We start from the raw sequence: 288,358 nt of genomic DNA, 5'->3' as shown, positions 1-288,358 counted from the left end.
AGAGCTGTGAGAGAAGAGAAGCTTACCCATGCCAGCATTTTGATATGTGTATAGGGGGACAGAATTGATGCTTTTGAAGTGCGGTGTTGGAGAAGACTCTTGAGTGTCCCTTGGACTGCAAGGAGATCCAACCAGTCCATTCTGAAGGAGATCAGCCCTAGGATTTCTTTGGAAAGAATGATGCTAAAGCTGAAACTCCAGTACTTTGGCCGCCTTATGCAAAGAGTTGACTCATTGGAAAAGACTCTGATGCTGGGAGGGATTGGGGGCAGGAGGAGAAGGGGACGACAGAGGATGAGATGTCTGGATGGCATCACTGACTCGATGGACGTGAGTCTGAGTGAACTCCGGGTGTTGGTGATGGACAGGGAGGCCTGGCATGCTGCGAATCATGGGGTTGCAAAGAGTCGGACACGACTGAGCTACTGAACTGAACTGATAGGGGGACAGAAAGCTGCCCAGAGAATCATAAAGAATACCCAGCATAGGATGCACTCTGACTGCAGTGTGAAAGATGGGTGGTGTGAAGCCAGTCTATGCTCCAAGTCCAGCCCCAGCTCTGGGGGATTCCTCCCTGTGTGGCTCAGCACCACCACCCCCCACATACTCACTTGCACAGACCCAGCCTCCTCACTTCTGTGCTCTGCTGTGCTGGGTCCCAGGTCCTCCTGCTGCCTCAGAGGCAGGGGTTCTCGGGGCTCTGGGTCGGAGCCTGGTGTGCTGAGCTCCGTGGCAGCCTGAGACTGGGCCCTGGGGTGTGTCCCGGGTGGTTTCTGGGCAGCAGGCCTTCCTCACTTCCTCTTCATTCCCAGTTGGGCTGACCCCTCCATTGGCATGCTCACCTGGAGCCTGCACTGGGCTTCATGGGTAGGGGGATGGTGGTCCGACCCCTCCCTCAGGGAGGTGAACGAAGTGTTCCCCTCATTGGCAACATCCAGTGGGAAGCTCTGAAATGACAGTGACCGCCAGCCAGCCCTTCTTGGAGTATACTGAGCTGGGCCTGACCAGCATGGCTGCTGCTTCTGCCTGCTCGAACTTCTGCTCCCAGAATAAACATGTGTGTGCTCAGGTACCCACTCGGGACAAAGGAGAACCCCCCCTGAAGGCATGGGGTCATCCTGGGCAGCTGGTGCTGCCTGGATTTTCCCCATTTTGCCCAGCCTGCTCTCCCCTGGGGTGTGGACACACCCAGCCCACAGACATCTGACCCACATCAGCCTGGGCTTGCTTGAGGCAGACATACCCCGAGAAACCCCCATCCATACACACAAGGAAATGACTCAGGGTTACCTGGGTGTGATGGGAGAGGGGACCTGGCCAGGCCTGGGGCTCCCATGTTACCTTTCTGTTCCTTCAGGTAAAGGGCCAGAGGCCTTTCGGGGGTGGGGTGGGGCGCTGAGCCAGTGTTGACCACGTTCTCACAGACTCTGTTTGTGAGCTCTCCTGAGGCCCCATAATCTGGGAAGGGGAAAAGAGCAGAACATCTTGGCAGCACGCAACCTGGCTGGGGGCTGCTCTCCGCTGTGAGGCCTGAAGACCCAGGTTCCGGATTCTGTTGGGTTCTGTTGCCAGGAAATGACATCAATTCCTGGGTTCATTGACGAGGTCCCTTACACAAAGCTCCCCAAGGGAACCTTTGGGTTTCTGACTGTTCACTCACCACCTTAGGCCATGTGCAGGCTCTGTGACACACACACTGCCCACCCCACAGCTCTAGGAGGACTGGGTGAAGCCATGGCCTGATACTAAGGACATAGTTCTTTCAGACTGGCTCCTTCTTCTCATCTGTGATGTGGCCCTGGACAAGCCATGTGCCCCTCAAGGTTTCCCCAGTCTGTCCATCTGCAGAGTGGGGGTCAATCTCCCATCTACTGCCTAGGTCTGTCAGTCTACAACACCTACATGCCTTTCAACTGGGGGCTGGTATCACATGGAGCTTGTGCACTAGGAGTTCCCAAAGGCAGGATTCAATACAGGGCTGACCTAGCACAGAATGGGGCAGAAACTGTCCTGGATGGGCTCTGGGACCGAGGAAAAGGCACCCCCTTCCTGCCTATTTTGAAACCCGCCCCCAATGGAGGACTGAAAGGAAGATTCGAAGGTCACCTTCTCTTATACCAGAGAGGACCCAACTTTCAGGTCCTTTTTTTCCATTGAGATTCTGAGATTCTTTTTCAAATGCCCCATCTCAGCTTCTGTGAGTGGCTGAGCCTATAATGGCTCCCTGCATTCTTATATTTTACTCTCATAATCTTGGGTCTTTTTCCCCCTTCTGGGGTGGATGGACACTGTCTTTGCATCTAACTTCCAGATAGATTTATTAAAAAGTCTGTAAAATCTACTCATTCCCTCTCTTTTGTTCAGTGTCTCTCTCTAGATATGTCTCTTTCTTTTCCTTTTTAAATTCAGTCTCTGTCTTCCTTTTTCTCTTTCTCTCTGTCTCTCCTGTGGATGGATGGATGCCTTTGAATGCACATGTATATTGTTAGCTTAGGATTAAGTTTAGGGACAGTTTAGAGTGAGATAAAGGGTTTAGATTGGAGTTGGTGTTGGGGAATTGGACAAGGGCGGTGTGTTTTTTTTCCTTAGAGACTTGAGTGCTGTTTGTTATTAGTCTATTTTACATATGAACCACTTATAAGATACATCAGTTGCAAGTAGTCTCTTATGTTCAGTTTACTATCTTTTTGATTTGTGAAAGCTTGATTCCCTGGTGGCTCAGATGGTAAAGCATCTGCCCGCAGTGTTGGATCCTGGTTTTATCCCTGGGAAAGGAAGATGCCCTGGAGAAGGAAATGGCAACCCACTCCAGTACCCTTGCCTAGAAAATTCCATGGATGGAGGAGCCTGGTGGGCTACAGTCCATGGAGTCTCAAAGAGTCAGACACGACTGAGCGACTTCATATTTCTTGTGTTTGGCACAGTCAGATTTGTGTTTTAAACACCTCTAAAGTTTGTGCACGGGTGCAGGGGGACTGAGAGGAGCTACTCCACGTTCAAGGTCAGGAGGGACGGCCCTGAAGAGATACCCCTTGTCCAAGGTAGAGGGCAGTGGCTGCACTTTGCTGGAGCAGCCATGAATAGATACTCCATGACCAAAGTAAGAGAAACCCAAGTAAAATGGTAGGTGTTGTGAGAGGGCATCAGAGGTGAGACACCCAGAAACCATAATCACAGAAAACTAGCCAATCTGGTCACATGGACCATGGCCTTGTCTAATTCAATAAAACTACCAATGCCGTGAGGGGGCCACCCTAGATGGATGGGTCATGATGGACAGGCCTGACAGAATGTGGTCCACTGGAGAAGGGAATGGCAAACCACGTCAGTATTCTTGCCATGAGAACCCCATGAACAGTATGATAAAGGCAAAATGATAGGATACTAAAAGAGGAAATCCCCAGGTCGGTAAGTGTCCAATATGCTACTGGAGTTCAGAGGAGAAATAACTCCAGAAATACTGAATGGATGAAGCCAAAGCAAAAACAATATCCAGTTGTGGATGTGACTGGTGATAGAAGCAAGGTCCAAAGCTGTAAAGAGCAATATTGAATAGGAACCTGGAATGTTAGGTCCACGAATCAAGGCAAATTGGAAGTGGTCAAACAGGAGACGGCAAGAGTGAAAATTGACAATCTAGGAATCAGCGAAGTAAAATGGACTAGAATGGGTGAATTTAACTCAAATGACCATTATATCTACTACTGTGGGCAGGAATCTCTTAGAAGAAGTGGAGTAGCCATCATGGTCAACAAAAGAATCTGAAATTCAGTACTTGGATGCAATCTCAAAAATGACAGAATGATCTCTGTTCGTTTCCAAGGCAAACCATTCAATATCACGGTAATCCAAGCCTATGCCCCCATCATTAACACTGAAGAAGTTGAATTTGAATGGTTCTATGAAGACTTTCAAGACCTTTTAGAACTAACACCCTCCAAAAAATATCCTTTTTCATTATAGGGGAGTGGAATGCAAAAGTAGGAAGTCAAGAAACACCTGGAGTAACAGGCAAATTTGGCCTTGGAGTATGGAATGAAGCAGGGCAAAGGCTAATAGAGTTTTGCCAAGAGAACTCACTGGTCAGAGCAAACACCAGATTCCAACAACACAAGAGAAGAATCTACACATGGACATCACCAGATGGTCAACACTGAAATTAGGCTGATTATATTCTTTTCAGCCAAAGATGGAGAAGCTATATGCAGACAGCAAAAAGAAAAAAGGGATCTGACTGTGGCTCAGATCATGAACTCCTTATTGCCAAATTTAGACTTAAATAGAAGAAAGTAGGGAAAACCACTAGCCCATTCAGGTATGACCTAAATCAAATCCCTTATGATTATACAGTGGATGTGAGAAATAGAGTTAAGGGATTAGATCTGATAGAGTGCATGATGAACTATGGACGGAGGTTCATGACATTGTACAGGAAAGGGATCAAGATATCCCCAAGAAAAAGAAATGCAAAGAAACAAAATGGCTGTCTGAGGAGGCCTTACAAATAGCTGTGAAAAGAAGAGAAGAGAAAAGCAAAGGAGAAAAGCAAAGACATAAGCATCTGAATGCAGACTTCCAAAGAATAGCAAGGAGAGATAAGAAAGCCTTCCTGAGCAATCAATGCAAAGAAATAGAGGAAAACAACAGAATGGGAAAGACTAGAGATCTCTTCAACAAAATTAGAGATACCAAGGGAACACTTCATGCAAAGATGGACTCAATAAAGACAGAAATGGTATGGACCTAACAGAAGCAGAAGATATCTAGAGGTGACAAGAATATAGAGAACTGTACCAAAAAGATCTTCATAACCCAGATAATCATGATGGTGTTATCACCCACCTAAGGCAGACATCCTGGAATGTGAAGCCAAGTGGGCCTTAGAAAGCATCACTATGAACAGGCTAGTGGAGGTGACGGATTTACAGTGGAGCTCTTTCAAATCCTGAAAGATGATCCTATGAAAGTGCTGCACTCAATATGCCATCAAATTTGGAAAACTCAGCAGTGACCACAGCACTGGAAAAGGTCAGTTTTCATTCCAATCCCAAAGAAAGACAATGTCAAAGAATGGTCACACTACCACACAATTGCACTCATCTCACACGCTAGTAATGTTCAAAATTCTCCAAGTGAGGCTTCAGCAATACATGAGCCGTGAAATTCCAAATATTCAAGATGATTTTAGAAAAGGCATAGGAACCAGAGATCAAATTGCCAATATCCGCTGGATCACTGAAAAAGCAAGTGAGTTCCAGAAAAACATCTATTTCTGCTTTATCGACTATGCCAAAGCCTTTGACTGTGTGGATCACAATAGACTGTGGAAAATTGTTCAAGGGATTGGAGTGCCAGACCTCCTGACCTGCCTCTTGAGAAAACTATATACGGGTCAGGAAGCAACAGTTAGAACTGGACATGTAACAACAGACTGGTTCCAAATAGGGAAAGGAGTACATCAAGGCTGTATATTGTTACCCTCCTTATTTAACTTCTATGCAGAGTACATCAAGAGAAACGCTGGGCTGGAAGAGCACAAGCTGGAATCAAGATTGCCGGGAGAAATATCAATAACCTCAGATATGCAGATGACAACACCCTTATGGCAGAAAGTGAAGAAGAACTAAAGAGCCTCTTGAGGAAAGTGAAAGAGGAGAGTGAAAAAGTTGGCTTAAAGATCAACATTCCGAAAACTAAGATCATGATAGCTGGTCCCATCACGTCATGGCAAATAGATGGGGAATTGTGGAAACAGTGTCAGACTTTATTTTGGGGGGCTCTAAAACCACTGCAGATAGTGAATGCAGCCATTAAATTAAAAGACGCTTACTCCTTGGAAGGAAAGTTATGACCAACCTAGACAGCATATTTAAGCAGAGACATTACTTTGCCAACAAAGATTCATCTAGTCAAGGCTATGGGTTTTTCCAGTGGTCATGTATGGATGTGAGAGTTGGACTGTGAAGAAAGCTGATTGCTGAAGAATTGATGCTTTTAAACTGTGGTGTTGGAGAAGACTCTTGAGAGTCCCTTGGACTGCAAGGAGGTCCAATCAGTCCATTTTAAAGGTGATCAGTCCTGTGTGTTCATTGAAAGGACTGTTGCTAAAGCTGAAACTCCATTACTTTGGCCACCTTATGTGAGGAGTTGACTCATTGGAAAAGACGGATGCTGGGAGGGATTAAGGGCAGGAGGAGAAGGGGACAACACAGGATAAGATGGCTGGATGGTATCACCGACTCAATGCACATGAATTTGAGTGAACTCTGGGAGTTGGTGATGGACAGAGAGTCCTGGCGTGCTGCAATTCATGGGGTTGCAAAGAGTTGGACATGACTGAGCAACTGAACTGAACTGAACTGAACTGAAGTGAAGTGATGCTTCGCTTTTTCATTGCAAAGCTGTTCAGTTGGATGGAAACCCATTGGTGTGCTTTGTTTTCCTGTTTCCCTTATTTGAAAAGAGACCTATTTCTGCCTCTGCCCACCAAATTGAAGGACACTCTGATGTTAAGGAGCCTACAACCTATGCTTATTTCTAGAAATCTCATAACATCAGCCTTTGGTTTGATGTGCTTCATGGATATTCAGGTGGTATGAGATAAAAACCAGTAGAATTCTTTGGATATAGCTGTCCGGTTTTTCCATGGACATTTACTGAAGACACTTGCTTGTTCCCATTTGTATATTCTCCCCTTCTTTGTCACAAATGAGTTGACCATGGATGCTTGGATTTGTTTTTGACCAACTACATTTCTCCAAAGACACACAAATGTCCGACAAGTTTTAGATGCTCAGTCTCACTAATCACTAGGGGAGACAAGTATCACCATCCCTCATTAGGATGGCACACTGTATAAATTGTGTTATTTTGTGTGTTATTTTTAAGAGTTCATGATTTTTCAGAGATGTAGTTATTTATGGTACTGTGGAAGCATTGGAAACCTGCTGTCAGTATGAATAGATGAGATGACTGATTCTAAAAGTAATAGTGTTTAAATATGTATATTTGAGTATTTTATACCTTCTTGATAAAGTGAAAAGTATTTAAACTGTAGTTGATCATTTTTATGGACATTAAAAAATATATCCATAAAGTTTCACTTTTTACTACCTTCAAAGAAAAAAAAGATACATTTTTGTCTCTTATATGTTGTTATATGAAGATCAGTCTAAAGGGTTTATTTAAAGCTTTTTCAGACGTAGTCATAGCAGTGAAATGCTGTTAACACTAGAAATGTTTTTCTATGATAGAAAGGCAATCTGGTCTGTCTTCCTCAATAGCCTTTAATTTTGTGTTTACTACATCATGTTTCTTTTCATTTTTTGAATTGGACAATAATTATTTTACAATCTTGTGTTGGTTTCTGCCATATATCAAGATGTCTCAGCCACAGGTATACATATTTCCCTCTCCTTTTTTAACTCCCTCCCTTCTCCCTGCCCATCCCAGCCCTCCAGGTTGTAACACAGCAAATTCCACTTGCTTTGGTTTTACATGAGGTAATATATATGTCTCTGTGCTATTCTCTCTATTGGTCCCACACTCTCTTGCCCCACTGTGTCAACAAGTCTATAGTCAGTTCTCTATGTCTGCATCTCCATCTCTGCCTTACAAATAGGTTCATCAGTAACATCTTTCTAGATTCCATACTCATGCATTAATATACAATATTTGCCTTTCTCTGACTTACATACTTTTTTTTTTTTTGGTGGGGGTACTTTTCTTAATACTTGACCTAATTTGCAATGAAACATAAAAGGATTTCATCGGATGAAAATGGCAAAAACTGAGTGTTACCTTTTAGCCTAGCACTCCAGGCCCAAGTAAATCCAGGGTAAATTCATTTCTATGACAGCTTCTTTGATCACATTCATTACTTTCCCCTGTTGTCATGTGTACAATTTTCTGTTCCCTATACAATAATTACATGTGTCAAGTATCATCTGTAAGAATTTGTATAGCAATGAGGAAATATGTTCCTAATGTATACACCACAAACACCCTCCAAAAGGTGTATGTAATAAGAATAAATTTTGTAATGAATTTTACTCCCTGAAAATACATTTAGAAAATTGAAAAAGTGACATTAATATGGTTATAGGTAGGTTTTCAGTGAAGGTGGACTAGGCTAACAGCTAGGATCCCATCTTTCCTTAAAATGCAGAATAAATACAAAAGGAACACACAGTCTCTTCAGTAAGTGGTGTTGGGAAAACTGGTCATTGACTTTTAGAGATTGGGAAACTGAAATTCAAGAAAACTTGCTGGAAACCAGGGCATCGACTGGACCAACCTCTCGCCCTCCTGATGTGGCGGGTGCTCGTCCACTTCCCGACGTGCAGCACAGCCATAACCCAGCCTGTAGGGGTGCATCGGGTCATCCAGACACTGCCCGTGAATAGAGGTTCCCAAGGCCAGCCTGGCTCTCAGGGACTGAAACAGCCTGCTGGACTCAAGGTTGGGATAGCAGTTGAGTGTTGCCATTTGAATGGGAGGGGAGAATAGAGCAGGCTATGACTGAAGTCCAAGGTTCCACCATCCTGGTGAGAAATGTATTGTCCTAGACACTGAACATTCACGACATACACTCAATATGAGGTATGTGGTTCAGACTTCAGCCTTTCAGGGAGGTCATTCGGGTGACCCTGACTTGAGCAGACACAGCTCTGTGGCCCTGCCATTACCTGTCATATCCCTTTTGGAGAGAAAGACAGCTGGACTGAAAGACAAGTGAGCTCGAATCACACCCTGGGGAGCGGGTGCACCACAGCTGCCTTTGTGTTCCTTCCATTTTATTCCAGTTTCAAAGTGTCTGTTAGGAAGTGTGAAGTTGACCCCATTTTTTTTTTTTTGTGGTGGAATCCAGACAGGGACAAGGTTGGAATTTTTCTTAGGGTAGGCATGTCTAGAGGTAACTTTCATCGAGCTTGCATCTTCAAATAAAAGCCCTTCCAAGGACTTCACTTAATGAACACATCTTCAGGAATGACAGAGGTTTGTATATAACTGCTGTTTCACACGTCTACTATCTGTTCTGCCTATCAGAATATTTGGGGGGGGGTGCAAATTTGTTGCTTTCATTGTTCATTTTGTACCTGCACATGTATTTCAGCTCTCCTCATATTGTATATGACAATAATTTCCTAACAAATTAGGGTTCAGTTTACTTCAGTTACTCAGTTGTGTTCAGCTGTTTGTTAACCCACGGACTGCAGCACACCAGACCTCCCAGTCCTTCACCATCTCCCAGGGATTACTCAAAGTCATCTCCATTGGGTCGGTGATGCTATCCAGCCTCTCATCCTGTTATCCCCTTCTCCTCCCACCATCAGTCTTTCCCAGAAACATGGTCATTCAAATGAGTCAGTTCTCATCAGGTGGCCAAAGTATTGGAGTTTCAGCTTCAGCATCAGTCCTTCCAGTGAATATTCAGGACTGAGTTCCTTTAGGATGGACTGGTTGGATCTCTTTGATGTCCAAGGGACTCTCAAGAACCTTCTCCAACATCACAGTTCAAAAGCATCAATTCTTTGGTACTCAGCTTTCTTTACAGTCCAACTCTCACATCCATACATGACAACTGGAAAGACCATCACTTTGACTAGATGGACATTTTTTGGCAAAGTAATGTCTCTGCTTTTTAATATGCTGTTTACCTTGGTAATAAATTTTCTTCCTAGGAGCAAGCGTCTTTTAATTTCCTGGCTGCAGTCATAATCTGCAGTGATTATAGAGTTCAAAATAATAAAGTTTCTCATTGTTTCCACTGTTTCTCTCTCTATATGCCATGCAGTGATGGGACCCTATGCCATGATCTTCGTTTTTTTAAATGCTCAGTTTCAAGCCAGCTTTTTCTCTCTCTTTTTCCTTCATCAAGAGGCTCTTCAGTTCCTCTTTGCTTTCTGTCATAAGGGTGGTTTCCTCTGCATATTGGAGGTTATTGATATTTCTCTCAGCAATCTTGATTCCAGCTTGTGCTTTATCCAGTCCAGCATTTCTCTTGATGTACTTTTCATATTAGTTAAAGAAAGAGAATCATAATATACAGCCTTGACTTACTCCATTTCCAATTTGGAACCAGTCTTTAGTTCCATGTCCAGGTCTCAGTGTTGTTTCTTGACCTGCATACAGATTTCTCAGGAGGTAGGTCAGGTGCTCTGGTATTCCCACCTCTGGAAGAATTGTAGACACTTTGTTGTGTTCCACACAGTAAAAGGCTTTGGTGTAGTCAGTTAAGCAGAGGTAGATGTTTTTCTGGAACTCTTTTGCTTTTCTGATGATCCAAGGGATGCTGGAAATTCGATCTATGGTTCCTCTCCCTTTTCTAAGTACAGCTTGAATATCTGGAAGTTCATGGTTCATTTACTTTTGACCTGACATGGAGAATTTTTAGCATTGAGTTGCTAACGTGTGAGATGAGTGTAATTGTGTGGTAGTTTGAACATTCTTTGGCATTGCCTTTCTTTGGGATTGGAATGAAAACTCACCTTTTCCGGTCCTGTGGCCACTGCTGAGTTTTCCAAATTTGCTGGCATATTGAGTGCAGCCCTTTCAGAGCATCATCTTTTAGAATTTGAAATAGCTCAACTGGAATTCCATCACCTCCACTTGCTTTGTTCATAGTGATGTTTTCTAAGGCTCACCTGACTTCAAATTCCAGGATGTCTGGCTGTAAGTGAGTGATCACAGCATGGTGACTATCTGGGGTTGTGAAGATCTTTTTTGCATAATTCTTCTTTGTATTCTTGCCACTTCTTTTTAGTATCTTCTACTTCTGTTATGTCCATACAATTTCTGTCTTTTATTGTGTCTATCTTGGTATGAAAAGTTCTCTTAGTGTCTTTAATTTTTTTTGGAACTATATCTATTCTTTTGTGTTCTAGTTTTCCTCTATTTCTTTTCATTGATCACTGAGGAAGGCTTTCTTATCTCTCCTTGCTATTCTTTGGCACTCTGCATCAAATGGGTATATCTGTATTTTTCTCCTTTGCCTTTTGTTTCTCTTCTTTTCATAGCTATTTGTAAGGCCTCCTCAGATAGCTAGTTTGCCTTTTTGCATTTCTTTTTCATGGGGATGATCTTGATCTCTGCTTCTTGTACAATGTCAGAAACTTCTGTCCATAGTTTTTCAGGTACTCTGTCTACCAGATATAATCCATTGAATCTATTTGTCACTTCCACTATGTGATTGTAAGGGATATGATTTAGGTCATACCTGAATGGTCTATTGGTTTTCCCTACTTTCTTCAATTAAAATCCGAATTTGGCAATAAAGGGTTAATGATCAGAGCCACAGTCAGCTCCTCATCTTGTTTTTGCTGACTGTATAGAGCTTCTCCATCTTTGGTTGCAAGTAATATAAATATAGTCAGTCTGAGTTTGTTATTGACCATCTGGTGATGTCCATGTGTAGAGTTGTCTCTTGTGTTGTTGGAAGAGGGTGTCTGGTAGTACCAGTGTGTTCTCTTGGCAAAGTTCTGTTAGCCTATGCCCTGCTTCATTCTGTACTCCAAGGTAAAATTAGCCTGTTGCTCCATCTATTTCTTGACAATTTAGGGTGTGTGAGTGCAAAGTCACTTCATTTGTGTCCCACTCTGTCCAACCCTATGTATTGTAGCCTTTCAGGAGCCTCAGTCCATGGTATTCTCCAGGCAAGAATACTGGAGTGCATTGCCATGCCCTCCTCCAGGGGATCTTCCTGACCCCCATAGAGCACCTGTGAAGCCACACAAAGTATGGAGGTCACTTGTGTTTTCATTTTGTATTCTATAGCTCTGTACTACTAAAAGACTCTTGGTTCTAGAAGAATCTCTTTTGTATTGAAATATTGTTGCAATGAGCTGTGATTGATACTGGGATTCTTGGCCTCCAGAGATGAGGAATTTGATACGGTGCCAGGAATGAGGCTTGGTTGTTCAGAGCTTTTTATACAATAAACTTTTATTAAAGTCTATAAGAGATAGAGAAAGCTTCTGATATAGAACTCAGAAGGGAGCAGAAGAGGTGCCCACTTGCTAGTTTCTAACAAGGAGTTATATCTGCTAAGTCATGTCAGTCGTGTCTGACTCTGTGTGACCCCATAGATGGCAGTTTACCAGGCTCCCTCTTCCCTGGGATTCTCCAGGCAAGAACACTGGAGTCGGTTGTCATTTCCTTCTCCAATGAATGCAAGTGAAAAGTGAAAGTGAAGTCACTCAGTCGTGTCCCACTCTTAGAGACCCCATGGACTGAAGCCCACCAGGCTCCTCCATCCATGGGATTTTCCAGGCAAGAGTACTGGAGTGGGGTGCCATTGCCTTCTCTGAGGAGTTATATACCTATTAACAAAGCCTCATTAGAGAAAAGTAACACCTCAACTGAGAGAGTTGCACCAGGCACCTCAGCTACAACATTTATTTTGAGACAGCATTGGAACAAGGTGAGTCGTGCCTGGCTATAAAACAGTTGACAGGAATCTTGAAGAAAGGCAGATTTCCAAGCAAATACATATATATATATATATTTAACACATTAATATAGTCTAAGGAAGATATTTCCATGATAAAAAACACATTGGTAAGCTCAAGATTTGAGATAAAGTTAAGTTCACGCAAAACCATTTATTATCATGACAACAGAGAATTTTCACAGATAAAAGAAATTAAAAAAGTCCACCAATTGCAGTTTTATTTTCTCCTGCCACTTGGGCACCTCTGACCTGCCTACAGAGGCTATTAACACTCTCAGTATGTGTATTACTTTTTGTTTTGCATAAGCCTAAATGAGGTGGCCCAGCTTTCATTCTTAATACATGATCTGATTGCTAAACAGGAAATAAAAAAGAGTGGGGATCTCAGAATCGGGAGGAACCTAACAAGTTAGCCTTAGTAATAGTGTTTTTTGTAGTGGTACCTAAGCCAGTAATGGCACTTGTAATAGAAGTGGCCTGCATTCTTCAAAAAATTGATAACAACCCTGGTTTAAAATCTCTCTTATCTCCTGGTAGGCCTTATCACACCTCATCACTGGACCTGGCTTGTTTTCCCTCAGGGCTTTCCTAGTTATTCTTGCTCAATTTTCTATGTGAAACTTAGAAGCAGTTTATCCTGAAAATCAGTCTGAGCGGTTCTTAATTAGGGTTGCATTAGATGTTAGACTAAGGAGAAGTGACATTTATATGACATTCAATCTTAGCATTAAAAACACTCTGTGTCTTTACAATAAGCCAAGTACTTGCATGTGTGTGGATGTTTATAGATGGTGTTGAACTTTCCTTTATGTGTCCTCTGTAAATACTGGGCATCTACACTAGACATACAGCATGAACACAACAGACACAATTTCCTCTCCTTGGATTTTTGCCTACCTGAGGTCATGAAGATATTCCCCTGTGTCATCTACCGGTTTTTCTTACCTTTCCACTTAGATTCACTATTCAGTAGGAACAGACTTTGGGTATTTATTTTATCAATAAAATAAAATTGATTTTATTCTGTCTAGATGGGCAGGTAATTCAGCAGCATTTATCCCAAATCTACTTCCCTGTCTCTGGTACTGATTTAGTGAGTGAATAAATGAAAGTTACTCAGTCGTGTCTGACTCTTTTCAGCTACATGGACTGTACATGGAATTCTCCAGGCCAGAATACTGGAGTGGGTAGCCTATCCCATCTCTAGTGGATCTTCTCAAGCCAGGATTTGATCCGGGTTCTCCTGCATTGTACACAGATTTTTTTTCTTTTTTTTCTTTTTTTTTTACCATCTGAGCTCTCAGGGAAGTCATTGGTACTAGTAGTGTAATAAGCAAGTGCTTATACATGAGTAGAATTAGATGTATCTCAAAGACAGAATCAACTTTATTTATTTATTTATTGTCAATTCATGTCTGGAGTTGGTGGGAAAAGGAGCCAAGAATGGAATTGTTGTTTGGGTCTGAGATACTAGAAGCTGTGACAACTATGGAGGGGGGTGGGGGTTGGAGCACCTGGAGGATCAGAATAGAAGTGGAAAATCATGGATGTGGACCCTGCTGATACTGCGGCAGCTCTTAGACTTCAGAATGAAGATGGGAGTTAGGCAGGTGGAGATGAAAGTCCCGAGTTGTATTTCTGAGCACCATTCCCTTTACAAAATTAAGTCTGTGAAAGCAAAAAAGTATTAAGACCCTCCATGTAGTCAAAAATCTGTGGACACTTTACAGTCAGCCCTCTATAACCTCAGTTTAACTTCTGTGGATTCAAAAACCATGGGACATGTCATAATATGTATTTATAGAAAAAAATCCAGTTGTAAGTGGACCTGTACAATTCAAATCTGTGTTGTTTGAGGGGTAACTGTGTATGTAACACAGTTTGTATATCCATTGCCCCATTGATGAACGATAGATTGCATCTCCCTTTTGGTTGCTGTGAAACGTTCTGGAATGAATATTCATACACAAGTATCTGTTGGAGACCCTACTGGCAATTATTTTGGGTTTAGATTTTGGAGGAGTATTGCAGGGCCATATGGTAATTTAACGTCTTTGAGGGATCTGTGAACTGTTTTCCACAGTGGCCACATAATTTTCCATTCTCCCCAGCAAGACACAGGGTTCCAGTGTCTCCACGTTCTCACTCCAATTGTTAATCTTGTCCACTCTTATTATATTCTATTGTTTCTGATCTTTACATTGAAGCTATCTTTAATGTGAGGTGGTTTCTCATTGTGGCTTTTAATTGCATTTCTCTAGTGACAAATCATGTTAAGTATCTTTTCATGAGCTTAGTATAATCTACATGCATGAAAATTTAATGATATAGTTTTATGATTTCTGACATAAATACACACAGGTTCAGCAACCACAGGCAAGATACAGAATGTTTCCATCACCCCAAATTTTCTCTTATCCTTTTATGAACCACATCACTCAACACCAGGCAGCCAATGATCTGCTGGTTTCCAGAGATGAGATCTCTTTTCTAGGATTTCATAAAAATCGGATCATGTGTTTTCATTTGTGTCTGACTTCTTTTGTTGGGAATAATAAGTTTTAAGTTGTTGCTTTGTGCTTGTTTTTAAGTTTCCTTATTTCTAACAATCTTCAGGTCTTTTCCTGGAAAGGAAATGTCCCCATTTTTTATAATATTTATCAAAAATATATGTATATCATTTTTTTGTATGCTGTCTGTGGCATTAGTATCTTTTAATGCTTTTTTTTAATTTGGCTGCTCTGTGTCTCAGTTGCGGTCTGTGGGATATATTCCCTGATTAGGAATCGAATCTGGGTTCCCTGCTTTGGGAGTGCAGAATTGTAGCACCAGGACCACCAGGGGATTCCTGGATATTCATATTTGTATTTTTTCTCTCTCTTTTTTCTTTTTTTTTTTTTTATAAATTCTGTTATCATCATTTTACAATGTTACATTACTATCTGCTGTATAATAAAGTGAATCATTTATATGTATAGATATGTCCACTCCCCTTTAAGCCTCCCTCCCATCCCCTCACTCCTCCTCTTGAGGTCAATGCAGAGCACCAAGATGAGCTCTGCATGCTACACAGCCGCTTTCCACTAGCTATTTGTTTTACACATGGTAGTGTATATATGTCAATGCTAGTCTCTCAGTTGGTCCCCTCCTCTCCTTACCCTGCTATGTCCACAAGTTCATGTGTCCACAAGTTTCTGTATCTGTGCCTCTGTTTGAGCTCTGTAGGTAAGTTCATCAGTGCCATTTATATATATATATATATATATATATATATATATATATATATATACACACACACACACACACACACATACACGCTGTGCTTAGTTGCTCAATCCTGTTCATACTGTAGCCTGCAAGGCTTCTCTGGCAGGGACTGTATCCTGCCAGGCTCCTCTGCCAAGGGATTCTCCACAAGTATACTAGAGTGGGTTTCCATGCCCTTCTCCAGGGTATCTTCCCAAACCAGGGATCAAACTCAGGTTTTCCACATTGCAGGCAGTTTCTTTACCGTCTGAGCCACAAGAGATGCTCAGGTGTTGTAGCCACATGTTCCAGGAAACAAACCCACTCAGAAGGACAATGCAGATACTGGAGTGCAGTTTATTACACCCGCAGGCCCAAGACAGAGTCCTCTATAGCCGAGTACCCTGACCAGTTTTTGTGAAAACCTCATATAACCTAAGTGTATTTCCCCAATTCCACCTCCCCAAATTCCCTGAAATGAGTCTGAACAAAGGAAAAGAAAGACACAAACAAAGTTAACCTTTGATTCACATGCCTTATGCCTAGGAAGTTAACAGTGGACAATTATCAATAGGCCTGTGGTCATACCCCAATCAGCATAATAGAATGTATGATTCTGTATGGTTACATAGATAATTAGGGTATTCTTTTAAGTGGTTGAGAGTCTAGGAACGAGCCCTGGGGCTCCTCCTGCCAGGGGCTTATTTTTTCCACTTGGTATGTCATTTCCATAGATACTGAGCATATAGCTCAAAGTCCACAGTCCAGCCCAAGATGGAGTCCTGATTTCAAGATAGAGCCTGTTCTGTCTGTTTCCTCCATTGGAAGCTCAGTGAAGAGGGTAGCCTATCCTTTCTTAGTGGATCTTGCCAACCCAGGAACTGAACCTGGGTCTCCTGCATTACAGGAGGATTCTTTACCAGCTGATTTACCATGGAAGACCATATGCCTGTGTATGTATGTGTTAATATCCAATATTTGGTTTTGTTTTCTGGCTCATTTCACTGTATGACTGACTGTCCATCCACATATCTACAAAGGACCCGCTTACATTCCTTTAATCGCTACATGCTATTACACTGTAAATATGCAGAACTTTTCCTTATCCATTTTTCTGTTGATGGACTTTTAGGATGATTCCATGTCCTAGTTATTTGTAAATGGGGCTGCAATGAGCATGAGTGTGCATATGTCTTTTTGAATAATGGTAGTCTCAGCAATCCCAGTGGGATTGCTGCGTGGTATGGTAGTTCTATTTTCAGTTTTCTAAGGAACCTTCATACTGCCCTCCATAGTGGCTATATCAGATTACATTCCCACCAAAGTGCGAGAGGGGTCTCTTTTCTCTACATCCTCTCCAGCATTGTTTGTAGATTTTTGATGATGGTCATTGTGACTGATGTAAAGTAATACCTCATTTGCAGTTTTGATTTGCATTTCTCTAATGGTGATCGAATAGTGAGTGATGTTGAGATTCTGTTGTATTTGATATTCCATCCTATAACTTGCTTATACAATAAATAAGTAAATTTGAATAGATTCTGATTGACCCCTTGTGCTATAAAAATTGATATGCTTAGAAAAATGCATTAAAAAAAGGGCAACCTTTACTCAGCTTTTAAAATTATTATAATTTTAAACTAATCAGACCAAAATAACTCAAAGGTCAAACAGACATAATTTTGGATGGCTTGTTCTGGTCCCCTTGACATTTGTGTACACCAATATGCTTGCACATTCATCTACCGAAGGATATCCTGATTTCAAGTTTGTAGCCATTATGAATAGTACTGCTGTATATAATTGAATCCTTGTTTGCACTGAACATTGATTTTCAGAGTGATTGCCTAAATCCTGAAAGTACGATTGCTGGATCCCAAGGTGACTCTTGTTGAGCTTTGGGGAAAACAGCCAGACTGTCTCATGGTGGCTGTACATGCATCCTACCAGCGATGAGGAATGGTTCCTGTTGTTGCTTACCCTCCAGGGATTAGTATTATCTTATATTTGTAGTTCAGCACTCATAATGGGTGTGGTGAGATACATAATGATTTTAATTTATAATTCCCTGATTGTGTATGATGGAGAGTCTATGTGTTATTACTAACAACTAAGGAAATTCTGACATGTTGCAAAGTGAATAAAGTTTGAGGTCACTATGCCAAGTAAAACAAGCCAGACAGAAAAGGACAAATAATCTATGATTCCACTCTGAAGTATCCAGATAAGTCAACTGCAAAGACAAAGTAGAATAAGGGTGCCAGGGGATAAGTGGAGTTGGACCTGTTGGACTTGGGCAAGGCATCTGGCCCCATCACTTCATGGGAATTAGATGGGGAAAGAGTGGAAACAGTGTCAGACTTTATTTTTTTGGGGCTCCAGAGTCACTGCAGATAGTGACTGCAGCCATGAGATTAAAAGGCGCTTACTCCTTGGAAGAATATTTATGACCAAACTAGAAAGCATATTGAAAAGCAGAGACATTACTTTGCCGACAAAGGTCTGTTTAGTCAAGGCTATCGTTTTTCCAGTGGTCATGTATGGATGCGAGAGTTGGACTGTGAAGAAAGCTGAGTACCGAAGAATTAATGCTTTTAAACTGTGATGTTGGAGAAGACTCTTGAGAGCCCCTTGGACTGCAAGGAGATCTAACGAGTCCATTCTAAAGGAGATCAGCCCTGGGTGTTCCTTGGAATGAATGATGCTAAAGCTGAAACTCCAGTACTTTAGCAACCTCATGCGAAGAGCTGACTCATTGGAAAAGACTCTGATGCTGGGAGGGATTGGGGGCAGGAGAAGGGGATGACAGAGGACCAGATGGCTGGATGGCATCACCGACTCAATGGATGTGAGTTTGAGTGAACTCCGGGAGATGGTGATGGACAGGGAGGCCTGGCGTGCTGTGATTCATGGGGTTGCAAAGCATTGGCTATGACTGCGTGACTGAAGCTAACTGAATGACCCTGTATGATGATGGTTGTGGTAATGTTAGTATCTTGTTCATGTCCGACCCCCTGGACTGTAACCCAACTGGCTCTTCTTCCCATTGAATTCTCTAGGCAAGAGGCCTACAGTGGGTTTCCATTAACTTCTCCAGGGGATGAGCCTCTGGAAAATCTCCACTTTCACCTGGAAGAATGATAAGTCAGGCCATTGCCCCAGACCACTTTCCAGAAGAGCCCGGACTACCCATGAGACCCAGGACAGCCAGCAGCAATACCATCTCACACAAATTTCCAGTCAGCACCTGTCACCCTTTCTACACCCTTGGTCAGTCTCCTTTGGGTCTGAGAGCTCAAGGCCTCATGGAAGCGAGGTCTTCTCCTTCTCAGAAAATGGAACCTGGCAACAGCCCCATGCTTCATTCTGCCAGCCAAGTCTATCAGCTCCTGTTACTGAAGAATCAAGTGTCATACATGTCCTATAGACATCCTCAAATGAACAACAACAATGCTAAGGAGAAGACCTCGGGTCAGGGAGGGCTGAGCTTAATGAAATTATCACCAGATACACCAGACTACCAGCTGCTAAGGCGTGTGGCAGTAACTACCCACTGGCCTGACATGCGGGAGATCATGTCCTCAAACTGGTAAGAAGACTCCTGTGAGGAACACTGTGGCAATATGATCAGTGGGTAATGAGACCTGGAGGAAAAAGTGGAAATGGTCAGAAGGTGATCCTGTGGCAAGAGCTGATTCTCCAGGTTGCTGTGCTTGGCATATGCTGTGCTTAGTTGCTCAGTCATGTCTGACTCTTTGTGACCTCGTGAACTCTAGCCCTCCAGGCTCATCTATCTATGGGGATTCTCCTGGCTGGACACTGCATTGGGGCATCTTCCCAACCCAGGGATCGAACCCACGTCTCCCACATTGCAGGCATTATTTTACCATCTGAGCCTCCCCAGAAAAGAGATTGTAAATGGAACTGAGTAAAGGTCAGGTTATTTGACCAGAGACCAAGCCATTGACCTCTAAAAACTCTTGAATTTTTATTTGCTTTGCTCTCACTACTATTTCTTCACTTTCCAAGAACTTCAGAAAGTCAGAGGGTAGAGGAGGAAAGGAGTGAATGATCAAGGAGAATTGTAATCCTAGATCTAAACTATGATTTTAAGATATTGTCAGTTATAAAAAGACGTCCACCTCTAAGAATCCAGTTCTGAAAAGTCTTGAAAAATCAGAAGATATTCAGAGTTTGAACGTGGCTGAGGAAATTTTCATTTGCTTCTTGCATATTACATAGTGCACCCTCCTTAATTATCAGTCTCTAAAATCTAAATTAATGGGAACATCTGCTTCTAGCAAATGCAGTCAGTGTTGTCTTGCCACCACCAGTATGCAATCATAAAAGCAAAGAAAGAAAATGAAGAATAAAAAAGGACAACAAGGTACAGCTTCCCAAAACCAGAACCTTTCCCAAATCACCACTTTTCCACGCCCATCTTGCTTCCTCTGACGTGTCTCAAAATGCTGTCATAATTTAACTGCAAATATAAGTGTGTGCTCAGGCGCTTCAGCCATGTCCGACTCAGTCCATCTCCATTGACTGTAGCCCACCAGGATTCTCTGTCCATGGGAGTGGGTTTTATTGCCCTCCTGCAGGCAATCTTCCTGACCTAGGGATCAAACTTTTATCCCTAGTCTTTTATGTGTCCTGAATTGGCAGACAGGTTCTATTTAACTAGAGTTACCTGGAAATCACCTTGCTGCAAATATACTTACCAGGAAATGCACTCCAGGCCTGTTTGCTCTGTCATCAATCAAAAACTCTCAAGATTTGTCAGAACAGAAGAAATTAAACAATAAAAACTTTGTAAAGACAAACAACACTCAAGGATTCTGTTTGCCCCTGACCAGTTCAGCCACACATGACTCTGATGGGGAGAGTCTAACTCTTTCTGTGAAGAAGGTGCCCCACTCTCAGCCTGATGGTCATGAAGTCCCCCATCTTAGTTTCCACTGTAGGCCAAAACTGTCCAATGAAGTGTACTGTGGATTACAAATTCAAGCTCCATGTAAAAGCTGAAGTTTCTAGTAACCACATTTAAAAGCAAAAAAAGCAGATGAAATTAATTTTCAAGTTACATTTTAATCCAGTATACAAAAAATATTATCATTTCAATATGTGATCAATATGTCACAAGTCATGGGTGGCATGCAGATAAGTCTGACCATTTTTGATTACTAAATACTTTCCTTTCTAAGACAAAGTTCTACTCCTAGGATGGGAAGCTGAAATGGGAACCCCTTTTCCTTGAGAGTAAGCCTGTCAGGTAAAATACAAGACACCTAGTTAAATTTGATTTTCAATGAATAAATTTTTAGTATAAGTACATCCGAAGCATTCCAGGGGATGGACTTCTACTGAAAAAGGAAATGTTTTCATTGTTTTTCCAAAATTCAAATTTAACTGGGATTCCTGTATTTCTATTTGGTAAATCCAGCCACCTAAAAGGAATGATTAGAACTGATTCCTTCCTTAGCTAAAAGAGAGTACATCAGCGGTGAGTGCACACAGCTCCCTCCCATCAGGGCCAGAGTTACGGTCACGGGAGGATGACGTGTCATTAGGTGGCTAGTTGAAGCAGGAAGGGTATTGGTGTGTCTTCCTTGGCCCAGCACAGACCACAGGGTAGTGGCAACCCCACAAAAGAGAAGCAGATGAAGGCAGAGGAGATGAAGGCCAAAGGAGAAAAGGTGGCCAGTTCTGAAAGCAGCAGAAGGTGATGGTTCGCAGAAGGTGATGGTTCCCAGAAGGGCAGAAGCCAACCTGCTAGGGAGTGGCACAGTTCAAGGTGTGAAGCACCCTTCCCAGGGTCCAGTGGTGATTACACCTACAGAAAGGCGCACAGCTGAGCAGCAGTGGTTGCAGAAGCCCAGTGGCTACTCTGGTCCACCCTTCTTCCTTTTCCATCAAGTTTACAACATATTTGTACATCCTGTATTGCCATCAGTCCATTTTAAAGGAGATCAGTCCTGGTGTTCTGTGGAAGGAATGATGCTAAATCTGAAACTCCAGTACTTTGGCCACCTCATGTGAAGAGTTGACTCATTGGAAAAGACTCTGTTGCTGGGAGGGATTGGGGGCAGGAGGAGAAGGGGACGACAGAGTATGAGATGGCTGGATGGCATCACCGACTTGATGGACGTGAGTTTGAGTGAACACCGGGAGTTGGTGATGTACAGGGAGGCCTGGCGTGCTGCGATTCATGGGGTCGCAAGGAGTCGGACATGACTGAGCGACTGAACTGACTAAACTGACTGACTCCCATGAACCTTGTTGAGGACCTTGATCTTAATGCAGCATTTGCACTTTTCCAACCTGCTGTGGATTTTCTTTTGCAGTAAATTTTCCTTTATTTTTATTTTATGTAATAAGAACTCTCACAATGGGTGACAGTGAAGGTGGAAGCAAACAGAAGGGACTCTATCTTGAAAGCAGGACTCCATCTTGGTCCATACTGTGGTCTGTGAGCTATATGCCTAGTGTCTATGGTAACGACATATCAATTGGAAAGCCAGAAGCCCCAGAAAAAAAGAGCCCAAGGGCTTGTACCTAGACTCTCCATTGCCTAAAAGAACAGCCTAATTATCTGTGTAACCAAATAGAATTATAAATTCTACTATACTTATTGGGGTATGACCACAGACCTATTGATAATTGTCCACTGTTAACTACCTACGCTTAAGGTATATGAATCATGGGTTAACTTTGACTGTATCTTTCTTTTCCTTTGTTCAGACTAGTTTCAGGGAATTTGGGGAGGTGGGTTATGGCATGTGCACTTAAGAGTAAATAAGGTTTTCACAAAAACTGGTCAGGGTCCTTGACTAAGAGGAAACCCTGCCTTGGGACCACCGGTGTAATAAACTGCACTCCACTATCTGCATTGTCCCTCTGAGTGAGTCTGTTTTCTGGAATGCATGGCTACAACAATAAGAGAGAAGTATTGTGTCCAACTTATTAGATATTCCTTCATGTACTCCAAGTGAGAGTGGTGAAATACGCCCCCCCATTCCTAAAATTCCTAAAAATTTCAAAACAGTACCTGGTTAAACTAAGGGGCATGGTGGTCACAGAACCTTGGAGGAGATGTGTTTCAGGTTGATTTAGTGTTGAACACGTGTAAGGCTTTGAGGAATGATTCAGAGTGTCTGATACAGTAGATCAGGGTGGAAATTGAGAATCTCCATTTTTAACCACTTCCCAGGTGATGCTAACACTGCTGGTCCAGTGATGACACTTTGAGTACCACTGACTTACACAAGGAGAGAGCTTCCACAGAAATTGAAACAGCACTTTTTAAGACATTTACTCTATTCTTAGAGTTTCCTCACACAGAAAACCCAGATGTCAACCTGAAAAGTAGCACAGTAACTCTTCCACAACTAAGGATGTAAAGATGAAACCACTTGGAGATGCATGAGAAGGGCAGAGATGCATTCTAGTCAGGACACATAATCTGATAGGTGACCCAGAAGCAGGAGGGGACATTACAAACTTGTTATCTTCCCTGGGGAGGACATTTTGAGCAGCTGAGCCTTGGTAACCTGAATCAGGAAGATAAGCCCCCATAATATCTGGATTTGAAACCAGCAGAGCTATGTCTGGGAGAGAGCTATGGTAAGTCAAGACCCCATGATTAATAGGTTTGTGCCAAACTTACTGATGCTGAATGCCAGCTCAGAGGCAGCAGCTTGAAAAGTGCATGTGTCATATGGGAAGTAGAATTATGGACTACTTTTAGGAGAATTGCCAAAGGGGCAAGGATTTGTTGGAACTTTCTCTAGGGATGAAATCACTGATTGATGACACTTAAAAAAAATCCTCCCTGTACCCAGCTGGCCCAGTGCTAGTAAGAGACATTTCTGTCATTCCCCACTTACCTTGCTAGCACTGCTTGCCCTACAATGTCTCTCTGTTCCCTGTGGAAAACACATATCCAACCCAGTCACGCCCACAACACTCCTCCAAAATGGCTTCACCCCCGAGGGCCTGGATTCCCACACAAGTGCCTCCTTCCCTTCCACACACGGTGGGGGGACTCAGCCACAACTCGCATCCCCTCAAGATGGTTCCCACTCCTCGTCAGCTCCAGCCAGAAGCACATCTGCAATGGTTGAGGTGGGGCTCACGTTCAGCTGCACTGGTTCAAAGAGACCCACCAGCCTGCTCTAAGCAACGTTGGTACATCCGACAGGACACCACACTCAGCCTACATAGGAGACACTCTGGATTTCCTGTCTCTGCTGACCTGGAGGAACTGTTCTTATGGGCCACACAGGAGACACTGTACATAAGTTCACTCATTCAACATGGAGACATAGTTCATCTACCTAATATTAATGCATAGAAACAAAAAGATAGGCAAAATGAGGAGACAATATATTCCTAACAAACAGCCGAGACATAACCTCAGAAAAAGAACTAAACAAGATAGAGATTAATAGTCTATATCAAATGAGTGCAAAGTAATGCTTATAGAGATATATACTGTGTCTTCCCTGCTGGATCATTGGTTAAGATTTTCCTGAAAATGTAGGGGACAATGGTTCAACCCTTGGCCTGGGAACTAAGATCCCAGGTGGTAGGGCAACTAAACCTGCGTGTCACAGCTGTTGAACTCATGCACCCTAGAGCCTGTGCTCCACAATGAGAGAAGACAGAACCGTGGGAAGCTCATACACCAAAACTAGAATCCAGCCCCCACTCTAGGCAACTAGAGAAAGCCAATGACACAACAAGATGCAGTGGACCCATGAAATAAGTAAATAAAAGGTATTTACTCATCTCAGGGGAAGAAGGAAAGAACAGAGTGAGAACCTCCACAAAGAGGCAATAAGTATAAAAAGGAACTGGTTATAATTGAAGAATACAATAACTGACATGAAAAATACAGCAGATGCATCAATAGATTAGATGATTCAGAAGGACACATCAGTAAGCTGAGATACATAGTAGTGGAAATCACCCAATGTCAACACCAAAAAGGAAAAATGAGCCAAAAATTTGATGATAGTTTAATGCATTTGGTGGATAATATCAAGCATACTAACATTCCCACTATAGGGATTCATGGAGAAGAGAGAGAGAAAGATATAAACTTCCTTGAAGAAACAATGGCTGAAAATTTCCCTATCTTGGTGAAGGAAACACACGCAGGTCCAAGAAGCACAGAGAGTCCAATACAAGGTAAATCAAAGGAGAAACATGCCAAGACACATATTAATCAAACTAAGAAAAAATTTTTTTAAAAAAGAAAAAATATTCAAAGCAGGAAGGGAAAAGTAACAAGTAACAAGGGAATTCATTTAAGTTTAACAGCTGATCTTTCAGAAGAAACGCTGCAGGCTAAAAGGGTGTGTCATGATATACTTAAATTTATGAAAGGGAAAAACCTACAAGCATGATTACTGTGGCCAGCTAAGATATCACTCAAAGAAAAACTCAGTAGTTTTACAAATAAGCAAAAGTTCAGAAATTCAACACCAACAAAGGAGCTTTACAATGAATATTAAAGGATGTTCTCTAGGCAGAAAATAGAAGGGAATGGATAGGCCTTAAAAAAAAGAACAATAAGTTAAATAATAATAATTTCATGCCTATAAATAAGTAACAATATAAGTAACAAAATAAGTAACAATATAAATTGATTAAATGTTCCAACTGAAACACAGACTGGTTGAATGGAAGCAAAAACAAGATCCATATAAATGCTATCGACAATACATGCACTTCAGACCTAGTGACACATAAAGACTAAAAGTGAGGGCCTGGAAAAAGATATTCCATGCAAATGGAAATTTTAAAAAATGCTGCAGTAGCAATTCTCATATTAGATAAAACAGACTTTTAAATAAAGACTATTACTAGAGACAAGGAAGGACACTAGATAATGATAAAGAGATAAATCCAGGAAGAAGATATTGCAAATATAGATGCACATGCATCCAAGATAGGGACACCTAAATACATAAGACAAATACAGTTAATCATTCAAAGTTAGAACAATTTTTGATGAGGGAATTTTTTTTTTAATTGAGGTATTGCTGATTGACAGCAAAGTGCTAGTTTAAGGTGTACAGCAAAGTGATTCAGTGTCTCAGGTGCTTTCTTGGACAAAATTCACTCCCTTTAGTAGGCCCCTTGGCCATGTCCTCTATTCAGAAAAGCTAAGAATCCTAAAAATGCAAAGTAGGGTGTGGTGGTGCTCGTGGGTGTCTTTCACTAAATATAATACTACAAAAAAAAAAAAAAAAAAAGAACAAAAAACAAAAAACCTAGATGCTAGGAGGGGATCTCCAAATCTATCTTCAAACAGGAGACCTTTCTCCCTTGAATGTGGGTGCTTGAAACAGGGCTTTGGAAAGGAAGACGTGTGTTATGAATATTTTATCTGCAGAGGACAAAGTGCTGTGTAGAGAGGATGCAGGTACATCCCAGGACACTGAGGACACAGAAACAGTGACTGAATTCTCAGCCCGGCTCTTGGGGCATTGCATTGTTTCCACCCCTGACACAGGATGAGCTGCTCACAGGTGTCCTGGAGAGTAGGTCACACGACCTGGATCTGTCCAACCGATGTGTTCCATCCTCCCTGGCCACCAGGATGGGCTCAGGACTGGGGCAGTGACCTATCGGGGCTCAGGGCTGGGACTCACGCTGGAATCAAGGGGAAGAGGAGCTCTGGACCCAATTGTGACATTCTTGGAAAGAAAAGCTACATAGACCATAAGCAGATCATGGGGTGGGGAATTGGAAGTGTCATTTAGGATGGATACCTGTCAATATGCATTGGTTTAAGTGTATTGCTTTGTATAGCACAAAGGGTCAATCAGAATTTATTCAAATTTACTTATTTTTTGTATAAGTCATAGGATGGAATACTAAACACAACAGAATCTTAACATCACTATGTATTCACCATTAGAGAAATGCAAATAAAAACTATAAATGAGGTATTACCATACATCAGTCATAATGCCCATCATCAAAAAATCTAAAAACAATGCTGGAGAGGATGTAGAGAAGAGACCCCTCTTGCACTGTTGGTGGGAATGTAAACTGATATAGCCACTACAGAGGGAGGGTAGTATGCAGGTTCCTTAAAAACGGAAAATAGAACTATCATATAATCCAGCAATCCCACTGGGTATGTTGAGACTACCATAATTCAGAAAGACATATTCACGTTAACATTCACTGCAGCCCTATTTACAATAACTAAGACATGGAATCAACCTAATGTCCATCAAGAGAGAAATGGATAAGGAAAAGTGTGACATACATACAGTGTAACATTCAGTTCAGTTCAGTCGCTCAGTCGCGTCTAACTCTTTGCTACCCTAACTGCAGCATGCCAGGCCTCCCTGTCCATCACCAACTCCCTGAGCTTACCCAACCTCATGTCCATTGAGTCGGTGATGCAATCAAACCATCGCATCCTCTGTTGACCCCTTCTCCTCCTGCCCTCAATTTTTCACAGCATCAGGGTCAGCTCTGAGCAACTGAGTCAGCTCTTCACATCAGGTGGCCAAAATATTGGCCTTTCAGCTTCAACATCAGTCCTTTCAATGAACACTCAGGACTGATCTCTTTAGGATGGACTGGCTGGATCTCCTTGCAGTCTAAGAGACTCTCAAGAGTCTTCTCCAACACCACATTTCAAAAGCATCAATTCTTAGGCATTCAGCTTTCTTTAAGTCCAACTTTCACATTCATACACAACTACTGGAAAAACCATAGGCTTGACAGGATGGACCTTTGCTGGAAAAGTAATGTCTCTGATTTTTAATATGCTGTCTAGTTTGGTTATAATTCTGCTTCCAAGAAGTAAGTGTCTTTTAATTTCATGGCTGCAGTCATCATCTGCAGTGATTTTGGAGCCCCCCGCCCCCCCCCCCCAAAAATTGAAGTCTGACACCGTTTCCATTGTTTCTTCATCTATTTGCCAAGACATGATGGGACCAGATGCCATGATCTTCGTTTTCTGAATGTTGAGCTTTAAGCCAACGTTTCCACTCTCCTCTTTCACATTCGTCATGGGCTCTTTAGTTCCGTTTCACTTACTGCCATAAGTGTGTTGTCATCTGCATATCTGAGGTTATTGATATTTCTGCCAGCAATCTTGATTCAAGCTTGTACTTCTTCCAGCCCAGCATTTCTCATGATGTACTCTGCATAGAAGTTAAATAAACAGGGTGACAATATACAGCCTTGATGTACTCCTTTCCCTATTTGGAACCAGTCTGTTGTTCCATGTCCAGTTCTAACGGTTGCTTCCTGACCTGCATATATGTTTCTCAAGAGGCAGGTCAGGTGGTCTGGTATTCCATCTCTTGAACATTTTTCCACAATTTATTGTGATCCACACAGTCAAAGGCTTGGAATAGTCAATAAAGCAGAAATAGATGTTTTTCTGGAACTATTTTGCCTTTTTGATGACCCAGCGGATGTTGGCAATTTGATCTCTGGTTCCCCTGCCTTTTCTAAAATCAGCTTGAATATCTCAAAGGTCACGCTTCACCTATTTCTGAAGCCTACCTTGGAGAATTTTGAGCATTACTTTACTAGCTTATGAGATGATTGCAATTGCACAGTAGTATGAGCATTCTTTGGCATTGTCTTTCTTTGGGATTGGAATGAAAACTGACCTTTTCCAGTCCTGTGGCCACTGCTGTGCTTTCCAAATTTGCTGGCATATTGAGTGCAGCACTTTCACAGCATCATCTTTCAGGTTTGAAATAGCTCCACTGGAAATCCATCACCTCCACTCGTTTGTTTGTAGTAATGCCAAGGCCCACTTGACTTCATATTCCAGGATGTCTGGATCTAGGTGAGTGATCACACCATCATGATTATCTGGGTCGTGAAGATCTTTTTGGTACAGTTCTTCTGTGTATTCTTGCCACCTCTTCTTAATATCTTCTGCTTCTGTTTGGTCCATACCATTTCTGTCTTTATCACACCCATCTTTGCATGAAATGTCCCTTTGGTATCTCTAATTTTCTTGAAGAGATCTCTAGTCTTTCCCACTCTGTTGTTTTCCTCTATTTCTTTGCATTGATCGCTCAGGAAGGCTTTCTTATCTCTCCTTTCTATTCTTTGGAACTCTGCATTCAGATGCTTATATCTTTCCTTTCCTCCTTTGCTTTTCTCTTCTCTTCTTTTCACAGCTATTTGTAAGCCTCCTCTGACAGCCATTTTGCTTTTTTGCATTTCTTTTTCTTGGGGATGGCCTTGATCCCTTTTCTTGTACAGTGTCCTGAACCTCCGTCCATAGTTCATCAGGCACTCTATCATATCTAGTCCTTTAAATCTATTTTCCACTTCCACTGTGTACTCATAAGGTATTTGATTTAGGTCATACCTGAATGGTCTAGTGGTTTTCCCTACTTTCTTTCATTGAAGTCTAAATTTGGCAACAAAAGTGTTCATGATCTGAGCCACTGTCAGCTCCTGGTGTTGTTTTTGCTGACTGTATAGAGCTTATCCATCTTTGGCTACAAAGAAGATAATCAGGCTGATTTCAGTGTTGACCATCTGGTGATGTCCATGTGTTGCCGGGAGCCGGCATATTGCATATTGAGTGCATATTGCATATTGAGTGCAGCACTTTTCACAGCATCATCTTTCAGGATCTGGAATAGCTCAACTGGAATTCTATCACTGCCGGGAGCCAGCGTGAGGAACTCCGCCCATGACAAAGGTCATGAGGAAGGAGGCTCAGCATACGCAAAGGTGGGATCAAGCCTCAGGAGTCCCCCTGGAAATTCTCGAGCATCTACCCCCCCAAACCAGAGTCTGCCTACTTTCTGCTTTGTGCTTTTCACCTACACCTCTGACTTTACAGGGGGCTGTCCCCCACTACCTCTCTCTGAAAAGAGAGTTAGCTTACAGCTCCAGTTAATAATTCCTGGGTGTGACAGTGTTTCAACCTACAAACTCCTTTGGAAATCCTCTAGCCTGCCTGAATAGGTTTTTCCGGCCACATGTGATTGTTCAGAGCCTCCCAACTGTGAGAGGCAGGAGATGTTCTAAACTGCCTAAACACAGATTCCTTTGAGTAGTTAAAAGATTGATTAGAAATTGTATTGGTGAAGGGTTTTTCACTTGTTGGGCCAATGTTTGCTGCTAAGTCTCCATACTCCTTACCTACTGTGTCCTTGGCAGAGTATTGATTGATATAATGGGTGTATAGAAATGTAAAATGCAGCTTTGTCCAATGCTTTTTGGGAGGCTGGTGCCTGACTTTGGAATAATCACCTTTAGAGAAAAATAAGTTTCTTAAAATGTTAACAGGCCTCCGGGCCAGAAGATGATGTCAATCACCTGAACTTTTGCATATGATAAGTTTGAAAGCCTGGCTTCGATTAGAACCAGGAACTGCTGTCCTTGCATGACTCCACCCCTTCCCCCCATTATCCTCTATGCACAACTTAAGGTATAAAAACTACTTTGGAAAATAAAGTGCGGGCCTTGTTCACTGAAACTTGGTCTCCCCATGTCACTCTCTCTCCCAAATTCTGGCTGAGTCTCCATCTGGAGCATGGAACCCACCATGCTTGCTAATTATGCCTGGGCTTCTAAGATCTGACCAGGGAGGCCTCAGTATCTCCTCTCCTTCGGGAGAACGGAAGGACACCTGCGGCCTACATAAGTGGTGCAAACTTCTTGTCTTGAAGTTTTATTGGTCTCCCGTGTAAACCAAGCTACTCAGCCTCTTTTCTCCACTGAATTTCCTCACTGAGCTATCCTTATTTCAGCCTCTTTTCTCCACTGAATTTCCTCACTGAGCTATCCTTATTCTATTACTCTTTATATCCTTAATTAAAGTTTAATTAAGCAGTTGTTTCCTGACCCTCGCCTATGCCGTCTCTTCTTCGAATACCCTGGATCAGCCGGGGCTGGACCCAGGCAATGTGTAGAGTCTTCTCTTGTGTTGTTGGAAAAGGGTGTTTGTTATGACCAGTGCATTCTCTTGGCAAAACTCTATTAGCTTTTGCACAGCTTCATTCCGTACTACAAGGCCAAATTTGCCTGTTACTCCAGGTGTTTCTTGACTTCCTACTTTTGCATTCCATTCCCCTATAATGAAAAGGACATCTTTTTTTGGGTGTGAATTCCCAAAGGTCTTGAAAGTCTTCATAGAACCATTCAACGTCAACTTCTTCAGCATTACTGGTTGGGGCATAGGCTTGTTATTACCGTGATATTAAATGGTTTGCCTTTGAAACGAACAGAGATGATTCTGTCATTTTTGAGATGGAATCCAAGTACCGCCTTTCAGATTCTTTTGTTAACCATGATGGCTACTCCATTTCTTCTAAGGGATTCCTGCTCACAGAAGTAGGTATAATGGTCATCTGAGTTAAATTCACCCATTCCAGTCCATTTTAGTTCGCTGATTCCTAGAATGTCGATGTTCACTCTGGCCAACTCCTGCTTGACCACTTCCAATTTCCCTTGATTCATGGACCTAACATTCCAGGTTCCCACACAATATTGCTCTTTACAGCATTGGACCTTGCTTCTATCACCAGTCACATCCACAACTGGGTATTGTTTTTGCTATGGCTCCATCCCTTCAGTCTTTCTAGAGTTATTTCTGCACTGATCTCCAGTAGCATATTGGGCACTAACCGACCCAGGGAGTTCCTCTGTCAGTATCCTATCATTTTGCCTTTTCATACTGTTCATTGGGTTCTCAAGGCAAGAATGCTGAAGTGGTTTGCCATTCCCTTCTCCAGTGGACCACATTCTGTCAGACCGCTCCATCATGACCTGTCCGTCTTGGGTGGCCCCTCACAGCAAGGCTTGTTTTCATTGAGTTAGACAAGGCTATGGTCCACGTGATCAGATTGGCTAGTTTTCTGTGATTATGGTTTCAGTGTGTCTGCCCTCTGATGCCCTCTCGCAACACCTATGGTCTTACTTGGGTTTGTCTTACCTTGGTCGTGGGGTATCTATTCATGGCCACTCTGTCAAAGCACAGCCACTGCTCCTTACCTTGGACGAGGGGTATCTCTTCAGGGCTGACTCTCCTGACCTTGAAAGTGTAGTAGATCCTCTCGGCTTTCCTGCACCTGTGCACAACCTTTAATGGTGTTTAAAATACAAATCTGACTATGCCAACCACAAGTAAAGTGAAGTCGTTCAGTCGTGTCCGACTCTGTGTGACCTCATGGACTGTGGCCACCAGGCTCCTGCATCCATGGACTTTTCTAGGCAAGAGTACTGCAGTGGGTTTCCATTTCCTTCTGCAGGGGATCTTCCCATCCCAGAGATCAAACCAGGGTCCCATATTGTGGGCTGACGCTTTACTGTCTGAGCCACCAGGGAATCAAGTTTTCACAAATCAAGATGATAGTCAACTGAACATAAGAGACTCCTTGCAAGTGATGTATCTGATGAGCGGTTCATATGTAAATTAGACTAAGAACAAACAGCACTCAAGTCTCCAAGAAAAAACACACCACCCTTGTCCCATCCCCCAGCACCAAATCCACCCTAAACCCTTTATCTCACTCTAACCTATCCCTAAAACCTAAGCCTAAGCTAACAATATACATGTGAATTCAAAGCATCCATCCATCCACAGGAGAGGCAGAGAGAAAGAGAAAAAGGAAAACAGAGACTACATTTAGAAAAGAAAAGAAAGACACATATCTAGAGAGAGACACTGAACAAAAGAGAGGAAATTAGTAGATTTTACAGGCTTTTCATAATTATATCTGGAAGTTAGAAGCAATAACTGTGTCCATCCACACCAGAAGGGGGAAAAGGACCCAGGGTTATGAGAGTAAAAGACAAGAATGCAGGGAAGCCATTACAGGCTCAGCCACCCACAGAAGCTGAGATGGGGCACTTGAACAGAATCTCAATGGAAAGAGGACCAGAAAGTTGGGTCCTCTTTGATATAAGAAAAGGTGACCTTCGAGTCTTCCTTTCAGTCCTCCTTTGGGGGGGGGGGGGGGGCAAGCTCCCCAAATCGGCAGGAAGGGGAGTGCCTTTTCCTAGGTCCCAGAGCTCATCCAGGCCTGTTTCTGTCCCATTTTGTGCTAGGTCAGCCCTGTATTGAATATTGGCTTTAAGAAGTCCCAGTACACAAGTTCCATGTGATACCAACCCCAGGTTGAAAGGCATGTAGGTGTTGTAGGCTGACAGACCTAGGCAGTAGATGGCAGATTGACCCCCACTCTGCAGATGGAGAGACTGAGGAAAGCCTGAGGGGCATATGGCTTGTCCAGGGCTACATCACAGATGAGAAGAAGGAGCCTGTCTGAAAGAGCTGTGTCCTCAAAGTGCAGGTCCTGGCTTCACCCAGGCCTGCCAAAGCTGTGGGGTGGGTGGTGTGAGTGTCACTGTGCCTGAACATGGCCTAAGTAGGTGGGTGATCATTCAAAAACCCAGAGGTTCACTTCGGGAGCTTTGTGTAAGGAACCTCGACAATGAACCCAGGAAATGATGTCACTTCCTGGCAAGAGAACTCAACAGAACCCAGAAGCTGGGTCTCCAGGCCTCACAGCTGAGAGGAGCTCCCAGCCAGTTCATGTGCTGCTGAGATGTTTTGCTGTTTGCCCCTTCCCAGTGGCCAGGGCCTCGGGAGAAATCAGAGGCAGAGCATGTGGGAACGTGGTCAATGCTGGCTCAGGACCCCCCTGAGAGGCCTCTGGCCCTTTGTCCAACAGACAGAAAGGTAACACGGGAGGCCCAGGCGGGCCATGTTCCCTCTCCCATCCCGCCTGGGGAACCCTGAGTCCTTTCCCTTTGTGTGTGGATGGGGATGTCTCGGGCTATGTCTGCCTCAAGCAAGCCCAGGCAGATGTGGGTCAGAAGTTTGTTGGCTGGGTGTGTCCACACCCCACGGGAGAGCAGGCTGGGTGGGATGGAGAGAGTCCAGGCAGTGCAGGCTGCCAGGAAGAGCCCATGCCCTCAGGGGGGTCTCCTTCATCAAGGGTGGGTACCTGGACAGACACATGTTTCTGCTGGAAGCAGAAGTTCCAGAGGGCAGAAGCAGCCGCCATACTGTTCAGGCCCAGCTCAGTAAACTCCAAGCAGGGCTGGCTGACGATCAATGTCATTTGAGAGCTTCCCACTGGATGTGTCCGAAGAGGGGGTCACCCCGTTCACCTCCCCGAGGGAGGGGTCGGACCACCATCTCCCTGCCCGTGAGGCCCAGTGCAGGTTCCAGGTGAGTGCCCATGGAGGGATCAGCCCAACTGGGAATGAAGAGGAAGCAGGGAAGGCCTGCTGCACAGACACACCCCAGGGCCCAGTATCAGGCTGCCACAGAGCTCAGCAACCCGGCTCTGACCCAGAGCCCTGAGAACCCCTGCCTCTGAGGCAGCAGGAGGACCTGGAGCCCAGCACAGCAGAGCACAGAGGTGAGGAGGCTGGAGCTGTGCATGTGAGTGTGTGGGATTGTGGTGCTGAGCCACACAGGGAGGAGGCCCCCAGAGCTGGGGCTAGGCCTGGAGCAAAGGCTGGCCTCACACCACCCATCTTTCACACTGCAGTCAGAGTGCATCCTATGCTGGATATTCTTTGGGATTCTCTGGGAAGCTTTCTGTCCCTATATATACACATCCAAATGCTGGCGATGGGTAAGCTTCTCTTCTCTCACAGCTCTTGCACTGGCCTCTAATTACAACTAGGCTGCACTTCCAAGTCCTGTCCCTACAGCAGTGGTTGCTACAGGTACAGGACCCAGAGATCCACTGAGGGGAGATAGAGACCTGAGACTTCCCTTCCCAAAGACACCAGGCCAGCTGGGTACTAGCCAGCACACTTGGCATATCGGACCTCTGTGCCTGAAGGACCCCCAGCCACAGACACTGATGTCCCACACCCTCAAGGAGAATATCCACCTCCACCTGCACCTGTACCTGCTGGGGCTTTGGCAGAAGAACCCGTGTCAAGGGATGAGTCACCACCTCTGCAGGGAGAGCCCTCCCTGGCTCCTGCCCAAGACCCAGATGCCCATGATGACTGACCCACCCCTGCAGCAAGAACAGGCCCCCACTCTGGACACAGACCCAGAGCACTTTCTGGAAACACCTCGTCCAGGGGAGCGGTTGGCTCTGCAGCCCCCATCCCTTTCTGTTTCCCGTGGATGCCATCAACTCACTCCCTACCCAGGGGAAATTGAGTTCCATTCCCCTGAGCTTTTTCTCATCTGCTTTATGTGTAGCTTTCTTGTGATGTTTTATTTTTTTTATGATTTTATGTATTATTTTTAGTTAAGTTTTTGTTAATAAATTTTACTTTAATTGATGCAATTTGGAAATATAAAGTCATTTACAATGCTGGGTAACCATCACTGTTGTCTACATTCAGACCCTCTCATTCCAGCCCCCCCTCTTCCCAGCAAAGCCTGGATTCATGTCAAGTACTCCCTATTCCTTCCTCCCCAACCTGACAACATTTAGTCTTCTTCTTTCTCCATTTCTTCCCATTCTTTGGGTGTCCACACTCCAGGCCAATCACTGAAATGATAGAAAAATTGATTTTTTTCCTGATTGAAAGTGAAAGTTAGAGTCAGTCTTGTGAGACTCTTTGCAGCCCCATGGTTTTTACAGTCCATGGAATTTTCTAGGTCAGAATATTGGAGTGGGTAGCTTTTTCATTCTCCAGGGGATGTTTCTGACTCTCCACATATTGTAAGATTAAACTTGAGAATTCTTGTTTTTATTTCATTTGAAGTAGCCTTTGGGTAACCTAAAGGACAGTGTAGGTACTTTCAAGATGCCGTCTGCAAAATGAAGCCTTTTCAGCCAATGTAGTCAGAACCTCCAGGGAGGCATTGCTGTTGTCAATGTGACATCTCAGCCGGAAGGGAGATGTTGAGCTCTTTCTGTTCCACAAACAAATTCACAGAATAAGCCAAAAGATAGAGCTGCAAAATGAATGATACCAACGACCCAAAAGCGTTCCTCATTGGACAAAGCCAGAGAAAACCCAAAATCTTATGGCCCAAAAACCCTCTTGGAAATAAATGTTCAGTAAGGAAGAGAACAAACATGTGGGGGTGGACAGCCCATGCCCATGGCCAGAGTAGTTTAGAGACGGCCTGTCCTCTCAGATGAATACACATGGCAGTGTAAACCCTTTGCAGATAGCAGCAATGGTCATCACGGTGTAAGTGCTTAGTCTGGTGACAATCTGCCCCGGGTACCACACAAAGGAGCAGACCTGGGTCTCTTCCTCTGCCCCACGTCACTCCCTCAGGAAGGCAGCTCAGGTGCTTTCAGGACCTGCCTGCCTGTCTGGCTCATCCATGAGCTGTGACCACCTCCAGGGTAGACTCCACCTTCTCTTCTCTATGCACTGTAAACCTGCACACAGTGGGCCTCCAGAACATGAAGAAACTCACTCCATCTCCACTGTAGCTAGAAGCCTCCCCAGGCATCAAAACAACTGTGGAGTCACTTTGGCCCAAGCCCTAGTTCTAGACCCCTGGAGTGTACTTCAGCCTTTACAGTGTGAATAATCAGGTCCTTGATACACAGATTCCCAGCTGTCAGATCTGAGCTTCGGATTCACAGTCAGCTCTGCCCCTCCCATGGCAGCCAGGTGGGCTGCAATGCAGGCAAAGGAGCACATGAGTTGAGTTTCAAAGGAGGCATTGAAAGGACAGCAGTGAATACAACTTGTTGCAATCTGAGTGAGGGTCCCTGCCTGTCTCAGAAAAGGCCTCTGCTGTGCCAGTGTGGAGGAGGGCCCTGATGGTGCAAAGGAAAGAGAGGTACTCAGGGGCAAACTCTCTTGGCCTCTCCTGTAGCAGCTCCAATGGTAGCCTGTGACCATTGGACAGCCAATGTGGTCACATGAGCATGACTCTAATTTCCTCACAAAACAAGAGAAAGGGAGCAGAGTGTGGGAGTACCCAGAGGGTTTGGTGGGGTGGAGGAAGGGAGGTGCTTTTCCATTTCTTCAGTGCAAATTGATTTTGTGAGTCTCAGAGCTGCCAGACGGGCAGTTAACAAGTCAGGGCCCCACAGCACCCAGTGTGCGCAGGGTGCCTTAGCCCCTGTCACACGGACAGCACCCATCATGTGGCCTCCCTGAGTTCTAACAGCAGTAACTGGGTGGTTTGTCTGGGTACACACTTCCTTGCTGTATCTGAGTTACCCACTTCTTAGAGTCCCAGTTCCCTCTTCTAGAATAAGGGTATCGAGTGCTACCTTAGCAAGTTGCTACCTTAATTCTGTGAAGACTCTTTAGGGTAATCCTCCAATTAGAAGCTGGTCTTAAGAGATATTGGGCTTCCCTGATACCTCAGCTGGTGAAGAATCCTCCTGCATTGAAGGAAAGCCCAGTTTGATTCCTGGGTCAGGAATCCTGATCTGCTGCAGAAGGGTCAGTCTACCCAGTCCAATATTCTCGGACCTCCTTTGTGGCTCAGCCGGGAAAGAATCTGCCTGCAATGCCGGAAACCTGGGTTCAACCCCTGGGTTTGGAAGATCCCCTGGAGAAGGGAAAGGCTGCCCATTCCAGTATTCTTGCCTGCAGAATTCCATAGATCATGTAGTTTCTGGGGTTGCAAAGGTCGGGCACGATTGAAGGACTTTTCACTTCACTTTCAAGAGATATCCCCTGAATCAAGAGTAGACTGGAGTCTCCCAGTGCCATCTGGCATGTCTTCCCTGAAGCCAGCCAAAACCCACACACTTGCATTTCCAGGGTCTCCACGTAGTCTGCTGGACAGAAAACCCAGCATGGTTCCAACAAGCTCACAGAGAAGCAGAAGGATTCACAGGCAGATGGCTTCCCTCAGGTCTCAGGGGGAGCTACAGGACCACAACAGGAGCTGGAGCTCTCAAGTCCTGGGTTCAGCAGCGCCCTCATTCTCAAGCCAGCACCTCTGCCCTGACGGGAGCAGGAAGGTCACCAATCGCCCCAGGCTGACCTTATGCTCTCCCACTGCTGTAGACTGACCTCACTGGCCCCACCCCTTCCAGCAGCAGGAGAGCTCCTCTTCCCCTTGATTCCAGCATGAGTCCGGGCCCTGGGCCCCAATTGGTCATTGCCCCAGTCCGGAGCCCATCACGGTAGCCAAGGAGGACGGAACACACTGATTGGACAGATTCAGGTCTTGTGACCATACTCTCCAGGACACCTGTGAGCGCCTCACCATATGTCAGGGGTAGAGACAGTGCGATGCCCCAAGAGCAGAGCTGAGAATCCAGTCACTGTGTCCATGTGCATAGTGTCCTGGGACGAGCTTGCACATCCTCTCTACACAGTGCTTTGCTCTCTGCAGACAAAATATTCATGGCACACCTCTTCCCTTCCCAAGCGCAGTTTCATGCAACCATATTCAAGGGAGCAAGGCCGCCTGTTTGAAGATAGGTTTGGAGATCCCCCTCCTAGCATCTAGGCTTCTTCTGTGGGTCATGTTAGAATAATTGATTCAGTCTAAAAATACCCACGAGCACCACCAAAAACTGCTCTGTGTTTTCAGGATTATTACCTGTTCTGAGTAGAGATAATGTGCCAGGGGCCCCTCAAATGGATTGAATTTTGTCCAAGGAAGCACCTGAGACACTGAATCCCTGAATCACTTTGCTGTACATCTTAAACTAACAACTCTTTAAAAATCCATAATACCACAATGAAAAAGAAAGGTATTCACTCATCAAAAATTGTTGCAAAATTTGTCAAGTTTTCCTTTCAAGTGTTGTTTCTTGGTATGTGTCTTAATTGCTTTGGTGGTGTTTTGTGAGGCAGGGATCCAATTTACTTTCTCAATGGATGCAAAATAGCCCCAGTAGGCCTCCTCTCTTCATTTACATATTCAGTTCAGTTCAGTTCAGTCGCTCAGTCGTGTCCCACTCTCTGCCACCCCATGAATCGCAGCACGTCAGGCCTCCCTGTCCAACACCAACACCCGGAGTACATTCAGGCTCACGTCCATCAAATCAATGATGCCAACTAGCCATCTCATCCTCTGTCGTCCCCTTTTCCTCCTGCCCCCAATCGATCCTAGAATCAGAGTTCTTTCCAATGAGTCAGCTCTTTGCATGTGGTGGCCAAAGAACTGGAGTTTCAGTTCTAGCATCATTCCTTCCAAAGTAATCCCAGGGCTGATCTCCTTCAGAATAGACTGGTTGGATCTCCTTGCAATCCAAGGGACTCTCAAGAGTCTTCTCCAACACCGCAGTTCAAAAGCATCAATTCCTTGGCACTCAGCTTACTTCACAGTCCAACTCTCACCTGCATACATGAACACTGGAAAAACCATAGCCTTGACGAGACGGACTTTTGTTGGCAAAGTTATGTCTCTGCTTTTGAATATGCTATCAAGGTTGATCATAACATTACTTCCAAGGTGTAAGTGTCTTTTAATTTCATGGCTTCAGTCACCATCTGCAGTGACTTTGGAGCCTCCCCAAAATAAAGTCTGACATGGTTTCCACAATTCCCCATCTATTTGCCATGACGTGATGGGACCAGATGCCATGATTTTAGTTTTCTGAATGTTGAGCTTTAAGCCAACATTTTCACTCTCCACTTTCACTTTCATCAAGAGGCTTTTTAGTTCCTCTTCACTTTCTGCCATAAGGGTGGTGTCATCTGCCTATCTGAGGCTATTGTTATTTCTCCTGGCAATCTTGATTCCAGCTTGTGCTTCTTCTAGCCCAGCGTTTCTCATGACGTACCTTGCATAGAAGTTAAATAAGCAGGGTGACAATATACAGCCTTGACGTACTCCTTTCCCTATTTGGAACCAGTCTGTTGTTCCATGTCCAGTTCTAACTGTTGCTTCCTGACCTGCATACAAATTTCTCAAGAGGCAGGCCAAGTGGTCTGGTATTCCCATCTCTTGAACAATTTTCCACAGTTTATTGTAATCCACACTGTCAAAGGCTTTGGTATAGTCAATATACCAGAAATAGATGTTTTTCAGGAACTCTCATGCTTTTTCAATGATCCAGCGGATGTTGGCAATTTGATCTCTGGTTCCTCTGCCTTTTCTAAAACCAGCTTGAATATCTCGAAGGTCACAGTTCACTTATTTCTGAAGCCTCCCTTGGAGAATTTTGAGCATTACTTTACTAGCTTGTGAGATGAGTGCAATTGTGCGGTAGTTTGAGCATTCTTTGGCATTGTCTTTCTTTGGAATTGGAATGAAAACTTACTTTTCCAGTCCTGTGGCCACTACTGTGCTTTCCAAATTTGCTGGCACATTGAGTGCAGCACTTTCACAGCATCATCTTTCAGGATTTGAATTAGCTCCACTGGAAATCCATCACCTCCACTCGTTTGTTCCTAGTGATGCCAAGGCCCACTTGACTTCACATTCCAGGATGTCTGGCTCTAGGTGAGTGATCACACCGCCATGATTATCTCGGTTGTGAAGATCTTTTTTGTACAGTTCTTTGTATTCTTGCCATCTCTTCTTAATATGTCCTGTTTCTGTTAGGTCCATAACATTTCTGTCTTTATCGAGCCCATCTTTGCATGAAATGTTCCCTTGGTATCTCTAATTTTCTTGAAGAGATCTCTAGTCTTTCCCACTCTTTGTTTTCTTCTATTTCTTTGCATTTATCGCTCAGGAAGGCTTTCTTGTCTCTCCTTACTATTCTTTGGAACTCTGCATTCAGATACTTATATCTTTCCTTTTCTCCTTTGCTTGTCTCTTCTCTTCCTTTCACAGCTAGTTGTAAGGCCTCCTTAGACAGCCATTTTGCTTTTTTGCATTTCTTTTTCTTGGGGATGGCCTTGATCCTTGTGCCTGTACAATGTCATGAAACTCCAACCATAGTTCATCAGGCACTCTATCAGATCTAGTCCCTTAAATTTATTTCTCACTTCCACTGTATACTCATAAGGGATTTGACTTAAGTCATACCTGAATGGTCTAGTGGTTTTCCCTACTTTCTTCCATTGAAGTCTACATTTGGCAATAAGGAATTCATCATCAGAGCCACAGGCAGCTCCCAGTCTTGTTTTCCCTGAATGTATAGAGCTTCTCCATCTTTGGCTGCAAAGAATATAATCAGTCTGATTTCAGTGTTGACCATCTGGTGATGTCCATGTGTTGAGTCTTCTCTTGTGTTGTTGGAAGTAGTTGTTTGCTATGACCAGTGCATTCTCTTGGCAAAACTTTATTACTCTTTGCCCTGCTTTGTTCCATACTCCAAGCCCAAATTTGTCTGTTACTCCAGATGTTTCTTGACTTCCTACTTTTGCATTCCATTCCCCTATAATGAAAAGAACATCTATTTTGGGTGTGAGTTCCCAAAGGTCTTGAAAGGCTTCATAGAACTGATCAACATCAACTTCTTCAGCGTTACTGTTTGGGGCATAGGCTTGTATTACCATGATATTAAATGATTTGCCTTGGAAACTAACAGAGATCATTCTGTCATTTTTGAGATGGCATCCAAATACTGCCTTTCAGATTCTTTTGTTGACCATGTTGGCTACTCCATTTCTTCTAAGGGATTCCTTCCCACAGAAGTAAATATAATGGTCATCTGAGTTAAATTCACCCATTCCAGTCCATTTTAGTTTGCTGATCCCTAGAATGTTGATGTTCACTCTGGCCATCTCCTGTTTAACCACTTCCAATTTGCCTCGATTCATGGACCTAACATTCCAGGTTCCCACACAATATTGCTATTTACAGCATCGGACCTTGCTTCTATCACCAGTCACATCCACAGCTGGGTATTATTTTTGCTTTGGCTCCATCCCTTCATTCTTTCTGGAGTTATTTCTCCATTGATCTCCAGTAGCATATTGCACACTTACCAACCTGGGGAGTTCCTCTGTCAGGATCCTATCATTTTACCTTTTCATACTGTTCATGGGGTTCTCAAGGCAAGAATGCTGAAGTGGTTTGCCATTCCCTTCTCCAGTGGACCACATTCTGTCAGATCTCTCCATTATGACCCGTCTGTCTTGGGTACCCCTCATGGTATGGCTTGGTTTCATTGAGTTAGACAAGGCTGTGTTCCACGTGATAAGATTGGCTAGTTTTCTGTGATTATGGCTTCAGTGTGTGTGTCCTCTGATGCCCTCTCGCAACACCTACCATCTTACTTGGGTTTCTCTTACTTTGGTCATGGGGTATCTATTCACAGTTGCTCTGGCAAAGTGCAGCCACTGCTCCTTACTTTGGACAAGGGGTATCTCTTCAGGGCCGCCCCTCCTGACCTTGAACGTGGAGTAGCTCCTTTCAGCCCTCCTGCACCCACACAGAGCCTTTAGTGGTGTTTAAAATACAAATCTGACTGTGCCAACCACAAGTAAAGTGATGTCGCTCAGTCGTGTCCAACTCTTTGTGACTCCATAGACTGTGGCCCACCAGGCTCCTGCATCCATGGATTTTTCTAGGCAAGAGGACTGGAGTGGGTTGCCGTTTCCTTCTGCAAGGGATCTTCCCATCCCAAGGATCAAACCAGGGTCCCACATTGTGGGCTGACGCTTTACTGTCTGAGCCACCAGGGAATCAAGTTTTCACAAATCAAAAAGATAGTCAACTGAACATAAGAGACTCCTTGCAAGTGATGTATCTGATAAGCACTTCATATGTAAATTAGACTAAGAACAAACAGCACTCAAGTCTCCAAGAAAAAGCACACCACCTTCGTCCCATCCCTCAACACAAACCGCACCCTAAACCCTTTATCTCACTCTAGTTCAGTTCAGTTCAGTTCAGTTCAGTCGCTCAGTCATATCCGACTCTTTGCGACACCATGAATTGCAGCATGCATGGCCTCCTTGTCCATCACCAACTCCCGAAGTTCACTCAGACTCACTTCCACAGAGTCAGTGATGCCATCCAGCCATCTCATCCTCTGTCATCCCTTCTCCTCCTTCCCCCAATTCCTCCCAGCATCAGAGTCTTTTCCAATGAGTCAACTCTTCGCATGAGGTGGCCAAAGTACTGGAGTTTCAGCTTTAGCACCATTCCTTCCAAAGAAATCGCAGGGCTGATCTCCTTCAGAATGGACTGGTTGGATCTCCTTGCAGTCCAAGGGACTCTCAAGAGTCGTCTCCAACAACACAGTTCAAAAGCATCAATTCTTCAGCACTCAGACTTCTTCACTGTCCAAATCTCACATCCATACATGACCACAGGAAAAACCATAGTCTTGACGAGATGGACCTTTGTTGGTAAAGTAATGTATCTGCTTTTGAATATGCTGTCAGTGTTGGTCATAACTTTCCTTTCAAGGAGTAAGCGTCTTTTAATTTCATGGCTGCAGTCATCATCTGCAGTGATTCTGAACCCCCAAAAATAAAGTCTGACACTGTTTACACTGTTTACCCATCTATTTTTCATGAAGTGATGAGACCATATGCCATGATCTTCTTTTTCTGAATGTTCAGACTTAAGCTAACTTTTTAACTCTCCACTTTCACTTTCATCAAGAGGCTTTTTAGTCCTCTTCACTTTCTGCCATAAGGGTGGTGTAATCTGCATATCTGAGGTTATTGATATTTCTCCTGGCAATCTTGATTCCAGCTTGTCTTTCTTCCAGTCCAGGGTTTCTCATGATGTACTCTGCATATAAGTTAAATAGGCAGGGTGACAATATACAGCATTGACGTACTCCTTTTCCTATTTGGAACCAGTCTGTTGTTCCATGTCCAGTTCTAACTGATCCTTCCTGACCTGCATACAGATTTCTCAAGAGGCAGGTCAGATGGTCTGGTATTCCCATCTCTTTCAGAATTTTCCACAGTTTATTGTGATCCACACAGTCAAAGGCTTTGGCATAGTCAATAAAGCAGAAATAGATGCTTTTCTGGAACTCTCTTGCTTTTTCGATGATCCAGCAGATGTTGGCAATTTGATCTCTGGTTCCTCTGCCTTTTATAAAACCAGCTTGAACATCAGGAGGTTCATGGTTCATTTATTGCCAAGCCTGACTTGGAGAATTTTGAGCATTACTTTAGTAGCACGTGAGATGAGTGCAATTGTGCGGTAGTTTGAGCATTCTTTGGCATTACCTTTCTTTGGATTGGAATGAAAACGGACCTTTTCCAGTCCTGTGGCCACTGCTGAGTTTTCCAAATTTGATGGCATATTGAGTGCAGCACTTTCACAGCATCATCTTTCAGGATTTGAAATAGCTCAACTGAAATTCCATCACCTCCACTAGCTTTGTTCGTAGTGATGCTTTCTAAGGCCCACTTGACTTCACATTCCAGGATGTTTGGCTCTAGATGAGTGATTATACCATCATGATTATCTGGGTCAAGAAGTTCTTTTTTGTACAGTTCTTCTGTGTATTCTTTCCACCTCTTCTTAATATCTTCTGTTTCTGTTAGGTCCATACAATTTCTCTCCTCTATCAAGCCCATCTTTGCATGAAATGTTCCCTTGGTATCTCTCATTTTCTTGAAGAGATCTCTCGTCTTTCCTATTCTGATGTTCCCCTCTATTTCTTTACATTGATCACTGAGGAAGGCTTTCTTATCTCTTCTTCCTATAATTTGGAACTCTGCATTCAGGTGCTTATATCTTTCCTTTTCTTTTTTGCTTCTCTTCTTTTCACAGCTATTTGTAAGGCCTCCCCAGACAGCCATTTTGCTTTTTTGCATTACTTTTCCATGGGGATGGTCTTGATCCCTGTCTCCTGTATAATGTCACGAATGTCAGTCCATAGTTCATCAAGCACTCTATCAGATCTAGGCCCTTAAATCTATTTCTCACTTACACTGTATAATCATAAGGGATTTGATTTAGATCATACCTGAATGGTCTTGTGGTTTTCCCGATTTTATTCATTTTAAGTCTGAATTTGGCTATAAGAAGTTCATGGTCTGAGCCAGAGTCAGCTCCTGGTCTTGTTTCGCTAACTATATAGAGCTTCTCCGTCTTTGGCTGCAAAGCATATAATCAATCTGATTTCTGTGATGACCATCTTTTGATGTCCATGTGTAGAGTCTTCTCTTGTGTTGTTGAAAGAGGGTGTTTGCTATGACCAGTGCATTTTCTTGGCAAAGCTCTATTAGTATTTGCCCTGCTTCATTCTGTATTCCAAGGCCAAATTTGCCTGTTACTCCAGGTGTTTCTTGACTTCTTACTTTTGCATTCCAGTCTCCTATAATGAAAATGACATCTTTTTTGGGTGTTAGTTCTAAAAGGTCTTGTAGGTCTTCATAGAATCGTTCAACTTCAGCTTTTTCAGCATTACTGTTTAAGGCATAGACTTGGATTACTGTGATGTTGAATGGTTTGCCTTGGAAATGAACAGAGATCATTCTGTCGTTTTTGTGATTGCACCCATGTACTGCATTTCGGACTCTTTTTTTGACCATGGAGAAAGGAAATGTCAACCCACTCCAGTATTTTTGCCTAGAGAATCCCATGGACAGAGGAGCCTGGCGGGCTACAGTCCATGGGTTCGCAAAACGTCAGACACGACTGAGCGACTAATTCTTGATACTGCATTTCAGACTCTTTTGTTGACCATGATGGCTACTCCATTTCTTCTAAGGGATTCCTGCCTGCAGTAGTAGATATAAGGGTCATCTGAGTTAAATTCACCCATTCCAGTCCATTTTAGTTCGCTGATTCCTAGAATGTTGACATTCACTCTTGCCATCTCTTGTTTGACCACTTCCAATTTGCCTTGATTCATGAACCTGACATTCCAGGTTCCTATGCAATATTGCTCTTTTCAGCATCGGACCTTGCTTCTATGACCAGTCACATCCACAACTGAGTATTGTTTTTGCTTTGGCTCCATACCTTCATTCTTTCTGGAGTTACTTCTCCACTGATCTCCAGTAGCATGTTGGACACCTACTAACCTGTGGAGTTCCTCTTTCAGTATCCTATCATTTTTCCTTTTCATACTGTTCATGGGGTTCTCAAGGCAAGAATGCTGAAGTGGTTTGCCATTCCCTTCTCCAGTGGACCACATTCTGTCAGACCTTTCCATCATGACCCGCCCATCTTGGGTGACCCCCACCCCAGGCATGGCTTAGTTTCGTTGAGTTAGACAAGGCTGTGGTCCTAGTGTGATTAGATTGACTAGTTTTCTGTGAGTATGGTTTCAGTGTGTCTGCCCTCTGATGCCCTCTTGCAACACCTACCGTCTTACTTGGGTTTCTCTTACCTTGGACATAGGTTATCTCTTCATGGCTGGTCTAGCAAAGTGCAGCTGCTGCTCCTTACCTTGGACCATGGATATCTCCTCACCACCGCCCTTTCTGACCTTGAACGTGGAATAGCGCCTCTAGGCCCTCCTGCGCCCATGCAACCACTGCTCCTTGGAGGTGGGGTTGCTCCTCCCGGCCATCACCAGATAATCACACCATTGTGATTATCTGGGTCATGGAGATCTTTTATGTATAGTTCTTCTGTGTATTCTTGCCATCTCTTCTTAATATCTTCTGCTTCTGTTAGGTCCATACAATTTCTACCTGGTCTCAGTTGTGGGGTAGCTCCTCCCAGCCGCCACCACTAACCTCGGACATGGGGTACCTCCTCTCGGCGGTTCCTGCGCTGTCGCTTCCTGCACTCTCGGCCACTGTCCCTGACCTCAGAACATGGGGTAACACCTTTCGGCCGCCTCCCCTCAGGCATGGGGTCCTCCCGGCTTCTGCCCCTGACCTCGGACATGGGGTAGCTCCTCTTGGCCGTGCTAAGTGTGCCAGTCATGGCCGCCCGTGCCTGGCGTGCTGCAGTCCATGGATTGCAAAGAGTTGGATGCGACTGAGCAACTGAACTGAACTGAACTAAACCAGATCTGTAGGTCAGAAGATTAAAGAATTTAATTGTTTTCCAAGCTGTTAATATATTATATACAATCCCAATCAAAATCCTAGCACATGCTTTGTTAGAAATTAACAAATTAATTATAGAAGTCCAACTGTAATTTAAAAATCTAGAATGATGAAAACAACCTTTCAAAGGAAGATTAAAGATGAAATACAAAGAATATCTTATTTTTAGAATTATGATAAAGCAAAATTAATCAAGACAGTGTGCTATTTGTTTCAAATAGATCAATGAAACAGAATAGAATATAACATACCTATAAATTTTAATCAAATTTGATAACTATAAAATATGCTATTTAAATAGTAAGCATAGCACAAATTAAAACTGAAACCATAACACTTCTATAAGAAAATTTTGGAGAAATTATTTGATGCCTTGTTCTAGAAGAATTCCTTAGCTCTGGTAACAACATGCAAAATCCCTTAAAGAACAGATAATAAAATGGTTGAAAACATTTACCTGCTCTTAAAAAAATCTGTTAAGATAATAAAAATATTAACTGTAACAAAATATTTGCAAAGCACATTTCACCAAAGATGGCATGTGGTTGATGATAAACACATGACTAATTGGTAACTATCATTAATCATTAGGTAAATGCAATTAAAACTACAGTGTGATAACACTGCATACCTATTAGAATGGCCCCAAGTTAAAATGAGTGTACCTAGTGTCTGTGAGGATGTGGAGGAGCTAGTGTGATTGAAAGTTGTTCAGTTGTGTCTGACTCTTTGTGACCCCATGGATGATAAGTCCATGGAATTCTCCAGGCAAGAATACTGGAGTGGGTAGCCTCTACCTTTTCCAGGGGATCTTCTCAACCCAGGGTTCAAGCACAGGTCTCCCATATAACAGGCAGATTCCTAACCAGCTGAGCCAAAAGGGAAGCCCAACTGGTATGCTCATGTAATATTAGTGGGAATATGAAAGCCTACAATAACTTTGGAAAAATATATTTTGGCAATTTCTTTGAAAGTTAAACATTGAATACCATATGATCTAGCCAAGTCATTTCCATGTAGAGAAATGAAGGCATATTTGCATACAAAGTATTTTATATTAATGTTCATAACAATTTTATTTCTAATAACTCTAAGCTGGAAACAGTTAAAATGTTATCAACAGAGTTAAACAGAGTGATAAAATGGTTAAACAGAATGGATTAAAAAAAACACACAATTTGTGGTTTATTCTCATATTAGAGTATTATTTAGCATTAAAATACATGGAGTCTTCAGTCAGTTCAGTTCAGTCACTTAGTCATGTTGGACTATTTGCAACCCGTGGACTACAGACATCAGGCTTCCTTGTCCATCACACTCAGAACTTGCTCAAACTCATGTCCATTGAGTCGGGGATGCCATCCAACCATCTCATGCTCTATCATCCCTTTCTCCTCCTGCCTTCAATCTTTCCCAGCATCAGGGTCTTTCCCAATGAGTCAGTGCCTCGCATCAAGTGGCCAAAGTATTGGAGCATCAGATTCAGCATCAGTCCTTTCAGTGAATATTCAGGACTGACTTCATTTAGGATGGACTGGTTGGATCTCATTGAAGTCAAAGGGACTCTCAAGAGTCTTCTCCAACACCACAGTTCAAAAGCATCAATTCTTTGGCGCTCAACTTTCTTTATAGTCCAACTCTCACATTCATACATGACTACTGGAAAAACCGTAGCCTTGACTAGACAAACCTTTGTTGACAGAGTAATATCTCTGCTTCTCAATATGCTGTCTAGGTTGGTCATAAAGTTTCTTCCAAGGAGCAAACGTCTTTTAATTTCATGGCTGAAGTAGCAATCTGCAGTGATTTTGGACAACCCCTCCCCCCCCCCACATAAAGTCTGTCACTTTCCATTGTTTCCCCATCTATTTGCCATGAAGTGATGGGAATGGATGCTGTGATCTTAGTTTTCTCAATGTTGAGTTTTAAGCCCACTTTTTCACTGTCCTCTTTTACTTTCATAAAGAGGCTCTTTAGTTCTTCTTCACTTTCTGCCATAAGGGTGGTGTCATCTGCATATCTGAGGTTATTGATACTTCTCCCAGCAGTCTTGATTCCAGCTTGCGCTTCAACTAGCCTGACATTTCACATGATGTACTCTGCATATTCTTTGGCATTGCCCTTCTTTGGGATTAGAATGAAAACTGATCTTTTCCAGTCCTGTGGCCACTGCTGAGATTTCTAAATTTGTGGACATATTGAGTGCAACACTTTCACAGCATCATCTTTTAGGATTTGAAATAGTGCAACTGGAATTCCATCACTTCCATAGCATTGTTCATAATGATGCTTCCTAAGGTCCGCTTGAGTTTGCATTCCAGGATGTCTGGCTCTGGGTAAGTAATCACACCATCGTGATTATCTGGGTCATGAAGATCTTTTACGTATAGTTCTTCTGTGTATTCTTGCCACCTCTTCTTAATATCTTCTGCTTCTGTTAGGTCCACACCATTTCTGCCTTTTATTGTGCGCATCTTTGCATGAAAAGTTCCCATGATATCGCTAATATTCTTGAAGAGATCTCTAGTCTTTCCCATTCTATTGTTGTCCTCCATTTATTTGCATTGATCAATGAGGAAGGCTTTCTTATCTGTCCTTGCTATTCTTTGGAACTTTCCATTCAAATGGGTATATCTTTCCTTTTCTCCTATGCCTTTCACATCTCTTCTTTTCATAGCTGCTTTTAAGGCCTCCTCAGACAACCAATTTGCCTTTTCCATTTCTTTTTCTTGAGAATGATCTTGATCAGTGCCTTCTGTACAACATCATGAACCTCCATCCACAGATCTTCAGGCACTCTGTCTATCAGATCTAATCCATTGAATCTATTTTTCACTTTCACTGTATACTCATAAGGGATTTGATTGAGGATATACCTGAATGGTCTACTGGTTTCCCATATTTTCTTCAATTTAAGTCCGAATTTGGCAAAAAGGATTTCGTGATCTGAGCCACAATCAGTTCCCGGTCTTGATTTTGCTGACTGTATAGAGCTTCTCCATCTTTGGCTGGAATGAACATCATTAATATGATTTTGGTATTTACCATCTGGTGATGTCCATTGGTAGAGTCTTCCCTTGTGTTGTTGGAAGAGGGTGTTTGCTATGACCAGTGCATTCTCTTGACAAAACTCTGTTAGCCTTTGCCCTGATTCATTCTGTATTCCAAAGCTGAATTTGCCTGTTACTCCAGGTGTTTCTTGACTTCCTACTTTTGCACTCCCCTATAATGAAAAGGACATCTTTTTTGGGTATAAGTTCTAGAAGGTCTTGTAGGTCTTCATAGGACCATTCACTTCAGCTTCTTCAGCATTATTTGTTGGAGTGTAGACCTGGATTACAGTGATATTGAATGATTTGCCTTGGAAACGAACAGAAATCATTCTGTCCTTTTTGAGATTGCACCCAAGTACTGCATTTTGGACCCTTTTTCCCCTCAAAATTTATCTTTTTTTTTGTTTGTTTGTTTATTGAATGATAATTGCTTTACAGAATTTTGCTGTTTTCTGAAAAACCTCAATATGAATCAGCCATAGGCATACATATATCCCCTCTCTTTTGAAAATCTCCCCCATCTCCCTCCCCATCCCACCCCACTAGGTTGACACTGAGCCCCTGCTTGAGTTTCCTGAGCCATACATCAAATTCCCATTGGCTATCTATTTTACATACGGTAATGTAAGTCTACATGTTATTCTTTCCATACATCTCGCTCTCTCCTCCTTTCTCCCCAAGTCCATAAGTCTATTCTCTCTATTTCTCCATTTTGCCCTGTAAATAAATTCTTCAGTACCATTTTTCTAAATTCCATATACATGTGTTAGAATATGGTATTTATCTTTCTCTTTCTGACTCACTTCACTCTGTATAGTTGGTTCTAGGTTCATCCACCTCATTAGAAGTAACTCAAACACATTCCTTTGTATGGCTGAGCAACATTCCAATGTGTATATGTACCACAACTTCTTTATCCATTCATCTGTCTATGGACATTTAGGTTGCTTCCATGATATAGCTATTGTAAACAATGCTGCAATGAACAATGGGATACAAGTGTCTCCTTCAATTTTGGTTTCCTCAGGGTATATGCCTAGGAGAGGGATTGTTGAGCTATATGGTGGTTTTATTTCTAGTTTTTAAAGGAATTTCCATACTGTCTTCCATAGTGGCTGTATCAGTTTACTTTCCCACCAACAGTGCAAGACTGTTCCATTTTCTCTATACCCTTAGCAGCATTTTTGTTTGTAGACATTTTTGATGAGGTCCATTTTTACTGATATGAGGTGATATCTCACTGTAGTTTTTATGTCCACTGGAGAAGGGAATGGCAAATCACTTCAGTATTCTTGCCTTGAGAACCCCATGAACAGTATGAAAAGGCAAAATGATAGGATACTGAAAGAGGAACTCCCTAGGTCAGTAGGTGCCCAATATGCTACTGAAGATCAGTGGATAAATAACTCCAGAAAGAATGAAGGGATGGAGCCAAAGCAAAAACAATACCCAGGTGTGGATGTGAATGGTGATAGAAGCAAGGTCCGATGCTGTAAAGAGCAATATTGCATAGGAACCTGGAACAGCAGGTCCACGAATCAAGGCAAATTAGAAGGGTTCAAACAAGAGATGGCAAGAGTGAATGTCGACATTCTAGGAATCAGCAAACTAAAATGGACTGGAATGGGTGAATTTAACTCAGATGAACATTATATCTACTACTGCGGGCAGGAATCCCTCAGAAGACCTTTAGAACTAACATCCAAAAAAGATGTCCTTTTCATTATAGGGGACTGGAATGCAAAAGTAGGACTGGAATGGGTGAATTTAACTCAGATGAACATTATATCTACCACTACGGGCAGGAATCCCTCCAAGACCTTTTAGAACTAACACCCAAAAAAGATGTCCTTTTCATTATAGGGGAATGGAATGCAAAAGTAGGAAGTCAAGAAACATCTGGAGTAACAGGCAAATTTAGCCTTGGAATATGGAATAAAGCAGGGCAAAGACTAATAGAGTTTTGCTAAGAAAATGCACTGGTCTTAGCAAACACCCTCCTCCAACAACACAAGAGAAGACTCTACAAATGGACATCACTAGATGGTCAACACCAAAATCAGATTGATTATATTCTTTGCAGCCAAAGATGGAGAAGCTCTATACAGTCAACAAAAACAATACCAGGAGCTGACTGTGGCTCAGATCATGAACTCCTTATTACCTTATTCAGATTTAATTGAAGAAAGTAGGGAAAACCACTAGCCCATTCAGGTATGACCTAAATCAAATCCCTTATGATTATACAGTGAAAGTGGGAAATAGATATAAGGGCCTAGATCTGATAGATAGAGTGCCTGTTGAACTATGCAATGAGGTTTGTGACATTGAACAGGAGACAGGAATCAAGACCATCCCCATGGAAAAGAAATTCAAAAAAGCAAAATGGCTGTCTGGGGAGGCCTTAAAATAACTGTGAAAAGAAGAGAAGAGAAAAGCAAAGGATAAAAGGAAAGATATAAGCATCTGAATGCAGAGTTCCAAACAATAGCAAGAAGAGATAAGAAAGCCTTCCTCAGCGATCAATAAAAAGAAATAGAGGAAAACAACAGAATGGGAAAGACTAGAGATCTCTTCAATTAGACATACCAAGGGAATATTTCATGCAAAGATGAGCTCGATAATGGACAGAAATTGTATGGACCTAACAGAAGCAGAAGATATTAAGAAGAGGTGGAAAGAATACACAGAAGAACTGTACAAAAAAGATCTTCACGACCCAGATAATCACGATGGTGTGATCACTCATCTAGTGCCAGACATCCTGGAATGTGAAATCAAGTGGGCCGTAGAAAGCATCACTACAGACAAAGCTAGTGGAGTTGATGGAATTTCAGTTGAGCTATTTCAAATCCTGAAAGATGATGCTGTGAAAGTGCTGCACTCAATATGCCAGCAAATTTGGAAAACTCAGCAGTGGCCAGGGGACTGGAAAAGGTCAGTTTTCATTTCAATCCCAAAGAAAGGCAATGCCAAAGAATCCTCAAACTACCACACAATTGCACTCATCTCACATACTAGTAAAGTAATGCTCAAAATTCTCCAAGCCAGGCTTCAGCAATATGTGAACCGTGAACTTCCTGATGTTCAAGCTGGTTTTAGAAAAGGCAAAGGAACCAGAGATCAAATTGCCAACATCTGCTGGATCATCGAAAAAGCAAGAGAGTTCCTGAAAAACATCTATTTCTGCTTTATTGACTATGCCAAAGCCTTTGACTGTGTGGATTACAGTAAACTGTGGAAAATTCTGAAAGGGATGGGAATACCAGAACACCTGACCTGCCTCTTGAGAAATCTGTATGCAGGTCAGGAAGCAACAGTTAGAACTAGACATGAAACAACAGACTGGTTCCAAATAGGAAAAGGAGTATGTCAAGGCTGTATATTGTCACCCTGCTTATTTAACTTATATGCAGAGTACATCATGAGAAATGCTGGACTGGAAGAAACACAAGCTGGAATCAAGATTGCCAGGAGAAATATCAATAACCTCAGATATGCAGATGACACCACCCTTATGGCAGAAAGTGAAGAGGAACTAAAAAGCCTCTTGATGAAAGTGAAAGTGGAGAGTGAAAATGTTGGTTTAAATCTCAACATTTAGAAAACGAAGAACATGGCATCTGGTCCCATCACTTCATGGGAAATAGATGGGGAAACAGTGGAAACAGTGTCAGACTTTATTTTTTGGGGCTATAAAATCACTGCAGATGGTAACTTCAGCCATGAAATTAAAAGATGCTTACTCCTTGGAAGGGAAGTTTTGACTAACCTAAATAGCATATTCAAAAGCAGAGACATTACTTTGCCAACAAAGGTCTATCTAGTCAAGGTTATGGTTTTTCCAGTGGTCATGTATAGATTTGAGAGTTGGACTGTGAAGAAGACTGAGAGCCGAAAAATTGATGCTTTTCAACTGTGGTGTTGGAAAAGACTCTTGAGAGTCCCTTGGACTGCAAGGAGATCCAACCAGTCCATTCTGAAGATCAGCCCTGGGATTTCTTTGGAAGGAATGATGCTGAAGCGGAAACTCCAGTACTTTGGCCACCTCATGCGAAGAGTTGACTCATTAGAAAAGACTCTGATGCTGGGAGGGATTGGGGGCAGGAGGAGAAGAGGACGACAGAGGATGAGATGGCTGGATGGCATCACTGACTCGATGGACGTGAGTCTGAGTGAACTCCGGGAGATTGTGATGGACAGGTAGGCCTGGCCTGCTGCAATTCATGGGGTAGCAAATAGTCAGATACGACTTAGCGACTAAACTGAACTGAATTGAACTGAACAATGAGCTATACTGAGCATCTTTTCATGTGTTTGTTAGCCATCTGTATATCTTCTTTGTAGAAATGTCTGTTCAGGTCTTTTTCCCACTTTTTGATTTTTTTTTTTTGTTTTTTTCTGGTATTGAGTTGTTTATAAGCTGCTTATATATTTTGGAAATTAAACCTTTTTCAGTTGTTTAATTTGCTATTATTTTATCCCATTCTGAGGGCTTTATTTTCACCTTGTTTACAGTTTCCTTTCCTATGCAAGAGCTTTTAAGTTTAATCAGGTTCCACTTGTTTACTTTTGTATTTATTTCCATTACTCTAGGAGGTGGGTCACAGAGGATTTTGCTTTTATTTATGTCATCAAGTGTTCTGCCTATGCTTTCCTCTAAGAGTTTTATAGTTTCTGGTCTTATATTTAGATCTTTAATCTGTTTTGAGTTTATCTTTTTTGTATGGTGTTAGGAAGTGTTCGAATTTCATTTTTTTTTATTTGTAGCTCTCCAGTTTTCCCAGCACTAGCCACTTATTGAAGAGGTTGTCTTTGCCTTATTGTATATTCTTGCCTCCTTTGTCAAAAATAAGATACCCATAGTTGCATGGGTTTATTTCTGGACTATATATCTTGTTCCATTAGTTTATATTTCTGTTTTTGTGCCAATACCATACTGTCTTGATGTCTGTAGCTTTGTAGTGTAACCTAACATCAGGAAGCTTGATTCTTCCAGCTCCATTCTTCTTTCTCAAGACTAATTTGGCTATTCGGGGTCTTTTGTGTTTCCATATGAGCTGTGAAAAATTTTTGTTGTAGTTCTGTGAAAAATGCCATTGGTAATTTTATAGGAATTGCATTAAATCTGTAGATTGCATTTGGTAGTATAGTCGTTTTCACAATATTAATTATTTCTACCCAGGAACATGGAATACCTCTCCATCTGTTTATGTCATCTTTGATTTCTTTCATTAGTGCCTTATAATTTTCTGTGTACAGTTCTGTTGTCTCCTTAGGTAAGATTATTCCAAATATTTAATTATTTTCGTTGCAATGGTGAATGGGATTAATTCCTTAATTGCTCTTTCTGACTTTTCATTATTATTATATAGAAATGCAAATGATTTTTATGTACTGATTTTGTATCCTGCAACTTTGCTAAATTCACTGATTAGCTCTAGTAATTTTTCTGATACCATCTTTAGTGTTTTCTATGTACAGTATCACATCATCTGCAATCAGAGAGAGCTTTACTTCTTTTCTGATCTGGATTCCTTTAATTTTTTTGTCTTCTCTGATTCCTGTAGTTAGGACTTCCAGAACTATGTTGAATAATAGTTGCAAAAGTGGACATTCTTGTCTTGTTTCTGATCTCAAGGGGAATGCTTTCAGTTTTTCACCATTGAGAATAATGTTTGCTTATCTTATATGGCCTTTACTATCATAAGGTAGTTTCCTTCTATGCCCATTTTTTGAAAGATTTTCATCATAAATAGTTGCTGAATTCTGTCAAAGGCTTTTTCTGTGTCTATTGAGATGATCATTTTTTTTTCTTTCAATTTGTTAATATGGTGTATCACATTGATTGATTTCCATATATTGAAGAATCCTTGCATCCCTGGAATAAACCCAAATTGATCATGGTATATGAGCTTTTTGATGTGTTGTTGAATTCTGTTTGTTAAAATTTTGTTGATGATTTTTGCATCTATGTTCATCAGTGATATTGATCTGTAGTTTTCTTTTTTGTGTATTGTCTTTGTCTGGTTTTGGTATCAGGGTAATGGTGGCCTCATAGAATGAGTTTGGAATTGTTCCTTCCTCTGAAATTTTTTGAAAGAGTTTTAGAAGGATAGGCATTAGCTCTTCTCCAAATGTTTGATAGAATTCTCCTGTGAAGCCGTCTAGTCCCGAGGTCTTGTTTTTCGGGAGATTTTTTATCACAACCTCAATTTCAGTACTTGTAATTGGGTTGTTCATAATTTGTATTTCCTCCTGGAAGATTGAACTTTTCTAAGAATCTGGCCATCTCTCCCAGGTTATCTATTTTATTGACATATAGTTGTTCATAACAGTCTCTTATAATCCTTTGTGTTTCTGCATTATCTACTGTAACCACTCCTTTTTCATTACTAATTTTGTTGATTTGATTATTCTCTCTTTTTTTCTCACTGAGTCTGGGCTAAGGGTTTGTCAATTTTTTTTATTTTCTCAAAGAACCAGCTTTCAGTTTTATTAATCTTTGCTATTTTTAAATTTCATTTCTTTTTCATTTATTTCTGCTTGGAACTTTATGATTTCTTTCCATCTACTATTTTTTTTCTTCTTTTTCCAGTTTCTTTAGGTGTAAAGTTAGGTTGTCTGTTCAATAATTTTCTTGTTTCTTGAGGTAGGATAGTATTGCTCTAAACTTCCCTCTTAGAACTGCTTTTGCTTCATCCCATAGGCTTTAAGTTGTCATGTCTTCATTGTCATTTGTTTCTAGAAATTTTTGAGTTCCCTTTTGATTTTTTTCAGTAACCTGTTGATTATTTAGAAACGTATTATTAATCTCCATATGTTTTTGTTTCTTACAGTTTTTTTTTAATTGTAATTTATATCTATTCTCATAGCATGTGGTCAAATAAGATGCTTGATAAAATTTCAATTTTCTTAAATTTACTGAGGTTTGATTTGTGACCCAAGATGTGGTCCATCCTGGAGAAGGCTCCATGTGCACTTGAAAAGAAGGTGTATTCTTCTGCATTTGGATGGAATGTCCTGAAGATACTCATCTCATATAATGAATCATTTAAGACTTGTATTTCCTTATTAATTTTCTTTTTTGATGATCTGCCCATTTCTGTGTGTGGGATGTTAAAGTCTCCTACTATTGTTGTGTTACTGTCACTATCTCCTTTTATGTCTGTTAGTGTTTGCCTTTTACGTATTAAGTTGCTCCTATATTTGGTGCCTAGATATTTACAATTGTTTTGTCTTCCTCTTGGATTGATCCCTTGATCATTATGTAGTGTCCTTCCTTATCTCTTGTAATCTTCTTTATTTTAAAGTCTATTTTGTTTGATATGAGGATTTATCCTCCAGCTTTCTTTTGTTCCCATTTACATGGACTATATCTTTTGATCCTCTCACTTTCAGTCTATATGTTTCTGAGGTTTGAAGTGGGTTTCTTATAGACAGCATATATATGAGCTTTGTTTTTGTATCCATTCAGCCAGTCTGTGTCTTTTGCTTGGAGCATTTGATCCATTTACATTTCAAGTAATTATTGATATATATATTCATATTGCCATTTTCTAATTTTGGGGGGTTGATTTTGTAGATCTTTTTTCTCTTGTTGTATTTCTTGATTATATAAGTCAGTTTGACATTTGTTGTAAAGCTGATTTGGTGGTGCTGAATTCTCTTAACTTTTGTTTGTCTGGAAAGCTTTTTATTTCTCCATCAGTTTTGAATGAGGTTCTTGCTGGGTACAGTAATCTTGATTGTAGATCTTTCCCTTTCAGTACTTTAAATATGTCCTGCCATTCCCTTCTGGCCTGCTGAGTTTCTGTTGAAAGATCAGCTGTTATGCATATGGGGTTTCCCTTGTATGTTACTTGTTGCTTCTCCCTTGCTGCTTTTAATATTCTTTCTTTGTGTTAATCTTTGTTAGTTTGATTAGTATGTGTCTTGGCGTGTTTCTCCTTGGGCTTATCCTGTATGGGACTCATTGTACCTGTTAGACTTGATTGGCTAGTTCCTTTTCCATATTTGGGAAATTTTCAACTATAATCTCTTCAAATATTTTCTCATACCCTTTATTTTCCTCTTCTTTTTCTGGGACCCCTATAATTCGAATGTTAGTGCATTTGATATGGTCCCAGAGGTCTCTGAGACTGTCCTCAGCTTTTTTCATTCTTTTTACTTTATTCTGCTCTTCAGACGTTATTTCCACCATTTTACCTTCCAGCTCACTGATTCGTTCTTCTGCTTCATATTCTGCTATTGATTCCTTATAGAGTATTTTTAATTTTAGTAATTGTGTTGTTTGTCTCTTTATGCTTATTCTTTAACTTTCCTGTGGTGGTGGTTTAGTCACTAAGTCGTGTCTGACTCTTGTAACCCCATGGACTGTAGCCTGCCAGGCTCCCCTGTCCATGGGGTTTTCCAGGCAGGAATAGTTGAGTGGATTGTCATTTCCTTCTCCAGGGGATTTTCCCAACCCAGTAATTGAACCCAGGTCTCCTACCTTGCAGGCAGATTCTTTACTGGCTGAGCTATGAGGGAAGCCCTAGGTCTTTGTTAATTGATTCCTGCATTTTCTCCATTTTCTAGGCTTTTGATCATCTTTACTATCATTACTCTGAATTCTTTTTCTGTAATTTTACTATTTCCTCTTAATTTCCTCTTCATTTTTTTTTTTTTTGCACTTCTGTGTTTCTAGTTTGTTCCTTCATTTGTGCAGTGTTTCTCTGTCTTTTCATTTTTTTAAATAGTTATTGTGTTTGAGGTCTCTTTTTCCCAGGCTTCAAGGAAAATTGAATTATTTCCTTGAAGAAAGTTGAATTATTTCTTCCTTTTGGTTTCTGCCCTCCTATGGTTGGTCCAGTGATTTGTGTGAGGTTTGTATAAGGTGAGACTTGTTCTGAGTTTCTATTTGCTTGTTTGTTTTTCCTCTGATGGGCAAGGCTGAGTGAGGTGGTACTCCCATCTGCTGATGATTGGGTTTGTATTTTTGTTTTGTTTGTTGTTTAGATGAGGTGTCCTTCACAGGGTGTTACTGGTAGTTGGATGATCCCAGGTCTTGTATTCAAATAGTTTCCTTCGTGTGAGTTCTCACTATTTGATACTCCCTAGGGTTAGTTGTCTGATAGTCTAGGGCCTTGGAGTCAGTGTTCCCACTCCAAAGGCTCAGGGTTTGATCTCTGCTCAGGAATGAAGATTCCACAGTTGGTTTGTTATGGCATTGAGGGAGAGTAAAACAAATGCACAAAAACTAGGAATAAAAGATGCATCCCAGACAAATAGCAGTTACAAAATCAGGCAAATAATAATTAAAATAATGGAATATGTATATATATATATCCATGAGCAAAGTGAAAACAGTCCAACAAAAATAAAGTACAGTAGATTGATCTGGCAAAGAACAGTTAAGAACAAAACAAAAAGCACAAACTGGAAAACAAAACTAAAGCAAGGTGCCAAGTGGGGAATATAGCAATGAAAACAAAATCAGCAAATATGTTGAGAGGAAAGGAAAGAAAGAAAAGATAGAAAGAATATACATGCAAAGTTAGAGGTAGATGAAGAAGATTTATATATATTAAATATTAACTGCAAGGGGAAAAGAAAAGTAGGAAAGGCAAATGAAGGAATAAATGTAGAAAAAAATATAGTAGGTTTAAAAAATTAAAATTAGAGAAAAAAGAAAAAAAAAATGGAAGAAGAAAGAAAAAAGGGGAAAGAAAGAAAAAGTCCACAGAACTGCAAAAGCCCAATGTAGAGGCAGAGATTTATACCAACCAAAGAAAGTGCGATTGAATATACACATATACATATATAGCCATAAGCAAAATCAAAACAGTCCAACAATAATTATGTACAATAGTTTGACCTGGCCAACAAAGGAAAGCAAAAATTATATCTACCAGAGCAAGACTAATTAAAGCACAAACTGGAAAACAAAACTAAAGCAAGGTGCCAATTGGGGAATAAAGCAATGAAAATTAAACTAACAAATATGTTGAGTGAAAAGGATAGAAAGAAAAGAAAAAAGAATAGATATGTAAAATTAATAGAGGTAGATTAGATTTATATTCTTTAAAGATTAACTTCAAGTGTAAAAGGGTAAAAAGGGTAAGAAAAGCTAACAAAGTAATAAATGCAGAAAAAATAACAATAGGTTTAAAAAAATAAAATTAAAAAAAGAGAGAGAGAAAAAAGAAGAGGAAAACTCCACAGACCTTCAAAAGCCCAATGTAGAGGCAGAGGTTTATGACAAAAATAAAAAATGTGACTGAGGAAAAAGAAAAAAAAAAGCTCAAAAGCTTAATTGAATTTCTTAGTGCCAATAAATGGCACCCCACTCCAGTACTTTTGCCTGGAAAATCCCATGGATGGAGGAGCCTGGTAGGCTGCAGTCCATGGGGTCGCCAGAGTCGGACATGACTGAGCGACTTCACTTTCACTTTTCACTTTCATGCACTGGAGAAGGAAATGGCAACCCACTCCAGTGTTCTTGCCTGGAGAATCCCAGGGATGGGGGAGCCTGGTGGGCTGCTGTCTATGGGGTCGCACAGAGTCGGACACAACTGAAGTGACTTAGCAGCAGCAGCAGCAGCAGTGCCAATAAAATCAACAACTACAACAGAGAGGGTTACAAAAGGGGAAAAAAAAACAGAAAAAAAAATCCAAAAGAACCTACAGAACAAGTCAAAAAATAAGAATATTAAATATTTTTCTTGAGTCACTGCTGTCAGAATCCTTTCCAGCACTGGGAATCACAGTCCACCTTACCTTCCTAGGTTGCCCTCGAACACTGTACTGATCTCTGAGCCTTCTGTGAGGGCTGCTAAGATTCTAATCTGGTCCTACTCCTGTGTGTCCTTGCCTCTGATGTCCACAGCTATTAGAGCTAGTGCATTTTCTTTTGTGGGAGCTCTCACTGGCCTTTTATATAGTCCATAGACACAGTCTGCTTAATTGATAGTGTGGGTTTAATCTGCAGCATGTACAGCTGGTGGGAAGGTTTTGGATCTTTTTCCTTAGCCACACTACCCCTGGGTTTCAACTATGGTTTTATTTCCACCTCTACATGTGGTCGTCCACTGAGGTTTAGCTCCTGAGGATGCCCTGGAGGACTTGGGTCTGCCCCTGTGAGGGCCAGGTGTGAAGGTGGTGCAGCTGCTTGGGTCACAGGGGTTCTGGCAGCACCAGGTACTCAGAGGGTTTGGTAGCTAAAATAGTAGGAAATATAGTGCTCTAGAAGGGTATGGTGATATGCTCCAGTATTCTTGCCTGGAGAAGAATACCTGGCAGCCCCAGTCTACACGGTAGCAAAGAGTCAGACAGGACTGAATCAACTCCACTCGCATAAGCACAAGAGTTTTTTTTTTTTTGTTTTTTTTTTTTTGTGCCTGTGGCAGCTCTGCCCCAGTGACAGTTAAGCGTGAAGGTGGTGCAGCTGCTTGGCTTGCAGGGACACTGGGGGCGCCTAATGTTCGGGGACACAGACTGCTTCCATGACAGGAGTTATGGCCCTATAAAAGTCTTTTTTCGAGCCTCTTATAGCTGGCCATCAGAAGGCCTCTTTGGCCTGTTTTTCTCTGTAGCTCCACCTGTTCAGGTACTTAGAGGGATCCCTTGCCTTGGGTCCTTCTCTGTTGTTCAGCACATCCACCACATAAGAGGCCTCCCTGACTGGGGTCCTACTCTGTATATCAGTGCATCAGGCACTTAAAGGGGTACCCTGCGTGGAGTCCTACTCTGTAGTTCAGTGCTTCAGGTACTTGATGGGCCAGCCTCTCTATTGTTCAGCTACTTAAAGCTGGCTTGTGGGGAGAGAGGGACTATGGTGATGGCTCCAACCCCTATGCATGACTCAGCAGTATCATCTTGCTTCTGTGGCTGCCAGACTTTCCTCCAAAGGCATTTCCCACCACAATCTTCTCCCTCACATTCCATCAATCCGTCTCTTCACAGTTGCTGTCCCTTCCAGGAGTTCCATGTTCCTGCCCAGAATATGTATGGCTGCAGCAAGGACTGTCTGATTCTCATTCAATTTGCACTGCCATAGATCAGCTGTTTCACTCTCAGCCTTAAATATTTCTCCTCTGAATTAGGCAATTGCCCCGATGTGGGGATCTGACTACTGGTTCAGTACCCCCACCCACCAAGGACAGGTCCAGTTCTACTAACGCTCCTGTGTTTTCCCCTAGTTCCTTCATTCTACTGAGTTTTGCATAGTTCTATATACCGTTTTTCACTGGTCAGGTCCTGCTGTCCGCTCTCAGCTGGTGTTCTGCATGCACTTCTGTGTCTGAAGGTGTATTCCTGATGTATCCATGGAGAGAGATGTACTCCATGTCCACCTACTACTCCAACCATCTTATTCTCCTCTGGACTCCTTTTTTTTACTATGATGGATATTCTATTTATTCTAAGGGAGTCTTGCCCACAGTAGTAGATACAATGGTCATCTGAGTTAAATTCACCCATTCCAGTCCATTTTAGTTCACTGATTCCTAAAATGTCAACGTTCACTCTTGCCATCTCCTATTTGACCACTTCCAGTTTGTCTTGATTCTAACATGGACCTAACATTCCAGGTTCCTATGCAATATTGCTCTTTATAGCATTGGACTTTAGTTCCATTACCAGTCACACCCACAACTGGGTGTTGTCTTTGGTTTGGCTCCATCTCTTCAGTCTTTCAGAAATTAGTTCTCCACTAATCTCCACTAGCATATTGGGCACCTACCGACCTGGAAAGTTCATCTTTCAGTGTCCTATCTTTTTGCCTTTTCATACTGTTCATGGGGTTCTCAAGGCAAGAATACTGAACTGGTTCGCCAGTCGCTTCTCCAGTGGACCACACGTTGTCAGAATTCTCCACCATGACGCATCCGCCTTGGGTGGCACTACAGGGCATGGCTCATAATTTCATTGAGTTAGATAAGGCGGTGGTTCATGTGATCAGATTGGTCAGTTTTCTGTGATTGTTGTTTTCAGTCTGTCTGACCTCTGATGGAGAAGGATAAGAAGCTTATGGAAGCTTCCTGATGGAAGAGACTGACTGAGGGGGAAACTGGGTGGGCAGGGCCATGCTCAGTAAATCTTTAATTCAATTGTCTGTTTAAGGGCAGGGCTGTGTGTTCCCTCTCCGTTATTTGACCTGAGGCCAAACTATGTTGGAGGTGATGAAGATACTGGTGACCTGCTTCAAAATGTCCCATGCAGGCACTGCTACACTCAGTGCCCCCAACCCTGCAGCAAGCCACCACTGACCCATGCCTCTGCCTGAGACTCCTGGACACACAAGGCAAGCCCAGGTCAGTCTCTTGTGGGGTCACTGTTCCTTTCTCCTGGGTCCTGGTGCAAACAAGATTTTGTTTGTGCCCTTCAAGAGTTTGTATCCCCAGTCCTGTGTAAATTTTGGTGGGTCTAGGGTTGGTTAATGGCAACCTCCTCCAAGAGGGTTTATGCCATACCCAGGTCTACTGCACCCAGAGCCCCTGCCCCTGCAACAGTGCACTGCTGACACGTACCTTCTCAGGAGACACCCAGACTGTTCTGTCTCAGTCCTTGTGGGGTCTCCTGGTGTGCACAAGCTTTGTTTGAACCCTCTGAGCATCTCAGCAGGTTTCGGGTTTGACTCTAAATGGAGATTTCACCCCTCTTAGTGCCTTGCTGTGGATTCTTCTGTGCTCTTGGAAGAAGGATATCTTCTCAAAGTCACTCCAGCACCTACCATCTTGTGGAGGTGCTGCCATTCCAGCACCTACCATCTTGTGGAGCTTCTCTACTCTTCAGTTCATTTCAATTCAGTCGCTCAGTCAAGTACAACTCTTTGAGACACCATGAACTGTAGAACGCCAGGCCTCCCTGTCCATCGCCAACTCCCAGAGTCCACCCAAACCCATGTCCATTGAGTCAGTGATGCCATCCAACAATCTCATCCTCTGCCGTACCCTTCTCCTCCTGCCTTCAATCTTTCCAGGATCAGGGTCTTTTCAAATGAGTCAACTCTCTGCATCACGTGGTCAAAGTATTGGAGTTTCAGCTTCAACATCAGTCCCTCTAATGAACACCCAGGCCTAATACTCTTTAGAATGAAATCGTTGGATCTCCTTGCAGTCCAAGAGACTATCAAGAGTCTTCTCCAACACCACAGTTCAAAAACATCAATTCTTCTGCACTCAGCTTTCTTTATAATCCAACTCTCACCTCAATACATGACTACTGGAAAAACCATAGCCTTGAATAGATGGACCTTTTTTTGCAAAGTAATGTCTGCTTTTTAATATGCTGTCTAGAATGGTGATAACTTTCCTTCCAGGGAGCAAGCATCTTTTAATTTCATGGTTGCAGTCATCATCTGCAGTGCTTTTGGAGCCCAGAAAAATAAAGTTAGCCACTTTCCCCACTGTTTCCCCATCTATTTGCCATGGAGTGATGGGACCGGATGCCATGATCTCAGTTTTCTGAATGTTGAGCTTTAAGCCAACTTTTTCACTCTCCTCTTTCACTTTCATCAAGAGGCTCTTTAGTTCTTCTCTTTCTGCCATAAGGGTGGTGTTATCTGCATGTTGTTATCTGGTGGTGTTATTGGGTGTTATCTGAAGTTATTGATATTTCTCCTGGCAATCTTGTTTCCCACTTGTGCTTCCAAAAACCCAGCGTTTCTCATGATGTATTCTGCATATAAGTTAAATTAGTAGGGTGACTATATACAGCCGTGATGTACTCCTTTTCCTATTTGGAACCAGTCTGTTGTCCCATGTTCAATTCTAACTGTTGCTTCCTGACCTGCATACAGGTTTATCCAGAGGCAGGTCGTGTGGTCTGGTATTCCCATATCTTGAAAAATTTTTCACAGTTTATTGTGACCCACACAGTCAAAGTCAATAAGCCAGAAATAGATGTTTTTCTGGAACACTCTTGCTTTTTCAATGATCCAGTGGATGTTGACAATTTGATCTCTGGTTCCTCTGCCTTTTCTAAAACCAGCTTGAATATCTGGAAGCTCATTGTTCACGTATTGCTGAAGCATGACTTGGCGAATTTTGAACATTACTTTACAAGCGTGTGAGATGAGTACAATTGTCCACTAGTTTGAGCATTCTTTGGCATTGCCTTTCTTTGGGATTTGAATGAAAACTGATCTTTTCCAGTCCTGTGGCCACTTCTGAGTTTTCCAAATTTGCTGACATATTGAGAAAAGCACTTTCACAGCATCATTTTTTAGAATTTGAAATAGCTTAACTGGAATTCCATCATCACTACTAGCTTTGTTAGTAGTGATGCTTCCTAAGGCCCACCTGACTTCACATTCCAGGATGTCCGGCTCTAGGTGAGTGTGAGCTATCACACCTTCATGAATATCTGGGTCATGAAGATCTTTTTTGTACAGTTCTTCTGTGTATTCTTGACACCTCTTCTTAATATCTTCTGCTTCTGTTAAGTCCATACAATTTCTGTTCTTTATTGAGCCCATCTTTGCATGAAATATTCCCTTGGTATCTCTCATTTTCTTGAAGAGATCTCTAGTCTTTCGCATTCTATTGTTTTCCTATATTTTTTTGCATTGATCAATGAGGAAGGCTTTTTTTTTTTTTAGTTTCAATTTTATTTTATTTTAAAATTTTACAATATTGTATTAGTTTTGCCAAATATCGAAATTAATCTGCCACAGGTATACATGTGTTCCCATTCCTGAACCCTCCTCCCTCCTCCCTCCTCATACCATCCCTCTGGGTCATCCCAGTGCACCAGCCCCAAGCATCCAGTATCATGCATCGAACCTGAACTGGCAACTCGTTTCATATGTGATATTATACATGTTTCAATGCCATTCTCCCAAATCTTCCCTCACTCTCCCTCTCCCACAGAGTCCATAAGACTGTTCTATACATCAGTGTTTCTTTTGCTGTCTCGTACACAGGGTTATTGTTACCATCTTTCTAAATTCCATATATATGTGTTAGTATACTGTATTGGTGTTTTTCTTTCTGGCTTACTTCACTCTGTATAATAGGCTCCAGTTTCATCCACCTCATTAGAACTGATTCAAATGTATTCTTTTTAATGGCTGAGTAATACTCCACTGTTCATATGTACCACAGCTTTCTTATTCATTCATCTGCTGATGGACATCTAGGTTACTTCCATGTCCTGGCTATTATAAACAGTGCTGCAATGAACATTGGGGTACACGTGTCTCTTTCCCTTCTGGATTCCTCATTGTGTGTGCCCAGCAGTGGGATTGCTGGATCATAAGGCAGTTCTGTTTCCAGTTTTTAAGGAATCTCCACACTGTTCTCCATAGTGGCTGTACGAGTTTGCATTCCCACCAACAGTGTAAGAGGGTTTCCTTTTCTCCACACCCTCTCCAGCATTTATTGCTTGTAGACTTTTGGATTGCAGCCATTCTGACTGTCATGAAATGGTACCTCATAGTGGTTTTGATTTGCATTTCTCTGATAATGAGTGATGTTGATCATCTTTTCATGTGTTAGCCATCTGTACGTCTTCTTTGGATAAGTGTCTATGTAGTTCTTTGGCCCATTTTTTTTTTTTAATTGGGTCATTTATTTTTCTGGAGTTGAGCTGCAGGAGTTGCTTGTATATTTTTGAGATTAGTTGTTTGTCAGTTGCTTCATTTGCTATTATTTTCTCCCATTCTGAAGGCTGCCTTTTCACCTTGCTAATAGTTTCCTTTGTTATGCAGAAGCTTTTAAGTTTAATTAGGTCCCATTTGTTTATTTTTGCTTTTATTTCCAATATTCTGGGAGGTGGGTCATAGAGGATCCTGCTGTGATATATGTCGGAGAGTGTTTTGCCTATGTTCTCCTCTAGGAGTTTTATAGTTTCTGGTCTTACGTTTAGATCTTTAGTCCATTTTGAGTTTATTTTTGTGTATGGTGTTAGAAAGTGTTCTAGTTTCATTCTTTTACAAGTGGTTGACCAGTTTCCCCAGCACCACTTGTTAAAGAGATTGTCTTTAATCCATTGTATATTCTTGCCTCCTTGATGGAGAAATATACCGTGTTCATGGATTGGAAGAATCAATATAGTGAAAATGAGTATACTATCCAAAGCATTTTATAGATTCAATGCAACCCCTATCAAACTACCAACGGTATTTTTCACAGAGCTAGAACAAATAATTTCACAATTTGTATGGAAATACAAAAAACCTCGAATAGCCAAAGCTATCTTGAGAAAGAAGAATGGAACTGGAGGAATCAACCTACCTGACTTCAGGGTCTACTACAAAGCTACAGTTATCAAGACAGTATGGTACTGGCAGAAAGACAGAAATATAGATCAATGGAACAAAATAGAAAGCCCAGAGATAAATCCATGCACATATGGACACCTTATCTTTGACAAACGAGGCAAGAATATACAACGAAGAAGGCTTTCTTATCTGTCCTTGCTATGCTTTGGAACTCTGCATTCAAATGGACATATCTTTCCTTTTCTCCTTTGCTTTTTGCTTACCTTCTTTTCACAGCTATTTTTAAGGCCTCCTCAGGCAGCCATTTCACTGTCTTGCATTTCTTTTTCTTGGGGATGATCTTGATCCTTGTCTCCTGTACATTCTCATGAACCTCCATCCATAGTTCTTCAGGCACTCTATCTATCACATATAGTCCCATAAATCTATTTCTCACTTCCACTGTATAGTCATAAGGGATTTGACTTAGGTCATACCTGAGTGGTCTAATGGTTTTCCCCACTTTCTTCAATTTAAATCTGAATTTGGCAATAAGGAGCTCATGATCTGAGCCACAGTCAGCTTCCAGTCTTGTTTTTGCTGACTATATAGAGCTTCTCCATCTTTGGCCTCAAAGAATATAATCAACCTGATTTCTGTGTTGACCATCTGGTAATGTCTATGTGTAGAGTCTTCTGTTGTGTTGTTGGAAGAGGGTGGTTGCTATGACCAGTGCGTTCTCTTGGCAAAGCTCTATTAACCTTTGCCTTGCTTCATTCTGTACAACAAGATCAAATTTGCCTGTTACTCCAGGTGTTTCTTGACTTCCTAGATTTGCATTCCAGTTCCCTATAATGAAAAGGACATCTTTTTTGGGTGTTAGTTCTAAAAGGTCTTGTGCTGCTGCTGCTGCTAAGTCGCTTCAGTCATGTCTGACTCTGTGCGACCCCATAGACAGCAGCCCACGAGGCTCCCACGTCCCTGGGATTCTCCGGGCAAGAACACTGCAGTGGGTATAGGTCTTCATAAAACCATTCAACGTCAGCTTCTTTAGCATTACTAGTCAGGGCATAATCTTGGATTCCTGTGGTATTGAACGGTTTTCCTTGGAAATGAACAGAGATCATGCTGTCATTTTTGAGATTGCACCCAAGTACTGCATTTTGGACTCTTTTGTTGACTATGATGGCTACTCCCTTTCTTCTAAGGGATTACTGCCCACAGTAGTAGATATAATGGTCATCTGAGTTAAATTCACCCATTCCAGTCCATCTTAGTTAGCTGATTCTTAGAATGTTGATGTTCACTCTTGTCATCTCCTGTTTGATCACTTCCAATTTGCCTTGATTTATGGACCTAACACTCCAGGTTCCTATGCAATATTGCTTTTCATAGCATCAAATCTTGCTTCTATCACCAGTCCCATCCACAAATGGGTTTTGTTTTTGCTTTGGCCCCATCCCTTCATTCTTTCTGAAGTTATTTCTCCATTGATCTCCAGTAGCATATTGGGCACCTACTGACCTGGGGAGTTCATCTTTCAATGGCCTATCTTTTTGCCTTTACATACTGTTCATGGGGTTTCGAGGCAAGCAAACTTAAGTGGTTTGCCATTCCCTTCTCCAGTGGACCACATTCTGTCAGATCTCTCCACCATGACCCATCCAACTTGGGTGGCCCCACAAGCATGGCTTAGTTTCATTGAGTTAGACAAGGCTGTGGTCCGTGTGATCAGATTGGCTAGTTTTCTGTGATTGTGGTTTCAGTCTGTCTGCCCTCTGATGCCCTCTTGCAGCGCCTACCATTTTACTTGGGTTTCTCTTACATTGGATGTGGGATATCTCTTCATGGCCACTGCAGCAAGGTGCAGCTGCCACTCCTTACCTTGGATGTGAGGTAACTCCTCTCGGTCATGCTTGTGTGCCATCACAGCCACTGTGCTTGTGCCCTGTCACATGGAGGTATCTCCTCACAGTCACTCCAGTGCTCCAATCCCAAAGAAAGGCAATGCCAAAGAATGCTCAAATTGCTAAAAAATTGGATCCATCTCACATGCTAGCAAAGTAATGCTCAAAATTCTCCAAGCCTGACTTCAACAGTACGTGAACTGTGAACTTCCAGATGTTCAAGCTGGATTCAGAAAAGACAGAGGAACTAGAGATCAAATTGTCAGCATCTGTTGGATCATCAAAAAAGCAAGAGAGTTCCAGCAAAACATCTACTTCTGTTTCACTGACTATACTAAACTCTGATTTTGTGGATCACAACAAACTGTAGAGAGTTCTTCAAGAGATGGGAATACCAGATCACCTGACCTGCCTCTTGAGAAATCTGTATGCAGATCGAGAATCAACAGTTAGAACTGTACATGGAACAACAGGCTGGTTCCAAATCGGGAAAGGAGTGTGGTAAAGCTGTATATTGTCACCCTATTTATTTAACTTATATGCAGAATACATCATGAGAAATGCTGGGCTGGAAGAAGCACAAGCGGGAATCAAGATTGCCAGGGGAAATATCAATAACCTCAGATATGCAGATGACACCACCCTTATGGCAGAAAGTGAAGAGGAACTAAAAAGTCTCTTGATGAAAGTGAAAGAGGAGAGTGAAAAGGTTGGCTTAAAACTCAACATTCAGAAAACTAAGATCATGGAATCTGATCCCATCACTTAATGACAGATAGATGGGAAAACAATGGCAACAGTGACAGACTTTATTTTGGAGCTCTAAAATCAGTGCAGATGGTGACTTCAGCCATGAAATTAAAAGAAGCTTGCTCTTTGGAAGAAAATTTATGACAAACCTAGACATCTCATTAAAAAGCAGAGACATTAGTTTGCCAAGAAATGTCCATCTAGTCAAAGCTATTATTTTTTCTAGTATTCATGTATGGATGTGAGAGTTGGACTATAAAGAAAACTGAGCACTGAAGAATTGATGCTTTTGAACTGTGGTGTTGGAGAAGATTCTTGAGAGTCCCTTGGACAGCAAGGAGATCCAGCCAGTCCATCCTAAAGGAAATCAGCCCTGAATATTCACTGCAAGGAAGATGCTGAGCTGAAACTCCAATATTTTGGCCATCTGATGCGAAAAACTGACCATTTGAAAAGTGACTCCCTGATGCTGGGAAAGACTGAAGGTAGGAAGAGAAGGTGATGACAGAGATTGAGATGGTTGGATGGCATCACTGACTTAATGTACATGAGTTCGTGTAAGCTCTGGGAGTTGCTGATGGACAGGGATGCCTGACATGCTGCACTCCATGGGATAGTAAAGACTCAGTAAAGACTGAGCTACTGAACTGAACTGCATATTTACATATAAGTTAAATAAGCAGGGTGACAATATACAGCCTGGACATGCTTCGTTTCTGATTTGGAACCAGTCTGTTTTTCCATGTCCAGTTATAAATGTTGCTTCTGGTGTATGGTATAACAGAATCTTAAAATAACCATGCTGAGTAAAGAAGTCAAATAGAAAATATATGCAGAATGATTTTTTTAATATAAAATTATAGAAAATGCAGACTATTGTGACAGAGAGCAGATCATTGGTTACCTGAAGGTAAAAGTGACCTCAAATGCAATTACAGGAATATGAGAGTGATGAATACTATCTTAATTGGGGCCATATTTCCATGAGTATTTATTTTTCAGCATATACTCTTTAAATATATGCAGCATTCACATATCAATATACCTCAATAAAGTCATTAAAATAAAATATAAGAATCACCTGTGGAATTAGTTGTGAATAACTTAGATAAAATATAACTAAGATTTTCAAAGCCGCATAGTATACAGTTGTTTTTGTTGTTATTGTTCAATGGCTAAATCGTTTCTTTTTGACACCATGGACCGTATGACACCAGGATCCTCTGTCCTCTACTATCTCCGGGAGTTCACTCACATTCATGTTTATTGATCATCCTCTGCCCCTCCCTTCTCCATTTGCTTTTAATCTTTCCATCATAAGGATCTTTTCCAATTAATAGGCTCTTTGCTCAGGTGGCCAAAGTATTGGAGCTTCATCATCAGCAACAGACCTTCCAATGAATATTCTGAATTGATTTTGTTTAAGTTTTGCAGGTTTGATCTCCTTGCAGTCCAGGAGACTCTCAAGACTCTTCTCTGGCACCATAATTTAAAAGCATCAATTCTTAAATGCTCAGTCTCCTTGTGACACAGCTCGCACACTTGCACATGACTATTGTACAAACCAAAGCTTTTGTTGGCAAAATACTTTTATTGACAAAATTATGTCTCCGCTTTTTAATACATTGCCTATGTTTGTCATAGCTTTCATTCCTCATCCAGCCCATCATTTTACATGATGTACTCTGCATATGCATTAATTAGACAGGATGGGAATATGTAGCTTTGTCATACTCCTACCCCAATTTTAGAGCAATCTATTATTTCATGTCCAGTTCTAACTGTTTCTTGTTGATCCACATAAAAGTTTCTCAGGAGATGGGTAAAATAGTCTGATATCCCCATGCTTTTAAGAATTTCCCACAGTGTGTTGATCCACATAGTCAGGAGATTTAGCATAGTCAATGAAGCAGAAGTAGATGTTTTTCTGAAGCTTCCTTCCTTCATCTATGTTCCAACAAATGTTACAATTTGATCTCTTATTCCTCTACCTCTATGAAATCCAGTTTGTACCTCTGGAAGTTCTTACTTCATGTACTGCTGAAGTCTAGCTTGAAGGATTTTCAGAAAAAAACCTGGCTAGCATGTGAAATGAGTGCAATCATATGGTAGTTTAAACATTCTTAGGCTTTAAACATTCTTAGGCTAACCCTTCTTTGAGATTAGAAAGAAAACTGACATTTTCCAGTCCTGTGACCACTGCTGAGTTTTCCATATTTGCTGATGCATTGAATATGGCACTTTAACAATATCATCTTTTGGGATTTTAAATATTAATAGTTCACCAGGAATCCAAACACCTCCAATAGATTTGTTTGCAGTAATGCTTTATAAGGCCCACACATCAGTATGTCTGGCTCTATGCGAGTGACCACACCATATTGTTTATCAGAGTCATTAAAACCTTTCTTGGACCAAACAGAAGCTGAAGATATTAAGAAGAGGTGACAAGAATACACAGATCAGATCAGATAAGATCAGTCACTCAGTCGTGTTCGACTCTTTGAGACCCCATGAATCGCAGCATGCCAGGCCTCCCTGTCCCTCATCAACTCCTGGAGTTCACTCAGACTCACATCCATCGAGTCAGTGATGCCATCCAGCCATCTCATCCTCTGTCATCCCCTTCTCCTCCTGCCCCCAATCCCTCACAGCATCAGAGTCTTTCCCAATCAGTCAACTCTTCGCATGAGGTGGCCAAAGTACTGGAGTTTCAGCTTTAGCATCATTCCTTCCAAAGAAATCCCAGGGCTGATCTCCTTCAGAATGAACTGGTTGGATCTCCTTGCAGTCCAAGGGACTCTCAAGAGTCTTCTCCAACACCACAGTTCAAAAGCATCAGTTAAGAACTGTACAAAAAAAAGACCTTCACGATGCAGATAATCATGATGGTGTGATCACTCACCTAGAGCCAGACATCCTGGAATATGAAGTCAAGTGGGCCTTAGAAAGCATCATTATGAACAAAGCTAGTGGAGGTGATGGAATTTCAGTTGATCTATTTCAAATCCTGAAAGATGATGCTGTGAAAGTGCTGCACTCAATATGCCAGCAAATTTGGAAAACTCAGCAGTGGCCACAGGACTGGAAAAGGTCAGTTTTCATTTCAATCCCAAAGAAAGGCAATGCCAAAGAATCCTCAAACTACCACACAATTGCACTCATCTCACACGCTAATAAAGTAATGCTCAAAATTCTCCAAGCCAGGCTTCAGCAATACGTAAACCATAAACCTCCTGATGTTCAAGCTGGTTTTAGAAAAGGCAGAGGAACCAGAGACCAAATTGCCAACATCTGCTGGATCATCGAAAAATCAAGAGAGTTCCTGAAAAACATCTATTTCTGCTTTATTGACTATGCCAAAGCCTTTGACTGTGTGGATCACAATAAACTGTGGAAAATTCTGAAAGAGATGGGAATACCAGACCACCTGACATGCCTCTTGAGAAATCTGTATGCAGGTCAGGAAGCAACAGTTAGAACTGGACATGGAGCAACAGACTGGTTCCAAATAGAAAAGGAATACATCAAGGCTGTATATTGTCACCCTGCTTATTTAACTTCCTTGCAGAGTACATCATGAGAAATGCTGGACTGGAAGAAACATAAGCTGGAATCAAGATTGCTGGGAGAAATATCAATAACCTCAGATATGCAGATGACACCACCCTTATGGCAGAAAGTGAAGAGGAACTAAAAAGCCTCTTGATGAAGGTGAAAGAGGAGAGTGAAAAAGTTGGCTTAAAGACCAACATTCAGAAAACAAAGATCATGGCATCTGGTCCCATCACTTCATGAAAAATAGATGGGGAAACAGTGGAAACAGTGTCAGACTTTATTTTTCTGGGCTCCAAAATCACTGCAGATGGTTACTTCAGCCATGAAATTAAAAGACGCTTACTCCTTGGAAGAAAAGTTATGACCAATCTAGATAGCATATTGAAAAGCAGAGACATTATTTTGCCAACAAAGATCCGTCTAGTCAAGGCTATGGTTTTTCCAGTGGTCCTGTATGGAGGTGAGAATTGGACTGTGAAGAAATCTGAGCCCTGAAGAATTGATGCTTTTGAACTGTGGTGTTGGAGAAGACTCTTGAGAGTCCCATGGAATGCAAGGAGATCCAACCAGTCCATTCTGAAGGAGATCAGCCCTGGGATTTCTTTGGAAGGAATGATACTAAAGCTGAAACTCCAGCTTGACTGGAGTTGACTGATTGGAAAAGACTCTGATGCTGAGAGGGATTGGGGGCAGGAGGAGAAGGGAATGACAGAGGATGAGATGGCTGGATGGCATCACTGACTCAATGGACGTGAGTCTGAGTGAACTCCGGAAGTAGGTGTTGGACAGGGAGGCCTGGCATGCTGCGATTCTTGGGGTCACAAAGAGTCGGACATGACTGAGCCATGAACTGAACTGAACTGAACTGAAGACCTTTCTTGTATAATTTTTCTGTGTATTCTTGCTACCTCTTCTTAATGTCTTCTGCTTCTGTTAGGTCTTTATAATTTCTGTCCATTTTCATGTCCAACCTTGAATGAAATTTTCCCTTGATGTCTCCAATTTTCTTGAAGAGATCTCTAGTCTTTCCCATTCTATTGTTTTCCTATATTTCTTTGCATTACTCATTTAATAAAACCTTTTTATCTCTCTTTACTATTCTATGGAACTCTGCATTCAGTTGGATATATCTTTCCCATCCTCCCTGGCCTTTCTCTTCTCTTCTTTTCTCAGCTATTTGGAAAGCCAACTTAGAACCACTTTGTCTTCTTGCCTTTCTTTTTATTTGACATGTGTTTTGTCCCTCCTTCCTGCACAGTGCTACAAACTTCCTTAACAGTCACACTATCAACCAGATATAATAATTTGAATCTATTTGTCACTTCCACTGTATAATATTAAGGGGATCAATTTAGGTCATAATTGAATTTTCTAATGTTTTTCCCTACTTTCTTCCATTTAATCCTGTCTTTTGTAATAAGAAGCTCATGGTCAGAGCCACAGTCAGTGCAAGGTCTTGTTTTGGCTGACTATATAGAACTTTTCCATCTTTGGCTGAAAAGAACATAATCAATCTGATTTCAGTATTGGCCATCTGGTGATGTCCATGTGTAGAGCTGTCTGTTGGGTTGTTGGAAAATGGTGTTTGTTATGACCAATGTGTTCTTTTGGTAAAACTCTGTTAGACTTTGCCCTGCTTCATGTTGTACTCCAAGGCCAAATTTGCCTGTTACTCCAGGTAGCTCTCAGAGAAGACAATGGCACCCCACTCCAGTACTCTTGCCTGGCAAATCCCATGGATGGAGGAGCCTGTTAGGCTGCAGTCCATGGGGTCGCAAAGAGTCAGACACGACTGAGCGACTTCACTTTCACTTTTCACTTTCCTGCATTGGAGGAGGAAATGGCAACCCACTCCAGTGTTCTTGCCTGGAGAATCCCAGGGACGGGGGAGCCTGGTGGCTGCCGTCTATGGGGTCACACAGAGTCGGACATGACTGAAGTGACTTAGCAGCAGCAGCCAGGTATCTCTTGACTTTCTAGTTTTTCATCCTGATCCCTTATGATGAAAAGGACATCTTTTCTGCTAATAATTCTAGAATATGTTATAGGCCTTTTAAAATTAATTAGTTTATTTTAATTGGAGGCTAATTACTTTTTAGTACTGGTAAACTTCTGCTTCTTTGACATCAGAGGTTGGAGCATAAACTTGAAATACTTTGATGTTGAATGGTTTGCTTTGGAAATGGACTGAGATCATTCTGTCATATTTCAGATTGCACTCAAGTACTGTATTTCAGACTCTTTTGTTGACTATGAGGACTACTCTATTTCTTCTAAGGGATTCTTGCCCAAGGTAGTACATATAATTATTGTCATCTGGATTAAACTCTCCCAGTCCTGCCCATTTTAGTTCATTGATTCTTTAGATGCTGATGTTCACCCTTGCCATCTCCTGCTTGACCATGTCCGATTTACTCTGATTATGGACTTAACACTCTAAGTTCTTATGCAGTTTTGTTCTTTAAAGGATGGGATTTATTTTCACTACCAGACACATCCACAATGCAGCATCATTTCTGCTTTGGCCAACTGCTTCATTCTTTCTGGAGCTATAAGTAATTGTCCTTTACTCTTCCCCAGTAGCATATTGGACACATATTGTCCTGGGGGCTCATCTTGTGGTGTCATATCTTTTTGCCTTGTCATACTGTCTATTGGGTTTTCCAGCCAAGAATATTGGAGTAGGTTGCCATTCCCTTCTCCAGTGGACCACATTTTGTCAGAACTCTTCACTATGACCCATCTGTCTTGGGTGGCCTGGCATGGAACGACTCATAGTTTCATTGAGTTATGAAAGCCTCATCAACATGACAAGTCTCTGATCCTTAAAGGGGATATTAAAAAATTATCTATGCTAATTTGTCTCCTACCACACAGTGAAGTACATAAAAACACTGTCTTGGAGGAAAAATTAATTTTCTACACTCCTGCCTTCTATGAAAAAAAAAAAAAAAAGCCTTCTCTCAGCTTTTCCAGAAACGTAGAAAGTTCAGTCTAACAAGGATGGCAATAGGCATAAAATAGAAGTTAGAGAAAAGGAAGGGGATGAGAATGCATTTAAGTTGTCATCACAGGTTGTGGTATAATTAAGAATTTGTCTGGTTTTTGTTCCGTGTTCCTGGCTCAGGTTAAAAAATCTTTGTAATTTTCTGAATGACATGAGTGTCCTCTCTATGCCAATAACCACTGGTTATGGGCGACCAGTGAATTACTTCCAAGCTGCATCTGTTTCTCATAAATATCAATCATGACTAAAAGATTGGGGCTGTCAGCTTCCAGACCATGAGGGCAGAGAGGGGTGACTGAAAACTTAGTTTAATCACATGGCCAGTGATTGAAACACTCATGCATACATAATGAAACCCCAGTAAAAATCTCTGGAACTAAAGCTCAGTGGTGAACACAGTAATATCTTAAAAGGGTGACACACCCTGACGCACAAGGAAAGGGCATGGGAAATTTACCCAGGGAAGAAATCTCCCAGATCTCATCTTATGTATATCCATCACAATAAGCCATAATTCTATATATAGAATTCTTAGTGAGTTCTGTAAGTCTTTCTAGTGAATTGTGGAACTTGAAAGAGTTGTGCATGTGTGCTTAGTCTCTCAATTGTGTATAACTCTGTGACTTTATGGACTGTAGCCTGTCAGCCTCCTCTCCATGGGATTCTCCAGGCAAGAATACTGGAGTGGATAGATTTTCCCTACTCCAGAGGCTCTTCCCAACCCAGGGATCAAACCCGGATCTCTGTCATTACAGGTGGATTCTTTACCATCTGAGCCACCCAGGAATCCCAAAACCGTCATGAAAAAAGTGAAAGTGTAGTCACTGTCATGTGTGTCTCTTTGTGACCACATGGACTGTAGCCTGCCAGGTTCCTCTGTCTATGGGATTCTCCAGGCAAGAATACTGGAGTTGGTCAAATCTTCCTGACCCAGGGAATGAGCCTAGGTCTCCCACATTCCATTCAGGTTCTTTACCATCTGAGCAATCAGGGAAGGCTCTTAAAGAGTCATGGGGATCCCTCGAGTTTATAACTAGCTTATCAGAATTATGGGTAAACTTGGGACCCCTGAATTGTATCTGGTATCAAAATAAGGACAGTCTTATTCAGAACCATACCCTGAATTGCAGTACATGCAGTTGAGGTTGAAAGGGTACAAGCAATATAATAAACATAAAGAAAAATGTGAATTACTTATTTATCCAGATTAATGGAAACAGGTGAATATAAGGCCAACATTATAAGGTTTATTTTACCTAATTTTATATTATTATATAATCATAAAATTAATCCCTGACATCAATTAGAGCAAGTAGAAGCAGCCATTCTAACAGCTAAGGACTCAGATGCAGTGAAATGAATGAAATGAAGAGCCTTTCCTATTCCAAAATTTAGTACCTGAATATAATATCTTAACTTATCCGTGGATAAGTGGGATTTTAAAAACTAAAAGAAAACAACAGAAGGGGAAAGACTAATGATCTCTTCAGGAAAATTGGAGAAACAAGGGAATATTTTCTCCAAAGATGGGCGGAATACAGGACAGAAATTGTAGATACCTAGTAGATGTCGAAGAGATCAAGAAGAGATGGAAAAAATAAATGGAAGAACTGTACAAAAAAAAAAAAAAAAGACTCAATGAACCAGATTAATTCAATGATGTGGTCAAACCCCCAGAGCTACATATTCTGGAGAGTGAAGCCAAGAGGGCCTTAGGTAGTACTGCTGTTAATAAAGCTAGTGGATGAGATGAAATTTCTGTAGAACTATTCAAAACTTCTAAAGGGTGATGCCATAAAGGTGTTTCATTCCATATGTCAGCAAATTTGGAAGACCTAGCAGTGGCCACTGAAAAAGGTCAATCCTCATCCCAATCTCCAAGAAGCATAGAATTAATAAGGTCATCTTTAAAAACTTGCATGTTAAGCTTCAGCATTATGTGAACCAGGAACTTCAATATCCAAGTTGGGTTTGGAAAAGGAAGAGGAAATACAGATCAAATTTCCAACATTCACTGGATCATAGAGAAAGCTATGGGGAATTCCAGAAAACAATCTACCTCTGTTTCTTAGACTACTCCAAAGTATTTAACTGTGTATCATAATAAACTGTGGAAAGCTCTTAAGAGATTGGAATACCAGACAATCTCACCTGTCTCCTGAGGAAAGTGTATGCAGGTCAAAAGGCAACACTTAGAACCCTGTATGGAACAATTATTTGGTTCAAGATTGAGAAAGGAGTACAATAGGGCTGTGTGCTGTCACCCAGTCTGATTAGTCTATACACTGAACACATCATGAGGAGTGCCAGGATGGAAGAATTACAAGCTGGAATCATGATAGGCAAGAGAAACATAAAAAACCTCAGATATTGCACATGATACCACTCTAATGGCAGAAAGTAAAGATGAACTAAAAAGCCTCTTGATGAAAGTGAAGGAAGAGAGTGAAAGAGCCAACTTAAAGCTAAATATTAAAAAAATAAGAAACCAAAAACTAAGATCATGGCATTTGTCGAGGTCCAGCCCCGGCTGATCCAGGGTATTCGAAGGGGAGACGGCGTCGGCAACTATTTAAATATTCATCAAAGATATAAAGAGTAATAGAATGAGGATAGCTCAGTAGGAAAATTCAGTGGAGAAAAGAGGCTGAGTAGCTTGGTTTACACGGAAAATCAATATAACCTGCGACACCAGGTTAGCTCTGACCACGGAGGCCGCAGGCGCCCTCTCGAATAGCAGAAGGTGCCCCACCTTAGACACCTTCTGGAGTGGGTCTTAGAAGCCCAGGCAAATAAATGGTCGCAGGGGACCTCCGTGCTCCAGATGGAGACTCAGCTGGAAATTGAGGAAAAGAATGACATGGGGAGACCAAGCTTTGGTGAGCAAGGCCCAAAGCTTTATTTTCAACAGGGCTTTTATACCCTAAGTTGCACATAGAGGATAATAGGGGATGTGAAATCATGCAAAGTCAGCAGTCTTTGATCCTTTTCAAAAACCAGGGTTTCTTTCCTGCAAATTTATCGTATACAAATGGCTTAGCTGATTTACATCATCTTCTGGCCAGAAGGCCTATTAACATTTTATGACTCTTGACAAAGGTTTGTCAACAGTAAGACTTATTTTCTCTAAGAGTAATTATTTTAAGGTTTGGCGCCATCCTCCGAAGGTGTTAGATAAAATTACATTCCTATAGGGCAGATGCGTAATGGGTTTACAACAAAGGAAAGAATTTATTACCTTAAGGGTCTAAAGTTGCTAACACCAAGGCCACTACTTATTTTTTCTACATACCAACTATATTAATTAATACACAGTCAAGGATACAATACAGGGGATGTGGAAACTTGGCAGCAAGCATTGGCTCATCAATGAAATCTTTTACTAGCTTTATTCTGACAGTTTCTAGCTCTCTGAGAGACTCTAAGCTATTTGAATATCTTAAGCTTCCTGTGCCTCTCGAGGCTGGGAGACTGTAAACAATCGTATGCATAGTTGTAAGAGTCCAGGTAAACTTGTCAGGCGAGTTAGAGAGATATCTGAGGGGTTTGGATTTAAACACTCCTAATTGCCCAGGAACTTTATTAATTGGAGCTGTAAGTTAACTCTTTGACAGAGTGAGATGGTGGTGGGGGACAGCCCCCAGTAAAGTCAGAGGTGAGAGCACAAAGCAATAAAGTAGGCAGACTCTGGTTTTTTGGGGGTAGATGCTCGAGAATATTCAGGGGGACTCCTGAGGCTCAATCCCGCCTTTGCATATGCCGAAACTCCTTCCTCATGACCTTTGTCATGAGTGGAGTGCCTCTCACCAGCTCCCAACAGGCATTGGTCACAACAACAAATTCATATCCAACTCTTTGTGACCCCATGGACTACAGTACGCCAGGCTTCCCTGTCCTTCACCATCCCCAGGAGCTTGCTCAATCTCAAGTTCATATGAGATCTATTCCATTAGATCCATATAATTATGTTTGTACAAACGTTTTAAGTTGGTTGTGGCAGTTTCACACTGAATACACAAGATTATAAGAGATGGCGCAGGGAGAGCTGGTGGAAGAGCAACTCCCTGAGAAAATGTTGAGCATATATTTATTGGTAATTTCATGTTGCAATCTTTAACTAAAAGTAGTAAAGCAAAACAGACACCAGAACTCTAGGATTTTGAAAGCTTCCTTCTGGTGGTCTGGAGGTAATCACATGAGAGTCATCAAGAAGGGTCTTTGAAGATAAGGTGGGGACGGTGCTCATTCTGCATGCAGTTAGCATCTAGCTAATGCTAACCTCTCAGCCAGAATGTCTAACTTAAGGAAGGGCAAGCAAGGAAGAGAGAATGAGAAAGATTAAACTCCAGGAGACATTTCTGAGAAAGCAGTAAAACAGGGTTCCCACAGTTGAATTTTTGAGAAAGAAAAAAAAAAAGTTTCTCTTTTTGCATGTTCATGTAGAGAATAATATTCCCACTGGAATGTCTGTAAACCTTTTGAGTTTACTCATGGTCATCCTTGGATAGGTTATGCATGCTACAGATAGTATTATATATTTTGCCTCAGCATTGTCCCTAAAATATGCAGTTGATACAATAGCTAAATGATACCCACACCCCCTGCACTGGTAGCTTGACACTTAGCCACTGGACCACCAGGGAAGCCCCAGAGGAGGAGCATATTAAAGAGAAAGAAGATGCACAGGGCAATGAGGAGTGGGCTCTCTTTCATTTACTTTCTGACTTTTATTTTTAAGTTCAGAGAATCTATTGCACGATTTTAATTTCAGTTTAGAAATAGGTTAACTGAGTACATTAGAAATGATTTTCCCTGTTTTACAGGATGACCTGACACTACTGTTACTTGTGATACGTGAAAGGAGAGGGCAAATGGTGGAGTTTTTAGTAAAGAAAGAAGCAAATATACATGCGGTTGATAAGATGAAAAAGTACCGTTGTTCTTTTTCTCTTTAAAACCCTTAGTGCTGTTCTAGGATGGTAATATCAAGATTAAATTAATAAGAGGATTCATTTGTGATCTACTTAGGTAGAAAATAAATTATTCTGACTGGAAATCATGAACAATATATAGCAGGAATGCATAGAAGGATTCCTATTCCTTTATAATATTGACGGATGTCATATGCAACCTCTTTTTGTTTGGTTGGTTGATCTTGTAATAGCTGAGGTATTTCAAATTAGTTTTATTAGGTTTGTGAAATATGGATTCTGCTTTTTAGTTTACCTCATGACAGTATCGAGTTTCTTCATTCTTTTAAAAGAATTATTTAACCTCTACTTTGTATGTATATACTTTTATAAGATGCATAGTAAAACTAAAAGACTTGATTTTGTCTTTTGGATAACTGTATGTTTAAATTACTTTGTTTGAAGAATGCTGATGTTACTAGGTTACAAAAGAGTCAGATACAACATAGCAACTAAATAACAACAGCCATAAAAAGATGATTATTACTCACGGTCACCAGATCCTGTGGGCTCATCAGTTTTTATCCTTTCTCATTTTAGTACATTTTGATATTTTCATTTTTAATGCAGGTAGAAGCAAGAAAGATAGCTTTGATCGGATAAACAGTTCCTTTAAAAAAGACAAGTCAGAGGTGAATGATACAGATGACAATGATGGGCTTTAGATTCAGGCTAGGTTCAATTCCTAGGTTTCCTGCCGATTAGGGTTATCATCAGCAAATAAGTTTCCTGATACAAAAGGCAAATACTAATGCATCTTTCAAAGGTGCCTGTGTGTAATAAAGTTTTTATATATAGTATTTCATTATTAGCACCTAGTGCATGCTTGTCCACATCATTAACTGCCATCATGACTATTTTTATTCCCATTATTATCAATATTTTTTCTTTAAGCCTGCAAGTAGCCTTTCCTTAACCCAACCTCTAGCTGACTTTGAAGCCGAATACATCAGACTAAGGAGGAAATAGGGAATTTATCCCTTAAATAGTCATCTGCCTCAGATAAGTGACCTCAACATCGTTTCTTGTCCATCAAGAACTTTATTATTATTTTTAAAAAACATTTATTTATTTGGCTACGTGGGGTCCTAGTTGTGGGAACTCTCAGCTGCAGCATATGGGATCAAGTTCGCTGACCAGGGATGGAACCTAGGCACCCTGCATTGGGATCCTAGCGTCTTATCCACTGGCCTACCAGGGAAGTCCCCATCAGGGACTTTTGAAATAGTAAGTGCTGCTACCTGGCATCCCAGTGGGACAGGAGGCTTCTTTTCTGTCCCTTCATTTTAGCCTTGGAGTTAATTTGCAAAGATGAACACTTGAGCCTGTAAATGGTCAGTTCTTCATGAAAGGGCAAGGCGTTCACTTGGTAAAGCATCTCAAATTCACTGTTTAAGTAAGTCAACTCAACTTCCTGAGGCTGAAGTCATCTCTCTGTTGTTTTAAAACAGCCCTCATGCTTGCTGTCAAGTATGAATCAACAAATGTTGTCAGACTTCTTCAACAAGGTGCTGACATATTTTCTCAAGATGTTTTTGGATGGACTGCTGAAGAATATGCTGTTATTAGTGGTTTTAATATGTAAGTGTTCACATTAAAATTCCAGTTCTCACTAAACTGCAGCCAAAAATAATTTTAACTGTTACTTGCTATGTGACCAGTGAGAGTTCCAGTTTGGTGCAGGCAGTTTGGAGAATGGTGGTGAGATGTTCCCCCTCAAGAGCTGAAAGTCAAGCAAAGGCCAATTAGTGACTCTTGGCTGTGGGCTCGGGGTGCTTTATCTCAGGACATGTAGACCTTGATCCTTAGAAAGCTTGACATTAGCTATTTCATTCCAAGTGTGACCTCTTGGTATGGCGTATGAACAGTGTCACAGTTGTGATATTTCTAACTAGTTCTTTGGGTCTTGAAATATTTATTTCAGCATCAAATCCTGTTTTCCCTTGAGCACTTGCCTCTCTATACACTTCTGCTTGAATTTTCCAAGAACCCAGAGGATTCCCTAAGATCAACGAAACAGTCCTCTTCCACAAGTCATTTGGAGGGGAGAAAATAGTTCCTTCTAATCATTCTGTTCCTTGCATTGATTCTACTGCTGCAGCACTGCTGCTACAGCTGGTCTTGACAGGGTCTGCTTGGCAGCTGGATCTGGAGTCTCGATGTGGTTCTATAAAGACCTTTAATAAAATAAATCAGGATGGGGAACACGTGTACACCCGCGGCGGATGCATGTTGATGTATGGCAAAACCAACACAATATTGTAAAGTAAAAAAAAAAAAAAAAAAAAAAAAAAAAAAGTACTAACACACACACCAAAAAATCATTTTAAAAGAAAAAAAAATCCTGCAGTGGGCTCATGATTGACCTTTGCTCCCAGGCCACCCCTCTGGGTCCGGGTTCCCCAGACTTTAAGGTGATGGACACATCGACTTCAGAGTGAGAGCTCATTTGTTCTCATATGTATGCTGTCACTCAGTCACTGCTGCAAACAAAGCTCCAGCACCCAGTTTGGGCAGCTGGGAGGCCTAGCTTCCCCCCTCACTCAGAGACCTTATGTGGAGCCCACATGGAAGCCTAGATCTTCACGATGAGGTGCTCTTGAGGCTCTTATTTATCTTTTCTGCTAGCGGATATCAGTGGGGACAATTTTAGGCTGTCAGAGAGGGTCAAGTGCTCCTGCAGGGATTGAGCAGACTTCCCTTTCTCCTTTGTATCTAGACTTGAACCTCAAGGCGGCTTTCTGTCCTGTGGGGGAACCTTTTCTTAGGTCACAGGTTCCCTGTCATCCTTCCTAGAGTAGTGGGTGCCAGCTTGCCTGAGATTCCCTAATTATGCTTGGCCCCTCATGGGATCTGTTTCCTGTAATAATGAAAATCTTCCAACGGATTTCTGTCTGCCTCCACCTTAAATGTTTTCAGTATCTGCCCCATAAGGAACCCATTTAGCTGAAATCCCTAAATCTCAAGTAAGTAGGTTGGAATTCAGAGAGGTAAGCCCTGTCTAGAACCTTCCAGTACTCACTGTAAGAGTAGGGATATGTCTTCCAAGTGAATTGGAGAGGAACATGGAGATTAAACATCATTGTCAGAAAGATCTGCTCATTCAGAGTTTGAGTAGGTCGAGAAGAAAGAGTAGTGGTCCAGGCCAGGTCTTGATTGTGATTAGTTTTCTGCTCTTGGTGTAATTAGCTGAAATAATGGTGGTTCTTTATGTTATCTAATGTCGTGAATTCATATGTTATAAATAAATTTAGGTACACATTATCTAAATGCTGAGATTCCCTAAATTATAAACCACAAAGAATAGCTAAACACCAGAATTAATAACAGTTTCATGCAACACTTGAATGTTAAACGTATGAAAAAGCACACATTGGGATTTACTTGGAATTTCAAAGTAATTACAACAATAAAGTTGAAGATGAAATTATTCCACTCTTTGACTGTTTCTGCAATCATTTTGGGGTATATTATCTCATTACATCCTATTAATCCTCTTTTGAAATAAGGTAGTAATATCCCAGTTGTGTAGAGGAAGACTTTGAACTGAAGAGAAACAACTCCTCCAGGAACAAAGAGCAGTTGGTTATAGAGGTAGGACTTGCAAGCTCGAGAGATTTTTCATGTGCCAAGCTAAATCTATTTAATTATTGGAGCTGTACTGACCTGAGTTCATGACTACTTCATCTTCCTTTTCTTTCTCCTTTCAGTTCAGTTCAGTTGCTCAGTCGTGTTCGACTCTTTGGGACGCCATGAACTGCAGCACGCCAAGCCACCCTGTCCATCACCAACTCCCAGAGATTACTCAAAATCATGCCCATTGAGTTGGTGATGCCATCCAACCATCTCATCCTCTGTTGTCCCCTTCTCCTCCTGCCTTTAATCTTTCCCAGCATCAGGGTCTTTTCAAATGAGTCTGCTCTTTGCATCAGGTGGCCAAAATATTGGAGTTTCAGCTTCAACATCAGTCCTTCCAATGAACATCCAGGACTGATTTCTTTTAGGATGGACTGGTTGGATCTCCTTGAAGTCCAAGGGCCTCTCAGGAGTCTTTTCCAAGACCGCAGTTTAGAAGCATCGATTCTTCAGTGCTCAGCTTTCTTTATAGTCCAACTCTCACATCCATACATGACTACTGGAAAAACCATAACCTTGACTTGAAAGTAATGTCTCTTCTTTTTAATATGCTAAGTTGATCTAACTTACTTTCCAAGAAGTAAGTGTCTTTTAATTTCTTGGCTGCAAATCACCATCTGCAGTGATTTTGGATCCCCCCCCCAAAAAAAAAAACCAAAATCAGTCACTGTTTCCCCATCTATTTGCCATGAAGTGATGGGACCAGATGCCATGATCTTAGTTTTCTGAATGTTGAGCTTTAAGCCAACTTTTTTGCTCTCTTCTTTCACATTCATCAAGAGGCTTTTGAGTTCTTCTTCACTTTCTGCCATAAGGGTGGTGTCATCTGCATATCTGAGGTTATTGATATTTCTCTCGGCAATCTTGATTCCAGCTTGTGCTTCATCCAGCTCAGTGTTTCTCATAATGTACTCTTCATATAAATTAAATAAGCAGGGTGAAAATATATCTTTACTTTCTCCTTTACTACATGTTAAATAAACGTTTATAGAGCTTAGAAACCTGAAAAGTATACGACAATTGAAGTTTTGATATTATCTCTTACATTGTCTGAAATGATCTAAGAATTTGGTAGTTGGTTTTCGTATCAGTGTTAAAATATTATTTATTGCATTTTTAACACATAGCTTTCGCCAACTGATTTCTGAATATAAAGAAAGGAGATCTAAAACTTTTCCTGAAATTAGCAACACAGGTACATCATCTGATACCGAATTACTCTCAGTGATTCTACCATAGATAAAATAGGAATGAGAAAGTTTCAATAATGAAAGAATTATGAAAAAAGTAGTGTAAATTGCATGTGTATTTTATTTTTAAATTGATTTCTTTATACTCTAGTATTCAGAATGCTTTAAGAAGTTAATTGTAGGTGATTTAACATCAAAGACAGTATTATCTGATAAGAAATCTACCTCTTTAATATGGACCCTAAAGTCATATATTATATTTTTGTGTAAATCAGAAAAAAAAATTAAGTGAGCATGATGGATATTTCATCTATAGTCATAGTACAGCAGATTGGACCTCTTATGAAAGTGAACTTTCATTTTTAGAAATGGTTTGGATTTAGTGAATGATTACTCATACGGTAAAGCATCTGTCTACAATGCAGGAGACCCAGGTTTGATCTCTGGGTCGGGAAGATCCCTTGGAGAAGGAAATGGCAAACCACTCCAGTACTACTGCCTGGAAAATCCCATGGACAGAGGATCCTGGTAGGCTGCAGTCCATGGGGTTGCAAAGAGTCAGACACAACTGAGTGACTTCACTTTCACTTTAACTTTCACTGTGTAGTGATTCAGTTCAGTTAAGTTCAGTCGCTCAGTCATGTCCGACTCTTTGCGACCCCATGAATCACATCATGCCAGGACTCCCTGTCCATCACCAACTCCCGGAATTCACCCAGACTCACGTCCATCGAGTCAGTGATGCCATCCAGCCATCTCATCCTCTGTAGTCCCCTGTAGTGATTAGTCTCACTGAAATAGTTACCATGATTAAAACTGGGAACTTGAATAATCCCTTCCTGGTAGGATAAGAAATGATAAACAATAACTGCAAAGCTGAGGCAGTGTGCAGCATAGTAGTGAGAGATTATTTCTGAAAGATACCTACCAATTGTACAGAAGGCAGAAAAACAATGCCTGGTTGAGAACCAGTTATTTTGCCTATTGTACCAAGCAGGTCTAGATTACCAGCTTCATTACTTACAGATCCAGAAAGAGTGAGATAGGTTGACTTCATTAGGATCAGATATTTTCTTTTGTGGGTTGGACAATTGTCATGAGAGTATAGTTTTAAAAAAGCTGAACTTGTTTTAAAAAAGTTTTTTAAAAATTCCATATATATATATATTCCTTATATAAATATATATAAATATATATATAATAATAAATTGGACGTCTTATGAAAGTGAACTTACATTTTTAGAAATGGTTTGGATTTAGTGAATGATGACTCATACGGTAAAGCATCTGTCTACAATGCAGGAGACCCAGGTTTGATCTCTGGGTCGGGAAGATCCCTTGGAGAAGGAAATGGCAAACCACTCCACCAATATATATATATATATATATATATATATATATATATATATATATATATATATAACTTTTTAAAAAAGTTCAGCTTCTGTGTACCCTACTTCTTGCTCACCACTACAAGTCTAGTCCTCGTTCTCATCACTGAATTGTGGGGAAAATCCCTGTATTCCCTTAGAGTAAAGGAGAGAAGTGGTGCCATCTCAGTAGGTCGGCTGACAGACCGAGACTCCCATTTTGGATGGACTCAGATTCGTCTCTGAACGTTGAACAGGCAATGGAGAAGGAAAAACCTATTCTTCCTCTTTGTTTTAAGTCATCAGGTTTATTCCAGTTTGGGCAAACAAGAATTATTTCAGTCCATCAATTGGATTTCCAGTTCAGCAATCAGAACTTTTAGTGAAAAATTATTTTTAGGCTCTGCCGATACATTGGCTGTCAGTCTGTGCTATGGAAACTAAGAATGAGTGTTAACTAGATATTTCATAGGTTGGGATAGATGGATGCAGAAATAGGTAACGAACAACTTTTTTGGAGACTTCCCTAGGGGTGCAGTGGTTAAGATGGTTAGTAAGACATCTTCTAATGTAGGCAGTGTGGGTTTGATACTCAGTCAGAGAAGCTAAGATCTCACATGACCCAGGGTCAGACAGCCAAAACATAAAATAGAAGCACCATTGGAACTAATTCAGTAAAGACTTTAAAAGTGGTCCACATCAAGAAATCTTAAAAAAAGAAAAGAAAAAAAAAAGCTGTTTTAAAACAGGCCAAATTTTATTCATGTCAAGAAAGTTCATTTAATATATAGACAAACTTTCACTTTTTTTTCCTTTTGTTCAAGGACATGAGCTCACTCATTTTTATTGTATGTTTTTGCTTTAAAGGTTTCCCAAGAAACCTGGCATTGATTTAGGGCCTACATCAGACGATGAAGTCTTAGATTTTAAAACCAAGGTAAAGTGTTTTGTTGTTAAATTAGTTTTCCTGCTCTGAAATTAGTTTCATGTAGTATTTACACTTATGATTAGACAGTGGAAGTGACCAATAGATTCAACGGATTAGATCTGATAAACAGAGTTCCTGAAGAACTATGGATGGAAATTCATGACATTGTACAAGAGGCAGCTATCAAGACCATCCCCAAGAAAACGAAAAGCAAAAAAGCAAAATGGTTGTCTGAGGAGACCTTCCAAATACCTGAGGAAAGAAGAGAAGAAAAAGGAAAAGGAGAAATGGAAAGATATACCCATTTGAATGCAGAGTTCCAAAGAATAGCAAGGAGAGATAAGAAAGCCTTTCTCAGTGATGAATGCAAAGAAATAGAGGAAACAATAGAATGGGAAAGGCTAGAGATCTCTTGAAGAAAATTGGAGATACCATGGGAACATTTGATGCAAAGACGGACACCATAAAGGACGAAATGGTATGGACCTAAGAGAAGCAGAAGATATTAAGATGAGGTGGCAAGAATACACAGAACTCTACAAAAATGATCTTTATGATCCAGATAACCTGGATGGTGTGATCACTCACCTAGAGACAAACATCCTGGAATGTGAAGTCAAGTAGGCCTTAAGAAGCATCACTATGACCAAAGCTAGTGGAGGTGATGGAATTGCAGTTGAGCTATTTCAAATCCTCACAGATGATGCTGTGAAAGTACTGCACTCAATATGCCAGCAAATCTGGAAACTCATCAGTGGCTGCAGGACTGGGAAAGGTCAGTTTTCCTTCCAATCCCAAAGAAAAGCAATGCCAAAGAATGTTCAAACTACCACATAATGGCACACATCTCACATGCTAGCAAAGTAATGCTCAAAATTTTCCAAGTCAGCCTTCAAGAGTACGTGAACCATGAACTTCAGATGTTCAAGTTGGATTTAGAAAAGGCAGAGGAACTAGAGATGGGAATACCAGACCATCTGACCTGCCTCCGGAGAAATCTGTATACAGGACAAGAAGCAACAGTTAGAATTGGATATGGACAGAAAAGATGCTTGGAATGATTTCTATTTTTTTTTTAATTTATCAAGGCTAGATTTATGGCCCAGGATGTTATCTATCTTGGAGAAGGTTCCATGTGCACTTGAGAAAAAGGTGAAATTCATTGTTTTGGGATGAAATGTCCTATAGATATCAATTAGGTCTAACTGGTCTATTGTATCTTTTAAAGTTTGTGTTTTCTTGTTAATTTTCTCTTTAGTTGATCTATCCATAGGTGTGAGTGGGGTATTAAAGTCTTCCACTATTATTGTGTTATTGTTAATTTCTCCTTTCATACTTGTTAGCATTTGTCTTACATATTGTGGTGCTCCCGTGTTGGGTGCATATATATTTATAATTGTTATATCTTCTTCTTGGATTGATCCTTTGATCATTATGTAGTGACATGGAACAATAGACTGGTTCCAAATCAGGAAAGGAGTACATCAAGGATATCAATTTTCACCCTGCTTATTTTACTTATATGCAGAGTACATCATGCAAAATGCCGGGCTGGATGAAGCACAGCTGGAATCAAGATAGCTAGAAGAAATATCAATAACCTCAGATACGCAGATGACACCACCATGATGGCAGAAATTGAAGAACTAAAGAACCTCTTAATGAAAGTGAAAGAGGAGAGTGAAAAAGTTGACTTACAGCAAAACATTCAGAAAACTAAAATCATGGCATCTGGTCCCATCACTTCATGGCAAATAGATGGGGAAACAATGGAAACCATGACAGACTTCTTTTTGGGGGGCTTCAAAATCACTGCAGATGGTGAGTGTAGCCACAAAATTAAAAGACGCTCCTTGCATGAAAAGCTATTCCCAACCTAGACAGCAGACTGAGAAGCAGGGACATTACTTTGCCATCAAAGTTCTGTCTAGTCTAACCTATGGTTTTTATAGTAGTCATGTATGGACGTGAGAGTTGGACTGTAAAGCAGGCTAAGTGCCAAATAATTGCTGCTTTTGAACTGTGGTATTGGAGAAAACTCTTCATAGTCCCTTGGACTGCAAGGAGATCCAATTAGTCAATTCTAAAGGAAATCAGCCCTGAATATTCATTGAAAGGACTGATGCTGAAACTCCAATACTTTGGGCACCTGATGTGAAGAATCAACTCATTGGAAAATACCAGTTCTGGGAAAGTTTGAAGGCTGGAGGAGAAGAGGACGACAGAGGATGAGATGGTTGGATGGCATCCCCGACTCAATGGACAAGAGTTTGTAAAACTTCTGGGAGTTGGTGATGAACGGGGAAGCCTGGTGTGCTGCAGTCCATGGGATTGCAGACAGTCGCACACAACTGAGCAATTGAACTGAGCTGAACTGATGTTGATATTTTCATAAAATTTGAAATACAGTGTAGATGCATAAAAATATATTAATAAAATCATATGAAAAGGAGGCTTTGCTCATAGTATGTCCTTAAGAATACTGATATGTTACTGATCTATTGTATATAAAATCTAAATATATGTGTTTCTCCACATACGTTATTATACTTTTTTTTTCCATAAAGTTTGTTCTTGACTAGGAATGTCTCACTTTTTCCTTTCTTCTTCCTCTTCTACCTTTAAAAAATTTTTTTTTATATTTACTATTAACCTAATTTTTCCTTGCATAACACATTTCTTCAGTGTCTGTTCTTTAAGTCCATCTCTTGCTGTCTCTATTGTGAGCATGTTTGCTTATGGCTTTCTATTTAGAGTGTGGCTTTCATTCATGATCATTGTCCTATGGGTTTAACCTTGTTTTTTTTTTTCCCTGTTTCATGGAAGCAGCTGAATTTTTTCCCCTGTTTCATTGGTCTCTAGCTATTTGACAAACAGAATAGAAGTAGCTTATCGTGTTTGCAGTTCTAAACCCATCTAAATAAGGTTCTGTTAAAACCTAAACTTTCATATTTCCCTTCACAAGTGATAATCCATGTATATATTAATCATGGAAGCAAATTTCAAAATATAGCAATTAATATAAATGTCTTAGTTTTTCAATAGTGCTCTAAACTACCGGGGATAAATTATTACTCTAGAACATTTTGGTAGAGAAAGTAATCTAGTGAGTGTCCTAGTATTTGTATAGCAGTCAGTCAGGGGTAAGGAGAGGAACATCTGGGGCTTCTGATGTCATCTGTCATAATCCTTTCCCCATGAGCAGGTCAGTCAGTGACAGAACTGGGATTTGAATCCACATCTGAATGACTCCAGAGCCTGTGCTCATTGTGTTAGATCATAGAGGAATGGGGGATGTTATAATTCTTTCATTCAGGTTGATACTTGTTATATTCTTCAAGCTCTTAATTTCTTCTCCAGCATGTCCTGAAATCAAAGTTAATGAAGCTAATGAAGGCTTCTCAGCAATCCATGAGAAACAGTAAGTTATTTGAAGACTGTCCTTCTGGTGTTATTCCTTGATTTGAAATGACACATGTTCTCATGTACTCTCTCCTGTTTTCACTGTACTAGAAGCAAAATGTGGCATTTTGAGACAAGAGAGTACAACTTTCTCTCAGGAAAATAATTCTGATAGTAATGTTGAAGATGTGGTTGAAACATTTCCCAAACCATCAACCTGGTTTGAGGGCATCTGTCATCCTGCCTTACCATCGCCTGAGCCTGTTTCATAACTTCTCAAGTCTGTAGCAGGCCTTGGTCGTACAAAGGTAAGTTTGTTCTGTTTGTAACTCTTCCTTCCCTGTATTTGTTCACATACCAGTCCCCCTATCCTTATGGTGACAAAAAGTATCCCACCACAGAAATAGAAGCACTCAAAGTCACGATATGAAATGGTGTGATAATAAGAGCCATACATGTGCATGATTCAGATTTATAAATATTGGCATACTAAGTATGCTGTTATGAAAGAAAAGAATTACATAGCACTGAGGAAAAACAACTAGATGAATATGAAGATGGGGAGGAGGATGAAGGGGAAGAATTCCTTTAAGAAGGACAAGATGAATAAAAGATGGAATGAGGGTGAAGATAAGACAGATATTATACAAACACAACAGAAATTGTGGGGTCAGTCAGACCAGGAACTCTATATTATAAATATGTGAGAAATTATTTCAAATTCAACTTAATAAGAGAAAGTGAGGCTGTAAAAAAAAACAATGCTCATACTTTTTTGAATGACATATAGCTGATTTTTATGAATAACTAAAAAAAATGTGTTCTTTTTTTTTTTTTTGGTGGTTGTTTTTGAGGTTGGTGGTGGTTCTAGTTTTTTCGTTGAATTGAAGTGTAGTCAGTTTAAAATACTGTTTAAGTTTCAGATGTACAGCAATGTGATTTGTTTATTGTTCCCTCTGGAAGTTTATTTAAATTTGAAGGGATTTCTCTTTTTTTTTTTTTTTTAAATTCTCACTTTGAAACTAATGAAGCTATGTCTTCTATTTAACCTAGCAAAACTTTTGTTTAGAGATAATTCAAGATGATCCCTGTTTTAGGCCTCCAGAGATGTATTATGAATTAAGAATTTCTGGCCTTTCTGTTTCTTGTGGTTTCTAACTTCACGTTAGTTCAGTCGCTCAGTAGTATCCAACGCCAAATACTTACTGTACTTATTTAATTTATCATACTGTTTGCTATAACCTTGGTGGGTTATAGCAACCCTAACCCTAACCCTGTTTTAGATCTTTCTGAAAATAAAGAGGAAATACATAAGCATTTTACTATTATTTTTACTAAAATTATAATTTATAATTTTATAAATGAGATTCTTAATCTCTCTTCATTAAATGAGAAAAATTTCAGCTGCAACATTCTGAAAGAAGAAATGTAGAAGTATATTTTTTCCTTTGGAGAGATTCTGATTTCTTTTTTCTGAATGTAAGCAAATAATGGGTAATTACATACATTAAATGAATGAGATCACGATTTATGCTTTTTTCTTATATAGACTGCTGCTGCTGTTGCTAAGTCACTTTAGTCGTGTCTGACTCTGTGCAACCCCATAGAAAGGAGCCCACCAGGTTCCCCCGTCCCTGGGATTCTCCAGGCAAGAACACTGTAGTGGGTTGCCATTTATATAGACTACTTGTTATTATTAAATAATAAGGAAAGAAAAATTACCAGCAGAATTTATAAAATTATCTGTGGAAGATATTTTTTCTTTTAAAAATATCTCTAGCAACATGTACATTCCACATTATTTTTATTTATTTATTTATTTTTTATTTTAATTGGAGGCTAGTTACTTTACAATATTGTAGTGATTTTGTCATACACAGACATGAATCAGCCATGGATGTACATGTGTTCCCCATCCTGAACTTCCCTCCCACCACCCTCCCCATCCCATCCCTCTGGGTCATCCCAGGGCACCAGCCCTGAGCACCCTGTCTCATGCATCGAACCTGGACTGGCGATCTGTTTCACATATGATAATATACATGTTTCAATGCTATTCTCTCAAGTAATCCCACCCTTGCCTTCTCCCATAGTCCAAAAGACTGTTCTTTACATCTGTGTCTCTTTTGCTGTCTCGCATATAGGGTTATCCTTACCATCTTTCTAAATTCTATATAAATGTGTTAGTATACTATATTGGTGGTTTTCTTTCTGGCTTACTTCACTCTGTATAATAGGCTCCAGTTTCATCCACCTCATCAGAACTGATTTAAACATATTCTTTTTAATGGCTGTGTAATATTCCAATGTGTATATGTACCACAGCTTTCTTATTCATTCATCTGCTGATGGACATCTAGGTTGCTTCCATGTCCTGACTATTATAAACAGTGCTGTGGTGAACATTGGGGTACATGTGTCTCAATCACTTCTGGTTTCCTCAGTGTGTATGCCCAGCAATGGGATTGCTGGATCATATGGCAGTTCTATTTCCAGTTTTTTAAGGAATCTCCACACTGTTCTGCATAGTGGCTGTACTAGTTTGCTTTCCCACCAACAATGGAAGAGGGTTCCCTTTTCTCCACACTCTCTCCAGCATTTATTGTTTGTAGACTTTTGGATAGCAGCCATTCTGACTGACGTGAGAGAGTACCACATGGTGGTTTTGATTTGCATTTTCCAGATAATGAGTAATGTTAAGCATCTTTTCATGTGTTTGTTAGCCATCAGTATGTCTTCTTTGGAGAAATGTCTGTTTAGTCCTTTGGCCCACTTTTTGATTGGGTCGTTTATTTTTCTGGAATGAGGTGCAGGAGCTGCTTGTATATTTTTGAGTTTAATTCTTTGTCAGTTGCTTCATTTGCTATTATTTTCTCCCATTCTGAATCTCTCTCTGCAGCATCTTTATAGTTTCCTTCATTGTGCAAAGGGCTTTAAGTTTAATTTGGTCCCATTATGTTTATTTTTGCTTTTATTTCCATTACTCTGGGAGGTGGGTCATAGAGGACCCTGCTGTGAATTATGTCGGAGAGTGTTTTACCTATGTTTTCAGCTAGGAGTTTTATAGTTTCTGGTCTTATGTTTAGATCTTTAATCCATTTTGAGTTTATTTTTGTGTATGGTGTTAGAAAGTGTTCTTGTTTCATTCTTTTACAAGTGGTTGGCCGGTTTTCCCAGCACCACTTGTTAAAGAGACTGTCTTTTGTCCATTCTATATTCTTGCCTCCTTTGTCATCAATAAGGTGTCCATAGGTGCATGGATTTATCTCTGGGCTTTCTATATTGTTCCATTGATCTATATTTCTGTCTTTGTGCCAGTACCATACTGTCTTGATAGTAGCTTTATAGTATAGCCTGAAGTCAGGCAGGTTGATTCCTCCAGTTCCATTCTTTCATAAGATTGTTTTGGCTATTCGAAGTTTTTTTTTTTTTTTTTTGTATTTCTATACAAATTGTGATATTATTTTTTCTAGTTCTGTGAAAAATACCGTCGGTAGCTTGATAGCTATTGCATTGAATCTATAGATTGCTTTGGGTAGTATACTCATTTTCACTATATTGATTATTCCAATCCATGAACATGGTATATTTCTCCATCTATTTGTGTCCTCTTTGATTTCTTTTAACAGTGTTTTATAGTTTTCTATGTATAGGTCTTATGTTTTTTTAGGTAGGTATATTCTAAGTATTTTACTCTTTTCGTTGCAATGGTGAATTGAATTGCTTCTTTAATTTCTCTGTTTTCTCATTGTTCGTGTATAGGAATGCAAGGGATTTCTGTGTGTTAATTTTATATCCTGCAACTTTGCTATATTCATTGATTAGCTCTAGTATTTTCCGGTGGAGTCTTTAGGGTTTTCTATGTAGAAGATCATGTAATCTGCAAACAAAAAGTTTTACTTCTTCTTTTCAAATCTGGGTTTCTTTTATTGCTTTTTCTGCTCTGATTGCTGTTGCCAAAACTTCCAAAACCATGTTGAATAGAGTGGACACCCTTGTGGTGAGAGTGGGTACCCTTGTCTTGTTCCTGACTTGAGGGAAAATGCTTTCAATTTTTCACGACTAAGGATAATGTTTGCTGTGAGTTTGTAATATATAACTTTTATTATGTTGAGGTATGTTCCTTCTGTTCCTGCTTTCTGGACAGTTTTTTATCATAAATGGATGTTGAATTTTGTCAAAGGCTTTCTCTGCATCTATTAAGATAATCATATGGTTTTTATCTTTCAATTTGTTAATGTGGTGTATTACATTGATTGATTTGTGGATATTGAAAAATCCTTGCATCCCTGGGATAAAGCCCACTTGGTCATGATGTATGATCTTTTTAATATGTTGTTGGATTCTGTTTGCTAGAATTTTGTTAAGGATCCTTGCATTTATGTTCATCAGTGATATTGGCCTGTAGTTTTCTTTCTTTGTGGCATCTTTGTCTGGTTTTAGTATTAGGGTTTTGGTGGCCTCCTAGAATGAGTTTGGAAGTTTACTTTCCTCTGAAATTTTCTGGAGGAGTTTCAGTAGGATAGGTGTTAGCTCTTCTCTAAATTTTTGGAAGAATTCAGCTGTGAAGACATCTGGACCTGGGCTTTTGTTTGCTGGAAGATTTCTGAATGCAGTTTCAATTTCTGTGCTTGTGATGGGTCTGTTAAGATTTTCTATTTCTTCCTGGTTCAGTTTTGGAAAGTTATACTTTTATAAGAATGTGTCCATTTCTTCCAAGTTGTCCATTTTATTGGCATATAATTGCTGATAGTAGTCTCTTAAGATCCTTCGTATTTCTGTGCTGTCTGTTGTGATTTGTCCATTTTCATTTCTAAGTTTGTTGATTTGATTTTTCTCCCTTTGTTTCTTGATGAGTCTGGCTAATGGTTTGTCAGTTTTATTTATCTTCTCAAAGAAACAGCTTTTAGATTTGTTTATTATGGTCTCTTTTGTTTCTTTTGCATTTCTTTCTGCCCTAATTTTTAAGATTTATTTCCTTCTACTAACCCTGGGGTTCTTCATTTCTTCCTTTTCTAGTTGTTTTAGGTGTAGAGTTAGGTTATTTATTTGACTTTTTTTCTTGTTTCTTGAGGTGTGCCTGTATTGCTATGAGCCTTCCCCATAACACTGCTTTTACAGTGTCCCATAGGTTTTGGGTTGTTTTGTTTTCATTTTCCTTAGTTTCTATGCATTTTTTTTTATTATTTCTTCTGTGATTTGTTGGTTATTCAGAAGCGTGTTGTTCAGCCTCCATATGTTGGAATTTTTAATAGTTTTTCTCCTGTAATTGATGTCTAATCTTACTGCACTGTGGTCAGAAAAGAGGTTTGGAATGATTTCTTTTCTTTTTTTTTTTTTTAATTTACCAAGGCTAGATTTATGACCCAGGATGTGATCTATCCTGGAGAATGTTCCATGTGCACTTGAGAAAAGGGTGACATTCATTGTTCTGGGGTAAAATGTCCTATAGATATCATTTAGGTCTAATTGGTCCATTGTATCATTTAAAGTTTGTGTTCCCTTGTTAATTTTCTGTTTAGTTGATCTATCCATATGTGTGAGTGAGGTATTAAAGTCTTCCACTATTATTGTGTTATTGTTAATTTCTGCTTTCATACTTGTTAGCATTTGCCTTACATATTGTGGTGCTCCTCTGTTGGTGCATATATATTTTTAATTGTTATATCTTCTTCTTGGATTGATCCATTGGTCATTATGTAGTTTGCTTCTTTGTCTCTTTTCATAGCCTTTATTTTAAAGTCTATTTTACCTGATATGAGTATTGCTATTCCTGCTTTCTTTTGGTCTCCATTTGTGTCAAATAAGTTTTTCCAGGCCTTCACTTTTAGTCTGTATGTGTCCCCTGTTTTGAAGTTGTCTTTTGTATGCAACATATATAGGGGTCTAGTTTTTGTATCCATCCAGCCAGACTTTGTCTTTTGGTTGGGGCATTCAACCCACTTTCATTTAAGTTAATTATTGATAAGTATGATCCTGTTGCCATTTACTTTGTTGTTTTGAGTTCGAGTTTATACACCCTTTCTGTGTTTCCTGTCTAGAGAAGATCCTTAATCATTTGCTGAAGAGCTGGTTTGGTGGTGCTAAATTCTCTCAGCTTTTGCTTATCTGTAAAGCTTTTGATTTCTCCTTCATATTTGAATGAGCTCTTTGCTGGGTACAGTAATCTGGGTTGTAGGTTTTTCTCTTTCATCACTTTAAGTATGTCCTGGCATTCCCTTCTGGCCTGAAGAGTTTCTATCGAAAGATTAGCTGTTATCCTTATGGGGATCCTCTTGTGTGTTATTTGTTGTTTTTCTCTTGCTGCTTTTAATATTTGTTCTTTGTTAATTTGATTAATATGTGTCTTGGAGTGTTTTGCCTTGGGTTTATCCTGTTTGGGACTCTCTGGGTTTCTTGGACTTGGATGACTATTTCCTTCCCCATTTTAAGGACGTTTTCAACTATTATCAGCTCAAGTATTTTCTCATGGCCTTTCTTTTTGTCTTCTTCTTCTGGGACTCCTCTCACTTGAATGTCAGGGCGTTTAACATTGTCCAAGAGGTCTCTGAGGTTGTCCTCATTTCTTGTAGTTCTTTTTTCTTTTTTCATCTCTGCTTCATTTATTTCTACCATTATATCTTCTGCCTCACTTATCCTATCTTCTGCCTCCACTATTCGACTGTTGGTTCCCTCCAGAGTGTTTTTTTTATCTCATTTATTGCATTATTCATTATTGATTGACTCTTTTTTATTTCTTCTAGGTCTTTGTTAAACATGTCTTGCATTTTCTCAATCCTTGTCTCCAGGCTATTTATCTGTAACTCCATTTTGTTTTCAAGATTTTGGATCATTTTTCCTATCATTATTCTGAATTCTTTTCAGGTAGACTCCCTATCTCCTCCTCTTTTGTTTGGTTTTGTGGGCATTTATCATGTTCCTTTACCTGCTGAGTATTTCTCTGTTTTTTCATCTTATTTAGATTGCTGTGTTTGGGGTGGCCTTTCAGTATTCTGGAAGTATGTGGCTCCTCTTTATTGTGGAGGTTCCTCACTGTGGGTGGGGATAGTTGGATTGTCAAGATTTCCTGGTTAGGGAAGCGCGTGTCGGTGTTCTGGTGGCTGGAGCTGGATTTCTTCTGTCTGGAGTGCAATGAAGTGTCCAGTAGTGAGTTTTTTGATGTCTATGGGTTTGGTGTGACTTTGGGCAGCCTGTATATTGAAGTTCAGGGCTATGTTCCTGCATTACTGGAGAATTTGCTTGGCTTGTCTTGCCCTGGAACTTGTTGGCTCTTGGGTGGTGCTTGGTTTCAGTGTAGGTATGGAGGCTTTTGGATAAGCTCTTATCTATTAATGTTCCCAGGTGTCAGGAGTTCTCTGGTGTTCTCAGGTTTTGGACTTAAGCCTCCTGCCTCTGGTTTTCAATCTTATTCTTACAGTAGCCTCAAGACTTCTCCATTTATACAGCACCAATGATAAAACATCTAGGTTAATGATGAAAAGCTCCTCCACAGTAAGGAACACATGGAGAGGTTCACAGAGTTACATGGAGAAGAGAAGAGGGAGAAGGGAGATAGAGGTGACCAGGAGTAGGAGAGGGGGAATCAAAAGGGGTGAGAGCAAGCTAGCCAGTAATAAATTGCCTATGTGCTCTCCACAGTCTGGACCCCTTGGAGACGTTCATGGAGTTACAAAGCGAAGAGAAGAGGGAGGAAGGAGACAGAGGTGACCAGGAGGAGAAAAGGGTGAATGAAAAGGAGAGAGAGAGATCGAGGCACTAATCAGGTCCCTAAGTATTCTCCACAGTCCAGAACACACAAAGAGATTTAAAGAGTTGGGTAGAGAAAAAAAGGGGCAGGGAGGAGATAGAGGCGACCTGGTGCAGACAAGGCAGAGTCAAAAAGGGGAGAGAGCAATCAAGCCACTACTCATACTCCCAAGTTAAAATGGGTACTGAAGATTAGGTTCTTAAAGGTATGAAATTGATAATAAATACCAAAAAGCAAAGATGAAAAATCTAGAGTAGAGGTTAGACTGAAAAATACAATATTAGCAAAACAAAACAAAGTCACAAAAATTATGAAATATATATATGAAGTTTGCTTTAAAATTAGGGTCTTTTTTTTTTTTTGCAAGGTAACAGTAGGTTCTAAAAATGAAAATTAAAGGAGTAATGTCAGGGGACATTCAGCTTTAAGGAATCCAATATGCTATTCTTTTCTTTTGTGTGCCATTTCTCAAGGATTCTCTATTCCTCATCAATTGCTGCAGGAACGAGCAGAGCTGCACCCAGTTCCTGGGACTGAGATCCTGAGAAAGGGCACCTGCTTGGTCCCTTCAGTGACTCCCTCCAGTGACCTCACTGAAACGTGATCTGTTCAGTTATGCGGACATGCAATGCTCTCTGGCTCTTCGAAGATTGTTATTTGCTTGGCTTTGTTTTTGCTCAGTTTTTTTTTTTTTTTTTTTTTTTTTTTTTACTGCCTAAAGCTGCCTTGTATGAAGATATATAAACATGCTTTTCTGCAAACAAAGCACTCGAGACTTGTTTCCCTCGAGACCTGGGTCCCCTGCATCCCTCTTCTTGTCGACTCCAGTCCCCAGGTCCCGGTCTACAAAAACCATGACAGAGTAATAGAGAACTTAAAAATAAAAATAAATAAATAATGATAATAGTAAAAATATGTCTAGGAATTTCTCTGGTGCTGTTGTGGGCAGTGTGGGGTCAATTCAGTTTCAGATAGTTCCTTAATCCAGCTTATACTTATCAAGATCTATAGGCCCCTTCCAATGTAGTCACTGCTAACTACAGGGTTTTAATCTGTTGCACCTGTCACTTCCAAAGCAGTTCCCTCTGTTTATTTTAGCTTCTTTCATTTGTGTTCTCTTCAGTGTCTAATTTCTATCCTGACACAAGGGGGTGAAGGTGGTCACTTATTTAGGCTCACTTGTTCAGTACTGCTGTGGGGACAGAGGGACACTGCAAATAAATATCACTGGCATGTGTGGGGAGCACTTGCAGCGTCTCGGCCAAACTTGGTTTGCCCCTGCTCATGGTGCATATGCTTTCCTACTCTACACTCCTCAGGCTGTAGGTTGCTCTGCTGAGGAACTATCTGAGGTGGGCCCTGGGTTGCGTGAACTTCTGAGGTCTAAGCCACTCAGGTTCAGGTTCTCAGGTAGTCCACAAAGGGGCAGACTTGGTTGGGCCTGCATTTTTTGTCCTTCCCAGGTCCGAGCAGCTCAGGCGACCAGGTGCTTGGTGAGCGCTGTCTCCCCAGGTGGGTAGTGCGTCTTATCACATCCCTGGCCCCAGCCGCTTGGTTTCCTGGGTGGCAATGGGTGCTCCCATCTCCAGTGTGCCTTATGTCTCTTCTGGGGAGCTGATCTCTGGCTGTGACCCTGCCGGCAGAAGTCAACCATCCAGAATCCCAAGGGATTTTGGTTAGTGACTGGCTGCTTGCTTGCAGCTTGGTAGAGGATGCCTCTCTGGGGCCGAGTTTGCCTCTTTCCAGCTCTGGCTGCCCCCCTCCTGCCTCCCTGTCTCCAGTTGGGGATGGGCCGACCCGCAGCCATCTAGCTCTCCTCTGGTATTCGCTCAGTCCTTTGTTTTTTGAGCAGGCCTGGCAGTGCCTTAGGTTAGGGCTTTTTGCAGGATAGTTCTCTCTCTCTCTCTCTACTCTCTCTCTCTGGCTATCCCACAGTTTGGGTTGCTATCTCATGTTAGTTCCCTCAGATTTCCCCCTCAGGGCATTCAGGCCCAGTCCTTACCCTAAGCAGTGCAGCCCGTGCCTCCCTATTCAGCCCCCACTTGCTGGTGGTGGATGCAAGTGCAGGGAGTTCCAGTTAGGCACGTGATCTGTGGGTTTTATTTATTTATGTATTTATTTTTCCTCCTGGTTATGTTGCCCTCTGAGATTCCAAAACTCCCCACAGACCCACCAGTGAGAGTGTTTCCTGGTGTTTGGAAACTTCTCCCCTTTTAAGACTCTCTCTCTGGGATGGATTTCCATCCCTACCTCTTTTTCTCTCTTTTTATCTTTTATATTTTGTCCTACCTCCTTTCGAAGACAATGGGCTGCCTTTCTTGGTGCCTGATGTCCTCTGCCAGCATTCAGAAGTTGTTTTGTGGAATTTGCTCAGCGTTCAAATGTTCTTTCAATGAATTTGTGATGGAGAAAGTGGTCTGCCCATCCTATTCCTCTGCCATCTTAGGACCGCGGCCCCCCATACTATTTTAAAGAAACTTAATTAATTTCAGTGTTTATAGATGTTAAATTACCATGTCAATTATTTGTTATGTGAAAATAACATGTAAATTCTTCCATATAGAAAAGTTAGTCATTGGGGTTACTTGATTTTTTTACTTGTTTTTTTTTTTTTTTCTTTCCCGATGTGAATATTGAGTCCTTGTTGTTCATCATAAATGTATTTGAAAACTTTTAAACTTTCAACTTGGATAATCATAGTTTTACTCCTTTTTTTATATCTAGGTCATTCCTTTAATCTTTACCTACCATTCCAGAAGACATAGATAAGAAGTTACAGTCGTTAGTGTGCTGTTTACAGGAAAAGAGGCAGTAAACCATCTGAATGTTCAAATAGGGTTGTAAAAAAAATCCATTTATTTTTAAATGAAGGATAATTGCTTTCCAGAATTTTGTTGTTTTCTGTCAGACAACAACAGAAATCACTCTTAGGTACACCCGTGTCCCCTCCCTCCCAAACCCCCCTCCAATCTCCCTCTCCATCCCACCCTTCTAAATTGTTGAAGAGCCCCTCTTTGAGTTCCCTGAGTGATAGGTCAAATTTCCATTGACTATCTATTTTACATATGGAATTGTAAGTTTCCATGTTACTCTTTCCATACATCTCACCCTCTCCCCTCTCCCCTCTTCCCCTTCACCCGTGTCTCTAAGTCTGTTCTCTCTCTTTCTCCATTGCTGCCCTGCAAATAAATTCATCAGTACCATCTTTCTAGACTCCATACATATGCATTAGTATCAGATATTTATATTTCTTTTTCTGACTTACTTCACTACGTATAATAGGCTCTAGGTTCATCCACCTCAATAGAACTGACTCAAACGCATTTCTTTTTACAGCTGAGTTGTGTTCGTTTGTATATATGTACCACCACATCTTCATTCATCTGTCGATGCCCATCTAAGTTACTTCCATGTTCTAGCTATCATAAACAGCACTGCAATGAACATCAGGGTGCATGTGTCTTTTTCCATCTTGGTTTCCTCAGGGTATACTCCTAGGAGAGGGATTGCTGAGGCATATGGTGGTTTTATTCCTAGTTTCTTAAGGAACCTGAATACAGTCTTCCATAGTGGTTGTATCAATTTACCTTGCCACCAGCAGTGCAAGAGGGTTCCCTTTCCCCCCACACCCTCTCAGGCATTCATTGTTTGTAGACTTTTTGATGATGGCCATTCTGACTGGTGTGAGGTGGTATCTGATTGTAGCTGAGCAGTAAAGAATCTGCCTTCAGTGGGAGACCTGGGTTTGATCCCTGGGTCAGAAAGGAGGGCATGACAACCCACTCCAGTATTCTTTCCTGGAGAATCCAATGGACAGGGGAGCCTGGAAGGCTTCAGTCCTAGGGTGGCACAGAGTCAGACATGACTGAAGTGACTAAGCAGCAGAAGAGGTAACAGACTTCTGGATAAAGGCCATTCTGCCTGGTGTGAGGTGGTATCTCATTGTAGTTTTGATTTTTATTTCTACTGTGTTTTTTTTACCAAATCAATGTTGACAATATAGGGCTTGAGGCTTAAAAGTATTGCTACATTTGGAATGTCAAGTTGATCTGCAAGGGACATTTCAAGAGAAGCAAAAGCATGGGAAACAGTAATAAATATGTGGGGCTATAATAACAGCAGTTAGCTTTAGTGATGTTTTAGTAAGTGCAAACAATTTTGCATAGCTTAAGTAGCATGTGCAGAGTACCTTTATGGCAACCGTACTTGAAGTAACATAAAGTAAAGGTGCCCTGTTTGAAGGAGGCAGCTATGGAAGGCTATAAGAAGGGCCTGATCTCTTAGATGTGGCAGCCACTGCTTGGTGATGCAGCACCGTGTTTGAATTCAGCATCCTGGTTCTGTCATATAGAAACTGTGGGATCTTGGCAAAACCTGTCTTCACCAGGTTAAAAGTAGGATATTTCTTCAAAAGTGATTAGGAAAACTTCATGCAACTCATTGTTATCATCCATTCTAGCAGAGTATCTCTGAGGGCCTAACACAGCAATATGTGGATCATTTATTTGGAACTGCTGGCCAAAGAGGAAAAAAGACATTAAATGGACAAGTAGAAGGTAAGAACTGTATTTTACAGAAAAATCATGTTTTAAGAAATTAAAAAGGGGGAGATGCCGGGAGCCAGTGTGAGGAACTCCACCTGTGGCAAAGGTCATGAGGAAGGAGGCTCGACATATGCAAAGGCAGGATCGAGCCTCAGGAGTCCTCCTGGAAATTCTCGAGCATCTATCCCCAAAACCAGAGTCTGCCTACTTTATTGCTTTGTGCTCTGACCTACACCTCTGACTTTACAGGGGGCTGTCCCCCACCACCATCTCTCTCTCTGAAAAAGAGTTAACTTACAGCTCCAGTTAATAAAGTTCCTGGGCGTGACAGGAGTGTTTTGGTTGACAGACCCCTCAGAAGGCTCTCTAACTTGCCTGACAGGTTTACCCGGACGCCTACAGCTATGTATACGATTGTTTACAGTCTGCCAGCTGAGAGAGGCATGGGAAGCTTAAGATATTCAAATAGTATAGAGCCTCTCAGAGAGTTAGAAATTGTTAGGATAGAACTAGTAGAAGATTTCATTGTTGAGCAAGCATTGGCTTGCTGCCAAGTTTCCACATCCCCTTTATTGTATCCTTGGAAGTGTATCAGTTAATATAGTAGGTATGTAGGAAAAATAAGTAGTGGCCTTGGTGTTAACAACTTTAGACCCTTAAGGTAATAAATTATTTCCTTTGTTGTAAACCCACTGCACCTTTGCCCTATAGGAATGCAACTTTATCTAACACCTTCGGAGGATGGCGCCAAACTTTAAAATAATTACTCTTAGAGAAAATAAGTCTTATGGTTGACAAACCTTTGTCAGAGTCATAAAATGTTAACAGGCCTTCTGGCCAGAAGATGATGTAAATCACCTAAACCATTTGCATACGATAAGTTTGCAGAAAAGAAACCCTGGTTTCGATAAGGATCAAAGACTGCTGACTTTTCATGATTTCACACACCCTATTACCCTCTATATGCATCTTAGGGTATAAAAGCCCCTGTTGAAAATAAAGCTACGGGCCTTGCTTACTGAACTTGGTCTCCCCGTGTCATTCTTTCTTGTTTCCTTTTCCTCCTTTTCTCTTCGGTTCTTCCTTCATGCCAAAGTAATTTGGAGCACAGGGGTCCTCTGTGATCACTTATTTGCCTGGTCTTCTAAGACCCACTCAAGAAGGTGCCTAAGGTGGGGCACCTTCTGCTATTCGAGAGGGCACCTGTGGCCTCCTTGGTCAGAGCAAGTTTGGTGTCATGAACTTTATTCATTTCCCATGTAAACCAGTTATTATTGAGCATCTAATAAATCTCTCAGCCTTTGCTATCCCTTAATCGCCAACGCCATCATCCCGAGGGAATCCCTGGATCCAACCGGGGCTGGACCCTGGTAAGTGGCGCCCAAACCAGGCTTCCAGTCAGTTAATCCCCCTAATTGTGCAGTTTTCGGATGGCTAGGACACCACTCAATGGTGCCCGGGACCCCCTGCATAAGGTAGGGTAAAGAAGGGTGGGAAGTAGTGAAATCTTTTCGAAGAGAAAAGTAGAAAAGATAGTACATTTTCTGACATGGGTAACACTGAAACTAAAGAACGGCAACTCTTTATACGAGTAATCTTGAAGTTGTTAAGTAAAAGAGGAATTAAGGTTAAGAAAACTAATATTCAATCCTTTTTTACATTTGTACAAGAGCAATGCCCTTGGTTTCCACAAGAGGGCACTGTTAACCTAGATATCTGGGGGAAAGTAGGGAAACAGCTAAGCGCTTATTGTGCTCAGCGCGGCCCAGAGAAAATTCCTACTAACACCTTCTCTCTGTGGAATATGATTAGAGATGCTTTAGATTCCACTCTTGAATCTGGAAAAGGACTCGCTAAAAAGGAAACTAAAAATGAAAAAATACCAGATAGAAAAGAAAGTGGGCTTGAAAAGGTACCTGTAGAAAAAGGCAATGAAAATGAAACAATACCTGATAAAAAAGAAAATGAAAATAAAGAGTCCATACATACCTATCAAGAACTAAGGACTGTATTAGCTGCTATGAAAACCAGCAGTCATAAAGATGAAAAGAAAGATCAGCTTTCCCCTCAAGACGAAACAGCTTTAGAGGAGGCAGCAGCTCCATATCATTCTGATGAGGATCGGCCTCTCCTAGCAGAAAACATCCCTAAATAAGTAAGAGAAATATCCCCAGTCAGGCCATCCGCTCCTGAGAACTTTGGAGAAACATTCCCAATTAGGCCATCTGTAAGATCTGGGTATCAGACAGTCAGGGCATCTCCAGAACAGGAGAGGAGATGCTCCCGCTCTCCCATTCCTCCCCGCCCTTATGGAAATAAAAGGCCCCTATCAGGAGTTCCCTGGAGGAGGGTCCTCTCGGGCCCTGTCAAGGAGATTAATCCCTACATTGAAGCCTGTTTTCCAATAGTGTATGATGCACATGGTACGGGAAAACCCCCTTACTGGGAACCCATTTCAATGAAAATGATAAAAGAGCTTAAACAAGCTTGTGCTACATATGGGCCTACAGCCCCGTATACTATAACACTGTTAGAGGCCTTAGCGGCCAAATGGATGACACCTCATGATTGGAAATCAGTTGCTAAGGCTTGCCTATCTGGAGGGCAATTTATGCTTTGGAAAGCTGAATATTCTGATGCTGCCCAACAGCAGGCTGATGCCAACCGCAGACATGACCTGAGTCATATTACCAAAGATATGATAGCAGGAACTAATGCATTTGGAACACTGGGGGATCAAATGACTCTAGACACAAGGATTCTAGATCAAGCGACAGGCTGTGCCCTTAAGGCCTGGCAATCACTGTAAAAGGAAAGGAATCAACATCTTCCTTTTCAAACATCAAACAAAAACCAGAGGAGCCATATGAGGACTTTGTAGCACGGCTTATGGAAGGAATTCACAGAGTAATTTCTAGTAATGAGGCAGCTAACATATTGATAAAACAATTAGCATTAAAAAGTGCTAACTCTACTTGCCAGACTATCCTATGTCCTATAAAAAAATATGGAACACTGTCTGATTTAATCAAGCAATGTGCAGATGAGGGCCAGCAATGATGCAGGGTGCTGCCATAGCAGCACCCATAAAAGGAGATTCTTATCAGCAAGTAGTTCAATCTTTTCTTACAGGCAGGAATTCCAATAATCAAGGCCGGAATGCTGGCTCGTCCAGAGCCTGCTTTTCTTGTGGTCAGGAGGGGCACTTTATATGCGCCTGCCCCCAAAGAACAGCTAACTCTTCTCAGCCAAACCCTGCTTCCACGGGTATGACTCCTAATCTCCTTAAATCACTTTGTCCTCATTGCCAGAAGGGATATCATTGGGCTAAAGCCTGTAGATCAAGATTCCATAAAAACAGAACCTCGCTAGTTCCTGACCAGCAGTCGGAAAACGGGTTGAGGGGCCAGCCTCAGGCCCCGATAACGACTGGGGCAATGGCAACAACAATTAACCCATTCATACCCTTCGTCCCATAACAGAGCTCATCAGAGCAACCCCAGGCAGCCCAGGATTGGACCTCAGTTCCACCACCTCAACAAAATTGACACCAGATAGTCCCACTATAAAAATCCCTACCGGGATTAGAGGCCCATTACCAACAGACTTGGCAGGAATCATATTAGGCAGAAGCTCTTTAGCCATGCAAGGACTACAATTGTCCCTGGAGTAATTGATTTAGACTCTACAGGAGAAGAGAAGGCATTGGCACTCTTGCCTGGAAATTCCCATGGATGGAGGAGCCTGGTGGGCTGCAGTCCATGGGGTCGCAAAGAGTCGGACATGACTGAGCAACTTCACTTTCACTTTTCACTTTCATGCATTGGGGAAGGCAATGGCAACCCACTCCAGTGTTCTTGGCTGGAGAATCCCAGGGACGGGGGAGCCTGGTGGGCTGCTGTCTATGGGGTCGCACAGAGTCGGACACGACTGAAGCGAATTAGCAGCAGTAGCAGCTACAGGAAAAATTCAAATAAAGATTTCACCCGCAACTAAAACTATACAAATTCATAAATGACAAAGAATAGCTCAGCTTTTATTTTTACCTTATCACACTGCCATAGGGCATGCTGCTACTCAAAGTGAGAGACAAGAAAGAGGGTTTGGGTCTAGTGATATGGTCATTTGGGTAACAGAGATTACTCAGAAATGCCCTATGAAAACTATCTTGGCTTATGGCAAGTCTGTTGTGGGGCTGTTAGATACAGGGGCAGATGTTTCCTGCATTGCTGGGAAAGATTGGCCTAGTTCCTGGCCAATGCATACAACTGAAAATGACTTGGTGGGAATAGGGAGAGCCCAGGCTGTAGCTAAAAGTGAAAAAATATTAGATTGGCAGTTTGAGAATACCTGTGGAACTTTCCAGCCTTATGTAGTTCCTTCACTCCCCTTTACTCTATGGGGGAGGGACGTGTTATCTCAAATGCGAGTGCTACTTTTCAGTCCCGATGAAAAAGTGACCTCTCAAATGCTCCATATGGGCTATGATCCACCCAAAGGATTAGATAAACAACAGGAAGGAATAATTGAGCCAATTTGTCCAACCCCTCAACAGCTACATACTGGATTGGGATATCCAAATTTATAATGGAGGCCATTGTTTTTGCTGCTGACCCCATTACATGGAAATCTCAAGACTCAGTGTGGGTAGAACAATGGCCTCTGCCTCAGGAAAAATTACTGGCAGCTAAAATGTTAATTTCTGAACAATGGCAACTGGGACATATTGAGCCCTCCACTAGTCCCTGGAACACTCCTATTTTTGTTATTAAGAAAAAATCTGGCAAGTGGCAACTTTTAAAAGATTTAAGAGCTATTAACACCACTATGGAAGATATGGGAGCCTTAAAACCTGGGCTTCCTTCCCCAGTAGCCGTCCCAGAAGGACATAATATTATTGTAATTGATTTGTAAGACTGTTTTTTCACTATCCCCTTAAATGCTCAGGATAAAAAGCGATTTGCCTTTAGTTTACCAGCAGAAAATTTTAAACAGCCTCTTTTAAGGTTTCAATGGAAAGTGTTGACCCAGGGAATGAAAAATAGCCCTACTTTATGTCAAAAATTTGTTAATGCAGCTATAGAAGATATTAGGGCTAAATATGAACAACTTTATATGATTCACTATATGGATGATATTTTAATAGCTCATCCTGATAGAGCTCATTTACAAACTGTCCTCCAAGATTTGACCCAGGCATTGGCAGCCAGAGGCTTAAAAATTGCCCAAGAAAAATTCAGGTCAATCCGCCCATAACTTACTTAGGAAGGGTTATCAACTAAGAAACAGTGACTCATGCCCCTTTATAATTAAGAAAATATCACCTTGTTACTTTAAATGATTATTAAAAACTTTTAGGCGATATTAATTGGATTAGTCCCTATTTAAAACTAACCACTGCCGAATTAAAGCCTCTTTTTAACATTTTACGCAGGGATCCTGATCCAACTTCTAAAAGACAATTAACTGCTGAGGCTCGGGAGGCCTTAGACAAAGTAGAAGCAGCTTTATCTGATAGCTATGTAAAAAGAATTGATTTACAAACAAACTGGCAACTCCTCTGCCTGGCTACTCCAACAGCACCTACGGGAGTTTTATGGCAAAAAGGACCCCTAGAGTGGATCCATTTTCCTGCTTAAGTTAAAAAGTTAGTGGCTTCTTATCCAGGTTTAGTGGCTACTTTAATATTAAAGGGAGAAAGCAGAGTATTGAATTATTTGGTAAAGAGCCAGCAGAAATTGTAATTCCATATAATAAAGAACAGCTTGATGCTCTTCTAATGTTTGATGAAAATTGGCAGATTGCTGTAGGAAATTATTTTGGCCAAATTCTGCATCATTTACCTTCACATGTTTTGCTAAATTTTATGTCTGAACATCCAGTTATTTTCCCTGTTAGATGTAAACACTCCCCCATCTCAGACGCTCAAATGGATTTTACTGACAGGGCAGCTAACGGTAGAGCTTCTATAGTTACAAGAGATCAGCATAAAGTTTTACATATGCAGGAGACTTCAGCCCAGAGAGCTGAACTCACAGCTGTTATAGAGGCTTTTGTTATGTTTGCAGAGGAGGAATTTAATGAAAGTGAAAGTGGAGAGTGAAAAAGATGGCTTAAAGCTGAGCATTCAGAAAACGAAGATCATGGCATCTGGTCCCATCACATCATGGGAAATAGATGGGGAAACAGTGGAAACTGTGTCAGACTTTATTTTTCTGGGCTCCAAAATCACTGCGGATGGTGACTGCAGCCATGAAATTAAAAGACGTTTACTCCTTGGAAGGAAAGTTATGACCAACCTAGATAGCATATTCAAAAACAGAGACATTACTTTGCCAACAAAAGTCCGTCTAGTCAAGGCTATGTTTTTTTTTTCCTGTGGTCATGTATGTATGTGAGAGTTGGACTGTGAAGAAGGCTGAGCACCGAAGAATTGAAGCTTTTGAACTGTGGTGTTGGAGAAGACTCTTGAGAGTCCCTTGGGCTGCAAGGAGATCCAACCAGTCCATTCTGAAGGAGATCAGCCCTGGGATTTCTTTGGAAGGAATGATGCTAAAGCTGAAACACCAGTACCTTGGCCACCTCATGCAGAGTTGACTCACTGGAAAAGACTCTGATGCTGGGAGGGATTGGGGGCAGGAGGAGAAGGGGACGACAGAGGATGAGATGGCTGGATGGCATCACTGACTCGATGGACGTGAGTCTGAGTGAACTCTGGGAGTTGGTGATGGACAGGGAGGCCTGGCATGCTGCGATTCACGGGGTCGCAAAGAGTCGGACACGACTGAGTGACTGAACTGAACTGAACTGACTCTCAGTATGTGGTCAGGCTGTTTCCACACATTGAGACTGCGGTTCTGCCTGAGAACAAAACTGCAATATTTCACTTGTTAACTTAACTGCAGCAGCAAATTTGGAAACGAAGCCGAGTATATTTTATTGGCCACATTCGGGCTCATTCTGGATTGCCTGGACCTTTAAATGCCTTAAATGACCTGGCAGATTCACTAACTAAATTCACAGTGGCTTATGCTTTTGAAGAAGCCCGAGCTTCTCATTTTCTCCACCATCAAAATGCTACTGTGCTAAGATATCAATTTCAGATTCCTCGAGAATCTGCTCAGGAGATTGTTCGTTCCTGTTCTCATTGTCCCACTGCTGTGAATAGTGTACCTATGGGAGTTAACCATCACGGTTTCAAACCTAATGCACTCTGGCAAATGGATGTAACTCACATCTCTTCGTTTGCAAAATTGGCTTTTGTCCATGTAACTGTGGATACCTTTTCTTATGTTATTATTGCAACTGCTTGTACAGGGGAAGCAGTTAAAGATGTAATACAACATCTCTTTACTTGTTTTTCATATTTGGGCCTGCCAAAAACTTTGAAAACTGACAATGCTCCTGCTTACACTTCTAAGTCTTTTCAGGAATTTTGTATAAACTTTCAAATTAAACATAATACAGGCATCCCTTATAATCCACAGGGACAAGCCATTGTGGAACGAGCACATCAAACATTAAAAATCCAAATTCAAAAACTAAAAGAAGGGGAGTCTAAGTATAGCTTTCCCCATCAAATCTTGCAACATGCTCTTTCCGTAATAAATATTTTAAATGCTGATTCAGCCGGAACTACAGCAATGCTTTGCCATTGGTGCCCAGAGCAATTGAATGCAAAACCATTAGTTAAATGGAAGGACCTCCTCTCCGGACTATGGAAAGGTCCTGACCCATTGTTAACCAGTGGTCGAGGATATGCTTGTATTTTTCCACAGGATGCAGATTCTCCGATTTGGATACCGGACAGACTGATTCATCATGTCACAGCTCCCCAGGCATCTGGTCCCTCTGCTGCCACGACCACAAAAAAGGAAGGGACGTCCTCTACCTCCACTCCCTCCGCCAATACAGGAAGCCCAGCTGGTCTCAAGACGAATGACGCCAGAGATTCTGGATGAACAGGAAGAGGAACCACCCACCAGACAGATGTCACAACTCTGTATGAGATATTGTTCCCCCTAATTCTTTACCTTGAAGGAAATTACCAGGATGTCCTACAAGGGGCAACTCAACAAGCTTCCATACCTACCTGGGGACAGATTAAGATGCTCTGTCACCAGGCACAAGGGATAGCTTCCCTGCAGGGCTCTCCTACCTCCCCTGAGAAGGTGTTTATTGCTATGCTTGCCTTATTATCTTGCCAGGTTAGCACCTCCTCCCCCACTCCTGAAAAGTATTGGGCTTACTTCCCAGATCCTCCAACCTTTCAAGTAGTTACTTGGAACAGTGACCTTTTACGGGTCCACACAAACCAGCCTCAGTTACTGGAAGGGTCATATACTTCCCATACAACAGATAAATATCTATTAATTTCAATTTTACCTTCAGGTGATTAACAGATGATCTTCCTGTTTGCTTCAACTTCCCCAACAATATAGAAAGCTTTATTACTCCCCCTAAGGAAGGATGTATTTGAGCCTCTAAAAAAGCAATTCTGACCCATTCTCCAGCCTCAAGTATTGAACTTAGAGGGCATCTAGCGGTTTGGATATTACAGGCTCATATACTCGGGGCCCTTGATCCCCACAAAACTGTATTCCATAGACCCCCTCCTGGATATCCAAGATGTTATAATATCGAGCCTTCAGATATCATATGGAACACCATAGATGATCGTACAGGGTATCCGATTTGGAAATCTTGTACTTATGATTCGAGAATTGATTATAGAATACCAGGAGGATGAAATTACATGATTCAAGACTGGAGTAACCCAGGCCCAGGTACAAGCCCATTGTTCCTTGGTGACTTTCTCAGTAGATATTATAATTGGAAGAAAGACTTGGTTCGTTGGCCATTAAACATCACTAGATGGCATAATAATCAATTTGTTCCTCCTATATTGTCTTATACAACTAAGAACAGAACCTTTTGGCAGCCAGAAATTTGGAGGGCCCTTGCTGCCACTGCTCCCATTTCCTTATTCCATACAGATAGCAATTCTACTTATTCCGTTTTAGCTTGTCTACCCTCACCTTATGTTTTTCTCTTGACTAATGACTCCAAGAGACTAAATGTATACATGAATTATTCAGGCAAACTTACTATAGTAACTTGTGAACAATGTATGCTTTCATCTTGTTTGACCCCCTAATATAATGTTTGTTCTCTTGTGGTGTTAAAACACCCACCCTATCTCATGATACCTGTAACTGTGCCTAATTACTGGAATGATAATTACGGTTTGGCTGTATTACAACAACTACAGGATTTGATGGGAACACGATGGTTTGTGGGCTTACTTATCTTGGGAATAGCAGCTTTAATAACTGCAATTACTTCTGTTATTGTGGCAGCAATATCATTGACTAACAAGTACATACTGCTCAATATGTTGATACTATGTCCAAATATGTTTATTTAACAATGGCAACACAGGAAGCTATAGATAAGAAGTTAGAAACGAGGATAGATGCCCTAGAGGAAGCAATAATACATATTGGGACTGAATTGCAGGCTTTAAAAGTGAAAATGGCATTGTCCTGTCATGCCGACTACCAGTGGATATGTGTAACACCTTTGAAAGTAAATGAGACAGATTATGACAGGGAAAAAATTAAAAACCATATTTCAGGTGTCTGGAACAGCTCTGACATTGGTTTAGATTTAGGGAACCTTCACAATCAAATAGCAACCATGGAGCAATCCCGATTAGATTTTACTGCCACTGGAACAGGAAATGACTTCTTTCACACTTTCTCTAACTTCATTTCAGGAAAGAATATTCTGTCTACTGTTTTTAGCTATGCTGCTGTGGCTGCTTTAGTTCTGCTTCTTATAATAATTCTTTCCTGTATTGTCAGGTTTCTTCGGCAGAACATTCAGAGGCTCGTGACTGAGCTGCATTTGACTGTTTTAAGAAATAAAAAAGGGGGAGATGCTGGGAGCCAGTGTGAGGAACTCCGCCTGTGGCAAAGGTCATGAGGAAGGAGGCTCGACATACGCAAAGGCAGGATCAAGCCTCAGGAGTCCCCCTAGATTCTCGAGCATCTACCCCCAAAACCAGAGTCTGCCTACTTTACTGCTTTGTGCTCTGACCTACACCTCTGACTTTACAGGGGGCTGTCCCCCACCACCATCTCTCTCTCTGAAAAAGAGTTAACTTACAGCTCCAGTTAATAAAGTTCCTGGGCGTGACAGGAGTGTTTTGGTTGACAGACCCCTCAGAAGGCTCTCTAACTTGCCTGACAGGTTTACCCGGACGCCTACAGCTATGTATACGATTGTTTACAGTCTGCCAGCTGAGAGAGGCATGGGAAGCTTAAGATATTCAAATAGTATAGAGCCTCTCAGAGAGTTAGAAATTGTTAGGATAGAACTAGTAGAAGACTTCATTGTTGAGCCAATGCTTGCTGCCAAGTTTCCACATCCCCTTTATTGTATCCTTGGAAGTGTATCAGTTAATATAGTAGGTATGTAGGAAAAATAAGTAGTGGCCTTGGTGTTAACAACTTTAGACCCTTAAGGTAATAAATTATTTCCTTTGTTGTAAACCCACTGCACCTTTGCCCTATAGGAATGCAACTTTATCTAACACCTTCGGAGGATGGCGCCAAACTTTAAAATAATTACTCTTAGAGAAAATAAGTCTTATGGTTGACAAACCTTTGTCAGAGTCATAAAATGTTAACAGGCCTTCTGGCCAGAAGATGATGTAAATCACCTAAACCATTTGTATACAATAAGTTTGCAGAAAAGAAACCCTGGTTTCGATAAGGATCAAAGACTGCTGACTTTTCATGATTTCACACCCCCTATTACCCTCTATATGCAACTTAGGGTATAAAGCCCCTGTTGAAAATAAAGCTATGGGCCTTGCTCACCGAACTTGGTCTCCCCGTGCCATTTTTTCTTGTTTCCTTTTCCTCCTTTTCTCTTCTGTTCTTCCTTCATGCCAAAATAATTTGGAGCACAGGGGTCCTCTGCGACCACTTATTTGCCTGGGCTTCTAAGACCCACTCGAGAAGGTGCCTAAGGTGGGGCACCTTCTGCTACTCGAGAGGGCGCCTGTGGCCTCCTTGGTCAGAGCAAGTTTGGTGTCACAAACTTTATTGATTTCCCGTGTTAACCAGTTATTATTGAACATCTAATAAATCTCTCAGCCTTTGCTATCCCTTAATCACCAACACCGTCATCCTGAGGGAATCCCTGAAACCAACCTGGGCGGGACCCTGGCACCAGTCCATTTGGGGGCTTCCCTGGTAGCTCAGTTGGTAAAGAATCTACCTGCCATGAAGAAGACCCAAGTTTGATGCTTTGGTCAGGAAGATCTCCTCAGGAAAGAAATGGCAACCCACTCCAGCATTCTTGCTTGAAAAATCCTACCACCAAAGGAGTCTGGTGAGCTACAAATACCCATGGGGTCAGAAGCATCGGACACGACTTATGAGGTAAACCCCAAGCCAGTCCATTTTAGTTCACTGATTCCTAAAATGTTGATGTTCACTCTTGCCATCTCTTGCTTGACCGCTTCCAATTTGCCTTGATTCATGGACCTAACATTCCAGGTTCCTATGCAGTATTGCTCTTTACAGCCTTGGACTTGACTCCCATCACCAGTCACATCCACAGCTAGGTGTTGCTTTTGCTTTGGATCCATCTCTTCACTTTTCTGGATTTATTTCTCCACTGATCTCTAGTAGCATATTGGACACCTACTGATCTGCTGATGGGGAGTTCATCTTTCAGTGTCCTATCTTTTTGCCTTTTCATACTGTTCATGGGGTTCTCAAGGCAAGAATACTGAAGTCGTTTGCCATTCCCTTCTCCAGTGAACCATGTTTTGTCAGAACATTAAAGCATAACCTGTCTATCTTGGATGGCCCTTCATGGCTTGGCTCGCTCATAATTTCATTGAGTTAGACAAGTCTGTGCTCCATGTGATCAGTTTGGTTTGTTTTCTGTGATTGAAGTTTTCAGTCTGCTTGCCCTCTGATGGATAAGGATAAGAGGCTTATGGAAACTTCCCGATGGGAAAGACTGACTGAGGGGGAAACTAGATCCTGCTCTGATGGGTGGGGCCATGCTCAGTAAATCTTAAATCCAATTTTCTCTTGATGGATGGGGCTGTGTTCCCTCCCTGTTGTTTGTCCTGAGGCCAAACTATGGTGGAGGTAATGAAGATAATGGCACCTCTTTCAACAGGTCCCATGCATGCACTGCTGCACTCAGTGACCCTGGCGGTGCAGCAGGCCACCTCCAATCCTTGCCTCAGCCAGAGACTCCTGGAAAATAAAACTAAAAAAGGTAAAAATACAGGCACACACAATCATAATGGCTAATTCCATTAGTCATTAGAGTTCTGATATCACATATCCTGTCTCTGGAGAACTTCTGTGTGCACTCAGAACATAATTGAGCATGGAAGTAATGTTTAGAGTTGTTGTGAAAAGAGTTTTGACTTCTTGGATCCCCTGACCCAGTGGGTCTCTGGACTTCAGGAATTCTCAGGGCACACTACAGAACCACCACTTTAAACCATTGGCATGGTTGGATGTGAAATGATAAAGGGACCCTTGTGTTGACACAGGGTTTAAAGTTTCACTTTTACATTTCTTGCTTGTTTCTTTGATTTCTCTAAAGAAATTTTGACCAGAGAGTTTCTTTTTTTTAAAAAACAAATATTTCTGTGTTGCATTCATTCTTCCCTCATGGTGCTCTGTGCTCTTTGGATCCAGTGTGGTGCTAGACATCCTATTTTTATGTGGAAACAATTGGCCACCCACAAGACTATCATGTCTCATATAAGTTTATGATGTCTATTCAGGGCTTAAAAAATCAGTTCTGAAGATATTGATAATCTGAGGAAAAACCATCTCATTGTAATTAAAGGTGTCATTGGTGGTGGTGTTCAGTCGCTAAGTCGGGTCCAACTCTTTTTGAGCCCATGGGCTGCAGCACGCTAGGCCTCCCTGTGCCTCACGATCTCCTAGAGTTTGCCCAAGTTCATATGCATTGCATCAGTGATGCTATCCCACCATCTCATCCTCTGACATCTCCTTCTCCTCCTGCCCTCAATCTTTCCCAGCATCAGGATCTTTTCCAGTGATTCAGCTCTTCACATGAGGTGCCCTTAGTATTGGAGCTTTAGTTTCAGCATCAGTCCTTCCAGTGAATATTCAGCATTGATTTCTCTTATGATTGATTGGTTTGATCTCTTTGCTGTCCAAGGGACTCTCAGATGTCTTCTCTAGCATCACTGTTTGAAAGCATCGATTCTTTGGCACTCAGCCATCTGTATAGTCCAACTCTCACATCTGTACATGACTACTGAAGAAACCCTGACTTTGGCTGTACGGAACTTTGTCAGCAAAGTGATGTCTTTGCTTTTTAATGTTGTCTAGGTTTGTAATATTAATTAAAGTAGCAGCACTCATTAAAAGTGTTTTTAAAACCATGGTCTCTAGAGCACACAGTATTACAAGGCGTAATTAAGTGTAAAATAAGGTAGATATACATTTTCTTAATAATATATTTGTATGTTGAAAAATAGTCATGCATGGATAAGAGAGAAGGACTATAAAGAAAGCTGAACGCAGAAGAATTGATGCTTTTAAACTGTAGTGTTGGAGAAGACTCTTGAGAGTCCCTTGGACTGCAACAAGATCCATCCAGTCCATCCTAAAGGAAATCAGTCCTGGGTGTTCATTGGAAGGACTGATGTTGAAGCTGAAACTCCAATATTTTGGCCACCTGATGTGAAGAGCTGACTCATTTGAAAAGACCCTGATATTGGGAAAGATTGAGGGCAGGAGGAGAAGGGGACGACAGAGGATGAGATGGTTTGATGGCATCGCTGACACAATGGATATGCATTTGCATAGACTCCAGAAATTGATGATGTATGGGGAAGCCTGGTGTGTTTCAGTTCATGAGGCCGCAAAGAGTCAGACACGACTGAGTGACTAAACTGAACTGATGTTGAAAAAAATAATTATTGGTAAAGTTCTTATGGAATACAGAATATGTAATAGAAGTTGAGTAAATCAAAATCAGTAATCAGTCAGTCAGTTCCGTCACTCAGTCATGTTTGACTCTTTGTGACCCCATGAATCGCAGCATGCCAGGCCTCCCTGTCCATCACCAACTCCCTGAGTTCAATCAGACTCACGTCCATTGAGTCAGTGATGCCACCCAGCCATCTCATCCTCTGTCGTCCCCTTTTCCTCCTGCCCCCAATCTCTCCCAGCATCAGAGTCTTTCCCAATGAGTCAACTCTTCGCATCAGGTGGCCAAAATACTAGAGTTTCAACTTTAGCATCATTCCTTCCAAAGAAATCCCAGGGCTGATCTCCTTCAGAATGGACTGGTTGGAACTCCTTGCAGTCCAAGGGACTCTCAAGAGTCTTCTCCAACACCACAGTTCAAAAGCATCAATTCTTCGGCACTCAGCCTTCTTCACAGTCCAACTCTCACATCCATACATGACCACTGGAAAAACCATAGCCTTCACTAGACGGACCTTTGTTGGTAAAGTGATGTCTCTGCTTTTGAATATGCTATCTATGTTGGACATAACTTTCCTTCCAAGGATAAGCGTCTTTTAATTTCATGGCTGCAGTCACCATCTGCAGTGACTTTGGAGCCCCCCCAAAATAAAGTCTGACACTGTTTCCACTGGTTCCCCATCTATTTCCCATGAAGTGATGGGACCAGATGCTGTGATCTTCGTTTTCTGAATGTTGAGCTTTAAGCCAACTTTTTCACTCTCCACTTTCACTTTCATCAAGAGGCTTTTTAGCTCCTCTTCACTTTTTGCCATAAGGGTGTTGTCATCTGCATATCTGAGGTTATTGATATTTCTCATGGCAATCTTGATTCCAGCTTGTGTTTTGTCCAGTCCAGCGTTTCTCATGATGTATTCTGCATAGAAGTTACATAAGCAGGGTGAAAATTTACAGTCTTGATGAACTCCTTTTCCTATTTGGAACCAGTCTGTTGTTCCATGTCCAGTTCTAACTGTTGCTTCCTGACCTGCATACAGATTTCTCAAGAGGCAGATCAGGTGGTCTGGTATTCCCATCTCTTTCAGAATTTCCCTCCGTTTATTGTGATGCACACAGTCAAAAGTTTTGGCATAGTCAATAAACCAGAAATAAATGTTTTTATGAAACTCCCTTGCTTTTGATGATCCAGTGGATGTTGGCCATTTGATCTCTGGTTTCTCTGCCTTTTCTAAAACGAGCTTGAACATCAGGAAGTTCAGCGTTCACATATTGCTGAAGCCTGGCTTGGAGAATTTTGAGCATTACTTTACTAGCATGTGAGATGAGTGCAATTGTACGGTAGTTTGAGCATTCTTTGGCATTGCCTTTCTCTGGGATCGGAATGAAAACTGCCCTTTTCCAGTCCTGTGGCCACTGCTGAGTTTTCCAAATTTGCTGGCATATTGAGTGCATCAGTTTCACAGCATCATCTTTCAGGATTTGAAATAGCTCAACTGGAATTTCATCACCTCCACTAGCTTTGTTCATAGTGATGCTTTGTAAGGCCCACTTGACTTCACATTCCAGGATGTCTGGCTCTAGGTCAGTCATCACACCATCGTGATTATGTGGGACATGAAGATCTTTTTTGTACAGTTCTTCTGTGTATTTTTGCCACCTCTTCTTAATTTCTTCTGCTTGTTTTAGGTCCATACCATTTCTGTCCTTTATAGAGCCCATCTTTGCAGGAAATGTCCCCTTGATATCTCTCATTTTCTTGAAGAGATCTCTAGTCTTTCCCTTTCTGTTGTTTTCCTCTATTTCTTTGCATTGATCGCTGAGGAAGGCTTTCTTATCTCTTCTTGCTATTCTTTGAAACTCTGCATTCAGATGCTTATATCTTTCCTTTTCTCCTTTGCTTTTAACTTCTCTACTTTTCACAGCTATTGGTAAGCCTTCCCCAAACAGCTATTTTGCTTTTTTGCATTTATTTTCTATGGGGATGGTCTTGATCCCTGTCTCCTGTACAATGTCATGAACCTCATTCCATAGTTCATCAGGCACTCTATCTATCAGATCTAGGCCCTTAAATCTATTTATCTCTTCCACTGTATAATCATAAGGAATTTGATTTAGGTCATACCTGAATGGTCTAGTGGTTTTCCCTACTTTCTTCAATTTAAGTCTGAATTTCTTAATAAGGTAATAAATCAGTAATACTAGGCAATTAAAAAGTAGAAGAAATGAGACACACTAGTTTACGTCTCTTCTTGAATCATGGTGATGTGTGAGATACTGTAAGCTGTGAAGGACTAGTGAGTTTCAGCGGAGAGGTGGGCATGGAACTGATTCTCTGAAGAAAGACTTTCTACAATTTAGTCAGAGTTGCATTCTCACATTCTAATAAATGGAGACCTTGTTTTCACATTTTTCAAATTGGGCTTCTGCTGCTTTGACCATCAGTAATGAGACTTGTAAACGAGCCAGGCATGTGAGATGTGATGGTCAGTATGCATTGGTGGCCCATTCAATGACAAAAATCAGTCAGCATCCACAGAATTTGGACAGAAGACCGTAATAGATAAAATGAAGATAGAGCCTGTAGCGGTGTTCCTGGTAGGGAATTACTCGCTCTGTCCTCTATGCAAATCGGAGCTGCCAGGTAACAGAGGAAGCAACGAAGGTAATGCAGAAGCCCAGAGCACTCAGCTGTGGGCCAGTTGGGCACGGCCTTACCATCCTGCTGATGGTTCCAAATTAAATTCTGTGGCAAAGTCTACCTTGTGCTAACTCCTTTTATGCAACCTATTGCCAATCAGTAGCTCTTAGCAAGGTGTTTGCATTCTCCCTCTGACCATTTGTGAAGTTGTGAAATCACTTAGTCGTGTCTGACTCTTTGAGACCCCATGGACTATAGTCCATCAGGCTCCTCCATCCATGGGATTCTCCAGGCAAGAATACTGGAGTGGGTTGCCATTTCCTTCTCCAGGGAATCTTCCCGACCCAGGGATCAAACCCAGGTCTCCGGCATTGTAGGTGGACGCTTTAATCTCTGAGCCACCAAGGAAGCCCATCTGGCCATAGTAATACAATAAATAACAAAAAGAGTTGGGAAAACACAATTCGTTCAGGCTGGTGTTTAGCATACACCTAAGAGTGGGTAGCAGGATTATGTTTAGAATGCTGGGACTAGGTAGCCATCTAGAGACTGCCTTCTCAAAACAGGACTTTGTAGCAATGTTTTTATATGGCTGTCAATTCATAAGTATTAAGCATGATTATATTCACTATAACTGCAAAAGCAACTCTGATACCAAATACTAAAATACTTCTTGCGTTTTCTGTGACTTCATATTTTTAGAATTGGCTTTCCCAGTGGGAATGGGAGTCACGGGAAATTTGCTACATAGTACCTCCTTCTCAGGTGTGTCCACATAGTATATCAACTTGTTTTAGTATTTGTAATGAATTAAGAGTTCACAAGGGAGGTTGGTATAAAGGAGTGGTGTATCACTTAAAAGCAGTATATAGAAAGTCAATTCTGATTCTACTAGGATGCCCAGTCTATTGAGTAACCATGTCTAAGAATGTGTTGTCCATAAATACTAATTAATTTAGTGCCCTTAATCAGTCATACGGTCAAGACTATGGTAAGAAATCATCCACTCTTTCTTTTTTCACTCCTGTACTTTTTTCTTTTCTATCTTCACCTTGCATTTACAGAATATTATCAGTTATCTCCTAGTATAGTGACTACGGGCTCTAAACTCAACATGTTGGTCTTTTTTTTTTTTTTTTCTTTTAATCTATACAGCTGAGTCATTTGCTCTTGTCTCTCCATGAGCTTGGTAGGTCCAGGGAAAACAAGTTCAAAAAAATGCCTACATGAGTCCCTTCAACACTGGACGATGTGAGATAGGAAAACTATAAAATAGATAGAAGCCACTTCAGTCAGTTCATGTTGATCATTTTCTTCTCAGTCAATACATTTTATAAAATATTGAGCAGTTATTTTATCCTTCAGTGTCCCTGGATTTGTACATTCATTGGTTTATTAAAGATTTATTCTATACTGTACCCTGAAAGTTTTATATCCTAAATATTTCTGTAAACACTCCCTCAGTTCAGGCCTGCATCACCTTGTTATTCCCAGTATTAATGCCCTCAGATTCGCCTTCCCCCAGTTATTCATATGCCCTTCAGATTCTTCCCTCCCATGGTGTTCAGTCACCAATCTCAAAAGCACACGTTACCATGAGGCACTCTGAGTCACATTAATGTCTAGACCTCTTAAAGCACCATCGATGCTCTCATAATCTGACTTCTGCCTGACTCTATCTCTAGCCCTTTTAGTCCTTTGCTCTAGAATTCTGAACTGCTGCTGGTGCCGTCTTCACTTGTCCCTGTTGTTGTTCAGTCGCTGAGTCGTGTCTGATTCTATGTGGCCCCATGGACCACAGCACACCAGGCTTCCCTGTTCTTCACTATCTCCCAGTGCTTGCTCAACTCAGGTTCATGGAGTCGGTGATGCCATCCAACCATCTCATCCTGTCATTCCCTTCTCCTCCCGACTTCAACCTTTCCCAACATCAGGGTCTTTTCTAATGAGTCAACTGTTCAAATCTGGTGACCAAAGTACTGGAGCTTCAGTGCTAGCATCAGTGTTTCCAATGAATGTTGAGAACTGATTTTGTTTAGGATTGACTGGTTGGATCTCCTTTCAGTCCAAGGAACTGTCATGAGTCTTTCCAAATACCACAGTTGAAAAGCATCAGTTCTTCGGTGCTCAATCTTCTTTTTGGTCCAACTCTCATATCCATACATGACTACTGGAAAAGCCTTTGCTTTGACTAGACAGACCTTTGTCAGCAAAGTAATGTCTCTGCTTTTTAATACGCTGTTTGTCATATCTTTTCTTCCAAGGAGCAGGTGTCCTTTAATTTCATGACTGCAGTCACCATGTGCATTGATTTTGGAGCCCAAGAAAATAAAGTCTTGTTTCTGTTCTCATTGTTTCCCCATCTCTTTGCCACGAAGTGATGGGACTGGATGCCATGACCTTCATCTGTCTATCCCTTCACTTTGGACAAATATCTACCCTGTGGTGTGTGTGCTTCTCTCCCCATCTTGCTACAGCCTGAAATGCTCTCCCTCTCCTGCCCTCTGTTCCCTTGAACAGTGTAAGTCTGCTCTCAGGCATTATCTCTAGAAAATCCACCCCTGACACACTTTTCTACATTTTTCATGAAACTCTAGCGTCAGTACTGAGCAGAAACCCAAGAAATAATTATTGAATAAGAGACATGGGGGCTCTGTATCAACCTAGAGGGGTTGGATGGGGAAGGAGATGAGACGGAGGTTCAAAGGGGCTGTATATGTGTACCTGTGGCTGATTCATGTTGAGGTTTCACAGAAAACAACAAAATTCTGTAAGGCAGTTATCCTTCAATTAAAAAAAAAAAAAAAACGCTATATGCAGGTGACTTTTAAGAGCATGTCCTCTGCAGTCTAGGAGCCAAGAGGATAGACATGTAAAGAAATGATTTACAGTTCAGATCTATATCTGTCACTAGGAAAATCTATAAAGATACACTAGAAAAATATTTAAAGTACTAAGAGAGCTACAAGGAAAGGCTACCTCTTTATCAGATGAAACATGGCAGTAATCAAAGACAACTTCACAAAGCAGTTTGAGCTTTAAAAGATGAAAAGTAATTTGTCAGAAGAGTAAGGGAAGCATTTCAGATGAAGGAACTGACAAAAGCTAAAAAGTAAGAGGAATTTTGTAAACCATGAAAAATGTTGCAGTTGATGCTTGGCTTCTGCTGCTAAGTTGCTTCAGTCGTATCCGACTCTGCCTGACTCCATAGATCGCAGCCCACCAGGCTCTCCCGTCCCTGGGATTCTCCAGGCAAGAACACTGGAGTGGGTTGCCATTTCCTTCTACAATGCATGAAAGTGAAAAGTGAAAGTGAAGTCACTCCGTCGTGTCCAAATCTTCGCACCCCCATGGACTTCAGCCTATCAGGCTCCTCCTCCCATGGGATTTTCCAGGCAAGAGTACTGGAGTGGGTTGCCATTGCCATCTCCCTGATGCTTGACATGTTGTTAAAAATGTCCTGTTATGAGAAGATAATGTATGGTGACTTTATATGTCTGTCCTGTATTTTGTTTGGTTTCTGATTGTTTTGTTCACTGCTGTTTGGATCAATCTGTTACTGAATCTTTGAGCTGTTTGTGTGCTTGTAAGAAAAAAAAGAGACATTACTTTGCCAACAAAGGTCCATCTAGTCAAGGCTATGGTTTTTCCAGTGGTCATGTATGGATGTGAGAGTGGGACTGTGAAGAAAGCTCAGTGCCGAAGAATTGATGCTTTTGAACCGTGGTGTTGGAGAAGACTCTTGAGAGTCCCTTGAACTGCAAGGAGATCCAAACTGTCCATTCTGAAGGAGATCAGCCCTAAGATTTCTTTAGAAGGAATGATGCTAAAGTTGAAACTCCAATACTTTGGCCACCTCATGTAAAGAGTTGGCTCATTGGAAAAGACTCTGATGCTGGGAGGGATTGGGGGCAGGAGGAGAAGTGGACAACAGAGGATGAGATGGCTGGATGGCATCACTGACTCGATGGACATGAGTCTGAGTGAACTCTGGGAGTTGGTGATGGACATGGAGGCCTGGCGTGCTGTGATTCATGGGGTCACAAAGAATCAGACAGGACTGAGCGACTAAACTGAACTGAACTGAAACTGGTGACATCTGGTATTTCCCAAATGGTTTGTTCAAGTTTTCAGGTCATTGGAAGTAGTTCTTAAAGAAGTAAATATTCAGCTGAAGATTAAGATTGATTTAATCTGTCATTTCATACAATATTTTAGATCTCTGTTTTAAATGAGGATTATGTCTTTTATCTAAACATTCTAAGTAATTTTAACTAAACATGAAGATCTGTCAAGAGAACTAGACTTTGAAATGATAACAGAGAAAGAACAAGAAAAATTTGATGAATATGAGAATAACCATGCACAGTTATGTAAAACTTTAAATTTCATTATCTGGTGTAGTACTGTATGAGAAAATGTGTATCAAACAAGGTAAATTAGAATGGAAAGATAAGTTAACACCCATTACAAATGAGTTAAAGTGGAAGATCAGTTAAATTTTGTGAGGAATACCAAATTACCATTTCTCCTCAGGAAGATCCACTATGTGATAACCCTAAAGAAGTAGCAATTCAAAAGGAAATAACTCCTAATCTCACAAATAATATACTTGATTGTGAGGAAAAAGATGAATTTGGAGTATCTGTCTCTCTAGTATTCCAATAATTTCCTGAACAACAACAAAAAAAAACCTAGTCTCAAAAATGTTTTTCCATGGTCTGTAAACTCTGGGTCCCTTGGATAGATTTGTCTGTCATCTTCAAAGCTTTATTTCCCTGAAAATAAATAGACTTTGAAAATTGTCAACCAGACATTGAACATGTGTTTATGAAAATTGAGGAGAATTTTTATAATGATACAGAAAATTTAAAAAGTAGGGGAGCCAGTATTTATATTCAAAGTGAAAGACCACGAGATTGATATGCAAATGTCACAAAATATGAGGCAAGATCCCACTAATTGGAAATTTGACACTGAACAGGCATGTCATTCTAGTCTGTGGCTTGTCTACTCTGACAAGATGAAACATAGAATTCAAATAAAAATTCACGTTTTCCTTGCTGTTGTTAAAATACTGTTCTGAAAAATAAAGCAATACAGGACTGGTTCCAGAAGCCACTGCATGCAGATAATTGCAGTGCTAGTAACAATAAAAGCATGGAACCCGAATTAGAAAATGGGAATTCTCCTCCACCTAATAGTCACAGCGTATCTGAAGTGTATGTAAATGAAGAATTAGAGAAGGATATGCAAAGGTTTACGAATGAAATAGACATGTTTCAAGTAGAGCTGCTGGCTCTGGAAAAAGAGAAAATCTAACTTCCAAAGAGTTTCTCATTTTCTCTTGCCTTGGTTTTTCTCTTTCTTGATGATATGGTCCATTTTGATTTTCCATTTATGAATAAAGCAGGGTCATCCAAAGAGGTAATTGTGTAGAAATCAATTATTATCTCAATAACAGGTATTCAGGAAACTATTTTCATGGCTTTTGTCCTTCAATAAATTCTCATATCTAATTCTTCTCTGTCCGTCTTCATATGGACTGGGAAACTCATTTAGCTATGTACCATGTGGTCTTCTGAGCCAGAATAAGCACCAAGGAAATTGCTTAAGAAGAATAATCAGCTAAGGTTTTGTGTCTTTTTTTCCTCTTTAACTCTGTTGGGTTAAATATGTTATATTTCCATAGGATGGGAATAAAGCACTGACTGAGAGATGGGACATGCACATGTGTTCCCTCTAATCTCTTCATTGTGGTTGAATATGTGTGATCTTCTCTGCTTTCTGCAATCGCTGGGCACTTAGATTTCCAGCATGGCCTCTTCAGGATCTTTTAAATAACAAATATGTGTGCTCCCAATATGCTTTAATCAGCACTCTCAGATGTTTCTTTTGAGACAGACCTTTCCATTATGTTGTTTACTAAAATGTAGAAAGTTTTGACATGTGTGATTTTGTTACATAGATTGTGTGTGTGTGTGTGTGTGTGTGTGAAAGTTGCTCAGTCATATCCAAGTCTTTGCGAACCCTTGGACTGTAGCCTGCCAGGCTCCTCTGCCCATGGAATTCCCCAGGCCAGAAAGAATACCAGAGCGGCTAGCTAGTCCCTTCTCCAGAGGATCTTTCTAACCCAGGGCTCCCCATTGAGGGTGGATTCTTTAATATTTGAGCCACCAGGGAAGCCCATAGGCAGTATAAACCCTGAGCAAAAAAGAAAAAAAAAATTAAGTGTTTATCTACAAAGGAGAAGACTGAGTTCTGAGATGCTATGAGATTTTTCTTTCTTCAGTAATAGGTTTTTAAAATTGTTTGTTTGCTCTTTTGTGTAAGACGTGTTCTGACTGAATTTGAACAACAGATAAAAAGATTAAAAAAAAACAAAACAAAAACTTTATGTATTCTCCTGTTTAAAAAAAAAAAAAAAAGGAGATGAGCCCTACCCCCAACTAAGGCATTGAGTTACTGTGCCAAAGTCACGCTTTTAACTTATCTGATTAATCTGATGAATTCATTTGATAATATAAAACATTCAACATTCCAGAATTGTATCATCTCTTTTGATGCCATAAAATGCTGGGGAGTGCCAGTTTAGGGGCCTTAAACAAAACCTTGAACTTTTTTTTTTTTTACTTTATTGCTGTTTTTGGTAAATAGTGGGGCAATACTAGGTAATTATTTCTATACCCTCTAGCTGTAAGGTTTGATGGTTATTGAATGTGGAATTGGGAAGCATTACTTATATTCCAGAATTCCACACTAACAACTCCTCAGTTTCATTCTGCTCCTTGTGTTTTGGTAAACTCTGGTTCATTTAATTTAGCAAACACCGTCACTTTTTTGCTATCTCCCGTATCCAAGTGAAAAAAGAATTGTGAAAGGCAGAGGGGAAAGAATAGCTTTAGTGCAGAGAGAAGAATTTTTCCTTTCTGAGGTCCGAAGGTGTCACATCCTCTACATCTGGCTGTTTAATGGAAAATCCCGGTAGTGGTAGTAAAGACCAAAGAGGACAGATTTTGTGTCTTTGTCTTTTTATCTCTCTGTCTCTGCCAGTCAGATGACTGGGAAGACTGAATATGAATAATCGCATCTTATTAAGAAAGCCATTTTTGAAATTTTGGGGAATTTTGTTTCTTTTCCTCAAACAGAAAGGAGCAGATTTTACAAAAATTTCAGTGACTTGTAAGTGATAAAATTAAAATAAACACAAAAATATTTTTATCACTTAAATTCAGGGTGAGCACTGAGTCAAATAATAAAATTGAAAACAAAGATCTTTGTAATCAATACATAGCGATTATTCTCAGTGTCAAACTTCCATTTAAGGTTGAAGAAGAAAAGAAGCACAAAGGTAGTGAAGTGGAAGTATCAGAGAACATATGTGATGCTGCTGATGAGAGTGGATTGTTTCAGCACAGAAAGAGTGGAGGAAACAGCAACCAGGAGTTTCCTGCTATGCAGAATGAGGGTTCTGATAGGTAACCCTATATCAATATTTAACAGCACGGCCCTTGTTATGTTCCTATAAAATAATTTCTAACTTGAACTAATGTTTGTGATGTACACATTTTATATTTAACTAGAGATATAGTTATTTTTATATTCTTGTCCTTTAGCCTTATTACTAGAGTTCCTTTTTTAACATACCACCATGTTACATATTAGAGTATTCTGGATTTGACTGCATATTTGCCTTAATCAGCGTGTTGTATATTTAAATTTGTTTTGTCACTAATGAACATCCTTTCGTTTCAGTTTGAAGACGTCTTTCAGCGTTTCTCATGAGGCGGGACTAGTAGTGATAAACTCCATTAGGTTTGCTTTGTTTGGGACAGTTTTTATTTCTCTTTCATTTCTGAAAGACAACTTTTCTGGAAAGAGTACTCTTGGCTGGCAGGATTTTCTCTCCTAGCACTTTGAGTAAGTCCATGGAGGGAGGCCAAATTGCTGATGGTGGCGGGAGAACCGATGAGGCATTGGTCTTTCAGCCGTGATGCTGCTGTCGCTGGATCATATGGGTGGTTTAAAAGGGAGCTTTCCTCCCCTGGCCAAATATTTCCTTGGTTTCTTCTTTCATGGTATATGTGCCTCATGTCATTTAAAATACTACCTAAGTTAAGAGTGGCTTTTTTTCTGTGAATTCTTTTTCATTTATTTTTGGCTGCGCTGGATCTTTGCCGCAGCAGTGCTTGGGCTTCTCAGTGTGGTGGCTTCTCTGAATGCTGAGCGTGGGCTCTAGGGTGCTGGCTTCAGTAGCTGTGGAGCACGGTTTAGTTGTACCATAGCATGAGGGATCTTCTCTGACCAGGAATGGAACACTTTCCCCCTTTATTGGTAGGTGGACTCCTAAGCACTAGACCACCAGGGAAGTCCTTAAATTCACCATTATTATATTTAGAAGCAAAACAAAAAAAATATAGTGTAAATCTATTTATGACTCCCATGTCTAAGAGTCAAGGCGCTTAGCCAGTGGACTCCAGGTTTTCAGTGTGGCCCTTGAGGTTCTTCTCAGTGTCTTTCCAGATGCATCTCTCTACTTTCTTCCATGTATTTTGTGCTCTTCCTTCCAGGTTCCTCAGAAACAAGCCAGATGCCCTGTGCTTGATGTTTGTGCTCACATTAGAATCTCCAAGTAGAATGATTTTCTCCCTTTTCTGTTTCTCATGACCTCCTCTCTTCACTTCTTCTGCAAATCCTTCCTTATTTCACTTATCACTTTCATATGTCAAGTTTTATATATCATATTGTATCATAATCATATCTGTGTTTGAAGGAAGAATTTGTTTTCTTGCATATGGTTGGTACTATATAACTGTCTTGTGAATTAATAAATGACTTAAGATGGGTAAGAGTTGGAATTTTGTAAGAATTGGTTGTTTTTTACTCTTTATCAGTTGAATTATTAGAAAACATTGGCTTTTTTTGTGTGGACTTTTTAAAGTAGCAATCCTGGTGTGCACAGGAAGGAAGTAAAGAAAAAGCACGATGACAAATGGACACCAGAAGAATGTGTGATTGCACCATATTTGAAAAGACCGATTCACTGACTAGTGGTCTGCTGCATGTGAATGATGACAGCATTTTAAGGGAAGTGGATCAGGGTGATGACAGGTACATTCTCCAGATTCCTTGTTTGTAGGGGAAGATATATTACCACTGAATACTTATTCTGGAAATAGAGCAGCATTATACAGTGCTCAGGCCAAGACAAGAGATTGCTCAACTCTCGTGGACGAACACTGCTGAAAGGTTAAGGTGAGGACCAGTGCCTTTGGCTGGAAGTCATTTCAATAAATAGTCCCCTTGGAAGCTGGACTGTAATGAATACATGTAAACATTCAGTAGGGAATGTTATTGGGACAGGCAATGAAGAACTGGATGGTATCTGAAGAGGAATGTGGAGTTCACAGGTGTTACTTGTTTTATGTTAAGAAGGGAGCTTTTAGAGTATGTATGCTATTGGAGGGAGAAGGCAATGGCAACTCACTCCAGTACTCTTGCCTGGCAAATCCCATGGAGGGAGGAGCCTGGTAGGCTGCAGTCCATGGTGTTGCTAGGAGTCAGACACTACTGAGCGACTTCACTTTCACTTTTCACTTTCATGCATTGGAGAAGGAAATGGCAACCCACTCCAGTGTTCTTGCCTGGAGAATCCCAGGGACGGGAGAGCCTGGTGGGCTGCTGTCTATGGGGTAACACAGAGTCAGACACGACTGAAGTGACTTAGCAGTAGCAGCAGCATGCTATTGGAAATGAGCCAGCAGATGGCATATTTATTTAGTTTAGTCTTGTTTGCATTTCCAATACTAGAAAGCTTATTGATTGTATGGCATTATCTTTAAACTATTACAGTGAACTAATTGTGCATTCTACTTCTGTTCATGTATAGTTTTATGGTAAGGGCTTGTTCATTGGTTCTGAAGTGTAATATGTCTATGTAATGGAATATGCAGATGATTGCTTAAGTTAATTCTATCATATATAGATTTTCAAAAAGTATATAATTGTGAATTTACAAACACTTAGGCTATACTGAATAGGATATGGTCATTCCTTGATGATTCTAATTGATAGTAACATGATGAGTAGCTATGACTTTGTAAGGTGCTCTGAAACATCGGAGAAGGCAATGGAACCCCACTCCAGTACTCTTGCTTGGCAAATCCCATGGACGGAGGAGCCTGGTGGGCTGCAGTCCATGGGGTCGCTAAAAGTCGGGCACCACTGAACAACTTCACTTTCACTTTTCACTTTCATGCATTGGAGAAGTAAATGGCAACGCACTCCAGTGTTCTTGCCTGGAGAATCCCAGGGACGGGGGAGCCTGGTGGGCTGCCATCTATGGGGTCACACAGAGTCGGACACAACTGAAGTGACTTAGCAGTAGCAGCAGCTGAAACATCACATCATACTAACCTCATAGTTGTTTATAGATTCCAGGGAAAAGGGGGATATTTTATTTATATTCAATAGAAAAACATTATTAGCAGTCTTTCACAAATTACTGATATATTTTCTGTGTCCTTTAATGCTGCTCTTATTTATTTCTGCATCCTTTATAGACAATTACTTGCCAATGCAAAGAGTTTATATAAAAAAGAAAAGTTTAGGTATTGTTTGTATTTTTGAATATTTAATATTAGCCAGAAATGAATCATTTGTTCTTTTAGGCCTGCAAGGAAAACACCATATGAAAAGAAGAAGGCATAGTAAAAAAAAAAAAAAAATGAACTGTCAAAAATATTATCCTTGTCGAAAATATTTTGCCAAAGGAATAGTGGTAAAATAGAAAATCTTCCTTTGTTGTAGAGAAGTTTACTCTGAACACATCATTTAGAAACACTGTTGATAAAGTTATCCTTTTGATAAAAATCTCTTCTTTTAAGAAATGTCTGTTTTTGTTTTGATACGGAGATTTATCACCTCTGTACACTTTGTGTATTTATACATATTTTAAGCACATTGTGAAACAGTATTGTTTATGTGTAGGTCAAAGAACAAATTAATTACGTGAACAAACTGGATGACTTAACTCAGTCGTCCGAGACTGTTTCTGAGGATGGTGACGTGCTTTACTCTACGAATTCCATGTTCCAAGTAGAACCTCTCAACATGGGGTATAAAAGTAGGACCGCAGTGTAAATGTTAATGGAAAGCCTGTCTGTGTATAGCGTAGTGATATATGCACACCTTGTCAGTACTGCTCTAGAGCCAGGGATATGCTACAGTGCTGTGCATCTCAGAAGTTTGTTTTACATTAAAAGGACATGAAAGTGAGTGTATACTCTGAGCCACAGGCCTATGATAATCTCACTCACTGTACCTTCTGTTGACTCTTCTTCTTTTCTGTGCCTTCACCCGTGGTCAGGCCAGCATCATTTTCCTCTTAGAGTAACTGAAATTATCTCAGGACTTCTTTCCCTGCCACTCCACCTGGCAGAACCTCAGTCTGCACAGCAACTGTAATTATTGCCTATTTTTAAACATTCAGGTCTCATCATGCTACCCCCTTGCTTCAAGCCCAACTGTTGCCTCTCTTTGCTGCGTAGTTAAAGGTCACAATTGTGTGATTCCATCTGGTTTTAGTTTTCACCCTTCTTTCTACATGAATTCTAGAATCAGCTTGTCAGTTCCCTAAAATGTCTGCTGGTCTTAGCATTTTCATTTTCCTTCAGTTCAAAATACTTTGTATTTTCTCTTTTCATTACCTTTTTGATCCAAGGATTATTTAGATCCATGTGATTTAGTTTCCAAATATTGAGAGTTTTCCAGAGATCCTTCTTTGCTCTTGCTTCTCATGATTCATTAGGTGTTTCCAGAGGGGCTCTGGGACTAGGGCTGATTATTTCCTGCCTTGGAGGCAAGACCTTGCTGACTACCCTGTTCATTCTGCTGGTACCTAGGAATTTTCCAGCCTGGCTCATGAGAATAGATAGAATTCCTGGGACTGAGTGAGCACCAGTCACAGGTTCCTATAGTCTTTTCAGATGGTTTCTCCCTGGTCTCATGTGGTTTCTCCCAGATGGGCTCTGTTCGTTCCTCTGCTGAATACCTGAGGGGCTCCTCCTTAGATCTCCAGGGTCATTTTTCTCTCTGTTCCACTCTCTCCTCTCCGTGGTTCTGATCTGTGATCTCTGCCCACTTTCACCACAGTTCACCAGACTGTCAGCTTCATCACCTCCTGTCAGGGAGTCTGGTTAACTCAGCTTCCATTCCTTCTCCCTGTGTTGGGGCCTGGAAATTCTCTCAAGGCAGTGAAGTGGGGCATTCCTTAGGCTAACCTCATGTGTTTCCAGGATCATTGTATTTCATTCCCTGAAGTTCTTTGTCATGAAAATCATTATTTCATGTATTTTGTCCGTGTTGTTTTTGCTCGCTCCACTCAAGAAGGTAAATCAGTAGCTGTTCACTCTGTCTTGGTTAAAAACATAATGGCAGCTGGAGACTGTCCACAGGGTTGTTCTTCCTACTCTACTTACTACTTCCTGCTCATCCTTCATTTCTCAATGTGACATCTCTTCCCCAGGGAAATCTTTCCTGGACCCAGTCTATGCCAAGTTCTGTTATGTGATCATAGAACTCTCTTTTCTTAGAGCATCTATCTAAGTTCATAATTATTTTATTTGTCTTCGTCTTCTACTAGACTTCAAGCTAAACAAGACCCAGGAGCATCTGTTTCATTTGCAGAGCTTTAGAATAATGTCTTCCACATTATAGACCCTTAATACTTGTTCAGTGAGTGGATGAGTGAACATGAAAGGCACAGTCCTTTATGCTCAAAAATTACTCATATAATTTTTTTGTTTGTTTCTATCTTTGTTTTCTTCATCATGCAGATTCTGTTAGCTTGTTGAAAATTCAGGATGCAATTCTTTGCAGGAAAGATTAGTAGATTTTCAAAGAAGCCACTGTGAACTACTTAGAGGAGACTTTTACAGAAAGAAAAGTAAGGTTAATGGGCTACAAAAAGAGCTGTCAGAAACCAAATAAGTGGAATTACAGTTAGAGCAACAGAAAGTGGAGTGGGAACAAGAGCTCAGCAGCTTGAGGTACTGTACACCTCACTTTTAAAGAAATATTTGAACTATTGTTTCCTTTAATATTGCAGAGACGTAGACGTGTTATAAGGACTAACTTATCCTCTAGGATTTTACAGGGGAGAAAGTGTTACTAGTAGTTTGGAGTGTGAAATTCTTGGAAATAATATAGCAGGTTCTTAACAGTGAATGCTTCTAATAACTTAATGTATAGTTTTCCAAATCATCATTTTCATGAGTGTACAGAAGTCCACCATAATGGAAACCCCATTAAATATTTTCCAAATTGACTTTCAGTTGTTTTTCACTTTTCTATATTCTATTTAATACTGCAAGGGACACCTTTTCTATAAATTCATTTTTACCTTTCTAATTATTTTAAATACATTTTCTTTAATAATATCCTATAATTTGGTCAAAGTATGAGAACTTAAAAATGGTCTGTGATCTATATTTCTAAACTATTTTAGGAAAGTTTATATTACTTTACACTCCCACCCACAGATTTATGAAGTAGCCATTTGTCTCAAGAGAAGATGAAAACAAAATTTATGCATTTTATTCTTAACCCTCTGTCTTAAAACAGTGACCATTATATTGTATTCCCCCCAAATTTACTATTTTAAAAATTGTGAAAAGGAAACAAAAGTTATTGCAACAGTGAATAATCTCATGATTTTCTAAGAAGAGTTTTAAATTTTTCAGATTCACCTTAAAGCAAGAAGAAGAGAACAGAAGAAATGCCAAGATGTTGCATGAAAAAATGAGGGAGCATTTAAGAAGAAAAGAAGACTGATATAGTAAAGAAGTTGAAGTGAAACAGCACCTAGAACTCATTTTCCAAGCAGTAGAAGTGAAAGTGAAGACTGAGAGAAATAATCTGAATCAGGTAGAGTAATCTTTGGTGAAAATTTCAAATTTCTAATATGATTTTATCAATATTATTTATAATATCCCCTTTAAAAAATATAATTTATTTAGTGTTATTTTGTTTAGTGTTATGGGAAATTTTAGGTAAATTGTTAAAAACAAAAGAAAAGAAATTCAAAGTTCCCAAAGTAACAAGGCCAGAAATAAGAATTGCATGATCCTGACATGCTAGGTGCACTTTTTCGAGCAAAGGGAGGAAGAGGTCACAGCAGTAGCTCACACAATAGATCCTGAGAAACTAGAGGGTTGAGAATGGTGTAGAAACTGGAGGTTAAGCTCTCAGTGCACCTCAGGCAACCGATCCTTCAGCCTTGACTGACCATTCATGAGTGAATAGGTCTAGAAGAGAAGGGGTGCTGGGAGGGACCATCGTGCCTAATTTTACATCAAGTTGCCTTTGGTCTTCAATCTGGCAGGTGACTGAGGGTCGTGGACCCCTCTCCCTCTGTGCCCATCAGCCCTCCTGCCCCATGAACAGCTCAGAACAGGCTCCAGCTTTCCCAGCTCTGTTCTCCCTCACAGCAGAGTAATCAAGGACAGATGTTAACTGGCATCCTCGAGAGGTGCAGGATTTTTTTTCCAGCAGTTGGTAGAAACCAGACACTCTTGAAGTTGGTTGTCCTTCCTTCTGCAGAGTTCTTGAGTGGCATCTCACAGCAGAGGAATTTGCTTCCACACCCGATGTCTCTCTCAAACATGGACTGGGTCCCATCCCCGAGGTCCTAGCAGCAGATCTCCCACAATGAAAAGGTGTCAGGAAGAGCTCAGGAAAGTAGTATTTTTAATGCAAATCCATTTGTCTAGAGCAGTCAGGTGGTGACATACGATGGCCTCATCCAAGGAGAGGCCTTTAATATTTCCATAGGAATCAATCTCAAATTTTCTGTGACTATCTCAGAGGAGCTGGCATCCTGATTGTGATTTAGGCAAGGAAGACCGTGTGTGGTCTACCAAGTCCCTCTGCTTTGGAGTGAAGGTGTCAGTCACTCCATGCACGTCATCACCTTCAGTGTCTGAATTAGAGTCCATTCTTGGCTCCACTGTCATTTCTTTAACCAATACCCTGTCAAAGACCTTTTCACATCATTTACTGTTTTTCATTTTGTAAAAAGCTGCCACATCAGTTGTAGAAACACTTTTGAACACTTTAAAAATTTGTTTCTTTAGAATAAACTTATAAAAGTGCCTCCCCCACACCAAGTTGGGGAGGGGGTGGACTCTTGCTACCAATTAAAGATATTCTGGGTTTTGGTAATGATTTCACTTCCTCAATTGATCATTAGGTTAGTTTATCACTTTCCCTAATGGTAAAGAGGAAACTATAGGCAGTTCAGAAACCACATTGTGGGTGTGATTCTTCTACTTGTGAGAAAATGAGCACTCTGCTCTGTGAGTGTCCTATTTCAGTACAAGGAACTTTTGAAAACAGTAATAGATATGACATAATATATATTTAGTGATAGTTATTAAGTGTTTTTCATTGTATTTTCCCCATCTTACTATTTTAAACATTATGGAGAGATAATGAAAGTTATTGCAGCAGCAAATTATCTCATAGTTTTCTAAGAGCTTTCTAAATTTTAGCTTATTTACCATTAGTGTATGTACCATTAATGAAATAGGAAGCTTATTTTGTATTGATATGTTTGTACTAGAGACATGTGGTTTGATGTAAGAAGACTAGTAGAGTCCAAAGACCTGGAGAAAGGCTGCAGCTTACTCATATTTTTAACTTTTTCCTTTCCAGAATCATTACAGCTAATGAGTTAATTAATGTTTGTAGAAGTGCCTAGTACAGTTGTCAGTATAGGTATAGGTATAATTCAGGTACAGTATAGGTATAATTCTTGTAATTGCCTATTAAAATGTTAGAAGTTAGCATATTCTCAAGGAAAAACTTTTGTACAAAATTTAGTCTATTTATACAGAGTTAAGGCTCTTACTGTGAAGTAGATGTATAGGAGGTATCAAATGCAGTGTTTATAAACCTAGAAAGTGGTGTTGTTTATTGAATTATAGTTAATTAACAATATTCTGTTAGTTTCAGGTATACAGCACAGTGATTCAAATATATATGTATATGTGTGTGTATATTATATAAATGGGGCTTCCCTGCTGGCTCAGACTGTAAAGAATCTGCCTGCAATGCAGGAGACCTGGGTTCAGTCCTTGGGTTTGGAAGATCCCTTGGAGAAGGTGGAGAAGGCAATGGCACCCCACTCCAGTACTCTTGCTTGGAAAATCCCATGGGCAGAAGAGCCTGGTAGGCTGCAGTCCGTGGGGTCTCTAAGAGTCAGACACAACTGAGCAACTTCACTTTCACTTTCATGCACTGGAGAAGGAAAAGACAATCCACTCCAGTGTTCTTGCCTGGAGAACCCCAGGGATGGGGGAGCCTGTTGGGCTGCAGTCTAAGGAGTCACACAGAGTCAGACACGACTTAAGCAACTTAGCAGCAGTAGCAGCAGCAGCCTGGAGAAGGAAATGGCTACCCATTCCATTATTCTTGCCTGGGAAATTCCATGGACAGAGGAGCCTGGTAGGCTATAGTCTATGGGGTCCCAAAGAGTTGGACATGACTGAGTGACTAATACACATACACACTTACTCACACACACACTCACATGTACACACATATTCTGTTTAAGATTCTTCTTGTAGAATATTAAGTGCAGTTCCTAATGTTGTACAGTAGATCTCCGTTGGTTATTTTGTATATACTAGTATGTGTATGTTAATCCCAACATCCTAATTTATCCCTTCCCCTACCCGGCTTTCCCCTGTGGTCACCATAAGTTTGTTTTCTGTGTCTATGAGTCTCTTTCTGTTGTGTGAACAGGTTCATTTTAGATTCTACATATAAGCAGTATGATATAATACTTGTCTTTGTCTGACTTACATCACTTAGGGTGATAATGTCTAGGTCCATCCCTGTTGCTGCAAATAGAATTATTTCATTCTTTTTTATGGCTTACTAGTTTTCCATTATATAAATATTCCACATCAGATGCAATTTTTAAGTGCAGTCAGATCTATGTATATTTTATTTTAAGCCTTCTGGGTTTGTTGTAGTTCAGAGAGAAGCCTTTCCAGTTCTGAGCTTCTTGAAAAGTCTCTTGGGATTTCGTTTTGACTTTCGTGGATTCATTGTCTTCCATTAAATTTCTGAACCTTTGGGAATTTATGCTTGTATAAAGTCTGAGATTTGTATTGAACCCTATTTTTTCCTGTTGGAGACACACTTGGTGCAGTCTTCTCATTGTATAAACATACAAGTTAGTCTTTCATTTCAGAAGAAATCATGGAATGTCAGTTTACTGAGTACTAGCTAAACATCTCCTTTGTTTCACCTAGGTTTATGATAGTTGCAAAGAAACAAAAGACCTGTTGCACAAAAAGCACATGTTGCAGGAGGAAATTTCCATGCTAAGACTGGAGATAGATGCACTGAAAAATCAGCACCGGAAAAAGAAGAGAACTATTTTGAGGGCATTGACATTCTCAAAGTAAAGAATGATGATCTTCAAAAGGCAATAAAACTGAATGAGGAAACGTTAACAAAGACTATATCCCACTATACAGGCCAGCTTAATGCTCAGACAGCTGAGAATACAGTGCTAAACACTAAGCTGGAGAATGAAAAAGAGAGCAAACAAAGACTGGAAACGGAAGTGAAATCCTACCGTTCTAGACTGGCTGCTGCCTTACATGATCATGATCAAGGTCAGACATCAAAAAGAGATCTGGAACTTGCCTTCTGGAGAGCAAGAGATGAGTGGTTATGTTTGTGGGACAAAATGAAGTATGATGTGGCTAATCTAAAAGATAACAACGAGATGCTTTCCCAGAAACTACCTACAGTGGAAAGTATATTCAATAAGATGAAAATAAAGCTGCATCACACGAGAGATGATCTTAGAGAAAAGACTTTGATGTTAGAATGTGTCCAGAGAGATCTAAGCCAATCAGAGTGTCAAAAGCAGGAAACTGAACACATGTATCAGAATGAACAAAGCAAAGTGAATACATACCTTAGAAAGCAGGAATCCTTAGAGGGCAGATTATCTCAACTCCAGAGTGAAAATTACAGGTAATGCATGCATTCCAGGTAATGCATGAAACAGAGCCAACAGTAAAGAGAAGATGGTCATTAGCATCCAAGACCAGTTTCAGCAGATCGTGAGAAAACTTCAGGCCGAACATGACAAACAAGGTCTGATGCTTGAGAAAAGAAACAAGGAGTTCATCAAGGAATGGAATCATTTAAAAGAGAGAATGTATTGTCACGAAAATAAGAAAGCAGAAGGAGAAATGAGTATCCAGAAGGAGAAATAATCCTCAGACTTCCTGAAAGAAAGTTCAAAGTGATTCTTGATTCTGGCTAAATGTTGTATCTGCTGCTGCTGCTGCTGCTGCTAAGTTGCTTCAGTCGTATCCGACTCTGTGCAACCCCATAGACGGCAGCCCACCAGGCTCCCCTGTCCCTGGGATTCTCCAGGCAAGAACACTGGAGTGGGTTGCCATTTCCTTCTCCAACACATGAAAGTGAAAAGTGAAAGTGAAATCGCTCAGTCGTGCCCAACTCTTAGCGACCCCATGGACTGCAGCTTACCAGGCTCCTCCATCCATGGGATTTTCCAGGCAAGAGTACTGGAGTGGGGTGCCATTGCCTTCTCCAAAATGTTGAATCTAGTTGAATACAAAAATACACAGGCTGTGAATCTATGGCCTCTCAACCAACCTAAAAGCATACCTTGTATCCAGCAAATAAAAATTAGACCAAAGAAATCCTTTACTTTGAGTAGGGACATTGTGTCGTTTATGAAATGTTAAGAGATTTAGTTCTAAATTGTTAACATAGACAGGTACTGGTAATTTACTCTTTATTAAGGTAATAATTTTAATCTTTATGTTACCACATTTCAGTATCATGACAAAGAAGATAAATGAAATGCTCAAACCTGAAATAAATATTTTGAAATGAAGCTTCAGTTACCTGGATTATCTTGATAGTCAGTTCCAGATTTCCCAGAGGCTGTATTTTATATATCATACTTTTGCTTCAGTATAGCTTTTTGTTATCTTTGTTGGTAGAATTTTATTTTTATTCATGTCAATTTGAGTTAATATGGGAAACATTTTAGCCTTGAATAATTTATTCTTTAAGCCTCCCAACTCTTCAAATGCATCTACTTATCATTAAATCATAATTTGGGACTCAGGTGGTGAGCTTTAGCAAAACTATTCTTGATTTAATCTTCCCAATGCTATTTATGATTTACTTAACATTTTTACAAACAATGTGCTCATAATTCTCATTTTAAGTATCAATTACTATCATTTGAATACAAACTTGTCCTCTAAAAATGAAGGATGGCAGGATTCATGAGCAGCAGGAATGGAGTGAGTCAGGGAGAGGGTTGTAGGAGCTGCGATCTGGAAGCAGGTAGAGGCCAGGTTATCGAGGCTCCTTGAAGGCCATGGGAGCAACCTCATTTTTTAAATTGCATTTTTCTTTTATATTGGAATAATCATGATGGTGTGATCACTGACCTATAGCCAGACATCCTGGAATGTGAAGTCAAGTGGGCCTTACAAAGCATCACTATGAACAAAGCTAGTGGAGGTGATGAAATTCCAGTGGAGCTCTTTCAAATGCTGAAAGATGATGCTGTGAAACTGATGCACTCAATATGCCAGCAAATATGGAAAACTCAGCAGTGGCCACGGGACTGGAAAAGGTCAGTTTTCATTCCAATCCCAAAGAAAGGCAATGCCAAAGAATACTCAAACTACTGCACAATTGCACTTATCTCACATGCTAGTAAAGAAATGCTCAAAATTCTCCAAGACAGGCTTCAGCAATATGCAAACCGTGAACTTCCTGATGTTCAGTATGGTTTTAGAAAAGGCAGAGGAACCAGAGATCAAATTTCCAACATCGACTGGATCATGGAAAAAGCAAGAGAATTCCAGAAAAACACCTATTTCTGCTTTATTGACTATGCCAAAACCTTTGACTGTGTGGATCACAATAAACTGTGGAAAATTCTGAAAGAGATGGGAATACCAGACCACCTGATCTGCCTCTTGAGAAATCTATATGCAGGTCAGGAAGCAACAGTTAGAACTGGACATGGAACAACAGACTGGTTCCAAATAGGAAAAGGAGTACATCAAGGCTGTATATTGTCACCCTGCTTATCTAACTTATATACAGAGTACATCATGAGAAACACTGGGCTGGAAGAAGCACAAGCTGGAGTCAAGATTGCCAGGAGAAATATCAATAACCTCAGATATGCAGATGACGCCACCCTTATGGCAGGAAGTGAAGAAGAACTAAAAAGCCTCTTGATGAAAGTGAAAGTGGAGAGTGAAAAAGTTGGATTAAAGCTGAACATTCAGAAAACGAAGATCATGGCATCTGGTCCCATCACTTCGTGGGAAATAAATGGGGAAACAGTGGAAACAGTGTCAGACTTTATTTTTTTGGGCTCCAAAATCACTGCAGATGGTGACTGCAGACATGAAATTAAAAGACGCTTACTCCTTGGAAGGAAGGTTATGACCAACCTAGATAGCATATTCAAAACAGAGACATTAATTTGCCAACAAAGGTCTGTCTAGTCAAGGCTATGGTTTTCCTGTGGTCATGTATGGATGTGAGAGTTGGACTGTGAAGAGAGCTGAGTGCCGAAGAATTGATGCTTTTGAACTGTGGTGTTGGAGAAGACTCTTGAGAGTCCCTTGGACTGCAAGGAGATCCAACCAGTCCATTCTGAAGGAGATCAGCCCTGGGGTTTCTTTGGAAGGAATGATGCTAAAGCTGAAACTCCAGTTCTTTGGCCACCTAATGTGAATAGTTTACTCATTGGAAAAGACTCTGGTGCTGGGAGGAATTGGGGGCAGGAGGAGAAAGGGACGACAGAGGATGAGATGGCTGGATGGCATCACTGACTCAATGGACATGAGTCTCAGTGAACTCTGGGTGTTGGTGATGGACAGGGAGGCCTGGTGTGCTGCAATTCATGGGGTCGCAAAGAGTTGGACACGACTGAGTGGCTGAACTGAACTGAACTGATGGTTGATTTACAATTTTGTGTTAGTTTCAGACGTAGAGCAAGTTGATTCAGTTACTTGTACACTACATCCATTATTTTTCAGTTCCTTTTCCCAGGTAGGTGACTACAAAATATTGAGGAAAGCGGTTAGCTAAGGGCAAAGGTGGGGAGGAGTGATAAATTAGGAGTTTGGGATTAATATAGACACACTACTAGATATAAAATAGATAAGCCACAAGGTAATGGCCTCATTTTTCTGCTGAGGTAGGAATCTATTGGAAAGATCTGAGCAATGGTTGGAATATGTGAAGATCTCTGAGTTAATCAAAGCTTCTAATAAAAAAGGAAAGGAAAATATTTCCACACTTTCCACAGTGTGGAATTTTCCATCACTTTTCCCACCTACACACTCATTTCTTTCTGGACATGAGGTGGTGAAGCTCTGCAGATTTATTGGTAGGGGCAGGGTGTGGACAGTGGGGCCACATCCTTTGTCTGAGTAACTTAATATCAGGAAGGCTGGAGGGTGGCCCCTTCTGTGTCTATAACCAGAGTCAGTGAGGAGGAAAAAGAAGGTGAGTCGCTGTCTGTGGTGATGGTTTTCAAAGTTCATATGTTGGAGTTATCTATTATTAACCTAACATAATAGTAAAGTGATTTGATAAACTCAGTGACAGAGCATCTTATTAGGCAGGTGTGAGACAACTTCAACAAGAACTGGATGACACTGTAAAAAAACAGTCTATGTCGGAGGCTTCACTGAAAGTCATGTCATGTTATTGTGCTAAGTTAGAAGCTGAGGCACAGGATTTGAAGAACAATTGTAAACTACTACAACTACATCAACTCACAAGTCAGGTATGTATGAAATTGAACGTGTTAACAGTTAATATGTAGGATAAAGTGTTTTAGGGCACTCATTTTCATGGTCAGCTTTCTTCTGTATTTTTGTTACAAGTAACTTACTATAGTTTTCTTATCTTTATAATGCACTCGTTCCTTAAACTCTGACTTTCATCCTACCATTTGCATTATATTACTTTTTCCTTATATTATTTATCCTTAGGAAAGTTGAGAATTGTGCCTCATTATTCACACAAGTTGAGAGCCTTTTCTTCCTTTGAAACAATACTTTTAAAAGTGATAGCTGTATTACCATGATGAGGCAAGCCAGATTAAAATCAGAGGATAATATAAATTTAATGGAACATTCAGAAAATTATAATTTCTCATCTTTCCTTTTGTGAATGGCTGTAGAGTTCTGTATATATTTATTTCATGGATTTCAGAATAACTTGTGCAGAAAGGGTATTATACAAACCAGTTGAAGTTTAGGCATTGCCTTCTTTCCTTTTCATTTTAAGGATATTGTAAAAGCATGGAGGTACACAGATGGTGTAGAATACGTACATCCAAACTAGAGAATTAAGAAGGTTATCTGGATCCTGCCATTGGATTTTTTTTTAAAGCTATTGAGATATAATTGACATATCATAGAATTCACCCACTCAACATATGTAGTTCAGTATCTCTTAGGCTAGAGAGGTGTAACCAGTGACTACAGTCAATTTTAGAGCATTTCCATCACTCGCTAAAAGAAACCCTGCATCCCTTAGCCACCACTTGTGGCCTCCCATCTCTCTCAGACCCAGGCAACCCCCATCTAATATTTGTCTCTGTAGACATGCCTGTCCTCGGTGTTTTATATAAATGGAATCATGCTATATGCTCCTTTGTGATGAGCTTTGCTCATTTGATGTCATGTTTTCACAGTTCATCCATGTGATAACAAGTATCAGTTTTGCCATTTCTGTTGGTTGTCAACAGTAAGCTAAGCCATGCATCCATCATCACTTGATGGAGCTTTGGGTTGTTTCTGCTTTGAGACTATTAATAATGCTATTTTGAACATTGATTTCCATAATTCTGTGTGCACATGTTTTTATTTCCCTGTGGTTGTATCTTATCCTCAAAGTTAGCTGGCTGATTTCACCTTTTCTTGGCCCTTGCTCAGACTGTCCTTTCTGTCTTTACAGTTTCTTTTCCTCTTCGGTAGTCCTTCATTATTTGTGACCTGGCACCCAGTCTCTCATCCTTCATGGAGCTTTTGTGACTGTCCAGCTCTTTGAGCCTTTTCACATTAGCGCTTGTTACCTAGACTCTGAGGAACAGTTTAGCCCCTAATTTTACACTGTTGACATTTCTTGCATGAGGGGGAATCTTGGCTAAGTATACATTGGTCTAATAGCAAATATTTATTGATATGCACATCACTTGTCTTGTATAAATGGGCAGTAACAAAGGATTACAAGAATGAGGCATTTTTTATTGTTGCTGTTCAGAAAAATGTGTGGATCATCTCTGTAAACTGTTAGGAAATGGGATTTCTTTAACTTTGAAAATAATTCTCTTTGGAATGCAATTCAAATTAGCAAAAAGTCTTTGTACTTCAGAAAAAGGCTTATGGGATTAGAATCCATATTTATAAGATTTATTAATTAGAGTCTTATTCTCATGGTCTTCTTTTAGGAGGGACTTATTAACTTAGCTCTAGATAACTCAATACAATATCCCTCAAACTTCTTTAAAATCCTGTTATATTAAAATGGGGGAGGAGTAACAGACATTCTACTAAGAGGTGACTTGTAGTCATTTTATGAAGAAAAAGAAAAACATTATTGTAGAACAATAAAAGCGTAAAATCAAGTGCAATTGTTGTGTGACAAAAATGACAGTGAAGAACATATTTTGTGACTCTTGGTTTGAACTTCTTTCTTGATTCTCTGAGTAATCTCTGGTCCTACATTCTATAATACAGATACCGTCATATTTATTTGATCCTGGATTTGAGTTAGGCTGTGCTCAGTCCACTTTCTTCACTAGCAAAGAGTATCTTTTTATTCTTGAAGACTGATGATTTTCCAGCAGAGCTGGAAACCGCATCTTCAAAATGTCTGCACCTGGATGCAAAAAATCAAGTTTTTCAACAGGAGTTATTATCTATGAAACTAATGCAAAAGAAATGTAAAAAACTAGGGAAGAAGAAAAAGAAGTTGGAGTAAGAAGTAGTGAACCTCAGAAGTCATATAGAAATGAATATGATAGAACACATTCAAGGAGAGCAATATCAGCAGGAGATTGAATAAAGAGTGAGACAGGATCTTGTAGAGAAATGAAAAGAATTCAACCTATTTTTGCCGGTTAATTTGTTGATCTGTCATATGCTTGAATTCACTTTCACTGTACATTACATTTTAGATCTATACAGCTTACGTGTTTCCTCTACCTCCCTTAGAGCAGTTAGTTTTGTAGATTTCTGGAAGGAAGGGAGGCATTTGTTTTCCCTTTAAATATTTCAGTTTCCATCACAGTTATCACTAAATTAATCTTTCAGAATGATTCTCACTAGAGAATCCTTTTACTTATAAGACCAATTGGTAAAAAAACAAGGTCATTAGGAAGAAAAGAAAATATTGTGGTTTAAAACTGGTACCATCCTCTTGAATTATTCTTGTCTTGTTCAATTTTTAAAATTTTAAGTTGATCCTCTTATTCTTTGAATTATCAGATTATATAAGTACTACTATAACAGTGATTCCACTTTAATTTTATAATTCAGATTTAATTCACTTCACATTAACAATAATTGTTTTAAACTTCCGCTCTTTTTTTTTTTCACCTTTGAAATCACTCTTTGAATCACTGACTCAAAAGTAAAGGGAACAAGTATAATTTTCAAGGTTAATGATTATTTTAAAAATGTTATATTTTTCAATTTGCCTTAGACACAAGCTGAATTCCAACAGATGAAACTCAGAATTAAAGACTTGGAATCTGAACTCTCCAAAATGAAAAATTTGCAAGAAGATTCTAATAAAGCATAGTTGGAAAAATATAAGCAACTCTACCTAGTAGAATGTGAAGTTAGAAAGTCATTGGAAGATAAACTAGAAAAGCAGGTCAAAACACAGAATCACAGAAACTAAATTAAGTTCGTTAATTTGTCTCTAAAGCCTAATTTTTATAGAGTGGGGTACATGCAATTAGTAGGAAGTGAAAGCTAACTACATGGTCACTGCTAAGGGGGCGCTTTAAGACAAATTATTAGTACTGTATTAAGTTTTTCCGCACTATGTAAAGGCATACTTATGAAATAGGGGGAAATTAAAACATGGGTTAAAGGCAGGATAAATCACAAAGTGGCTAAAAGTAATATAGTGACCTGACTGAGGGGTCTGGAGAATGGAAAGGGCAGATCCCACCTTCAGTGCCTAGTCCAAGTTTCCCCAACTATCTGAAAGCAGAGCACTCCTAGGAAGCCTTTCATAAGCCAAAGCAGCATAAAGCAAAGAAGCAGGTACCCGAGGACAAATTCTGCTAGTTGATACATAAAATGAATATGCACAAGTGAAGCACAGGTGCTTCCAGACAGGGTTTAGGGCTGTGGGGACTTGATGCTGAAATGTGGGGTATGGCTTCTGGGGAAAGAGCTCAGTGGGGCCAGTCTCCCTGCTGGGGGAGTGCAATGCCTCTCACTGTAAAACCGTACACTGAACACTGTTTAGAGTTTTGGCCTTTTTAATGAGACCAGAAATTGTCTTCAGATTTTTTATTTCTCTATCATCAAAAACAGGTACTGACATAGGTCCTTCGTAGATGTGAAGTAACCTAAAGTGAACTGTGGAAAAGCACGGGGTACTTGTAAGTGATCCTGGGGCTGTTTTAGCTCTTTTCAGCCTCACCCTTTGACTTTCTCATCCTCCCTTCAGATTGTGGCTCTAAGTGATACCTCAGAGCCAAAAGCTTAATTTCTCCAAGGTCATGAGTGAAACATGTATACAAGGGTGGTGAAAGCAAATGCTTGAAAGTGGCTTTGTGGGATGGTGTGTTTCTTCATCCCTGAACTGTTTCCTGGAGGCATGTGTGTCCCAGGGGGCAGCAGGTGTCACTGTGAGGCCACCTCCTTTTCTCTCTGATACCCTTTCTCTCCTCTCACAACTGTGATTTGTTAATTGAGGAGCCCTAGACACATGTGCACTTCTTTAGAACAAGGTTACAACTATCATTGTTTATAGGAGGTCTGCTCTGTGTTTTCAGTGTTCAAACAGTTTATTTGGAATACTATATGGCAACTTTTAAAATGCAGATAATTTGGGGAAACATGAATAAAGTTGGTGTTTTCCATCTTCCCCAGGACTCATGAGAGGCTGGCGATGATCAGTACCAAACTTGAGGTGAAGAAAGAACAGAACAGATCTTTACTCAGCCCTCTTAGCACGAGGCCAGTCCTGGAGCCCCCTTGTGTTGGAAATTTCAATAATCCTTTAGTGCTCAACGGAAATCCTACTCCAAGAGCAAACGTAGGGTTTTCTGCTTCAATTCCATGCCCTTCGAAAAACAGCATGGAGACTTACTTGACTGAGGTTAGTTCTATTATCTTTTGTTCATTTGGGTTTCAGATTTCTGATATGAATGATCCTTGTTTTTAATTTGGTGAACTTATGAGTTGTTTATTTGACTTATGCACACTAAGTAAAAGCTGTCATTAACTGTGCTAATCAAGGAGACATTTAATGATTCTTTTTTGTCCTAGATCTCTTGTTTTAAGAGATACTTTTAAATTTCTTGAAAAGCTGCATTGAAATTCAACTTTAGAAATGAAATCTTATTGCCTAGTAACTGAAAGTATACTTTATGATGTTTGACTTACTTTCCAATTGATTTCACTTTGGCAGTGGTTCGTAATCATTTCCAAGCTTTGCTGCACCCACCACAGTTTATCTACACCTAAGCATAAGTGACACTGGCAACCCATTCCAATACTCTTGCCAGGAAAATCCCATGGACTTTATCTCACTTTATCTCTATCTTGACATCATCTTGATAAATGGTATTTAAGATAGCAATGATAGAGAGTCTTGAAATTGCAACCAGTTTTCATTGTGTGATCATTGTGGTTAAAATACCCATTTCAGTCTGTGCACACGGGTTTATCATTTTGATAGTGTTTCTGTGATGTTGGTGATGTAGACAAGTAGCCCTTGTTAAATGCAGTCTCAACCTGTTTTCTCATTTGACATCTTGCCATCATAGAAGAGCAACCTAAAGTTTCTTCTACAGCACTGTGGCTATGTTGGGTCTTAGTACTTGAGAGCTGTGAAACTGGAGGATGTGCTTTAGCTGTGCAGTCACAGGGGGACTCTGAAAACTTCATCCCAAGTCAGACACTTCCCCATGCAGGCCTAAGGGGAGGAAGCAAATGCTTGACCCCCATCCCAGACACAGGCTGCCTACTGAAGACCCAAGTTCACGGTGCTGTGGGCACATAACATCTTTTCAAAGAAGAGATTTGGAACCAAGCAAACACTTCTTAGTTCCTTGTCCCAAACTCACCCATTAGACAAATCTCTTCTCTTCTTATATGGCGGGTAGGAATATAAGTCCTCCCCTTGAAACTTCATGCTAAGGAAATGAAGTTCAACTGTAATTTCTGACCAGATTTAGATTATAATTCAAATTACACTCATATTTTTTGTATAAATTAAATAATGATGAGAGCTTGGATAGACATATGCTAGACAGTAAAAAGAAACCTGTTGCATGTTTTAAATTTTGCTCTAAATAACCCAAAATGTGGATAATTCATTGTTGATTGATTTTAATCAGGTTTTATCTAGAGAAAATGAACATCCTTTTAAGGATGAATCTTTTCAGTTTTGGCCTGCTTGATTCAAATAAAGATTTTCTTCTTCAAGTTCGCTGTCTTGTTTTTATTTTATTTTATTTTTTTAATTTAATTTTATTTTTTTAAATTTTATTTAAATTTTATTTATTTTTTTAAATTTCATTTTATTTTTAAACTTTACAATATTGTATTAGTTTTGCCAAACATTGAAATGAATCTGCCACAGGTATACCCGTGCTCCCCATCCTGAACCCTCCTCCCTCCTCCCTCCCCATACCCTCCCTCTGGGTCATCCCAGTGAACCAGCCACAAGCATCCAGTACGGTGCATCGAACCTGGACTGGTGACTCGTTTCATACATGATATTATACATGTTTCAATGCCATTCTCCCAAATCTCCCCACCCTCTCCCTCTCCCATGTAGTCCATAAGACTGATCTATACATCAGTGTCTCTTTTGCTGTCTCGTACACAGGGCTATTGTTACCATCTTTCTAAATTCCATATATATGCGTTAGTATACTGTATTGGTGTTTTTCTTTCTGGCTTACTTCACTCTGTATAATCGGCTCAAGTTTCATCCACCTCATTAGAACTGATTCAAATGTATTCTTTTTAATGGCTGAGTAATACTCCACTGAGTATATGTACCACAGCTTTCTTATCCATTCATCTGCTGATGGGCATCTAGGTTGCTTCCATGTCCTGGCTATTATAAACAGTGCTGCGATGAGCATTGGGGTACACGTGTCTCTTTCCCTTCTGGATTCCACATTGTGTGTGCCCAGCAGTGGGATTGCTGGATCATAAGGCAGTTCTATTTCCAGTTTTTTAAGGAATCTCCACACTGTTCTCCATAGTGGCTGTACGTATTTGCATTCCCACCAACAGTGTAAGAGGGTTCCCTTTTCTCCACACCCTCTCCAGCATTTATTGCTTGTAGACTTTTGGATCACAGCCATTCTGACTGGCGTGAAATGGTACCCCATAGTGGTTTTGATTTGCATTTCTCTGATAATGAGTGATGTTGAGCATCTTTTCATGTGTTTGTTAGCCATCTGGATGTCTTCTTTGGGGAAATGTCTACTTAGTTCTTTGGCCCATTTTTTGATTGGGTCATTTATTTTTCTGGAGTTGAGCTGCAAGAGTTGCTTGTATATTTTTGAGATTAGTTGTTTGTCTATTGCTTCATTTGCTATTATTTTCTCCCATTCTGAAGGCTGCCTTTTCACCTTGCTAATAGTTTCCTTTGTTGTGCAGAAGCTTTGAAGTTTAATTAGGTCCCATTTGTTTAGTTTTGCTTTTATTTCCAATATTCTGGGAGGTGGGTCATAGAGGATCCTGCTGTGATGTATGTCGGAGAGTGTTTTGCCTATGTTCTCCTCTAGGAGTTTTATAGTTTCTGGTCTTACATTGAGATTTTTAATCCATTTTGAGTTTATTTTTGTGTATGGTGTTAGAAAGTGTTCTAGTTTCATTCTTTTACACATGGTTGACCAGTTTTCCCAGCAACACTCGTTAAAGAGATTGTCTTTAATCCATTGTATATTCTTGCCTCTTTTGTCAAAGATAAGGTGTCCATATGTGCATGGATTTATCTCTGGGCTTTCTATTTTGTTCCATTGATCAATATTTCTGTCTTTGTGCCAGTACCATACTGTCTTTGATAACTGTGGCTTTGTAATAGAGCCTGAAGTCAGGTAGGTTGATTCCTCCAGTTCCCCTCTTCTTTCTCAAGGTAACTTTGGGTATTCGAGGTTTTTTGTATTTCCATACAAATTGTGAAATTATTTGTTCTAGCTCTATGAAGAATACCGTTGGTAGCTTGATGGGGATTGCATTGAATCTATAAATTGCTTTGGGTAGTATACTCATTTTCACTATATTGATTCTTCTAATCCATGAACATGGTATATTTCTCCATCTATTAGTGTTCTCTTTGATTTCTTTCACCAGTGTTTTATAGTTTTCTATATATAGGTCTTTAGTTTCTTTAGGTAGATATATTCCTAAGTATTTTATTCTTTTCGTTGCAATGGTGAATGGAATTGTTTCCTTAATTTCTCTTTCTGTTTTCTCATTATTAGTGTATAGGAATGCAAGGGATTTCTGTGTGTTGATTTTATATCCTGCAAATTTACTATAGTCATTGATTAGTTCTAGTAATTTTCTGGTGGATTCTTTAGGGTTTTCTATGTAGAGGATCATGTCATCTGCTAATAGTGAGAGTTTTACTTCTTCTTTTCCAATTTGGATTCCTTTTATTTCTTTTTCTGCTCTGATTGCTGTGGCCAAAACTTCCAAAACCATGTTGAATAGTAATGGTGAAAGTGGGCACCCTTGTCTCGTTCCTGACTTTAGAGGAAATGCTTTCAATTTTTCACCATTGAGGATAATGTTTGCTGTGGGTTTGTCATATATAGCTTTTATTATGTTGAGGTATGTTCCTTCTATTCCTGCTTTCTGGAGAGTTTTTATCATAAATGGATATTGAATTTTGTCAAAGGCTTTCTCTGCAACTATTGAGATGATCATATGTTTTTTCTTTTTCAATTTGTTAATGTGGTGTATTACATTGATTGATTTGTGGATATTGAAGAATCCTTGCCTCCCTGGGATAAAGCCCACTTGGTCATGGTGTATGACCTTTTTAATGTGTTGTTGGATTCTGATTGCTAGAATTTTGTTAAGGATTTTTGCATCTATGTTCATCAGTGATATTGGCCTGTAGTTTTCTTTTTATTGTGGGATCTTTGTCAGGTTTTGGTATTAGGGTGATGGTGGCCTCATAGAATGAGTTTGGAAGTTTACCATCCTCTGAAATTTTCTGGAAGAGTTTGAGCAGGATAGGTGTTAGCTTTTCTCTACATTTTTGGTAGAATTCAGCTGTGAAGCCGTCTGGACTTGGGCTTTTGTTTCCTGGAAGATTTTTGATTACGGTTTCAATTTCCGTGCTTGTGATGAGTCTGTTAAGATTTTCTATTTCTTCCTGGTCGAGTTTTGGAAAGTTGTAGTTTTCTAAGAATTTGTCCATTTCTTCCACGTTGTCCATTTTATTGGCATGTAATTGTTGATAGTAGTCTCTTATGATCCTTTGTATTTCTGTGTTTTCTGTTGTGATCAAAAATATTTATCCTTTCTCAATTACCTATGTCAACTGCTACAAATAGGAGTTTGCTTTTGATTTATTCTTATTTATGCATTTAAAGCACATAATTTAGTTAGAAAGTCATGTCATGCCACAAGTATTGTTTAATTTTATAAGAAGGATTTATATATTCATTTTGTCCATGTTATAGTTAAAAATCTTTGTGTTTTTTCTTAACCTGCAAAAGTTGCTGGCACAGGACTAGGTAAGGATGCCATTGGCTTTGTTAGTTCTTTTGTAGAATTAGGAACTTTGAGTAAATCAATGAGTCTCATACCTTACAAAAGTTTTTTTCTTCAAAGAAAACTACCTTTCTTCTAAAAAAAAAAACTTCTGCGTAGAACCATGTTATATAAAATGGAGACAAGTATAGAACTGTTTAGCTAAAGAGTGGCCAGAGCCCCTGCAGCTGTGACTTCTCTGTTCCTCAACCCTGCAGTGACCCCTGTGGGACCTTCCCCTTCTATGGGACATAGTTCGGAAACTAACACTTATGAGAGAATCCTTCTCGCTAAATATCTTCAGAATTAAATCTTGCTGGCACATTTTTTTCTTGTATATAACTTTCTCACCTTTCTGTGTTTTCGTTAAATGGAAAAGTTTAAAGAAAATCACAGATGTGTTCTCTTTATTAACATTCAACTCAAACTACTTCCTTCATTTGAACAGGATCCTCACCTATAAGTCAAAATAAAGTCTCAGAAGTAAATATATAGGCCAGGAGCTTTTAGGGGAGAAGATAGTAATCTTGTGGGTCATTCCAAGGATTATGGGTCATTCCCTAATTCTCTGAAATTATGTGTACTTGATAGACTGATATTTATTGTACTTTTTATCAGATTAATCTAAATAGCATTCCATATGTATGTTCTCTGTTATCTATAAGCAGAATAAGTAGGAATTCATTTTCTTTTTTTAATGTGTTGTTTTTTTTTTTTTTTCCTACTGAGGTAATCTTCAGGTTAGGTCTAGTCTCTAAAAGTATTATTTAAAAGTCACATTTAATAAATTATAAACATATAACTTTTTTATCTTAAAGATAAATATTTGACTTATTTCAGATGCAGCGGGAGTTGGACAGGAGTATAGCTAGAGAACTAAGAGAAGGTATGTTGCCAAAATGTACAAATTAAATTTAGACATTGATTTCTGAAATACACTGTAAACAATAAATGGCATCTCTTTCCATTGTTTGGATAACAGATACTATGTTAAATATATATTTTTTATACATAGCTAATTAAAAAATGTGAAAACATGTGCAGTCATAGTGAAAAATATCCTTCTTCATTTATTCTTCATGTACCATAACTTGAAAAACTGTCTCTGAAGGTCTGTGTTTTTCTTTGTATATCTAGCTGTATCCTTCTTCTACTTCCTCCATCCCTGTGGAACTATCTTCCGACACCCTGACACTATTCTCAGATACCGTGGCATTCATCAACTCCTCAAGTGTCTGGTAGTGGTGAAGGCTAGGAAACCCAGACTCAAGCAGTCATGTTTGCATAGCTGTCACTTGGTGGGTGACTTCAAAATTTCTCTGTCACTAGATACATCACCAGTTTATATTTTACCCTCAGGAAATTCTCCAAACACCCACATCAATTTGAGTCCTTCCAAAGTAGTTGGCCTTATCTCTTTACCACCTTACTCTGCTGCTTCGCTCTGCATCTAACCAGCCAGATTGTGTAGGATCCCACAGATTCGCTTGCTCACCTCTGGTCTTTGTATGTGCTTCTCCCCTCTATCTCTTGTACTTTTTCCTGTACTTCAGGTAGCTACATACATACCACCTCCACCAAAAAGCTGGCAGTATTGACACAAAGCTGGCTTCCCCTCCTGAGTGTTCCTTGTGCCATCTTTTATATCTTAGTATTTGTGACTCTGTATGGAAATTGCCTGTTTGTTTATTTTTCTAGTTTAGCGCATATCGTTCTTCAGGGTGGACTGGGTCACCTTCACCTTGTAATTCCAGTGCTTGTCACAGAACTTTTGCATGAATACATGAGTATTCATCAATTCACTCAATTGCATGAGTACATGAATGAAGAATGATAAAACCAGGAGCTCTGATACTCAGCCCCACATGCGACCATAAGCAGATTATAAAATTGTGATCTTGATTAGTATTTTATCTTGTGCCATCTATAGATATATTTCATTTTTCAGAATACTAGGAAAGGTCTCAGGTTTTGTTTGTTTGCTTTACTAATCTTAGTTAACCCAAGTATTTTAGGTAAAGAGTATACTTCTTTCCTTTTCTTTCAGTTGATGCTCAGTTTGCATCTGATGCCTTTAGAGTGTCTTCTTGAGGATCTACACTTGGGTCAAATGTGTGTGATGACCTACTTTTATAAACAGAAGAACAAGATATACAGATTTGGAAGGAAAAATATATGATTTAGAAAGATAAATAGGAAAAGTTTCTCTACTGGACTGTTTCCATGATATTGTGTTGTTTCCCATTAAACATGATGAGAAAATCTTCATTAAAGGAAAATATTTTTGTATTATGTGTGTATGATGAAAATTTATATAGCATTTTAAGTGATGTTTCTCTGCATCTAACTTACTTTTTAGCAGATTTAAACATCAGCACTGTTGAATTTTCCATATTCTAAGTGATAGTGTTAGTCACTCAATTGTTTCTGACTCTGTGTGACCCCATGGACTGTAGCCCACCAGGTTCCTCTGTCCATGGAATTCTCCAGGCAAGAATACTGGAATGGGGAGCCATTCACTTCTCCAGGGGATCTTCCAAATCCTGGGATCAAACTGAGGTCACCTGCATGGCAGGTGGATTCTTAACCATTTTAGCCACCAGTGACACCCTTTACAAACTCAGACTGAGCTCTAATACCAGCTATTTAAACAGCACCCAAACAAACAGACTTGTAATTAATATTTAGTGGTGTTGATTGATAGCATTTTTGTATTTTCCAGTTTTTATCACTACCTAAATATTTAGATACTGCTGTTATGGCTTCTGTCAATGTTTTGATGTGTTACAATTGTTAATAGTGGCATAAAACTTACTATATGTAACTTTAAACACAGATTCATAGGCCTTTCCTCAAGGAGAAATAAGATTTGCCTGAGTTTTTGCCTTTTAAATGAATTAACTTTTTATAATTTTTATTCTTATTAGAAGATAAATACTTTACAATATTGTGATGGTTTCTGCCAAACATTGACTTGAATTTGCCATAGGTATGCATATGGTCCCTCCCTCTTGAACCTCCCTCCCCATTGCACCCCTCTAGGTTGTCACAAAGCACCAACTTTGGGTTCCCTGCATCATAAAGCAAATTCCAAAAAGACACATATACCCTAGTGTTCATTGCAGCACTACTTACAGTAGCTAGGACATGGAAGTAACCTAGATGTCCGTCAACAGATGAATGGATAAAGAAGCTGTGTATTATTCAACTATAGAAAGGAATATTTTTGAGTCCCTTTTAATTGACTTTTGATTTACTTTTGGAGGCAGTGTTAAAATTAGAGAAAGTTCCCTCAAATAAATAAGATTTGCCTAAAACTTTTCACCTTATCTTTACCTATCTACCAATCTGTCTATTTTTGCTTTGTTTTTTGGAAAAAGTCTTGGAAGACTCTTTTTTTGGAGAAAGCACCAGACAAACAGAAATTATTACAAAACTCCCCTAACTCCAATATATCCTCCTAAGGTACCATTTATCCTTCCTAAATGTTATTTGTTCTCCCATAAGTACCTCACCCAAGTCACCTGTTATTGAGAAGATGCTTTTTTCTCCTACTCCCTGTAATTTATTAAGTAGTATATCAACTACCATGGAGGAGCCTGGTGGGCTGCAGTCCATGGGGTGGCTAAGAGTCGGACATGACTGAGTGACTTCATTTTCACTTTTTCACTTTCATGCATTGGAGAAGGAAATGGCAACCCACTTCGGTATTCTTGCCTGGAGAATCCCAGGAGCAGGAGAGCCTGGTGGGCTGACGTCTATGGGTTCACACAGAGTCGGACACGACTGAAGTGACTTAGCAGCAGCAGCAGTATATCAACTCCCAGTAATTCCATTAATGCTGAAGAAGCAGATGTTGAACATTCTATGAAGACCTGCAAGAACTTCTGGAACTAACACCCCAAAAAGATTTCCTTTTCATTGTAGGGGACTGGAATGAAAAAGTAGGAAGCCACGAGATACCTGGAGTAACAGGAAAAATTGGCCTTGGAGTCCAAAACGAAGCTAGTAAAGGCTAACAGAGTTTTGCCAAGCAAACACACTGGTCATAGCAAACACCCTCTTCCACCTACACAAGACAACACTCTGCACATGGCCATCACCAGATGGTCAATACTGAAATTAGATTGATTACATTCTTTGCAGCCATTCAGGCGTGGCCTAAATCAAATCCCTTATGATTATACAGTAGAAGTGACAAATAGGTTTAAGTGATTAGATCTAATAGAGTGCCAAAAAAACTATGGACGGAGGTTCATGATATTGTACAGGAAGCAGTGATCAAGACAATCCCCAAGAAAAATAAATGCAAAAAGACACAATGGTTGTCTGAGGAGGGCTTACAAACAGCTGAGAAAAGAAGAGAAGCTAAAGGCAAAGGAAAGATATACCCTCCTCAATACCAAGTTCTAAAGAATAGCAAGGAGAGATAAGAAAGTCTTCCTCAGTGATCAATACAAAGAAATAGAGGAAAACAATAGAATAGGACAGACTAGAGAACTCTTCAAGAACATTAGAGATACCAAGGGAACACTTCATGTAAAGATGGGCACAATAAAGGACAGAAATGGTATGCACCTAACAGAAGCAGAAGATATTAAGAAAAGGTAGCAAGAATACACAGAAGAACTGTACAAAAAAATCTTCATGACCCAGATAACCACAAAGGTGTGATCAGTCCTCTAGAGCCAGACATCCTGGAATGTGAAGTCACGGCCTTAGGAAACATCACTACGAACAAAGCTAGTGGAGGTGATGAAATTCCGGTTGAGCTATTTCGAACACTACAAGATGATGCTATTACAATGCTGCACTCAACATGTCAGCAAATTTGGAAAACTCAGCAGTGGCCACAGGACTGGAAAAGGTCCGTTTTCATTCCAAACCCAAAGAAAGGCCATGCCAAAACATGTTTGAACTACCGCACAATTGAACTCATCTCACATGCTAGCAAAGTAATGCTGAAAATTCTCTAAGCCAGGTTTAAATAGTATGTGAACCTTGAACTTCCAAATGTTCAAGCTGGATCGAGAAAAAGCCAAGGAACTAGAGATCTAGTTGCCAACATTCAGTGGCTCATCGAAAAAGCAAGAGAGTTCCAGAAAAACATCTACTTCTGCTTTATTGACTACACCAAAGCGTTTGACTATGTAGATCACAAAAAAAAAAAAAAAAAAAAAAAAAAACCCTCTGGAAAATTCTTAAAGAGATGGGAATACTAGATCACCTGACCTGCATCTAAAAGATCTGTATGCAGGTCAAGAAGCAATAACTGGACATGAAACAACAGACTGGTTCCAAATCGGGAAAGGAGTACATCAAGGCTGTATATTGTCACCCTGCTTATTTAACTTATATGCAGATTACATCATGCAAACTGCTGAGCTGGATGAAGCACAAGTTGGAATCAAGATTGCTGGGAAAATATCAATAATCTCAGATATGCATATGATATCACCCTTATGGTAGAAAGTGAAGAAAAACTAAAGAACATCTTAATGAAAGTGAAAGAGGAGCATGAAAAAGTTGGCTTAAAACTCAACATTCAGAAACCTAAGATCATGGCATCTAGTCCCACCACTTCACTGCAAATAGATGGAGAAACAATGGAAACAGTAATATACTTTATTTTTCTGGGCTCCAAAATCTCTGCAGATGGTGACAGCAGCCTTGAAATTAAAAGATGCTTCCTCCTTGGAAGAAAAATATATGACCAACCTCGACAGCATATTAGAAAGCAGAGACATTGCTTAGCCAACAAAGGTCTGTCTGGTCAAAGCTATTATTTTTCCAGTGGTCATGTATGTATGTGAGAGTTGGACTAAAAAGAAAGCTGAGCACTGAAGTATTGATGCTTTTGAACTGTGGTGTTGGAGAGGACTCTTGAGAGTTCCTTCGACTGCAAAGAGGTCCAACAAATCAATCCTAAAGGAAATCAGTCCTGAATAGTCATTGGAAGGACTGATGCTGAAACTGAAACTCCAAAACTTTGACCATCTGATTTGAAGAACCGAGTAACTGGGAAAGACCCTGATGCTGGGAAAGATGCAAGGCAGGAGGAAAAGAGGATGACAGAGTTGAGATGGTTAGATGGCATCACTGACTCGATGGACATGAGCTTGAATAAGTTCCACGAGTTGGTGATGGACAGGGAAGCCTGGCGTGCTGCAGTCCATATAGCCACAAAGAGTCGGACATGATTGAGCTACTGAACTGACTGATATCAACCCCCAGTTGTAGTCACCCCTTACAGTCCCATTTCTTTGTGAACCTCTGCATGTTATTGTTTCGTTGCTCAGTCATGACCAAGTCTTTGTGACCCCATCGACTGCAACACACCTTGCTTCCCTGTCCTTCACCATCTCCAGGAATTTGCTTAAACTCACATCCATTGAATCGAACATGCCATCTTATCATCTCATTCTCTGTCACCCCCTTCATTCCAGCCCTCAGTCTTTCGCAGCATCAGGGTCTTTTACAATAAGTTGATTCTTTTCATCAGGTGGCCAAAGTACTGGAGCTTCAGCATCAGTCTTTCTAACGAATATTTAGGGTTAATTTCTTTTAGGATTGACTGGTTTGTTCTCCTTGTTGTCAAAGGGACTCTCAAGAGTCTTCTCCAGCACATGCTTGCTGGTATGTGAATGCTTGCTAAGGTTACATCAATACGTGGATTAAGAAAAAAAAAAAAAAAAGAAGAAGATCTACAGCCTGTCTGTGCACCCTTTCCAAAGGTTGCTCTGCCTAGAGCTGAGCAGCAGTGAGCAGTCCCAGGTGGGCGGAGGATCTTGTTTTCTATGACGACCTCTCCACAAAGGTGAGACCTGCCCTCTCTCCCTATGCTTACTATGATGAGTTTCTCCAGGGCCCACAAATCTTTTGAGTGCCAGACAAAATAGTGTTTTTTGAGAAAGTGAAAGTCTGTTGGTTTAGTATTAAATCTTTTTCCAACTCAGATGATTTCTAATACTTTGCTTTATTTTTAATTAAAGACATTGACTTTTAGAAACCAAGAGAATACTAAACCTGTTTCAACTTACCTCAAAGTGCCCAAATTAATAGTTATTTCTGGCTAAGTTGACTTCACCTATGCTTTTGTGTCACTTTTTGGAAAACTTCTGAGGATACTTTTTTTTTAAGTGCATTCAGACATACAGTTTAAAAAATAATTACTCCTACTATGGAGCTTGATATTTTTATTCTTCATTGTGAGGTATTTCATTTGAGGCTGAGCCCTTAAAACGTTTTAAAGTTAGTTGGGATTCAGGGTCACAAAAAATTCAGACACAATGTTAGCAACTAAACAACAACTGAATGACAGAGTAATCAATTTGCTTTCATGAAATTTGAGGGAAGACCGAGTTGAGCTCTGCCAAAAATTTGATCATTAAAAATCATTAAAAATCATTTTGATGATAGATCACCCTATCAGAAGGAGCTCGGTAACGGACATTACTATGATAAAGTTCCCTTCATTTTCATGTAAAATGTTTCATAGTGTATACAATAACTGTAACAACAATAATTGTAAAATGTTGGTGAGGATTGCCATCTATTTTAGGAAGTAGATGCATCTTAATTTAGCAAGTCTGATGAAAACTGCTTTTTCCAATAACATTGTACTTTTTATATGTAATAAATATTTATGAAATCCTGTTGTGATAAATCACATATTAATAGTACGTATTAATGATAGTTCAGTCTGGAATTATTTCTTTATTATCTAGAGCTACTTGGCTACCGGATTTAAACATTACCTTCAAGTTAAAATGTACAAAATTAAATTCAAGTTATAGACATACATTTGCTGCAGATAAATGTGAGTGATCAATGAAAGGATTTTAGGCATAAAATGTATCACATTAACATAAAATTATGTGAAAAAAGTAGAGTGGAAATACAACTTTAAGGAGTAAATGAAATAACTTTTGCCTACTAAAGATGAGCTTGTAGGTGTATATTAAAATGAATTAAGTTGGATCTCAAATTGCAGTGGCATTAGATTATCCTGGAAACAGTTAAGAAGTCATATTAGGATTTTAATTTTAAATGTTTCCTATTTCTGTTTCACCAGAGATTATATCCTTTGCAACTATTTAGATTGATGAAAAAATGTTTTAGATGTTAACTTAAACAGGTGTGAAATGTCATATAGTGTTTTTTGTTGTTGTTAAGATAGTATTAATATGCATTTTGAAATATGCACAAATGAATAATTTGAAAAGACATATAGTTTAAAGAATGATTTTAAGGGGTAACCAAGCAGGAAATTGAAGGTCTCTATATCCAACAGCACATAAGGAGAATGAAAAAACAGGGGTCCAGAAATGGCTCCATTTGGTCTGGTTCAGTCTCTTTCCACACTTCCTCCCACTACCCTCCTTCTAGTGCAGGATCCAGGTCTAGCAGGTCCTCAGCTCCAACTTAATGTCCCATGTTACCACTACTCTCCTCCTCCCAAGCGTGGCAATCATTTCTTTCACACTTAATGAGAATCATGTTGACTTGGCCCTGGGACCACCTCATGGAACTATCCAGGGGGTCATCGTCCCCTGGCTCATGCTCCCTGCCTCATTCTTGCCTCCAATCCCAGAAACCCTCAGACAATAGAAACCCTAAGTTTAGGCCTAGGCCCTAAGCCCTTGTCCATCTATCATCATCTGAACGATTGCTATTAATTTGTGCATTTGCAGTTTTCACAGTGCCTCCCTATTTATACTTCCTCTTTTCCTTTTTACCACAACCTGCTGTGATAGATGAAGGTAGAAGATGAATGGATGGATGGATGGATGGATAGGTAGGTAGGTAGAAAGAAGAAATTGGGGCTCAGAGGATTTAAATGGTTTGCCTGTGATGACACAGCATGAAATAGTGGAGTCAGCACTTGGAAGCAGGTCACCTGTCTTCAGACTCTTCACCTTATGCACGACATCACTGAACCCAAGTCCACGGTGAAAGAAAACCAATTGGAATCTTTTGAGCCTGGGGTGGCCCACTCAAACCTTACTGAGCATGTTACCCTGGATATAATGGTGGGTGTGAGTATGTGGTGCTTGTCTGATGGCTGCTGTCTGGGGCCTTCACACTTCATCCAGATTGTCTACCAGACATTTGGAAAGGACTTACAGCCAGGGAAATGAACACATATGTGTACTTCCACATACCATGGGACAAGATTACTTAGAACAGGACATGATGGTGTGGAGCTAACAGAGCTGAGTATAAACAGTCACATAAAAATGGGCAAGTTTTGCCGCAAGTGGTATTTTAGTCTGGATAGCTGTACCAGAAATAAAACTTGGGTAGATGTCAAAACACCAGTCATCTAACCTTAGCTATATTTTTAATTTAAGACACTGACTTTTAGAAACCAAGAGAATACTAAACCTGTTTCAACTTACCTCAAAGTGCCCCAATTAATAGTTATTTCTGGCTAAGTTGACTTCACCTATGCTTTTGTGTCACTTTTTGGAAAACTTCTGAGGATACTTTTTTTTTTTTTTTATAAGTGCATTCAGACATACAGTTTAAAAAATAATTATTCCTACTATGGAGCTTGACATTTTTATTCTTCATTGTGAGGTATTTCATTTGAGGCTGAGCCCTTAAAACGTTTTAAAGTTAGTTGGGATTCAGGGTCACAAAAAATTCAGACACAATGTTAGCAACTAAACAACAACTGAATGACAGAGTAATTGATTCCCTAGAAGTGAAAGGAGTTGATCTGTAAGTCAGATACACAGTGAATAATTTTAGTTCACTTAGCACACACAGGGCATAATTTACTAAAGAAAGGACTATGGCTTTATAAACAGCCAAAGGTTGCTCTCCAAGACCATCTGGAAGTTCAAGTGTGCAGATAGGAGTTCAGCAACCTGGACTTATTCTACCTGTCCTCGTGGATTGTCTCCAGCTGTTTCCTTCTGAGCACAGCTCAACTTGCTGAGTAGTCAGGCTCACTGTCAGTGACCAATGTGTGTAGATTGTCCAACAGGGAAGGTTGAAAGAGAACAATATAAATGACCTCCCCTGGCATGTGGGGCAGGAAAATCTATTTCTGTGAAACTTTACTGTACAGGAGAAACAACATCCAGACCCTTGGTGTCTACATATCAATAATGCTTCTACTTGTATTAGGATGAATAAAAGTCACCTCTCACAGAGTTTCAAATACTGAGAATCATTTTATGTTTAGCTGCCAGTGCTGCAGAGAGGACACAGGGCTCCAAGGGAGGTGGAGGGGTTTGCCTGAGATCATAATGCAAATTATTAATGGTAAGTCAGATTTTTTTCTGATATCTTTTGACTCTAACACCCACCTAGTACTATCAACCTGTGAATTTGAATCAATTTACAGATTAATTTACTTTTTGTGGCCAGTGTTTGCGAAGTGTTGTAATGACCTGTGCCAAAGATACTTGTGTGCCTGCTCAGTAGCTAAGTTTTGTCCAACTCTCTGCGACCCCATGGACTGTGGCCTGCCAGGTTCCTCTGTTCATGGGATTTACCAGGCAAAAATACTGGAGTCAGTGCCCATTACCTCCTCCAGGGTATCTCCCTGAGCTCTCCTACATCTCCTGCATTGGCAGGCGGATTCTTTACCATTCTGCCACCTGGAAAGCCTTCAAAGATGCTCATGGTATTTTATTAGTATAATTTGATATCTATTTATAGTGTAAGGCAGTAGCAACAGAACATAAACTATAGAATAAAAATTTAAGTTGGAATCCATTCTGAAAATACTTGAAAAAAAGAAAAAAAAAAGATTAGGGATGGATAGAACACAACTGTGCCCAGACTGACAGCTTTGGGAGGAGTGGGCTATTCCAGTCTGAAGTGTGCTGGAATATTCTCCATATGCCCCAGTGCCAAGCACCAAGCCTGGCTCAAAGCTGACAGCCAGACAGCGTATGTTCATTCAGACTGAAGCACCTGCATGTTTGCATTTGAGCTGCTCTCTTAGTTCATCGAAAGGAGTATCTTAGAGTTTTTCATTTCTGCTTCCTCCAGGGGTTCCTACCAGGCTCCCCTGGATTATTGGAGGGAAACTGGACCCTGAAAGTAGCCCAGGTGAGTGGGAACTCAGAAGGCATGAGTTCTTGCCTTGAAGTTCAGAACCTTGAAGCAGCCATGCAAGATGTGGCCAGGATGAGTTACCAGTGTTGCTGGTCTGGTGTGTAGAAGAGCCCCCTGGCCAGTTCATCAATCCTCATGCCCCGGAGCTCTAGAAACCAGAACAAGGTGCTGGCTCCCAGGTGCTCCAAGCTGTGGCGCTTCATCCATATTATTGTTTCTAACCTGCTGATGTAGGCTGCATGCAAGTACAAGGAAAGGAGTGACTTGGATTCACATACAAATCCACCTGAGACCCCCAGCCTGCTGCTGCCTTCCAAGAAGAGACGCAGCAGCTCTGCTGCTGAGCCTCAACAAGTCCTCTACATGTGTTTGTGATAGGAGCTTCCTCTTCCAGAACACAGGTACTGATGGCTGTTTGTTTTCCTGAGACAATCAACTTGTGTTCTTTCCAAGCAGAGTGCCTACACAGCCCTAGGTTTCTGTTTCTCTGGATTGTGGAAACACTACTCTCCTTTTCAGCTCTCCTTGGAAATCCATTAGGGACCTCCTAGAGAGGAAAGCTATTGCTTGGGGTTCTAAGTGGATCCAGGAGAGGAGTAGGGTGGTGTGGGCACCAGTTTCACCAAATGAGACAGTGAAGAGTGTCCACAATATCAAATGATACACCTCTGGAAATCATAGCTGGCCACAGGATTCAGTTTAAGAAATGGCTTTGCAACATGTTCAAAGTGTGGCAAGACCTTCAGGATTATGAGCCCAGTATTTTCTAGCTACTCAATGACATGGGAAAGGAGGGGGAAATGTTCTAATGTGAAAGAAATGGAAAAGAGACCTAAGTCACATAATAGTAACTCTACATAGTGTCTCAAAGAAGCCTATGGTAAGGAAAAGTTTTTTTAGGTATTTAAGAACCTTTGGATATTTGAGACCAAATAGGAATTTGTCTGTATCTGCTAGGTTATCAGATTTTTTTATATGTAATTGTTCATCGAAGTCTCTAATGATCCTCTGTTCTTGTATCTTATCATTTGTAATGTCTTCTCCTTCATTTAGAATTTTATTTCAGTCCATTCTTTTTCTTGATGAGTCTAGCTAAAGATGTGTTTATATTTTTTAAAAAACAGAGCTTGTTAGTTTCATTGATTTTATGTTATTTTTTTTAGTTTCTATTTCATTTATTTCCATTCTGTTCTTTGCCTTCCTTATATTAACTTTGGGCTTGGTATGTTCTTATTTTTCTGGTTCCTTATTAGGTTGCTTATCTGAAAGAATTCTTTTTTCTTAATGTATACATTTATTGTCATAAACTTTCCTCTGAGAACTTCTTTTGCTCCATCCCTTAAGTTTTGGTGGTATTCATTTTCTTTCTCTCTCTCTTATATTTAAATTTCTAAACAATATTTTGATGAGCAGTTGTAGAATGTTTCTAAATTTGTAATAAATCAAATATTTTAAAATTATACATGAAGCTCACTTTTGTCTCTATCTTGACATCAACTGTATGAATGATGACTGAGATAGCAATGATGGAGAGTCTTTAAATTGAAACTAGCTTTCATTGTGTAGTCATTGTGATTAAAATATCCATTTCTGTCAGTGCACATGGGTTTATCATTTTGATAGTGTTTTCATGATGTTTATGGTGCAGATAAAAGTAGCCCTTGTTAAATGCAGCCCTGTTTTCTCACTTGACTTCTTGCCATCATAGAAGAGCAGTCTAAGGTTTCTTCAACAACACTGCAGCTATGTTGGGTCTTAGTACTTGAGAGCCGTGAAACTGGAGGATGTGCTTTAGCTGTGCAGTCACAGCAGGCCTCTGAAAACTTCTTCCCAAGTCAGACACTTCCCCATGCAGGCCTAAGGGGAGGAAGCAAATGCTTGACCCCCATCCCAGACACAGGCTGCCTACTGCACACCCAAGTTCACGGTGCTGTGGGCACCTACATCTTTTCAAAGAAGAGATTTGGAACCAAGCAAGCACTTCTTAGTTCCTTGACCCAAACTCACCGGTTAGATAAATCTCCTCTCTTCTCATACGGAGGGTAGGAGTATAAGTCCTCTCCTTGAAACTTCAGGCTGAGGAAATGAAGTTCAACTATAATTTCTGACCAGATTTAGATTATAATTGAGATTACACTCATGCTTTTTGTATATACCAACTAATGATGAGAGCTTTGGATAGAAGTATGCTAGACAGTAAAGACATATCTGTTGCATGTTTTAAATTTTGTCCTAAATAACCCAAAATATGGATAATTCATTTGTTAACTCATTTTAATAAACCAGGTTTTATCTGGAGGAAGCAAACATTCTTTTAAGGATGAATCTCTTCAGTTTTGGCCTGCATGATTCAAATAAAGATTTTCTCCTTCAAGTTCCCTTTCCTGTGTTTAAAAAAAATTCATGCTTTATAAATTAAATATATCCACTTCTCCAAAAGGAGTTTGATGTTAATTTATTCTAATTCATGCCTTTAAAGCATACAATTTAGTTAGAAAGCTACTACATCATGTCATGCCACAAGTGTTATTGAACTATAAACAGGGTTTTACATATTCATTTTCTCTATGTTATAGTTAAAAATCTATGTGTTTTTCTTAATCTGAGGAAGTAGCTGGCATAGGACTCAGTAAGAAGGCCATTGGCTTTGTTACTTCTTTTGTAGAATTCAGAAATTTGACTAAATCAATGAGTCTCACACCTTACAAAAAGTTTCCCCCTCCCAAAGAAAACAATCTCTAAAAACAAACAAACAAACAAACAAAACTTTTCTGTAGAACCATATTATATAAAATAGAGACAAATATAGAGCCCTTTAGCTAAAGGAACGACCAGAGACCCTGCAGCTGTGATTTCTCTGTTCTTCAACTCTGCAATGACCCCTGTGGGACCTTCCACTTTTATGGGACATAGCTTGGAAACTAACAGTTATGAGAGAATCCTTCTCACTAAACATCTTTAGAATTAAAACTTGCTGGTACCTTGTTTTCTTGTGTATAATTTTCTCACCTTTCTGTGTTTTTGTTAAATGGAAAAGTTTAAAGAAAATCACAGATGTGTTCTCCTTATTAACAGTTTGATTTCAAACTACTTCCTCCATTTGAACTCGATCCTCGTCTAGAAATCAAAATAAAGGCCTCGGAAGTATATATTTAGGGCAGGAGCTTTTAGGGAAGAAGATAAGAATCTTGTGGGTCATTTCTAGGACTATGTATGATTCCATAATTCTCTGAAATTTTGTATTCTCGATAGACTGGTATTATTGTACATTTTCTCAGATTAAATGTCATTCCATATATATGTACTCTGTTATCTAAAAGCAGAATAAGTGGGAGTTCATTTTCTTTTATTTATGTGATTATTTTTCTACTTAAGTAATCTTCAAATTAGGTCTAGTCTCTAAAAGTATTATTTAGATGTCACATTTACTGAGTTCTATTTCATTCCTATGACAATATCTCTTGCTTTACTTAAACATAAATAATATTTGACTTATTTCAGATGCAGCAGGAATTGGCCAAAAGTATAACTAGAGAACTAATAAAAGGTATGTTGCCAAAACTTATGAATTAAATTTAGACATTGATCTGAAATACACTTAAAACAGTAAATGACATCTTTTGCCATTGTTTGGATAACAAATGCTATGTTAAATGATTTTTGTTATACATAGCTAATGAAAAATGTGAATGCATGAGCAGTCATAGTAAAAAAAAAATCCTTCTTCCTTATTTATTCATCATGTTCCATAGCTTTAAAAAAATCTCAAAAGGTCTATGTAGTTCTTGTTTTTTTTTTTTAATTTTTGTTTTTTAAAATATTTATTTATTTTAATTGGAGGCTAATTACTTTACAGTATTGTGGTGGCTTTTGCCATACATCGACATGAATCAGCCATGGGTGTTCATGTGTCTGCCCGTCCTGTATCTCACCCCCTCACCCCCACCTCCAAAGGACACTCTAGTCTTCTCTAGCACCACAATTTGAAAGCATCCTTCCATTTTGAGGAACCTTAGTCTTTGCTCTGACAGCTGTTAACTGATGATGCCCCTGGACATTATGTATTTAAAGTTACTGATTTAAATACTAATCACATCTAAAATATACCTTCACAGAAACATCTAAACTGGTGTTTGACCAAACAGCTGGGATCATATTCTAACCAAGTTGACAGATTAATTAACCATCACACTGGGCAGATATTTAAACTATCAGTTTTAAGGAGAATACTGAAATTGCCTAGTATTTCTCCAGTTCTAGGCTAGGTTTTATGGAGAACCTATACCACAATCTATTTATTCCTTCTTGTCCTCCTGAAGGAGTTGGTTATTGATTTTGTTACCCAACCAGACTTGGGTCCACTTGCCCAATACACAGTCAAACCAATCTCCTGATACCAGGTCGTGATGAAGGAAACTGGTGTTTCCTGCAAGGTGCCCAGTGTGGGGCCAGGCAAGGAGAACAGAAGGTTCTTTCTCAAAAGACCCAAAGTCTCTGATGGCTTCCAGGGAAGGGTTTTATTGTCAGTGGTGTGTTTTGTTTGTTTGTTTTTTAATGTCAGTGATTTATTGTTAAGCAAGGCAAGCTTCAAAATACTATACAACATATTTCCAGTATGGAGAAATAGCTAGATATAGACACACATAAACACACACACAGGAGTAGATATAGAGATAGCAGTATAGAAATATATGTCCCGAAGTTTTGTATTAAACTGGAGGACATATATTTGTATTAATCAAGGAGGACAGGCTAGTTAATGAGAGAATTAACAAAATTTTAAACATTTCCCAATAGTTAGAATACTTGGGAAAAAATGAATGCACTTTTTGGTAAGCTAGAATAAAGAAAAATATGTGGCTTAGGTTTCCTAAAGATGAAAACTTTTTTTTTAATACTTATTTTATATGGGAGTATAGACAACAAACAATGTGGTGATAGTTTCAGGAGCACATCAAGTGACTCCGCCACACACATACATGTATCCATTCTCCCCCAAACTCAGGGAAGGGTTTTTGATGGCAGAGTTAGGGGTGAGAGTGTGAGGTGCCTGACAGCTGGTGTACATCCTTCTGGACTGGTTGGTGGTGAGGTAACTGGGTGACTTTAGGAGTCAGTATCATCAACCATCAGGTTTCAACTGGTCTGGGGTGTACATAGGATTAGTCAACATGCAGTTAACTTCTTCCAGCTGGTGGGCGTTTCAGTATCTGCAGAAGAATTCAAGGATATGGCTCAGAATGTTATCTATAGCCCTTGAGGAGGAATTAAAGGTCCTTGACTTTGTTTGAAGTTTTAACCGTCCGTTATTTTGTCTTGCTCAACTGTTTTTGTTTCAGCATTTTCTCACCTCTCTGATTACATTTGCTCTTTGGTCAAAGCCTCAGAGGCTAAAGCTTTTCTACAAACAAAAGGCAGGGTCTGTAGGCAGATCCTCACAGGGTCCTACTCCGTTTCCATAGTTTTTTCTCCTTTAATAAAGGTGTGTCCTCCTTTATTTTTAATAGATTTAAGAGGTGGAGAGAGAGTTCCAAGTTAGGAGTTTTTAATTCATAACCCACCTAGGCTGGAACATCTAGAAAAATCTCTATTCTTAAAATAATCTCTGTGTCATAGTCCTTCACCTCATATATTAAATACACATCATGTGCTTCAAAAGCTGCACACCCAAAACCAGCCAATTCCAGAGTCCAGTCTCTGTGCTGGATGCTAGAGATGGACAAAAAAATGTGGCTTCTTCTCTCACATTGGTTGTTACTGATTGCCACTGGGCCTCTCAACACTCATGACTCTTTGGATTAAATAAAGGTACTTTATGAAACTGCAAAGAAAATGGAAGGAAGTCATAGGAAAGACCCCTTAGCTTCTGAGAGATTTATTGGGAGTTGGAGAGATTTGTTCTGAAGGGATATAAAGCCTTGTCCCAGTAGGAAATAATTGTTAAATTTTTTTTATTGGAGTATATATGACTTACAGTGTTGTGCTAGTTTCAGGTGTACAGCAAAGTGAATCAGATATATATATATATAATATGTATGTATATTTTGTATATATATTACACACACATATACATAGTATATATATTATTTAGTATTAAATATATATGTACTATATATATATGATTCACACATATATACCCCTTCTTTTCAGATTATTTTCCTATATGGGCTATTGAGTAAATTCCCTGTAATATATTGGTGGTCCTTATTACTTATCTATTTCTATTTTATGCATAGTAGTGTATATATATTAATTCTAATCTCCTAATTTATCCCTCCCCCCATGTTTCCCCTTTGGTAACTGTAAGCTTGATTTTGAGATCTGAGAGTTGGTTCCTATTTTGTAAATAAACTTATTTTTATTAGATTCCACTGTTAAGTGATATCATATGGTATTTGTTTTTCTCTCTCTGAGTTACTTCATGTAGTATGAAAATTTCTAGGTCTATCCATGTTGCTGCAAGTGACATTATTTCATTCTTTTTATTGCTGAGTAATACTCCATTTGTTCAAGCTGGTTTTATAAAAGGCAGAGGAACCAGAGATCAAATTTCCAACATCCGCTGGATCATCGAAAGCAAGAGAGTTCTAGAAAAAACATCTATTTCTGCTTTATTGACTATGCCAAAGCATTTGACTATGTGGATCACAATAAACTGTGGGAAATTCTGAAAGAGATGGGAATATCAGACCACCTGACCTGCCTCTTGAGAAACCTATATGCAGATCAGGAAGCAACAGTTAGAACTGGACATGGAACAACAGACTGGTTCAAAATAGGAAAAAAATACCTCAAGGCTGTATATTGTTACCCTGCTTATTTAACTGCTATGCAGAGTACATCATGAGAAATGCTGGGCTGGAAGAATCACAAGCTGGAATCAAGATTGCCAGGAGAAGTATCAATAACCTCAGATATGCAGATGACACCACCCTTATGGCAGAAAGTGAAGAGGAACTCAAAAGCCTCTTGATGAAAGTGAAAGAGGAGAGTGAAAAAGTTGGCTTAAAGCTCAACATTCAGAAAATGAAGATCATAACATCTGATCCCATCACTTCATGGGAAATAGATGTGGAAACTGTGGAAACAGTGTCAGACTTTATTTTTTTGGGGCTCCAAAGTCACTGCAGATGGTGACTGCAGCCATGAAATTAAAAGACGCTTACTCCTTGGAAGAAAAGTTATGACCAACCTAGATAGCATATTGAAAAGCAGAGACATTATTTTGCCTAAAAAGGTCCATCGTGTATGGATGTGAGAGTTGGACTGTGAAGAAAACTGAGTGCCGAAGAATTGATGCTTTTGATCTGTGGTGTTGGAGAAGACTCTTGAGAGTCTCTTGGACTGCAAGGAGATCCATCCAGTCCATTCTAAAGGAGAGCATCCCTGGGTGTTCTTTGGAAGGAATGATGCTAAAGCTGAAACTCCAGTATTTTGGCCACCTCATGTGAAAAAGACTCTGATGCTGGGAGAGACTGGGGGCAGGAGGAGAAGGGGAGGACAGAGGATGAGATGGCTAGATGGCATCACGGACTCGATAGACGTGAGTTTGAGTGAACTCCGGGAGTTGGTGATGTTGTCCATGCTACAATTCATGGGGTTGCAAAGAGTCAGACATGACTGAGCAAATGAACTGAACTGAACTGAATACTCCATTGTGTGTATGTGTGTGTGTACCACATCTTCTTTATCCATTCATCTGTTGATGGATATTTAGGTTGCTTCCATGTATTGGCTATTGTAAATATTTTGGGGTGCATGTATCTTTCTAAATTATGGTTTCCTCTGGATAACTGGCCAGGAGTGGTATTGCTGACTCATAGGGAAACCTGAAACCTCCATACTGTTCTCCACAGTGGGTGTACCTCGTTACATTCCCATGAACACTGTAGGAGGGCTCCCTTTTCTCCACACCTTCTCCAGCATTTATTGTTTGTAGATTTTTTTATGCTGGCTATTCCGACTGGTGTGAAATTGTACCCCATTGTAATATTTCTGCACTTCTCTAATAATTAGGGATGTTGAGCTCCCTTTCTGAGCATTGTTTCATGTACTTTATGGTCATCTGCAAATGTTCTTTAGAGAAATGTCTGTTTAGACCTTACACTCACTTTTTGATTGGGTTGTTTGATTTTTGATATTGAGCTCTTTGAGTTGTTTGAATGTTTTGGAGACTAATCTGTCAGTTGCCTCATTTGCAAATATTGTCCCCCATTCTGTGGGTTTTCTTCTATCTTGTTTATGATATCTTGTGATCTGCAAAGGCTTTTAAGTTTAATTAGGTCCCATTTGCTTACTTTTGATTTTAGTTTCATTACTCTAAAGGGTGGGTCAAAAAAAGACACATTGCTGTGATTCGTGGCAGAGTGTTGTGCCTGTGTTCCCCTCTAAGAGTTTTATAATGTCTGTCCTTATGTTTAGGTCTTTAATCCATTTTGAGTTTATTTTTGTGGATGGTGTTAGGGAGTGCTCTGATTTCATTCTTATACATGTAGCTGCCCAGTTTTCTCAGCACTGCTTATTGAGGAGGCTGTCTTTTCTCCATTGTACAGCCTTGCCTCCTTTGTCCTAGATTAATTGACCACAGGTGCATGGGTTTCTCTCTGGACTTCCTATCCTGTCCCATTGATCTATGCAATATTTTTTTTTTGTGCCAGTACCAGTGTTTTCATTACTGTAGCCGGTCGTGTAGTCTGAAATCAGGGAGCCAGATCCTGTCAGCTCCTGATCTTCTTTCTCAAGATTGTTTTGGATCTTCAGGGTGTTTTGTATTTACATACACACTGTAAATTTTTTTGCTCTAGTTCTGTGAGAAACACCATTTGTAATTTGATACAAATTGCATCAAATCTGTAGATTACTTTGGTTAGTACAGTTAATTTGACAGCAGGAAATGGTTTATTCAGAGTGGTTCTAGGTATGTGGTGGCCACATTGAATTAAATCAGATTTAATCAGATTCATTAAATCAGATCTGATTTTTCCAGCCTGTGGCTCTTTGTGTCCTGAAGAAGGTGCCAAATGACTGGCCAGGGTTCTGATGCTTTGGAAAACATGGGATGTAATTCTAAAAGGCCAACATCTTAAAGCATTCAGTGGTCTGTCTGCAACCCTTCCTTTTACTTCATTTTGGTGTAATGTGGGTCAAAAGGAGAAGCAGACAGGAAAATGATTGCCTGTCCTGGCATGTGGTAATATTGTGGAATATGAAAATATGAGTCAAACACAGAGACAGCCCAGTCAAACAGCACCTAAACACAGAGCTTGTATGGGAACTTGTGTGTGTGTGTGTGTGTGTGAACTTGTGCTTCTGAGAAAGATTAAACAGTAAATAATGGAAGTGATGAAACATACTAAAAAAATAGGTAAAGAGAAAATATTGTAGAAACCTATAAAAAGAATAAAAAAGTGGGTCATGAAAGAGAGAGAAAGAGAGAAAGGAGAGCTCAAGAGGGCATGAGACCAGGGAAGGTGGATAAAAGTACTGACAAGGGAGCTCCAGGAGGCAAGATCCTAGTCCACTCTTTCTTGCAGTTCTAATAATAGTTGAATTTCAAATGACTGTCATACAAGTAGAGGACAAGAAAAAACACACCAAGTCATCTGGAACCAATTCAGTGGAATTCTTTATTTCAAGGACTCTTTATAAATTCTCTATATTATATTTTACATATATCATATATTATATAGAATATATATAATATATTTATATATGAATGACAATGTCAGGTGGTAAGTTTTGAATTTTCAGTGATGTCAAAGAGAGTATGGCAGGAATTCAGGAGGAAGTTGTATGGAAGTGAGCTAGTGTGTTCGGGAGATAAGACTAGGTCGGGAGGGCTGGGACATGGCCTGGGCCCTGATTGATGGCAATGAACAGGATATTTGAGATGAATGGACAGAATTTGCTTCCTGGAATAGTTGTTAAGCAAGGATGTTATGAACATACATAAACCTACAATAAAGATGGCAGAGTGGCAAAGGGATTAAAATAATAATCTTGCTAACAACCTTTGTTATAAAGAATGAGAAGCCAGAAGTTCCTAATTCAGCAACATCATCTCCTTGGTTTTTCAGTGTTCTCACATCAATTGTACCATATTTAAATAATAATAATAATAATAAGTTGGTAAATGGTAGGACAGCTTGACATGATATATTTATTGTATGCTTTTCACAGATCCATATTTATATCATCCAGCTGCTTTAAAGAGTTAAATTTATGATCATAAGACACATTAAGGGCATAGACAATGAGCATATTAAGAAGAGTATTAGGAAGATTTGAAACCAAGGGGGAATATTAGTGTAATTAAAATTTGCTGCTGCTGCTGCTAAGTCACTTCAGTCGTGTTCGACTCTGTGCTACCCCATACTCTTGTTTAATAAAGAAAGCTGTATTCCTTAAGATTTACGCTTAGACATATTATTTGAGGTTGTATTTTGCTATCTCATTACACAGAAGAAATTTTAATCTCGTTACTTTGTTTTCCTCACCCAGCTCTTCTTAACAGCCCTCCTACAAAGCATTAAAAAGAAAATATTTAAGCCAAATTTGTCCAGGAGGTTTCACTGAGCATGTAGAGTATCCTGCTCACAGACTTGCTGTGTGGTGTTTATTCCCTGGCACTTCCCTGCAGGTTTCTCTGAACCTTAACATCTAGAACCCATGACCTGAAGTGCTGAGAGCAGCTCTTCCCCTTCACCTGTAGGCAAAACGTTTGATTTCTGCTTCCCTTGTCTTCCCATAAAAAGGAGTTTGGGAGGATGATTTTCCAGGAAATTTCTAGTGGTTTTAAGATCAAAAGCTAGTTTTGATGCCTTATCTTGTTTCTTCCAGCTGTTTTGAGTTCTGTTCTTGGTTTGCAGAGGCTTATAAAAATGCATTGGTTATTTTGCAGCTTCACAGGTGAGAGCAGAGGCTTCCCAAGGGCCAATCCAGTTCCATTTGAGGCTGGACCAGTCATCCATGTGGTTGGCCTCTGGTTCTCATCAGCTGTCTTGTTCTGTGTACAGTGAAGAGTGTGTGCAGAGCGAAGGTACAGGCAGAAACTCTTCATGGTTCCTGTGTTCCAAGAACAGAGATGCTCCACCAGCTCACTCTTCAGCCGTATTCCCAGCAGGTATGATGGATTTGTTTGAGTTCTGAGCTGCTGTCAGAGTGGAGAGTCTGATTTGATCTCCATGCTAACCAAAATGTTCAGCACTGGTGCATCGCATATTGACTGATTTCTAACTTGAAGTCCTGGGGTCTTCCTGGAGGAAAGGGTAGCAGGGACTTGTTCTTGTGTATTGTCAGTGGTGGTGTCTTAGATCAAATGCCTGCAAAGTTCCAAAATGTGATCCAAGTCAGGTGACCCAGCCCTCTTTCCCATGTAGTGAACAGCGTCAGGGACGTCTCTCCCCAGCGGATACTTGAACTGTGTATTCTAATCTTCATCATGGTAATGTAGTGAACCCTTCATGCTTGGCAATGAAAAGATGGACAATTCAAACCAGATCATTATAACCCACGTGGCTCTGGATGTAATAAATACAGTCATATGATGAGACACAGTCTCTTTCTCACATACACATTCCACTCATATATGTTTGATTTTAATTGTACACTGCATCTAATTATACTCCTCTCTTGACTTGGCCCACACTATCATGGACCATGGGGCGCAGAAAGACAGCTAAGGAGGCACCAAACTGACCCTCCACTCAGTTATTTGAGAGCTGATCATAAGCCTTCAAGTTCATGTCTGCAGTGGGTGCTGCCCCTACATCAGTAGCACAGAAACCTTCCTGTTGTACTAGAACGTCCATCTAAAAACGGGTAACATCAGTAGGAAGATTGGGACAGAGGGTAACACTGCCCCAGCAGGTTAACTGCTCTTGAAAACCAACCAATCTCAGGTCCCCTGGAAACTAGAGAGGCCTGTAGATGTCACAAACAAGTCAGACCACATAGATCTCATAGGAGATTCAGTCTGGCACTCTGGGGATCAGAGCAGATGATTTAAAGTCTCTTTCTATATAACTGTGTATTCTTTGGGAGAAAAGATTGGGGTGGGGGAGCAAACTGATTTCCAAAAATCTACGCTAAAGATAGTTAAACAGCTTTCTTTAGCCTTTAATATTCTGGTTTGATTGCAAATCTCTAAGAGGGGGAAATAAAAGGGAGCTTTTCCCAAATGTTTTTCAACTGGGATTCTGTTTTCATTGGGAATCACTCACATTTTCAACGTGCACAAATGCCCCCCTGTGCCCCCACCCCAACCCAGTTTGGAAAATGCCAGCTGGAGAGGTCAGGTAATCTCCCGCTGTACAGGGTTGCCAGCTCTGCTGAGACTCAGCTCCCAGTCAGTGGGAGTCAGCTCCCAGACAGTCCAAAGGGGTAGCCTTCACAATTGGACCCCCACATGCTTGCTGGTATGTGAATGCTTGCTAAGGTTACATCAATACGTGAATTAAAAAAAAAAAAAAATCGAAGATCCACAACCTGCCTGTGTACCCTTTCCAAAGGTTGCTCTGCTGAGAGCTGAGCAGCAATGAGCAGTCCCAGGTGGGCAGAGGGTCTTGCTTTCTACAAAGACCTCTCCACAAAGGTGAGAACTGCCCTCTCTCCCTCTGCTTACTATGATGAGTTTCTCCAGGGCCCACAAATCTTTTGAGTGCCAGACAAAATAGTGTTTTTTGAGAAAGTGAAAGTCTGTTGATTTAGTATTAAGTCTTTTTCCAACTCAGATGATTTCTAATACTTTGCTTTCATGAGGGAAGACCGAGTTGAGCTCTGTCAAAAGTTTGATCATTAAAAAACATTTTGATCATAGATCACCCTATCAGAGGGAGCTCGGTAATGGACATTACTATGATACAGTTCCTTTCGTTTTCATGAAAAAAATATTTCATAGTGTGTACGATAACTGTAACAACAATAATTGTAAAATGAGATTAATGTTGGTGAGGATTGCCATCTATTTTAGGAAATAGATGCATCTTAATTTAGTAAGTCTGATGAAAAGTGTTTTTTCCAATAAAATGTTACTTTTTATATTTAATAATAAAGTCCTGTGTGATAAATCACATATTAATAGGATCTATAGTGATTATTCAGTTTAAATTATTTCTTTAATATCTAGAGCTATTTGGCTACAGGATTTAAACCTTACCTTCAAATTAAAATGTACAAAATTGAATTCAAGTTATATACATATTTTTGCTGCAGATAATTATGGATGATAAATGAAAGGATTTTAGGCATTAAAATGTATCACATTAACATAAAAGTATGTGAAGAAAGTAGAGTGGAAATACAACTTTAAGGAGTAAATGAAATAATTTTTGCCTACTAAAGATGAGCTTGTAGGTGTATATTAAAATGAATTATGATAGATATAAAATTGCTGTGGTATTCTATTGTCCTGGAAACAGTGAAGGAGTCATATTAGGTTTTTATTTTTAAAATTTCCTATTTCTGATTCACCAGAGATTATATCCTTTGCAACAATTTAAGTTGAAGTAGAAATGGTTTATATGTTAACTTAAACACATGTGAAGAGACATATAGTGGGTTTTGTTTTTTGTCAAATGATAGTGTTACTATGCATTTTGAAAGATGCACAAATGAATCATTTAAAAATACATACAGTTTAAAGAATTACTTTAAGGGGTAATGAAGCAGGAAATTGCAGTATTTGGATAATTGATAAAAGAAAATTGGATATTTTCTATATCCAACAGCACATAAGTAGAGTGAAAAAATAGGGGTCCAGAAATGGTCTGGTTCCGACTCTTTCCACACTTCCTCTCACTGCCCTCCTTCTAGTCAAGGATCCAGGTCTAACGGGTCCTCAGCTCCCAACTTAATATTCCACATTACCACCACTCTTCTCCTCCCAAGCGTGGCAATCATTTCTTTCGCACTTAATGAGAATCATGTTGACTTGGCCCTGGGACCACCTCATGGAACTATCACGGGGGTCATCGTCCCCTGGTCCATGCTCCCTGCCTCAGTCTTGCCTCCAATCCCAGAAACCCTCAGACAATAGAAACCCCAAGTTTAGGCCTAGGCCCTAAGCCCTTGTCCATCTATCATCATCTGAACGATTGCTATTAATTTGTACATTTGCAGTTTTCAAAGTGCCTCCTTCTTTATACTTCCTCTTTTCCTCTTTACCACAACCTGCTGTGATAGATGAAGGTAGAAGATGGATGGATGGATAGGTAGGTAGAAAGAAGAAACTGGGGCTCAGAGGATTTAAATGGTTTGCTTGTGATGACACAGCAAGAAACGGTGGAGTTAGTATTTGGAAGCAGGTCACCTGTCTTCAGACTCTTCACTTTATGCAAGAAATCATGGGCAAGTCCAAGGTGAAAGAAAACCAATTGGAATCTTTTGAGTCTGGGGTGGCCCACTCAGAAACCTTACTGATCATATAACCCTGGAGAGTGTGGTGGGTGTTAGCACATGGTCCTTGTCTGATGGCTACCGTCTGGGGCCTTCACACTTCATCCAGGTTCTCTGTCAGACATTTGGAAAGGACTTACAGTGAGGCAAAATGAACACGTAAGTGTACTTCAATGTACCGTTGGACAAGATTACTTAACTCAGAACAGGACATGATGGTGTGGAGCTTAGAGATCTGAGTATAAACAAACATTCACATAAAAAATTGGCAAGTTTCACCACAAGTGGTGTTTTAGTCTGGATAGTTGTACCAGAAATAAAACTTGGTTGGTTCACTCTGTATAATAGGCTCCAGTTTCATCCACCTCATTAGAACTGATTCAAATGTATTCTTTTTAATGGCTGAATAATACTCCATTGTGTATATGTACCACAGCTTTCTTATCCATTCATCTGCTGATGGACATCTAGGTTGCTTCCATGTCCTGGCTATTATAAACAGTGCTGCGATGAACATTGGGGTACTCGTGTCTCTTTCCCTTCTGGTTTTCTCAGTGTGTATGCCCAGCAGTGGGATTGCTGGATCATAAGGCATGTCTATTTTCAGTTTTTTAAGGAATCTCCACACTGTTCTCCATAGTGGCTGCACTAGTTTGCATTCCCACCAACAGTGTAAGAGGGTTCCCTTTTCTCCACACCCTCTCCAGCATTTATTACTTGTAGACTTTTGGATTGCAGCCATTCTGACTGGCGTGAAATGGTACCTCATAGTGGTTTTGATTTGCATTTCTCTGATAATGAGTGATGTTGAGCATCTTTTCATGTGTTTGTTAGCCATCTTTATGTCTTCTTTGGAGAAATGACGAGACAGCAAAAGAGACACTGATGTATAGAACAGTCTTATGGACTCTGTGGGAGAGGGAGAGGGTGGGAAGATTTGGGAGAATAGCATTGAAACATGTAAATATCATGTATGAAATGAGTTGCCAGTCCAGGTTCGATGCACGATACTGGATGCTTGGGGCTGGTGCACTGGGACGACCCAGAGGGATGGAATGGGGAGGGAGGAGGGAGGAGGGTTCAGGATGGGGAACACATGTATACCTGTGGCGGATTCATTTTGATATTTGGCAAATCTAATACAGTTTTGTAAAGTTTAAAAATAAAATAAAATTAAAAAAAAAAAAAAAAAAAAAAAAAAAAAACTTGGTTGGATGTCAAAACTCCAGTCATCTGACTTTAGTTTTATTTTTAATTAAAGACACTAACTTTTAGACACCAAGAGAAATACTAAACCTGTTTCAACTTACCTCAAAGTGCCCCAATTTATAGTTATTTCTGGCTAAGTTGACTTCACCTATGCTTTTATGTCATTTTTTGGAAAACTTTTGAGGATACCTTTTTTTTTTTTTTTTTTTAAGTGCATTCAGACATACTGTTAAAAAAAAAATAATTACTCCGACTTTGGAGCTTTATATTTTATTCTTCAATGTGAGGCATTTCATTTAAGACAGCCCTTAAGAACCTTGTAAAGTTAGTTGGAACTTAGGGTCACAAAAATTCAGACACAACTTAGGGATTAAACAACAATTGAACAACAGAGTGATTGATTCCTTAGGACTTAAAGGAGTCAATCTGTAAGTCAGACACACAGTGAATAATTTTAGCTCACTTAGCACACACGGGATATAATTTAGTAAAGAAAGGACTGTCGAATTATAAACAGCTGAAGGTTGCTCTCCAAGACTACCTGGAATTTCAAGTGAGCACATGGCCAGGAGTTCAGCAACCTGGACTTATTCTACCTGTCCTTGTGGATTGGCTCCAGCAGTTTCCTACTGCTGCTGCTGCTATTAAGTCACTTCAGTCGTGTCCAACTCTGCAACCCCATAGATGACAGCCCACCAGACTCCCCCATCCCTGTGATTCTCCAGGCAAGAATACTGGAGTGGGTTTCCATTTCCGTCTCCAATGCATGAAAGTGAAAAATGAAAGTGAAGTCACTCAGTCGTGTCTGACTCCTAGCGACCACATGGACTGCAGCCTACCAGGCTCCTCCATCCATGGGATTTGCCAGGCAAGAGTACTGGGATGGGGTGCCATTGCCTTCTCCGGTTTCCTTCTGAGCATAGGTCAACTTGCTGAGTAGTCAGGCTCACTGTCAGTGACCAACGTGCATAGATTGAACAGCAGGGAAGGGTGAAAGAGACCAGTGTAAATGACCTCCCCTGGCATTTGGGGCAAGAAAATCTATTTCTGTGAAACTGCTGTAAAGGAGAAACAGCATCCAGACCCCTCGTGTCTACATATCAGTAATGCTTCTGCTACTATTATGATGAATAAAAGTCACCTCTCCAAGAGTTTCAAATACCCAGGATCATTTTATTTTCAGCTGCCAGTGCTGCATACAGAGAGGACACAGGGCTCCAGGTAGGTGGAAGGGTTTGCCTGAGATCATAAAACAAGTTATTAATGGTAAGTTAGAATTTTTTCTGATATCTCTTGACTCTACACACCTGCTTACTACTATCAATCTGTGAATTTGGAATCAATTTAAAGAGTAATTTACTACTCATGGCCAGTGTTTGTGAAGTGTTGTAATGTCCTGTCCAAAAGATATTTGTTGCTAAGCTTTGTTCAACTCTCTGAGACCTCATGAACTGTAGACCACCAGGTTCCTTTGCCCATGCTAATTTCCAGGCAAGAACACTGCAATAGTGGGTTGCCATTACCTCCTCTAGGGCATCATCCCAAGCTGTCCTGCGTCTCCTGCATTGGCAGGAAGATTCTTTAACACTCTGCCACCTGAAAGGGCTTCAAAGATGCTAATGGTATTTAATTAGTATGATTTGATATTCGTTTACATTGTAAGGCAGTAGCAAGAGGAGTATAAGCTATAAAAGAAACATTTAAGTTGGAATCCCTTCTGAAAATACTTGGGAAAAAGAAAGAAAGAAAGAAAGAAAGATCAGGGATGAATAGAACACAACTGTGCCCAGACTGACAGCTTTGGGAGGAGTGGGATATTCCAGTCTGGAGTAACTGGAATATTCTCCATGCACCCCTGTGCCAAGCACCAAGCCTGGCTCAAAGCTGACAGCCAGACAGCGTGTTTTCATCCAGACTGAAACACGTGCATGTTTGCATTTGAGCTGCTCTCTTAGGTCATCAAAAGAAATATCTTAGAGTTTTTCATTTCTGCTTCCTCCAGGGGTTCCTACCAGGCTCCCCTGGATTATTGGGAGGAAACTGGACCCTGAAAGTAGCCCAGGTGAGTGGGAACTCAGAAGGCATGAGTTCTTGCCTTGACGTTCAGAACCTTGAAGCAGCCATGCAAGATGTGGCCAGGACGAGCTGCCAGTGCTGATGAGCTGGTGTGTAGAAGAGGTCCCCTGGCCAGCTCATCAATCCTCATGCCCAGTAGCCTTAGCATTCAGAGCAAGGTGCTGGCTCCCAGGTGCTCCTTGCTGGAGCTGCAGCACTTCATCCATATTATTGTTTCTAACCTGATGATGCAGGCTGTGTGTAAGTACAAGGGAAGGAGCAACCTGGGTTCACATGAAAACCACCTGAGCACCCCAGCCTGCTGCTTGCTGCCTGCCTTCCAAGAAGAGATGCGGCATCTCTGCTGCTGAACCTCGGCAAGTCCTCTACATGTGTTTGTGATAGGAGCTTCCTCTTCCAGAACACAGATACTGTTGGCTGTTTGTTTTCCTGACACAATCAACTTTTGTTCTTTCCCAGAAGAGCGCCTACACAGCCCTAGGCTTCTGTTTCTCTGGATTGTGGAAACACTACTCTCCTTTTCAGCTGTCCTTGGAAAACTGTTAGGGACCTCCTAGAGAGGAAAGCTATTGCTTGGGGTTCTAAGCGGATTCAGGGAGGAGTAGGGTGATGTGGGCACAGATAATACACACACCAGTTTCATTAAGTGAGACAAGGCAGATTGTCCACAATATCAAATGATACACCTCTGGAAATCCTAGCTGGCCAGGGAGTGGTTCACAGCTTAAGAAATGGCTTCATAACTTATTCAGAGTGTGGCAAGTCCTTCAGGATTCTAAGCCCAGTTTTTTTCAAGCTATTCAATGATATGGGAAAGGAAGGGTAATGTTTTAATGTGATAGAAATGTAAGAGACCTACGTCACATAATAATAACCTTACATAGTGTCTCAAAGAAGCCTACAGTAAGAAAGAGTGTTTTAGGTATTTGAGGAACTTTTGGATATATGAGAGCAAAGAGGAATTTGTGTGTATCTGCTAGGTTATCTCGGAGAAGGCAATGGCACCCCACTCCAGTACTCTTGCCTGGAAAATCCCATGGGTGGAGGAGCCTGCAGGCTGCAGTCCATGGGGTCACTAGAGTCGGACACGACTGAGCGACTTCACTTTCACTTTTCACTTTCATGCATTGGAGAAGGAAATAGCAACCCACTCCAGAGTTCTTGCCTGGAGAATTCCAGGGACGGGGGAGCCTGGTGGGCTGCCGTCTATGGGGTCACACAGAGTTGTACACGAGTGAAGTGACTTAGTAGCAGCAGCTAGGTTATCTGATTTTTTGGTATATAATTGTTCATCAAAGTCTCTAGCAATCCTTTGTTCTTGTATCTTATGATTTGTAATGTCTTCTCCTTCATTTAGAATTTTATTTCAGTCCTTTCTTTTTTTTTTTTTTCAGTCCTTTCTTTTTCTTGATGAGTCTAGCTAGAGATTTGTTCATATTTTTAAAAAACAGAGCTTATTAGTTTCATTGATTTTATGTTATTATTATTATTATTTTTAGTTTCTATTTCATTTATTTCCACTCTGTTCTTTTCCTTATATTAATTTTGGGCTTGGAATGTTCTTATTTTTCTGATTCCTTATTAGGTTGCTTACCTGAGAGCATTCTTTTTTCTTAATGTACACATTTATTGTTATAAACTTTCCTCTGAGAACTTCTTTTGTTCCATCCGTTAAGTTTTGGTGGTATTCGTTTTCTTTCTTTCTCTGTCTCTCTCTCTCTCTCTCTCTTTTTTTGTGTGCCTAATATCTCTTGTTTAGCTGTTGTACTATAAAACCCATCATAGTGTCATGCCAAAAGGTGCAAGTTTCTTTATCTGACTTTCAGGAAGCTAGTAGAAAATTAATGTAAGACATGCTGGAGCAAAACAGGAACAAAAAGCACTGAAGCTTGCAGAGGCCACTTCCACCTAGTACAGTCCCCACATGTAAGATTTTCACCCAGAAATAGAGAGAGCCATGGTGTACTCTACTTGGGCATCCTGAAATAATCCCAGAGCTGCATGTTACAGAGATTTCCTTCAGTCTTTTCTGTTTGTAACTCAAATGTACAGAATGAAACTAGTTCCTCAGGCAGTATCAAAGCAGTTTCCTCATGTCACAAAAATTTCCAGAAGTTTGAGACTTAAAAGTGGATCCCCAGTGGGGGCAGTGGTGTCAGAGCCCACAGGAGGAGCCTGGGGGAGAGGCTTACAAGCCTCCACTCTCATCCTTGCTCACATAGCACACACCTTGTTTAGAACAGGTTATTCTAAGTCAGCAGGAAATTCCATGCATGGTTAGATCACACAATGACCCATTCACTGTCTGTTGAGAGCTGACAGTGTGGCCACCACTTTTCAGGGTGCAGCAATGTAGCAGGGACTGAGACACCATGCTTCCTGTCGTTGTGGCATTTATAGTCAAGCAACGTCTGATGTAACCTCATTTATAAAGAGGCAGAAACCTGGTTTTGGTAGATTTGATTGTCAGAAAAAGAGATAGTACCCTTTACACTTTACTGTCCTTGTATTGTCTGTATTTGTGTTTTTGCATCAATTTGTCCTCCTAGGACTCCAACTCAGACCAGTTATGTAGTAGTCTAAGAAACCAGCAGAAGTCCACAAGTTGCCTCCAATACCAGCCCCCCCCTTTTTTTTTTGATGGGTGAAGTAGTATAATCCACTAAATCCCTCAACTTTTGGTACTGCTCTGTCATCTGGGAGTGCTCTAGGAACTGTGAATTAGAAAAAGAGTTGACAAATAAATTAGAAATCCCAGTGATGTTGTTCGGATGTCTGGGTCACATGTGTTCCCAATTTTGTTCTAAGATATTCCATTGACTATCGATGCTGAGACACTATGTTTTATGTTGACCTGGCCTTTGTAAAGCAGGGGAAAGTGAAAGTGAAGTCGCTCAGTCATGTCCGACTCTTTGCGACCCCATGGACTGTAGCCTACCAGGCTCCTCTGTCCATGGGATTTTCCAGGCAATAGTACTGGAGTGGATTGCCATTTCCTTCTCCAGAGGATCTTCCCAACCCAGGGATTGAACCCGGGTCTCCCACATTGTAGACAGACGCTTTACCATCTGAGCCACCGGGCAAGTGCCCTTGTAAGGCAGGGGGCTCCTGGTCAAAAATGTGGTCAACATTCCAATGCAGAATCATGGTATCTCCCTAAGAGGAATATTAACTTTGGTTTCCATCTCTCATTGAGAAGATAGAATAGAAGGTTTAAATGCTGGCCCTAGCATTTACTAGCAGTACGACCCTGAGAAATTAAGCAAGTTAATATAACTTCTCTAAACTATTGCTTTAGTTCATTACCAATAAATGAGGCTAATAATATTTACCTTGTAATGCTGCAATGGTTAAATGATAAAGTCCATGGTAGAGGGTTCATATACACTGTGGGCTTCCCTTGTGGCTTAGCTGGTAAATAATTGGCCTGCAATGTGGGAGATCTGGGTTCAATCCCTGGGTTGGGAAGATCCCCTGGAGAAGGGAAAGGCTATCCCCTGGCTTGCTTTAAACTTTTACCCCACGAATACCCTCACACTCTGATTCTGGACTTGGCCATGTGTTGAGCCTTGACCAGTGGAGCATTAGCAAGAGTGATGCAAGTGAAAGCCTGGTAAGTCCTTGCACATTGGGCTCTGTTTTCTTGGAATTCATCTGCCATGCTGTGAAGAAGCATAAGCAGCCATGTGGAGAAGCCCACTTGGAGGAGAATGGAGGCCTTAAGCCAACTCCCAACTGGGCTCCCAGCCTGAAGCCAGTACTGATTTTCATCCATCTGTATGAGTCCATTTTAGATCTTCTAGACATCCAACTCAAAGCCAGCAACATTCTTGAAGCCTAGTAACCTTGTGGTCAACCCCCAGAGCTGTAAGAAGGAATAAGAAATTTGAGGGGGAGGAGCCAAGATGGCAGAGGAGTAGGATGGGGAGAACACTTTCTCCCCCACAAATTCATCAAAAGAGCATTTAAACGTCGAGTAAATTCCACAAAACCACTTCTGAATGCCGGCAGAGGACATCAGGCACCCAGAAAAGCAACCCAACTCTTCGAAAGGAGGTAGGAAAAAATATAAAAGACAAAAAAAGAAACAAAAGAGGGAGGGACAGAATTCCATCCCGGGAAGGGAGTCTTAAAAAGAGAGAAGTTTCCAAACACCAGGAAACCTTCTCACTGCCGAATCTGTGCCGAGCTTTGGAAGCACAGAGGGCAACATAACAGGAAGAAAAAAAAAATAAACAATTAAAAATCGCAGATTGTGAACCCTACAGTAACTCCCCCAGCGGAGAAGCAGGGCAGATGCCTGCACACGGCATTAGCAAGCGGGGGCTGAGCAGGGAAGCGGGGCGCGGGCTGTGTCCCTTAGAGTAAGAATCAGCCCGAATGTCCTGAGCGCTATCTGAGCAAAATAATTTGGGCTAGCAAACCAGACTGTGGGATATCTACCACGCGAAAAGCCAGCCCTAACCTAAGACACCGCCAGGCCTGTACACAGAACAAAGGACTGAACAGAGATAGCCGGCTGCAGACCTTCCCCCTCCGGTGACAGGCAGCCAGAGCCGTAAGGGGGCAATCATAGCCCAAGAGAGACACTATCTATAAAACTGTAAGCAGGCTTCTTTGCTAACTAAATCTTCTTGGGGGTCTGGACGGTCAACATCTGCCTGAGAAGGTGCGCCGGTTTTACACCCAGATAACCGAGTGGCAGGGAGGCGATAAGTCGCAGCATTGGCGCCCGCCAAACACATCACCTGAGCTGCTCAGATCTGGGAAGAGCACAAAACGCAGACCCAACCGAGTCTGTGCCTCTGAGGACTACCCGAGTGCCTGAACCTGAGCGGCTTGGACCTGGGAGCTCAGCCCAGGGCCGGCCTCTGATTGTTCCCGGTGGAACAACCTAGAGCCCGAGCAGTGTGGGCAGGGAGGCTACACGTGCCGTGAGCGGGGGCAGACCCAGTGTGGCTGAGGCACTGCGAGCGCACGCCAGTGTTATCTGTTTGCAGCATCCCTCCCTCCCTCCCCACAGTGCGGCTGAACAAGTGAGCCTAATAAAATAAAAAAAAAAAAAATAGTTTCCTCCACCGTCCCCTTTGTGTGAGGGTGGGAACCAGACACTGAAGAGACGAGCAAACAGAAGAATCTATAACAGAGGGAAGCCTTGGAAGCTACAGGCCATAGATGAAAACCCTGTGGTTACTACGGACTACATAGGAAGGGGCCTATAGATCTTGAGAAATATAAGTCAGACCAAGGAACTAACCAAAAATGAACTGAACCCACAATACTCACAACAAAACCAGAGAAAGACCTAGATATATTTTTACTATTTTTATGATCAATCTTTCTTTCTTTTTTTCTTTTTTTTAAAAATTTTTTTAAAAAATTTTAAGTCCTCTATTGTCCTTTAATTTTCACTTTTATATCTATTACTTTGCAAAAAAAAGACCCTATTTTTTTTTCTTCTTCAGCAAACTTCATATATATATTTTATAATTTTTTGACCGTGTTTTGTTTTGTTTTGTTTTTCTTTTTCTTCTTTTCTTTAACATTGTATTTTTGAAATTCCAAACTCTACTCTAGATTTTTAATTTTAGCCTTTTGGTATATGTTATCAATTTTGTACCTACAGTTTTTTTCATAATTTCTGTGACTTTTTTTTCCCTCTGTTTCTTTCTCTTCTTCTTTTGTATAACATCGTATATCTGCAACTCCAAACTCTACTCAAGATTTTTAATTTATGCTTTTTGGTATTTGATATCAATTTTGTACCTCTATTTTCTTTATAATTTTTGCGACATTGTTTTTGTTGGTTTGCTTGTTTTCTCTCTTTATTTTTATTCTTCTTTTTTTTCTTTTTAACATTGTATTTTTGAAATTCCAAACTCTACTCTGGATTTCCAACTTTTGCTTTTTGGTATTAGTTATCAATTTTGTACCTGTAGTTTCTTTATAATTCTCGCGACCTTGCTTGTTTTTCTTTGTTCGTTTTTTCTCTCTTTCTTTTCCTTCTTCTTTTCTTTAACACCGTATTTTTGAAATTCCAAACTCTACTCTAGATTTTTAATTTTAGCCTTTTGGTATATATTATCAATTTTGTACATATAGTTTTTTTTTTTATAATTTGTGACTTTTTTTTTCTTTTTTCGCCCCTCTGTTTCTTTCTCTTCTTCTTTTATATAACATCGTATATCTGCAATTCCAAACTCTACTCAAGATTTTTAATTTATGCTTTTTGGTATTTGATATCAATTTTGTACCTGTATTTTCTTTATAATTTTTGTGACATTGTTTTTGTTGGTTTGTTTGTTTTCTCTCTTTATTTTTCTTCTTCTTTTTTTTTTTCTTTTTAACATTGTATTTTTGAAATTCCAAACTGTACTCTAGATTTTTAATTTTTGCTTTTTGGTATTAGTTATCAATTTTGTACCTGTAGTTTCTTTATAATTTTGCAACCTTGTTTGTTTTTCTTCGTTTTTTTCTCTCTTTCTTTTCCTTCTTCTTTGAATTAACATCGCATTTTTGAAATTCCAAACTCTACTCCAGATTTTTAATTTTTGCTTTTATGTATTTGTTACCAATTTTGTACCTTTAAGAACCCAATCTTCAGGACCCATTTTTCACTAGGGAACGAGATTACTGGCTTGACTGCTCTCTCTCCCTTTGGACTCTCCGTTTTCTCCACCAGGTCGCCTGTATCTCCTCCCTAACCCCTCTCTACTCTACCCAACTCTGTGAATTTCTGTGTGTTCCAGACGGTGGAGAACACTTAGGGAACTGATTACTGGCTGGATCTGTCTCCCTCCTTTTCATTTCCCCCTTTTATCCTTCTGGCCACCTCTGTCTCCTGCCTCCTTCTTCTCTTCTCTGTATAACTCCGTGAACATCTCTGAATGGTCCAGTTGTGGAGTGCACATGAGGAAGTGACTACTGGCTAGCCCACTCTCTCCACTATTGATTCCACCTCATCTCATTTGGGTCACCCCTAACTCCCTCCTCCCACTTCTCTTCTCCATGTAACGCTGTGAATTTCTCTGAGTGACCCCCACAGTAGAGAAACTTTTCATCTTTAACGTAGATGTTTTATCAATGGTGCTGTATAGAAGGAGAAGTTTTGAAACTACTGTAAAAATAAGACCGATAACTGGAAGTAGGAGGCTTAGGTCCAAACCCTGACTCCAGGGAACTCCTGACTCCAAGGAACATTAATTGACAGGACCTCATCAAACACCTCCATACCGACACTGAAACCAAGCACCACACAAGGGCCAAGAAGTTCCAGGGCAAAACATACCAAGCAAATTCTCCAGCAACAAAGGAACACAGCCCTGAGCTTCAAGATACAGGCTGCCCAAAGTCACCCCAAAACCACAGACATCTCATAACACATTACTGGACATTTCATTACACTCCAGAGAGAAGAAATACAGCTCCATCCACCAGAACATCGACACAAGCTTCCCTAACCAGGAAACCGTGACAAGCCACCTGTACAAACCCACACACAGCGAGGAAACACCACAATAAAGAGAACTCCACAAACTGCCAGAATACAGAAAGGACACCCCAAACTCAGCAATTTAAACAAGATGAAGAGACAGAGGAATACCCAGCAGGTAAAGGAACAGGATAAATGCCCACCAAACCAAACAAAAGAGGAAGAGATAGGGAATCTACCTGATAAAGAATTCCGAATAATGATAGTGAAATTGATCCAAAATCTTGAAATTAAAATGGAATCGCAGATAAATAGCCTTGAGGCAAGGATTGAGAAGATGCAAGAAAGGTTTAACAAGGACTTAGAAGAAATAAAAAAGAGTCAATATTTAATGAATAATGCAATAAGTGAAATTAAAAACACTCTGGAGGCAACAAATAGTAGAATAAGAGGCAGAAGATAGGATTATTGAATTAGAAGATAGAATGGTAGAAATAAATGAATCAGAGAGGATAAAAGAAAGACGAATTAAAAGAAATGAGGACAATCTCAGAGACCTCCAGGACAATATTAAACGCTACAACACTCGAATCATAGGGGTCCCAGAAGAAGAAGACAAAAAGAAAGACCATGAGAAAATACTTGAGGAGATAATAGTTGAAAACTTCCCTAAAATGTGAAAGGAAATAATCACCCAAGTCCAAGAAACCCAGAGAGTCCCAAACAGGATAAACCCAAGGCGAAACACCCCAAGACACATATTAATCAAATTAACAAAGATCAAACACAAAGAACAAATATTAAAAGCAGCAAGGGAAAAACAACAAATAACACACAAGGGAATACCCATAAGGATAACAGCAGATCTTTCAATAGAAACTCTTCAAGCCAGGAGGGAATGGAAAGACATACTTAAAAGGATGAAAGAAAATAACCTACAGCCCAGATTATTGTACCCAGCAAGGATCTCATTCAAGTATGAAGGAGAAATCAAAAGCTTTTCAGACAAGCAAAAGCTGAGAGAATTCTGCACCACCAAACCAGCTCTCCAACAAATACTAAAGGATATTCTCTAGACAGGAAACACAAAAACGGTGTATAAATTCGAACCCAAAACAATAAAGTAAATGGCAACGGGATCATACGTATCAGTAATTACCTTAAACATAAATGGGTTGAATGCCCCAACCAAAAGACAAAGACTGGCTGAATGGATACAAAAACAAGACCCCTACATATGTTGTCTACAAGAGACCCACCTCAAAACAGGGGACACATACAGACTGAAAGTGAAGGGCTGGAAAAAGATTTTCCATGCAAATAGGGACCAAAAGAAAGCAGGAGTAGCAATACTCATATCAGATAAAATAGACTTTAAAACAAAGACTGTGAAAAGAGACAAAGATGGTCACTACATAATGATCAAAGGATCAATCCAAGAAGAAGATATAACAATTATAAATATATATGCACCCAACACGGGAGCACCGCAGTATGTAAGACAAATGCTAACAAGTATGAAAGGAGAAATTAACAATAACACAATAATAGTGGGAGACTTTAATACCCCACTCACACCTATGGATAGATCAACTAAACAGAAAATTAACAAGGAAACACAAACTTTAAACGATACAATAGACCAGTTAGACCTAATTGATATCTATAGGACATTTCATCCCAAAACAATGAATTTCACCTTTTTCTCAAGCACACATGGAGCCTTCTCCAGGATAGATCACATCCTGGGCCCTAAAGCTAGCATTGGTAAATTCAAAAAAATAGAAATCATTCCAAGCATCTTTTCTGACCACAAGGCAGTAAGATTAGATCTCAATTACAAGAGAAAAACTATTAAAAATTCCAACATATGGAGGCTGAACATCACGCTGCTAAATAACCAACAAATCACAGAAGAAATCAAAAAAGAAATCAAAATTTGCATAGAAACGAATGAAAATGAAAACACAACAACCCAAAACCTGTGGGACATGGTAAAAGCAGTCCTAAGGGGAAAGCTCATAGCAATACAGGCACACTTCAAGAAACAAGAAAAAAGTCAAATAAATAACCTAACTCTACATCTAAAGCAACTAGAAAAGGAAGAAATGAAGAACCCCAGGGTTAGTAGAAGGAAAGAAATTTTAAAACTTAGAGCAGAAATAAATGCAAAAGAAACAGAAGAGATCATAGCAAAAATCAACAAAACCAAAAGCTGGTTTTTTGAAAGGACAAATAAAATTGACAAACCATTAGCCAGACTCATCAAGAAACAAAGGGAGAAAAATCAAATCAATAAAATTAGAAATGAAAATGGAGAGATCACAACAGACAACACAGAAATACAAAGGATCATAAGAGACTACTATCAACAATTATATGTCAATAAAATGGACAACGTGGAAGACATGGACAAATTCTTAGAAAACTACAACATTCCAAAACTCAACCAGGAAGAAATAGAAAACCTTAACAGACCCATCACAAGCACGGAAATTGAAACTGTAATCAAAAATCTTCCAGCAAACAAAAGCCCAGGTCCAGACGGTTTCACAGCTGAATTCTAACAAAAATTTAGAGAAGAGCTAACACCTATCCTGCTCAAACTCTTCCAGAAAATTGCAGAGGATGGTAAACTTCCAAACTCATTCTATGAGGCCACCATCACCCTAATACCAAAACCTGACAAAGATCCCACAAAAAAAGAAAACTACAGGCCAATATCACTGATGAACATAGATGCAAAAATCCTTAACAAAATTCTAGCAATCAGAATCCAACAACACATTAAAAAGATCATACACCATGACCAAGTGGGCTTTATCCCAGGGATGCAAGGATTCTTCAGTATCCTCAAATCAATCAATGTAATACACCACATTAACAAATTGAAAAAGAAAAACCATATGATTATCTCAGTAGATGCAGAGAAAGCCTTTGACAAAATTCAACATCCATTTATGATAAAAACTCTCCAGAAAGCAGGAATAGAAGGAACATACCTCAACATAATCAAAACTATATATGACAAACCCACAGCAAACATTATCCTCAATGGTGAAAAATTGAAAGCATTTCCTCTAAAGTCAGGAACGAGACAAGGGTGCCCACTTTCACCATTACTATTCAACATAGTTTTGGAAGTTTTGGCCACAGCAATCAGAGCAGAAAAAGAAATAAAAGGAATCCAAATTGGAAAAGAAGAAGTAAAGCTCTCACTGTTTGCAGATGACATGATCCTCTACATAGAAAACCCTAAAGACTCCACCAGAAAATTACTAGAATTAATCAATGACTACAGTAAAGTTGCAGGATATAAAATCAACACACAGAAATCCCTTGCATTCCTATACACTAATAATGAGAAAACAGAAAGAGAAAATAAGGAAACAATTCCATTCACCATTGCAAAGGAAAGAATAAAATACTTAGGAATATATCAACCTAAAGAAACTAAAGACCTATATATAGAAAACTATAAAACACTGGTGAAAGAAATCAAAGAGGACACTAACATATGGAGAAATATACCATGTTCATGGATTGGAAGAATCAATATAGTGAAAATGAGTATACTACCCAAAGCAATCTATAGATTCAATGCAATCCCTATCAAGCTACCAACAGCCTTCTTCACAGAGCTAGAACAAATAATTTCACAATTTGTATGGAAATACAAAAAACCTCGAATAGCCAAAGCGATCTTGAGAAAGAAGAATGGAACTGGAGGAATCAACCTACCTGACTTCAGGCTTTACTACAAAGCCACAGTCATCAAGACAGTATGGTACTGGCACAAAGACAGAAATATAGATCAATGGAACAAAATAGGAAGACCAGAGATAAATCCACACACATATGGACACTTTATCTTTGACAAAGGAGGCAAGAATATACAATGGATTAAAGACAATCTCTTTAACATGTGGTGCTGGGAAATCTGGTCAACCACTTGTAAAAGAATGAAACTAGAACACTTTCTAACACCATACACAAAAATAAGCTCAAAATGGATTAAAGATCTCAATGTAAGACCAGAAACTATAAAACTCCTAGAGGAGAACATAGGCAAAACACTCTCTGACATACATCACAGCAGGATCCTCTATGACCCACCTCCCAGAATATTGGAAATAAAAGCAAAAATAAACAAATGGGACCTAATTAACCTTAAAAGCTTCTGCACATCAAAGGAAACTATTAGCAAGGTGAAAAGACAGCCTTCAGATTGGGAGAAGATAATAGCAAATGAAGCAACTGACAAACAACTAATCTCGAGAATATACAAGCAACTCCTACAGCTCAATTCCAGAAAAATAAATGACCCAATCAAAAAATGGGCCAAAGAACTAAATAGACATTTCTCTAAAGAAGACATCCAGATGGCTAACAAACACATGAAAAGATGCCTAACATCACTCATTATCAGAGAAATGCAAATCAAAACCACTATGGGTTACCATTTCACGCCAGTCAGAATGGCTGCAATCCAAAAGTCTACAAGCAATAAATGCTGGAGTGGGTGTGGAGAAAAGGGAACCCTCTTACACTGTTGGTGGGAATGCAAACTCGTACAGCCACTATGTAGAACAGTGTGGAGATTCCTTAAAAAACTGGAAATAGAACTGCCTTGTGATCCAGCAATCCCACTGCTGGGCATACACACTGAGGAAATCAGAAGGGAAAGAGACACGTGTACCCCAATGTTCATTGCAGCACTGTTTATAATAGCCAGGACATGGAAGCAACCTAGATGTCCATCAGCAGATGAATGGATAAGAAAGCTGTGGTAGATATACACAATGGAGTATTACTCAGCCATTAAAAAGAATACATTTGAATCAGTTCTAATGAGGTGGATGAAACTGGAGCCTATTATACAGAGTGAAGTAAGCCATAAAGAAAAACACCAGTACAGTATACTAACGCATATATATGGAATTTAGAAAGATGGTAACAATAACCCTGTGTACGAGACAGCAAAAGAGACACTGATGTATAGAACAGTCTTATGGGCTCTGTGAGAGAGGGAGAGGGTGGGAAGATTTGGGAGAATGGCATTGAAACATGTAAAATATCATGTATGAAACGAGTTGCCAGTCCAGGTTTGATGAATGATACTGAATGCTTGGGGCTGGTGCAGTGGGATGACCAGAGGGATGGAATGGGGAGGGAGGAGGGAGGAGGGTTTAGGATGGGGAACACATGTATACTTGTGGCGGAGTCATTTTGATATTTGGCAAAACTAATACAATTATGTAAAATTTAAAAATAAAATAAAATAAAAAAGAAATTTGAGAAGCCATTAAATTTGGGATGATGTGTTCTGCAGCAGTCGATAGCTAAAACAGAGTCATGTGGAGTCCTGCCACCACAGGTGACATTGATTTTGTGTCTGGTGGAAGAGTGGAGAAGTTTGGAGGAATGACATAGAGTCTGTTTGGTGCAGGCTGAAATGCAGTGGGGGCTATCCTACTGGAAGCTGCAGGAAAGAGAACTTGAATTCTGTAGCCACAGAACACTTACCAGAACTATGCTGGTGGAAATATGGGAACTAGAAGAGGCGCCTCATGAACTTGGGGTCTGGCTAAGGATTTTCCTGGACAGGATGTTGAAAGTGTCATCTGCCTCCTTTTAGACACCTGTGGTAAAGTCCAGGAGGAGCTACTTGAGCTAAAGAAGAAAATGTTCAGATTTCAAGCAAATTTAGAAGAACTGAAAAGGCACTAGACCTTATGGGTTTGATAATAAAATTGCTTTCATCTCTCCAAGGAAAATTTCTCAAAGTGAAAAATGGCCTTGGATTGAAGATGAAATACAGAGTGCTACTAGTAAAACATGAACTCAGGGTCAACGTCTCTGTTAAAACATGTGCAAGATTTAATGAGTATCTCGGTGATCCTCTCAGCTAAACAAGAAAACTTATAAGAATCTTAAAGGTAACATGTAAAACAGATCTACCAGATCATCCAGAGGAATGGGGAGAAATGTTGCATTGTTATTAAATTTTTAAATATATGGGTGGTTTCTTATGCAGCAATAGATCAGCCAAAGAGGTCACTAATGGTTTTTAGATGCACTTGTATAATGGTAGGATAAAATATTTTTGACTTCACGTTTGACTTTTGCTCTATGGTCAGAAAAGGGCTACTTTTGCAAAAATATTCAAAATTTTAACTTTTACCCATGTGCTCTGTATTTTTGTCAACATCTTTATTTTCTCTTCTTAAATTGTTAACTGGTCAAGTTTTATATAAGGGCTGACCTTGTAAGCTCAGTTGGTAAAGAATCAGCCTACAGTGCAGGAGATCTGGGTTCGATCCCTGGGTCAGGAAGATATCCTGGAGAAGGGAATGGAAACCCACTCCAGTATTCTTGCTTGGAGAATCTCATGGACAGAGGAGCCTGGCAGACTACAGTCCATGGGGTTACAAGAGTTGGACAAGACTTAGTGATTAAACCACCATCATCACAAGCTGTGTATATTCTCATTTATTATTGGCTTGACATATTTCAAGCAGTTCTATGATATTGCTTTCATCAACTTCATGAAATCCTGCACCTTTTGCAATATTTACAATTTCTTTTCACTTTTACTGTCCTTGAATTTATTATCTGCTATAATGTTGGTAGGATTGATACTAATGTCTTGAAAGAATGGGTCTTCAGTTAGACATTAATTGTATAAGTAGTCAGTTTATTAATGAATAATTTTTCTTTAAGAAGTTTTGCTTCTTTTAAACAACCCAGACATTGGATTCTCATATAATGAGAGGCACTCTGGTACCACTCAATTTATAATGGAACAGGCCCTAGGACCAGACAAGGCTTAACGTTCTGGTAGAAGCTGAGTTGAAGCTGAGCTGAGCTGAAGACGGTGATTCAGGCTCACCATCTAAGAGGAGCTTATGTTTTTCACCCTGAATCTAAATATTGGTGCAACCCACTCAGATGTAACTTTGGGGCCCGAGAGAACTCGAGAGAACACAGTGTGCAGAAGGATGCTGACAAGAAAGCTCTCCCCATCTGTGGAATCCTCCCAGGAACCATGAGCCTGCTACTGGCAAGTGTGACCTGAGGCATGTCCTGAGTCCTGTGCAGTAAAATCAGTACATCTTCATCTCTTGTGAGAAGATAGAGGGAGTGGGTAAAGAAGTAGTAAAGCAGGAAAATAGGAGTAAAGAACCTCCTGTCTCTACAGTGTCCGTCATACTGGAGAGAATCCATCCATTAAGTGATGGAAGGCTGGTTGGTCAGAAAGTAGTGAAAGGAGGTAGATATTGTACTCAGAGGGCAGATCCCTCTATATTTCCCTCTCACGTTTCCCCTTTGGAGAGGAGATAAGAGAACTGAGCAGAGGAAGCCACACTTCTGGGCAGCATTGCTTTAGCAACTGTGATAGAAGCTGGTTACAGGAATGAGCTCTCCTCCAAGCTGAAGTTCAGAAGTTATTGCTAAAAACGCTGTAAGAGTTTTTAAAAGCCCATTTCCCCCAAAGTCTGTTACTAGAAATAGGAGGGAATTGAGTCCAGGAAAGGATTGAAGTGGAATGATAAGCTCTGGTGTGAAGACCGAGAGATTTGTGTCAGATTAAGCTGAGATTGAGAAGAGAGATATCCAAAGGAACATATTGAATGTGAAGTGGATTTCTTTATTTTTTTAATTTAACTTTACAATATTGTATTGGTTTTTCCATATATCAAAATGAATCTGCCACAGGTATACATGTGTTCCCCATCCTGAACCCTCCTCCGTCCTCCCTCCCCATACCCTCCCTCTGGGTCGTCCCAGTGCACCAGCCCCAAGCATCCACTATCATGCATCGAACCTGGACTGGTGACTCATTTCATATATTATATTATACATATTTCAATGCCATTCTCCCAAATAATCCCACCCTCTCCCTCTCCCACAGAGTCAAAAAGACTGTTCTATACATCCGTGTCTCTTTTGCTGTCGCGTATACAGGGTTATGGAGAAGGCAATGGCACCTCACTCAAGTACTATTGCCTGGAAAATCCCATGGATGGAGGAGCCTGGAAGGCTGCAGTCCATGGGATCCCTGAGGGTCGGACACGACTGAGCGACTTCACTTTCACTTTCCACTTTCATGCACTGGAGAAGGAAATGGAAACCCACTCCAGTGTTCTTGCCTGGAGAATCCCAGGGACGGGGGAGCCTGGTGGGCTGCCGTCTATGGGGTCACACAGAGTCGGACACGACTGAAGCGACTTAGCAGTATACAGGGTTATTATTACCATCTTTCTAAATTCCATATATATGCGTTAGTATTCTGTATTGGTGTTTTTCTTTCTGGCTTACTTCACTCTGTATAATAGGCTCCAGTTTCATCCACCTCATTAGAACTGATTCAAATGTATTCTTTTTAATGGCTGAGTAATACTCCATTGTGTATATGTACCCCAGCTTTCTTATCCATTCATCTGCTGATGGACATCTAGGTTGCTTCCATGTCCTGGCTATTATAAACAGTGTTGCGATGAACATTGGGGTACACGTGTCTCTTTCAATTCTGGTTTCCTCAGAGTGTTTGCCCAGCAGTGGGATTGCTGGATCATAAGGCAGTTCTATTTCCAGTTTTTTAAGGAATCTCCACACTATTCTCCATAGTGGCTGTACGAGTTTGCATTCCCTCCAACAGTGTAAGAGGGTTCCCTTTTCTCCACACCCTCTCCAGCATTTATTGCTTGTAGACTTTTGGATTGCAGCCATTCTGACTGGCGTGAAATGGTACCTCATAGTGGTTTTGATTTGCATTTCTCTGATAATGAATGATGTTAGGCATCTTTTCATGTGTTTGTTAGCCATCTGTATGTCTTCTTTGGAGAAATGTCTATTTAGTTTTTTGGCCTATTTTTTGATTGGGTCATTTATTTTTCTGGAATTGAGCTGCAGGTGTTGCTTGTATATTTTTGAAATTAGTTGTTTGTCAGTTGCTTCATTTGCTATTATTTTCTCCCATTCTGAAGGCTGTCTTTCACCTTGCTTATAGTTTCCTTTGTTGTGCAGCTTTTAAGTTTAATCAAGTCCCATTTATTTATTTTTGTTTTTATTTCCAATATTCTGGGAGGCGGGTCATAGAGGATCCTGCTGTGATGTATGTCAGAGAGTGTTTTGCCTATGTTCTCCTCTAGGAGTTTTATAGTTTCCAGAGAACCCTAAAGACTCCATCAGAAAATTACTAGAACTAATCAATGAATATAGTAAAGTTGCAGGATATAAAATCAATACACAGAAATCCCTTGCATTCCTATGCACTAATAATGAGAAAATAGAAAGAAAAATTAAGGAAACAATTCCATTCACCATTGCAACAAAAATAATAAAATATTTAGGAATATATCTACCTAAAGAAACTAAATACCTATATATAGAAAACTATAAAATACTGGTGAAAGAAATCAAAGAGGACACTAATAGATGGAGAAATATACCATGTTCATGGATTGGAAGAATCGATATAGTGAAAATGAGTATACTACCCAAAGCAATTTATAGATTCAATGCAATCCCTATCAAGCTACCAACGGTATTCTTCACAGAGCTAGAACAAATAATTTACAATTTGTATGGAAATACAAAAAAACCTCAAATAGCCAAAGCTATCTTGAGAAAGAAGAATGGAACTGGAGGAATCAACCTGCTTGACTTCAGGCTCTACTACAAAGCCACAGTCATCAAGACAGTATGGTACTGGCACAAAGACAGGAGTATAGATCAATGGAACAAAATAGAAAGCCCAGAGATAGATCCATGCACATATGGGCACCTTATCTTTGAGAAAGGAGGCAAGAATATACGATGGATTAAAGACAATCTCTTTAACAAGTGGTGCTGGGAAAACTCATCAACCACTTGTAAAAGAATGAAACTACTATACACAATGGAGTATTACTCAGCCATTAAAAAGAATACATTTGAATCAGTTCTAATGAGGTGGATGAAACTGGAACCTATTATACAGAGTGAAGTAAGCCAGAAAGAAAAACACCAATACAGTATACTAACACATATATATGGAATTTAGAAAGATGGTAACAATAATCCTGTGTCGAGACAGCAAAAGAGACACTGATGTATAGATCAGTCTTATGGACTCTGTGGGAGAGGGAGACGGTGGGGAGATTTGGAAGAATGGCATTGAAACATGTATAATATCATGTATGAAACGAGTCACCAGTCCAGGTTCGATGCATGATACTGGATGCTTGGGGCTGGTGCACTGGGACGACCCAGAGGGAGGGTGTGGGGAGGGAGGAGGGAGGAGGGTTCAGGATGGGGAACACATGTATACCTGTGGTGGATTCATTTCGATACTTGGCAAAACTAATACAATATTGTAAAGTTTAAAAATAAAATAAAATTTTAAAAAAAAGAATGAAATTAGAGCACTTTCTAACACCATATACAAAAATAAACTCAAAACTGGATTTCTTTAAAAGAGTTATTCCAGAAGAGTTATCTGCTTCTATTGCTGAGTGTTAAGCTTAGGTATTTCCACAAAGCACTATTTTTTGTAAATAAAGAGTAGAACATTTATAGCTATATTACATTGTAGTTATAGTCTAGTCCCAAAGCCCACATTTTTTTTTTTAGTTTGAACACACAAATTTAATACATGAAAAGACAACATTTAAACTGAATAAATTGTTTCAGTGTTGGATAAACTTTCTTCTGAGGTTGTACATTTATAGATACAGAACATATATATTTGTCCATTCATTTAACAATTATTCAGTGCCTGCTCACTGCTTGTCATTACATGTAGTGTTCATATTATTAATGCAAATTTAGAAAGCTTATTTTTAAAGGCTGTAATGTGTAAAGAAGTGTCACTGGCAGTAAGTCATATAATTTTTAAATGGAAAAAAGTCAGTAATGGAAAATTTGGGAAAAAACATATTCTTCTTCAATGTACTTTATCTTAGAGGTAGAAGTTGCTGAAATACTGACCACATTATGCCTTTGCAATGAGAGCACAGATAGAAAGGTTAATATGTACCAAAGGCAACTGAAAAAAATTAAAAAAAAAATCAGGGGGAAAAAAATTCTAACTGTGATGCCTTTGGGGTTTTGCTATAAATGAACCTGTTGGACTTTTTCCTGATGCCAGAAAAGGGGCTACAATCTAGTATTATTTATGTTTCAGTTATATTTATTAACTCTGTTATTCCAATGCTTTCACAGTAAACATAAGAGCCCCTGAACTGCTTCAAACTTTTCTATTCATTTCTCAAGAGTCATCACAGTGTCCCATCAAGCCAAAAATCCTGTGAGATCCTTCCTCCAGAATAAAAGCCTGTTTCTCATCAGCTTTCCAACAGGATTTTAACTCTTCTATGCAGCTGGCCAAAACATTGAACCAGCAAATTGAAAACACACAGTGGTATGTATGCTTGGTTCTTAGTGAAATTTCCCATGTGTGCTATTCAGTCAGCTTCATACATTCTTAGGACAGGTACTGAAGAGCTGAAGAATCAATCAGGCAAGTGCTCAGAGGTGAGATACACAGTGTGTGAATTCACAGTCTAGAGAGTGGACCCAGCTGTGGCTCATCTCTTTAGCAGGAGGGCCCTTCCCTTTTGAGAACTGTGTCCCATTCAGCCTGCCATGGCTTCTACTACCTCCCCAGTAAACTTCACTTCCTGTGGGAAAGAACCACTCATTGATAGTATCTCAGGGAAAGTCAGAGCAGCATTAGAATAATCACACAGATACCCTCTCTCCACTTCTCAACTGTGGCTTATTTCCATTTGATTCCAAGGACATTGATGTGAAAGGGAACAGTGTGATATTGATATCAATGAAACCCACCTTGCTCTCAGTCTGAGGGTTGGGTATGCTCTGAAATATAAAGGGGAACTTGGTTCCTTAGAGACTCATCTGAGCCCCACCATGCTAAATCTTAAACGTGGTCAGTTCCATGGACTTTATTTAAGTGAAGTTGTTTCAGAGGACGTTGAACAAGATTCTCAAGCCATCATTTCCCAAGTAAAGGCTTTGTCTTTCTAGGCAAGCCTTTCTCTCCCCAACCTGTTGATGGCATCAATTTGACTTTCAGTTAATATTCCCCCCAAAAGGAGGGTGCTCTATTTTATTCACTTCTGTATCCCCAGAGCCTAGAATAGCGCCTGGCACATAGCAGTTGAAAGGGAAATGTTGCAAGTTATTTGTTGAAACATACATGTGATTGACAACAGTGTCAAGATGCTCAATCTATGCCTAACCACTTCCATTTGGCATCTAGAATCTTACACGAGAGGATGGTGGGGGTTTAGTTTGAAAGACTTAAAATTGCAACAGGAATTCTTAGTCCCTCAGCTCAGTTTCCAGAAAAATCCACTAGTCCCCCTCTTTCTGTTTTGCCAACTGTGAACAGGGGTCTGGCCAAGTCATCACTGTGACAGAGTGAGGAAAAAATGTGAGTGAAGTGTTTAACACCTAACAGAGTGATGCATTCCTGCGAGATGCTTGTCAACTCCACTCTTAGCTCCTTCTTTTTCTGAAATGCAGACATGGAAAACTATAGAGTGAGATATCTATCAAGAGTCCATCCCTCTTGTTTCTATCTTCTCCTGATAGAATTGTCATGGATTCGGCACCAGAATGGTTGTTTAGGCTAAATATTGGTCCCCAGATTGAATGGATTGAAGCTATTTTAGACAATGCCTACATGTCCTAAACCTGCCTTCTGAAAATGTACTCAGTATAAACAGGCAAGGGAAGGACAATGTATGTGGCATGTCAGCAGTCCCATAACTTCCCTGTTATAGAACAAGATTCCCACAGAGTTTGAACACAGAATTATATTTAAGGAAGGTGCTGTTTGAGAGCCAAAGGACCACAGGCAGGTATTCCTAACCCCAAGCCCCATTCCCAGCACCCCTAACTGCCTGTAGTTATGTGACCAGGGCAAGGCATTTAACCCTTGGGACTAAGCTTCTTTGTCTGTGAAATAATACTGGCTTCTTGCCTCCCAAGGGGACAGAAGGAAGACTGATTTAATATTTACATAGCACATTGAGAACCTCCAAGAAAGGCACCATACAACTGGGAAATATGATATAATGGGAAGAATATCTTTTAAGTTGTTGGTCTCTGCTCAGCCTTTCCACATGTCTCTGGCCAGCCCTCTTCCACATGTACAATATTAAAATGACAGGTGAAGGTGTTTGATTGGATAGTGTGCTATTCAGGCATTGTCAGAAAAACAGATGAAGATATAAATAATATCACCAATATGGTATGAATATATGTATATACAATATATATCAAGACATACCTACATTTATATATACTTAGGATATAGGCATATATTTTTCATTATGCTTCACTTCATTCAACTTTACAGATATGTTATTTACAAACTGAAGTTTTGTGGTTAAACTTGGTGTTTGCCTGGTGTTGAGCAAGTCGGTTGGTACCATTTTGCCACCAGTATTTGCTCACTTTGCATTTATGAACTTATCTTACTAATGTCAGCCTCACTAACCCCAAGGCTGAGGGCTTACTCCGTTGGGAGTTGGGACCTATACCAATGCCTTATTATGGTCCCAGGAGCTGCCTGTGGCTCAGATCATGAACACTTTATTACAAACTTCAGACTGAAATTGGCAAAACTAATACAATTATGTAAAATTTAAAAATAAAATAGAATAAAAAAAAGGGAAATTTAAACTCTGAAAAAAAAAAAAAGAAAGTTGGGAAACCACTAGACCATTCAAGTATAACCTAATTCAAATCCCTTATGATTATACAGTGGAAGTGACAAACAGATTCAAGGGATTAGATCTGATAGACAGAGTGCTTGAAGAACTATGGATGGAGGCTCATAACACTGTACAGGAGGCAGAAATCAAAACCACCCCCAAGAAAAAGAAATGCAAAAGGGAAATATGGTTATCTGAGGAGGCCTTAAAAATAGACAAGAAAAGAAGAGAAGCAAAATGAAAAAGAGAAAAGGAAAGATATATCCATCTGAATGCAGAGTTCCAAAGAATAGCAAGTAGAAATAAGAAAGCCTCCCTAAGTGATCAATGCAAAGAAATAGAGGAAAACAATAGAAAAGGAAAGCCTAGAGATCTCTTCAAGAAAAGTAGAGATATCAAGAGAACACTTCATGCAAAGGTGGGCATAACAAAGGGCAGAAATGTCATTAATCTAACAGAAGCAGAAGATATTAAGAAGAGGGGCAAGACTACACAGAAGAACTATACAAAAAAAAGATCTTCATGATCCAGATAACCGTGATGGTGTAATCACTCAACTAGAGCCAGACATCCTGGAATGTGAAGTCAAGTGGGCCTTAGAAAGCATCACTATGAACAATGTTAGTGGAGTTGATGGAATTCCTGTTGTGCTACTTCAAATCCTAAAAGATGATGATATGAAAGTGCTGCACTCAATATGCCAGCAAATTTGGAAAACTCAGCAGTGGCCACGGGACTGGAAAAAGTCTGTTTTCATTCCAATGCCAAAGAAAGGCAATGCCAAAGAATGCTCAAACTACTACACAATTGCAATCATTTCACTTGTTAACAAAGTAATGCTCACAATTCTCCAAGTCAGACTTCAACAGTACATGAACCATGAACTTCCAGATGTTCAAGCTGGCTTTAGAAAAGGCAGAGGAACCAGAGATCAAATTGAAAACATCTATTGGATCATAGAAAGAGCAAGTGAATTCCAGAAAAATATCTACTTCTGCTTCATTGAGTCCACTAAAGCCTTTGACTTTGTGAATCACAAAAAACTGTGGAAAATTCTTAAAGAGATGGGAATAGCAGACCACCTAACCTGTCTCCTGAGAAATCTGTATGCAGACAAGATGCAATAGTTGGAACTGGACATGGAACAACGGACTGGTTCCCAATTGGGAAAGGAGTACGTCAAGCTGTATACTGTCAGCCTGCTTATTGAGCTTATATGCAGAGCACACCATGCAAAATGATGGGCTGGATGAAGCACAAGCTGGAATCAAGATTTCCAGGGGAAATATCAATAACCTCAGATATGCAGCTGACACCACACTTATGGTAGAAGGTGAAGAGGAACTAAACAGCCTCTTCATGAAAGTGAAAGAGGAGAGTGAACAAAGCTGAAAAGGCTTAAAACTCAACATTCAAAAAATGAAGATCATGGCGTCCAGTCCCATCACTTCATGGCAAGTAGATGGGGAAACAATAGAAACAGTGAGAGACTTTATTTTGGGGGGCTCCAAAATCACTGCAGATGGTGACTGCAGCCATGAAATTAAAAGATGCTTGCTCCTTGGAACAAAAGCTATGACCAACCCAGACAGCATATTAAAAAGCAGATACATTACTTGGCTGACAAAGGTCCGTCTAGTCAAAGCTTTGGTTTTTCCAGTACTCATGTATGGATGTGAGAGTTGGACCATAAAGAAGGCTAAGAACCAAATAATTGATGCTTTTTAATTGTGGTGTTGCAGAAGACCCTTGAGAGTCCCTTGGATTGCAAAGAGATCAAACCAGTCAATCCTAAAGGAAATCAGTCCTGAATATTCATTGGAAGAAATGATCCTGAAGCTCCAATAATTTGGCCACCTGATGTGAAGAACTGACTCATTTGAAAAGACCCTGATGCTGGGAAGGATTGAAGGCAGGAGGAAAAGGGGATGACAGAAGATGAGATGTTTGGATCGCATCACTGACTTAATGGATATGAGTTTGAGCAAGCTCTGGGAGTTGGTGATGAACAGGGAAGCCTGGCGTGCTGCAGTCTGTGAGGTTGCAAAGAGTAAGTCACAACCAAGCGACTGAAATGACTGAAGTGACTACACTGAACCTCTTTCATCATGGAGGGAGCAGAGATTTGTCCTCACTGGAGTAGATACATTCTAGGTGTCGATCTGCCTTTCCTGCCCCACAGTGCTTCTTCCAGGAACTCTGTCCACAGAACCCATTTTCCAGCATAGTGGTACTTCCTGCAGCATTGCTTCTGATCAGTGATTTTCATAGCATCTCTTCTTTGATGGCAAAGGGAATACAGCAATGTGCTCTTGGCCATGGAATTAACTGATTTTACCGAGGACACCATCACCTAGAAACAACCGGGCAAATTTTGAAAGCTTACTGAGACAGTGTGACAGCTAATGAAGACTCAAGTGTGTCAGATGGGAGTCAACTTCCTGAAAGCGTGGGGTGCAGTCTTAAAGGGTATTGTACATGCTGTGAAGGATATAGTGTATATTTGAAGCATAATGGTGCTATCTTCCCCCCACAGCCAGAACATATGGGTCTTGTAATCAAGCAGTGGAAGCAGCTTGTTTCACTACTGAACCCACAACCCAGTTGTCGAATTTTTGCTTCCCATCCTGGCTTCTTTGAGCTCTGCTTCTTTGGAGATCTTGGTCCCCAAAGGGGAGCTGCTCACCAGGGGATACTCACATATGTCCAGGGCTCCAGGTGAACAACCCCAATCAGGGAGGCACTTTGCCAGACCTTCTAGAGAAGCAAAAACATGACTGATGTGTCTGCGAAGAATCCAGGAGGAGGACAACCCTCACAGGCCCCTGCATCTGGAAAATGCATTCTGGGTAGTACTGGAAGAGTTTTGATTCTGTCCAGTTTATACAACAAGAGAGACATCAGCTGTGCATACTGATTTTTACTTATTTGTTCATCTAAATGGAAAGAATAATCAGGGTCTTCAGGTCTGTGGAAAAAGAAAATTTTTTTCCAGCCCTCTGAAGCCCTAGATACGATTAAACAAAAAATCCTTATTCTCTTGTCCGGATAAGTTACAGCACTAACTTAAAATAAACTTAACAACCTAAAATAGAGTAGGGCTGCTGGTAAAAACAAAATTAATGTTAGTCCAGTCCCTCCCTCATTTAGCCATCACTGGTGATTCTGCGAAGGTTATTACTATTTATAAACTCAGCTTCTTTTTAAATATTCACTTATTTATTTGGCTGCACCGGGTTTTAGATGTAACATGTGGGATCTAGTTCCTGGATAAGGGATTGAACCTGGGTTCCCTGAATTTGGAGCATGGAGGCTTAGCCACAGACCATCAGGGAAGTCCTCTCTACTTGTTTCTTGACAAAGGGCCCACCTGTGCCTTTAAAACATTGCTTGATTTGTCCATATTTTAATTCTGTAGTTAGGAACATAAGTGAAGAGGAACTAAAAGGCCTCTTGATGAAATTGAAAGTGGAGAGTGAAAAAGTTGGCTCAAATCTTAAATCTTCAGAAAACGAAGGTCATGGCATCTGGTCCCTTCACTTCATGGGAAATAGATGGGGAAACAGTGTCAGACTTTATTTTCCTGCGCTCCAAAATCACTGCAAATGATGACTGCAGCCATGAAATTAAAAGACGCTTACTCCTTGGAAGGAAAGTTATGACCAACCTAGATAGTATATTCAAAAGCAGAGACATTACTTTGCCAACAAAGGTTCGTCTAGTCAAGGCTATGTTTTTTTCCTGTGGTCATGTATAGATTTGAGATTTGGACTGTGAAGAAGGCTGAGGACCGAAGAATTGATGCTCTTGAACTCTGGTGTTGGAGAAGACTCTTGAGAGTCCCTTGGACTGCAAGGAGATCCAAAAAGTCCATTCTGAAGATCAGCCTTGGGATTTCTTTGGAAGGAATGATGCTGAAGCTGAAGCTCCAGTACTTTGGCCACCTCATGCAAAGAGTTGACTCATTGGAAAAGACTCTGATACTTGGAGGGATTGGGGACAGAAGGAGAAGAGGACGTCAGAGGATGAGATGGCTGGATGGCATCACTGATTCGATGGATGTGAGTCTGAGTGAACTCCCGGAGTTGGTGATGGACAGGGAGGCCTGGTGTGCTGTGATTCATGGGGTTGCAAAGAGTCGGACACGACTGAGCGACTGATCTGATCTGATCTAAGAACACGAGTTCTGAAATCTGATGCTGGTGTTTGAATCTTGGCTCAGTTCCTTTCTGGCTATGTGATCCTGGGTAAGTTAATTAACCTCTCCATACCTAAGTCCCCTGTCTCTAACCTAAGGATGATAGCAGTGCCCATTTTGAGTGTTTGGAGCATTCATTATGATAACATAGGAAATATGTTACAATAGTGCTTGACACATAGTAAGTGGTGAATAAATGTTCAGTTCAGTTCAGTTACTCAGTCATGTCCGACTCTTTGTGACCCCATGAATCGCAGCACGCCAGGCCTACCTGTCCATCACTAATTCCCGGAGTTCACTCAGACTCACGTCCATCAAGTCAGTGATGCCATCCAGCCATCTCATCCTCTGTTGTCCCCTTTTCCTCCTGCCCCCAATCCCTCCCAGCATCAGAGTCTTTTCCAATGAGCCAACACTTTGCATGAGGTGGCCAAAGAACTGGAGTTTCAGCTTTAGCATCATTCCTTCCAAAGAAATCCCAGGGCTGATCTCCTTCAGAATGGACTGGTTGGATCTCCTTGCAGTCCAAGGGACTCTCAAGAGTCTTCTCCAACACCACAGTTCAAAAGCATCAATTCTTCGGTGCCCAGCCTTCTTCACAGTCCAACTCTCAAATCCATACATGACCACAGGAAACACCATAATGTTGACCAGATGAACCTTTGTTGGCAAAGTAATGTCTCTGCTTTTGAATATGCTATCTAGGTTGGACATAACTTTCCTTCCAAGCAGTAAGCGTCTTTTAATTTCATGGATGCAGTCACCATCTGCAGTGATTTTGGAGCCCAGGAAAATAAAGTGTGACACTGTTTCCACTGTTTCCCCATCTATTTCCCATGAAGTGACAGGACCGGATGTCATGATCTTCGTTTTCTGATTGTTGAGCTTTAAGCCAACTTTTTCACTCTCCACTTTCACTTTCATCAAGAGGCTTTTTAGTTCCTCTTCACTTTCTGCCATAAGGGTGGTGTCATCTGCATATCTGAGGTTATTGGTATTTCTCCCAGCAATCTTGATTCCAGCTTGTGTTTCTTCCAGTCCAGTGTTTCTCATGATGTACTCTGCATATGTTAAATAAGCAAGGTGATAATACACAGCCTTGATACATTCTTTTTCCTATTTGGAACCAATCTGTTGTTCCATGTCCAGTTCTAACTGTTGCTTCCTGACCTGCATACAGATTTCTCAAGAGGCAGGTCAGGTGGTCTGGTATTCCCATCTCTTTCAGAATTTTTCACAGTTTATTGTGATCCACACAGTGGAAGGCTTTGGCATAGTCAATAAAGCAGAAATAGATGTTTTTCTGGAACTCTCTTGCTTTTTCCATGATCCAGCAGATGTTGGCAATTTGATCTTTGGTTCCTCTGCCTTTTCTAAAACCAGCTTGAACATCAGGAAGTTCATGGTTCACGTATTGCTGAAGCCTGGCTTGGAGAATTTTGAGCATTACTTTACTAGCGTGTGAGATGAGTGCAATTGTGCAGTAGTTTGAGCATTCTTTGGCATTGCCTTTCTTTGGCATTGGAATGAATACTGACCTTTTCCAGTCCTGTGGCCACTGTTGAGTTTTCCAAATTTGCTGGCATATTGTGTGCAGCACTTTCATAGCATCATCTTTCAGGATTTGAAATAGCTCAACTGGAATTCCATCACCTCCACTAGTTTGTTCGTAGTGATGCTTTCTAAGACCCACTTGACTTCACATTCCAGGATGTCTGGCTCTAGATGAGTGATCACACCATCGTGATTATCTGGGTCGTGAAGATCTTTTTTGTGCAGTTCTTCTGTGTATTCTTGCCATCTCTTCTTGTCTTCTGCTTCTGTTAGGTCCATACCATTTCTGTCCTTTATCAAGCCTATCTTAGCATGAAATGTCCCCTTGGTACCTCTAATTTTCTTGAAGAGATCTCTAGTCTTTCCCATTCTGTTGTTTTCCTCTATTTCTTTGCATTGATTGCTGAGGAAGGCTTTTTTATCTCTTCTTGCTATTCTTTGGAACACTGCATTCAGATGCTTATATCTTTCCTTTTCTCCTTTGCTTTTCACTTTTCTTTTCACAGCTATTTGGAAGGCCTCCCGAGTCAGCCATTTTGCTTTTTTGCATTTCTTTTCCATGGGGATGGTCTTGATCCCTGTCTCCTGAACAATGTCATGAACCTCATTCCATAGTTCATCAGGCACTCTATCTATCAGATCCAGTCCCTTAAATCTATTTCTTACTTCTACTGTATACTCATTAGTGATTTGATTTAGGTCATACCTGAATGGTCTAGTGGTTTTCCCTACTTTCTTCAATTTCAGTCTGAATTTGGTAATAAGGAGTTCATGATCTGAGCCACAATCAGCAACTGGTCTTGTTTTTGTTGACCTTATAGAGCTCTCCATCTTTGGCTGCAAATAATATAATCAATCTGATTTCTGTTTTGACCATCTGGTGATGTCCATGTGTAGAGTCTTCTCTTGTGTTGTTGTAAGAGGGTGTTTGCTATGTTAGCAGTTGTTATTGTTAATATTATTATTTGGCAATTCTTGCTGTAAGTTAGCGTGCCAGAAATATAAACCATTTTATAGCCCCTCTTTCTATACAAACCTGCAGAACACCTGCTAAAGGACTGTTATGGATTGAATCCTGTCCCTTGTTCACATCCCCTCCTCTCTGCCCTGAATTCTTCTGTTCAAGTTTTAACCCCAAATAAGACTGTATTAGGAGATAGCACCTTTATGGAAGTGATTAAGGTTAAATGAGTTCACAAGAGTGTGGTATTTTGCCATGGCACCCAGAATAGACTAAGACATTATGAAACGTTTTAACTCGTATACTGAAGGAGAGACAAACGGGCAGTCCTAACATAGGATGTCTGATGCCATCCTCAAATGCCATTTCTCCTTGTGGGAAAAGCTTAAGTCTACCATTTCCCATGGTGGTGGTGGGGTTGTTGGGAGAACACATATACCATTGGGACTACTGTCCACTTGATTCCCTCAATATAACTGTTTTCTACAGAATTAATCGAGGCTCCAGGCTGACTTCCAGCTATGTAGAGGCTAGTTATTGTCAGTGAGGCGCTCTTACTCTTACTTCTTTCCTCTTCCAACACAGATAATCTTGTAGGAATAAGAATCTGGTCCATTGAGTCACCACTTCCCTGGTGGCTCAGATGGTCAAGAATGTGCCTGCAATATGGGAGATCTGGGTTCGATCTCTGGTTGGGAAGATCCCCTGGAGGAGGGCATGGTGACCCACTCCAGTACTCTTGCCTGGAGAATCCCATGTACAAAGGTGCCTGGTAGGCTACAGTTCCTGGGGTCACAAAGAGTGGGACATGACTGAGCGATTAAGCACACATCTGTTCATTGAGTCACCGGTTGGATTCTGGATTGGTGTGACCTTATGGATCTTTAGCCTTCATTCCCTCAGAAGCTGGGCCGCACTGGCTGGAGTTCTGGCCATTTCATCTCAAGGCATGCCCAAAGCCTTCCCAGCATCTTCTGGTTCCCTGAGACCATGCTGCTCATGGCCACTTCCTTCTGAGTCCCTGCTTCATGCCAGCTGGATTTCTGCCCTCTCACAAGAAGCGTGCATGAATTTAATTGTCCTAACTGAAGACTTGGTGATAACAGGAAGATTTGGTTGTCATGGGATGTGAGGACTTGGAATTTTCTCTCTTCCCCCCTCCCCACTTTTCTCCTTACCTTTCCTTTTCGAATTCCCTAAGAACTCTTCCTTTCAGTCAGAGAAGACTTTGGCTGAGTTCTAAGACTTAAACTTGCAGAAAGCCTGGTTAATAAGATGCTTGCAGAACGAAGAGCCTTCCATTTTACAGAAGTTTTGCTTATCAACTTATTGTAAATATAATATGTATGACATATGTACGATGATGTGCATATTATATCCATGCTATTTCATATATATGATGTTTTGACTATACAAAATATTTATACTTATAAATAATCTTTTTTTCTTACTACATGAATAATAATTAAGGCAATTGGGAGATAAAGGGAACTGCCTAATTTAGAAATAAAAATTTAACTGTGGAGTTTAGGTCTCTTCAGAGTCACTCATTGACTTGTAAATAGCTCTTTGGAACTTCTGAATCTATTTCTCAGGTGTAGGGTGTTCAGAATCTGAACGTAGGAATGAGGTTAATCATGAGACCATGTAGCTGTAGGAAAATCCAAGCAATGTGGCTTTGGCTTTTCAGATGTTGAAGCCTTTCCTAAGAGCATCGTTAAAACATAAGAGATGAAATGGGAGAGAGCGATTCAGAAAAGTTTATAAGATCACACAGAATTTCCAAGGTAAACTCTGTAACGGTAAAGTTAGATTTCTGTGCCATTGGAGTGTAAATGAACTACTCAGAAAATGCAAAAACGTACGCTGAGTACTCATGCAGTTGAAGGCAATCATTCTAAGAAGGCCATGTCTGGAGAGCGCTTTGTGCCTGCAAAGCTTCCACCTGGTCGGTGAGCAGGACGCCAGAAGAGGGTTGGGCCGCCTCTCCCCACACTGACTTTTTGGCTGCGAATCTCCGCGCTGGCGCAAACACCGAGTTTGGCCAGGGATTCCCGATCCAACGGTCCAGATTCGACTGCGCTCTCTCCCCAGCACCACGCGCCCCTCGAAGGCTTCCCGCCTCCACCCCTCCCGCTGCCGCCCACGCCCCAGCCACTGGGGTGCAGGAGGCGGCGGTGGCTGGCCCTCCCCGGGTGCTTTTAAAAGCCTCCAAAGCGAGGCCCCGCAGGGGGATCCCGGGGGAGGAGGGAGTAGCACGCTGAGCTTCCGCAGCAGTGCGCAGAGCAGAGCGCCCAGGGCTGAGCCTTCCGCTGGTGGGTCCCGCACTTCGGGTTCCCCGACGCTCTCGCTGCCGCCGCGGGGCTCCTCTCTCCCCCGGCCATGCGCCCCAGGTAGCGCGCCTGGGGCGCTAAGCCCCCTCTGCGGCTCCCGCCGCCGGCCCTCGCCGCTGGCATGCTGCGCCGCTGCTGCTTGCCGCGCTCTGCCTGGCCGGCGGGCTGGAAGCCTCCCGCGGCTGCCAGCTGCCCTCCGAGTGGAGACCCCTGAGCAAGGGCTGCCGAGAGGAGCTGGCCGAGATCATCGTGCACTCCAAGGTGCTGGCGCTGCACCAGGAGGTGCATGGCCTGTACAACTACCTGCCCTGACAGTATGAGGCCAGCCACGCTGGGCTCTTCTACTCCGCTGAGATCGAGATGCTGTGCGACCAGGCATGGGGCAGCATGCTCGAGGTGCCTGGGGGCTCCAGGCTCAACCTCACCGGCCTGGGCTACTTCTCCTGTCACTCCCACACCGTGGTCCAGGATTACTCCTATTTCTTCTTCCTCAGGTGAGCCTGCCGCCTCTCGCCCATACTATCCCTTTGGCCACTTGGCATGGCCAGCAGAGGTACCTTTATCCCCAGCAGGCTCAGGAAGTCCTCCAGAATCCTGTCTGGGCGATGTTAAGTGATGCCCTGGTCTCCCCTGGTCTCCTTCCCATTTTCTGCTCTTTGGTGGTCCTCATGTTGAGTTTGCAGAGATCTTGGGTGCCTCTGGCTAACACTGTTGTAAAAACAGGGATGGCTCCCATGCTTGACCAGGGAAGAGTGTTTCAGGCCAAAGCTCAAGGTGGTTTCCAGCAACAAACAGCCTATTCCCAATAGCAGAGGTTTATGTGGGGGGTAATAGGGGAAGAAGGCCCTGGTCACAGCGCTCTGAAGAGTATGAAGGGCAATCGGACAGGAGTGCTCTCTGGTTGAGTTGCATGCAAGTTGGTGTGTGGTGCAGATGAGATGCCTGTGGATAAGAATTCAGGCGATGGCATCTCCTGGAGTTTGAAATAAGAAAGTGGAACCCTCATTGAGGTGGAATCCTTATAGAGGAGGAAAGCTATATTTTAAAGTGGATGCCACGGGAGTTGTTTGGGATGGACAGTGGTCAAAACCAGTCCAAACACCTTTGGAATCAGATGGTTGTTGGAATTCTGGCTCCGTTCTTCCTGTCATTTTGAGCAAGTTACTGAACCTTGTCAAGAACCTCAAGAGCCTCACCTTCATAATGTGCCAAACAAGGTTGGTTGAGATTAAATCCTAGTAACTGATGCAGAACACCTGGTGTAGGTTAGATGAGGAATGTGTAGTTACTCAATCCTGCACACCTGCTTAAATGCCAAGATGGGACTGGTGTGGAATGCAGCCCAGCTGTCCTCTTGTTTCACTCGGATTTGCTCATATCAGCTGCCTGCAGACCTCAATGCCAGACTCTTCCAAATAGCAAAAGTTTATAGAGGAAGGACCTGGGGGTGGGAGCATTAAGGAATTGGGAAGGTGCTCACAGGGCTTTGAAGAACAGAGAGGTGAATTAGACCAGGCCTTGTCTGTTGGCAGACTCCTGGAATCTTGTGATGTTCCATGAAAATTTGTCGTGTGGTCACGATGAATGTATGTAGATAAGGGTTCAGGTTATGGGCTCAACTGAAGTTTGCAATACAAAACAGCAGGTGGAACCCTAATGCATTGGTTCTCTCCAGTGGAGGAGGAGGCTGATACAGAGGAACTGGGAGGAACCTCAAAATGGAATCTAACAGATAGTGATTGGACAATAAGTCCCAGTATGTGGCATAGCATTAAGGATATTTGGAATGGCCATGACCTTGGTCTGCAGACTAACTTTTAGCTCTTGAGATTTCATATCACTGAGAAAGAAGACAGAAGGTTCCACAGAGGGGCATCCATAAGCTCGCAGTAACACATGTTTTCCATATTAAAGCCAGAATGTCTAAGTTTAGAATACATGGAGTGCTTTGTGTTGGCTTGGGTGGTTTAGCCAGATTAAGTTGAATTTAAAAAAAATACTGGAGAAGTACAGTTTCTAAATAAAACTGGCAAGGAATGAGGTAGTATCTTCTTGATATGCAGAAACTTAAATTTTTACATGCCTTTATTTAGGGAAACCAGCTCTAAAAGTATTCAACAAGAAAACTTTATTTTCCAAAGTAAAAAGAGCCATGGTACTTAAGAAGACATTATTTTCTTTTCTGATTTTATAATGAAATACAGTTTTGTCCACTGGCTCTCTGGTGGTCAGCCAGTTCTTTCCTCTTTTTCTCTGACATATTTATAAAATGGTAGGGTAGAGATACATAGTCATGGTAGTCTGGCAAGATTTCTATTTCACAGGGCTGTGTTTCCCTGATGTGTGTTAACAACTACATACAAATCATTCCTTTGTTATTCTGGGCCCCTCGGAGAGGAGAACAGATTCTGGTCAGTGTCACAGGAGAAAGTAGCAGTGGAGACTCCCTGGTGAGCCCCCAAATGCCTACTTTGGGCTGGAATGCCACTTCCATCTCTCCTTTTCCTTCTCTTGACTTCTCTATCTTGCCAACAGGTACTTTATGCAGGGTTCTGTAAAAATGTTCAATTTTATACTGTGCTTACTCTGTGCCAAATACTTTACTTACTTTTTAAAAAATGCACTCCTTACAGCACCATTAAACAAATAAGGATGCTGTTGTCATCTTCGTTTTATAGATTGTACATTTAAGCTTAGAGAATTTAAGAAATTTGTTGTGTGTCAAACAGGAGATAGTAGCAGTGATAGGACTTGAATCTTGGGTCATTGCAATTGGCTTTCCTTTACCCAGGAAATAAGAAGCACTCCACTAGGAGAAGGAAGGCAGCTTGGGAGATACACAAATGTTCACCCGCACCCATCCCCCAATTCACATGTTTTGAAAAACTTAAGGAGAGACATGTGCAGTGTGAGGTAGAGAAATAATCAGAGAGAGTGACTCCTCTAATGTGAGCCATGTAGATGTGTAATTGGAAGCTGAATATAAATCAGTGAAGTTAGACTATGCCCTCACACTGCACAAAAATATCTCACAATGGTTTACAGACTTAAACATGAGACATGACGCCATAAATCTCTTAGAAGAGAGCATGGGCAAAATGTTCTCTGACATAAATTGGACCTTTGTTTTCTTAGGTCAGTCTCCCAAGGTAATAGAAATAAAACCAAATATGAAAAAAGGGACCTGATCACACTTACAAGCTTCTGCAGAGCAAAGAAAATCGTTAAAAAAAAAAAAAAAAAAGACAACTTAAGGAATGGGAGAAAATATTTGCAAATGATGCAATAGACCAGGGCTTAATTTCAAATATACAGAACATACAATTCAACAACAACAACAACAACAACAAAAAAAAATCCAAAAAATGGGCAGAAAACCTTAATAGACATTTCTCCAAAGAAGACATGCAGATGGCCAGTAGACACATAAAAATATACTCCGCGTCACTAATTCTTAGAGAAATGCAAGTCAAAGCTGCAGCCAGGTACCATCTCCTATCAGGCAGAATGGCAATCATCAAAAACAGAACAAATAGCAAATGTTGGAGAGAGTGGAACAAAAGGAACCCTCCTAGACTGTTGGTGGGAATGTAAGTTGGGGTAGCCACTATGGGAAACAGTATGGGGGATCCTCAGAAAATTCATAGGACCACCATATGATCCAGCAGTCCCCTCGTGGGCATATCCCCAGACAAAACTGTAATTCAGGAATATACACGCACCCCCATGTTCATAGCAGCACGATTCCCAACAGCCGAGATATGGAAACAGACTAAATGTCCCTTGATAGTTGAATGATTAAAGAAAATGTGGTACATATATGAATATTACTCAGCCATAACAAGAAAGAAAGGCCATTTGCAGCAACATGGATGGAACTAGAGATAATTATACTAAGCGGAGTGAGTCACAAGGAGAAGAATAAATACCGTATTATATCACTTATATGTGGAATGTAAAATATGGCACAAATGAAGCTATTTACAAAACAGAAACAGACTCATGTATACAGAGAATAAACTTGTGGTTGCCAAGGGGAATGGAGGGAGGGAGACGGATGGGCTGGGTGTTTGGGGTTAGCAGATGCAAACTGTTACATTTGGAATAAACAACAAGGTCCTACCTTAGCACAGGGAACCATATCCAATCTCCTGGGATAAACCATAATGGAAAAGATATTAAAAAATGTACGTATATGTATAACTGAGTCACTTTACAACAGAAATTAACACATCATTGTAATTAAACTCTACTTAAAAAAAAAAAAAGACGTTGTATAACTGGCAACACTGTCACAGTCTTCTGTTGACTCTCGATTCAAGATGGTACATCCCACGGGTGTCCAGTCTACAGCTCTTGCCTCCTTTTTTCAAATTAGGATGGATGAGAACTATAACCTCTTGTGTCATGGAGTCAATTTCCAAGATGCCATATTTCCAGACACTCAAGAGAACAGAAGGAGGTTTTCTAGTCTTTTCCAGTTTTCAAACTGTTCACAAGGGCAGCAGCTGGCAACTTTCTCCAATGATTGGGAGGTCCAAGAAGACACTAGGGTAAGAATTGGCTATACCCTGTGCTACAGCAAAATAATAAGATAGTTATGACTCATATGAATGTTGTGAGCAAGGGAGTCAAGAGTCCTCTTCCAAAGTCCAGATCAAGAAGTATTTTTTACCCTCTCCACAGCCCTCCCAGAAGTTAACAAGCACTGCTCATAAACTCTGGAGTCCTCAGGCTGTACTGTGTGGCATGAGGTTCCCACAAAGTGAGGGGACAAGATGGGCTGAAGGTTGGCATACTGTGCCTCAGTTTCCTCTTCTGTAAATTGGAAGCCATCGTAACATCTGTATCTTAGGGTGGAGGTGACATGATTTAACTATGTAGGGAATGCCAATAGGTAAAGTCTTTAGTGAGGTGTTTGAGAGTAAGCAATTAATACACTGAGCTGTTATGACTACTTCTGTTGTTGATTTCAAATACTTATGTATGTTTTTACTTGGCCCTGCTGGGTCTTAATTGTGGCATGTGGGGTCTTCAGTCTTCCTTGCAGCATGCAGGATCTTGAGTTGCAGCATGCAAACCCTTAGTGGTAGGATCTAGTTCCCATGGAACAGAAGGATCTGGATCACTCTGAGCATGAAGATAGAAAAGGCATCTTTCAGTCTGAAGCAGAGGCCTGAGTTGTGGGGATATTTCGAGGACTCTCGCTTTCTCTGAGCAGTGGCAGTCACAACTGAGCCAGGGGAGCAGGGAGGCTGTGGCCCATCATTCCCGTTCTCCCACAAAGATGTTTATAGGACCACGTGACAGACCACAGGAGACAGTTCTGATGTGGGTTAATGAACCAATGTGCATGTATGAGATGGTTTCCTTCTTTCCCCCATCTGTGGTGCCCTTGGTAGGGCGCTGTCTTTCTCTTGTCTGGTGGGTTGGCTTAGGGGAATGGCCTTCTTCTTCCAAACCTCCTGCCCAGGGCTCCATGGCACCTGGAGGCTTTCTTCATGTTCTATACACAGAAACAGTTCTCATCGTGGGCAAGTACATCCGACTGCAGAAAAGTGTTGTTTCTTCCTTTCCATATATTATCCAGGGTTCCTTCCTTAGGCCTGCCCTACTGGCAGTTCTCAACTACCTGACCCCTCTTCAAGATTTGCCAAAAAATGTCTGAGTGCTTGTCATATATTTCACTCTCCACATGGATCTAAGCACCTTTCTTCCCCCCTGCCCTACTCTTATTTATTTATTTTTTTTCCTACTCGACTCTTAATCTGTGCCAGCACCCACTCCACATTGAACTGGACCCACCAAGTATAAGCCTGAGTATCCCCAGCCTGGGTCAGACCGTAGCATGTTCAACTTAAATCGTTTTAGTCTTGGTCCTGTGGTTCTTCATTTTGTGGGATTTTTGCTTCATGTACTAAATCTTGGTAATAGTACAATGATGTCAAGTGATCAGATATTGATCCAAAAATACCTCACAGCTGAGCCCCAAACTCTTTAGATATATAATTGATTAGCCCTGTGGTCACACAGTGAAGCTATTAACATTTTACTGCAATTAGATTTTACATCATTTGAAACAAATAGAACATTGGGACTGTGGAGAATTATTTTAATGTGAAGGCAGTCCTATTTTGGGTGGTCAGAGGTTGATCTTAGGGAGAATTCCTTTTCCCTTTCATCATCCTAGTCTCTTAGATAACAGAGGGTGGGTATGTGTGTTTGCAATGAGTCAGAAGCTTTTCGGGAAAGAATTAATTGTTCCATGTTGCCGAGCTGCTGCAGAGCCAAATTGAGGTGTTGATGGACTTTGTATGTATCACATCTTGGCTCCTTCTTCTGCCCCCTTTGAAAGGTACCACATCAGAGCTGAGTTAAATTAGCTAGTTCATTTGAGAATTTAGGTTTAAAATAAAACTAAGGTTCTAGTATTTATATTTTATTATATTCCTTGAGAAATTTTTACTTTCTCTGCAGTGATTAAAATAGTTGTGAATTGAAGGTGTCAGAATTAGATGAAGAGTTATGGACAGTTACTTGTTCCTTTCTTGAAAAAAAAAAAAACTAAAACTAAAAATTATCTGCCTTTAAGAAAAAAAATATATTTTCAGTTGCACTGGATCTTTGTTGCCATGAGGGCTTTTCCCTAGTTATGGCAAGCAAGGGCTACTCTTTGTTGTAGTGCAGAGGCCTCTTATTGCAGTATCTTCCCTCATCGCAGAGCACAGGCTCTGAGCACATGGGCTTCAGTAGTTGTGGGTTGTGGTCTCACTAGTTTTGGCACATGGGCCTAGTTGATCTTCAGCTTGTGGAATCTTCCTGGACCAGGGATTGAACCAATGACCTTGCTCTGGCAGATGGATTCCTATCCACTGTACCACCAGGGAAGTCCTCTGCTTTTTCTGAGTGAAGGTGAGTATCCTGCTTTCTCTCCTATGCAGGGTAAATAAATCATGTTATGACACAAACAGTCTGTGTTTCCTTAGGTGATGGGTCTTCCATCTTAGACGGGGTCAAAGGAGCTTGTTTGGGTCATCTTTTTATTTCAGTTAGACTCTTGCTAATGGGAACATATGAATCCTTCATTTGTTCTGAGACCATTATGAATGGCCCTGGACGGTGCACATTACACAATTTCCCTATATCACATGCCATGTCTTAGATGACGATGAATTCAGGGGGCACACTGATGAATTCTCATCATTTCCACTGTTGCTGCTGCTCTTCTCTAAGTCCCCAGTCAGCTCGAACAGTGTATTTAGATCATGGTCGTGAAGGGTGAATCTCCTTCTTCTCATTCTCTTGAAGCATCACATGAATCTGGGACTCTAGGGTCAGTCTGGAGGTTAAGAAATGGAACCAGAGGAAAATCTGATGTAGGGAAACTTTTTGTGATACATACCCAGGACAACCTGCAACTCCATCCTCAACAGCCAAATCCTCCCATTCTCTAATTCCATCCTTAGACATGCCACCACTCCCCCCTCCCCCCACCCCCCTGCCCCTTGCTTCAGTCAGTGGAAGCATAAGCTTGCTTTCAAACGTTTCCAGGGAATCAGCAGCACTCCTAACTGTTCAGCATCTCTCTGGTTCAGTATCATGGTGTTAATAGGGCCTCCGGGGATGTCTTTGTCAAGTTAGAGCATCCATCCCATTTTCTGGCAGGGTTCTGTCCACACCAGCCAAGAACATATTCCTTCCTTTTTTCTTCCCTGCTGGGTGAGTGTAACAATCAAAACAAAAGTTGGCTATTTTCCTCTTTCAGCAAGTCCTGTCCCCTGGGACCATGACCCAGACTGACCCACACATATGTACATCCGACCTAGAGTGTCATAGGACTAACATAAAATCTGTGGAAGACCTCCTGTCATCTTTCTTTTTTCCCTTTTTAGAGTTGGAAAGGATGGTGAGGGAGGTGCCATCTTCATCAGGCAATCAGTATTGGCTGTGCCATTTTCAGAGGCGTGACCCCAGGCAGAACACTTAATTTCCCAAAACTTCAGTTTTCTCCTTCCCTGATAGCTCAGTTGGTAAAAAATCTGCCTGCAATGCAGGAGACCGCAGTTTGATTCCTGGGTTAGGAAGATCTGCTGAAGAAGGGACAGGCTACCCACTCCAATATTCTTGGGCTTTCCTTGTGGCTCAACTAGTAAAGAATCCCCCTGCAGTGCAAGAGACCTGGGTTCAATTCTTGGGTTGGCAAATCCCCTGGAGAAGGAAAGGCTATCCTCTGCAGTATCCTGGCCTGGAGAATTCCATGAACTCTATAGTCCATGGTGTCACAAAAAGTCAGACACCACTGAGCGACTTTCACTTTCAAAACATATAAACTGTCTCAGGTTGTCCTAAGGACCCAATTATATCATAGGTTTGAAAGCACTTTGTCAGTTGTAAAGAGTGATGGAGGGCGTTATGACTATAAATGGATAGGTAGAAAGTATGGCTTTAAAACTTAAAGATGGTGCAACTTTTAAAAAGCTTCCTGTGTCTTCCCAGGGCAGTGGCAGTGGGAGCAATGGTGACAGGGTAGGTGGTGGAGAGGGGAACAGATGATGGGGAAGCTCTCATGTGTGTTGTAATTCATTCAACATAATTTACTTGGTTCTGGTCACAGAGCACTTAGAAATTCACGTACTGAGTTATAAACCATGTTCATGTGGATTCCCAAATCTGAAAGTATAAAATGGTAGTCAGTAGAGTTTTTTTTTCTCCCACCTCTGACATCCATCCTCTCAGTTCCCACCTACCCTCCAAATGAATAACCACTGTTAATAGTTTTTTTTATAAGCTTCCAATGAGTATTCTCTGCCAACAAACAGGTCAGTCAAGATTCACTGTCTTCTTTAAGGGCATGGCAGCCCGCTCCTATATTCCTGCCTGGAGAATCCCATGGATAGAGAAGCCTGACCCTTCAGTCCATGGGGTCACAAAAAGTCGGACCTGACTGTGGGACTAACACATACTTTTGGTACCAGTGGCACTGCAATGTGCACACATGGTTGTGCCATTTTGTTCACAAGTGGGTACGTGTAAGTAGACATGTAAGTTGCTATATCTAGACATGCACGTTGGATTAAACAGCTGCATCGTATTCCATTGTATTAATGCCTTACTGTGTATTTAATCAAATTCCCTGTTGATAGGTAGTTACACTGTTTCCAGTCCATGGATATTACATGGAGTGTGGACATGTATGACATTATATCAGTACACACCTCATTTTGTGGAATTGTTGAGTCCAGTATTTAGCAAGTGACTGTTAAGTGACTGCCATGAAGCAGATGCTGTGTTAGATACCAGAGTTTCAATGTCGAGAAAAACTTTTAGAATACAATATTAATATATTTATAAAAATATAAATTTTAGAGTATAATTATTGCTAACATTTTGTCTAACAGCTCATATCATATTTACATTTTTTAGTTTTTTGTTGTTGTTGTTTTTTATAGGCACTTTCTTGTTGACAAGCTTATGACAGATATACCAACATAGCAATTTTTAACTTATAATAAACCTAGGCACTGTGAAAATTTTGTGCTTAATGACTCTTAGGCATGTCTATAGTAGACTAGCGAAAAAAAAAAAGATACTAGATAGTTAATATTTCCCAGTTCACGTGAATCTGAAATTCATTTAGGTCAATATTTTCTTGTATTTCCAACTGTTTGATTTGTAAGGGCTTCCTTTTCTTGAGACCATTTAAATAAGAACTCAGAACTTGAGCAATATTATCAAAAACCAGAAGACTCACACTGAGACATGCATAAATCCAGACAGACAGACAAAGGATCTTCTAGTTTTCTGCCTGACATTTAAATATTTCTTTGAGCCAGTTTTTTTGGGGGGCGGGAGTGGGGGGAGGCAGGTGGTGGCAAGAATACTGGAGTGGGTTGCCATTCCCTTCTCCAGGAAATCTTCCCAACCCAGGGATTAGACCCAGGTCTCCTGCATTATAGGCAGAAACTTTACCATCTGAGCCACCAGGGAAGTTGTTGAATTCTGTGGCAAGGATGAAATTCAAGTGTTGCCCTAGGCAGGCTTTTGTAACAAGCTAATTGTTTTTAATTGCATATGCAAAAGAACCAGCTTTATGGTTTCCAAGAAAAAAAGAAGTTTCCTTGTAACCAATTTTGTCTGGTTCTATAGAATATCATGGCCGTCCTAGGTCAGGCCATCTTTCCTTTCTGTAGTCATAATTTTATCCCTGCTGCTGCTGCTAAGTCGCTTCAGTCATGTCCAACTCTGTGCGACCCCATAGATGGTAGGCCATCAGGCTCCCCCGTCCCTGAAATTCTCCAGGCAAGAACACTGGAGTGGATTGCCATTTCCTTCCCCAATGCATGAAAGTGAAAAGTGAAAGTGAAGTCGCTCAGTCCTGTCCGACTCTGTGCGACCCCATAGATGGCAGCCCACCAGGCCTCTCCGTCCATGGGATTTTCTAGGCAAGAGTACTGGAGTGGGGTGCCATTGCCTTCTCCGTTTATCCCTGAATCATAGATCAGCTGATAAAAAGCTTGGATTGTCTCTGTGGGGTGGATTTGCTTGTCCTTGTGTTTCACCTGGGGCAGTAGTGAGGTCGGTGGGCCTCTCCTGGAAGTCAGCGTGGGGGCGGGGTGCACTGGGAGCACATGTTGGGGTGAGGGGTGGTGGTGGTGCACCGGGAGTGCGTCAGGGGCGGGGGGTCCCAGTTGTGCTCTCAGGGGTCGCCATTGCAGCTGGGAACGCCCATTTCATGTGCTCCTGGGTCCCCAGCGATCAGCATCCAGTGAGTGGGACAGAGGGGTACAGACCACAGGTAAGGGAACTGGGACTCAGTGGAGCAGGGAACCACATATTCCACCCTCTCTGTTGGCACAGTCTCGGAGCCCCCTAACCTGGCAGTCACGATAAGACCTCGCCTTTGGGGTCAAGGCCTTTACCGCTTTACCCCTTCGCATAAAGCTCAGACCCGTGCGGGTTTTCCCAAGCAGCCTAGTGCCTGCTGGAAGTCCAAGGGATTTATCCTGCCTGGTGATTTCACCTGCGGGGACTTCATAACCCTTACTCTGGCCGGCTGGCCCAGGCCTGCTTCTGGCACTTTGCAGCCCAATGGACCCTTGACCACATGCTGTGATGGGAAAGGGAAGGGTCCACCAGTTGCACCCTAGAAATTTAGTAGGGTGCATGCATTTAAACACCTGGTGGCCACCCAGGCAGAAAGAAAGGGAGGAGGGCACCTTGCGGCCCTTTCATGGTGGAATCTGTGGCTGTCCTGCTGAGAGGGGACCTTTCCATGGGGACCCTGTGCAGTAAGTATGGTGTTTTTGAACTGAATAATTAGAACGTGTAAAAATTTTAAATTATGTGGTGTTTTAATTAAAAAAAAAAAAAAAAAAAACAAGCTCCATGTGTTTTGCAAATTGAGGTCTAAAAATTGAAGGCCTATTTTCCTTCCACTGTGGCATTCTATGAAGAAATGTGTGTTTTGTTTGTTTGTTTGTTTGTTTGTTTGTTTTTAAGAAAAGAGTCAGAGAAGTGAGGGAAACAGAAAACCCAGAGGTGCCCCTGTAGTTGGTGAAGGCCTTAGGAGGTCACTTGTAAATGCTGCTGTCTGTCGGGAGGCAGTCTCTTCCTGTGGCTGATGGGCAAAGAGCTCTGCAGGCTTGTCCTTTGCATGGGTGTTCTTGTTGGTGGAAATCCAGCTCGGAGCCATCTCCTGATGTGTAAGAATTTCCCAGACTAGACCCCTAGGCAAATCCCGCAGGGCCAGAGGCTCCTTCCTTCATTGCATCTGTGTGTTTGACTGAAAACCAGCAATGACATATTTTCCTTTCAATCTGGTCTCTCATCCAGGCCTTGGAGTAATATTTCCCCTCCCCCTCAATAGGCTTGGGTTCCAGGGATGAATTATAGTCAGTTGTCCATGATTTTGCAGATGAGGAAACTGAGAACCAGAGAGGGTGGAGGACTCTCCATGGGAGAATGGGATATCCTTCTGGGAACCCTGGCTCCTGGGTTTTTAATGAGCTTCCCACCCAGCATGGTCATTAATTGGCAAGTGTTGATATTGAGAATAAACTATTGGTGGAAATGTAAAAGGCTTTTTTAAAGAATGTGCCTACCAGCTGTGCATCTTATGGAGTATTTTCATTGTACTCCCCAACCCTTGGAAAGTGCTGGGCACAGGGCAGATGCTTCATCATTTTTATTGAATAAGTTCAATTTCACATAATTATATCCATAGGGTCAGCAACACTATGAGGTATATTAGAACAGTGATTGTCACAGTTGGTACTTCACAGATCAGTAAAGAAAACATTTTTTTATTAGGAGGACTGCAAGAGAATTGTTAAGTTTTAAGTTTATCCCACAAGGATATTAAATCTCTCCCTTCATCACCAAAGCTATCGGAGGTCTGTTGAGGACCCCACACAAGGGAGGTTCTACCTCTTGGGATACCCCTGCTTCAGCATCTCCCTAAGCCAGCAATCTGGGACAGTCGAGTACACTTGAAGTTCCTTCCTTGACCTCGGGAGTGCTTTTGGAAGACAATTTTTTGACAGACAGACAGGGGTGGGGGAAGGTTTTGTGATGTTTCAAGTGCAGTCCATTTATTGTGCACTCTATTTCTATTTTTGTTCCCTGGTGGCTCTTTGGTAAAGAGTCTGCCCACAGTGTGGGAGACCCGGGTTCAGTCCCTGGGTCGGGAAGATCTCCTGGAGAAGGAAATGACAGCCTATTCCAGTATTCTTGCCTGAAGAATTCAGTGGACTGAGGAGCCCTGTGGGCTACAAAGGGTTGGACATGGCTGAGCGACCAAACACTTATTTCTAGTATGATTTCATCAGCTCCACCTCAGATCATCAGGCATTAGATCCTAGAGGTTGGGGGCCCCTGCTTTAGTTCTCTCTCATCTTCTACACAGCTCCAGCCTGCTTCCTCCCCTCTTCCACCTGCAGAATTACCTGCCGGGATTCTCTGAGTGTGACTAAGAGTCTCCTTCCCTCACTTCCTTTCCTTTGAGTCCCTTCTCCTAACTGGGTTTCCCTGATCTCCATTTAGGCACTTTTGCCCCAGGTGGTGCTAGTGGTAAAGAACCTACCTGCCAATGCAGCAATCCGATCCCTGGGTTGGGAAGATCCCCTGGAGGAAGGCATGGCAACCCACTCCAGTATTCTTGCCTGGAAAATTCCCATGGACAGAGGAGCCTGGCAGGCTTTGACAGTCAGACGTGACTGAAGCAACCTAGCACAGCATACCAGAGGACCTTAGAACTGCAGACTCACGTGATTGTTCTGACTCTTTGGAGTCCCTCATCATTCCACATGTATGTTAGGGTCAGCTTGTGTATTGCTTCCTAAAGGTCCCGAGAGGGTAACAGGCAGGAAGGCCGGGGGTCTCCAGACAGAGGGAATAGGCTGCAAGTGTCAGACACTTTTTTCTCTCTCTCTTAAGTAGTTGGAGGAAACAAACTAGTGTTACATTTTTTCCACTTCTCGATACAAATTTAAAAGGAGATTTCTCTGAAAATTCTGTGTTGCCATGACGACTCCTGGCTCCACCTGAACTTAACTTTTCTCAAACCTTGAGCTAAGCAATACATTTTTTCATAAGGAAATGTTTGTCTTAAGCTATGTTAATATACTATGTATTTCCGCTAGATTCTGTCTTCACGTCAGTTCCCCCTAAAGACTCAGAACCGACTTGACAAACCAGTGTGTCTTACTCATACCTTGTTCTCCTAATCTATGTTAAAGAAACTATATATTTGCCTGGAAATCTGCCTTTCTTCAAGATTCATGTCAATCATTTTATGGCCCAGGATGACTCACCTGCTGCCAGTGTTATCTCAGTGCATGTTGTGGGTGAAGGGCCTGGTGCCATTCTCTGAGGCATTGCCTTTCTTTCCTTAGCAGACTGCTAGTGGCTGTATAACATCTGGCTAAAAACCAGCAGGGGGTACTCTTACTGCCCCTGTCTGAAGTCTATGTCAGCAGCTTTCTCTATCTCTTTTATACTTTAATAAAACTTTATGACACAAAAGCTCCGAGCGATCAAGTCATATTGGATCTTCATTTCAGATAGAAGATGCATTCCATGGTATTGCCATCTTAAGTCTTTCCATTGCTATGGGATATCTGTACATGTATTCAGGATATTTTTTCAGCAATCGTGTATAATTTCCAGTATGTCAGTCTTGTCATCCTCATTACATCCATGGGAAATTATTTTATTAATGTTGACATTATTGAAAGGGAATTTTTTAAATTCCTTTTCAGATTATTATTTGCTAGTGTATACAAACAAAACTGTGTAATCGTTCATTTTTATCAGTTTGGACAGCTTGATATTTGTCTTTACTTTTTTTACTTTCTCATACTTTTAGATTATCCTGGCTCATATATGTACTGCCTCACCCCTAATCTCAGTCATTTATTCAAAGAACTTATGTCCTTTTATTTTTTTTTTTTAACATTGAATTATTTTTTACTATGCTGTGTCTTTTTTGCTAGGTATCTAGTTGTAGTGAGCAGAGACTGCCCTCTAGTTGCCATGCCATGGTTTCTCATTGCAGCAGTTTCTCTGGTTGCAGAACTTAGGCTCTGGAACATGCAAATACTTCAGTAGTTGTACAGGGGCTTAGTTGCCACTGGGCATGTGGAATCTTCTAGCACCAGGAAGTGAACCCATGTTCCCTGCATTGGTAGGCAGATTCTTTATCTCCAGCCCACCAGGGACATTTCCTGTTCCCTTTCATTAGATAATGATATGCAAAACATACATGTAGGAACTAAATATGCTCAGCTGACAACACTCGGAAATATATACATGTATTCCACATTACCTTTGAACATATTCAGTTAAAGGTAATTTGTGCTTATGTTTCCATGGATCTTGGAACATTTCCTTTTGTTTCTCCATAACTTCCCATTCCAATGGTAAGATACATGGCTTCCGCCACTTGTCATGTATAGAATTCAGTGCTTGTCCCATGTGGTTACTAAAAAGAACTGTCAGACTGTCTTCCAAAGGGGGCTGTGCATGCATCCCACCAGTATCTTGAGTATGTTTCTGTAGGATAGTTTACTATCAGTATACCCTCCGTGGCCAGGTGTCTATTTCAGTCTTTACCAATTATGAATGGGCTTGTTTGCTCTAGTGTTCTTGGACAATTTGAGTACAGATGCTTTGTCAGATATGCATTTTTAAGGAAAACAATTGTATTTATTTTTGGCTGTGTTGGGTCTTTGTGTGTGGGCTTTTCCCTAGTTCGGGTGAGCATGGACTATAACTAGTGGTGTGTGGGCTTCTCACTGCAGTGGCTCCTCTTGTTGTGGGGCACAGGCTGACGAGCTTCAGAGGTTGCAGGATGTGAGCTCAGCATTGTGTCTTCCAGGATCTAGAGCACAGGCTCGGCAGTTGTGGCACATGGGCTCCATAGCATGTGGGATCTTCCCATAGCAGGGATCACACCTGCATCTCCAGCACTGACAAGCGGATTCTTTACCATGGAGCCACCAGGAAAGTCCTCAGGCATATTTTTGATTCTAGTTTTCCAAAAATGTACCTGGTGAGAGAGGCCAGAATCAAAAGGCCTGGCTGCTGGTGAGTCCTCAGCCACAGTTCTGGCTGTGCCATCCAAAGCTCTGGGGCCTTTGGCGAGTGCCTCAGCTTCTCTGGGACTGTTTCCTGCCCTCAGAAATGCCCTGCGGTTGAACTAGAGCCCACCAAGCTCCTCTGTCCCTGGGATTTCTGAGGCCAGAATACTGGAGGGGGTGCCATTGCTTTCTCTACAAGGTAGCATTTGGAAGATATTTTCTCCTGGATTGTGGTTTTGATGAAGGAAGGGGGATCCCTTCCAGGGCTTGAGAGTGGATTCTTGTCTGACACTTGGAAATGAATTGTCTGAGGAGAGAAGTGCCGTCCAAGTGAGAGACTTCATTGGGAAGGGCCGTCAGGGTGGAGGGCAGGAGGGTGAGGGAAACGGAGAGAACTGCTCTGCCAGGTGGCTCACCATCTCAGGGTTTATGGTCATTGGGTTAGTTTCTGGTTTGTCTCTTGCCAGTCATTCTGAATTGGGATCCTTCCTGGGGGCACATACATCACTCAGCTGAGATGGATTCCAGAAAGGAGGATCCTGGGAAGTTGGTAAGACCTCTGGACTGCAGTCTCCCATCTCTTTTTGACCTCTCCAGAATCTTGGTTGGTGGTAGCTTGTTAGTTCCTTGTTCCTTACCAGGACCTCCTGTTGTAAGATGACTGCTGCAAGTGTTTTCTCTTCTCTATTGCCTGGCAAGGGTGGGTGGTCAGTGGTTCATTTAACAGTTTGTCTTTTGTTTCTCTCAAATAAGGTCCTTCACAGAGTAAATGTATAAAATTGTAAAAGTCAATGTTTTAAATAATTTATATCCATAATTTGGTAAGTTTGCTTTTTTGTTGTGTGTTAGAACTCATCACCAGACCAAAGGTCATGTAGATCTTTTGTTGTTTTCTCAAATTGTATAGTTTTTTTAAAAAATGAATTATGGTGTTAGTTGCAAATTTTGTGTTTCTGTTCATTTCACCTTTTTTTAAGTTATTTATTTTTAGTTGATTGATCACTGCTTTACAATATTGGTTTGAATTGTCATACATCCACATGAATTAACCATAGGTGGACGTGTGTCCCCTCACTCTTGAATCTCCCTCCCACATCCCATCCATTCCCACCTCTCTAGGTTATTACAGAGCCCCAGTTTGAGTTCCCTGAGTCATACAGTAAATCCCCACTGGTTGTCTATTTACAAATGTTGGTGTACATACATCTATGCTGCTCTATCCATTCATCTCACCCTCTCCCTCTTGTTCCCCACCCTTATCTGTAAGTCTGTTCTCTATGTCTGCATCTCTGGTGCGGCTATGTGAACAAATTTGTCAGAGCCATCCTTCTTGATTCCATGTTTTTCTCTTTCTGACTGACTTCCCTGTTTAATATGCTCTAGGTTCATCCCCTTCATTAGAACTGACTCAAATGTGTTCCTTTTTATGGCTGCATTCCATACAGGCTCTGATTGTTCCTTAGCCATGTTTTGAGGAGGGTCATGGAGCTATTCTGCTCCATTTCAGTTTGGGCTTCCAGTCTGAGTGCTGACAGCAGAGCTGCTTCTGGGTGAGCCCTCGGAGGTCTGTGAGCGCGGGGCTGCCTGCTCTTCTCTGGGGGCCCGCAGGGCACGCCAAAACCCCTCTGACCCGCGGGCACAGGACCCTTTGCCTTCAGACTGGGCTCGGTGACCAGCTGGCAGGAGTTTTGTCTCCTCAGGGCCCTCAGGGCTCGGGCTCCTGGGTAACGGGGCTGCATCCTGGCTGAGAGGAGTGGGGTTGCCTCAGTGCCCACCAGCAGGGAGGCACTGCAAGTGGGAAAAATGAGGACGAGGTAAACGTTTCCTGTGTCCAGCTGAGTGCTGACCAGAGGTCCATCTCAGAGGACTCAGAGGGGGAAAGAGCTCCATGTGCAAAATGGCGGGGTTTCAGTTCGATTTCTGTTAGATAATCTAGAGGATGACCTTCACTGATGTTCTTCCGAGTAGGTGGCCAGTTTTCCTGTCACTGTTTCTTAAAAACACTGTCCTTTCCTCTTCGCTTGTTCCTGGTTTGATTTTCATGAACTGACCACGCACATGTAGGTTCATTCCTGGGCTCTTTATTCTTTCCTGGTGTCCATGTGTCTGTGTTCCTGCCAGTTCCTCACTGTGATGGTTACTACAGGTCTGTGATGTAGTTGGAAGTCAGAGAGGAAGATGCCTTTAGCTGTGTTCTTCTTTCTCAGAGTCTTCTTGGCCATTTAAGGTCCTGTTCATTATTAGCAGCCTAATATTAGGAATATTTCTATTTCTGTGAAAAAGGCCATTGAATATTATTTTGTGATTGCAGTCAGTGTATTTGTTGATGGCTTTTGTTGGAATGGACATTTTAATTCCTCATTGTTCCAGTGTGTGAGTGTGGAATAATTTTCTGTTTTTTTTTGACTTTTCTTTGGTTTCTTTATCAGTGCTTTCTAGCTTTCTGACTACGGGTCTTTTATGTCCTTGATTAAGTTTGTTGCTAGATGTTTTATTATTTTTGATGCAATTATAAGTGGGACTTTATTAATTTTTATTTCTGATTGTTATTAGTGTATAGAAATGCAAGTGATTTTTGTATATTGATTGGGATTGTAAGTTATAGTATTTTATATGATTGTAAACTGATCAGAAATTATTCAACTTTACTGAATGTAGTCTAACAACTTTCTGTGAAGTTATGGGGAACATTTTATTTGTAAAATCTGTTTCACCTGCAATAGGTCATCTAGAGGACCCAAGGCATGGTGGTTACTAATAGACTTCCCACAGTACTTCTTCATTCCATGTGGACTCCTTCAAGGACAGTGAGCATCCCAACTTCCCTTGAACTTCGTCTGGGTAAGTCTTGACCTCTATAGGAAAGTTTCATGCCTGTCTAATCTGATTTTCTTTTATGGTATTGCCTTTTTTGTTTTGAGAAATAATTTACTTTCCAGGAATTTAAAATGTACAGAAAACACCTAGCAATGGTAAAAAGTGCTCACATTTGCCACATCATCTAAAATATTCTGTGTTTTATCCAAATGGGTGCATTCTCCTGCAAAACCTGCACATAATATCCAAAATTAGGAAATCATATGGTTTCTACAGTATAATGTAATCCACAGTCCCACTTCCATTTCAGCAATTGTTCAGTTGTATGAATATATCTTTTCTTCCCACCTTTTTTTTTTTTTTTTAAAGAGTGTTACTGATATTTTCAGTGATTTGGACAAACTTGCTGGATTTAAAGCAGACATGGTGAATATGGCATCTGTGTGGCCTTTGCTATATGGATATTTTTCACTGAAGATAGTTTTAATGCTTATTAATGTTTATTCATGATACTCGGGGTTCCATTCGAATTGGTGCAGGGGAATCAGGCCTTATCTCGAGTGGATGGGGAAATCGGTGTCTTTGGCATTGTGGAATGACCCACAAAGGTTCCTGTCAAGTTTCAGTGTGAGACCAGCCTCCTCTTAAGGTGGAACGGGAACATCGGGATTCCTTCACAGACAAAGCAGGGGAATCGACCCTCATCTCGAGATGAGGAGGGGCAAAGCGGCTCAGATTTAGGTGTGCCAGGAAAATGGATGCTTCTCTAGAGTGGGGCCAGGTATGTGGTGGAACTTCTTGAGTTGCCTAAAGGGTGTCGAGTACTGTTTCGAGTTTGAAAAGGAAACGTGGGATTTCTCTCTAGATGATGCAGTGAGAAAGGGCCTCATCTCCCGTTGAGGGGAGAATCCAATGGTTTTCCTCGAGGCTTGGCGGGAAGTTTGGGTTTCCTATCAAGTTGCGATGTGGACCTCAGGGTCCCGCTCATATTACCTCAGGGAAGTCAGGTCTAATTTCAAGTTGTGATGGGCACCACGGGATTCCTTGCAAGTCACTGCAGGGGAATTAGGCCTCATCTAGACTTGTGTCCAGAAACTCCATGTTCCTCTCCAGTGACAGGGATCTCCGGGTTGCATTCAAGGTTCACCTGAGAAGTCAAGCCTCGTCTTTGCTTGAGTTGAAGCAAAGCACTCTGCTCTCCTCTCCAGTTAAGACTGGTATCTCCTGGAGCCCTTTGAGTGGCCTAAAGGAAGTCAAGCCTCCAATGGAGATTTGAGAGGGAACTCGGGATTGCTCTTTAGGCCCTGCAGGAAAAGAAGGGCCTCATCTGGCAATGACGGGGGAATCTCGTGGTTTCTCTCGAGTTGCGGTGGGAGGCTTGGGGTTCCTCTCCAGGTACCACAGGGAAGTCAGGGAGCCTCTCGTGTTGCCTCAGGGAAGTCAAGTCTCCATTCGAGTTGCAAGGGCAAGCTCGGGAGTGCTCTGTAGTCACGGCAGGGGAATCAGGCCTCAATTCGCATGGAAGGGGTAATCTCAAGGTGTTTCTCAAGTTGCAGTAGGAAGTTTGATTCCCTCGAGTTGCCACGGGGACCTGAGGGAGCCTCTCATGTTGTCTCTGGGAAGTCAGGAATCCTTTCAAGTTGTGAGGGGCTTCTCGGGATTCCTCTTGAGTTGGTGCAGGCGACTAGGGCCTCATCTCGTGTTGAGGGGAGAATCTCCTTGGGTTTCTCGAGTTGAGACAGGAAACTTGGGATTCCTCTCAAGTTGTGACGGGGACCTCAAACCTGCTTGTGTTGCCTCAGGAAAGTCAAGTCTCCATTCGAGTTGCGAGGGGCCTCTCGGGATTTCTCTCCAGTAGGTGCAGGGGCATACGGCCTCATCTCGAGTTGAGGCCGGAACCTCAGGGTTCCTCTCCAGTTCTGAAATGGATTTTGGTATTCCTATGGAGTTTCAACAGGGGAATCAGGCCTGGTCTCGTGTGGAAACATGGAACTCCACTTCCCTCTCAAAGTTTCAAAGTGGTGTCAGGCTTCCTGTCGAGTGGACATAGGGGTCTGGGGCTTTTTCTCGAGGTGCCACGGGGCTGTCATACCTCCCTTCGTGTTTTGAGTTGATCCTCGGGGTTCCAGTCAAGTCAGTGCAGGGGAATCAGGCTTATCTGGAGTGGCTGGGGTAATTGGAGTCTTTTTGAATTCAGGCACGACTCCCGGGGATGTGCTTGAGTTTCAAGGTGAGACCAGCCTCCTCTTGAGGGGCAATGGCAACGACGGGATTCCTTTCCAGATGAAGCAGGGGAATCGACCCTCAACTCAAGTTGAGGAGGGGGAAAACGGGGCTCTTCTTAAGTTGTGGCGTGAAACTCGTTTTTCCTTTGGAGTGGGGATGGGTATCTTGGGGACCTTCCTGAGTTGCATCAAGGGTGTCAAGTACCCTTTCACGTTTCAAGAGGGAACGTGGGATTTCTCTCAAGACACTGCTCTGGAAAAGGGCCTCATTTCACGTTGAGGGGAGAATCTCATTGTTTTTCTTGAGTTGCGGCGGGAAGCTTGGGGTTCCTCTAGAGTTGCAACAGGGACCTCAGAGACCCGCTCATGTTGCCTCAGAGAACTCAGGTCTCATTTCCAGTTGTGACAGGCACCTCGAGATTCCTTTCAAGTTACTGCAGTGGAAATAGTCCTCATCTATACTTGTGTCCAGAAACTCCATGTTCCTCTCCAGTGGCGACAGGGATCCCGGGGTTGCCCCAAGGTTCACCTGGGAGTCAAGCCTGCTCTCGAGTTGAATCAAAGCAATCTGCTGTCCTCTCCCATTGCGATGGGTATCTCCTGGATACCTGTGAGTGGCCTAAAGGCAGTCCAGCCTCCTATGGAGTTTGGAGAGGGAACTCAGGATTGTTCTCTAGGCCCTGCAGGAAAAGAAGGGCCTCATCTCGCGATGACAAGGGAATCTCGTGGTTTTTCTCGAGTTACAGAGGGAAGTTTCGGGTTTCTCTCGAGTTATGATGGGGAATTCAGGGAGCCTCTCATGTTGCCCCAGGGAAGTCCAGTCTCCATTTGAGTTGCAAGGGGGAGAGCGGGATTGCTCTCGAGTCACAGCATGGGAATCAGGCCTCAATTTGCGTTGAAGGTGGAAACTCGAGGTTGATCTCGAGTTGCGGCAGGAAACTCTGGGTTCCCTCGAGTTGTGACAGTGACCTCAGGGAGCTTCTCATGGTGTCTATGGGAAGTCAGGAATCCTTTTGTGTTGTGAGGGGCCTCTCGGGATTCCTCTGGGGTCAGTGCAATGGAAGAGGGCCTCATCTCCAGTTGAGGTGGAAACCTCAGGGTTCCTCTCCTGTTCTGACATGGATCTCGGGGTGTGTCTGCAGTTTCAAACAGGGAGTCAGGTCTCGACTTGTGTTGAGGCTTTGAACTCTGCTTTCCTCCCGAGCTGTAAAAGAGGTTTCTGGCCTCCAGTCGGGTTGAATTGGGGACCTGGGGCTGTTCTCCAATTTGCACACAGGGTATCAGTCCTCCCTTCGGTTGTGAGTTGATTCTTGGGATTCCATTCAAATTGGTGCAAGAGAATCTGGCCTTATCTCAAGTGGATGGGGAAATCCGTGTCTTTTGAATTGTGGCAATATCCCTGTGTTCCTCTCCAGTTTCAAGTTGAGACTGGCCTCCTCTTAAGGTGCGACAGGGACTTTGGCATTCCTTTCCCAACGAAGCAGGGGATTCGACCCTCATCTCTAGTTAAGGAGGGGAAAACGAGGCTCTTCTTGAGAAGTGGCAGGAAACTCAGCATTCCTCTCGAGTGGGGATGGGTATCTTGGGAAGCTTCTAGGGGTTTCATAAAGGGTGTAAATTTCCCTTTTGAGTTCCAAGAGGGAACGTGGGATTTCTTGGGAAACACTGCAGCGTAAAAGGGCCTCATCTCACGTGGAGGGGAGAATTTTGCAATTTTTGTGGAGTTGTGGCGGGAAGTTTAGGGTTCCTCTAGAGTTGCATTGGGTGGGGGGAACCCACTCGTGTTTCCTCAGGGAAGTCACATCTGCTTTCAAGTTGCAAGGGGCAGCTCAGGATTCCTCTCATGTCACTTCAGGGATGAATAGGGCCTCATCTCGACTTGAGGCAGGAACCTCATGGTTCCTCTCCATTTCTGACATCGATCTCTGGGTTTCTGTGGAGTTTGAACAGGGGAGGCAGTCCTCGTCTTGTGTTGAGGAATGGAAATTGCCTTGCCTCTCGAGTTGTGAATGAGGTATCAGGCATTGTCGAGTTGCATTTTGAACCTGTGTCTTTTTCTGGAGGATGCAACTGGTGTGTCAGTGACCCTTCATGTTGTGACTTGATACTCGGTGTTCCATTTGAATTGGTGCAGGGGCATCAGGCCTTATCTCGAGTGGATGGGGAAATTGGTGTCTTTGGAATTGTGGCACAACCCACGAGGGTTCCAGTCGAGTTTCAGTGTGAGACTGGCCTCCTCTTGAGGTGGGACAGGAACGTCGGAATTCCTTTCAAGACAAAGCAGGGGAATCGACCCTCATCTCGAGATGAGGAGGGGCAAATGGGCTCAGATTGAGGTGTGCCAGGAAACTCGATGTTCTTCTCAAGTGGGGACGTGTATGTCATGGAACTTCTGGAGTTGCATAAAGGGTGTCGAATACCGTTTCGAGGTTTAAGAGGGAACGTGAGATTTCTTTTGAGACTCTGCAGTGGGAAGGGGCCTCATCTAACGTTGAGGGGAAAATCCCGTGATTTTCCTCAAAGCTTGGCGGGAAGTTTGGTGTTCCTCTCGAGTTCCGACATGGAACTCAGGGTCCCACTCATATTGCCTCAGGGAAGTCAGGTCTCATTTTGAGTTGTGACAGGCACCTCGGGATTCCTTGCAAGTCACTGCAGGGGATATAGGCCTTATCTAGACTTGTGTCCAGAAACTCCATGTTCCCCTCCAGTGGCGACAGGGATCTCCGGGTTGCGTTCAAGGTTCACCTGGGGAGTCAGGCCTTGTCTCGAGTTGAAGCAAAGAACTCTGCTCTCCTCTCGAGTTGCAATGGAGCTGTATCTACTGGAGCACTTTGAGTGGCTTAAAGGAGTCAAGCCTCCTATGGAGTTTTGAGAGAGAACTCGGGATTGCTCTCTAGGCCCTGTGGAGAAGACGGGCCTCATCTTGTGAGAATGGGGGAATCTTTTGGTTTTTGTGGCGGGAAGCTTAGGGTTCCTCTCGAGTTGCGTGGGGACCTGGGGGACACGCTCGTGTTTCCTCAGGGAAGTCAGATCTGCTTTCGAGTTGAGACAGGCACTTCGGGAATCCTCTCACATTACTGCAGGGATGAATAGGGCCTCATCTTGAGTTGAGGAGGGAACCTCAGGGTTCCTCTCCATTTCTGACATTGATCTCGGGGTTTATGTGGAGTTTGAACAGGGGAGGCCAGCCTCGTCTTGTGTTGAGGGATGGAACTCGGCTTGCCTCTCGAGTTGGGAATGGGTGTCAGGCCTCATGTCGAGTTGGATTTGGAACCTGCAGCTTTTTCGGGAGGTTGCAACCGTGGTGTCAGTGCCCCTTCGTGTTGCGACTCAGTACTTGGGGATCCATTCGAATCATGGTTTATCTCGAGTGGATGTGGAAATTGGTGTCTTTGGGATTGTGGCACGACCCACGAGGGTTCCTATTGAGTTTCAATGTGAGACCGGCCTCCTCTTGAGGTGCGACGGGAATGTCGGGATTCCTTTCCATACAAAGCAGGGGAATAGACCCTCATTCGAGATGAAGAGGGGAAAAGAGGCTCAGATTGAGGTGTGCTGGGAAACTCGATGTTCCTCTCAAGTGGGGACAGATATGTCCGGGAACTACTTGAGTTGCATAAAGGGTGTCGAGTACCATTTTGAGTTTCAAGAGGGAAGGTGGGATTTCTCTTGAGATGCTGCAGTGGGAAAGGGCCCCATCTCACGTTGAGGGGAGAATCCCCTGGTTTTCTTCGAGGCTTGGTGGGAAGTTTGGGGTACCTCTGGAGTTGTGACATGGACCTCAGGGTCCCACTCATATTGCCTCAGGGAAATCAGGTCTCATTTCGAGTTGTGGCAGGCACCTCGGGACTCCTCGCAAGTAACTGCAAGGGAAATAGACCTCAGATAGACTTGTGTCCAGAAACTCTGTGTTCATCTCCAGTGGTGACAGGGATGTCCGGTTTGCGATTAAGGTCCACCTGGGGAGTCAGGCCTCGTCTCGAGTTGAAGCAAATAACTCTGCTCTCCTCTCAAGTTGCAATGGGTATCTCCTGGAGCCTTTTGAGTGGCGTAAAGGGGGTCAAGCCTCCTATAGAGTTTTGAGAGGGAACTCGGGATTGGTCTCTAGGCCCTGCAGGAAAAGAAGGGCCTCATCGTCCAATGACTGGGGAATCTTGTGGTTTTTCTCGAGTTGTGGCATAAAGTTTGGGGTTTCTCTCAAGTTATGACGGGGAACTCAGGGAGCCTCTCGTGTTGCCCCAGGGAAGTCCAGTCTCCATTTGAATTGTGAGGGGGAGTGCGGGATTGCTCTCGCGTCACGGCAGGGGAATTGGGCTTCAATTCGTGTTGAAGGTGAATCTCGAGGTCTTTCTCGAGTTGCGGCAGGAAACTTTGGGTTCCCTCGAGTTGCGACAGTGACCTCAGGGAACTTCTCATGGTGCCTATGGGGAGTCAGGAATCCTTTTGTGTTGTGAGGGGCCTCTTGGGATTCCTCTGGGGTCAGTGCAATGGAAGAGGGCCTCATCTCCAGTTGAGGTGGAAACCTCAGGGTTCCTCTCCTGTTCTGATGTGAATCTCGGGGTGTGTCTGCAGTTTCAAACAGGGAGTCAGGCCTCGACTTGTGTTGAGGCATGGAACTTTACTTTCCCCTCGAGCTGTAAAAGAGGTTTCAGGCCTCCAGTCGAGTTCAATTGGAGACCTGGGGCTTTTCTCGAATTTGCAACCGAGGTATCATTCCTCCCTTCGTGTTGTGAATTGATTCCCGGGGTTCCATTTGAATTGGTGCAAAGGAACCAGGCCCTATCTCGAGTGGATGGGGAAATCCGTGTTTCTCCAATTGTGGTAAGACCCTCGGGTTCCTCTCCAGTTTCAAGTTGAGACAGGCCTCCTCTGGAGGTGTGATGGGGACGTTGGCATTTCTTTCCAGAGGAAGCAGGGGAATTGACCCTAGTCTTGAGTTGAGGAGGGGAAATGGGGCTCTTCTTGGATTATTGCAGGAAACTCAGTGTTCTTCTGGTGTGTGGATGGGTATCTCAGGAAGCTTCTGGGGTTTCATAAAGGATGACAAGTTCCCTTTCGAGTTCCAAGAGGGAACGTGTGCTATCTTGTGAAACACTGCAGCCTAAAAGGGCCTCATCTCACGTGGAGGGGAGAATTTCATCATTTTTGTGGAGTTGTGGCTGAAAGCTTAGGGTTCCTCTGGAGTTGCATGAAGACCCGGGGGACCTGCTTGTGTTTCCTCAGGGAAGTCAGATCTGCTTTCGAGTTGCAATAGGCACCTCGGAATTCCTCTTGTGTTGCTGCAGGGATGAATAGGGACTCATCTAGAGCTGAGGTGGGAACCTCAGGGCCCCTCTCCATTTCTGACATCAATGTCAGAGTTTCTCTGGAGTTTGAACAGGGGAGGCAGGCCTTGTCTTGTGTTTTGGCTTGGCATTCGGCTTGCCTCTTGAGTTGTGAATGGGATGTCAGGCCTCTTGTCGAGTTGGATTTGGAACCTGCATCTTTTTTTGGAGGATGCAACCGGGTGTCAGTGGCCCTTCGTGTTGTGACTTGATACTCGGTGTTCCATTCAAATCGGTTCAGGGGCATCATGCCTTATCTCGAGTGGATGGGGAAATTTGTGTCTTTGGGATTGTGGCACAAATCACGAGGTTTCATCTTGAGTTTCAATCTGAGACCAGCCTCCTCTTGAGGTGTGACAGGAACGTCGGGATTCCTTTCCAGAGAAAGCAGGGGAGTCGACCCTCATCTCGAGATGAGGAGGGGAAAAGGGGCTCAGATTGAGGTGTGCCAGGAAACTGGGTGATCCTCTCAAGTGGGGACGGGTATGTCAGGGAACTTCCTGACTTGCATCAAGGATGTCAAGTACCCTTTTGAGTTTCCAGAGGGAACGTGGGATTTCTCTCAAGACACTGCTCTGGAAAGGGCCTCATCTCGTGTTGAGGGGAGAATCTGATTTAAGGCATGAATGATGTTGTGTTTGAGTGCTAGTGGAGAGGTCAGTAATCTGCAGAGGGCAGACAGGAAATATTTTCACTCTGTGGACTGTAAGGTGTCTGTTGTAACAACTCATCTCTGCTGTATGGCAGGAAACCAGCTGCTAACAATATGCAGACAAAAGAGACAAAAACCAATGATGGCCGATTTAATAGGTTATTAGTAATTAAAACAGTTTTTTTTTTTTTTTTTTTTTTTTTTTTTTTAGTTGCAAGAAGCAGAGGATCAACTTACAGAGGCTGTGAGATGTGCTGAGAAAACACAGGATCACGTCCAAAAGTACGATTTAAAGCAGCATAGAAAATAAATATAAAGCAGATAAACAGTATAATATGACAATAGATCAATAGTGATAATAAGCATATCATCGTGAAGCTGTGTAACATTTCAGCTTTGAGCTGTTTTGAGATGCATAATTTTCCCCCGTTATTTTCATATTTTGCACATTATCCACAAGTGAAAAGTGAAAGTTTTAATCGCTCAGTCATGTCTGACTCTTCACAACCCCATGGACTCTAGTCGTCCAGGCTCCTTTGTCCATGGAATTCTCCAGGCAAGAAACCCAGAGTGGGTTGCCATTCCCTTCTCCAGGGGATCTTCCTGACTCAGGGGTCGAAACTGGGTCTCCTGCATTGTCAGTAGATTCTTTACCATCTGAGCCACCAGGGAAGGCAATTAGTCACAAATAGAAAAACAGTACAGTGGCCAAATCATCTACTTTTCAAAATTCTGAGAACCTATGTAATTGAACCTGCAGATCAAAAACTGTGATATTTTAAAAATCTATGTGTGAAGGAATGCCGTGACAGTCCAAGGGTTAAAACTATGCCTTCCAAGGCAGAGGGTGTGGGTTTGATCCCCGGATGGGGAGCTGGGGCCCCATGTGCCTCACAGCCAAAAAACAAAACCGTAAAACAGAAGCAATACTGCAGTCAATTCAATAAAGACTTTAAAAATGGTCTACATCTAAAAAAAATCTTTAAAAAAAAAAAAAAAACAAACCCATGTGTGAGAATAATTATTTTAAAATCTGCATTTTGGCCTTGAAATTGAAAATGTCAATTTACAAACTACAGTCAAAAAGCAAGTGGGCAAAATTGAACAGCTTCAGAAAAACCTGTTAAGTACAAGATCGGTAAGTCAACCTCTTAATTTCTGTCATACTGAGAAAAGATTTTAATTCTTTTACTAGTAATATATAAGAATATTTTGGACAATATGAAAAGTCCCATTGATTAGCTTTTTGTATTTTTATTGATACTGTTTGCTACTAGTACTGTGATTCCTCTATAGAAGAAATCGACTGAATTCATAAAATTAATGATTTTTATAGTAAGATTTTAATTTAAAAAATTGGAATAGTCCAAAAGCAGTATTTTATATAGACCACATGTTGATTATTCGTTCATCTGTCAATGAAATTCCACCTTCTGACTATTGTTAATAATGCTGCTTTGAACACTGGTACACAAATATCTATTTGAGTCCAGAAATTTGAATAATTTGAGTTCAGAATTTTGAGTTTCTTTTGTAACCCAGATCTTTCTGTGAGATTTCTGAGAATGAATCATTTTAAATATTGTAGTTTGTTCTCTTCATTAAGAATGAACACTATGTCTGTATAGAACCATTCTTCTGAACGACTGTATTTTTCATTTGTTGCATTTTTTTTAAGAGATGGGGGTTGCATGGGAATTTTTCAAAGATTATTTTAGTAAGGTGTGACTTAACAAAACCTGGAATATCTTGAACCATTGATGAAAATGATTTTAGAGCATCTCTAGGAAGTAAAATGTAAATATAAGCAGTGTTTAAAAAAACTTTCATTATCATTTAGTCTTTTATGTGTAAAAGTCTCTATTTTTAACAAATAAATGTTGGCAATTTTAATTCCAGAAAAATTAGGAAATGAAAAATCATTTTAAGTTGTTTTAGGAAAAGTCATCAATTTTGAAATCTGTTATTGGCATCAATCAGGTTTAAAAACTGTGTTTACTATAAATTCATATTAACTTGTGAACTCATGAGAAATAATATTTTTAAGAAAGAATAAGTCTCTCTAGGTGTTTAAAAATAATTTTCTTAAATTGTTTTTTCTAAGTTTGAGGATGAAAAGGAACAATTAAAGAAATACATCGAATTAAAGCAATCTCTGGAAAATAGCTTGGACCAAGAAAAGAAGAAAAACAGTGAGTTCAAAAAAGAGATTACTGGGTAAGATTTTAATATTTCTGATAATCTCAACTATTAATAAAAGTATAATTTTATTTTATTTAAAACCTTAGACACAAATTCATTTTTATGTGTATTTTCATAATTAAATACATTATCCTATATCAAAGTTTACTGTGGTAAGTCAGCACAATCTGAAATGTTTTTGAGTGCAGCAGTATTATACTTATCTGTAATGATTTCTAAAATAGTAACAACTGTGCCTCTGCATATAGTAATGTTACTCTTTTCCTCATCATCTATGCTTAATTTTTACTTCTGCAAAGTATCTTTGTTCTTTTTGGTAATCCTGCCTTCTTTTAATTGTGCTCCTTCCCTTCATCATTCAAGTAATTTATTATCTAAAAACCTACCTGTGTTATTGTTGAACATTAAAAAATATCCTGATTTGGCTTACTGACCATGTTTTGACCAGTAAGATAAAAAACTGCTTCTGTTTTCCTACTGAGTGCAGTTAACCCTCATCATCTACAGATACAGCCAACCCAAGATCAAAAGTATTCAGGGAAAAAAATTTGAGAAAGTTCCAAAAAGCAAAACTTGGATTGGTCTCAAGCTGGCAACTGTTTCCATAGTGTTTACACTATATTTATAACTATTTATAAAGCGTTTACATTGTATTAGATAATGTAAGTGATCTAGCGATGACTGAAAGTATAGGGAAGATGTGCTTAGGGAAAATTGAGAATCCGTGGATTTTGTATCCACAGAGTGTTGGGGGATTTTTGAACCAGTCCTCTGTGGATGCCAAGGGATGATTATACAAAGGATTCTTCTCTGATTCTCATTAATATTTTTTCTCTTTTAATTTTCTCTACATTGCTTTGCGTTTTGTTAACAATGTGCTGGGCAAGATTTCTATATCTCTTAAAACAGTCTTGAAGAGACCAGTACTCTCTCTCTCTCTCATCTGATTTCCTTTCTTCTAAAACTCTCAGCCTGGCTTATTTCCCACTTAACTCGGGCTCCAAAGATTTTTCTTTTTTTTGTTTTTAATTTTGAGTAAGAGTCTTGTTGGTTTTTTGTATCTACTTCCTTTTATTTTTGTAGAGGCTGTGGTCAGTAGGAAGAAACGTGTCTTGGGTCTTTTCAAAAGACATTCATATATAATATAATATCTCTTCATCTTTAGCTTGAATACTGATCTCTGTTTTATAACTAATATTTAATAATAAATTAATATTTCACACTAGCATGCTAAAAATTGATGTTAACTTATTTATAAGAACTTATATATATATATATATATATATATATCTCACAGTATATTTAAATGTGATAAAATTTTTCTTCATAATATTTATCTAAGATTAAAATTTAGTTATTATGCTTTCAAGGAATATTAAATTTGAACAATGAGAAAGGATTATAATTTATAATTTGTTTGTTTTATCTGATATAACATATATCTGTTTAATTATTATATATCTGTTCTTAAAAAACTTACTCATTCTATACATTTCTACAGATTTAAGAAACTCTTAAAAATGACAAGAAGGAAGGTAAATGAATATGAAAATGGAGAGCTTAGTTTCCATGGAAATTTAAAAACCAGTCAAACTGAAATGGATATTCAAATTAATATTCTAAAACATAAGGTAATTTTTAATCAGTTTTAGAACCCCAAAATCACTTAATTTGGGGAAATATAAATCATTCCATGCTTTGAGCAGTGAAACACAGATTTGTCTTTTAATTTTTTAGGTTGGATACCAGTAAAAAAGACAGCTTTTCCCTATGTCAGTTTGAGATAAAAAGGGCACACTCTTGATTCTCTCTGTCTTGAACCCTGACTGGTGATCTGAAGCTGAGCAGCACAGCATTAATGACCCCAAAGCATCCGTTGTTTTTGGTGACAGGTTTGTTGAAATCTAATGAACATACCATGCAGTTCATTCATTTAAACTGTACAGTTCAGTAACTTGATTGTGTTTAAAGAGTTATACAGGCATTATCACGTTAGAACATTTTCATCACCCTCCAAAGAACTCACCCTGTGCCAGTTTTCCTTTCCTGATATTCCCAGCCTGAGGGAACCATGACTCCACTCTCTGACTGTGTAGATGTCCCTTTTCTGGACATTTTGTGTCAGTGGAATCACACAATATGGGATCCTTTGTTACTGCTTTCTTTCATTTAGCATAATATTTTCAAGGTACATCTAACATGTATCAGTATTCCCTTGCTTTTATTGCTCAATAATATTCTATTGTATGGACGTACCACATTTGATTTATCCATTCATCATTTAATGGACTTTGCGGTTGTTTCTACTTTTTGGCTAATGTCAGTAATGTTGCTGGGAACATTTATATTTAAGTTTTGGTGTGAACATATTTTTTCATTTCTTTTGGGAAAACAGTTATGAATAGAATTGCTGGATTACACAGCAACTCTGTTTAACCTTTTGAGGACCTGCCATACTGTTTTCCAGCATGGCTGCATCATTTTATATTTTTATCCAAAGTTCCCATTTCTATACATTCCTGTCAACACTAGTCATTACCTATCTCTGTGAGTATAGCCATCCTAGCAAGTATGAAGTGGCATCTTGTGGTGTTTTATTTCTCTCTCTGAGCAGAGGACAATGAAGATTGAGTTCTATATTAGTAACTACTCAAAGCTACTCATCTCTTTTAGAATTTTAGTAAATTGAGATGAGGTCAAAAGTCTGATTTTGGTAATTAAACTATTTCTAGTTATTTCTTATAGTTCAAATCATATGTCTCATTGCTTACTAGTCTTCATTGCTTTCAAACTTGAGCAGAAATTCTAAGGAGTCACACCTGCCTATGTGTAAGAAATTGTAATTGACAGGAACCCTTAAAAAACTTCTTCTTGAATAGTTCTTAAGTCTTACTTCTAGTTATATGCTTCTTCTCATCAACATTGTCATTAAAAATCTCACCGTTTATTATATTCCAGTTTATAGGACACCAGTTTCTACCTGCATTTACGTTATGTTTCTTTATTTTCTCTTTTTTCAAAAATCCATTTTTCTGTTTTTTCCTAATCAGCTTTAAGTTTAGTGGATTCAGTAAACAACATTGGTTTCGTTCAAAATCTACACTTAGGAAAAGGTGGCCAGGACGGCTGGCTTCTCGTCCCCTCGGCTTCATGTGGGGCAGCTCAAGGGCTGGGAGCTGGAATTGGGTGAAGGTGTGTTCATTCCCATGTCTGATAGTTGGTATCTGTGTTTGGCTGGACTTTGGTGAAGGCAGACAAGTGAAAAACCTACCCTGAACACCTAGGCTCTCTTTGCAGCCTGGCTTACTCGCAACATGGAGCCTGGTTCCCAGGTTAAGACCAGGCAGAAGCCCTGCTGCCTTGTATAACCTTGCTTTGCAGTTCACACAGCATCACTTTCATCATCTTCTGTTCAATAGAAGCAAGTCACTTATACTTGGCCTATATTCTACCATTTTTTACAGAATAAAGTTTTTATTATTTATTTTTTTTCCAACAAAGAAGTTTATTTTAAAGGAATAACTTCTAGCTTGGTTCAAAATCATTATTACAACTAAACCAGATAGAGGAATAAGAATTTTTTTTCTCAAAAACAAATAAAAATATTTTCCATCTAAACTTAAAAGCTTCTGCACAACAAAGGAAACTATAAGCAAGGTGAAAAGACAGCCTTCAGAACGGGAGAAAATAATAGCAAATGAAGCAACTGACAAACAACTAATCTCAAGAATATACAAGCAACTCCTACAGCTCAATTCTAGAAAAATAAATGACCCAATCAAAAAATGGGCCAAAGAACTAAATAGACATTTCTCCAAAGAAGACATACAGATGGCTAACAAACACATGAAAAGATGCTCAACATCACTCATTATCAGAGAAATGCAAATCAAAACCACTATGGGGTGCCATTTCATGCCAGTCAGAATGGCTGTGATCCAAAAGTCTACAAGCAATAAATGCTGGAGAGGGTGTGGAGAAAAGGGAACCCTCTTACACTGTTGATGGGAATGCAAACTCGTACAGCCACTATGGAGAACAGTGTGGAGATTCCTTAAAAAACTGGAAATAGAACTGCCTTATGATCCAGCAATCCCACTGCTGGGCATACACACTGAGGAAACCAGAAGGGAAAGAGACACATGTACCCCAATGTTCATTGCAGCACTGTTTATAATAGCCAGGACATGGAAGCAACCTAGATGTCCATCAGCAGATGAATGGATAAGAAAGCTGGGGTAGATATACACAATGGAGTATTACTCAGACATTAAAAAAAATACATTTGAATCAGTTCTAATGAGGTGGATGAAACTTGAGCCTATTATACAGAGTGAACTAAGCCTGAAAGAAAAACACCAATACAGTATACTAACACATATATATGGAATTTAGAAAGATGGTAACAATAGCCCTGTATACAAGACAAAATAAAGTTGTTAAAACTAAGGGGTACATTTAAAAACTAGCACAGTTACTCACTGGCCACAAGTTTTTATATTCCTTCCAATAAAAAATACCCTTTTCCCTACTCATTCCCTCACAAGTCTCAGTAGCTAACAGTGTCAGGCCCAGGCTCAAGTAGAGGTCTTACCATCTTCATCAGGTACAGGTGGCACATGCAGATGAGGTTTCTGGGTGTGATTTCTAGAGTGTGATCCTGTGAGCACAACCCTCTCAGTACTAAGACTGGAGAACTAAAGGAACGAGTTATCTGCCACTGACACCCACACCATTCTGCTGAATGACTAGACTCTCCCATTCAGAAATGGGAAACGGGAGGCACCGTAGTCCATAGCAGCTCTGAGGTCCAGTTTGGTGCTGCCAGCCCTTTGATGAGGACTTGGTCCTGCCCATAGGAGTGCTTCTCCTTTGCTCTACCCTCTGAGCTCTCTGTGCTGTCCTTTTCATAAGAAATGACCTTGTCGGTAGCTGAGTCATGTTTCTTAAGCCAGCTTCCTCTTTATTGAACTTCTAAGAAAATCCCAAAGGCCTATTCTCATTTGTATGTCTTGGTCTGTGCTAGGCCAAGCACTGTTTTGTTTTTTTTGTTTTTTGTTTTTTTTTTTTTTTTTTTTTTTTTTTTTCTTTTTGCTACCAAGGTTATCTTTAAAGCTTTTACTGTCCTGAGAATTGGATTGGGGTTCATGTCATTGGATAGGCTACCCTCACAAATCTTTTTTGAGAGAAGCTCTGCACCTTGGGCTTCTTGTGAAGCTTTGTAGGATGATGCCTTTAAAATTCTTATGCCCTAAAGATCTTTAAAGGAATTTGAGGCACCACCTTAAGTCTTTCCAGGGTCTTAATGAAGGGTTTTACAGTCTACAGGCTTCATCTTTAGACCATGTTTTCCTGGCAGCACCCTAGATTTGATCTTAGCCCAGAAGCTGTTTCTCTCTTTTAGCATCAAGTGACCACTGGACATGTGGAGATGCTGTAAAGGAGATAACAGATATGGAACCCAAATATAATTGAGCCTGGTTCCTTTATATTTAATAGCCCCCCCCACCATTTTTTTTTTTTTTGATAGCTTATACCTCTCATTGATGTTACTTTCAGCTGGTTCATAGCAAAAGTCTCCTTTCCCCTGTGTTTCACTGTCGTTTTCTTCTCTTGCCTAGAAGCTGTCACCAGAAGCCTCTTTAAGGGCCATCAGGATTCAATTTACAATGTCATGAAGCCCTTTGGGTTTTCATTTCTTTCTCTGCATCCATTCAGATCTCACCTACCTCCAGGTTGAAAGGCATTCTCACATCTTTTAGTTCTTTTTCAATGGCATTTTTAATATCAGTATTTGTGCCAAAAAAATTGTATAATAAACCACGTCAAAGCCTAGTGGCTCAAAACAGCATTTACTTTGTTCAAAAATTGGTGTTGGAGCAAGGCTCAATGAATGAGGCCAGCACGTTTCTTTTCCAGTCAGCATCAGCTGGGATATTGTGAAGGTTGGGACCAGTCATCTGAATATTAGTTCATGCACATGTCTGGCAGTTGGAGCTGGCTTTTGGATGGGGCATTAGTTGGGGTGGTCAGTGGGAACACTGACAAGGTGCTCAGTATGTGGTCTGCACTTCTTCGCAGCATAGTGACTGATGCTAAGGGTGGGCTTTCCCACAGAGCAAAAGTCAGTTTCCCCAGACTCTGTCCATTAGAAATCAGTTACTGAGGCCAACACATACTTAAGGGGAGGGAATTTCAGAGAAAAGTGTGTCAAAGTATTTGTAGACAGTTTCAATACCACCACCTCCACTCACCTTGACTTACCGAGTAATCATTCTGTCTAAAGGAAAGTTCTTTGCAACTCGGTGCCACTGAAATTCCCGAAAATTTTGCTGGTTGTTTTGTTTGGTATGTTCTGTTCTGTGAAAAGTAAAAATGGTTACAAAAATGAGGCATTTTTTGTTGTTGTTGTTCAGAAAAATGTATGGCTCATCTCACTAAGCTATTAGGAGATGGGATTTATTTAATCTTTTGAATTGTTTTTCTTTGTAATGCAGTTCAAATTAGCAAAAACTATTCATAGTTCAGAAAAAGACTTATGGGATTACAATCCATATTTTTAAGATTTATTAATGAGAGTCTTATTTTCACAATCTTCTTTTGGGAAGCGTTTATTAACTCAGCCCTAGATAACTCAATACAGTATCCCTCAAACTTCTTTAAAACATGGGGCATTAAGATGGGGGGAAGGAGTAAGAGACATTGTACTAAGAGGTGACTTGTAGTCATTTTATGGATAAAAAATAGAAAAGAGTGTAAAATCAAGTGCAAATTTGTGTGAAAAATATGATGACAGTGAAGAATATATTTTGTGACTCTTGGTGGTTTGAACTTCTTTCTTGATTCTCTGAGTAATCCCTGGTCCTACATTCTACAATAAAGATACCATCGTATCTATTTGATCCTGGGTTTGAGTTAGGCTGTGCTCAGTCCACTTGCCTCATTACCAAACAGTATTGTTTTATTCTTGCAGATTAAAGATCTTACAGCAGAGGTGGAAACTGCATCTTCAAAATGTCTGCACCTGGATGCAAAAAATCAAGTTCTTTGAGAGGAGTTATTATCTATGAAAGGAATGCAAAATAAATGTGAAAAACTAGAGAAGAATAAAAAGAAGTTGGAGCAAAAAGTAGTGAACCTCAGAAGCCATATAGAAATGAATATGATAGAACACAGTCAAATAGAGCAGTATAAACGGGAGATTGATGAAAGGGCGAGCCAGGATCTTGTAGAGAAATTAAAGGAAGTCAACCTATTTTTGCCGGTTAATTTGTTTATCTGTCATGTGCTTGAATTCACCTCATTGTAGATTACATTTTGGATCTATACAGCTTATGTGTTTCCTCTACTTCCCTTAGAGCAGTTGGTTTGCTGGTTTTTTGGAAGGAGGGGGGGCACTTGTTTCTCCCTTTAAATATTTCCGTTTCCATCACAGTTATCACCAACTTGACCTATCAGAATGATTCTCACTAGAGAATCCTTTCATTTATAAGACCAACTGGTATAAAACAAGACTACTAGGAGGAAAAGAAAATATTGTGGTTTAGAACTGGTACCATCCTCTTGAATTATTTTTAAGTTGCCTTGTTCAATTTTTAAAATGTTAAGTTATCCTCTTGTTCTTTGAATTATCAGATTATATAAGCACCACTATAACAATAATTCCACTTTAATTTTATAATTCACATTTAATTCACTTCACATTGATGATAGTTGTTTTAAACTTCTGCTCTTTTTTTTTTAACCTTTAAAATTTCTTTCTGAATCACTGACTCAGAAGTAAAGGGATCAAATACCATTTCCCAGGTTAGTGATTATTTTTAAAATGTTATCTTTTAAAATTTGCCTTAGATAGAAGCAGCATCTCAGGAGAACTTAGAGCAGTTACAGGAGAAGAATAATGCTTCCATAAGAAGTCAGATGGAACTCAGAATTAAAGACTTGGAATCTGAACTCTCCAAGGTGAAAACTTTGCAAGAAGATTCTCATAAAGCAGGGTTGGAAAAATATAAGCAACTCTACCTAGTAGAACTAGAAGTTAGAAAGTCATTGGAAGGTCAACTAGACAAGTAAGTCAAAACACAGAATTACAGAAAGTAAATTTAGTTTGTTAATTTGTCTCTAAAGCCTAATTTTTATAGAGCACTGTTCATGAGATTAGTAGGAAGTGAAAGCTAACTAGATGGTCACTGCTAGAAGGCAGCCTAAGACAAACTATTAATACTGTGTCCTTTTAAGTTTTACCACACAGAGTCAGAAATGACTGAAGTGACTTAGCAGCAGCAGCACACTGCATAAAGGCATGCTTGTGAAATTGGGGGCAATTAACACAGGAGTGAAAGACAGGATAATTCACAGAGTGGCTAGAAATAGTATGGTGACCTGACTGAGGGGGGGGTGTGTGGAGGATGGAAAGGGAAGATGGCACCTCCAGTGCCTAGTCCAGGTTTCCCCACTGTCTGAAAGCAGAGCATTACTAGGAAGCCTTTCATAAGCCAAAACAGCATACAGCAAAGAAGCAGGTACCCGAGGGCACATTCTGCTACTTGAAGCCTAAAATGAATATGCACAAGTGAAGCACAGGTGGTCCCATATAGGATTCAGGGTTGTGGTGACTTGACACTGAGATGTGGGGTGTGGCTTCCAGGGAAGGAGCTCAGTGCTTGGGGAGCACGATGCCTCTCATTGTAAAACACGCTGAAGCTTTTTATAAGAAATTAAAAGTCTCTTCCAAAAAAAAATGTTTTTTGATTATCAAAAATAGATGCTGACATAGGCCTTTCCTAGAAGTTAAGTAGCATAAAGTGAACTTTGGAAAAGCAAGGGATACCTGTAATTGTTCCTGGGGCTGTTTTAGCTCTTTTCAATCACCCATTGACTTTTTTGTCCTCCCCTCTAGATTGTGTCTCTAGATGATTTCTCAGAGCCAAAAGCTTACTTTCTCCAAGGTCATGAGTGAAACGTGTTTACAAGGGTGGAGAGAGCAAATGCTTGAAAGTGGCTTTGTGGGATGTTGTGTTTCTTCATCCCTGAACTGTTTCCTGGAGGCAGGTGTGTCCCAGAGGGCAGCATGTGTCACTGTGAGGCCCCCTCCCTATCTCTCTGATGCCCTTTCTCTCCTCCCCCAACTGTTACTTGAGGAGCCCTAGACACATGTGTACTTCTTTAGAGCAAGGTTACAGCTATCATTGTTTACAGGAGGTCTGCTCTGTGTTTTCAGTGTTCAGTTTATTGGGAATTCCATTTACTATATGGCAACTTTAAAAATGTGAATCATTAAGTTGGAGTTTTCCATCTTCCCCAGGATTCATGAGAGGCTGGCAGTGATCAGCACCAAACTTGAGGTGGAGAAAGAGCAGAACAAATCTTTACTCGGCACTCTTAGCACGAGGCCAGTCCTGGAGCCCCCTTGTGTTGGAAATTTCAATAATCCTTTAGTGCTCAATGGAAATCTTAATCCAAGAGCAAACGTAGACTTTTCTACCTCAATTCCATGCCCTTCAAATAACAGCCTGGAGACTTACTTGACCAAGGTTAGTTCTATTATCTTTTTTGCACTGGGTTTCAGATTTTTGATATGAATGATCCTTGTTTTTAATTTGGTGAACTTCTGAGTTGTTTATTTGACTTAATGCACACTAAGTAAAAGTCATAATTAGCTGTGCAAATAAAGGAGACAGACATTTTTTGATTTTTTGTCCCAGAGTTCTTGATTTTAAGAGATACTTACTAAATTATTAAATTTCTTGAAAAGCTGCGTTTAAATTCTACTTCAAAAATGAAATCTTATTGCCTAGTATCCAAAAGTATTCTTTCAGATGTTTCACTTCCTTTCTAATTGGTTTCAGTTGGCAATGCTTCATAATCATTTCCAAGCTCTGCTGTACCCAATGAAGTTTTTCTACCTCTAAGCATAAGTGAATAACTGGCATCTAAACACTAACCACATATGGATGCTTTTTGTTTAAAGGAATCCTAGATAAATCCTTTTTATGAATTAAATAAACTTTTAATACTAAACCAAAACATTAGTTTCTAGTTTTGTCTTAACATTTTTTGTCATTTTCTTACATAAATATTGTCGTTTCTTACAAAAATGACATTTTTGTTATTTTCTTTAATTGCTATTTTACCTATAGCATTTTTATTTAAAATTAAAAAAGACAATCTTGCTGAGCACTTGTAGAATATTTCTAGATTTGTAGTTAATTCAAACATTAAACATTATAAATGAAGCTCACTTTATCTCTATCTTGACATCACCTGGATGAATGGTATCTAAGATAGCAATGATGGGGAGTTTTAAATTGCAACCAGTTTTCACTGTTAACCATTATGATTAAAATATCCATTTTAGTCAGTGCACACAGGTTTATCATTTTTATGGTGTTTTCCTGATGTTTGTGATGCACAGAAAAGTAGCCCTTGTTAAATGCAGTCTCAACCTGTTTTCTCATTTGGCTTCTTGCCATCTTAGGAGACCAATTAAGGTTTCTTTGACAACACTACATCTACTTTGGGTCTTAGTACTTGAGAGCTGTGAAACTGGAGGACTTGCTTTAGCTGTGCGGTCACAGCGGGCCACAGAACACTTCATCGCAAGTCAGACACTTCCCCACGCAGGCCTAAGAGGAGGAAGAAAATGCCTGACCCGCATCCCAGACACAGGCTGCTTACTGCACGCCCAAGTTCATGGTGCTGTGGGCACATACATCTTTTCAAAGTAGAGGTTTGGAACCAAGCAAGCAAACTCACCCATTAGGTAAATCTCCTCACCTCTCATAAGGAGGGTAGGAGTATAAGTCCTCACCTTGAAACTTTTCTCCTTCAAGTTCCCCGTCGTGTGTTTAAAAAAAAAAAATGTATGTTTATAAATTAACTATATCAGATGACTGCTACATATAGGAGTTTGACAATAATTTATTCTTTTTATTTATTTGTTGTTGTTTTTTTTTTTACTTTACAATATTGTATTGGTTTTGCCATACATCAACATGCATCTGCCACGGGTGTACACATGTTCCCCATCCTGAACCCCCCTCCCACCTCCCTCCCCATACCATCCCTCTTGCCTTTAAAACATGATTTATTTAGAAAGCTATATGTCATGTCATGTCACAAGCATTATTGAACTATGTAAGAAGGTTTTACATATTCATTTTCTCTGTGTTATAGTTAAAAATCTATGTGTTTTTTCTTAATCTGAGGAAGTAGCTGGCATAGGACTCTGGACTCAGTAAGAAAGTCATTGGCTTTCTTACTTCTTTGGTAGAACTATGAACTTTGCCTAAATCATGACTCTCATACTTTAAAAAAAAGTTTGTTTTTCCAAAGAAAACAAACTTTCTTTAAAATTTTTTTGTGTGTGAAACCACATTATATAAAAGAGATAAGTGTAAAGCCTTCTAGCTAAAGGTGTGGCCAGAGGTCCTGCACTTGCGACTTCTCAGTTCCTCAACTGAGAAGTGACCCTGTGGGACCTTCCCCTTCTATGGGACATAGTTCGGAAACTAACAGTTATGTGTTAATCCTTCTCACTAAACACCTTTAGAATAAAAACTTGCTGGTACATTGTTTTCTTGTGTATAATTTTCTCACCTTTTTTTGTTAAATGTTTTTGTTAAATGGAAAAGTTTAAAGAAAATTGAAGGTGTGTTGTCGTTAATAACATTTAATTCAAACTACTTCCTCCATTTGAACAGGATCCTCACCTAGAAATCAAAATAAAAGTCTCAGAAGTATGTACTTAGGGTAGGAGCTGTTAGGGGGAGAAGACAGTAATCTTGTGGGTCATTCCTAGGATCATGGGTCATTCTCTAATTCTTTGAAATTATGTGTACTCTTTTTTTTTTTAACTTTACATAATTGTATTAGTTTTGCCAAATAGCAAAATGAATCCGCCACAGGTATACATGTGTTCCCCATCCTGAACCCTCCTCCCTCCTCCCTCCCCATTCCATCCCTCTGGGTCGTCCCAGTGCACCAGCCCCAAGCATCCAGTATCGTGCATCGAACCTGGACTGGCAACTCGTTTCATACATGATATTTTACAAGTTTCAATGCCATTCTCCTAAATCTTCCCACACTCTCCCTCTCGCACAGACTCCATAAGACTGTTCTATACATCAGTGTCTCTTTTGCTGTCTCGTACACAGGGCTATTGTTACCATCTTTCTAAATTCCATATATATGCGTTAGTATACTGTATTGGTGTTTTTCTTTATGGCTTACTTCACTCTGTATAATAGGCTCCAGTTTCATCCACCTCATTAGAACTGATTCAAATGTATTCTTTTTAATGGCTGAGTAATACTCCATTGTGTATATCTACCCCAGCTTTCTTATCCATTCATCTGCTGATGGACATCTAGGTTGCTTCCATGTCCTGGCTATTATAAACAGTGCTGCAATGAACATTGGGGTACACGTGTCTCTTTCCCTTCTGGTTTCCTCAGTGTGTATGCCCAGCAGTGGGATTGCTGGATCATAAGGCAGTTCTATTTCCAGTTTTTTAAGGAATCTCCACACTGTTTTCCATAGTGGCTGTACGAGTTTGCATTCCCACCAACAGTGTAAGAGGGTTCCCTTTTCTCCACACCCTCTCCAGCATTTATTGCTTGTAGACTTTTGGATCACAGCCATTCTGACTGGCGTGAAATGGTACCTCATAGTGGTTTTGATTTGCATTTCTCTGATAATGAGTGATGTTGAGCATCTTTTCATGTGTTTGTTAGCCATCTGGATGTCTTCTTTAGAGAAATATCTATTTAGTTCCTTGGCCCATTTTTTGATTGGGTCATTTATTTTTCTGGAGTTGAGCTGTAGGAGTTGCTTGTATATTCTCGAGATTAGTTGTTTGTCAGTTGCTTCATTTGCTATTATTTTCTCCCGTTCTGAAGGCTGTCTTTTCACCTTGCTAATAGTTTCCTTTGATGTGCAGAAGCTTTTAAGGTTAATTAGGTCCTATTTGTTTATTTTTGCTTTTATTTCCAATATTCTGGGAGGTGGATCATAGGGGATCCTGCTGTGATATATGTCAGAGAGTGTTTTGCCTATGTTCTCCTCTAGGAGTTTTATAGTTTCTGGTCTTACATTGAGATCTTTAATCCATTTTGAGTTTATTTTTGTGTATGGTGTTAGAAAGTGTTCTAGTTTCATTCTTTTACAACTGGCTGACCAGATTTCCCAGCACCACTTGTTAAAGAGCTTGTCTTTAATCCATTGTATATTCTTGCCTCCTTTGTCAAAGATAAGGTGTCCATATGTGCATGGATTTATCTCTGGGCTTTCTATTTTGTTCCATTGATCTATATTCCTGTCTTTGTGCCAGTACAATACTGTCTTGATAACTGTGGCTTTGTAGTAGAGCCTGCAGTCAGGCAGGTTGATTCCTCCAGTTCCATTCTTCTTTCTCAAGATTGCTTTGGCTATTCGAGGTTTTTTGTATTTCCATACAAATTGTGAAATTATTTGTTCTAGCTCTGTGACGAATGCTGTTTGTAGCTTGATAAGGATTGCATTGAATCTATAGATTGCTTTGGGTAGTATACTCATTTTCACTACATTGATTCTTCCAATCCATGAACATGGTATATTTCTCCATCTGTTAGTATCCTCTGATTTCTTTCACCAGTGTTTTATAGTTTTCTATATATAGGTCTTTAGTTTCTTTAGGTAGATATATTCCTAAGTATTTTATTCTTTCCTTTGCAATGGTGAATGGAATTGTTTCCTTAATTTCTCTTTCTGTTTTCTCATTATTAGTGTATAGGAATGCAAAGGATTTCTGGGTGTTGATTTTATGTCCTGCAACTTTACTATAGTCATTGATTAGTTCTAGTAATTTTCTGGTGGAGTCTTTAGGGTTTTCTATGTAGAGGATCATGTCATCTGCAAACAGTGAGAGCTTTACTTCTTCTTTTCCAATTTGGATTCCTTTTATTTCTTTTTCTGCTCTGATTGCTGTGGCCAAAACTTCCAAAACTATGTTGAATAGTAATGGTGAAAGTGGGCACCCTTGTCTCATTCCTGACTTTAGAGGAAATGCTTTCAATTTTTCACCATTGAAGATAATGTTTGCTGTGGGTTTGTCATATATAGCTTTTATTATGTTGAGGTATATTCCTTCTATTCCTGCTTTCTGGAGAGTTTTTATCATAAATGGATGTTGAATTTTGTCAAAGGCTTTCTCTGCATCTATTGAGATAATCATATGGTTTTTCTTTTTCAATTTGTTAATGTGATGTATTACATTGATTGATTTGCAGATATTGAAGAATCCTTGCATCCCTGGGATAAAGCCCACTTGGTCATGGTGTATGATCTTTTTAATGTGTTGTTGGATTCTGATTGCTAGAATTTTGTTAAGGATTTTTGCATCTATGTTCATCAGTGATATTGGCCTGTAGTTTTCTTTTTTTGTGGGATCTTTGTCAGGTTTTGGTATTAGGGTGATGGTGGCCTCATAGAATGAGTTTGGAAGTTTACCATCCTCTGCAATTTTCTGAAAGAGCTTGAGCAGGATAGGTGTTAGCTCTTCTCTAAATTTTTGGTAGAATTCAGCTGTGAAGCCATCTGGACCTGGGCTTTTGTTTGCTGGAAGATTTTTGATTACAGTTTTAATTTCCGTGCTTGTGATGGGTCTGTTAAAATTTTGTATTTCTTCCTGATCGAGTTTTGGAAAGTTGTACTTTTCTAAGAATTTGTCCATTTCTTCCACGTTTTCCATTTTATTGGCATATAATTGCTGATAGTAGTCTCTTATGATCCTTTGTATTTCTGTGTTGTCTGTTGTGATCTCTCCATTTTCATTTCTAATTTTATTGATTTGATTTTTCTCCCTTTGTTTCTTGATGAGTCTGGCTAATGGTTTGTCAATTTTATTTGTCCTTTCAAAAAACCAGCTTTTGGTTTTGTTGATTTTTGCTATGATCTCTTCTGTTTCTTTTGCATTTATTTCTGCTCTAAGTTTTAAAATTTCTTTCCTTCTACTAACCCTGGGGTTCTTCATTTCTTCCTTTTCTAGTTGCTTTAGATGTAGAGTTAGGTTATTTATTTGACTTTTTTCTTGTTTCTTGAAGTGTGCCTGTATTGCTATGAGCTTTCCCCTTAGGACTGCTTTTACCATGTCCCACAGGTTTTGGGTTGTTGTGTTTTCATTTTCATTCGTTTCTATGCAAATTTTGATTTCTTTTTTGATTTCTTCTGTGATTTGTTGGTTATTTAGCAGCGTGATGTTCAGCCTCCATATGTTGGAATTTTTAATAGTTTTTCTCTTGTAATTGAGATCTAATCTTACTGCCTTGTGGTCAGAAAAGATGCTTGGAATGATTTCTATTTTTTTGAATTTACCAATGCTAGCTTTAGGGCCCAGGATGTGATCTATCCTGGAGAAGGCTCCATGTGTGCTTGAGAAAAAGGTGAAATTCATTGTTTTGGGATGAAATGTCCTATAGATATCAATTAGGTCTAACTGGTCTATTGTATCGTTTAAAGTTTGTGTTTCCTTGTTAATTTTCTGTTTAGTTGATCTATCCATAGGTGTGAGTGGGGTATTAAAGTCTCCCACTATTATTGTGTTATTGTTAATTTCTCCTTTCATACTTGTTAGCATTTGTCTTACATACTGCGGTGCTCCCGTGTTGGGTGCATATATATTTATAATTGTTATATCTTCTTCTTGGATTGATCCTTTGATCATTATGTAGTGACCATCTTTGTCTCTTTTCACAGTCTTTGTTTTAAAGTCTATTTTATCTGATATGAGTATTGCTACTCCTGCTTTCTTTTGGTCCCTATTTGCATGGAAAATCTTTTTCCAGCCCTTCACTTTCAGTCTGTATGTGTCCCCTGTTTTGAGGTGGGTCTCTTGTAGACAACATATGTAGGGGTCTTGTTTTTGTATCCATTCAGCCAGTCTTTGTCTTTTGGTTGGGGCATTCAACCCATTTATGTTTAAGGTAATTACTGATACGTATGATCCCGTTGCCATTTACTTTATTGTTTTGGGTTCGAATTTATACACCGTTTTTGTGTTTCCTGTCTAGAGAATATCCTTTAGTATTTGTTGGAGAGCTGGTTTGGTGGTGCAGAATTCTCTCAGCTTTTGCTTGTCTGAAAAGCTTTTGATTTCTCCTTCATACTTGAATGAGATCCTTGCTGGGTACAATAATCTGGGCTGTAGGTTATTTTCTTTCATCCTTTTAAGTATGTCTTTCCATTCCCTCCTGGCTTGAAGAGTTTCTATTGAAAGATCCGCTGTTATCCTTATGGGTATTCCCTTGTGTGTTATTTGTTGTTTTTCCCTTGCTGCTTTTAATATTTGTTCTTTGTGTTTGATCTTTGTTAATTTGATTAATATGTGTCTTGGGGTGTTTCGCCTTGGGTTTATCCTGTTTGGGACTCTCTGGGTTTCTTGGACTTGGGTGATTATTTCCTTTCACATTTTAGGGAAGTTTTCAACTATTATCTCCTCAAGTATTTTCTCATGGTCTTTCTTTTTGTCTTCTTCTTCTGGGACCCCTATGATTCGAGTGTTGTAGCGTTTAATATTGTCCTGGAGGTCTCTGAGATTGTCCTCATTTCTTTTAATTCGTTTTTCTTTTATCCTCCCTGATTCATTTATTTCTACCATTCTATCTTCTAATTCACTAATCCTATCTTCTGCCTCTGTTATTCTACTATTTGTTGCCTCCAGAGTGTTTTTAATTTCACTTATTGCATTATTCATTAAATATTGACTCTTTTTTATTTCTTCTAAGTCCTTGTTAAACCTTTCTTGCATCTTCTCAATCCTTGCCTCAAGGCTATTTATCTGCGATTCCATTTTAATTTCAAGATTTTGGATCAATTTCACTATCATTATTCAGAATTCTTTATCAGGTAGATTCCCTATCTCTTCCTCTTTTGTTTGGTTTGGTGGGCATTTATCCTGTTCCTTTACCTGCTGGCTATTCCTCTGTCTCTTCATCTTGTTTAAATTGCTGAGTTTGGGGTGTCCTTTCTGTATTCTGGCAGTTTGTGGAGTTCTCTTTATTGTGGTGTTTCCTCGCTGTGTGTGGGTTTGTACAGGTGGCTTGTCACGGTTTCCTGGTTAGGGAAGCTTGTGTCGATGTTCTGGTGGATGGAGCTGTATTTCTTCTCTCTGGAGTGTAATGAAATGTCCAGTAATGAGTTATGAGATGTCTATGGTTCTGGTGTGACTTTGGACAGCCTGTATCTTGAAGCTCAGGGCTGTGTTCCTTTGTTGCTGGAGAATTTGCTTGGTATGTCTTGCCCTGGAACTTGTTGGCCCTTGTGTGGTGCTTGGTTTCAGTGTCGGTATGGAGGCGTTTGATGAGCTCCTGTCAATTAATGTTCCTTGGAGTCAGGAGTTCCCTGGAGTCAGGCTTTGGACTTAAGCCTCCTACTTCCAGTTAATGGTCTTATTTTTACAGTAGTTTCAAAACTTCTCCTTCTATACAGCACCACTGATAAAACATCTACGTTAAAGATGAAAAGTTTCTCTACTGTGAGGGTCACTCAGAGAGTTTCACAGCGTTACATGGAGAAGAGAAGTGGGAGGAAGGAGTTAGGGGTGACCCAAATGAGATGAGGTGGAATCAATAGTGGAGAGAGTGGGCTAGCCAGTAGTCACTTCCTTATGTGCACTCCACAACTGGACCGCTCAGAGATGTTCACGGAGTTATATAGAGAAGAGAAGAAGGAGGCAGGAGACAGAGGTGGTCAGAAGGATAAAAGGGGGAAATGAAAAGGAGGGAGACAGATCCAGCCAGTAATCAGTTCCCTAAGTGTTCCCCACCATCTGGAACACACAGAAATTCACAGAGTTGGGTAGAGTAGAGAGGGGTTAGGGAGGAGATACAGGCGACCTGGTGGAGAAAACGGAGAGTCCAAAGGGAGAGAGAGCAGTCAAGCCAGTAATCTCGTTCCCTAGTGAAAAATGGGTCCTGAGGATTGGGTTTTTTAAAGGTACAAAATTGGTAACAAATACATAAAAGCAAAAATTAAAAATCTAAAGTAGAGTTTGGAATTTCAAAAATGCGATGTTAATGAAAAGAAGAAGGAAAAGAAAGAGAGAAAAAACGAACAAAGAAAAAAAAACAAGGTTGCGAAAATTATAAAGAAACTACAGGTACAAAATTGATAGCTAATACCAAAAAGCAAAAATTAAAAATCTAGAGTGAGTTTGGAATTTCAAAAATGCAATGTTAAAAAAAAGAAGAAGAAGAAGAAAAATAAAGAGAGAAAACAAACAAACAACAAAAACAATGTCACAAAATTATAAAGAAAATACAGGTACAAAATTGATATCAAATACCAAAAAGCATAACTTAAAAATCTTGAGTAGAGTTTGGAATTGCAGATATATGATGTTATATAAAAGAAGAAGAGAAAGAAACAGAGGGAAAAAAAAAAAAGAAAAAAGTCACATAAATTATATATATTAAAAAAAAAACTATATGTACAAAATTGATAACATATACCAAAAGGCTAAAATTAAAAATCTAGAGTAGAGTTTGGAATTTCAAAAATACGATGTTAAAGCAAAGAAGAAGGAAAAGAAAGAGAGAAAAAACGAACAAAGAAAAACAAACAAGGTTGCGAAAATTATAAAGAAACTACAGGTACAAAATTGATAACTAATACCAAAAAGCAAAAGTTAAAAATCTAGAGTAGAGTTTGGAATTTCAAAAGTACAATGTTAAAAAAAAAGAAGAAGAAAAATAAAGAGAGAAAACAAACAATCCAACAAAAACAATGTCGCAAAATTATAAAGAAAATACAGGTACAAAATTGATATCAAATACCAAAAAGCATAAATTAAAAATCTTGAGTAGAGTTTGGAATTGCAGATATATGATGTTATACAAAAGAAGAAGAGAAAGAAACAGAGGGAAAAAAAAGTCACAGTAATTATGAAAAAAACTATAGGTACAAAATTGATAACATATACCAAAAGGCTAAAATTAAAAATCTAGAGTAGAGTTTGGAATTTCAAAAATACAATGTTAAAGAAAAGAGGAAAAAGAAAAAAACAAAACAAAACAAAACAAAACAAAACACGGTCAAAAAATTATAAATTATATATATGAAGTTTGCTGAAGAAGAAAAAAAAATATGGTCTTTTTTTTTTTTTGCAAAGTAATAGTTATAAAAGTGAAAATTAAAGGATAATAGAGGACTTAAATTTTTCTTTTTAAAAAAAAGAAAGAAAGATTGATCATAAAAATAGTAAAAATATATCTAGGTCTTTCTCTGGTTTTGTTGTGAGTATTGTGGATTCAGTTCATTTTTGGCTAGTTCCTTGGTCTGACTTATATTTCTCAAGATCTATAGGCCCCTTCCTATGCAGTCCATAGTAACCACAGGGTTTTAATCTATGGCCTGTAGCTTCCAAGGCGTTTCCCTCTGTTATAGCTTCTTCTGTTTGCTGGTCTCTTCAGTGTCTGGTTCCCGCCCTGACACAAAGGGGACGGTGGAGGACACTATTTTTTTTTATTTTATTTAAGGCTCACTTGTTCAGCCGCACTGTGGGGAAAGAGGGAGGGAGGGATGCTGCAAACAGATAACACTGGCGTGCGCTCGCAGTGCCTCAGCCACACTGGGTCTGCCCCCGCTCACGGCGCATGTAGCCTCCCCGCCCACACTGCTCGGGCTCTAGGTTGTTCCGCTGGGAACAATCAGAGGCTGGCCCTGGGCTGAGCTCCCAGGTCCAAGCCGCTCAGGTTCAGGCACTCGGGTAGTCCTCAGAGGCACAGACTCGGTTGGGCCTGCGTTTTGTGCTCTTCCCAGATCTGAGCAGCTCAGGTGTTGTGTTTGGCGGGCGCCAATGCTGCGACTTATCGCCTCCCTGCCACTCGGTTATCTGGGAGTAAAACCGGCGCACCTTCTCAGGGAGATGTTGACCGTCCAGACCCCCAAGAAGATTTAGTTAGCAAAGAAGCCTGCTTACAGTTTTATAGATAGTGTCTCTCTTGGGCTATGATTGCCCCCTTACGGCTCTGGCTGCCTGTCACCGGAGGAGGAAGGTCTGCAACCGGCTATCTCTGTTCGGTCCTTTGTTCTGCGCGCAGGCCTGGCGGTGTCTTAGGTTAGGGCTGGCTTTTCGCGTGGTAGATATCCCACAGTCTGGTTTGCTAGCCCAAATTATTTCGCTCAGATAGCGCTCAGGACATTCGGGCCGATTCTTACTCTAAGGGACACAGCCCGCGCCGCGCTTCCCTGCCCAGCCCCTGCTTGCTAATGCCGTGTGCAGGCATCTGCGCTGCTTCTCCGCTGGGGGAGTTACCGTAGTGCTCACAATCTGTGATTTTTAATTGTTTATTTATTTTTTTTCTCCCTTTTATGTTGCCCTCTGTGCTTCCAAAGCTCGGCACAGATTCGGCAGTGAGAAGGTTTCCTGGTGTTTGGAAACTTCTCTCTTTTTAAGACTCCCTTCCTGGGACGGAACTCCATCCCTCCCTCTTTTGTCTCTTCTTTTGTCTTTTATATTTTTTCCTACCTCCTTTCGAAGAGTTGGGTTGCTCTTCTGGGTGCCTGATGTCCTCTGCCAGCATTCAGAAGTTGTTTTGTGGAATTTACTCGATGTTTAAATGCTCTTTTGATGAATTTGTAGGGGAGAAAGTGTTCTCCCCATCCTACTCCTCCACCATCTTGGTTCCTCCTCCCTATGTGTACTCTATAGACTGATATTTATTGTACTTTTTATCAGATTAACATTCTATATAAATGTTCTCTGTTATTTATAAGCAGAATAAGTAGGAATGCATTTTCTTTTATTTATGTGATTATTTCTCTACTTAAGTAATCTTCAAGTTAAGTCTAGTCTCTAAAAGTGTTATTTAAATGTCACATTTAGTAAGCTGTATAACATTCCTATGATAATATCTCTTGCTTAACTTAAATACTATTTGACTTATTTCAGATGCAGCAGGAGTTGGACAGGATTATAACTAGAGAACTAAGAGAAGGTATGTTGCCAAAATGTATGAATTAAATTTAGATATTGATTTCTGAAACACACTGTAAACAATAAATGGCATCTCTTTCAATTGTTTGGATAACAGATGCTATGTTAAATATTTTTTTTCTTATACATAGCTAATGAAAAATGTGAAAGCATGAGCAGTCGTAGCGAAAAATATTCTTCTTCCTCATTTATTCATTATATTCCATAGTTAAAAAAAAATCTCAAAAGGTCTATGTGTTTCTATTTATTTCTGGCTGTATCATATCTCTACTACTGCCATCGCTGTGGAACAGTCCATCTGCACCCTGACACCATTCTCAGAAAGCATGGAGTTCATCAACGTCTCAAGTGGCTGGTAGTGGTTAAGGCTAGAACACCGAGACTCAAGCATTTATGTTTGCATAGCTCTCACTTGGTAGGTGACTTTATAATTTCTGTGTCATTGAATTTGTCACTAGTTTATCTCTTGCCCTCAGGAAAAGCTCCAAACAACTTGCATCAATGTGGGTCCTTCCAAAGTAGTTGGCCTTATCTCTTTACCACCTTATTCTGCCCCTTAGCTGTGCATCTAACCAGCCAGAATGTGTAGGATCCCACAGATTCGTTTCAACAACTCTGGTCTTTGTACATGCTTCTCCCCTCTGACTCGTGTATTTTTTCCTGTCCTTCAGGTAGCTACTTCCATAGTACCTCCACCAAAAAGCTGGCAGTATTGACACAAAGCTGGCTGTCCCTTCTGAGTGTTCCTTGTGCCATATTGTATATCTGTCTTAGTATTTATGACTCTGTATGGAAATTGTCTGTTCATCTATTTTTACAGTTTATGGCATTATCATTTCTCAGGGTGACTGGGTCACCTTCATCTTGTAATTCCAGTGTTTGTCACAGCACCTTTGCAGAGAGTTATTGAGTAAATGAATGAAAAATGAGAAAGCCAGAAGCTCTGATACTCAGCCACATGTGGGGCTATGGGATGATTATATAATTGTAATCTTGTATTTTGTTTTCTGTCATTTATAGATACGTTTCATTTTTCAGGGCACTTAGAAATATCTCAGGTTTGTTTTGTTTTGTTTTAACTAATACTGAGTTAACTCAAGTATTTTAGATAAAGAATGTAATCCTTTTTCTTTCCAGCTGCTGCTGAATTTGAATCTGAGTCCTATGGATTGTCTCCTCTGGGAGCTACAGATGGGTCAAATCTGTCTCAGGACCTGCTTTTGAAAACATCACAAGAATATGTACAGATTTAGAAGAGAAAATTATATTATCTGAAAGATAAATTGTAAAAATTTCCCTTCTGGACGGTTTTCATGACATTTTAGTTGTTTCTCCTTAAACATGATGAGAAAATCTTTATTAAAGGGAAATATTTTTATGTGTATGATGAAAATTTATATGGTATTTAAAAAATACTACATTTAAGTAGTATTAATGCACTGGTCATAGCAAACACCCTCTTCCAACAACACAAGAGAAGACTCTACACATGGACATCACCAGATGGTCAACACCTAAATCAGATTGATTATATTCTTTGAAGCCAAAGATTGGAGATAGCCAAAGATGACTATACAGTCAACAAAAACAAGACCAGGAGCTGACTGTGGCTCAGATCATGGACTCCTTATTGCCAAGTTTCAGATTGAAATTAAAAAAAGTAGGGAAAACCACTAGACCATTGAGGTATGACCTAATTCAAATCCCTTATGATCATACAGTGGAAGTGAGAAATAGATTTAAGGGACTAGATCTGATAGATAGAGTACCTGATGAACTATGGACTGAGGTTCGTGACTTTGTAAAGGAGACAGGGCTCAAGACCATCCCCATGGAAAAGAAATGCAAAAAAGCAAAATGGCTGTCTGGGGAGGCCTTCCAAATAGCTGTGAAAAGAAGAGAAGAGAAAAGCAAAGGAGAAAAGGAAAGATATAAGCATCTGAATGCAGAGTTCCAAAGAATAGCAAGAAGAGATAAGAAAGCCTTCCTCAGCGATCAATGCAAAGAAATAGAGGAAAACAATAGAATGGGAAAGACTAGAGATCTCTTCAAGAAAATTAGAGATACCAAGGGAATATTTCATGCTAAGATGGGCTTGATAAAGGACAGAAATGGTATGGATCTAACAGAAACCGAAGATATTAAGAAGAGGTGTCAAGAATACACAGAAGAACTGTACAAAAAAGATCTTCACAACCCAGATAATCACGATGCTGTGATCACTGACCTAGAGCCAGACATCCTGGAATATGAAGTCAAGTGGGCCTTAGAAAGCATCACTATGAACAAACTAGTGGAGGTGATAGAATTCCAGTTGAGCTATTCCAAATCCTGAAAGATGATGCTGTTAAAGTGCTGCACTCTATTTGCCAGCAAATTTGGAAAACTCAGCAATGGCCACAGGACTGGAAAAGGTCAGTTTTCATTCCAATCCCAAAGAAAGGCAATGCCAAAGAATGCTCAAACTACTTCAAAATTGCACTCATCTCACACGCTAGTAAAGTAATGCTCAAAATTCTCCAAACCAGGCTTCAGCAATATGTGAACCGTGAACTTCCTGATGTTCAAGCTGGCTTTAGAAAAGGCAGAGGAACCAGAGATCAAATTGCCAACATCTGCTGGATCATCAAAAAAGAAAGAGAGTTCCAAAAAAAAAAAAAAAACAAACAAACACCTATTTCTGGTTTATTGACTGTGCCAAAGCCTTTGATTGTGTGAATCACAACAGACTGTGGAAAATTCTGAAAGAGATGGGAATACCAGACCACCTGATCTGTCTCTTGAGAAATTTGTATGCATGTCAGGAAGCAAGAGTTAGAACCAGATAAGAAACAACAGACTGGTTCCAAATATGAAAAGGAGTATGTCAAGGCTGTATATTGTCACACTGCTTATTTAACTTCTATGCAGAGTACATCATGAGAAACGCTGGACTGGAAGAAGCACAAGATGGAATCAGGATTGCCGGGAGAAATATCAATAACCTCAGATATGCAGATGACACCACCCTTATGGCAGAAAGTGAAGAAGAACTAAAAAGCCTCTGGATGAAGGTGAAAGAGAACAGTGAGAAAGTTGGCTTAAAAGTCAACATTCAGAAAATGAAGATCATGGCATCCAGTCCCATCACTTCATGGGAAAGAGATGGGGAAACAGTGGAAACAGTGTCAGACTTTATTTTTTTGGGCTCCCAAATCACTGCAGATGGTGACTGCAGCCATGAAATTAAAAGACGCTTACTCCTTGGAAGAAAAGTTATGACCAACCTAGATAGCGTATTGAAACACAGAGCCATTACTTTACCAACAAAGGTCCATTTAAGCAAGGCTATGGTTTTTCCAGTGGTCATGTATGGATGTGAGAGTTAGACTGTGAAGAAAGCTGAGTTCCAAAGAATTGATGCCTTTGAACTGTGGCATTGGAGAAGACTCTTGAGAGTCCCTTGGACTGCAAGGAGATCCAACCAGTCTATTCTGAAGGAGATCAACCCTGGGATTTCTTTGGAAGAAATAATGCTAAAGCTGAAACTCAGTACTTTGGCCACCTCATGCAAAGAGTTGACTCATTGGAAAAGACTCTGATGCTGTGAGGGATTGTGGGCAGGAAGAGAAATGGATGACAGAAGATGAGATGGCTGGATGGCATCACTGACTCTATGGATGTGAGTTTGAGTGAACTCCGGGAGTTGCTGATGGACAGGGAGGCCTGGCGTGCTGCGATTCATGGGGTCGCAAAGAGTCAGACACGACTGACTGACTGAACTTAACTTAACTGAATACTACTTTTAAACAGTAGTATCTAAGTACTTTTGATACTAAGTATTTTCTCTGCAGCTAACTTAAGTGATTGAAAAACTGGCACGGTTAAGTTTTCCATATTCAAAGTGAAAGTGTTAGTCACTCAGTCATATCCAACTCTGCGGCCAATGGACTGCAGCCCGCCAGCCTCCTCTGTCCTCCACTATCTTGTGGGGTTAGCTCTAATTCATGCCCATTGAGTTGGGGATGCTATCCAACCCTCTCATCCTCTGTTGTCCCCTTTCTCCTCCTGCCTTCCATCTTTCCCAACATAAGGGTCTTTTCTGATGAATCAGCTCTTCACTTAAAGTGGCTGAAGTATTGGAGCTTCAGCCTCAACATCAGTCCTGAGAGTCTACTCCCAACACCACAGTTCAAAAGCATTGATTCTTTGGCAGTCAGCCTTCTTTATTGTACAACTCTCATATCCATACATGACTACTAGAAAACAGTGTATATATATTAACCCCAATCTCCTAATTTGTCCTTCCCCTCATGTTTCCCCTTTCATAACCATAATTTGATCTTCAGATCTTTTGAGTTTGTTTCTGTTATGTAAATAAGTTTATTTTTTATTAAATTCCACATGTAAGTGATGTGATACTTATTTTTCTCTGAGTTACCTCACTTAGTATTGTAATTCCATAATCCGTGTTGCTGCAAATGCCATTATTATTTATTTTTATGGCCCAGTAATATTCCATTTTCGGTGTGTGTGTGTGTGTGTGTGTGTGTGTGTGTGTGTGTGTGTGTTTGTGTATGTGTGTATACAGCATCTTCTTTATCCATTCTTCTGTTGATGGACACTTAGGTTGCTTCAATGTCTTGGCTATTGTAAATAGTTCTGCAGTGAACATTGGGGTGCATGTACCTTTTTGAATTATGGTTTTCTCCAGATATATGCCCAGGACTGAGATTGCTGAATCATATGGCAACTCTATATTTAGTTTTTATGGCAATCTTTATAGAGTTTTCTACAGTGGGTGTACCTAGTTGCATTCCATAAGCAGTGTAGAAACATTCCCTTTTCTCTACACTCTCTCCAGCATATTTTTTGATGGTGGCTATTCTGATTGGTGTGAAATGATACCTTATTATAGTATTTCTGCATTTCTATAATAATTAGTGATGCGGAGCATCCTTTCTGAGCATCTCTCATGTGCTTTTTGGTCATCTGTAGGTGTTCCTTACATAAATGTGTATTTAGATCTTATACTCATTTTTTTAATCAGGTCATTTGTTTTTTGATACTGAGCTCTTTGAGATGTTTGAATATGTTGGAGATTAATCCCTTGTCAATTGCATCATTTGCAAATATTGTCTCCCATTCTGTGGGTTGTCGTCTGTCTTGTTTCTGATTTGCTGCACTGTGCAAAAGCTTTTACGTTTAATTATATGCCATTTGCTTATTTCTGTTTTCATTTTTATTACTCTAAGAGGTGGATGAAAAAAGATCCTGCTGTAATTTATGTCAGAGTGTGTTCTGCCTATATTCTCCTCTGAGTTTTACAGGACCTGTCTTATATTTAGGTGCTTAACCCATTTTGAGTTTATTTATATGTATGATGTTAGGGAGTGTTCTAATTTCCTTTTTATACATGTAGCTGTTGAGTTTTCTCAGCACCAGTTATTGAAGAGGCTGTCTTTTCTCCTTTGTATAGTCTTGCATCCTTTATCCTAGATTAATTGACCACAGGTACGTAGGTTTCTCTCTGGACTTTCTGTCTTGTTCCATTGATCATTTAATATATTTCTGTTTCTGTGCCAGTACTGTTTTGATTACTGAAGCTTGCAGAGTAGTGTGCAGTCAGGGTACCTGATTCTGTCAGCTCTTGCTTTTCTTTCTCAAGATTGCTTTGTCTCTTTGGGGTCTTTTGTTTCCATACACACTGTAAAAATTTTTGTTGTGGTGGATTCATTTTGATATTTGGCAAAACTAATACAATTATGTAAAGTTTAAAAATAAAATAAAATTAAAAAAAATTTGTTCTAGTTCTGTGAAAAATGCCATTGGTAATTTGATAGAAATTGCACTGAATCTGTAGATTGCTTTGGATACTATAGTTATTTTGACACTTGTACAGTTATAATGTCACTTTCATTTCTGTATTTCAGTTTCCTCTCTTTCCTTCTTAGTTTAGGTAAGGGTTTATTGATATTGTTTTCTTTCTTTCAGGAAATGAACTTACAGTTCTTGCATATGAGCACTGGGCTGGCCTTCCAGGCCTCTGTGGCCATGGGCAATGTGTTTAGAGATGTTGCTTAGCAACGATCATTCTGGGATGAAAGATTCCAAACCGTTGAGCTTCCCAGCTGGGACGTTGTGGCGGGACGGCTCTGGCTTACCTGTAGTGTTCGTGTTGGGTTTAGGGGACTGTGAAGAGTTGAGGGAGAGGTGAGATGTGTTTGGAGTCTGTAGGCTCTGCGATGAAGATTTTTGGCTTTGGGAGTAAGAAGGGCGTGTCACCCTTTGGCTCCTCCATCAACCCAGTGAGAGTCAGCAGTCATGGAATCAACTTCCAGCCTGGCTACCGCATCCGAGACAAAGACAGAAAGATCCACAAGGCTGCCATTGTGGGCAACGTAGCCAAAGTGCAGCATGTTCTGTTGTTTGGAAAAAAAATGGCCTGAACGCCAGGGACAAGATTAACAGGTAAGCGGGGTGGAAGGGCCTGGTAGAGATCCCTCCTGTGAGTTTCCCCTCCAAGGCTCCTGGATACCTTCCTGGGATCCAGGACCCACAGACCTTATAGGTAGCAAAAAGCCTTAGCTGGTTTTGGACCCACTTATAATTCCCCTTATAGAACTTTACTGATAGTTTTGAAGTCATTTAACTGAATGTTGGTAATCACAGAAATGAAATGAAACATGAATAGCATCTGTTTTTCCTTTCTTCCTCCTACTTTTTATTTGCATGTGTTAGCATGATGTACTCAAGAGTAAAAGCTCTCAAGTTATATAACCTTCAAGAGATCTTCTGAGCCTTCTGGATCTCACATTTTTTCTCATGTGATTTATGAAAGCACTTCTTCATGAATCACCTATTGTGGATCATGGCAGTGGATAGATTTCTGATGTTGTCAATATCTTATTTTTAATGTATAAATTTTTTATACCCTAAGGTTATATATTACAGAAAACTGCATAGTGAGCAAAATAATTCCTATGTCAAATCAACTTCTGGATTAAAAATTATTCAGATACAATTCAATATCCATTTTATATCAGTGTACACTTAGGTGTATGTGTTCTTTGCTGAAGGACCTTAGAAGACAGCTTTGAAGTAAGAAGCTGCCTGTGTCCTTGAATAGGAAGACATTTTCTTAGGATGTATGGTCTTTTTATATTTAAAGCAAATCAACGTTTCATGGTTTTAAAGATTTTGGGTTACATATGCTGTCTTTAATTGTTGTGATGAAATTAAAAGTTTTGTATAGTAGAGGAAGATTTGCCCTTCTAGATATAAAAATGTGCTATAAGTGCCCACAAGTGTTCATTTACTAACAACTGAAAAGAAAGATAAATGAATGGAACAGAATGCCCAAACATCCAAATGTATGTAAAACTTTAGAACTTGAAAATGATGACCTTTTCTGTTAGAAATGATAAACTGTGTGTAGATGTTGGAGAAATAACCTGGTAAAAGAGAAAAGTAACTCAATTTTTATCTCACCAAAAAGTTTCAGATAGAGTATGGATCAAACATTTCAAATATGCACAGTGAGAAAAGTACCAGAATAAAACTCAGATTCCTATTTATACATTTTTTATCTGCTGACAGAGACCTTCTGTTTTTTCTATTTCTACTGTTTCTTAACCTGAATTTTTTTTTAAATTGGAAAATAATTGCTTTACAATGTTGTGTTGTTTTCTGCTGTATAACATCATAAATCAGTTGTAAGTATACATATCTCCCCTTCCTTGTGAGCCTCCCTCCCAACCTAAAGACCTAAGAATGATTTCAAAAGTAAGAATTCTGGAGTTTCCTGAATTTTGGCACACACACACACACACACACACCAAAAAAAAAAAAAAAAAAAAAAGAAAGAAAGAAAGAAAAGAAATCTGGATGTTGATTTAACATTTTAACAACACAAAAAATTTAAAACTCTCTGTAGATCAAGCTGTCTATAGGCAAGTCAGCTTAGCATACAAGGCTTGTCTTTTTGGCACTAATAGGAATGTGGCACAGATAAAAATGATTTCTCACTTTCATTTTTTTTTTTTTTTTAGATTTTTTTTTGAGGATTGATATTTTCTGACAACTTTCAGCCTTTTCACAAGTCAAGGGAATCTAGGGAGTTCCTTGGTCGTCCAGTGGTTAAGACTCACTGCTGTGGGCCCAGGGTTCGATACCTGGTGGGGGAACTAAAATCCTGCCAGCTACTGGGATGTATTGTACAACATGGGGAATATAGCAAATATCATATAATAACTTTAAATGGAGTATGACCTATAAAAATTGTGAATCACTATGTTGTGTACCTGTAATATATAATAATATGTAATATGCACCATCTATATTTTAATTAAAAAGAAGCAACCTTAGACAAAAAGACTTTATGGTAATTAGATCAACAGGAAAAATGAGAAATGAGCAAACAAAAATGCTACCAATTATAGTTGTACTGCTGCTAAGTCACTTCAGTCGTATCTGACTCTGTGTGACCCCATAGACAGCAGCCACCAGGCTCCCCCATCCCTGGGATTCTCCAGGCAAGAACACTGCAGTGGGTTGCCATTTCCTTCTCCAATGCAGGAAAGTGAAAAGTGAAAGTGAAGTCACTCAGTTGTGTCCGACTCTTCGCGACACCATGGACTGCAGCCTACCAGGCTCCTCCATCCATGGGATTTTCCAGGCAAGAGTACTGGAGTGGATTGCCATTTCCTTCTTCATAGTTGTACAGACATTGTGAATTATAAATTTCATTCCAATGTCAGAGACATTAAAATGTCAGAAAATGAACGTATTAGAATCACTGAAGCACAGTGTTGTCTCTAATCCTCAAAATATATCTGCAAAGGAGGTATGATATCCTTTGACTTCATTGAGATATTGTCCTTGTAAAATAGTAGTAATAGTAATAAGTATGATTATATAACCTAACCGTTACTAAGCTGTTACCTGTGCCAGGAACGGTTCTAAACTCTGCATGAATCTCATTTAAATAACACAGTGCTGTCCTGTGAGAGAACTACTTCTCTCTTTCTATATTGTTGATGAGGAAACTGAGGCACAGAGAGACTGAGCAACAGCTAAGTGACAGAGTGAAAGTCAAATTCAAAGCCAAGTTGAGCTGAATCTCAAGGTCATGGTCATTCTATTCAAGTAAATTGTTCTTTCATTACTGTGCTAAGAAGAGCTAATGCTAATATATAATGTTCTTTTTCCAGAAGGAAATGAAATATTTGTCTTAGAGTGATAGGAATAGAATGCTATTGAATGCTTTCAATCACAGGAACAATTGTTTGTTTTGAAACAGTAACACTACAGTTTCTTGAAAACTCCTCTTGCTTTCATTGGACTGCCCTCCACTTGGCCTGTGCCAGTGGCCTTTCAGCGGTGGTAACTCTGCTCCTGGAGAGAAAATGCCTGCTTAACCTTTGTGACAATGAAAATAGGACAGCACTGATGAAGGTATGGGACAGCAAACCGTGTCCACACGAGGTGGATGTGATTTAACTACTGAGATTAAAAGTGAATTCATCTCATTTAGATATAGCAAACTGGTGAAGCTTGTGGACTGTTTACTTTGAGTTCCTAGAATTTACACTCTGTTTCTTGGCACAACACTGACAGGCCGTAGAATGACAAGAAGAGGAGTATGTGATTCTTCTGCTGGAGCATGGTGCCGACCCAAATATAATGGACGTCTATGGGAACACCACTCTCCACTACGCTGTCTTTTGCCAGAATATATCACTCGCAGCAAAGCTGCTTTCCTGCGACGCCAATATAGAAGCCAGGAACAAGGTATATCTCAACTAACTTTATTTACAAAAAATATTTGCAAAGCATTTTTTTAAACTGCTGCTGCTGCTGCTAAGTCGCTTCAGTCGTGTCTGACTCTGTGCGACCCCAGAAAGGGCAGCCCACAGGCTCCCCTGTCCCTGGGATTCTCCAGGCAAGAACACTGGAGTGGGTTGCCATTTCCTTCTCCAATGCATGAAAGTGGAAAGTGAAAGTGAAGTTGCTCAGTCGTGTCTGACTCTTTGCGACCCCATGGACTACAGCCTACCAGGCTCCTCCATCCATGGGATTTTCCAGGCAAGAGTAGAAGTGTTTTATTTCTAACTATGTAAATAGGTAAACTGAATAGTGTCCATCAAGCCCTGTTACCATGGAAACAACCCCAAAGCCACTGCAGGCGGAGAAATGTTGGAGTCCACAGAGAGGGCAAAGCTGTGTCTCCCAGCTGGCCGTCTACCCCAGAAGGAAGATTTCCCGTCAGAACGTGCCCTGGAGTGGCTGGTAGACTGAGAGCCCACAAATGATGAAGACCTGTGGGGAGTGAAGTGATGTGAGGAGTGGCTGCTTCCAGGGGCTCAAATAATGGGTGCCCCTAGTGGTGCGTGGGAGGAGGAAGGAGACCCAGTGCCCATGATGGTGAGCTGGGTGAGTGCAAGTGGATCTGGGAGGCAGCAGTCCTCGAGCCCTGAGCCCTCCAGGACCCCGGTTCTGAGATCCGGCCAAGAGGGTCAGGTCATGTTTGACTCCCAGAAAGGGCGTTCACTTGTGCTGGTGACTGCTTGGTTCGCGATGTACACCTCGGGGTCTCCCTCGCTCAGCCCTGGGGAGCTGCTTGGTGGGGTTGCAGCTGTGCATGTGGAGCTGGTGATCGTGAAGCCACCCATCCTGCTTTCTCCAAGACACACGTGACGTCCTGCAGCTGCAGCCCTGCCAGGGACTCCCTCCACTCTCACAGGTGGGCTCAGTTTTCCTTCTTTGGAAGCTCCAGCCTTCCCTGAGTGAAAGTATTTTGAAGGAACCAAATTGTATAAGATTTCACTTTAAATTATGATATTCCTCAAGCATTAGAGAGTAAAGCATTCTTTATGTGTTTATGGCTGGTATTCATGATAACACTGCACTAAAGGTAAAACATTTTCCAAATATTTTCTCCCACTTAAGGTTTTGTTTTGTTTTGTTTGTAATCAGTCTAAAATAACACAGCAAAGCAAAATTTGCCTCAGTAGACTTTGTCTTAAAATTCAAACATAACGAAAGCATTTTACAACATATTAGAAATCTTGCTGCTGTTCACAAATTCCCATTTTATGAAAAATGGTTTATATAAACACAGTTTCTCTCTCATTGCCCAAGGCTTATGAGGGTAAAAGGAAAGGAAAAGAAGCAAGCAAGTGAAAATTGCAAGTCAAGCTGGAATTTTGGCTGTTGGGAAATGCCAAGAAGAGAATTTATTTATTTTAATATTTATTTATTTGGCTGAGCTGGGCTTCATTTCAGCATGTAGGATCTAGTTTCCTGTCCAGGGGTTGAACCCAGGCCCTCTTTTCTGGGAACACAGAGACCCAGCCACAGGACCACCACAGAAGTCCCGAGATTTTGGTTTGTGCTTTTTATTCCCTTCAGTTTATGTATTTCTTATATGCTTTTCGGTTTTCAGGGATAATAGTCGTTGTTTTGAAAAAGAGTGTGAGTGAATTGTAAACTTGCCTAGGTGCCAGTTTTAAGAAGACTCTGATCAAAACAGACTGACAGTGAGCAGGTGGTGACTAAGTGGGAATTAAGACAGAAGATCAAATAACTACCTGATATTATCCTATTCTGGCAGAACCATCCACTTAGATGAGAGTCTAGACTCTGCTCTCCCATCTAGAATGTCTTGATGGGAAGGAAGTAAGGGGTTTATAAATAATGAGATAAGGTTGCCTTTTGGGTTTACTAGTCCCTATTCTACCACTGTTTACCCAGAAAAATTTTAAAAATTACAGTTTTGATGACTCTTGCCTCTTACACTTTTCTTTTTCATTCAAACCTTCACATAAGAGAAGGAATTGGCCGTGTGAGTAAGAGATGAGACTGGAGTGGTTGCTGCACTAATTCTCAGCTATATTCTGCTCGTGAACCACAATTATTTGGGAAAACAGTTTAAAAATGTATAAGCCTAGGCTGTTCACTGTAGATTTTGACTGAGTAAATCGAGGAATGCTTGGACGTGTGTATTTAGAACTATTCCCTTGAGATTCTGATCGAATCCTTGATGAATAACTATGGAGTGAATACATGTAATTTCTAAATGCACCCTTCACAAAAGAAAGTAGTCTCCTGAATCATTGGAGTTTGATCAATGCTAGCTACTTCCATCACCTCCCTCCTTTCCAACAATATTAGTCTGACATTTTCTCTGCTCCTGTGCTTGAGACACTAAAAGGAGTATCTTTGGAAATATCCATGGGCTTGAACGAGAACTCCTTTTCTTTCCAACCACTCATCATTCAGTGACAATCCGAGAGTCTTTAGCAATTTGCTCATGGTGAAGTCACTTCATCTGTAGAGTATGACCCTTTAAGGATTTTGCACCTTCACTTATCATCCAGGTCATTAGGTCAACAGATGTTTATTACCAACAGGGTTTACCTGTCTGCAGTGATAGTAACTCATGAGCCTTTTTTGGTGTCAGCTTCAGGACAGACTCTTGCAGTGTGTCTGTTAGAATTGCTGATCCCTGGCATAAGCAGATGAGAGCTTTAAAACCCATGAAGTTAGTAACACTACAGAGGGGAATTGTTTTAAGCATTTATTTTCAGCAGGCTTGGAAACTCATGGTCCATTTTCTTAACAATCTAGAAGAATTCTAGAGATAGATTGTAGTTTCAACAGGCAGTGGAAACATTCTTGACTGTGAATTATGAGTCTTTTTTAAAAGAATTTATGTTTAATTGGATTATGAGTCTTAATAGCCATATTTATTACATGTTGGGACCTACTTTTTTTGTGAAACATATGATACTAAATAAAGGAAAGGTTTCACATACAAATATTTGCTTTATACCCACCTGTTTGGAAACAGTAAACATAAAACCAAAAGTGGGCCATAAACAAAACATGGCCCTTGGATATGTTTAGTTCACCTCCATACATTGAGTCAACATTTCAAATTTAGGAGGCTCATGCAGAAATTCAGGCTTCTCCAAGGATCAGATCTGGACCCCCTTGAGCCCATCCTACTGTTTGGTCTGCATGCAGAGGCCACCTCTTCTGTGTGGGACATGTGTTTTTGGGGTTACCGGTCTCAACTGGCTTTTTCACTTACTCAGGTCATCAGCTTTCCATCCATAAGCATTTGAGTTTCCAGTTTTTCATTGATAATTTATTTTGATAAATATTTGAAGGTTTTTAAAGACACTCTAATTAATCTATAATTGATTTCATATTTTAAAAAATCTCAAGAATGGGATTGAATTTTTCAAATTAGAATTTTTAAGTTGGGTGTGGCAGTTTTGCACTGAATAACTCTCACAAACACACAAGATTATAAGAGACAGCACAGGGAGAGCTGGTGGAAGAGCAAGTTCCCAAGAAAATGTTGAGCATGTATTTACTGGTAATTTTCTGTTGCAATCTTTAACTAAGAGTAGTAAAGCAAGACAGACACCAGAACTCTTGAATTTTGGAAGCTTACTCCTGGTGGTCTGGAGGTAATCACATGAGAATCATCAAGAAGGGTCTTTGAAGATAAGGTGGGGAGGGTGCTCATTCTGCATGCAGTTAGCATCTAGCTAACGCTGACCTCTCAGCCAGAACGTCTAACTTAAGGAAAGGCAATGGAAAGAGCAAGCAAGGAAGACAGAATGAGTAAGATTAAATTCCAGGAGACATTTCTGAGAAAGCAGTAAAACAGGGTTCCCACAGTTGAATTTTTGAGAAAGAAAAACAAAAATTTCTCTCTTTTCATATTCATGTAGAGAATAATATTCCCACTGGAATGTCTGTAAATCTTTTGAGTTTACTCATGGTCATCCTTGGATAGGTTATGCATACTACAGATATTATTATGTATTTCTGCCTCAGCATTGTCCCTAAAATATGCAGTTGATACAGTAGCTAAATGATACCTGCACCCCCTGCATTGGGAGCTTGACTCTTAGCCACTGGACCACCAGGGAAGGCCCAGAGGAGGAGAATATTAAAGAGAGAGAAGATGCACAGGGCAATGAGGAGGGGGCTCTTCTTTCATTTACTTTCTGACTTTTATTTTTAAGTTCAGAGAATCTATTGCATGATTTTAATTTCAGTTTAGAAATAGGTTAACTGTGTACATTAGAAATGGTTTTCCCTGTTTTACAGGATGACCTGACATTACTGTTACTTGTGATACGTGAAAGGAGAGGGCAAATGGTGGAGTTTTTAGTAAAGAAATAAGCAAATATACATGCGGTTGATAAGATGAAAAGGTACTGTTGTTCTTTTTCTTTTTAAAACCCTTAGTGCTGTTCTAGGATGGTAATATCAAGATTAAATGAATAAGAGGATTCATTTGTGATCTACTTAGGTAGAATTTCAATTATTATGACTGGGAATCATGAACAATATATAGCAGGAATGTATAGCAGGATTCATATTCCTTTAAAGTATTGACCGATGTCCTATGCAACCTCTTTTTGTTTGGTTGGTTGATATTGTAATAGCAGAGGTATTTCAAATTAGTTTTATTAGGTTTGTGAAATATGGATTCTGCTTTTTAGTTTACCTCATGACAGTATCGGGTTTCTTAATTCTTTTAAAATAATTCCTTAACCTCTACTTTGTATGTATATATATTTTATAAGATGCATAGTAAACCTAAAAGACTTGATTTTGTCTTTTGGATAACTCTTTGTTTTAAATTACTTTGTTTGAAGAATGCTGATGCTACTAGGTTACAAAAGAGTCAGAGTCAACATAGCGACTAAATAACAACAGCCACAAAAAGGTGATTATTACTCACGGTCACCAGATCCTGTGGGCTCATCAGTTTTTATCCTTTTTCATTTTAGTACAGTTTGATATTTTCATTTTTAATGCAGGTAGAAGCAAGAAAGATAGCTTTGATCGGATAAACAGTTCCTTTAACAAAGACAGTCAGAGGAGAATGATACAGATGACAATGATGAGCTTTAGATTCAGGCTAGGTTCAATTCCTAGGTTTCCTACCAATTAGGGTTATCATCAGCAAATAAGTTTCCTGATACAAAAGGCAAATAGTAATGCATCTTTCAAAGGTGTCTGCGTGTAAAAAAGATTTTATATATATATAGTATTTCATTATTAGCACCTAGCACATGCTTGTCCACATCATTAACTGCCATCATGACTATTTTTATTCCCATTATTATCAATATTTTTGACTTAAACCTGCAAATAGCTTTTCCTTAACCCAACCTCTAGCTGACTTTGAAGCTGAATATATCAGACTAAGGAGGAAATAGGGAATTTATCCCTCAAATAGTCATCTGCCTCAGATAAGTGACCTCAGCATCATTTCTTGTCCATCAGGGACTTTATTATTATTAAAAAAAAAAAAAAACATTTATTTGGCTACGTGGGGTCTTAGTTGTGCAAACCCTTAGTTGCAGCATATGGGATCAAGTTCCCTGACCAGGGATGGAACCTAGGCTCCCTGCATTTGGAGCCTGGAGTCTTATCCACTGGCCCACCATGGAAGTCCCCATCAGGGACTTTTGAAATAGTAAATGCTGCTGGCATCCCAGTGGGACAGGAGGCTTCTTTTCTGTCCCTTCATTTTAGCCTTGGAGGTAATTTGCAAAGATGAACACTTGAGCCTGTGACTGGTCAGTTCTTCATGAAAGGGCAAGGCGTTCACTTGGTAAAACATCTCAAATTAACTGTTTAAGTAAGTCAACTCAACTTCCTGAGGCTGAAGTCATCTCTCTGCTGTTTTAGAACAGCCCTCATGCTTGCTGTCACGTATGAATCAACACATGTCATCAGATTTCTTCTTCAACAAGAGACTGTCTTTTGTCCATTGTATATTCTTGCCTCCTTTGTCATTGATAAGGTGTCCATAGGTGCATGGATTTATCTCTGGGCTTTCTATTTTGTTCCATTGATTATATATCTGTCTTTGTGCCAGTACCATACTGCCTTGATGACTGTAGCTTTGTAGTATAGCCTGCAGTCAGGCAGGTTGATTCCTCCAGTTCCATTCTTCTTTCACAAGATTGCTTTGGCTATTTGAAGTCTTTTTGTATTTCCATATAAATTGTGATATTATTTGTTCTAGTTCTGTGAAAAATATCATCGGTAGCGTGATAGCAATTGCATTGAATCTATAGATTGCTTTGGGTAGTATACTTATTTTCACTATATTGATTCTTCCAATCCATGAACATGGTATATTTCTCCATCTATTTGTGTCCTCTTTGATTCCTTTCAACAGTGTTTTATAGTTTTTTATATATAAGTCTTTTGTTTCTTTAGGTATGCATATTCTAAGTATTTTATTCTTTTCATAGCAATGGTGAATTGAATTGTTTCCTTAATTTCTCTTTCTGTTTTCTCATTGTTAATGTATAGGGATGCAAGGGATATCTCTGTGTTAATTTTATATCCTGCAACTTTACTATATTCATTGATTAGCTCTAGTAATTTTCTGGTGGAGTCTTTAGGGTTTTCTATGTAGAAGATCATGTCATCTGCAAACAGTGAGAGCTTTACTTCTTCTTTTCCAATCTGGATTCGTTTTATTTCTTTTTCTGCTCTGATTGCTGTGACCAAAACTTCCAAAACTATGTTGAATAGTAGTGGTGAGAGTGGGCACCCTTGTCTTGTTCCTGACTTGAGGAAAAATGCTTTCAATTTTTCACCACTGAGGATAATGTTTGCTGTGAGTTTGTCATATATAGCTTTTATTATGTTGAGGTATGTTCCTTCTATTCCTGATTTCTGGAGAGTTTTTATCATAAATGGATGTTGAATTTTGTCAAAGGCTTTCTCTGCATCTGTTGAGATAATCATATGGTTTTTCTTTTTCAATTTGTTAATGTGGTGTATTACATTGATTCATTTGCGGATGTTGAAAAATCCTTGCATCCCTGGGATAAAGCACACTTGGTCATGATGTATGATTTTTTTAATGTGTTGTTGGATTCTGTTTGCTAGAATTTTGTTAAGGATCCTTGCATCTATGTTCATCAGTAATATTGACCTGTAGTTTTCTATTTTTGTGGCATCTTTGTCTGGTTTTGGTATTAGGGTGATGGTGGCCTCCTAGAATGAATTTGGAAGTTTACTTGCCTCTGAAATTATCTGGAAGAGTTTCAGTAGGATAGGTGTTAGCTATTCTCTAAATTTTTGGTAGAATTCAGCTATGAAGCCATCTGGACCTGGGTTTTTGTTTGCTGGAAGATTTCTGATTATAGTTTCGATTTCCATGCTTGTGATGGGTCTGTTAAGGTTTTCTATTTCTTCCTGGTTGAGTTTTGGAAAGTTATACTTTTCAAAGAATTTGTCCATTTCTTCCAAGTTGTCCATTTTATTGGCATTTGGGTGCTGATAGTAGTCTCTTATGATCCTTTGTATTTCTGTGCTGTCTGTTGTGATTTGTCCATTTTCATTTCTAAGTTTGTTGATTTGATTTTTCTCCCTTTGTTTCTTGATGAGTCTGGCTAATGGTTTGTCAATTTTATTTATCTTCTCAAAGAAACAGTTTTTAGATTTGTTTATTATGGTCTCTTTTGTTTCTTTTGCATTTCTTTCTGCCCTAATTTTTAAGATTTATTTCCTTCTACTAACCCTGGGGGTCATCATTTCTTCCTTTTCTAGTTTCTTTAGGTGTAGAGTTAAGTTATTTATCTGACTTTTTTCTCGTTTCTTGAGGTAAGCCTGTATTGCTATGAGCCTTCCCCTTAACACTGCTTTTACAGTGTCCCACAGGTTTGGGGTTGTTTTGTTTTCATTTTCCTTTGCTTCTATGCATATTTTGATTTCTTCTGTGATTTGTTGGTTATTCAGAAGCGTGTTGTTCAGCCTCCACATGTTGGAATTTTTAATAGTTTTTTCTCCTGTAATTGATGTCTAATCTCACTGCATTGTGGTCATAAAAGAGGTTTGGAATGATTTCATTTTTTTTTTAATTTACCAAGGCTAGATTTATGACCCAGGATGTGATCTATCCTTGAAAAATATCCATGTATACTTGAGAAGAAAAAGATGAAATTCATTGTTCTGGGGTAAAATGTCCTATAGATATCATATAGGTCTAACTGGTCCATTGTATCATTTAAAGTTTGTGTTTCCTTGTTAATTTTCTGCTTAGTTGATCTATCCATAGATGTGAATGGGGTATTAAAGTCTCCCATTATTATTGTGTTATTGTTAATTTCCACTTTCAAACTTGTTAGCATTTGCCTTACATATTGTGGTGCTCCTATGTTGGTGCATATATATTTATAATTGTTATATCTTCTTCTTGGATTGATCCATTGGTCATTATGTAGTTTCCTTCTTTGTCTCTTTTCACAGCCTTTATTTTAAAGTATATTTTATCTGATATGAATATTGATACTCCTGCTTTCTTTTGGTCTCCATTTGTGTCAAATAACTTTTTCCAGCCCTTCACTTTCAGTCTGTATGTGTCCTCTGTTTTGAAGTGGTCTTTTGTAGACAACATATATAGGGGTCTAATTTTTGTATCTGTTCAGCTAGACTTTATCTTTTGGTTGAGGCATTCAGCCCACTTACATTTAAGTTAACTGTTGATAAGTATGATCACATTGCCATTTACTTTGCTGTTTTGGGTTTGAGTTTATACACCCTTTCTGTGTTTCCTGTCTAGAGAAGATCCTTTAACATTTGTTGAAGAGCTGGTTTGGTAGTGCTGAATTCTCTCAGCTTTTGCTTATCTGTAAAGCTTAATCTGTGTTGTAGGTTTTTCTCTTTCATCACTTTAAGTATGTCCTGACATTCGCTTCTGGACTGAAGATTTTCTATCGAAAAATCAGCTATTATCCTTATGGGAATCCTCGTGTGTTATTTGTTGTTTTTCCCTTGCTGCTTTTAATACTTTTCCTTTGTGTTTGATCTTTGTTAATTGGATTAATAAGTGTCTTGGGGTGTATCACCTTGGGTTTATCCTGTTTGGGACTCTCTGGGTTTTTTGGACTTGGATGACTATTTCTTTCCCCGTTTTAGGGACGTTTTTGACTATTATCACCCTAAGTATTTTTTCATGGCCTTTCTTTTTGTCTTATTCTTCTGGGGCTCCTCTGACTCAAATGTTGGGGCATTTAGCATAGTTCCAGAGGTCTCTGAGGTTGTCCTCATTTATTTTAATTTTGTTTTTCTTTTTCCTCTCTGCTTCATTTATTTCTACCATTCTATCTTCTACCTCACTTATCCTATCTTCTGCCTCCACTATCTGACTGTTGGTTGCCTCCAGAGTGTTTTTTATCTCGTTTATTGCGTTATTCATCATTGATTGACGCTTTTTTATTTCTTCTAGGTCCCTGTTAAACATGTCTTGCATTTTCTCAATCCTTGTCTCCACGTTATTTATCTGTAACTCCATTTTGTTTTTAAGATTTTGGATCATTTTTACTATCATTATTCTGAATTCTTTTTCATGTAGACTCCCTATCTCCTCCTCTTTTGTTTGTTTGGTGGGCATTTATCATGTTCCTTTACCTGCTGAGTATTTCTCTGCTTTTTCATCTTGTTTAGATTGCTGTGTTTGGGTGGCCCTTAAGTATTCTGGCAGTTTGTGGTTCCTCTTTATTGTGGAAGTTCCTCACTGTGGGCGGGGTTGGACGGTTGGCTTGTCAAGATTTCCTGGTTAGGGAAGCTTGTGTTGGTCTTCTGGTAGGTGGATTTCTGGATTTCTTCTGTCTGGAGTGCAATGAAGTGTCCAGTAGTGAGTTTGGGGATGCCTATGGGTTTGGTGTGACTTTGGGCAGGCTGTATATTGAAGTTCAGGGCTATGTTCCTGCTTGTTGGCTCTTGGGTGGTGCTTGGTTTCAGTGTAGGTATGGATGCTTTTGGATGAGCTCTTATCGTTTAATGTTCCCAGGGGTCGGGAGTTCTCTGGTATTCTCAGGTTTTGGACTTAAGCCTCCTGCCTCTGGTTTTCAGTCTTATTCTTACAGTAGCCTCAAGACTTCTCCATCTATACAGCATCAATGATAAAACATCTAGGCTAATGATGAAAAGCTCCTCCACAGTGAGGAACACCTGGAGAGGTTCACAGAGTTACATGGAGAAGAGAAGAGGGAGAAGGGAGATAGAGGTGACCAGGTGTACGAGAGGGGGAATCAAAAGGAGAGAGAGCAAGCTAGCCAGTAATCAATTCCCTGTGTGCTCTCCACAGTCTTGACCCCTTGGAGAGGTTCACGGAGTTACAAAGAGAAGAGAAGAGGGAGGAAGGAGACAGAGGTGACCAGGAGGAGAAAAGGGTGAATGAAAAGGAGAGAGACAAATCCAGGCACTAATCAGGTCCCTAAGTATTCTCCACAGTCTGGAACACACAAAGATATTCACAGAGTTGGGTAGATAAAAGTAGGGGGAGGGAGGAGATAGAGACGACCTGGTGTAGACAAAGCAGAGTCAAAAAGGGGAGAGAGCAATTGCCAGGGTCCAGCCCCAGCAAGATCCAGGGGTACCCTCAGGATGATGGCTTAGGTGATAAGGATAGCAAAGCAGAGAGATCAGAGGCTTGATCTTCCTTGGTTTACACAGACAGAAAGGCAATAAAGCTCCTGTGTTCCAATGAGTCATCCTGAAAGAACAGAGAGAGAAAAGGAGGAAAAGGAAAAAAAGAATGACACGGGGAGACCAAGCTTCAGTGAGCGAGGCCCATAACTTTATTTTTAAAAGGAACTTTTATACCTTGACTTGTACATAGAGAGAAATGAAAGATTCAAAGTCATACAGAGTCAGCCCAAACATTGCATCTGTTTTGTCTTTATTGAAACCAGGATTTTTTTCTGCATACCTTTCCCATAAACAATGTTGTGTACAACATCTTCTGGCCTTGGAGGCCTGTGGGCATTTTATGACCCTTTTTTGATAAAGGCTGCTCAACCAGAAAACTTATTTTCCCTTGAAGTGTTTCTTCTTTATTTCTCCCAGCCTCAGAAAGTACTAAACAGAGTTACATTCTCACGGAGCAAAGGTGCAGTGGGTAACAACAAAGAAAGAACAAATTAGTTCAAAGGTCTGATGTGGTTAATTCCAAGGCTACTACTTGTTTTTCTTACATTCCAACTATGTTAACCAATGCACCCCCAGGTGCACAATGGATAAGGGATATGGGAACTTGGCAGCAAGCATTGGCCCAATAATGAAGCCCTTTACCAGTACTATCTATTCTAATAATTTTTCATCTGTTAAAGGACTCTATGCTCATTAGGACTTTTAGAATATTTTGGCTTCCCATGTCTTTCAAAGTTGGGGAATTGTGAACAATCATGTGTGTTAATTGTAAGAATATGGATAAACCTATCAGGCAAGCTAGAATGCCAACAGAGGGGTTAAAATAGAAATATTCCTTTCATGTCCAGGATAATTATTAACTAAAGCCCTAAGTTGACTTTTTCCAGAGAAAGGTGGTCAGGGATAGCTCCCTGTTAATGTCAGAAGAGTTGGTGAAAGGCACAAAATAGTAAGACAAACAGATTCTGGTTTTTGAGTGAATGCTCGAGCAGATTCAGGGGATCCCTCGAGCCATGATCCTCCTTGCCCGTCATGGCTCTTCCTCATGACCTTGTCATGGGTGGGATCTCCCGTGGTGGCTCCCGTCAAGCAATCAAGCCAGTAATCACACTCCCAAGTAAAAATGGGTACTGAAGATTGGGTTCTTAAATGTACAAAATTGATAACAAATACCAAAAAGCAAAGATTAAAAATCTAGAGTAGAGGTTAGACTCTGAAAAATACAATATTAGAAAAACAAAACAAAGTCACAAAAATTATGAAATATATACATGAAGTTTGCTTTAAAAATATGGTCTTTTTTTCCCTAGGTAATAGTAGGTTATAAAAATGAAAATTAAAGGAGTAATGTCAGGGGATGTTCAGCTTTAAGGAATCCAATATGTTATTATTTTCTTTTGTGTGCCATTTCTCAAGGATTTTTTATTCCTCATCAGTTGCTGCAGGAATGAGCAGAGCTGCACACAGTTCCCGGGAGTGAGATCCTGAGAAAGGGTGACATGCTTGGTCCCTTCAGTGACTCCCTCCAGTGACCTCACTGAAATGTGATCTGCTCAGTTATGCGGACCTGCAATGTTTTCTGGCCCTTCGAAGATTTGCTTGGCTTTGTTTTTGCTCAGTTGTTTTTTTTTTTTTTTTTTTAACTGCCTAAAGATGCATTGTATGAAGATATATAAACATGCTTTTCTGCAAACAAAGCACCCTTGTTTCACTCTAGACTTGGGTTCCCTGTGTCCTTCTTCTCATTGACTCCAGTCCCCAGGTCCAGATCTACAAAGACCATGACAGAGTAATAGAGAATATATACATTTAAATTATGATAACAGTAAAAATACATCTAGGAATTTCTCTGGAGCTGTTGTGGGCAGTGTGGGGTCAGTTCAGTTTCAGATAGTTCCTTGATCCAGCTTCTACTTCTCAAGATCTATATGCCCCTTCCAATGTAGTCGCTGCTAACTACAGGGTTTTAATCTGTTGCACCTGTCACTTCCAAAGCAGTTCCCTCTGTTTATTTTAGCTTCTTCCATTTGCCGTTCTCTTCAGTGTCTAATTTCTGTCCTGACACAAGGGGGCGAAGGTGGTAACTTATTTAGGCTCACTTGTTCACTACTGTTGTGGGGACAGAGGGACACTGCAAACAAATATCACTGGCATGTGTGGGGAGTGCTTGCTGTGTCTCGGCCACACTAGGTTTGCCCCTGCTCATGGCACGTGCCCTTTCCCACTCTACACTTCTCAGGCTCTAGGTTGCTCTGTCTGGGAACTATCTGAGGTGGGCCCTAGGTTGTGTGCACTTCTGAGGTCTAAGCCACTCAGGTTCAGGTTCTCAGGTAGTCCACAAATGGGCAGACTTGGTTGGGCCTGAGTTTTTTGCCCTTCCCAGGTCCGAGCAGCTCAGGCGACCTGGTGCTTGGTGAGCGCTGTCTTCCCAGGTAGGGAGTTCATCTTATCATCTCCCTGGTCCCAACCACTCAGTTTCCTGTGTGGCAGCGGGTGTGCCCATCTCCAGTATGCCCTATGTCTCTTCTGGGGATCTGATCTCTGGCTGCGACCCTCCCGGCAGAAGTCAACCATCCAGAATCCCAAGGGGTTTTGGTTAGCGACTGGGTCCCTGCTTGCAGCTTGGTAGAGGATGACTCTCTGGGGCCGAGTTTGCCTCTTTCCAGCAATGGCTGCCCCCTCCTGCCTCCCTGTCTCCAGTGGGGGATGGGCCGATCTGCAGCCATCTAGCTCTCCTCTGGTATTCGCTCAGTCCTTTGTTTTTTGAGCAGGCCGGGCAGTGCCTTAGGTTAGGGCTTTTTGCAGGATAGTTCTCTCTCTCTCCTTTTTTTCCCCTCTCTGTCTCCCTCTGGCTGTCCCACAGTTTGGGTTGCTACCTCATGTTAGTTCCCTCAAATTGCCCCCTCTGGGCATTCAGGCCCAGTCCTTACCCTAAGCAGTGCAGCCCGTGCCTCCCTGTTCAGCCCCCACTTGCTGGTGGTGGAAGCAAGTGCATGGAGATACACTTAGGCACGTGATCTGTGGGTTTTGTTTATTTATGTATTTTTTTTTCCTGCCGGTTATGTTGTCCTCTGAGATTCCAAAACTCCCCACAGACCCACCGGTGAGAGTGTTTCCTGGTATTTGGAAACTTCTCCCCTTTTAAGATTCCCTCCCTTGGATAGATCTCCATCCCTACCTCTTTTGTCTCTTTTTTTATCTTTTATATTTTGTCCTACCTACTTTTCAAGACAATGGGCTGCCTTTCTGGGTGCCTGATGTCCTCTGTTGACATTCAGAAGTTGTTTTGTGGAATTTGTTCAGCATTCAAATTTTCTTTCAATGAACTTGTGAGGCAGAAAGTGGTCTGCCCGTCCTATTCCTCTGCCATCTTAGGACCGCACCCCCCCCCATATTATTTTTAAGAAACTTTATTAATTTCAGTGTTTATAGATTTTAAATTACCATCTCAATTCTTTGTAATGTGAAACTAACGTGTAAATTCTTCAATATTGAAAAGTTAGTCATTGTGGTTACTTGATTTTTTAGTTGGTTTTTACTTTCCCGATGTGAATATTGAGTCCTTGTTGATCATCATAAATGCATTTGAAAACTTCTAAACCTTCAACTTGGATAATCATAGTTTTACTCCTTTTTTTATATCTAGGTCATTCCTTTAATCTTTACCTGCCATTCCAGAAGACATAGATAAGAAGTTACAGTCGTTAGTGTGCTCTTTACAGGCAAAGAGGCAGTAAACCATCTGAATGTTCAAATAGGGTTGAATAAATCTATTTATTCGTAAATGAAGGATAATTGCTTTCCAGAATTTTGTTGTTTGCTGTCAGGCATCAACAAGAATCAGTCTTAGGTACAGCCATGTCCCCTCCCTCCCAAACCCCCCTCCAATCTCCCTCTCCATCTCACCCTTCTAAATTGTTGAAGAGCCCCTCTTTGAGTTCCCTGAGTGATAGGGCAAATTCCCATTGGCTGTCTATTTTACATATGAAATTGTAAGTTTCCATGTTACTCTTTCCATACATCTCACCCTCTCCCCTCTTCCCCTTCACCCGTGTCTCTAAGTCTGTTCTCTCTGTCTGTTTCTCCATTGCTGCCCTGCAAATAAATTTGTCACTATCATCTTTCTAGACTCCATACAGTTGTGTTAGTATCAGATATTTCTATTTCTCTTTCTGACTTGCTTCACTATGTATGATAGGCTCTAGGTTCATCCACCTCAATAGAACTGACTCAAATGCATTCCTTTTTATAGTTGAGTAGTGTTCGTTTGTAGATATGTACCACCACATCTTCATCCATTCATCTGTCGATGGCCATCTAAGTTACTTCTATGTTCTAGCTATCATAAACAGCACTGCAATGAACATTGGGGTTCATGTGTCTCTTTCCATTTTGGTTTCCTCAGGGTATACTCCCAGGAGTCGGATTGGTCGGACATATGGTGGTTTTATTCCTAGTTTTGTAAGGAACCTGCATACTGTCTTCTATAGTGGTTGTATCAATTTACCTTGCCATTAGCAGTGCAAGAGGGCTACCTTTCCCCCCACACCCTCTCAGGCATTCATTGTTTGTAGACTTTTTGATGATGGCCATTCTGACTGGTGTGGGGTGGTATCTCATTGTGGCTGAGCGGTAAAGAATCTGCCTTCAGTGGGAGACCTGGGTTTGATCCCTGAGTCGGGAAGGAGGGCATGACAACCCACTCCAGTATTCTTGCCTGGAGAATCCAATGGACATGGGAGCCTGGAAGGCTTCAGTCCTAGGGTAGCACACAGTCGGACACGACTGAAGCGACTAAGCAGCAGCAGAGGTAACAGACTTCTGGGTGATGGCCATTCTGCCTGGTGTGAGGTGGTACCTCATTGTAGTTTTGATTTTTATTTCTACTGTGTTTTTTTTTTACCAAATCGATGTTGACAAGATAATGCTTGAGGCTTGAAAGTATTGCTACATTTGGATTATCAAGTTGATCTGCAAGGAACATTTCAAGAGAAGCAAAAGCATGGGACATAGTGATAAATATGTGGGGCTATACTAACAGCAGTTAGCTTTAGTGATGTTTTAGTAAGTGCAAACCATTTTGCATAGCTTATGAAGCACGTGCAGCGTACCTTTATGGCAGCCGTACTTGAAGTAACATAAAGTAATGGTGTCCTTTTTGAAGGTGGCAGCTATAGAAGGAGATAAGAAGGGCCTGATCTCTTAGATGTGGCAGCCACTGCTTGGTGATGCAGCACCGGGTTTGAATTCAGCATACTGGTTCTGTCATATAGCAACTGTGGGATATTGGCAAAACCTGTCTTCACCAGGTTAAAAGTAGGGTATTTATTCAAAAGTGATTAGGAAAACTTCATGCAACTCATTGTTATAATCCATTCTAGCAGAGTATCTTTGAGAGCCTTCCACAGAAGTATGTGGATCATTTGCCTGAAGCTGCTGGTCAAAGAGGAAAAAATAAATTAATTGGACAAGTAGAAGGTAACAACTGTATTTTACAGAAAAATAATTTGACAGAACGTTGATTGAAAATGGGAATGCTGATACATTCTAATAGGCAAAGAAAATCACCTGCCAGACGGGTAGTGAGAAAAAAGATGAGAAAAGGAGGGCAATTATGTATCTTATCAGGTGTCTACCACAGATTACATTGAGAATCCAGTTTAAGGAGCTAAATTATTAGTTATTAGACTTACTTCATAATCCCATGTTTAAGACTTTGTCCGGTTTAGACTCTCCAATGCAGGTGGCGCAGTTTCGATCCCTGCTCAGGGAATTAAGATTCCATGTGACACATGACCAAAAACAAATTATTAGTCCTGTTTCAAGATACTCTATGACCTAAGGAAAGTCAAGAAATAAGAGGCAAGAGGGAATGAAGGATGAGAGAGGCAGAGGGTACAGGGAGGAAATGAAGAAAAGGAAGCACAGGTCTGTGGGGGAAGGGAGCAATAAGTAATGAAGGTCTTTAGATAAAGGAAGAGTACTTGACATGGACAGTGAATTTGAAGTGAGCTTCTGGCACCAAAACTTGTCAGAGAAGAACAGCAAATTTCTCGCCTCTTCCTGTTTACTCGTTATTAGTAAGATGTTCAGAACTCCAGTCCCTGGGTGTGCAGAGCAGTGTGTCATCCTCTGGGGGAGCATGAGCATAGGTTCTCACTTGTAATGTGTGCAAAATGGTGTCTTATGAAATGTTTCTGCTTCCAAGCATGGTGTCACATGGGACAAAACAAGAGAGCTGGAAAGAAGGAGAGAGCAGGGGGCATGATGGGGAGACCAAGGAACCCACAGCCTCATAGAGAGTCCACTGGAAGGTTTCCAACTTCTAATGCCATTTCAGTTTGAGGGGACGTGTTCACGTGAGGAAACAGAGGTTGAAATTTCTGGAGGATCAATTAAGTTGAAGTCACATAGAAGCAGACTCCGTGTAGACCAGATTTCTCAAATTTTAATTAGTCACTTGGGGACCATGTGTGAAGTGCACATGCTGAGCAGGAGGTCTGAGATTCTGTGTTTCTAACAAGCTCTCTGAGTAGCAAGGGTGTAGATTTGCATATAGAGAAATCTCGAAGAAGAGCATTGGATAGTGCAGGACATAACAGGATCAAGGAAAAGCATTATTTTGTGTTTCTTTCTGAGCATATTTATAGCCAGACGGAAGCAAAGAGTTGAAGTAGTAGTTATAGGTATAAGATATCATTGCTAAGCAAAGAGGGAGAAAGAAATGGTAGGTTTCAGGGAATGTTTAACTTTAGTTCTCTTGTATGTTGTTTTCTGTTTTCCATGAACCCTCTGTTCCTTATTAGTTCCTGGTATACAGGAACAAGTGGAGTGGCACGCTGTTCCCAGGACTGAGGTCATGGGACGGAACACGTACATGGATTTCCTTCAGTAACTTTTACCCTACAGTAAAACTGTTTAGTCATGACCCTTTTACTCAAGATTTGGATTGTCTTCTGGCTTTGTGGTGATTGTTACTCCTTGTTATTCCCTTGGTAATCGTTGTTTTACATTTGGCTTTTGTTCTTTTCTTAACTTTATTTTTTTTTGCCTAAAGCTTCCTTGTATAACAATATATAAACTCACACAAACATGAATAATGCACTCTTGTTCCACTAGAGACTTGGGTCTCCCGTGTCCTTCTTTGTCTCTCTGGCTAGTTCTTTGGAGCATGAAGTCCTGCCAAGCTCACTTTTCTGCCCAGGCTTTCAAGACCTCCTTGAGAGGATGCCCTGTGCCTTAGTGAGTGGTACAAGCCCTATTCTAGGGCATTATTGGTTTTCCACCTAACCCAGGGAACATTAATATTTCTCTTTTTCTTTCTTTTCATTGACTCCGGTCCACCAGGCCAAAGTCTGTAAAGAAGACCACGGATAGGGATGATCCATAGAAAGGATGTCAAGGGAGAAGGTTTAAGTCCACAGATCCAGAGATTACTACCCTTTGGATAGGAGAGACTCTAGTGAAAGGACAAAGGGAGGGAAGGAAGGCCTTAAGGAGGTGAGTTTGGAGTTGATGAGGTCACTTGAGAGATTTCCTTCTAGATGACTTCAGTGTATTTGCCCTGAAAAGAGATAAGATCATTATTGCTGCAGAGAATCCTGGAGGTGGGAGGGGTGCTAGAATTGGGGGAAACCACAGCCCCTCCGAGTAACTCTTAGGCATCAAAGATATATGTTGTGTTGGTATTTGTTATTCAAATTAGAATAATTTGAAAAAGGAGGC

General features: G+C 40.5%; 2 pseudogenes; both read left to right on the top strand.

The window, feature by feature from the left end:
- The first annotated feature begins 62,658 nt into the window (after nt 1–62,658).
- LOC129634477 (ankyrin repeat domain-containing protein 26-like) lies at nt 62,659–261,453 on the top strand (annotated as a pseudogene).
- Nucleotides 209,914–218,363, top strand: LOC129634250 (coiled-coil domain-containing protein 3-like; annotated as a pseudogene).
- Nucleotides 261,454–288,358: the final 26,905 nt, after the last annotated feature.

The sequence above is a fragment of the Bubalus kerabau genome, chromosome 19, assembly GCF_029407905.1.
Source record: "Bubalus kerabau isolate K-KA32 ecotype Philippines breed swamp buffalo chromosome 19, PCC_UOA_SB_1v2, whole genome shotgun sequence".
Classification (NCBI taxonomy): domain Eukaryota; kingdom Metazoa; phylum Chordata; class Mammalia; order Artiodactyla; family Bovidae; genus Bubalus; species Bubalus kerabau.
The sequence above is the reverse complement of the archived record's forward strand: the minus strand, read 5'-3'. Positions and strand labels throughout refer to the sequence as shown.